General features: G+C 41.8%; 3 protein-coding genes across 4 annotated transcripts; 2 read left to right on the top strand and 1 right to left on the bottom strand.

The window, feature by feature from the left end:
• The first annotated feature begins 75616 nt into the window (after window positions 1–75616).
• On the top strand, window positions 75617–152524 carry SEC24B (SEC24 homolog B, COPII coat complex component). The gene is made up of 24 exons (XM_065405160.1): window positions 75617–75701; window positions 77999–78694; window positions 90143–90325; window positions 101818–101922; window positions 107846–107926; window positions 109292–109467; window positions 110776–110960; window positions 113076–113178; window positions 115046–115172; window positions 115793–115902; window positions 121522–121634; window positions 126960–127078; window positions 127464–127519; window positions 127868–128074; window positions 128972–129095; window positions 130054–130212; window positions 133275–133448; window positions 135032–135142; window positions 140429–140604; window positions 141775–141912; window positions 145334–145438; window positions 146495–146587; window positions 148908–149011; window positions 151636–152524. The coding sequence occupies exons 1-24, from the start codon at window positions 75617–75619 to the stop codon at window positions 151748–151750; spliced, it is 3645 nt and encodes a 1214-aa protein (XP_065261232.1). The 3' UTR covers window positions 151751–152524.
• Window positions 152525–171540: 19016 nt separating this feature from the next.
• On the top strand, window positions 171541–263728 carry MCUB (mitochondrial calcium uniporter dominant negative subunit beta). Of its 2 annotated transcripts, none has more exons than XM_065405218.1 (8): window positions 171541–171660; window positions 250876–250951; window positions 251428–251598; window positions 258194–258298; window positions 258778–258938; window positions 260821–261024; window positions 262322–262438; window positions 263477–263728. In XM_065405218.1, the coding sequence occupies exons 1-8, from the start codon at window positions 171541–171543 to the stop codon at window positions 263552–263554; spliced, it is 1032 nt and encodes a 343-aa protein (XP_065261290.1). In that variant the 3' UTR covers window positions 263555–263728. The 2 variants fall into 2 exon arrangements, with proteins under 2 accessions (XP_065261290.1, XP_065261291.1); XM_065405219.1 differs by lacking the exon at window positions 171541–171660 and adding an exon at window positions 171969–172038.
• Window positions 263729–265488: 1760 nt separating this feature from the next.
• On the bottom strand, window positions 265489–285639 carry CASP6 (caspase 6). Its single transcript, XM_065404847.1, has 8 exons — window positions 285500–285639; window positions 278384–278425; window positions 277329–277371; window positions 272578–272724; window positions 269159–269235; window positions 268493–268668; window positions 267778–267937; window positions 265489–266403 (listed from the first exon to the last, which is right to left on the bottom strand). The coding sequence occupies exons 1-8, from the start codon at window positions 285537–285539 to the stop codon at window positions 266165–266167; spliced, it is 924 nt and encodes a 307-aa protein (XP_065260919.1). The 5' UTR covers window positions 285540–285639; the 3' UTR covers window positions 265489–266164.
• Between the last annotated feature and the right edge of the window lie 2719 nt (window positions 285640–288358).

Raw genomic sequence — 288358 nt, 5'->3', positions numbered from 1 at the left:
ATATTATTTTTTAAACACCGGCAAGAGTCCCTCTCTCTTGAGTTCTCCCTCTACTCTCTGCCACACACACATTTGGCAATTTCACTATGCTGCAAGTGCCCAATGTTTCTTTCTAGCCTTTCCACGAATGGTCCCCCTCACTCATCTACCCCCACCCCAACCCCTACCTTCATTTCCAGCATAAATCCTGGGGAATAGGTTTGCTCACATCCGTGAAGCAGAAACTCATGTTGGAAATGGCTAATTAAAGGTCCTGCATAGGACATCCCAGTCCCACCCATGTCCAGACTCACAGACAACACCAAGTCTTCCACACCTGAGCTAGAAGTCGCTCCACTTTTTCTTGCATCATTGAATTTAGCTGATCCAGGGAGAAACCGGGCAGCAGCTGGTAAGAAGCAGCAGCAGCAGAGAAGTCCCCTTGGGCGCTCTCGATGGCAGAGACCCTCGCGTGTAGATCACTGGTCTTCACCCCCAGATACACACAGGAGGCTACAGCCACCACTGACAGGAAAGCAGCCAGCAGCGAACTGGAGGGCAGAGTCCAGCTAGGACAGCAGCGCTGTCCCCCAAGGCAGCTCGGCTCCCCGTTGCCATCCTGTCTTTTGGCTTCTTGGCTTTTCCCCAGCATGCTTTTCCACCCTGCAGATGCAGCCGTTTTTCCTCGCTCCCCCTTCCCCTCCCCCGGCGGGGGCAACTAGTTTACAGAGGCAAAAAAACAGCTGAAAAAATAAAGCAAAAGCCCAGAAATGGGTTACACGCTTTCAATGCAAAGAGAGAGCACGCAGCAGTGCCTTCATTGCCAACGGCACCCCGGGAGGGATCAAAAACCAACCATCCAGCGGGAGAGCGGGCGAGACCCAAAAAACCAGCCGGGCAAAAACAAAGCAGCAGGGTGGTTTTTTGCGGGGACGGGGAGGGGAGAGTGTTTCAGATCTCCGACCCGCCTGGAGAAAAACCTTTGCGAAGTATCCCAAGTGTGGCGCCTGCAAACGCCTGTCACTTGTCAGCGAGATTTCAGGTGCACGGGGAGGAGATGGGGAGGTAGGGGGGCGCCCTCCCGGAGATGGAGCGGGCGGACTTGTTGCTTCCCCTTCTCCGCTCCACCTGGCTCGCCCCCTAAGAAGAGGTTCAGTTCAAGAGCCGCAGCACGGCACGGCGAGGGGGAACTCAGCAAGTGGCTGCAGCCCCGCGGCTCCCCAGCCCCCCGTCTGCGGGTGTGCGAGCCCTGAATATCCCTCACGCTGTATGTGTGTCAGTAGCACAGCGCAGCAGCGGCGGCGGCTTCCCCTCTCCTGCTCTCCCCTCCGAACTGGCCACAGCTCCCGCTGCACGCCGCCTCCAAGCCCCCGACAGAACCTCCCGGGCCTCATTAACATAATTTATTCACCTAGTCCGAGGGGAGGTCGCCCAGCCCCTCACCCAGCGGGAAGACTGGGGATTCGGCTCTTCGCGTAATTTATGCAGAATCCCGGACCGCTCACCCAAAGCTGGTTGGCTGCGCCCGACCGTTCATTAGACTAACGGGCTCGGACCGGCCACTTGCGGGGGGGGGAATGGGGTACGGGCTGCTCCAAGCGGGGCCATCATGGAGCACCCGACCCTGCTTCAGGCTCCTGCCCCCCGCTGCAGGGGTGGGGCTCTGGAGCTCGACCCGAAAGAACCTGGTAGCAGTTTATGTGAGTGATATTAGAACTCTGCATTGTCCGTCTGGATAGGTGGAGGGTGTGTGGCTTAAGGACAGGACTTGGCTCTGTCCCTGCTTCTGCCACAAACTCCCTGTGAAATCGTGGGCAATAGCACTACTTTCTGATACTTAGCATTTTCCCCTCCACAGACCTCTAAGTATAAAGCTGGGTAAACATCATTATCCTCGTGTTACACCTGAGGAAACTGAGGCACAGAACCATTATGTGACTTGCCCCAAGTCCCGTGGCCATGCAGGTTGATCTACACTGCAATAAATCACCAGCGGCTGGCCTATGTCAGCTGACTAATGCTAGCGGGACTACAAAACTGCAGTGTAGATGTTGCTGCTCAGGCTGGAGCTGGGGCTCTGGGACCTGCCAGGGAGCCCGAGACAGCTGAGCCCAGCAAGCCCTAGACAGCTGACACAGGCCAGCTGCAGGTGTTTTATTGCAGTGTAGACATACCCTCCATGTCCAAATCAGGAACAGAAGCCAGGTTTTCCAATACCATGCCCCATCAAGTCACTCAGTTTCCCTGTCTGTAAAATAGGAGAGAGAATACTTGCATACTTTCACAGGGGATGAATAAGAGGGTGTTATGATACATAATTCATTAATATATGTAGAATTCCATAGTATTATTATTCAGTTGCCATTTCTAAAGTGGATGCATGACACTTTTTAAAAATGAAAAGGACAATTGTGTGTACAATTAAGTTGCTATTTGCAAAATGTGTGCACTCAGACTCCACTCAATATGCTTCTTTTTTTCAAGGTGGATACGTGAACCCTGCACAAATTCTGTATCACTTGAGAGATCGGTACTTCTTCCCCTACCCTATGCTTGTGTAGTCATTTTAGCTATTGAATTTTTGTTTTGTTTTTCCTGTGTTTACCAACTTGCTTCTCCGCTCTTGCACACACACTAATGAATTTCCATTATTCCTGTTTTGTATGACTAGAAAAGAAGCATTAACATGTACTGAATCGCCATATGACCTAGTGACTAGTTCAGTTTTTGTGCTCTCTCTTTCTCTGTATCTCTTTCCTGCTAACACTGCATTTACCTGTTGGGTTTTGTTTCCCATTTTAGCCTCGTCACAATGTAGTTGAGAGAGTCGCTGCTGACTAAAACTAATGCTTAGCACTTATACAGCACTTTTCATGCTCAGCAAACTTTTCAAACACTAAAGGGCCTGATAGTAGAGTCCTTATTCACCCTGGTGAGCACATACGGAAATATTCTCAGGAAAGACAATGCAACTACTCACATCTAAAGTGGATGCATGACACCGTACTCAATAAGGACTCCATAAGCTGATTTCAAATAGATTAGCAGAGTTGGTCAGACAATACAGAAAGTGATTTGTGAATATTTTCACAAACAAAAGCAGCAAGTTCAGGAGAGGGTTGTTTTATTTTGGTGGAATCTTTCGTTGTTTAGGAATATTCAGACAGTGACTGCTATCATGAAAACAATTGCAAATCCCAACAGCTTTGTCCATTCTAGCATAAACAATTATTTGTCTGAAAATTTGTAGCAGAAGTGTATTATTCATAGTTACCCATTTGCTATTTGTCATTTGTTATTGTTTTTTTCCTTTAAAGTTCTGGGTTCCCAGTCAGGGAGCAAAACTAATCTCATGTGATTCTAGGTGATCAGTCACTCACTATAAATAATGAACAGTTGAAATGAACAGTTTACCACACACACACACACACACACACACACACACACACACACACACACACACACACACACACACACACACACACACCATAGGTCAAAATCACACAATCTATTCAGTCATCACAGATGAATAATGAATACTTTCTTAGGCTTAGTTCAAACACTAGTTGCTAGCAGTGAAGAGCTAAATTTGCAACAAACATTATTTGCAATGCATAACCTGACCATGTGAAACAATCTTCACAACACCCCTCCCTGTGGTAAGGGAGCATTGTTATCTCCGTTTTACAGTTGGGAATACTAAGGCAGAGAGAAGTTGAGTGTCTTGATTAAGGCCACTGAGGAAGCCACTATTAAAGCCAAGATTATTCCTGTGCCTCTAAACAGTATTCTGCTATATTTTGCACTACATCAAGAGTAGGTACCGCTTCACACAGAGTAAGGTGAAATTCTCCCTTGAGGTCCATGGTGAAAATGGCAGTTTATTTCCATTTCAGTGCAAAAACAGCCTCTCTCTAGATTCTTCCATGCCCCAAGCAGGGGTTAACATTAGCCATAAATCACATCTGACTTGGTATAATATGAAAAAGGACTACTGTTTGGCTAAAGAGGGGTGTTTGTGCATCTCTGCTCCATATCCTACCATCTTGAATTTGGATTAAATTAGAGTAATGCACACAATATTCCATGCGAGCGTGAACTAATTAATGCACAACTGCAACCTTAGATGTGAAACCACTAGTCACATCTGTATATCTACATACATTGTAAAAGACACCAAGCAACCCTCAGCAATCCAGTTCACCATGTTCCTACTGGACAGCTGGTTCCTCTCATACCATATGTCCCTCATACCTATATCCAGAAAAGTCATAAGAAACCTTTAACTTTCTACTGCGCAAAGCATATAAGGACTGCTACTGTGCTAGAATAAAAAAACAGTTCCCTGCAACTCACGGATACCTAAAATGCCCCTTATACTCTTGATTGCGTAGTCAGCCATCCTCTTATAGACCGTTGGTCACACATGTTGTCCCTCCTGTTCTGCCTTCAAAAAATGATGAGAACCAGTCTAGAGCATCCCTCATGAAAATACATCTGCTAATGTCACTCCCAAACAGTGAGGAACGTGGCAAAGGACAAAGAGATGACCAGTGCCAAATCTCCTGCCCTACTGTGATTAACGTAAGCAACATTTTCTTTATTACAAAATCCTAGGTCAGAAATGGTTGGTCATACAAAATGCGGTTTGCAAATGCTTATGAAAATATTTGTCCAGAAACCAACAGATAAAGATGAGATAGAATTAAAATCTCTATTGGCTTGGTTGCCATATGCACATAATTCATATTGTCTGTGAAACAGACAATTGTGTGACTGTGGGCAAATGCATGTCAATAGGGTGATATTTGTGTTTCTCTTTCACAAAAAGAGCCTGAAAAACCATCATAGAGGCTTCTTCATTCACCTGCCCATGCTCACCCATGTGGCTAATACCAGGTTGGGATGTCTTGCTTCCAGAGTGTGAACAGCAAGGCAGGAAGTATGGAACAAATGCAATTAGTGCACTGAGTCAGTATGAATGAGGACATAACAATGGGTGTGTAACTGTAATCATTTTCTTTGGTTACCCTCTTCTACCTGATAGACACCCTGAACAGAAAGGATTCAGTAAGTGTACTCTCCTCACATTTTATAATATAATAATAATGGATAACATTAGATATGTAAGATACTCACTCTTCACTGAGCATAACACATTGCAGGGCACTGGACCAACAGGATCAGGCCATGACACTTTCCTTTTGCTTTCTTTCTACAAGCTACAGGGAGAATCCATGACCTGCATCTCTCTGAATGCCAGTGGGCCTTGTTTTCATTTTGGACCCATCATGATGTCAGAGCTAAGATTGCATCTATTTGGAGCCATCATCAAGACTGAAGCCAGCTTTCCATATTGCTTTTGAGTATGTTATTCATACAGTGAAGACACTGTTTTTCATTTTTGTTTTTAAAAAAACCCCAAAACTTATTTGGAAGTGTTGTTTTATTGGTGCTGATTTCATGTTTTTGAATTACAAGGGATAACTAGGTCCAAACAGTCAAGCTCCTGCTTCAGTAGTGAAACAGGTAGCAGTTCGTATGAGTGAACAGTAATTTAACCACTCTGAAACAGTAACTGTACCTCAGATATAATTGATCACAGATAAAGTGTATTCTATTTACATTCAGATTATAGAATCTGTTCTAGAGCCTGTTCTGTATTTGGTAACTAATTAGAACAAGGCAGCTTGAAATAAGAACTGTATCCCAAATATTACAGGGCAAGCTATTTACCTATACAGGTAAAATACAAGAAATCCCAGATCTGCAGCAGCTAAATTCAAAAGGCAGTTAAAAAAATAAGGAAGAGGTTTCTAAATAAGATCTATTGAGCTGATGGTGCTCAAAGACTCAAGGCAACGTTGCTCTCTGACAGGAAGAGGTTGCTCTTCCTGACTCCTTTGAAGATCCAAATCACTAAGTGCCACATTTCAGCAGATCTTGTGTATGACCAGGACAGAGGAACTTGTACCAAATGCTACTGTCTGATTTTCACTGATCTTTTTTGGAGATGTGGATGGGGTTTGCAGATATGCATTTCTGCCAGACACAGCTAGTGTCTGAATTTATTTCTGTATTTTTACTTCCACAGTGTGCCTCATTCCAGCTGACCAATATATAACTGCATTTCTTTACCAGATACAACATAGACCTCTGATTAGAAGCATACAAGAATAAATCAATAAAATATAAACAATCATCTGCTGAAACTACAGGCTACCCTGAGCTTAGGCAACATTTGTATCTATGGTCAAGAAATGCAGGAGACATAAACTAGACAAGAGTTAACTATAAATTTTGGGGTTTTTTTGGATTCTGCTTTGGGGTTCTGGTTCCACATCTAGAGAATGAAGATTTAAAAGAGTTAATGCAGTCACCAAAACTCCAAGATGGAATTTTAGCCTGATATTCCAAATGTTGCTGTGGTTAAATTGGATTTATATATTACATGGATGTGAATCCTAGATCTTGGCTGTTGCTTCCTCCTTCCACTCTTCTCTATTCCGCCCTTGGTCCAGAGAGGAACTCACCTTCTGCTCACATGGTTTAAAATTCACATGATACATGTCTGGGAAATCACACTCTGGAGTTCTGAAGATTTATTTATTGCATTCATTGTCCTTAACACTGCAGCCCATGAATTATTACACCCCCAAGTTCTCCCATTCGACATTTTTGTAGTAGAGGGAGTGGCATTTCATGGCATGAGGCAGATCACATGCCAGCTTTTCAGCTACAGCATGACACCTAAACTGTAACATTCATTTCACAGAGACTTGCCACAAAATGCTGCAAACCTCCAGTTTGCTTAGTAATTTCTTTCACTCACTGAGCCTGATTCACCCCAGTGAGAGCAGAGAAGTGCAGTTTGCTTGCCCAGTACCTATCAGGCCAGAAACACCCAGTGGGAAATTCACCTGCTAGCAAAAGGAAATGCAGTTGCACTGTTGCTACCCTCTGCCAGGGAAGGGAAGCTTTAGTAAGAACTCTGCCACCTGAAAGTGCACCCGATGGACTGTTCATTTCCCTGTGCACTTTGTGGGTCATACCAGTGGGCTTCAGGCCCATCAGCAGAGCTCACGTCTGTGTGGCTCAGATAGGGTAGCACACAATCTGGCCAGCAGGGCAGATCTAAGGGCTTGTTGACACAGTGGGCTCTACAGGGCTGAGATTTCTTAAGTGCACTAATATATTGCACATTAACTGGTCCATGTAGACCCTGTTGGTGCTCACTGTTCCCTAGTGCACTATAATGTAGTACTGTTTCAAACAGTGCTATGTTAATCAATCATAAAATCATAGGACTGGAAGGGACTTCGAGAGGTCATCTAATCCAGTCTCCTGCACTCATGGCAGGACTAAGTATTATGTAGACCATCCCATACAGGTGTTTGTCTAAGCTGCTCTTAAAAATTCCACAACCTCCCTGGGCAATTTATTCCAATGCTTAACCACCCTGACAGTTATGAAGTTTTTCCTAATGTCCAACCTACACCGCTCTTGCTGCAATTTAAGGCCATTGCTTCTTGTCCTATCCTGAGAGGTTAAGGAGAATAATTTTTCTCCCTCCTCTTTGTAACAACCTTTTATGTACTTGAAAACTGTTATGTCCCCTCTCAGTCTTCTCTTCTCCAGACTAAACAATCCCAATTTTTTCAATCTTCCCTCAGAGGTCATGTTTTCTAGACCGTTAATCATTTTTGTTACTCTTCTCTGGACTTTTTCCAATTTGTCCACATCTTTCCTGAAATGTGGCGCCCAGAACTCCAGTTTAATCAGTGCAGAGTAGAGCAGAAGAATTAATTCTTGTGTCTTGTTTACAACACTCCTTTTAATACATCCCAGAATGATGTTTGCTTTTTTTGCAACAGTGTTACACTGTTGACTCAGTGTAACACTTTAGCTTGTGATCCATTATGACCCCCAGATCCCTTTCCATAGTGCTCCTTCCTAGGCAGTCATTTCCAATTTTGTATGTGTGCAACTGATTGTTCCTTCCTAAGTGGAGTACTTTGCATTTGTCCTTACTGAATTTCATCCTATTTACTTCAGACCATTTCTCCAGTTTGTCCAAATCATTTTGAATTTTAATCCTATCCTTCACAGCACTTGCAACCCCTACCAGTTTGGTATTGTCCGCAAATTTTATAAGTACTCTCTATGCCTTTATCTAAATCATTGATGAAGATATCAAACAGAACCAGACCCAGAACTGATCCCTGTGGGACCTCACTTGATATGCCCTTCCAACTTGACTGTGAGCCACTGATAACTACTCTTTGGGAACTGTCTTCCAACCAGTTATGCACCCACCTTATAGTAGCTCCATCTAGGTTTGTTTCCATCATTTGTTTATGAGATGGTCATGCGAGACAGTATCAAAAGCCTTACTAAAGTCAAGATATACCACATCTACCGCTTCCCCCCATCCACTAAGCGTGTTACCCTGTCAAAGAAAGCTATTAGGTTGATTTGACATGATTTGTTCTTGACAAAATCCATGCTGACTGTTACTTATCACCTTATAATCTTCTAGCTGTTTGGAAATTGATTGCTTAATTATTTGCTCCACTGTCTTTCCAGGTACTGAAGTTAAACTGACTGGTCTGTAATTCCCCAAAGAAGAAAACCACTTTCTATTTCTATAGCATTGTTCATGTGAATGTATTATAGATCACTTCACAACAGATACAAATCTATCCTGTGTTTTTTAGAACCTCAAATATTCACTAATGCTAGCTTTACAGCTGACATTTGGGAAATCCTGGCAGGGGGCCAAAAATGAGTGGCGAACCACAGTCAGAAATGGAATGAGGAGACCAGACTTGATAACCTTGGACTGAAAGAGGCTTGCTATGACTCCAGGATAGTTAGTGTCTCTGGGTGCTCTGCTCTATTATTTTTATTTACATATATAGCACCATTGGTATGCATGGGTTTTTGCAGACAAATATGAGGACACGGTCCCTGCTCCAAACAGTGAATAATCTAAGGACTCAATCCTAAAAACACTTACACTCATGCATAATTTTACACAAGTAGTAAAGTCAAGAAGTAAAGTTAAAATAGGCACTAAAGTATTTGAAAGATCAGGGCCTATACAGAAAACATATAGAGAAGGAGCAGGAGATGGGATGTGGCAAAAAGCACATGATCGAGAAGTGCTGTTTGCCACTTGATCTTATTGATTCCACAGTTTTATTTGGAGCTTTTCGGCAGTCTGTTTTGTTTTGCTGTTGGGTCAATGTCAAATGTTTTTAATATAAAAAGCATCCATACACTTTGGCTAAAATTTTGTTTTAGACTAATGAAAAAGAAGAATGAACAAAACATACTCTCCTTTACAGGGCACAATGTGTGCCCCTCATCTGTAAAAACTATATCAACTCTGAAGATAAAAGGCTTATGTTCCTCCACCGTAGGAAGAATTATTTAAAATGGGGAAAAACCAAACTGCGGGAGTAGAATTTGATTTATTAAAATGGAAAATGAAGAGTAATGGGCGAGGAAGAACATAAGAGTTATTGGAAGGCATCTGAAACGAGTGAGTGAGCCATTTAGGCTGGGAGTTTTGCCATTTGTCAAGGTGGATTGTGTCTGTTCTAATTGGGGACAAGGCAGTTGAGACTTAGTAGATGATTTGGAATAAAATATTTTACCACTAACACTGCCAGCTTTCTCTAATTTCTAGAGTTACCGCCATAACCCTGTCTAGGATTACGTATTCTTCTCCCTCTAACCAATTTACTAAGGAGAAGGATGAACTATCAAGATGTTAACATCCCTATCAAGATGTTCAGCACCCTCAGTCTCAGCCATTTAAAACTTCCCTTCTTGCTACCTTTAGTGCTTCCTTTGCCATCTTAAGCCCTTTATGCTATATCCATTGCTAAATCTGCATATATGTTATATATGTTACTAAATCTGCAGTAGGAAGTCTTTAATAGACTTTGCCAGCATTGCTTTGAGATATTTTATTTTTCCAATCAGTTCTAGATCCTCTTATTTCACTGAGGTCTGAATAGAGATGGCTCCATCCCTCAGTTTAACCACATTTGGGAAAGGTGAGACTGCTGCTCCATGTATTGTTAAACAGTCCCTTGCTCAAGCATCAGTGTTTTACCAAAAATCTCTAAGCAGTTGCAATATGAGAGGAAACTTTATGGCTTGACCTAGTTCCATTCCAGGGTTGTTGCTCCTTATTTTGTGGACGTTAACAAGACCCTGAAGATAAAAGATGGTGAATGGCAAAGTTTTCTACGTTACCATGATATATTTTAATTTCTACCACAAATCACCCCCACAGGAACTCTATTCATTCCCTAGTTCTGCTTACAAGCTACAGGTTTTTCTGATTTTGCATAAAGGACGCCTCAGAAAGAAAGCAGGACTATTGGCAACAGCAAGATGCCTAGAATGAGGTGTTCCAATGCAGAGCAGAGCAACATTAAGTACCTTTGAGGATTTGGGCTTCAGTACCTAGGAAATTGTTAGGGGAAGGCAGTCTGGATGTTTTTTGCCTTTGTTCAGGGTCCAATTTCTAGATGAAGTGTGGGCAGAACATCCTCTTTCCTCAGCACCAAGACCACTGTGAGAGCACTCCCGAATGTTGATCTTCAGCACTGACATATTCAAGAGATAATTCTGCATGGCATGGTGACCTCAATATCAAGAATCTGTTCTTCTCAATGTATTTCTATGTGCAGCAATGTAATAACCACTCCTCTCTGAAATTCTCTGGGCTTACTCTTATTTTAAATTATTAAAGAGTTCAGTGGGATATAAATGCAGTCTTTATTATCAGTAAAATGTTGAGAAACTAGTATTTCCCCCTAGCCGTAAAGAGAAGTTATCAAGCTAAAAGAAACACGATGACCGGTACATTGTCATGAATCAATTTACTTTGAGGTAGCAGAAGGCTTAGTAAAGACCTGTGCTGCTCTGAAATCTTCCTGGTGAGGAATTTGTTTTTTTCCTTTTGATAAAAACACAGAGAAAATAGGCCTGTCAGTACAAGTTAGCCACTTCAAGAGTCTATGGCTAGCCAGGAGCTCATATGACCTATGTAATTCAATTCCCATATTTGCTTGGGAATATGGGCCTCAGAGTTTTGTCTCCATCATCCTGACCCCCCGGGCCAACATCTCTCAGAGCATTTTTTGGTATATTTCAGAGGCACAGACTTCCCACATTCTTGCCATACACTCCCTCTGTCTTATGTTTTGGACTAGTTCTATAGTTTGTAGATGAGGAACAAGTCAAAGATGAATTCAAGAGTTTGTGTCTTCCCCCACATGCCTTGCCTACCTGCAAGTTTAAATCTTTGCTAGTAATATCAATTGTTAGCCCCAGCTAACGATGGTTAGGTTGAGAAGCAGATGGGTGGGGATAGCTGACTGAAAGTCAGTGGGTTAACTAACTAGCACATGCATCAAAAAATTCTTCAGCCACAGAATTCCAGGCCTTTTTCCTTCAGGGCTTCAACTAGAGATCAGGTGATAATTGAAAATAACGTGGTCCTCTCGAAAAACAGCAAGTAGGTCAGTTAAGCTGGAAAGATGCTATTTTTTGAGAGACCATATTATCTTTAATTATCACCTGATCTCTAGCTCCAGAGTATTAGCTGGGAGGCAGCCTGTCAGTCACAGGTGGCGGCTAAGCCTAACTCTCTTAAAGGGCCACACCATGACAGTGACCCTTGATCTCTTTATATGATAAAATTATGTACAGACCCTTATAGAAGTACCACTTTATCCATGAAATTCAGCTACAGCTGGGATGAAATATGTTAACTGTCTAACAGCACATAGCAATTCTATACAACAGGTTTGAAAGGAAGGGAAGAAACTGAGACCAAAGGGTAAAATTAGATAGAATATAAACTACTTGAGTCAGAATTTTGTTAGAATGCTAGAGTTAACACTCCTATACTTGCCAAATGTGCCACAGAATCTTTAATAACTATAAGTAATTAGGATGTCAACTTTATGCCTCATGAAACAGATGGCACCTACAGTGCCCTCTAACACCACGTTAGCAGATCAGTGTATTGATTCAGGAGGAAGAAGTCTACGTATGGAATCAGCAGCATCACAAAAGTGTTCCAAGTTCTACTTTAGATTGACTCTTACTTAATTTGTGAAATTTGACAGCATCACAGCACAAGGTACTATGACTGCAGGCAATGCACATTAATCTCTAGAATTTAAAAATTACCAAGATTAAGACATACTGGTAGTATCAATCATTAAAGGGGTAAACAAATTTGGGTATAAGGTGGGAACCCCACTCTTTTCTGGCAATGCTTAAAGATTTTGCTGCCAAAATTTCATTAGCTGTACTATATGGTTTAGTTATTTGTGTCTTCATTAATGTGTCTGTTCTGGAATTAATTTTTTAGATGGTTTACCCACAGGACTACCAGCCCATATGCTTAAAATAAAACTGGATTTTTCTTATTGGAAGTTAGAGCTTACCTGTATATGATTACATATCTTAAGAAACTTATAAGCCGCCTTCTCAATCTGTTTAGAAGAGAAGGACAAGTCCTATTTATTTATGAAAGATGCACCCATTGAAGTATCTTGGCACAAAATATGGTACAGTCATTTTAACACATTATTAACTACAGCTGGGATGTAAGACTTTCTTGAGTGGTCTGAAAATTTCAGATTCTTGATTACAGTGAGCAATGGTTACCCCACTATGATCAGCACACTGCAGCATGCCCACCTAAACTAGAGGTTACAGGCTGCTTCTATATTTCCTATGAAAGACAGCTGCACATTAGCCTAGTGATTTCGGTTGAAGACTACACCTCTATATTGGAGTCTTATTTGAAAAGTTATACTGACGAAGAAATTCAGATAAGCCTATGTAAGATGATGATTCCAATAGGTCGATTTACTGCTGTAGCCGTACTAACACCACCATCTATACCATCATGAATCGAATTCATTTGAAAATATTTCTACATAATCTTACAGACTATCACCTGCACTGGATTTGAAGCTCAAAATGGACCCCCAACACACACCCAAATGCAAAAGGTGGAAACCTCTGTAAATTAGTCACATGCAGTCCTTGTTTATTTCCCTTTGCATTACTCTTGGTGGCTCCTGTGACCCCCTTGTTAAAGTTCTGCATCCAAACAGAAGGGAAGGGCAGGTGACTTCCTGTCTCTAATGGAGTTCATTGTTGCTCTGGGTACTGCTTAAATCCCCTCTCCGAGAGGGGACTTAGTCCTGAGGCTCTTACAAATACTTCTGAAGAGACTTTTTTGCCTTTGGGATGTACCAAGGGACAAAAAGTATCAATTGTTTCCAAGGGAAGATGCCTCCCTGGAAAAAGGGAGGAGGCTCCTCCTCAAGGCCCTCTACAAATTACACAAGTATAACACTCTCTTGTACTATTAATATACTCAGTGGGCCAGATCCTTAACCAGCATAAATCAACCTAGCTCCATAGACTTCAATGGAACTACACTGATTGACACCAGTTGAGGAGCTGGTCCAGTACACTTTCCAAGAAAATAAACATTTTCAGCAAAGTGTCGCTTAGTACAGATTTGTTTACCAGACAGTACCCACTGTTTCTTTGGTTCTGGCTATGAGAAAGCATTTGTGTTCAAATCATAAATAAATGGATTCTCCAGTCCCTCCTCTCTCCAAGCACATGCACCTCCTTTATGTGAAATTTATCACATGTTAAGAGGGAATATTTTTGTGAGAGCCCGTTGATAAATTATTGGCAGCACTTTATTGCATTACCTGGTTTCTCTGCAATTATTTACTGTCGTCTTAGCTGATCTTGCAGTTACTGGCCAAAGTCAGTTGGTCTTTCTTTACTACAAAAGTTATATAGGTCATATCCTCAGCTGGTATAAATCAGTGCAGCTCAAGTGAAGGTAATGGAGCAACAATGACTGACACCAGCTGAGAATCTGGTCCTTTTGTTTTTGAATAACTGGTTTTCTACATATTATGTAATCTCTCATGCTAGACGAGTAGGCAATCAGTGTAAATTGTTTTGCCTAAAGACCTGTGCTAATTTAAACACAAATCAAGTTGTCCTTATATCATCAGATGCTATTGCTTGAATTTTATTTCCTTATGATTAACTTTAAAATACAGCATGATTGCTTAGAACTGGATAAAGATACCTAGAACTTAATCAGCCAATTACAATTTGTGGATTTTAATTGAGTTTTGCAAGATCCATTCAAACACATAAGGGTCACTGTTTTGTCCCCTTGAGCCATGTATTTAAGTACCATTAATATTAATAGGATTTGTGGGTATTCATCCAGGGAGAATAAACCTCTTAAACACCTTTTTTACTGTACCATTTTGTTTCCTTAGAATTTCTCACCTCTCACAGCTATTTTGTCTTACTTCTCTGTCTTTACAAATACATACAGCACACATTTCTCACTCTTTGAACAATCTTTCCCTCACTCCCTTTATTGATAATTCTCAAGGAAGCTTGAGATACTGTTCCTTGCTTTATTTTCCATTTTCATTGTGAACTTAAGAACACTTATTTTTTCCTCAGCAACTTGTTTCCATTCAGAGACAGAAGCTTCCCCTCCCATATTTCACCCCTGTGAAGGGACATTTATTTGTCTGACACCAGACAGAGACAGATTTATGTCTTTGCATTGTATTAGTATAAACTTACATTTCTGTAACACCTCTCATCCCAAAGGATCCCAAAGCACTTTACAAACTATGGTCCTGATACTGCCAGCACTTACTACCAGGTGTGATGTTGAGTAGTCCCACTAGGATAAACACTTCATTGTTGGTTCCCTTTGAATAGTGAGATCCTGATAGTAAATGGTTACAGCATCAGCCTTTGTTGCCACCTGATGTTGCCACCTGAAAGGTGGATGGAGTTAGCCGACTGGCACACAGCACTGCAGTGGGTGGAAAGGAAATTTTTCCTGTAAACTTAATGGGCCAGTTTGCATAGGAATAGCACTCCATACATCAGAAACAACAAACAATTGCTATACACAAATGAGCTGTTAGCTATGTTTGCTGGCTGAGTTATATTTCCATCATCTAACAATGAGCTGTTTAATAAATAACTTCAGATTCAGTTGTAAGCTAAAGATTTTCTCCTGTAACAGCAAATCACTAACAAAATGAAGCAAAACAACAAAGATGGAGAAGGGCAGAAGGTTGCTTGCAATACAGTTCAATAAAAAAATGTATCTGGAGATATTTCAAATATAGTTAAAAAAAAAACCCAAACTGAATACTGCACATCTTAGAACTAACCTCAAAGTTTTCAGGAAATTGCAAGATACAGTACTTGAATTTTGCTCTCCTGGTCTCCATAAGATCATGGCACAGCTCACAGTTGCCTGGACAGTATGTTAGACATAACATGTTGGCCTTTGCACCATTATCCAATGTGCCATTATCCATTGTGTAAAGGTGTATCCTTTACACCATTATCCAATCCAATTTATGTTGTTGCTATTCATCTTTTCTGCAATGTTTGTTAACTACTATTGCTTATCTGAAGTCCCTGTGATTTGAATCTGCAACCACAAAGGGCCACTGGACCTCCACTTTTCTCAGCTAAGCAAAGATGTTGCAATTGCAGTAGAGGACAATGAAAGCAAGGAGAATACATCATCCCAGCGCTTTATAGTAGGACAGGGTGAAATCAATGACCATATCCATCCCAGGTAACTTCAAAAAGTGTGCGTAGTAAAAAAAGATGCACCAAAAACTAGGAAGATATGAAAAACACCCACGAGTGCAAACTCACCTAGCATTGATGGTAATGTGAGCAGGAATCAGTAGGGGAGTTTTCACAGATGGTCCATACATAAAGGAAAGGCATTGATGCAGTAAGGTAATCATGTTTATCTATATCACACAGTTCTGGTGTGAGAGATCCATCTTATTATTATGCTAACAAAAGAGATAGGGCAAAGCAGCAGTTATCACCAGCTTTGGGATACATCAAGATTGTATGATATTGGGTGGGGTGTGGGGGGGAGACGCTGCATGTAAAATACTGATTGCAACTTGCGCATCTTGGGCAAAAGATCATAAGGTCAGAAGCAAACTATGCTGTGGAGGCAGAGATCTGGCGTAAGTACAGAGTGTGGTAGGACTCCACATGTAGGAAGGCTCTGCCAATATAAAGCAGCTGCTGCCACCTCCACCATTCAGTAAATTCATGTCACTTCAGAGCACAGTATGAATTTTGGATGGTGCTCAGTTATCTCATGCATCAGATACCGTGTCTCAAGAAAAGAACAAGTCAGGAGCAGCTTCAGACGGGAGTGTGAAATATATATTTACACTCTGCACCAGACACTTAGGAAAAGACTGATGAAAATATCAGTCATTGCAGATGACAGCTAAGGAACAGGATTCATATACATGTGATAGGGGATATATTACCTTCTCTGAAACAACGCTCCCAACTCATTACAGAGGACTTGTCTACATACAGACCTCCACCAATTTAAGTAAATTGGTGCAAGTTTGTGGGTGAGCACTCATATCAGCATAAACCTGCCCTATATCAGTTTAGCTTGCCTTATAACAGTTTAATGGGGGCAAAGGGTCTAGATGCATTGCAGAGTGTCCACACACAAAGTTGTACTGGTTTAACTAAATTGGTGCAACATAAAACCATTAGGCTACATCTACACTACAGGGGGGGGTCGATTTAAGATACGCAAATTCAGCTACGCGAATAGCGTAGCTGAATTCGACGTATCGCAGCCGACTTACCCCGCTGTGAGGACGGCGGCAAAATCGACCTCCGCGGCTTCCCGTCGACGGCTCTTACTCCCACCTTCGCTGGTGGAGTAAGAGCGTCGATTCGGGGATCGATTGTCGCGTCCTGACGGGACGCGATAAATCGATCCCCGAGAGGTCGATTTCTACCCGCCGATTCTGGCGGGTAGTGTAGACCAGGCCTAGTAGCACAACTGTGTGGGTAAACCAAGCCTAACATATAATTGGCCACTGAACGGCAGACCTCTAATCAAACAAATTCAAATTGATACAATTGTCAGAATTAAATCAGTCAGCCATGCATGTAGGTAGAGTCTCCCCACCATTCACTCACACAGTGGCACCATAATAGCTCCCATATGTGGAGGGGAAAGTTAGCATGTTATTGCTCACTCTTTACTAATTGTTAATGCTGGTTCTAGAGGGCTGCACAAGCAGGAGGGATTTGGCCACGGCCATGCCATTTTAGGAGAAGAATACACAAAACAAGAATAAACCATGCACATCATTATCTGCCCTCTCCATCCCTGCTTTGTGCAGGTAGCATGATGGTGTAATAATTCTGCTATCTTACTCACTTTTCAAATTGTTAAGGTGTCATATGCTGCTCGCTTTCTTTCCATCACTTGCTTGGCATGGCTACATAGCCAACAGTTTGTAGGTTCAAACTCCAACACAGAATCCTACATTGTGGGGCTCCTCCTTAGCGGGGTGTGTCAGTGTTGCCAACTCTTACAGTGGTTAGAATGAGTTTCACAAGATGTGAGGATTTTCTGAAAGCCCCACCCTCTGTGTTGGAGTCAGGCAATTACACAGGGCCGGCGCTTCCATTTAGGCGACCTAGGCGGTTGCCTAGGGCACCAGGATTTGGGGGGCCGGCATTTTGCCGCCCTCGGCGGCAATTCGGCAGCGGGGGGTCCTTCCGCGCTCCGGGTCTTCGGCGGCAATTCTGCGGCTGGTCCTTCACTTGCTCCGGGACCCACTGCCGAAGTGCCCCGAAGACCGAGAGCGCGGAAGAACCCCCCCGCTGCAGAATTGCCGACGACGACTGGGAGCGCAGAAGGACCCCCGCCTAGGGCGCCAAAAACCCTGGCGCCGCTCCTGCAATTACATGAGAATCTCAGCTTCCTTTTAAAAAAAATAAGTTTCTAGACCCTAGAGAAAAGTTTGAAAACATGAACCCTAAGGACTCAAAAACCAGAAGCCAAATAAAAATGTTAGAATTTATGATTTTTTTAGACATGTGTGATTTATAAGCCAATTTCATGATTGGGGTGGGGCTGACATGTTTTTTGAATGCTTGCTCTTGGGAAAGCTAGTGGTTGCACTTTGATTTGCTCTCTCAGCTGCTATTGTCTTAAATAATATAGGCAAGTTTCCTTGCATAACTGAAGACGTAGGTTGGTTTAGGCTTGTCAGTAAATTATACAGAACCACATTTTAGCTGACCCTTAAGCAGATGTGTGGGGCTTAGTGGGGGGAGTGAGCTTGAACAGCTCTCTTGGGCAGCCTGCACAAGGGCCTCTCACAACTGCATTCCTTATGCTTTGGGGAGCACAAGGAATGTTCCATCAGTGTGTGCCCACATGCATAAGTTGCCCCCAAGAGGATGGGGGCAGGGAGGAAACATGTCTTCTCCTCCCTGCCCACTTCTCTGGCCAGCAGAATGGGCTGATTGATCAGGCTCCCTGAAGCTCAATCTCTCCTATATCTTATAGATAAGACAATAAATAAAATGCATAGCTCTCAGAGATAATAATTAGCATTTCTGTATCACCTTTCCTCCTGAAGGATCACAAACGAAGTATTGCTGAGATGCCGCCACCTCTGGTATGTAGGGGGGCAGCCATCTGGCTCCCAGGACACTGCATAACAAGGAGAGGAAGCATTAGAAGAACATTTATATAGATGAATGCATATCTGTGCTATAATAGCTCTACTCCAGCATAGTATTGGATATTATTATAGGGCCAGTTTTCAAAGTGGTGCACAGAAGGTAGGTGCACAAATCTAGTTTTCAAATAAAAAAAGGTGTGAATCTCCCATAGGCTGTTTAGCATATTATACACTATGGCAAATATTCAAAAGTATTTTCTATTATGTTCCATTTATGTCTGGAATTTGCTTCTGTGTTTTGAGCCAGTAGCAAGTACAGTGCTGAACTCAATACAAATGTTCAGCAACATCAAATAATTTGATAATTTTGACATTGTCAGGTTGTAATCCTTTTTTTCTGCCCTTTGTGTTGGTTGTTAAATGATAAAATATTTATTGTTTGAAATTAGAAGTGTGAGAAAGGACACAATTCAAATCTTTAGATCTGAGCCCAAAATCCAAAGTTTGTCTCCAGATCTAATCCAAAAGTGGAAGAAACCTATTTTCCAGTTCTGATACAGGTACTGATGAAATTTGGTTCTCATCAGATTTCAGGCCAAGAGGGCAGAAACCTAGTGAGAACAACTGATCTTGCAAGGTTTCCGTCATTCAAGATGTCCACTATTTGAACTTCCATGAGAACAGCTCAGTAGACTTTAGCATTGTTTAATCTGAACACAAACCCCTAGTTTTGATTGTTTTCAGACCATAACTAGATTTAATCAGGATTCTGATCTGGAGCAAAACACCACATCTTTGACCCATATTTTAATATGTTGAAATCCAAAAGTACACTTGGAATATAACACGCAACAAAGAATCTCACAATCTCTGGGTTTGAAAATGTAAACAATTGTTATATCCAAATACGAATATTCTGGTAAATAAAAGACTTCTTGTACCATGGTATCCTTCTATGTTTCAATATGGAAAATGCAGTGTTTTTCCTTGTTGATTTGTATATAAAAAATAGATTGCACTGAATTTGTTTCCTTCAGCATAATAAAGCTGGGTCTGGATGGCAGAACAACATTATTGTAGCTAGAAATAAGAGAACTATCCTTGCTCAGATCAGAAAAGAACCATAATATAGAAGTGGTGCAGCCAGATGGCCGAGTGCATAACACTGTGGCTGCCATGAGGGAGACATCCACGTTCAGCACTGCTGATCCTCAGGCCAACTGTGAGGCACCCATTTGTCTATGAGATGTGATGTCCTCAGCCTCCAGGGCACTTAGTGCGTTGCACTTTTGCGCTGCCTAGCAGGTGGTTACCAAGCAACAATGCAGTTTCAGAGGCTTATTGTCCTCTCAGCCACTGGATGAATGCATCAGTCACAGCTGCTGCTTTTCGGAAGGAGACAACATGATTTCAGGGAGGGGAGAGTGGGGGTCAAAGTAGCCTTAAATGAATGTGTTTTTTATAAATTTGATAATTTTGGTGATCAAGTGGTTGATATTTAGAGTTACTCTTTCCCTGGTAAATAAGACTATAAGGAAAGTTCAGAGGTCCCTGGTACCAACTCTCATTGCAAAATAGCAAACCAAATCTTTATTTTTTTAGACTAGGATGACTTTAGCATCTGCCTTTGCTATGAGTGAGTTACATTTTATCATGGTTTGTGAGGGGGAGGAGATACAAAGAAGCAATAGCTTTCTTATATGTGGAAAAACATATCTAAAATGAGACAACCCCATCCCCAATTTTGTGTTATAAGATTGTTAACAGCTCTGACAGCTCCACATTAGCGGACACAGAAACGATGCACATAAACTGTTTGGATTTCAAATGTTTCTTTTGGTCTCCTGTTGTCTGACAGAACAGCTCCACAGCATAACTTTAAAAAAAATATTTCAAATATTTCTTTCCTCTTGGGTTTGTAACATAAACTTTACTCTTGCTGCTCTCAGGTGGGTCTAAGATTCAGAAGGGCCTGATCCTGTGTAGAACTGTGTGCTTTCTGAACATTGCTCAGGACACTCAATTCCCATTGATTTCAGTGGTAGTTGTGAACCTTCAGCAATTCCCAATTAGAGCTCAGCATCTTGCCGGATCTGGCCCTAAGAGAGACATGGGCTGACATCTGGGCTCTTCTAACGTCACTAGCAGCGTTACTATCGACTTCAGTGGGCCCAGACTTCACCACTGGTTCTCACACCATTCCGTTTGCCAACCTAACAAAGTGACTGGTTTCCGCTTTTGTTCAGCCACTTTCCCACATAGCTGGATTTATTTGCAGCCTGAGCAGTTAGGCCAGGAATCTGATATAGCCCTCCCAGCCTGGAAACCATTGAGTGAGGTATACACCAATCACTACAAATATACACAAGAGATTTTAAAAATATCATCCAAATGAAACATGGTGCTGGGGGAATGTGGAGAGGGGAACCCTTGCTACATCTGTTTAACAGGTGTAGCCAGCACTTGCCCCAGCACAGCAATCTCTGGGTCACGGTCTCCCCCCAAGCAATGCTAATCTCTGACCAGCATGGCAGCCACTCCTCTTGTGCTATCATATGGTGAAAGACAGATTACGTCTGGGGACACACAATGGGGGTAAAATGCTCTCTTCTCTATTGGACCCATACAGAATGGCCCATAAGTTAGCCCACAACTATATATCTAGTTGCTCATGCAGTACTGTTTGGCAATACATAATCACACATATTCTTTATTTTATCAAATGAATTACATGCCCAATTTTCTAAACAGTCTGCTAAACTATTCCTGAAACATTTTTTGTGCATCAGTAATTTCCATTTGCCCATGGAATTGCCTGGTTTGCCTACACAAATTTTGTGGGACGTGTCACAAACTCGTGCCCGTAAAGGCTAGTTCACAAAAGAAGCAGTAGTTGAGCAGCCTGGGGAGTAAGATGAGATAGTTCTATTGTCACCCAAATTCTAAAATGGAAAGTTTTTATATGATCCTGTTTCGCTTTTGCAGTATTTCCTCATCCAAAAAAGCTTTACTTTCATTTCACTGGTCCTATGCATTATATATTAATAGGACAGCATATTTCCCCCCTCTTCTACATAAAATGTGGCCTGATCTGAGAGGTGCTCAGCACCTGCAGCCAACACTGACCTTGCTGGGAGTTAAGAGCACTAAGAATCTTGCAGAATCGGGATCTAAATGTTATACTCAGATTGGGGCAAATGATGGCTGTTGAATCTGTAGTTAAGAGGCTTCACCTGATGAGATTGAGCACCTGGCATGACTCAGTTGAAGTGTGGCGGCGTTCCATGATGTGTTGTTCACAGGGAGAGCAAAATAGTACATTCTTCTTTCTGCCACAGGAATTCCAACAGAAGCAGAGAGGCTCTTGAGAGGCCAGCTGCTCCTAACTTTGCTGCTGCAAGAATGCAGCTGAATTTGAAAACTTGTCACCAAGCTGAATCCGTAATACACCTGTCCCTCTCGTCAGTCTCCTTCTGAAAAGTCTCACAGGGACTTAAAAACTAAAGCCATAAAAATGGGATTTAACCAGACTTATTCTAGAATGCAATATGTAACATACATGCTCCATATGTCCCATGGCGGGAATGTTCTTTAAACCAGGATATGTAAACAAGACAACAGCTGAGGAATGGCATGAGCTGACCCATTTTAATTCAGAGGAGGAGACTGTTAGATAAAGCTTTAGAAGAGCATTCCTTTTATATATATACATACACACACGGCAAGAGAAAACAGGAAATATGTTTGATGGCAAGCACTGTCATCTACTTTTTATTTTAATAAGTGTTGGAGCAAAGAGACACCATTTCAGTAGGGCCACCATGATCAGCCCAGTAATAAAAATGGGGGGAAAAAATATACTGCTCACTTTCTCACATTGATACATACAACTGGAACATCTTAGCTCATGAAAATTCTGTCTCATGGCTTAGCTAGGTGACAGGTCAGGAAGGCCATGTCTACACTACAAACTTTGGTTGACAATTTACTTTGGCCTATCGCCACTGAAGGCTTATATCACACATGCACATGTGGCTATTTGCGGCAGTGATGCACATATGCATTAGGAGTGCTTATGCTGGTGTAAAGCGCAGTCTGCCACAGGTAAGTATCCAGTAGGCCATGCGCTGCTGTCTGGCACAATGACTTTTGGAACATTTTCACATTGTTTTGTGGCATAGTAACAATTTTCACAGGAATTTCTGGGAGCAAGGTGTCAAGATCCCAGCATGCAACTTTCTCTACCCCATAATACCTTCCATATTCCATCATTTTGCATTGTTTTTTTTTTTAAACTCCCACAAGCCTGCACAACCCTTTTTAGTCTCTGCCATTTCTGACAGAAGCATTGAGCCTGCCAAGCTCAGCACTATTCTCATGAACATTGCAAATACAGGGTGCACAATTCTGCTGTATTTGCAGACCTTTGGGGTGTACCCCAACCACCAGAATCACAGGGAGGAACATGAGGGTATCTTTGAGGGCAGTTTGTTGATGGACATACTGAAAAAAATTGCAGGTTGCTGGTGGTTTTCACGGAGCAGCTGCAGATGGTGGAGCACCATTTCTAGGCCTAAGAAACGAGCACTGATTGTCCCAAACCTGCATTACAATACAAAGTCACCAGTGACCAGTGGCCGCAGAACTTTCTGATGGAGAAAGTCCCATTCCAGGATCTCTGTGCCAAGCTTGTCCAAACCCTCCAGTGCAAGGACACCAGAATGGGACCTGCATGAACAGTGGAGAAGTGAGTGATGATCATGGTCAGAAGCCTGCAATGCCAGATTGGTACTGGAGTTGGAAAATCCATAGTGGGGGACATTTGCGTGCAAGTGTGTAAGGCCATTAATCGTCTCCTGCTACACAGAACTGTGACTCCTGGCAATGTGCAAGAAACAGTGGGTGGGTTTTCAGCAATACAGTTCCTGTACTGCAGTGAGGCAATAGATAGCATGCCTATCCCTGTTTTGGCACCAGTCCACTTTGCTACTGAGTACCTCAACAGAAATGGACACTTTCCATGGTTATGCAAGCACCAGTAGATCACAGAGGAGGCTTTACCAATATCAGTGTGGGTTGGTCAGGCAAGGTGCATGAGGCTCACATGAGACTACAGGACTGTTCAGAAAGCTACCTGCAGGAATATTTTTTCCTAACCAGCGAATTAACATTGATGATGTGGAAATGCCAATAGTGATTCTGGGAGAGATCCTACTCCTCACTCATGAAGCCATCTTCTGGCCATCTGGACTGGGTGGAGGAAAAATTCCACTATTGGCGCAGTAGGTACAGAATGATTACGAAATGACCCTTTGGTAGACTGAAGGTGTTGTTTACTCACCACATTAAATCTCAGCAATAAAACATCCCAGTGGTTAAAGCTGCATGTTGCATAATATGGGAGATAAGCAGGGAGAAGCTACCACCAGGGTGGAGGGGTGAGGTGGAGTGGCTGGTTGCCGAATGAAACAGCCAGACAAGTGTTATTAGAAGAGACAACTGTGGAGTGGTGTGTCTGAAGGATGCTTTAAAAGTTAATTTTCACAGTCACCTATAGTAGTGATATTCAGTGTAATTTAAATCATGTAGTTTTTGGTTTCTGCCTGCTGGTATCTAGGGCAGTGGTTCTCAGCCTTTCCAGACTACTGTACCCCTTTCAGGAGTCTGATTTGTCTTGCATAACCCAAGTTTCACTTCACTTAAAAACTAGTTGCTTACAAAATCAGACATAAAAATACAAAAGTGTCACAGCACACTGTTAATGAAAAATTGCTTACTTTCTCCTTTTTACCATATAATTATAAAATAAATCATGACTCTCCCAGGTTGAGAAACACTGATAGAGCAATGTAAACGTCATTGTCCGTATGAAATTTTAGTTTATACTGACTTTGCTGGTGCTTTTCATGTAGCCTGTTGTAAAACTAGGCAAATATCTAGATGAGTTAACATACCCCCTGGAAGACTTCTGGGTACCCCTAGGAGTACATATACACCTGTTTGAGAACCTCTGCTCTAGTGCCTCCTGAAAATTATAAATAGTGTTGGACTTGGGGTTTTGCCTGCCACTATGAATTGTGTGGTGCTTGCTGTACATTTTATAAATATGCCTGGGGGTTTTCCTGATGCTATGAATTCTGTTGTGCTTGGTGTGCATTTATAAATGCTGTGATTTCTTGACTGCCACTATGCATTCTGTAATATTTGTTGGGACCTAATAAAGATACTTTGATTCTGCAAAAATACAGTGCACAAAATCAAAGTGCAAATGCACACATACAGTGTCATACAAACAACTTAATGGGGTGAAGCTTATAAAATTCCTGTTGAAGTAAACATTTATGTCTTTTTGTATAAATAAAAAGGTAGTTTAGTGTACTCTATTGTGGCTACACATACACCAATCTGTGGTTTCCACAGGCCAGCGTATGTGACGCTGTGATTTTCTTTGCCGTCTCCATGCATAGAGTGATGGGGTAAAGATGCCATGTGGTAAGTTGGGGGTTGCCGGGAGCAGCAACCATGGAGTTTTCCAAGGAATGCAAAGGCTGATGAGTTTGGGATTTTTGGACCTGTAGGTCAACCAGGGTCTGCAGCATTTGGGTTTGTTGCCTGTGAAGACCCATGATGTCCTTGTGCATTTCCCGCTGCAAGGACTCCCAGGCCTTTTGCCTGTCCTCTGTTTTTCTCCATGCTCTCAGCCATATTAGCCCTCCAAGCCCTTGTTCATGGCCCAATACAGCACTGGCTTGTAGGATCTCCCAGAACATGTCCTGCCGAGTCCTCTTCCTACCCCTTATTAGGGTCAGGCATTCTGCGGGCACGGAGGGGACATCCCTCAAGGCTAAAACACCATAAGCTGCTCATAAAAAACAGATGCACCATTAGATTTAGTCACAAGGGAAAGATACGTTTAAAAACTCCCTTCCTTTATTCCCATGAATACTTTTCATAAGAAACACTGATTAACACTTCAGGTTTGGAGTACCTTGGTATAGCATGGCTCTCTCCAGCCCCAACCATGGTGCGTATGGACAGGGGCGGCTCCAGGCACGAGCGCAGCAAGCGCGTGCCTGGGGCGGCAAGCCGAGGGGAGCAGCGTGCCGGTCGCCATGAGGGCAGCAGTCAGGCAAGGTTTGGGCGGCATCCCTGCGTGGGAGGTCCGCCGGTCCCGCAGCTTCGGCAGCAATTCAGTGGCGGGTATGCCGAAGGCCGCCTAATCCGCATGACCAGTGGACCGCCCGCAGGCGTGCCACCAAAGGCCGCCTGACTGCCGTGCTTGGGGCGGCAAAAAACATAGAGCCGCCCCTGCGTATGGACTGGGATTGAGGATAGGTGTGTGTGCATTTCTGTTGCATTAATCTATAAATGTTTGGCTCTCTACTCCATGGGCACAAGTATAGGGCAATGGCAGTGAATGTCAGCACTATTTTTCACAGACAGTGATTTTAGCTGATCTCTTACTCCTGAGTGTCACAAAGGCACAGAGAATCCCACTGCTAGTAACATCCCAAAACTGCCCTGGCCCATTTGCGCTAGCCTGTTTGCTGTGATGGTACTAGCCGAACTCATCGCAAAATAGCGTGGGAAAGTGTCCTATCACAGAGGAAGAAATAAGACCACCATCCCTAGAAACTTTCAGGAGAGGATTGTAGAGTACCTCCATGAAAGTTTCATCAAGTTCTTAGGAGGATAAAAGGGACATTCCTATTCACATGAACAAGGTGCTGAACATACCCACTCTCTTCCCACCTAGCCGAACAAGGGAATGAAAAGCAGATGCCAACTCTGCCTCTGTTTGTTTTACCTCTACCGAAGCACAGGACACTGAATCTAAGTGGATCATGTAATTGAACTGTCATAGTATTGTTTAGGAATTTGTTTTGAATTTACTTCCTAACTTTTTATTTTCTCACAGTATACCCATAAAACAATTAAAAATCCATCCCTTTGTCTTGTACATTTGTGGATGGGCCATGCACCTTATCTAAATAGAGGGAAGGGAAATGAGAGCAAGGAAGGAAAAGCAAATAAAACTTTGCAAGGAAACTTGTATGCACACTTACCTGAACTCCCTTCCCCTTCATCAGCAGGCTTACCCACAGGCGCCAAGCAGGACAGACTAGACTCTTGTGGAATTTTAAATGGGTTTAGCTTGCTGCATGGTTGGAGTCCTCTGTTGCGTCTCCACCACCCTCCTCCTCTTCGCTGTTCATGGCTGGGGTCTCCATGCCAGGCTCCTCTGAGGTGTTCACTGTGGGGCCACTGCCAAGTATGACATGCAGGCAGTTGTAAAAACAGCAGGTCTGCTGGGCAGCATCAGATTTCTTGTTGCTCTCCCTTGCCTTGTAGTATCCCTGGTGAAGTTCCTTCACTTTCACATAGTTGCCTGCATCCCCCGTGCAATCTGTTCATAGATGTCCATGTTTCTATGGTTGTTCTGCAGCTGTGCTTGCACGGACTCTTCTCCCCATAGGAGCAGGAAATCCAACACTTCTTGCCTGCTCCATGTATGTATGTATGGCACCTCAATTGGTTGAACACAAACAAAGGTGAGCTACTAGGTGTACTTACCAAGGTGGGCAACTAGGAAAGGGCACTTCAAAAACATGCAGAGTTTTTAAAAGGGGGAGAGGAGATTGTTCCAGTCTCTGTGACCCCCCGGGTAGGGGAGTTTAAAATTGTGAACAAAGCATCTACTGTCATGGGGACTGGGATGTTGTTGGACAGTGGCTGGAGGACTGTTAGAGTCAACATAGGTCATGCAGTGTCTATACTTGCACTGTGTCAGACAGAGTAGGTTGAGTGTGGTTTTACTGCATTGCTACAATGGGACGCTTATCTCAGCCGGAGACAAAGTTGAGCGTAAACACATGCATAAATAGGTTGATGAAAGGAGACTTACATCAGCCTAACTTTATAGTGTTGACCAGGCCTAAGTTTTTACTAATTACTTCTTCAGAGGTTAGCAATACAGAGGCCTGCAGCCATGCTTACTAAATAGAGCACATATGTAAATGAGTCCATCCAGATAGGTAACTCAGTTGCAGCCACTCAGGAGGTAAATAATAGTTTGAGATTTTTCTCTGGACTTATATATCCGCTTTTGCCTAAAAAGATGAATTATTACACTTTTAAAAGATTTGAAAGCCTTTACATTATGGCATGAGTTTTAAAATGTGTATTCATGCTGGATGCTTTCCAAAATATTGCCTTTTTTTTCCAGTAAATACCAAGATTATTTTTAATCCTTGAAGGTAAATATTGACTGAGACAATAGGTCAATATGAACCGATATTGATACATCCTGATGCTCACATTAACAGAAGTGAATCTGCTTATATTTACTTATTTCAAAAACAAAGCTTTGTTTAATAAACTAATAAAGATTGCTAAGGCATAACAGCATACTTACCTATCACATCATTTACACAACTCAAGCACTCACAACAAGTTAAGAATGTCATAAAACTTACATGTCTCACACAGTGAGACCTTAAACCAGTATTTGACATGCATCATCCCACTGAAATCCCACATACCCATTTTAAACATGTATTTTAAGTGATGATTTCAAAGCCAAGTTTGAAAACTGGGCATCTATGAAAAGAATGGGCCTTCCACCACTAGACATACTTGGCTAAACTCATTCAAGTTCAGTTGTCAGTAGCACTGAAAAAATGCGTTATTAATGAAATATCTTCCAGGCTCTGGGTAGTAAGCCAAAATATGCATTTGCAAAGATTTTCAACATGGAAATAAATGAAATCTGTCTTTCCTATAAAGCTTTCCAATACAAGGCATAAGGGCCGGACTAAGGGCGGCCTGTATGCACTGGTCAGTTACCAAGTTGTGGTCAGGAAACAGGTAGTAGGGTCAGGGTCAAGCCGGGTCAGGATACCAGGAAGTCAGGGTCAGGCACGAAATTGCAGGTGGCAGGCAAGTAGTGCAGTGAGGGTTGAGCTGGGTCAGGACACCAAGGAGTCAGGGTCAGGCAACGGGTTACAGATAGCAGACAAATAGAGTCAGGGACAAACCAGCATCAGAAACAGGAGTCTAGGGGCCACAACAAGGCAAGGTCCAGAGCAGAAGCAAGCAGGAAGTCTGCATCATTGTTCAAACAGCTCCCTAGCTGGCTTCCTTGTTTATATACCAGCATTAGCCAATCAGTGGGCTGCAGGGAGCTGCCTCTAAGGACCCTGGGAAGCTAGGCTCTGCGGGATGTACCACTCAACTGCCTTCAACGGAAATGCTCAGGCTAAGCTTCCAATGGCAATGCGGATGCATCAGACACCCAGAACGGCCATAGTCCCAGGTTCTAGTCCCACTGATACCTTACATAAGAGGTTAGGGTGACTTACAATAAGCCTACCTTCCTCTGGCTCCCAGTCCCATTAAAAGCCATTATTTATTCCAGCCTTGTTATAACACACAAGTACTCTGTCTGGACGGAGGGCAGGACAGTATCGAAAGCTTATACCTAATAAAGTTTTCAAACTAGGATCTTAAAAAGTATTTCACACTTTTTGTATTAATGACCCCACTGTCAAAAGAGCTATACTATGGAGGCTAAACACAGGGAATGGCCTCCATTCTTCCTTGCAAAGCAAATTGTTGAAGAACAAACATAAGGGCTCCCAAACCTTTCAGTTTGTTTCTAGCATTTGAGCATAAGCATTGTTGGGGACTATCAGTGAACTGGAAGTGCAGCGCATATTGGCATGCAAATGAGTATAGCAAGCACCCTTATTAAATAGCAACACAACAAAGAACTCTCAGGGGATGGAGGGGAGAGGGGGACAGGAAGAAAGAGTTCCTGGGGGTCAGATACGGAGCTAGAGGAGGGAATTCAGGGGTTAAAGCTGAACCATCAACAATCTCTCTCTATTCTCACAATAAGGCATTGTTCATTCTTCTTAGTGGTGTCCTATATAAATAATGGTGTATTCAATCTGGTTAGACTGCCCTAGAAATTAGAGGCCCTGCCCTATACCAGAGAAAAAGGAGGATGAAGTGAAAAGCAGTCCATGGTCTCACTTTTCTACATTGTCATGGCAGTAGAATAGAATAAAATAAATTGCTCACAGCCCAACTGGTCATAAAAAGGGTTGGAAATACAACTATAATCACAATGCAAATGTGATCCTAACTTTCAGGGCTACGATCTCAGTCTTAATCTCTGCCATTCCACGTTAACTGTGCTGAATGGGAAGAGATATGATAAAGCTCAGTGCTGCCATGTGTTTGGGTTGCCAAATATGATAATTATAGTTATTAATTATCTGTGGTAGCATCCAAAGCCTCAGCCAGCACAGTGGGGCCCCCAGTCCTAAGTACTGGGGACACTGGTCCTGCCCTGAAGAGCTTACAGGGGGACCCAAGATCAACAAGAGAGCATTACAAATGACAGAAAGGAAGGGAGGACTAAGGTAAAATAAGATCACTTGGTCATGTAAGATAGTTTATGCAGAGCTGGATGATTCTGAGCCTTTTAGAAGTTGGTTGTTTTTTAAAAAAAAAAAGCCTGAAGTAACTGAATAATTACTGCTCTACCTGCCTGACACTCCACCTACCCTGGAGGCAGCCTTAGGTCCTGTCTGATTGCTAACTATATTATCAATCATAGCATCTGAGCTGACTTGGTAAGAGAACTTGACACTACAGTGGAGGGGAAAGTTAAGTAGGTGGAAGAATTATGCTGTCTGCAAAGCAGCAGTTCCAGTTATGGATGATGTCTGATTCTGCCACTGAGAAGAGCACCAGCAATGGCTAAAGGCTTGGATGCTATTTAGATTGGGGTATCAACCAATGTCAGCCATGTGTTCTAATATGGTGAGCCTACTGCAGAGAGCTAGGATCATGATGGTACTGTGAAAACAGAAGCAGGTACTAAAGGAATTTAGGAGAGCTTCCTTTGCCCAAAGGGAAGATAATGTGTGTGAAGAGAACTGACTCAAAGAAAAGCAGAAGATACATCTGTGAACATATTGAGAAGTTAGGCACTTGAAGGAAAATTGCATTATGAAATATACATGCTAGGTAGGTGAATAGACCTAGAGGAACTATGTATACCCACCCTTTGTCTTGAAGGGGTAGAGTACAGGGTTACAGGCAGACTTCAAGCAAACTCAAAACTGGTAGGTAAGATTCCACGGGAAGCAAGTTAAGGGGGGAAAAGAGCTTAAGAGACTTGGCAGTGTTTTTAAAGAGACATTATTAAGGACACAAGAACAAACTATCCCAATCTGTAAGAAAGATAGGAAGTATGGAGAGGCCATCCTGGCTTAACCAGGAGATCTTCAATGACCTAAAACTCAAAAAAGAGTTGTACAAAAACGCGGGGGTGATATTTAGTTTGTGATCACTATTAGTCAACAATGTAATACTGCTGGGGAAAAAAAGAGAGTGAACATCATTCTGGGATATATTAGCAGGAGTGTTGTAAGCAACACATGAAAAGTAATTCTTCCACTCTACTCAGCACTGATAAGGCCTCAGCTGGTGTATTGTGTCCAGTTCTGAGCACAATACATAAGAACGGCCATACTGGGTCAGACCAAAGGTTCATATAGCCCAGTACCCTGTCTTCCAACAGTGGCCCATGCCAGGTGCCCCAGAGGGAATGAACAGAACAGGGAATCATCAAGTGATCCAACCCCTGTTGCTCATTCCCAGCTTCTGGCAAACAGAGGCTAGGGACACCATCCCTGCCCATCCCAGCTAATAGCCACTGATGGACCTATCCTCCATGAATTTATCTAGTTATTTTTTGAACCCTGTTATAGTCTTGGTCTTCACAACATCAGTGAAAGGTGTGGAAAAACTGGAGAAAATTGAGAGGAGAGCAACAAAAATGATAAAAGGTCTAGAAAACATGAGATGTGAGAAAAGATTTTTTAAATGGGCGTGTGTAGTCTGGAGAAGAGGCAGCTGAGAGGGAACATGATAACAGTCTTCAAGTACATAAAAAGTTGCTATAAAGAGGAGGGTGATAAACTGTTCTCTGTAACTACCAAGGATGGGACAAAAAGAAATGGGCTGAATTGTTGCAAGGGAGATTTAGGTTAGACATAAGTTAAAACTTCCTAACTATAAATAGAGCTGGCACTAGGCATAAGCACACTAAGCAATTGCTTAGGGCCCCAAGCAGTTCAATGGGGCCCCCTGTTCACTTTTTATTATGTGTTTGGGGGGGCGGGAGGAATAGTCATGCTTAGAGCCCCCAATGGGCTAGCACCGCCTCTGACTATAAGGGTAGTTAAGCACCAGAACAGGTTACCTAGGAAGATTGTAAAATCTCTGCCACTGGAAGTTTTTAAGAATAGGTTACACAAACACCTGTCAGATAATACTGAGTCTGCCTCAATGCAGGAGAATGGACTAGATGACCTCTTGAGGTCCTTTCTAGTTCTATAGTTCTTAGGGTGACCAGATGAGAGGATGAAAATATCGGGACACAGGAGGAGGGGGGAAAAAAAAAGCCGAGTGTTGCCGGCGGAGCAAAATATCAGAACAATATCAGGACAAATTGCGTCCCGACCAATCTTTGGGACAAACACCTAAATATCGGGACGTCTGGTCACATTAATAGTTCTATGATTCTATGATTTTGTTGCTAAATTTAAGCCTGCAGGCCATCTTTATGATTCTACAGCAGCAATCCTCAAACAAAAGACACCTAAGGAGGAATAGAGTGGCATGGAAACTGTTTCAAAATGCTTGTTACTGATGTAGTATTGGAACAACTCTGTGCCTTGCCCTTCATGGCTGAGGGGACCAGATTTATTGAATTGATATAAAGGCATGAACAAAGCCAACCAATAGAATAAGAGGGGGGGGGGGACTCTTGAAATTTTGGGTATTTACAGCAGAAAATTGATGACATCAAAAAGGCATGAAATATAGTGCTTAACTGAAACCAATACATCAGGTATTTTCTGGTTTAGCTGGGCTCTTTTAGATTGAGGTATAGGTTTTAAAACAAACCCTTTCTAAGGGATCCTTGGACTCAATATATTATCAGTAATGCTTGGAATATACATATGTTTCCTCTATAGCGTAGACCTTAAAACACTTTACAAAGGTGCGTAAATTCCATTACTTCTATTTTGCAAGTGAGGAAACAGAAGTACAGTGAAAAGACTTGCCCAAGGTCACATAGCACTTTGCATGAGAGCCGTCTGGAGAACACAAAAGACTCCTGGCTCCCAGCCCTCTCTTCTATCCACTGGAAGTCTAAGCTGTATTAGGTCAGATATTCATGCTATGTGAGGGGCAAGGCAACAAAGGGAAATGCAGAGTTTGAACCTGTCAAGACACGTAGAAGATTCTCAGCGTATGAGGTGCACTATGAATTTGCTTTGATACACTTTTTCCTCAGAAGCCATTGTTTTTTCTTTCTTCTTTTCCATTTTCTTTGCCTTAAAATGGGGATGGTATAGTTGAGGTTATGGACAGGAAGCCACTCAGAACTCCTTTTCAACCTGTCAGATATAGAAGGGCGAGGATCATAAACCCCTGAATGTGAATTTGAATCCAAGCTTTGTCAGGTAAAGGCACTCAGACACAGTATGTACCCAGTGAAATATCATCTCCCTTTAGAGTGTGTCTCAAGTGGATCATTCAAAAATTGAGGCTATCAAAATCACCAGTCACTTTTGAAAAATCTTTGGCTTCAGACTTTCTTTCACACCCTTATTCAGATTGCATAGTCCCTTACTCACCTAGAAGTCAGACTGTTAAAGGACCAAAGGTGGCAAGATCTGTATCTAAAGGAACAAAGATATTTTTTTAAATTGAAGGGCTAAGTATGCAAAATTTGTCATTTCCATAATGCCAATAATGATGTTCTATGAACAATGCAAATGTGTCAACCTTCATTCCATTACAGATACTAGATTCTATCACTTTTATTATTCCACAACTATTCACATGAGTAAAACATTTATCAACATGTCACATTTTGTTGACTAGTATGGTACATTACATTACATTGCCCTATGTTATGTGATCATGTAATGAAATATCATAATGCATCTGTACAAAGGGAATGTTAACTCAGTTACTGAGCTTTGGTGAGTTTAAATCTATATCTTATGGCTGCATTAATGTTTTGCATAAATGCAAAATTGTGGCATTTAGAATGACAACTTGTACTGGCCCACATGAATGTAATCTCATTATCTCCTGTGAAAGCAGACAGGAAAGTGTGTTGCTCTATGTGAAAAAATTAGGTGCATCTCAGACATTCAACCTGATCATAACTCTCTACATTTCACATACCCATAATGATCCACCAATAAATCTACCCTGTATGAAACATCCAAAAACATTTGGTTTTGTTGTGTTATGTTGCATTTATGCAAATAAGCTGCTCTGTGTAGATTTAAAGTGAATACAGTTATTTTCAAACTGCATGCCTACTATGCACTCATATAGGAAACATCTGTACCATATTTATGGATATAGTAAAACAGTTAAATAACTAAATTGCTGCATCTTTATCCTCCCCCAAAGCGGCCTATGCTGCAGTTTGCCAACCATTTAAAACCTATTCTAAATGTTCTTCCATCGTTTCCAATCTTGAAATAAGCCATAACATTGCTCTGTATGCTGACATTTCTGATCCTTTTCATCTAGAGAGAAGTCTGCTGATTTCTTTTCAGTTCAGGCAAGAATGGTATGAAGTGAGTGATTTCTTCAGCATTCCAAGGTAGGCAATTCATTCAGGCAATGAATGATTCTGTATTACAGTATCACATTTGCAATGCTATCGTTACATGGTTGAGTTGCAGTTTTCATTATAAGCCCCATTTTCACAGGTTTGTAACTCATCCATAACTTGCCATTAAAGTCATCAGCCCAGGAACAAATGTTATTCCAAAACTTTGTTTGAGTGGGTTTAGTTTTCTTTTTGTTTTTAAAGAGCTCAAGTATTTTAAAAAATAGATTTTAGATGCTCTTTTGACAACCTCCATACTTAGCAATGTGGTACTTGAAGGTACATTTTCAGCAAGAAAAATGACAGGGATTGAGCTGTGGAACTTGCATTAACTTTAACTGAATATCCTTCCATATCTTGTATGCCATGCAACTTCACTACCGTCATTCCCATCCCTATTCAAAACACTACATTTATTGAGCTTCCAATGTTAACCTTCACCATCCCACACCTGCCTTCTTGCTGGACTTTGTCCCAGACATCATTAATTTAATTTTTTTTTTAAAGGAAAAAACCCACTATCTGAAAGCTCAATGCAACTAAAAGGAATGCAAAATGAATTATGCATATATAGCGGTTTGTAACATTATGATCCATTACAACTGTAAACCCTGTCCTTCATAGAATCATAGACTATTGGGGTTGGAAGGGACCTCAAGAGGTCATCTAGTCCAACCCCCTGCTCAAAGCAGGACCAATCCCCAGACAGATTTTTGCCCCAGATCCCTAAATGGCCCCCTGAAGGATTAAACTCACAACCCTGGGTTTAGCAGGCCAATGCTTAAACCACCTAGCTCCCTCCCCTTCCCTACTAGCTGCCCAACCACTTGTCTGTCATTCATTAAGTCCAACTTAGATCTACATCACCTCTCCAGTGGACAACCCAAGGAGAAAACCTCGGGGGAGGGATCTCTGTATGGAGGTTCTGTGAATCTGCACTGGTTCTGGAGGACCCTTTCTCTCCTCCGGCTCACAGACAATGTGTCTCCAAAGGAACGGCACTGTTAGGGCTTCAGCCACTGGTGGCTGCATCTGGAACATTAAAGGAGGTTCTATAGTGTGGGAGGGACTATTTATTAGCTCCCGAGCTTACATGCAGGTCCCTGTAGCCATGGAACTCCCTGCATAGATAGGGTTCAGGGCATTGTAATATAAATGTGGCCAACCGGTCCACTATGCTGTTGGGGGCAGACTTGCAAACATAGTTTCCTCCTGATTTAGCTCTAGGTGGCATAATTTGGCCATTATGTTGTAAACCCCTCAAGGCAAGGATGTGCCTTTTTATTTGTCTGTAAAACGCCAGGCACACTTGTGGTGCTGTAGGCCATAAATGGTTTGTTTCAGACATCCAACAGCCAAAACTGTCTGGTAAATTAACAGCCTTGGATATCACACTGTAAAGAGTAGAACTCATAGAATCATGTAAACTGTAGTAGAGATGGACCAATTTGGTCATCTAGCCCATTTCTCTGCCATTACAGGACTGTTGCCTAATTCAGCATCATTCATTCATCTGAATGAAGTTCATTAAGTTTCATCAAGTTCAAAACTAATGCACGGGGTACAAATTCTCTTCAGAGATGGGGTTTCCACCACTTTCCTTGGAAGACTATTCCATAATCTTATAGATCCCACTGTAAGGAGGAGTTATTTGTTCTGGTTTTCTTCTCTCTCCCCTCCCCACCACCTTTTCTTAGTTTCATGTCATTATTTCTGATTATACTCACTTATACCATAGTAAATAATTCCTATTGTCTTTAGGTGCTTCCATCTGTTCAGTGTTTGTATCATGTCCCCTAATACACACTACTTAGCCATGCTACAACTGTTATAACTACAGAATTCGATTGTTCTAACTCCTGCTCATATTTGTTGCTCTTCTCAGAACTCCTTTCAGATGATCAATAACTATTTTTGGCGATGGCACGCCCAGAGTTGAGTGCTATAGTCCAGGTGCAATCAGAACAGAATTATAGAAAGAGGTACTATATCGCCTCCTTGGTTTTGTATATGCAGAACTTAATCACAGTGCCTTAGGTATACTCCAGTAAAACTGCAAAAGAAAATTGTAGCTTTCCAAAAAAGTATCCATTCTGTGGTTTGCATATGCATTCTCTGAACTTTTCAGCATTCTTTCTTTCCTCTCATCCTATTTACATGTAACTATTGAAACATAATTAGATCCTGATGTCTATTTCAGCACTTTTTAATCAAATGTTCTATGGGTCAAACTTATATCATTAATAAACTTAAAATTAAGTCTTGGCAAGATTACAGCACAGCTCGGAGATTTCTATGACTAAAAAGACAGACATATTTTACCAATATTAGCTGACCCCCTACCCAAAGTGTTTGGGGACAGAAAGTTAACAGTACGGATTCACATGTTTTTGTGATTTATCCTCAATTCAGGAGAAGCCTAACAGTTTGCAATCTGGATCCATTGCGAGAGGGATTAAATTAATTCTGCCTAAAATTATATGTAAAGGATACATGTGAGTCACATACAAACTAGAAAGAAATGAAGCAGAATAAAACTACTGTAAACTCATCTACTTCCTAGCTTTAGTGGGCCAAATTCAGAACTGGTATAAGAGGGAGCAACTCTACTGGATACAACAGATATGCAACCCCCTTCACCAGGTCTGCACTTGGCCCACCTTTGTGATTTCATCACTGTTTTAATTTAAAGGAGGAGTAGATGCTGGGGGGGGGGGAGAAGGGGGAATCCTTACAGGGAAATTATGGGTGGGGATGACTCATGGAGAGTCATCCTAATAACAGAAAACAAAATAAACATGACTCAGACATGGATTTCTGTCTAGAAGGAAGAATTAGTATTGAAATGGTTCAGTAAGAATATTGCTGCTCCTTTGGGTTTATGCTGTTCATCAAGCTTTCACTATTTTCAAACCTGGTGTTATAGGGCTCTCTTATTCAGCATTAGCCAACTGTGTACTTTGAACTACTTTCTGAACCCAATATGTGCTACCCTGCAGAGAGAGAAAAGAGCTGCAGCAATATATTCTTTTGATACTTGCACTTTTATTCATTATGAGCAAATCTAACAACCTCTCATTCTCTTATTAATTCTTGAATCCCATAAATTTCACTTATGCTCAAACAATCTCATTTAGCAAAGGCAAAAAAGCACCTTGGGTTAAATGCTTTCTGGATTCCGTGAAAGCCATCATCTCACTTGATACACATCATATTCCCTTTCTACTCCAACACTATTTTATTTTGGTGGACACTTGTGGCATGTTAGCAGTAACTCTCTACAGTGAGATGGCCAGCTACAAAGATAACCCTGTAAAGTATAGCTTGTCATTTCTAGCCATGCTCAATATAAATGGCAAGGCAAAGACTCATCAGTAGCACAAGGACATAACTTCAGCGTGAGCTATTCATCCATTTCATCATCATTGCAAATCCCAAAGGAACAGAGGCTCCTTGAAGCTCAAGTACCATGTGGATCAATACCTAGGTAAGCCCTTAAGATGGCCTGGCTGGATGTTCAGACCATGTCCCCCAATGGCAATCGTAACAAGCTGCTGAAGCTTTTGGCACCCATGTGTTCACTGGCTGCGCAGTAGCATTCCTCGATAAGTGTGCTTTGTAATTAGTTGGTTTTCATCCTAATATATCTGGACCAAGAAAGCTGCCAAACCTGAACCCGGGCTTATAGAGGTTGTTGCACACTGGACCAAATTCAACAGTGACAAAAATGATATTGTAAGTTACATGTCAGGTGTAAATTGATTGACAATCAGGTGTAAATGGTAAAATAAAGTGACTTGCACAGATTTGGTATTAAATGGATGTGCAAAAGCATGTATCTTACATACTTAGAGGGCAGAAGTGTAAAAACACCAAACAAGAAGGGACTGTACACAGGTTGATGGGGCTATTTTATTTTACACCTACATGCTAAATTCTTTTCCTGCTTCATACAATTCTCCCACCCTCTCAGCATGTAATTACATGCATTTCAAATGCACTAAATGATACATCTTTTGCACAAGATACCGTTTTATCACTTATACCCACGATCTGACCAATATGCACCTGACATGCAATTTACATCAGTATAGAAGTTAACTGTTTTATCTGTGAATATTTCCATGGTTATCAGTCACTAAGACAGCCCTAGAACTATAATGATAAAAACATACAAGTCAGCCATAATACTAGTGCTGTGCTCTGGTATCATGGAGTTTGGGTTTGTTGTAGGTCCCCATAATAGATGTGCTTGTAAACACCAACTGTGATACCAATGCTAATATCAAAAGGCTACATCAGTGGTTCTCAGCTTTTTCCATACCAGGTTCCCTCTAGGATTCCCCACCCATGTAGCAATATGGGAAAGGCAGGGTGGGGCCCCTCGCACCCAATTCTCCTTGTACATAACTTGTACACTTGTACATAACTCCTAAATTGAGATCCTATGGTTTAGCTTTTTCTCCTATCCAAATAAAGTCTGCTGGATGGACCGGATAGCAATTATGTTCTAGGCCAACATAGTAATGCTAGACAGCACCACTCTAGGTCATGATAAAGTCTGAGGAAACTGGAACACTGTAAAAATTCTTGACATGCTACACCATCAGAAACATCTGTGCTAAATAATATTTGGCTGATTCCCTATGAGAATTCAGTGTTCAATATTCCTTTTGTTTGTTGGAAGAGAGTGGCCAACTTTTGGCATCTTTGGCTGTAATATAGAACTCTAAATATCCTTTAAAAGGATATTTTTCTTTCCACTGCCAGTAAGGTATAATCTCTACTTAGTGGCAAATTCCACCTGGCCCTTATATAGGTGCCAGTACAAGTTGAAGCATTTTGTAGAGTATGCAAAAAGTGTGGGTGACTTAAAGCTATGTGTGAGACAGTCAGTGAGGTACTGAAGTAGTGAATGTTTCCAAGTGGCTTTGTCTAACTGAGCTCTTGAGAATACAGAAGCAAAAGAGCAGTGTTCAGAGATCCAGTTAGTCCTCAAAGGTGTTTTCTTACTGACTACCTTGGGCTGCTCCCCATTCAGCTCACTGGCTTTTGTGAATCCCATTTTTAGGCAACTAACTCTCCCCATGCATTGTACAGGGAACCTGGGCACCTAACTCAGGGTTGAGGATTCTGCTGGGTGGCAAGGCACCTAAAAGTTAGGCGTTGCAACACTGAGCATTGCAGAAGTCCCTTTGTGGATTTAGCCCTGAAGTCCATGTTTAGGCACCTAAATTAGGGGCCTGAATTAAAAAAAGTGTCCAGCACACAGTAGCTCAGTCTCTGTTGACTTAAACGTCATCCCACTTATTTAGGTGCCTAAATAGTTTGAAAATCCTTACCTACAATGTTTAACTGACTGTTGTGCAGGCTTTGTGTCGTCAATAATTCTTTAATCTATCCCCTTGCAGAAAGAATGGTGCTCTTTAAGTATAAACTTGTAAAAAGTTAAATACTATAAACTGGTATCTGGAAACAGAATGGCCAGACCAGGAGCAACTGCCAATGTTCCCACTTCTTAGATATCTGCATGCCAAGATTAAAACACCTGTTTTAACCCTTTATAAAGTTCTGGTACAAAGAACTTTATTAGCTCTACTTTGTGCTATCGTGTTGTTGGGAGACCTTGCCAAGAAGCGAGTGCACGGAATAGGATAGCAAAGGAGAGACTTAAGGATCTGAAACACAAGTGGTGATATCACAGTGGGGTAGCATTGAAGAAGCTGGCACAAGACCAGAGAGTTGCTTGTGGTAATAGAGGAGAGAGTTACTACAAACCTTCATCCTCATTCCACTAGAGCAGTTGGTAGCTGTTAGCTACACGCAGACTGTGAAAGGAGAATGAGAAGTGGCCACATTCTATCATAAGAAGAATGAATAAAATGCATTAGGTCTCCTGCACATGAAGAATGAGAAAGCTATACAAATAAACTATTTCTGCAACAGGCACAATGCCAGCAGCAACATTGTTTTAACTGCTAGAATCCAATATGAGAGCAATGAGAAATGACAGCTACTCAAAAGACATCTTATAATAATAATAAAAAGCCCACAAGAATCTGTATGTCACTCAGTATCTGATTTTTCCAACAACAGAACTACTGTGTCCACAGATAGATCAGTTTTCTTTGAGGAAATGAAGGAACCAACTTTATGAAGTGATTTAAAAGGGGAAGTGGATCCCCCAAAGTCCACACATAGCCTGGCTGGGTTTAATAGTACACTTCTTAGTCTCTTCATCTGTTTTAACTGGGCTAGTCTTTGACACAGCCAGGGTACCATTAGGAAACAAAGAGGGTCTGATTCTTCTCTCACTTACACTAGAATAAATCACAAGTAACCCACTGAACAACAAAACAGAGTGGTTCAATGTGGACACTGGCATAGGACAGGGCTGCATTTTACCTCCACTGTTCAGCATTGTCATAGACTGGATAATGAAGTGTATAAGCACCACAAACATTGGTATGGCATGGGTGGATGGCAAATGCCTAGAAGACCTAGACTTTGCTGATATTGCACTACTGAATAACAATAATTACAAAGACAATCTGGCAAAAAACAGTAGGCCAAACAGGGCTCAAAATTAGGTTATGCTAAAACAACCATCTTTGAATCCCAGATGTTAAGCAGTAACATCAGATTAGAAGGGGAAAAAATTAAAAAAAACAAGAAAGTAGAACAGTTCACCTACCTGGGCAGCACCACATTGGCCAACTGTGACCTCAAGAAGGAAATGACATCCACAGCATTTACTAAACTCAGTGTATGGAAATCAAAGGTATATAGCATCAGAACAAAACAGACTTTTCAATTCAAATGTAATCTCAGTTACGTAACATATGGCTAACATACATCTGCAATAGCTGGAGATCTACTGAAGTGTTACAACAAAAGCTAGATTTCTTCAAAAATAAGTTCCTGCAAAAGATTCCAGCAGCTCATTTCCACAAGAATCGGAAGGAAATAATGGACTTATCTGGGGCATGTGCTGCAGATGCCAAGACACAGATTCTCATGTGAAGCTATCAAGCAGAAACCAATTGGTGTGAGGAAATGGGGGCACTCAAGAGAAACATTAAGAAGAACCCTTTAGCAGGTAGGGCAGAACAGTTGATCAACACCGTAGAACAGATGGAAGTAGCAGCAAGTGACAGAGGAGAATGGAAGAGGCTAATTTCTCCTGTGTGCCAACATTTGCATGAGAAGGATATAATGTAATAATCCACTGAAATCAATTAGTGTAAAACTGATCTGAGATCAGAATCAGACAGACAGAGGTTGAGATTTTCAAAGCAGTTTAAAGGATTCTAGACATACATCTGCCATTACTTTTAATGGCAGGTATGGGTCCAAATCCTCTAGGTTTCCCTGAAAATTTCAAACACATCAGCCATTAAACCCACAGTCTACAGTTAAAAATCACAGAGCATTGAAAGCAAGAAGGAAAAGAGGGGGTACAGCTGTAAATTCACACCATGTGGCTCTGAGCTTTCTGGCATGGCACAATTAATGTAGAGAGTGAAGAAAGGGAGAGTAAGGAAGAAGAGGTTTGACCAGCTCCTCCAATTAACTGCACCAATTGCTTCCTTCTTCATGTTTTGTTTCAACCTTTCTAATAGTTTTTCTTCTGCAAATCACTTAATGAAAAAAGAAAAGCCAAATCCATACTATTTTGAACATCAAAGTAGTGCTAGGGCTCTCCTATTAGGGGGAAGAGCCCGAGTGCAGCTCTGATTAACTGCTGCCTACTTTGTGCAATGGAAAGCTGGCAATTTCTCAAAAAAACAATTCTAAAGGCACAAGTGCAAGCTATCCCAATGCAAAGGAAAGAGAGGAAGAATAATAAGAGATCACTATGGATCCATCAGGAGCTCTTTAATAACCTGAAAATTAGAAATGAATCCTAAAAAAGTGGAAACATGGATCAATTGCTCAAGAGGAGTACAAAAAAAAGGCATAAGCATGTAGGGACAAAATCAGATCATGTAGGTCCTCTACTTAGCAGGGAAGGAGAGAAAACTGATGATATCAAGAAGGTGTTTAATATCTATTTTGCTTCAGTATTCACGGAAAAGATTAATGGCAACCAGATACTCAACACAATATTAACAACAAATGCAAGCCAAAATAGGGAAAGAACAGCTTAAGGAATATTTAGATAAACTGGATGTATTCAAGTTGGCAGGGCCTGATTAAATTAATCCTAGGGTGCTTAAAGAACAAGTTGAAGCAATCTCAGAATCGTTAGCAATTATTTTTGCAAACTCATAGAGGGCAGGTGAGGTCACAGAGGACTGGAAAAGGACAGATATGGTACTTACCTTTAAAAAAAAAAAAAAAGGCCCCTGGAATTATAGACCCCTGTCAGCCTAACTTTGGAAAAACCTAGAAAAATACCGGAACAAATTATTAAACAATTTGCAAGCACCTAGAAGATAACAAGGTTATGAGGAATAGCCACCATGAATTTATCAAGAACAAGTCATGCCAAGCCAACCTAAGAACTTTCTTTGACAGGGTTACTGGCCTAGCATGTGGGGGTGGAAGAAGCAGTAAATAGGATATATCTTGATTTTAGCAAGGCTTTTGACACAGTCCCATCTGTGACAGACCCAGATCAGTGGGGTACAGGAGTCTGGTAGACGGCAAGCCCCCTGACAGACCTAGTGAAAGCCCGTGGACCTGATCTGGTGAGATGGTCTGACGCAGCAGAGGAAGCATTCACAGACCTACGGACTGCCCTCTGCAGTAACCCCGTACTGATAGCCCCTGATTTCACCAAGAAGTTTATCCTGCAGACGGATGCATCGGAAGTAGGGTTGGGGGCCGTTCCATCACAGATGGTCGGGGAGGAGGAAAACCCAATTCTATACCTCAGTCGGAAACTCCTTCCAAGGGAACAAAAATATGCAGTGGTGGAGAGAGAATGCCTCGCTGTAAAATGGGCCATGGAAACATTGCGCTACTACCTGCTCGGGTGCAGATTTGTCCTCGTGACTGACCATGCCCCTCTTCAATGGATGCAGCGGAACAAGGAGAAGAACACAAGGGTGACCAGATGGTTCTTATCCCTCCAACCTTTCCAGTTCCGTGTGCAACACATAGCAGGGAGCCGTCATGGCAACGCCGATGGCTTGTCACGTGTGCACTGTCTGGCATCCCAAGCTGCCCAACCCCTTGGCGTTGAGCAGTGGGGAGGGATATGTGACAGACCCAGACCAGTGGGGTACAGGAGTCTGGTAGAGGGCAAATATACTGGTCACTGGATGAGTAGTTTTCTGTTCCCGGAGTGACCAGAGAAGGGGCTACACTAGAGTAATCAGGAACCTGCTAGAACCAGTTAAGGCAGGCAGGCTAATTAGGACACCTGGAGCCAATTAAGAAGAAGCTGCTAGAATCAATTAAGGCAGGCTAATCAGGGCACCTGGGTTTTAAAAGGAGCTCACTTCAGTTTGTGGTGTGAGTGTGAGGAGCTGGGAGCAAGAGGTGCAAGGAGCTGAGAGTGAGAGGGCATGCTGCTGGAGGACTGAGGAGCACAAGCGTTATCAGACACCAGGAGGAAGGTCCTGTGGTGAGACTAAGGAAGGTGTTTGAAGGAGGCCATGGGAAAGTAGCCCAGGGAGTTGTAGCTGTCATGCAGCTGTTACAGGAGGCACTATAGACAGCTGCAGTCCACAGGGCCCTGGGCTGGAACCTGGAGTAGAGGGCGGGCCTGGGTTCCCCCCAAACCTCCCAATTGACCTGGACTGTAGGTTCTTCCAGAGGGGAAGGTCTCTGAGCTGTTCCCCAACCCACATGGTGAATCTCTGAGGCAAGAAAATCTGCCAATAAGCGCAGGACCCACCAAGATAGAGGAGGAACTTTGTCACACATCTGACAGTCTCATAAGCAAACTAGGGAAACGTGGTCTGGATGAAATTACTATAAGGTGGATGCACAACTGGTTGAAAAACTATACTCAAAGAGTAGTTATCAAATGTTTGCTGTTAAACCGGGAGGTGATATCTAGTGGGGTCTTCCATAGGCATAGGCGCCAACTGCATGGGTGTTTTGGCACTGGAGCACCCACAGGAAAAAAAATAGTTGGGTGCTCAGCACCCACCAGCCACAGCTGTTCAGCGGCGGCCCCAATCAGCTGATCAGGGGCACCACCAAACAGCTATTTGGCAGCTCAGGAAGGGACTTGGGGGAGGGCAGAGAGCAGTGAGCAGCAGGTGGGGGCCTTGGGGTGGGGGCAGGAAGAGGCGGAGTGAGGGCAGGAAGAGGCGGAGTGAGGGCAGGAAGAGGCGGAGTGAGGGCAGGGCCTCGGGGGAGGGAGTGGAGTGGGGCCTTTGGAGCGGGGGACAGAGCAAAGGTGGGAAGGGGCAGAGTGGGGATGAGGCCTTGGGGGAAGGGGCAGAGTGGGGATGAGGCCTTGGGGGAAGGAGCGGAGTGGGGGCGGGACCTCAGGCAGAGCGGAGTGGAGCATCCCCCGGGAAAAACTAAAAGTCGGTGCCTATGCCCACAGGGGTCAGTTCTGGGTCTGGTACTATTCAATATTTTCATTAATGTCTTGGATAACGGAGGGGCAAGTATGCTTATAAAATTTGCAGATGAAATCAGGATATGAGGGGTTGGATGAAAGGATTAGAATTCAGTATGACCTTGACAAATTAGAGAATTGGTCTGAAATCAACACGATGAAATTCAATTAAGATAAGCATGAAATATTACACTTAGGAAGGAAAAAAATCAAATGCCCAACTACAAAAATACAGAATAACTGGCTAGGTGGTAGTACTGCTGAAAAGGACCTAGGGGGTATAGTGATCACACACTGAATCTGAGTCAAGAATGTGATGCAGTTGTGAAAAAGACTAATATCTTTCTGGGGTGTATTAGCAAGAATATCATATGTAAAACATGGGAGATAATTGTCCCACTCTACTTGGCACTGGTGAGGCCTCAGCTGGAGTACTGTGTCCACTTCTAGACGCCACACATTAAGAAAGATAAGGACCAACTGGAAAGAGCCCAGAGGAGAGCAATAAAAATGCTAAAAGGTTTAGAAAACCTGACCTATGAAGAAAGCTTAAAAAACTGGGCATATTACTCTTGAGAAAAGAAGAGTAAGGTGATAACAGTCTTCAAATATGTTAAGGGCTGTTATAAAGAGGACGAGGATCAATTGTTCTCCATGTCCACTGAATGTAGGACAAGAAGTAATGAGCTTAATCTGCAGCAAGGGAGATTTAGGTTAGATATTAAGAAAAACTTTCTAACTATAGTTTAAGGTAGTTGAGCTCTGGAACAGGCTTTCAAGGGACGTTGTGGAATCCTCATCATTGGAGGTTAAGAACAGGTTAGACAAACAGCTGTCAGGGATGGTCTAGGTTTACTTGGCCCTGCCTCAGCACAAGGAGCTGGACTTGATGACCTCTCAAAGTCCCTTCCAGCTCTATATTTCTGTGATCCTGTGAGACTTCCAAATGCTGTCCAGTCATTTATGGATAAAGTCTAAACATTCTCACATGCTAAGATTCCTTCATTTCCTCCTTCAAATCCCTCCTTAAATGCATTTCCTTTCAGTGACGATATCTTCACCAACATCTGTACTCACTTTATGTTGAACTAGTACCCAGTGTCTTGTGTCTGAAGTAGACTGTAAACTCCTTAAGGCAGGGCCTAGTCTTGTGTGTGTTTGCAAAGCATATTTATCTAAAACTAGATACTGGAACGTAGAACTAAACTAAAACCACCACCACCACTAGCATTTGTCCTGTAAGCAGGATTTCTATTGAGCTTCTAGTAGTAAAATTGCTGAAGAAAGCACCCTAATGTGGCATTCAATTTCTTAGGAAAAAAAAGAAATTTGTCATTTCCCAAACTATTCTATGTTCGTATGCAGAGAGGCCGCACCCCATTCTTCACCCTCTCCCCATACAACAGAAAGATAACAATTAAAATATCTTACACCAGCTCCCTCTGGGCACCCTTCCACATGGCATGTCTTTCCTGAAGTTTTTTGGCTCTTTGCCATAGATTTTGTATATTTAGGTCAAAATTTGGTGGTTAAAATTGAGCAGCTATAGCCATATTTAGTCAATGGACGTGTGGGGACTCAGCAACCTCGGAAGTTAAGCTACTTACTAGATACTATGCTAGGCACTTAACTCTATATTTAGGTCTCTTATCTAGGTGCCTAATTTTCAGAGAAAGTGAGTATCTTCAGGTCCCAATTACTAAATATGGAAATAATGCTTGCTTTTAGGCACCCAAGCCTGAAAATGTCGGCTTTGTTCCATAAGATACTCCCGCTCTGTTGTGCCTGACTTACATATCCCACGGATTGCTATAAAACTCCCACGCCCCTACCCTCAACATCCATTCGGAGATTTGGGCAGTGGCAATGAAAGAGTTATTCAGCATTAAGAGTCCTCACGTATGAACAATAATTTATGTTGCCAATGTAAACATTTTGTGTTGCCAAAGGAATGTTCTATTAATATTCGCAAGTTATTTTATGGCAGGGATAATAAAATGACAGCAGAAGACAATATCTGATTGGCAAGGGAACATTCTGAGCACGGCTACTGTCACGAGTTGCTAAGTAGAACATTAAAGCTACTCAGCCTCTGGAGCTTTGCTGCAGCGACAAGCAAATACAAACACAATGGAGTTTCAATTATTCTTTATTTTGCGAAACCCCTCCACTATCTCCAGGGAAAGCTCGTCAGACACCTGAGTTTCAAAGTGAAATCATTAAAACTATCAGGTTTCTGTCCAGACATAGAAAATGTCATTATTTACATTCTCCAGAGTATTTCTAATTCCTCAGTTTAATATCCCCAAAAAGTAGTTTTATTTTAGCCCACAAGTTTTTCCAAATATGTCAAAGTTACACTGCTGACCAGATCTAACCCCTCCCATATGCACATACATAAGTCTTTTTACAACATTCTCAGTAGTCACTGTTCTAATCCTAGATCAGAAAAGTATATTGCTGCATAAGTAATTTATATAAGAACTCAAATTTATAGCCTCTAAGTGTAAAAATATTCCTTCTCCCAATTACTGGAAATTGAGGGTTGCTGTTCCACTCACTATGGCAGTCAGAAACATTTCTTTCTCTTTCATTCAAATAGCTATTGAAAACGTGTCATGGTTTGATAGAAAGAGAAGGTGGGTGAGGTAATATCTTTTGTTGGACCAACTTCTGTTGGTGTGAGAGACAAGCCTGTGTGTTTTAAAAGTATTTCTTCTTTCTGTCCTTCATTTGTGCATATTCAGTGTATTCCATGTATAGCAGCATCTCCTAGTGGACATACTATACTACTACTTGGTGGGTAGCTAGAAAAGAGCATAGTAACTATGCATGCAATGTTTTCTTTTTACAGTTAAATTTGCATGAATTTGATTTTGTCTGATTTGTTCTTTATCTCACAAATGCTAACACTGAAGACTAAGGGCAACATTCACCTCTGGGATTTGTCAACTCTAAATTCACCCCAGGATTTGGCTGCAGGGCCGGCTCCAGGCACCAGCCCACCAAGCATGTGCTTGGGGCGGCGCCTGGAGGGGGCGGCGCGGCGGGGCGCTCCGGCCCAAGAGCGGGGCCGCGACTGGGCTCGCTGCCCTCCCCGCGGCGCTCCGGCCGCCAGGGAGAGCGGAGCCGCAGCAGGCTCGCCGCCCTCCCCCCCGGCGTGTGGCCGGTCAGGGAGAGCGGAGGGCCCCGGCCGGGCTTGCCGCCCTCCCCCCGGCGCTCTGGCCGCCGGGGAGAGCGGAGAGCCCCGGCCGGGCTCGCCGCCCTGCTCCCGGCGCTCTGGCCGCCGGGGAGAGCGGAGAGCCCCGCCCTCCCCCCAGCGCTCTGGCCGCCGGGGGTTCTCCGCCCTCCCCCCGGCACTCTGGCCGCCGGGGAGAGCGGAGCCACGGCGGGCTCGCCGCCCTCCCCCCGGCGTGTGGCCGGTCGGGGAGAGCGGAGGGCCCCGGCCGGGCTTGCCGCCCTCCCCCCGGCGCTCTGGCCGCCGGGGAGAGCGGAGAGCCCCGGCCGGGCTCGCCGCCCTGCTCCCGGCACTCTGGCCGCCGGGGAGAGCGGAGAGCCCCGCCCTCCCCCCGGCGCTCTGGCCGCCGGGGGTTCTCCGCCCTCCCCCCGGCACTCTGGCCGCCGGGGAGAGCGGAGCCACGGCGGGCTCGCCGCCCTCCCCCCGGCGCTCCGGCCGGTCAGGGATTGCGGGCCCGCGGCCGGGCTCGGCGCCCTCCCCTGCCGCGCTGGGGGGTGGGGGGGCGCGGTGGGTGGCTTTTTTGCCTAGGGCGGCAAAAAAGCCAGAGCCGGCCCTGTTTGGCTGAGACTAAGCCACTAGCAAGCCAAGCTCTTTCGGGGGATTTGGGACTGGACATCACCAGTCCACAAAGTGAATGGAGATAGACCAATGGGGCAGAGCCAGGTGGACCAGGAAATCCTCTGCTGGCAGGGCTCTTGTGGAGTTTGCCTACATCCCATGTACATCTTGGATATAATTCTGCTCTCACTTTAGATTTTATACCAGTGTAACTCCACTGACTTCCTGAATTACATGGGTGTAAGTGAGAGGACTCTGGCCTCCCATCTCTACTTTATAAGCAAGTCAGGACAAGGATCTAGTCTACAGAAACAAATAATTTCCAGATATTTCCAACAATTTGCAGAAGGCATAGGAATATCAATACTTGGCATGTAAAGGAGGGAAGGAAAATTTAAATTAACAATGTATAAGCAGTGCAGAAAAATTCACTGAGGACCAAAAAATTCTGAGAGACCACTCTAAATTCTTAGCACTATCATTGCCATCACCAGCCCAACAAAACTTAACTTTAATTAGCAACATTGACCACTCTAATAACTTAAACACAGCACAATGGCTGAAGACTACATAATATTTCAACCCCAGTCTTTAGTTAACAAGGTGTTAGACTTGTCAGATGTGATTCAGTGTAAGCACAATAATGTTTTCACACATTCATAGAGTGGACTTGATTTTCTGAGGTGCTGAGCACCCACAACTCCCACTTAATTCAATGGGAATTGCAAATGCTCAGTACTGAACAGGGGAGCACTATTCAAGATAGCATCCCTATTTAGGGAAGCCCATAAGCAAATTATTAGCTCCTGTTGAAGTCACTTTAAAGGCATGCTTAGTCATAGATCGTGCTGTTAGCCCGAGACAATCAGGATTAGATTTTACTTCACAGAAAATGGGCTATCTGCAGTGTCCTAACCCCCCTCCGCATCTATCAATGGTGTTTTAGTGTAGTTAAGACACAGGCAAGTTAAGGTTGCAAGCAACAAAATGGTGTTTATTGAGATACACAACAACAAACTAGGACTCCCTGCAACTAAGATAACACAAAGAATAACTGTTCCGTTGTTAACACAGATGGTATAATGGGGATGCACCCCAAAGCCAAACCCTTACACTGTGGGGTTAACAAAAATAACAGAGAGGGACTATACCATGTCTTGCAGACACTGGACAGGAGAACAGGAACAGAGACAGGAACTAGGATCTCAGGGACAGGTGCCAGGAACAGGAACACAACTGGAATTGGACCTCAGGAACTTCAGTGACAGGTAAGTAGATCTTCAGTATGGTGTCTTCTGTCTTCTATTGTTGATCTCATCGTCCTTTGTGCTGAATGCAAATGCTATCTCACGTGATGATGGAACAGGTGAGTGGAGATAAGTTAAGGGACCCTTGGTAGGTGTTACTGGTTCACCACAAGTCCTATTCCCTCAGGGCTCTAGCTAATAACAAGGCTGGTACACTTTGAGAGGGCTTCTATGCCTCACTGGGATGACCTGCTTTCACAGCATCCAGAGACACAGAACGCCCCTCAGAGGGTGGACACTCCCTTATATGCGTTTCCCATTGCTAGCCAGATCCTACTGCCACGAGACACTACTTTTCCTGCCTTTTCCTTGCTTTGGCGCCAAACTCGAAAAGAGCACCAAAAAGCTGAAAGAGCAGGGGTGCCAAGATGGAGGACAGGTTGTCCTTTTACCAATCCAAAACGGCGTCTAAATTGAACCTTTTCTACCCAACAGTGCAGGAGGACATTTGAAAGATGTGGATGCTTATAGAGTAGCAGCCGCTGCCATGTTCTGGAACCTTTTGCAGCCTCTGTGGAGACGTTATGACTTCAGGATTGTTATGAAGCTGCAGATCTCCAGAACCACAGTTATATGACTCTATTGTACAGCAGTAAAACAGGGTCACTGAGGAAGGCTGAAGAGTGGCAGATTGACTTTTTCAATTCTCATCATCTTCATCAGCTGCTTCATATTAAGTGGCAGGACAAGATCAGCAATGAGGATATTCCTAGCCAAACCCAGGAATTGCCTTCATCAGCACTGGTTTTCTTTTAGCAGTTTCCTGGGTATATTAGGATATAAGACCAACTAATTACGAAGTGCATTTACCAAGGAATGCCGCTACACTGTCAATGATCACATAAGTGGCAAAAGCTTCAGTGGTGTAATAAGATTGCCAGTGATGAACATGGCACCTTAAGGACCCAGCTAAAGATTGATCTGCATAGCCTTCCATCTGCAAGGAGGCTATGTCCCCTTGGAATTTGCCATGATGATAATGATTAAGTCATGTTTAACTTTAAAGTTAAGCATGTGCTTAAGTGCTTTTGTGAATCAGGGCCCTTATTTGAAGAGAACTAACCAACTGAACTGATTTTAAATATTGGCCCTTTGACCTGTCTTTAGTTTACACCAGTCCATAGATATTTATGAACCTCATTACTTTCTTTCCCCTCAGCCCACTGGGCAACTTCTAAACCAGGCCAAATGCCCAATCCATTACTGTAAACCCTGTAAAAGAAATGCAAGGCTTGTGAAGGTACAATTTTAACCTTTACAAATTATTTCCCATGCTACTATTCTCTGCACAGAGACACTTTCTTTATTCTTTACAGGGTTAGGATATAGTAGCTGCTTCATGTGATGTCCTCTGGTAATGCAAAATGTATAGAAGAAAGATCATATGGCTCCAGGAACTGTGGTATTTATTTATTTATTGTGCACTGTCTGCGTGATTGGCATTTCACAATATGCTGAGGAAGACCGACCCTGCTTGATGGGGCTCAACCTAGAGACACGATAAAGTTCAAAGCCAACGCCCATACAAAGGTCCTAGCGCAGAACAATACACAATTTACTTTTTAAAATTACTTTCTAGTTATATTAATGAGGAAAGCCTCAGTCAAAGAACTGTAATTTAAGGTGGCATGGAAATGCAAAGAGAGGGGTTTGGGTGTACTGGGAGGAATTAATTCCAGGCAAAAAGGGTAGCATGGAAGAAGGCACAAAGATGAGAGTTGCAGAAGGAGACAGCCAGGAACTTTGGGTGGAGCAAAGGGAGAGAGATGAGAAGCAGGAAAAAAAATCCAAATAGGAGTTTCACATGTACTTGCTCCATGAAAGGTTCCATTCACTTGAAGAACTTCAGGACAAGATCCTCAGGTGCACTCAAGCAAGGGGGACATAACGCTCCCAGATCCTGAAAGTAACTGGGAATTAGTTCAACTACTGGTGCAAATTGGAGCAGCCTCAGGACCTTGGTGCCTTTCCACTGGCCCAGGATCGCCAGAGCACAGCACATCTCTTCCTGTTCCTGGAATGCCTGCTATGCTGGAAAGACCAGGACTGGGCAGTACACAGCTGCTGGTTATGCAATCTTTACACCATCTGGGAATTCCCCTATGCAAGAGAGATTTAACAGACATAGCTGAGGGGAGGATTTGGCCCAGAAAATTCAAGGAAAAGGGACTAGTTCATGGCCTAATGCTAGATTTTTAAAAATAGTCTATTTTCTACAGGAAGGATTGTGGCTGGCCCTTATTCAGTTGCACAGGTGGAGGCAGATGGAAGTAAGGAACCTTTCCTCCTGGCACACCCAGATAAGGACCAGTTAGAATTATATCCCCCTACAGTTGAGGTACCACAGGGGTGGCTACCAAGAAGAAGTCAGCTGAAAGGCAGATGATGAGGATCAAAAGGAAGAGAAGCCATGACTACACCCCAGTATGGGCTGGCCAGTGGGACTGGAAGGCTATGCAAGGGGAATATGGTGTACCCCATAAAAATGGTCACAGATTGCACTACCTCATTATCTCTGCATCACAGTATCTCCCCATTGCTCTTCAAAGGGTGGTATGCTTCTGCACCATTTCTAATGCAGGGCCGTGTGGCCAAATGTCATGCCCATGCATGAGAACAGCAAGGAACTACTTTCACACTGTTTAAGATGCATTTTTAAAGAAGTATTAGACCAAAACTATCTTGGGTGTAACATGAATCTCTTATTCGAGTGTTGTTCAAAAACATATTTTGAACTCAGCATGCTATTTAATATGGAAAAGAAGCTATTGAGCATACTCACAACTTTCACAACTTTTTGTTGCATGGTGCTAGGGCAGGATAATAAATGTTGTTACTGGCCAATACAAATATTTACTAGATTGATTCCCTTTCAGGTGAATTAGGAGGTAGTGCACCACCATTTACTTCAACAAAAGTTAACAAAAAAGCTACTTCCACTTCATAGGAAACAAAATTCAATTGGGGGAAACTACTGGAAAGGAGCCAATGACTCCCATTCCACCTCCACACACAGAAGAAAGATTTGAGTTAAGATGGTTACAACACCATTGCTAACCTCTGCCTTACAATCAGAATTAAAAAAATAATTCATTATTTTACAGATCTGAGTTTAAAACTTAAAATTGGTTTTGAAATAAAGTTTCTCTGTTTATGCTACTTAGTTTTTACTTGAAATGTGAAAATGGGGGCTGTCTGGGTATATTATGGTTCTATTTGTGGCTCATATATTGTGTCATCATTTTGAGCACCCTCCTCTCTAACAAATCTACACTTTCTTCAAGAGCTAGGCCCTGCCACCCTTCCTACACTGAATAGTACCTCACTCCTCAGCTTGTCCCACTGACACCCAGCAGGACTACTCAATGCAAAATCTGGATTGATTTGAGGGAGCAGAACTGCAATTATGTCCTGGTCACCTCTAAAAAGGTAAATATTTACCAATTTATATGGTATACCACAATATAGAAATATTGCCATGCCAGGCAAGACCAGTGATCTGTCTATAACTCAGTATACTGCTCCAAGAGCAGCCAGTGCCACATACTTCAGAGGAAGTTGCACAATCCCTAAAATAGCAATTTATGTAATAACATGCTTGTGGGTGAAGCTTTTCCGAACCAGAGGTAATTTTATGTATCTTATTTCCCAGTTTGTTGCACTGAAGCCAATGGAACTACTCAATGGAGAGAATCTGGTCTCAATCAATTCCATTCTGTAATACTTATTGACAAGACAAGCTATCCAAGTATTGCCAGAGTGTCTTGTGAAAGGAATTTCTGAATCCATTTGAGGGCAGCAGTCTCTTCCCATAAAGATTTGGCCAGTTTCAGCTTCTTAAGTTATTCAGAAAGTACTATACCCAGAGCACCAGAGTTTCTAAACTGTGACAGCAGAAGCCTTGTTGTTTATAGCTCCCAATAAACTGTTAATCCACAGCATGGTCCTTTTGCGCTTTCATTGTGCTTCATTGGCTTAATTATCTTATACTTTCGCTTCTGAATGGTTTGATCTACAGTTCACATGAGCCCAGTCTTGCTGCCCTCACTCACATGAGAAATCACCCCGGGCTATCATGTGAGTGAGCTCCTCTGGCCCTCTGTTCACAACGTACATAAATGGTGAAGTACGAGTGTTTGCAGGGTTATAATCCACAGAAAAGATTGAACTGTGTTTTGTTTCTGTGGAAGGGTTTGTTATGTACTGCCAAAGTGAAGATAGGGAGGGGGCCAGAGCCTTCGATATACCTAAAATAGAGAGATTCTTTCTAACTACAGTTTTGCAGATTTGCACGACATCGTTCTTTCATAACAAACAGCAGGGTTAGCTTTAGGGGCAAAAAGCATATCTGGAGTCACATGAAAGAAGGCAGGAGCACCATTGGATTAGACAGCCAGGGCTCCTTTTTTAATGGAAAAATGTGTAAAATGTCAAACTGTAGTAGGTCTTCCAGTGGTTTATTAGTTTTACAGAGCTAATTAAAAATTACTAGAAAAACAAACCTGTAATTGTTTAAAACTGAAATATGTCATAAACTCAAGCTCAACCTGTTTTGATCACAGCAGAAGGATCTCTTCTATAGTACGTTTGGGTCTCAAAGGATACAAAGGAAACTGATCCAGTTATCAATCTCACTAGTGCCATGCTTTTGCTTAGGTTTAACCATCACAGAGGAACAATACTTCTCTTCATTGATGTCTCCTATCCCTATAGCAAACTCTTCTTGGCAGTTACCAAAAGGCCAGATGAAGGCCCTGACCCTCCAAACACTTACACGTGTGAACAATCCTATTATAATCAATGGTACTATGTTTGCTGTAGGGGCGCCTAAATTCTACAGAGGAGATAGGCGAAAGGTTATATTGTGTATTTATAATGTCAACAGTCCTTTTAGATTTAAAAAAGGTGACCTACAACTGATTTTTAAAAATTGGAGCCTGAATGCCCTGCGGCCCCTTAGTACCAGCTAGACATGCCCAAAGGGGCAGTAGGACAGGCCTAAGCCTGATGGATGCAGGGGAACTCTTCGTGAAGACCTAGCTCTGCCAGTTTTGCACTAACTTTACAACAGTTCAAAGAAGCATTGTGGGATAGATATGGAGTGGGATGGACTAAAGGAGGCAATGGGAATTTCAGGGACAGGATGGAGCATAAGTGGGACCCTTGCAAGCCTCCAGAGACCACTGAAGCAGGGGTGCAACCTATGGCTTCAGAAATACCCTAGTCTGTGCTGAGGGTCCTACTGCCCTCCTCCCCCATGGCATAAAGGGAAGCATGGAAGCTGCTTCTCTTCTGTCCCTATGTTGGTGCCTGCATTTGTACCCTTTTTCCACTGCTTAAAGTGGCTTTTCTCTTGCTTGTTTTTTCCCCCTTAGAATCATCAGGAGTTGTACATCTCACATTCCTTGTTTTCGCGGAAGACCTCCTGGATGTCGCAGAGCATGTTTATCGTGACCTCCTGAGCCTTACTGAAGGGGCAGAGGTACTGAAACTTCAACAGAGATGTCCTTCACCCAAAATGTTAGTCGTTTATGTTAAACAAGTGTCAAGAATACCACAACATTTTAAGCAGGCTCCCTAAAAATCTCTTCTCGGTTGTTGAACTTTTATTCTCTCAACTCTTGTGATATCATTTCACTAATTCCCTAGTCATCATGGAGTTTTCAGAGCAGACAAGACCTGAATTACTAATGTAAAAAACAAGCAGAAAGAAGTTTAAGAAATAGAGGTCTTCTTTACACATCACAGAAGCAAAAAAAAGATCACTTCACAATCCTTTCCTCTCTTTTCTTCTCTTTGCAGATCAACTCTAATTGAAACAGTAGCATATTGGCCCCTTTCTGTCTGGGAGCTCCAGACATTAATGTGGATTCTTCTATTATTTTATCCAAAAGAAAAGGGGAAAAAAATGGCAAATGGGTGAAATCTTATTCCCAATATTTTCCTCATATTCTGAGAACACTGATAGTTATTAAAATTATGTAACTAAAGCCCTGATCCTGCAGACATAAACTCATATGAGTAGTCTCATTGAAGTATAGAGGGGCTATTTATGTACTTAAAGTTAGCACATGCTTAAGTGTATGCAGGAGCAGGGCCTAAATTTGTTATTTTTTCCCAAAGCCCTAGAACCTCTGTGTGTGGGTCAGCAGATGACAGTGGAAGCCAATATAAGTATCTGCCACCTGGAACTAGCTCTCTTTAACAGACTTTGTCAATATGAAAGCCAGCATCAGCCCTTCAAAAGCTAATGCTATCAAATCTAAGTGAGCAAACTTGCAAGGCTGCTTTACAGATATAGGCCCTGCTTCTATAAATTCAGTACTACCAACTCCAAAAGTTCAGAAGTCATGAGTTAGTCTCTGCCCAAATCATGAGATTGTCCCCAAAAATCACAATATTCAAGGGGAAAGATTTAATATAATTTTTTGGGCTGTCTTCTGATATTTGAACTCCTCCTAACTCATGGCCTCTGGGCTTGTAAATTTAACACATTTTCCATTAGGCTACAGGGCATTGTGGGGTGAAGAGATTTACTCACATATTTTGCTACCCCAAACTCATGTGAGAACTGGAGATTTTTACATCATTGTGAGACTGCCAGCAGCAGGCCAAAACTGCATTACTTCCAACAAAATCATCAGAGGTAACAATGCTGTAAATACCCCGGATGTAGTACTTACTGTTATCAATGAAATTACTCATGATAGTAAACTGTATAGTTTATGTTTGCAGGATCAAATCATAGTAGTATATTTTGTTGCATTAAAATGTATTGTTTCAAAACAATTCTCTTTGACAAAAAATATTCAAGGATTGAAAATGTGTATGAACAATAATATTTACATTTGTGCGAGTTAAAAGACACAAAGGAAACTGAACCTTGTATATCAGGGAATAAGAATGCTGACTGCTAAGGTCTGGAAATAATTTTTTTCACAGCACTGCACAAATGGCCAGCTGCACAATGGCCACTTTTCCCCTTCCTCGGAATCATCAGGACTTAGTTATTGCTAGAAGCAGGATACTAGACCAGGTGGACCAATGGTCTGACTCAGTAAGCCAACTCATATGTTATTGGTTGCATGGTAGTATTAACTGCTTACAGATTTAATATCCAACCCTTGCTAATGCATCCTCATTCATAATGCATCTGAAAATTAATGGATTTGGGTTTATGGTGAAATTACATTAGGAGACTAGTGTGTTAACTGCTAACACATCTGGATGTGCTAGCACTGAATGCAGGGCCGGCTCTAACTTTTTTGCCGCCCCAAGTAACCCCCCCCCTCAAAAAAAAGAGTGCCGCTCCGCCGTAACAACCCCCCGAGCGCCGCGCAGCGCTGTCCCGCCACGCTGTAACAATCCCCCCGCCCGATTGCCGCCCTGCTGTAACAATCCCCGCCCCCCCCCCGAGTGCTACCCTGCCCTGCCAAAACACAACACCCCCCAGCTCCGTCCCGCCGAAACAAACAACCCCCGAGGACCGCCCGGCCGAAACAAACAAACAAAAAAACCTCGAGCGCTGCCCCGCCGAACCAAAAAAAACAACAACCCCAAGTGCCGCCCCACCACCTGAAGATTGGCCGCCCCTTACAAGGGGCCGCCCCAAGCACGTGCTTGGTCGGCTGGTGCCTGGAGCCGGCCCTGACTGAATGGATTTAATCACAGTATAAATGCTATATGTGGAAGACAATTCATTAAGCTTTGTAAAACAATCCAATTAATTATTATAAAATAATTAAACAAACATCCAAAACTACATTTTCTTTTACTTTAGTATTGTAATTTTATAATGGGGGCAGCTTGCAAATATGTCAATCTGAAAACTCAAAGGCTTTTAACCTTTCACATATTTTCTATAATGACTTATAATAGTTGCTAAATATTAAACGTGTCTCTAAACAAGGGTTTTTCTCCTCACAGCTTATCCTCCTTTTGTAGTTGCTCTTACAGTGGAGTCATATTAAATACCAATTTAGATATCACAATATTTCCATAGCAATAGACTGATGTAATAACTGCAGGATGGATAAACAATGCTTTGAAAGGAAAACTTATTAAAACACAAATCTATATAATCTATATATTGTACAAAACAAATACCACCCCAACAACCTAGTATTAATGCAACATTAAAGGTGAGAAATCAAGCACTCCAGAACAGAGCTAAACACAAAAGATCAAAATCAATGGTTATCCTTAATTCCACATGAAACCTACAGACATTACATACTTGATTTCAAAGAGTAAGAACTGCTCATGGAAGTTGTCAGCTCTATGATCTGGTGCATGTACTACTAGTGCTATGCAGGTTACACAGGTTATTTTAAAGTACAGTATAATAAAAATCCATATCTACACTGATTAAAATAACAAAGGTGGTTCACCACACACATCAGTTTTAAATGGGCCACAGGAGGTCTTAGGCATGTTCGACACTTTAAAGTTTTACTGCTGTAACTATTTCAGTAAGGGATGTGACTTTTAACTGAAATAATTATACCAGTAAAAGCCTAGACCAATTCTCTGGTGTAGATGCAGTTATACCAGTCTAAAGGTGACTTTTACTGGTATTATTTCCCTTCCCATATAGGAATAACTATACCATAGCAGTATGCAGTTAACTAATGTAGATATGCTCAGTCTCAGAACCACTGGCCTGGAACTATTTGGCCTCCTATGTTTCTGCCCTTGATGGAGGCCTTCTTAGTTCCCTGGAAAAATACCCCTTAATTATTTAGTTTGCAAACTGTGCATTAAAAAAAATCATAGCTTAGAATTTCACCTCCTTTAACACCCAGTGGAATGCCACTTAACTACTTTGCAATAGTTAATGTTCCCCTATTAAGCACTATTTGTTATAGCAGCTCTGGTTGTGACTCCATAAAGTTGAGTCAAAAGTTTACAGTTTAGCAGGAGCTTTAACTTTCATTTTGTAAAAATCTCATTAGAATAGCAAATTTAGAGGCGGGGGGGAAGCTTTTAGTACTGTGTGAATTTGTCATGGTGGTTTGATGAAAATTGGGTTGATATGAAGAAAATACTACAAGTTCCAAAATGACCCCTTTATTTAAGTTTTTCATGGAGTTCTCTTATTTTTGGAGTACTTGTGGCACCTTAGAGACTAACAAATTTATTAGAGCATAAGCTTTCGTGGGCTACAACTCACTTCTTCGGATGCATATAGAGTGAACCATATATTGAGGAGATATATATACACACACATACAGAGAGCATGAACAGGTGGGAGTTGTCTTACCAACTCTGAGAGGCCAATTAAGTAAGAGAACAAAAACTTTTGAAGTGATAATCAAGATGGTTCAGTACAGACAGTTTGATAAGAAGCAAGTGTGAAAATACTTACAAGGGGAGATAGATTCAATGTTTGTAATGGCTCAGCCATTCCCAATCCCTATTTAGCCCTGAGTTGATTGTGTCTAGTTTGCATATCAATTCCAGCTCAGCAGTCTCTCGTTGGAGTCTGTTTTTGAAGTTTTTCTGTTTTAAGATAGCCACCCGCAGGTCTGTCAAAGAATGGCCAGACAGGTTAAAGTGTTCTCCCACTGGTTTTTGAGTATTATGATTCCTGATGTCAGATTTGTGTCCATTAATTCTTTTGCGTAGAGACTGTCCGGTTTGGCCAATGTACATGGCAGAGGGGCATTGCTGGCACATGATGGCATATATCACATTGGTAGATGTGCAGGTGAACGAGCCACTGATGGTATAGCTGATGTGATTAGGCCCTATGATGGTATCACTTGAATAGATATGTGGACAGAGTTGGCATCGGGCTTTGTTACAAGGATAGGTTCCTGGGTCAGTGTTTTTGTTCAGTGATGTGTGGTTGCTGGTGAGTATTTGCTTTAGGTTGGGGGGTTGTCTGTAAGCGAGGACAGGTCTGTCTCCCAAGATCTGTGAGAGTAAAGGATCATCTTTCAGGATAGGTTGTAGATCTCTGATGATGCGCTGGAGAGGTTTTAGTTGGGGGCTGAAGGTGACAGCTAGTGGTGTTCTGTTATTTTCTTTGTTGGCCCTGTCTTGTAGGAGGTGACTTCTGGGTACTCGTCTGGCTCTGTCAATCTGTTTTTTCACTTCAGCAGGTGGGTATTGTAGTTTTAAGAATGCTTGATAGAGATCTTGTAGGTGCTTGTCTCTATCTGAGGGATTGGAGCAAATGCGGTTATATCTTAGAGCTTGGCTGTAGACAATGGATCGTGTGGTGTGTCCTGGATGGAAGCTGGAGGCATGTAGGTAAGTGTAGCGGTCAGTAGGTTTCCGGTACAGGGTGGTATTTATGTGACCATCGCTTATTAGCACAGTAGTGTCCAGGAAATGGACCGCTTGTGTGGATTGATCTAGGCTGAGGTTGATGGTGGGATGGAAATTATTGAAATCATGGTGGAATTCCTCAAGGGCTTCTTTTCCATGGGTCCAGATGATGAAGATGTCATCAATGTAGCGCAAGTAGAGTAGGGGCGTTAGGGGACGAGAGCTAAGGAAGCGTTGTTCTAAGTCAGCCATAAAAATGTTGGCATACTGCGGGGCCATGCGGGTACCCATAGCAGTGCCGCTGACTTGAAGGTATATATTGTCCCCAAATGTGAAATAGTTGTGGGTGAGGACAAAGTCACAGAGTTCAGCCACTAGGTTAGCTGTGACATTATCGGGGATACTGTTCCTGATAGCTTGTAGTCCATCTGTGTGTGGAATATTGGTGTAGAGGGCTTCTACGTCCATAGTGGCCAGGATGGTGTTTTCTGGAAGATCACCGATGGATTCTAGTTTCCTCAGGAAGTCAGTAGTATCTCGAAGATAGCTAGGAGTGCTGGTAGCGTAGGGTCTGAGGAGAGAGTCCACATAACCAGACAAGCCTGATGTTAGGGTGCCAATGCCTGAGATGATGGGGCGTCCAGGATTTCCAGGTTTATGGATCTTGGGTAGCAAATAGAATGTCCCTGGTCGGGGTTCTAGGCATGTGTCTGTACAGATTTGTTCCTGTGCTTTGTCAGGGAGTTTTTTTAGCAGATGGTGTAGTTTCTTTAGGTAATCCTCAGTGGGATCAGAGGATAATGGCCTGTAGAATGTGGTGTTAGAGAGCTGTCTAGCAGCCTCTTGGTCATATTCCAATTTATTCATGATGACGACAGCACCTCCTTTGTCAGCCTTTTTGATAATGATGTCAGGGTTGTTTCTGAGGCTGTAGATGGCGTTGTGTTCAGCATGGCTGAGGTTATGGGGCAAGTGATGTTGCTTATCCACAATTTCAGCCTTTGCACGTTGACGGAAGCAATCTATGTAGAAATCCAGTCTGTTGTTTCGACCGTCCGGAGGAGTCCACGCAGAATCCTTTTGTTTGTAGTGCTGGTAGGGGGGATTCTGTGGGTTAGTATGCTGTTCAGAGGTATGTTGGAAATATTCTTTGAGTCGGAGACGTCGAAAGTAGGATTCTAGGTCACCGCAGAACTGTATCATGTTCGTGGGTCTGGAGGGACAAAAGGAGAGGCCCCGAGATAGGACAGACTCTTCTGCTGGGCTAAGAGTATAGCTGGAAAGGTTAACAATATTGCTGGGTGGGTTAAGGGAACTACTGTTGTGGCTCCTTGTGGCATGTAGCAGTTTAGATAGTTTAGTGTCCTTTTTCCTTTGTAGAGAGGCAAAGTTTGTCTTGTAAATGGCTTGTCTAGTTTTTGTAAAGTCTATCCATGAGGAAGTTTGTGTGGAAGGTTGGTTTCTTATGAGAGTATCCAATTTTGAGAGCTCATTCTTAATCTTTCCCTGTTTGTTGTATAGGATGCTGATCAGGTGGTTTCGCAGTTTCTTTGAGAGTGTGTGACACAGTCTCTCAGCATAGTCTGTGTGATATGTAGATTGTAATGGATTTTTTACCTTTAGTCCTTTTGGTATGATGTCCAAAAGGATATTTTTGGATACCCTTCACAGGAACACTATGCTTTACTCCACGTGCACTGATTAATACAGTGTCAGTTATAGCTGGCTAGTGTTTGTGTGAGGATTTTTCCTTTTCTGTTATGCAGAAAAGGTTAAACATAGTTAACAGCAATACTGGAGCATGGCTGGCTAAAGAGTCCGTCCAATACCACTGTATCTTGGGGAGGGGGAGGGGAAGAGAAGAGTCCCTAAAGCTACAAAAGAAGAACCCATAAGTTAAAATACCACCTAGGAAACCTACAGACATTTAAGCAAGCAGGGCCGGCTCTAGCTTTTTTGCCGCCCCAGGCGGGAAAAAAAAAAAAAAAAAAAGGCGGCCGGACTGCCAAAGCAAAACAAAAAACAAAAAAAAACCCCAGCAGTCGCAGGGAGCTTGTGGAGGGCGGTCAAGGCGGCTTGCAGGGGGGTGAAGGGCGGCACCCGCCCGCTCCCTCCACCCGTGGGCAGCCAGGCGCTGCAGCCCGCTTGCAGCCAGGTGAGAGGGGCTCCCCCCTCCGGCCTTGGGGTGCCTCTCCCGGCCAGGCAGGCTCCAAGGGGACTGACACAGGCAGCCCTGGCTGGAGTCTGCGACCTCCGCGTGGGGCCGGCATTGCAGCGGGGCTCGGCACAGTGCAAACAGAGCCGGGATCAGTGGGGCCCGCCCCTCCGCTGCCCGCCGGGCCACCACAGAACCCTCCCTCCTTCCGGTGCCCGCCGGGCCGCAGCAGAACCCTCCCTCCTTCCATTGCCCGGGGGCTGCAGGAGATGCTGGCTCAGCCGCTCCTTTAAAGGCGGCTCGGCCAGGCCGGGCTTAGAGTGGTGCGGGAGGCGGAGGCCGGTGCAGGCGGCGGGGAGTGGCGCATCCGGGGGAGCCCGGCGGCACGATGAGCAGCGGGGATCACTAGTTCCTGCCCCCCCCGGGCCGGGGTCCGTGCCCCTGCAGGGCTGGGCTGGCCGCCCCAAGATTGGCCGCTATGCCGCCCCTTACAATGTGCCGCCCCAGGCACGTGCTTTCTCGTCTGGTGCCTGGAGCCGGCCCTGTAAGCAAGTCTGACATTACAAGTCGTTGAGGGGGAAATGGAGCAACTTTGAACCAAGCCCTCAAAAATGATGGGTACAAGAAAAATAAATACAGAATTGCATGAAGTTTAAACTGGTTTTGGATTATTCTAAAGTCTTTAAAAAGTTGAACATTTGTGTGAACATCACTGCAGCCTATTACACACAGTGACTCACAGACATTAGAGCTGGAGAAGGCCTATTAAATTATATATAATCTATTCCCTGGAGCCAGCAAAGAATTGTTCCTACATAATATTTTCTAGAACTTTCTTCAGTCTACTTTTAAAGAGAAATTTAAAAATGTTTTCATTTTAGTCATTGGATTGATGTCATTTTCTACAACATTTCAGCTTTCTGATTTCACATTTGCATAGTGTCCTGTAAATAATTTGCAGTAATAAATTTTTATAGCAATAGGATTAGAACAGTGTCACCAGCTTGTTTATTATTTTCTCCAGCTTTATCCACAGAGATCATTTTGGTTTACAGATATTACAGTATAGATATACCCTAAGTCTACTTCTTTACCAGTGCTGCAGTTTTCCCAAAGGCCACTTCTGACCCAACCTCTTAAGTTCCTTTCTGGGTCTCTGCATCTCTTCCCTACTTAGTGAGGCTGTCTCACAGAGCGCCCTACCAGAAAAGTTTTCCTTTCTACCTAGTGGTCAGTCTACCAAGGCTTTATCACTACCTATGCCTAGTTTCCCCTTCTTTACTAGAACCACCTTCTGCTCTTTATGGGGAAGTGCCTGATTCCCCTCAGGTGGGAGTCATGCTGTAATCAGGTGGGTTTAGCCCATGGCTCTCCAGCCCAGGTGAGGCAAGCCATCCTGTTACTATCTCCCTCTGCTAGCAGATGCTGACATTATTAGCTCTATTATGCCCTTTGGGGGAGAGGGATAATTTAGGGGTTTGCATATTGGTCTGCTAAACCCAGAGTTGTGAGTTCAATCCTTGAGGGGGCCATTTAGGGAACTGGGGTAAATATCTGTCTGGGGATTGGTCCTGCTTTAAACAGCAGGATGACCCTTCTAACCTTGATATTCTATGATTCTTTGATACCAATAAACATTAAGTGTTTACTTTCTGATGATGGTAGTAGGAGTGGAAAGGAAATGGCTATTGCTGGGTGTCTCTTGAGTGTTCCCAGACAGTTGTTTTGGACAATTGCTTCTAATCCCTACTAGTGCTCTTGTGGAGTCCCACAGGGTTGCATTTTGTCACCTCTCCTGTTCAGTGTGTACACTGTGCTCTTGGGAGGGCTAGTCAGCAGACATAGGCTGCCTTGCTTTCAGTAGGCTAATGACACCCAGCTCTGTATTTCTGTCTCAACCAATCCAGCCAGGATGTAGGGTGGGATAAGAGTGAACTGATTGAAGCTCAATCTGGATAAAATTGAGGTGTTGTTGGTAGACTGGAGAATAGTGTGGGGATGACATCTGCTCCTCTCCCTGAGGGTGCGTACCTGACATTTATCACCAGATATCTCAGTGTGAAAGTACTGTTGGGTTCAAAGCTGTTGTTGGAAGATCACAATGTCACAGTGGCCAAAACAAACTTTTTTCTGTCCCCGTCTGGTCTGAAGATTGCGACTGTTCCTTTTAAATGTGGCTCTTCATCCAGGGCTTTGTAACTGCCAGACTAGATCACTGTACTGTGTTCTGCCTAGGGCTGCACCTTAAATCCAGCTGGAAGATGAAACTGGCGCAGGATCTTAAAAGTTGCATATCCTAGGGAGAACGCATGGCACTGGTCTGCCAGGATCTGCACTGCCTTTGGGTCTCTGGATGGACTTTAAGGAGCTGATCTTGTCTCTCTCTCTCTCTCTCTCTCTCTCTCTCTCTCTCCTGAGAAGCCAGCAGGGCCGGCTCTGGCTTTTTTGCCGCCCCAGGCAAAAAAGCCTCCGGCCGCCCCCCCCCCACCGCGGGGGGGCGGAGCCGGGGGGGGGGGCGGCGAGCCCCTGCGGGGGCTCCGCTCTCCCGCCGGGGGGAGGGCGGCCGGAGCCCTGGGGCGAGGGTGGCGAGCCCCGGCGGGGGCTCCGCTCTCCCCCCGGCGGCCGGGGGGAGGGCGCCGGAGGGGAGGGCGGCCGGAGCCCTGGGAGGAGGGCGGCGAGCCCCGGCGGGGGCTCGGCTCCCCCCCCCCCCCCGCCAGAGCGCCGGGGGCAGGGCGGCGAGCCCCGGCTGGGGCTCGGCTCTCCCCCCGGCAGCCGGGGGGAGGGCGCGGGGGGGAGGGCGGCCAGAGCGCCGGGGGGAGGGCGGCGAGCCCGGCTGTGGCCCCGCTCTCCCCGGCGGCCCGAGCGCCGCGCCGCCCCCCTCCAGGTGCCGCCCCAAGCACCAGCTTGGTTGCCTGGTGCCTGGAGCCGGCCCTGGAAGCCAGATCCCTCCCAAAGCTTTGCTGTTAGAGCTATAATCAGCAGGAACACTCCAGCTGGAGATGGGACAGACTGCAAAGGGGCCCTGGCTGAAGGATTCTGGACCCCTGATCAGAAATGGCTCAAATCGAAGGGAGAGGGGAGGAGAGAAGAGAAAAAGGGAAGGGTCCATAGTGCACACGCAGTAGCAAGGGCTGCAGTAGGGTTTGGAGAGGCTGGGGCAGAAGTTGGGACTTGCATATCTATATGGGCCATGGTTGGGAGGCGCGAGGGGGGGGGGTCAGTGGGGATGGCACTTTGGAGGGGAAAGTAGGGGGCGCTGTGGGTTGAAATTCAATGCGGGACTGGGAGGCGGCGCTAGGCGGCGCTGTGGGCTGTGGCGGTAGAACTGGGGGGCACCGCAACCAGTGGCGGTGGAGCAGGGCTGGGAGGCGGCGCTAGGGGGCGCTGTGGGCTGTGGCGGTGGCTCAGTGCCCGGATCGGCTGCTCTCGGTCCTTCACGCGCCAGTTCCAGGGCGGAAGGCTGCGGCTGCGCGCGTTCCAGGGTTGTTTCCGTTGGTGACGTCCGGCGCGTCCGCCAAGGCAGAGGCGCAGCGAGGAGCTATGTCGGCGCCAGCCGGGATCCCCCCGCGCCCTGCCGCAGTCCCTGGAGGGGCCAGAGCGCCCGTCGCCGCGGCCAGGCCGCCGCCCTGTCAGAATGGTGAGGAGCCGAGGCTGGGGATCCGCACGGGCCTAGCGCTCGGGCGGGGCTGGACTGGCCGGGGGGCAGCAGAGCTGGGGCTGGTCGGGCGGGGCAATAGCGGTGGTGGTAGAGCGGCGAGGGCCGGGACAGAGGAAGGCGTAGGGGGTACAGGGGCGAGGAGGGGGGGACAGGAGGCTGGGACGGGCGGGAGGGGGGGCTGGGACGCCGGGCTGGGACAGTTGAGGGCGGCGGGAGGCTGGAAGGGTGGGACAGAAGGGTGGGGGGGGGACTGGGATGGAGGAGGGCGTTGGGGGGCTGGGACAGAGGAGGGTGCGGGGGAGATTGTTGGGCCGCTGGGCTGGGACAGAGGAGGGCATGGGCGGAGGGGGGCTGGGGCGTGGGGGCTGGGACGGGGGGGCATTTGAGGACTACGGGGCTGGGACAGATGGGGGCATCAGGAGGTGGGGGGGCTGACTCTGCCGTGTGGCGTTTCCATGGTTTTTGTCTCGGTTAGCTGGGCTGTGTGTGTCCGCTCACGGATTTAGCACATGTACTGTGCGGTCCAGTCATGCTCCCATCTAGCTGAGTGACAGGCTGGTTTAATGTCACAACAGGCTTTTGGGATGCAGAGTGAAGCAGTGCCTTCACTTCACAGGAGATTCTTGTAGTCCTGAGTGTGGTTAACCTCGATCGGTGGTGATACTCAGACTGAGGCTCGGGAGCCACAAATGGCTCTTTAATGTGTTTCCTGTGGCTCTTTGCAACACATGATATTAAAATTATTATTTAATTATTAACCAAACAGGATGCTTTTACTATGGGCTTGACTAACAGCTAAATCAGCACTGTTGCTATTGATGCAGTGGTGTCAATGACAAGTTGTCGATGGCATAGCGCTCTCCCATCGACTTCTGTACTACAGCTCCCTGAGAAGTGTAAGGTAAGTCAGCAGGAGAGCATCTCCTTTCGACACAGCAGGGTGTAGACACCGCTATAAGCTGACCTAAGGCCTGGTCTATACTGGGGGGGGATCGATCTAAGATACGTCGGCTTCAGCTACGCTATTCTCATAGCTGAAGTTGCGTATCTTAGATTGACTTGCGGCGCAGGATCGACGACCGCCGCTCCCCTGTTGACTCCATTTCCGCCTCTCGCCCTGGTGGAGTTCTGGAGACGACGGGGAGCGCGTTTGGGGATCAATGTATCGCGTCTAGACAAGACGCGATACATCGATCCCCGATAGATCAATCACTACCCGCAGATCCGGCGGGTAGTGTAGACATACCCTAAGTAACATCAGTTTCAGTTATGTAACTTACCTAACTGATGCAGCATAACTTTAGTGTAGACCAGCACTATTTTGTTAATCAATTGTAGTTGATAAAATAATACTTGATCAGTCATTTTGCATTGAGAATAATCTATGGGTATAAAAACTAAATATGAATATATAGGACTATAGGAAATAAAACAATGAATTTACACTACTGTAGATCTTTTTTGGGTAATGTTGATCGCTAATTTGGCTCCTAAACCACTGTGGTCTGAGTATCACTAGCCTAGATGTTGGCTTCCCTCTTCACAGACACACATGATTTGCAGGTGGAGGTGACCTATTTGGCAGTATGGAGAGCCCCGCAGGAGAGACTTTTCGCTTCGTAGACAAGCATGCACAGCTATCTAGACATAGTTTGTGTTTTTTACTGTGTCTGGTGGTTGGGAAGTGGTGTGAAGTGTTTGAAATTAAGTAGCTGTATAACTGAGATTTAAAAAACCAACCTTTGATAAGTTTTTGACTATCACTGCAATTCTGGCTCTGAAACAGAGGAATAACTTCTCAGAATATTAAATAGTGCCAGTTAGGCTTATTCAAAATAGTAAGTGAGGTAGTACAATATTTTTCCTCTAATTTAATTCAATTTTGGAACCTTTCTAGGTGGAAAACTGCATCTTGGGAACACTTTGGAGGCTGTAACACACTCAGGTGTTGGTTCTGCAAACACTTAGACACATGGTTTATTTTGTACACCTGAGTAGTTTCAATGGGAATATTTGCATTCTGAGTGGATCTATTCATATACACCAACTAAGCATGTGCATAAATCTTCAGGGTTAAGACTTTAGGGATTTGGGGGAAATAAACACTGGTCCAGTGCATGATTATTCTTAACAGGATGTGAATTACTAAAACATGATGCCTTTTGTTTCTTATGGTGTTTTATTATAACAAAATGAGAAGACATGCACTTCAAGTTACATATCCTAAAATTGAGCAAACTGTTTGTGTATTTTAGCATAAAAATATACTAAGAGTATAAGTCTTTACATATATTTTAATCTACAATGATACTGTCACTGATTTTATAGCTCACAATTTTAAAATTGATCGTAAAATATGTATAATTGATTTAATGAGGTCTTTACAGCTTCTGATCCTAATCAGTTTCATTTCTCTCTGTTATTTGTATTAAGCATATTTGCTAGCATTGCATTTTAACATTTTCTCCTAAGCTCTGATTTTACAGTCAGGTTGGCATGGGCACAGAGGTTAGTCTTTGTAGATCTGTTAGCAGGATTGAGGTCTTTAATTTTAATGCTCCTTGGTTATACGAACAAAGTTTTAGCTGTCATGTTTAGGCAACAGATTGTGAATCAAGTTCATGCAAATATTGCTGAAGGTTTGTAGAAACCTAGGATGATTAAATAGAAACTTTTAGAAAGAGGCTTTCAACTTAAATTTTGTAATAACTTTGACCAATATACATTTTCCCATGTTTATAAAATTCTAATGTAAACAGTTGTTTTCAAATAAACAGCCATTTCCATGCAGTGTTGAAATCCAAATATTGTAACACTAAAAATAGGAAACTATAACTGACTTCATATATTTTTACTATATCTAAGACCATGGAAGAAATGTCAAAAATAAGAGTAAAAATAGTAATGACCATTTGGATTTTTAAAATTCTTTCACTGTAATCGTTTATGGGTTTATCAGCAACATGGGTAAATAATTTTGTTTACAACCTTTTTTAGTTTGACCATTTAATATACCTGTGATTCAGACAATCATTTTTAATTCTTAAAAGATTTTTAAAAATAAACTCAGTAGCTGACTCTTGTATTTTTCACCTTGATAGCTCCATAATTATTGAGTATCTGTTTCTTGGTTTGCATATTCTTTACCTTGGGATATATTTACAGTCATATAGAGTTGGTGATTCATAGGTAAAGTGTTAATTTAATTTGTCACTTTACATAACTACACAATAACGTTTCAACATTTTGAAAAAGATAGCTTTGTTTTTGATCTACCAGTCCTGGGAACTTACATGCAGCATTTGGGGCATTTTTTATATAAAGGAAGGGGAGAAAGAAGGGAAACAGAAAATCGAAAAACAAGACTGCCAGACTTTATTTTTTTTAGTTTTAATGCCATGTTCCACTTTGCCCAGAATGACACCATCTGCTTCCTTGAATTTGGTCTGTGTTTCTAAAATCAGTGTTACTTATATGTTGGGAGGAGTAAGTAATGCTTATGTAAATATAGTTTCTGATGTGTTTGCACATACTAGAGATAACTGTGTGTTGCTGCGAGAATACTGCATACATTAGACTTCATAAATTCTGTCCGATCTTCTCCCAACTCTTGGAATTTATTGGAGCCTCACAAAGAGCTCAATCAAAAGACTTCCATCAGAAGGATTTAGTGTTTGGCAGAGGTGATAAATTGGGGCTTGCAAGTATTCAAAATGATGTGAAGGATCCCTAGTGATTTTCATACTGGTACACACTTTTAAAAAAGAATGTTTTGTAATATTGGCTTTCCTTTTGTTTGTCCTAATAGTTTTCTTCCTAACTATTCAATTTTTCCTGTTTGATTCTGTGCTGAAGCCCTTCTTTTAAAATAATACCTATTTTGCTTAGCCCATCAATCTTGAAGTCCAAATGTAAGAACTTCTCACTGAATATTTGAAAATAAAATTATTAATTATAACTGAGCGTGTTGCTGGTGGCTGCTATCTAGCTGAAAAGTGACACCTAGAGGTAGGTAGTACTGTAATATGAATTCAGACTATTCATGATTTTTTTCCAACAGTCTTAAGGAACTTCAGTGTTAAAAATTAAACGTTGAAATATTAAATACTAAAGAGATAATCTATTACAAAAATCCACACATTTCTGTAGGAAGACTTTTTTATAATATTGTTCCAAGAGACACCTAAGGTTACAACTAAAATAGATGCTTGTTTTTCTTCAGTTTGGTTTGTGCATTTGATAGCACTTTGGGGTAGTCAGTTTCACTCGGCCCTGGTCTACATATGGCTTTTGCACTGGTATAATTGTCGGGTAGGTTGGTTGTTGGTTTTTTTGTTGTTGTTGGTTTTTTTTAAATGCCGGTATAGTACAACCCCTAATGTGGATGAAGTTGTACTGGTGTAAAGGTGCCTTAGACCATTATAGCTTCTTCCCCGTCCCATAGGGGAATAAGCTATACTGGTATAACTGTGTCTACACTAAGGGGGTTTTACCACTTTAACCATATTGGTGTAGTTAAGGTGGTATAATTTTTACTTTTAGACAAAGCCTGTTTCTTCTTCTATCAAATTTTCCCTGTTTACATGAGTCTCTTTGCGCAGCAACAGAAGAAATAAAATGGAGAGAAAGTTGCTAGGGGTTTTGAGGGGAAGTTGTAGTACCTGAATCTCCAACTCATATTTTGTAGTTATCTAGATTTCAAGTTAAAGGTGACAGGTTTCAGAGGTGTAGCCATATTAGATTGTATCAGCAAAAACAACGAGGAGTCCTTGTGGCACCTGAGAGACTAACAAATTTATTTGGGCATAAGCTTTCATGAAGTGGGTTATAGCCCACGAAATCTTATGGCCATTAAATTTGTTAGTCTCTAAGGTGCCACAAGGACTCGTTTTTTTTTTTTTTTCAAGTTAAAGGTGTATGATGTCCCGGGTTAACGATTATGTTGCTTTTCAGCTAGGTATCCATCACCAATAGTAGATTCAACTGTTATTGTAATTAAAAATTTAAGACAATATTTTAAAATTTAGGTGCCTTAAAGGCACCTAGGTCTATATTTAGTATCCTAAATAAAAAAGTAGCCTGATTTTTCAGAAATACTGGGAACTCAAAGCAGCCCTGAGCTCAGGCAAACTTTATAAATGAGCCCAGGCATGGATTTAGGTGTCTAATTTATGACATCTAAGTTTGAAAATACTGGCTTTTACTCTCATAGTTTAGAACTTATTCATTGTAAGTAGTAGGGTTTGGAAAAATGACACCTACCAGCCAAACATCAGTACAAAAGATGTTCATGGGAAGGGCCAGTGGCCCAGTGAGTAGCCTAGTCACCTGCCCCACAGTTAATGACAAGAGGGGGCTATTGCTTGAATTCCACTTGGGGTACTGTCCCTCTACCCGTGCTCCATTTGGGAGGGGGTCCATCTTTTGGATTAGCCTCTGATTGGTTAGGGGTCTGATATATTCAAAGCTCTTAACTCTGAGCAGCTTCAAAGGACTGGAGCTGACTGCATATTTAGCAGGAATGCACTGCAACAGTTGACATTTATTTCACATTCAGAAGGTTATCGTTCTTTGCAATCAAACGTGTTAGAAATTTAATACTCTAAATTGAAGCTTAGATTCTGCCAAAGTTGATGGTGTTTGTTTCCCTGTTTGACAAGTATGAAACCCACCATGACTATGTAGCATATGAGTGGATTTTTCGAGCTCTGGTGAAAAATGTACCTTATCTTCAAACTTTTCAAGATTGCTGAAGGTATTCTGTCTAGTTTCCTTGGTTGTTAAGCTGTATATCCAGTACACTGATACTCTCCTTAATCCTGCTGGCAGTTGCATTCTATAATCCCGTTGTCACATTGCTATGTTCTACCTTGTATCATATTTTGAGCATCCAAAACCCTTCTGTTACCTAAAACAAGGTAATGTTCTCTGGGAATTTCAGGTAAAGATTTGGATGAAATTTTGAGAATTCCCCATTCCTTGCTGATAGCCCATCCTCAGGTGAAGTAGAGATGGAAAAGGAAGCTATTGGGATCCATGAGATTCCAATCCTGCCTAGCTCCTTCACTCTACAAAATGGAGTTGCTTAGGAGTTGTGTAGCAGTAGCACTTGTGTAGAAATCGTAACATCTGGATGAACGGAGTTCCGTAGAGCTTCAGCACTAGACCCCTCTTCTAGCAGCTCTGCTAAGCTGACCAACTGTCTATAGTAAAGAGAGGCACCTTGAAGTCTTCAGACACATTCTCCCCAGTTATCCAAACCCAGTTATCTCAGTGTTTTTGTATGTCCCCAGAGACCATTGGATGTAATATACAATATTCTGTTTGAAAGGGTAAATGGTACACAAGAGTAAAGTTATGCAGGAGCAGACCAGCAGTATGATAGAAATAGGGGGAAATGGAGGAAGGGAATAGAACAAAGGTAGAATTATCATTAAGGTATACTTTGGTAAAGGCACTTTATTTTTTGTAATTGGAACCACCTCAGAAATAGTCTCTGGACTAGTAAGTGATGAATCATATCTTCCTCTGCTTGAGGGAACCTCAAGGTGTAAGTATATTCCCAAGTAGCCCAGATCTTTTTTAAGGTCCATGTCTTTCCTTGGTTGGTCAGGTTGTATGGGCAAAGGGTGAGGATCTGAGGCTGGTGTAGGTATTCTGCCCCCCATTATTATGAGTCTACTGCATTTATTTTAGTATTTTTAATATATGATAAATGCACTTAGAGCTTTGGATGAGCACTTTTTCATATTTATAAGACAATCTACTGCACCAAGGTCAATTCCACTTTGTAGTCTCTAACAATGTGAGGCATCAGCGGAGCAGTATCTTAAATTAACTTGGTGAGTTTTCTGCTCTAGTTTTAAGGATTTACACTTTTTGCAAATCTGAATGTTTGTTGAGAAGTCTCCTTATGGAAGTTTAGGACTCCTGAATTGCTAGATACCAGGTTGGTATTTAAAGCAAGTCTCTGCTTTTGTAATGGACTTGTTCTTTTCTAGACCATTACAGTTAATATTTAAGCATATTTTAGATTGTTGTTGTGAACTCTTAATTTTTTTGCAGCTAATACAGAATAAGTGAACTCTGAAACTATTTAAATTATAAAATAAAGCTAATCATTTTTAAACTATTAGACATGCTAAACTATTATCATGCAGTTTAAATGACACAAAAGCTGATACCAGTGTTGTGTAATCAGAGAGGTTTTTGTGTAAGTATACAGTAAGGGCCAGATACTGCACTCCTTTTTCACTTAGAATTACTGTTGGAGGATCAGGCTTAAATGCCCAGAACCTTTCTACTATAAATGTAAAATCTGCTAGTAAAGGACTGGAATTTTTCAAATCTAAAAGTTATGGAGCTTTTTTAAATTTGTTTTTGTGTGATAAAATTGTTCTTTCTTTCATTGGCTTAGCTACAAATAATTGTCATTTTCTTCTTTAGCTTTCATACTTGTAATCTGCCACGTGTAGTGAAAGAACAAAAATGTTTGTGGTGTTAGAAGTGGCTACTGAACACACTAAAACTTATACAGTATTTAAGACTGGAAATGAAGACAGTTCAGCGATTATAGGGGATGGAGATTTGAGGCAATGAGATTATGGACTAGTGGTTCAGTCTGTATTCATTCCCAGTCTTATTTTTTCAATGCTAATTTTAAAAAGGCATAATAAAGTTTTGGTACTATGCACAACCCTCTCACTTGGAGGTCCGGCAGTGGAAGAAGTCATATTACACACTGTGATGCACTACAAAATACAGCTTTACTAACTCTTTTTGTATTCAATATAAGAAATTAAAAGTACTCTAATTTAGATGATCAAATGCAGTTCACAGATAATTTGTTGGGTGGAAAGCCAGTAAATGTAAGGTGTCAAAAATATTTAAATAAAACAAGGCGTGACAGGGTGTGCATTATTGATGCATCTTTTCAGGTGGCTGAAGGCATGAGGTCATAGTGCATCAATAGCCCATTAATAGACACCATAAAATAGCTCATTACTGTTAGAGTAGGGCTCATTAATTTTACATTTAATTTTTTAAAATGTTTTAAAATGTTTTCACCATTGCCCTCTACTCTGAAAGCTACTTGGGAAAGAGGTGTAGGCATCTTTTGCCATTATTTAAATGTATTCTTTCTCAACATTTTTAAGGATTCCTGGACTATTTGGGATTTTTTCTGTTTCTCAAAAATCCAGTAGCCCTTTCAGCAGCACTTTGTAGCCTAACAAATGCCCTCAGCTCACTTTGTATGAAAAAAAAAAAAATTGAACAGCTCTCACTTTAGCTTTAATGATTAGAGCAGGGGTCTCAAACTCAAATGACCACGAGGGCCAAATGAGGACTAGTACATTAGCCCGAGGGTTGCATTACTGACACCTCCCCCCCGCCGCCCTCAGCCCCGCCCCCACTCCACCCCTTCCATGAGGCCCTGCCCCGCCTCTTCCCACCCCTTCCCTGCTCCCATTCCAACCCCTTTCCCGAAATCCCCACCCCAACTCTGCCCCCTCCCTGCCCCCAGGGGGGGCAGGAGGGGTGTGGGGTGCGGCAGGGGGTCAGGGTGCAGGGTGCGGCAGGTGGCTCAGGGCAGGGGGTTGGGGTGCAGGAAGGGTGTAGGGTGCGGCAGGGGGTTGGGCTGCAAGAGGGGTGCGGGGTGTGGCAGGGGGCTCAGGGCAGGGGGTTGGGGTGCGGGGTGCAGCAGGGGGCTTGGCAGGGGGTCAGGATGTGGGGTGCGGCAGGGGGCTCAGGGCAGGAGGGGTGTGGCAGGGGGCTCAGGGCAGGGGGTTCGGCTGCAGGAGAGGTTCGGGGGCGGGCTCTGGCCTGGCGTGCACCGGGGGCAGGACAGGCTCCCTGCCCTGCCCCCGTGCCGCTCCGGGAAGTGGCCAGAACCTGGGGCGGGGGGGCACAAGGGTCTGTGTGGTGCTGTTGCTTCAGGCAGCGCCCCCAGCAGCTCCCATTGGCCAGGAATGGGGAACCGCGGCCAATGGGAGCTGCTGGGGGCGCTGCCTGAAGCAAGAGCAACACGCAGACCCCTGTGTCCCCCCTTCCCCATGTTCCGGACACTTCCCGGAGCGGCACGGGGGCAGGGCAGGCAGGGAGCCGCTCTAGGTAAACGCTGGGGGAGGGCGGAGGGGAGGGGAGGGGGTGCGAAGAGCTTGCGGGCCGCAGAAAATAACCTCGTGGGCCGCGTGTTTGAGACCACTGGATTAGAGGGTGCCAAAAGGGCCATAAATTGCTGCTGAAAGGGCACCCTGGCACATTGGAGAAGGAGGCTGTTTAAACTGTCACCCTATTTTTTCTCCTTCAGCCCCTCACTGCTCCTCCCAAACTCTCTCGCCATCTCCTGTCATCATACGGTACATTATCTTTGTTCCTCCATTACCTTTCTTCTTCATCTATTGAACATAATGATGTGTAATTTCAAAAAGGCTCTATCAGCTAATCAGAAGGCAGCTTTGGACAACCAGTGCATAGTCATGACTAATTTTAATTTATTTATAGCTACAATATTCAAACTGCTCTTCAAATTAATCAAAAAAGAACTAGATACATTTATGGCGGATAGGTCTATCGATGGCTATTAGCCAGCATGGACAGGGATGGTGTCCCTAGAGTCTGTTTGCCAGAAGCTGGGAATGGGCAACAGGATGGATCACTTGATGATTATGTGTTCTGTTCGTTCCCTCTGGGGCATCTGGTGTGGCCACTGCTGGAAATCAGGATACTGGGATATAGATGCACCTTTGGTCTGACCCAGTATGGCCATTCTTATGTTCTTAATGTTTTTGTATGGAAATATTTCTCACTGTTTTTAGTAACTTGTCATTTTCTGTGCATTTCATTTAAAGAACAAAACTTAAGACAAGTTCACTTGTCTTTTATGCCAAACAGCGTTAAACACAAAATTAAGGTTAAGTCATACATCAACATTCAGTTATTGTGAAACTTGTCCTTTTGCTTTTGCCTTGATGACATGTTGTCATGTCTTGTCAGAGTTGAGCTCAGCGTGACCCAACAATGGATTGTTTTGTTGTGATTGTAAGTCAGTTCTAGTAATAATTTAAAAAGAGAACCATGAGAGAGAGGTTATCCTCAAATAGAAAATAGTTGTCTAGTGGGTTAACGAAAAGAGCCTGAGAGGAACCGACTTTTAGATTTACTGTGGTCCAGCCTGTTTATATAAACAGATATGTGGTGTATGGTCAAATTGGACCACAGCTACTATTAATAGTGGAAGTCCTTGCCAGGCCTGCACCCGGGGGGATGGGGAGTATATGGGGGTAGGGGTGTGTACTGTTGCAGGACCAGTTGCATTGATGCACTGAGGTCAGTTTCTGCAGTGAATGCAACCCACCTACAGTCAGAACTTTATCTCTGTTCCAAAATCTCTTGTACCTGGCAAGGTGGAAATGTTCACCTTCCCAAAATGCATACTGAGGCCTTCTCTACATACAGAAGCTGCACCACTTTAACTTAAATCACATTTTAAACCAGTGTAAAGGCTGTGTGGACTCATTTTGGGTTTAAACCAGGCTTATTTTAGTTTCATTTAAATCCAAAATAAGAATGTCTACAGTCTTTTGCACTGGTTTAGCTAAGTGGGTTTAACATCACATATTAAGTTAAACCAGTGCAACTTTATTTTATAATGTGTACTGTATTTTGTGTAGACAAACCCTTAGAAGGCAGGTTACTTTATCCAGCTGCTCCCTGATTTATTCTGTGCTGGCTAGGGTACTTGATTAAGTACAAACAGGGAACTCAAAACACAAGTTGCTCTGTGAATGTATGGATGCACAGTAGCCCTGGCAAAGATGAAAGCGTATTTGATGCAAGCAGCTTATCCTGTCAAACCAAATTAGAGTGGGAAAAACAAATGAGAAATTCATATATAACTAAAAGTACTTGGCAGTGACTGGCTTGTACCGGAGGACTATGGGGCAGTAAATGGAAATAAAGAGCTATCTTCCTGGATACTGTATGTTTATAGCTGGGCTTTTGTAGAAGCACAGACTTCAAAAACAATGTGAGAGCAGACTGGAAAAAGCAATAGCAACTCAGCATTTCACTTTAGTCATCTCTTAAGAATTCATAAAACTAAGTATTACTAACTTTTATCCACGGATCGGTTTGAATGCAGGATTTTATTTTCCTATCACATTTAGCAGGTTGTTTTTGAAGTACCTTATCATATTGGCATTTTTCTGTTATAAATACCAAATGTGCCACGTAATGTTATTTATTTTTCTGTTACAAATACCTTTCTTTTTCAGGGGCTTTCTAACATGTTTGTTTAAAAAATAATCCTCCAAATATAAATGACATGTAGCGTCTTAGCTTGGGAGAAACTTTTTACAACACATTTTCAAATATCTGAGATGGAACTTTGAAAATTGTGTTTTGTATGTGTATATAAACTGCTTTAAGTATTTTATTTTCACATAAATGTCTGCTACTTTAGCCATTCTGTCCTTTCCACAGTTTGGAAGTAGCTTCCTTTTTTGATGCTGTTGGTTGCTTGCTCCTCCTGCTGGCATGTTAATGCTAATAAGCACACTGATCCCCCAGTCCAGGGGTCGGCAACCTTTTAAAAGTGGTGTGCCGAGTCTTCATTTATTCACTCTAATATAAGGTTTCACGTGCCAGTAATACATTTTAACATTTTTAGAAGGTCTCTTTCAAAACGTCTATAATATATAACTAAACTATTGTTGTATGTAAAGTAAATAAGGTTTTTAAAATGTTTAAGAAGCTTCATTTAAAATTAAATTAAAATGCAGAGCCCCCCGGACCAATGGTCAGGACCTGGACAGTGTGAGTGCCACTGAAAATCAGCTCGCGTGCCGCCTTTGGCACCTGTGCCATAGGTTGCCTACCCCTGCCCCAGTCTGTCTGTGTGTCAACCAACTGTGATAAAGGTGTATGTAACCCATACAACTTCAATACATATGACATTTTCTCTTCTTTTCAGGTCCAGTGCAAAATCAGATGCAATTCCCTTTTGGATATGGCTTACATTTTGAAAACTATAGTGCTTCCTCCAGACGCTACCCACCAGTGCCCCATGAAGCTGTCCCCTCGCAGTTGAATAACCAGTATGTTGCTGATTACCACTCTGCTTGCTATTCAATACCAGTGCAAAGTGTCATGACAACTTCTGTGGGTCCCAGCATGTTGAACACACAGCAGTTGTACAGTGGGGCTCCTCATCCTGTGGAGTCAGCTGGAGGACTTACCCAAGGAGCAATATCATCTGCATCCCATTTACATACAAGTGTTCCACAGTCGTATTCTGCATTGAGTAGTCACTACAGTTCTTCAACCAGCTCTTCAGTTGTGTCTCAGGGATTTCCCCTTTCTTCTGGTCGTTATGCCATGCCTACCGTCTCTAGTGCTGTATATCCTAACCTTTCCTATCCTTCCATGTCTGTTGGTAGTCCATATGGGCAGGTATTTACTTCCCAGAGCCTTCCAGCTGTTGGACAGTTTGAAGAGACTAATACATTTCCTGATCAAAGTTCAACTGTACCTCGTACACTGCAACAGCAAGTTCCTTTGGGATATAATTCTACATCATGGTCCACTTCAGATTTTCAGTCAGCTCAAGACAACTTCAGCAGGAATAACACTGGATCCCTGGCTAAAGCAAGCAACCAAATAAATACAGGTATAGTACTATGCCAAAATCGGGAAACTTCTAAATGAAATGAAATGAAGTATTTTTCCATAATTGAAGAAATTTAAGTGATAGTTTATAATGATGATGCCTCATGGAAATCTGAAAATATTTTAAATGTAGGTATTTCTGTTAATTTGTTGTAATAGACATTTGCATGAATACAGGGCCTCTGTATCCTTTAAGTTTATCACCTCCTGTTCCTTATTAATTCATTGAAGACATTATTTTCTGTTTGTGAGGACATAATTCTCTCCATAGCAGCTAATTGTGTTATTGCTGACAGCTGTGTGACTTGCATCTCTCTCAGTGGAAGTCAGCTAAGGAAAAATACACTATTTTTGTGCAAATGTTTCTAATAAACATTTTGGGAAAGAATACATAAACATATGCGTAAACAGAACTGAAGAGTCAAAGAGGCTTCTAATACCTAGTATATCTATGTTTAGGGAGAAAAAATAGACAAACTAGATATATTTTCTCTCAATCAGCTCTGAAGACAGAGAACCTAATCAAAAATCAGTTTGTCATGCCCCAACATGGTGATTAATACTTGCAAATGCTAGTGAAGGAAAACTCTACTTATTTTTCTGAGCCCACTCTGAAAATTCAAAAGGTGAAAAACCACTTATAACCTAAATGCATTTGAAAATCCTATCGCTGGTAGCAGCCATCTTGCTGATAAGTTACTTGGACATTGGCAACATCACATTTTTAGCAAGGTAGCTGCTCCCAATATCAACTGTAATAAGAAAAACCCTTAATTCTGTTAGATACCTTATTTTTTTGTTTAAGGTGGTAAGTTTCTCACATTTTTAAGTTCCTGACTGTGAGCTGAGCAAGATGGGTATAGTTTTCCTTTACTGGAAGAAATGGATACTGAACAACTGAACACACCTTAATTAGAAAACAATCTATTTCAAATTCTCATTGCACATTTGGAGATGATGTAAGAATTTTTTTAGCTGGGAAAAGGGGACTTGGGTTAGAGGCTTATTAAAAGAGAGTTTGAGAGAGGTGCTTATGTTTCTTTAGCTGAAGGTTTGTCTTGACTAGGAAAAATGGTTGCGTTCTGGTCAGGCTAAGTCCTGGTCTACACTACGGGGTTGGGTCGAATTTAGCCGCGTTAGGTCGATTTAAAAATGACTGCGTCCGCACAACCAACCCCGTTCCGTTGACCTAAAGGGCTCTTAAAATCGACGTCTGTACTCCTCCCCGACGAGGGAAGTAGCACTAAAATCGACCTTGCTGGGTCGAATTTGGGGTAGTGCAGACGCAAATCGATGGTATTGGCTTCCGGGAGCTATCCCAGAGTGTTCCATTGTGACCGCTCAGGACAGCACTTTGAACTCCAGTGCACTAGCCAGGTACGCAGGAATTGCCCTGTGAACTTTTTAATTTCATTTCCTGTTTGGTCAGCGTGGCGAACTCAGCAGCACAGGTGACCATGCAGTCCCCTCAGAATCGTAGAGCGTAGAATGTTTCTACGCTCCCCCTATCATCTCTGTCCCTGAGGTTATCGCAGATTAGAAGGCAAAAAAAACGCACTCATGATGACATGTTTTCCGAGCTCATGTAGTCCTCCCACACGGATAGGGCACAGCTTAATGCATGGAGGCATTCAGTGGCAGAGGCCAGGAAAGAATTAAGTGAGCGCGAAGAGCGGAAGCAGGACGCAATGCTGAGGCTAATGGGGGAGCAAACAGACATGATAAAGTGTCTGTTGGAGCTGCAGGAAAGCCAACAAGAGCACAGACCCCCGCTGCATCCACTGTATAACCACCTACCCTCCTCCCCATATGGGGCGGGGGAGGCTCCGGGCACCCAGCCACTCCACTCCAGTAGGGTTACCATTCGTCCGGATTCCCCCGGACAGGTCCGGCTTTTTGAGCTAAAAATAGCGTCCGGGGGGAATTTATAAATGTCCAGACTCTCTCTCTTTCCCCCCCCCCCCCTCCCAAATGCAGAGCGCGCGCGGCTAACAGGGCAGCCGGCCGGATGGTGCCACTTACATGGGGCTCCGACAGCCAGAGAGAGCCCCTCCTCCGCTTCCCCTGCAGCAGAGATCCCTCCCTCCCTCCCTGCATTCGCAGATCACCTCCGGCTTTCTGGAGCTCCTCCCTCGCTCCTCCTCCCCTGCTGCCCAGCGTGCCGGGACGAGCGGCTCAGGCCGTTCCTGAGCAAGTTCACAGAGACGTTAGGCGAAGGCCAACAACAAGGGGGTCAGGGGGTCGGAGAAGGGGCAGGGAGGTTTTGGAGGGGTCAGTCAAGAGACGGGGGTGTCGGGAGTTCGGGGGGGGCTTTCTGGGGGGAGTGTGGATAAGGTTTTGGGCAGTCAGGGTACAGGTAGGGGGTAGGGTCCTGGGGGGCAGTTAGGGTGGGGGGGTCTTAGGAGGGGGCAGTTAGGGGACAAGGAACAGGGAGGCTTAGGTAGGGGGTGGGGTTCTGGAGGGCAGTTAGGAGCAGGGGTCCCAGGAGGGGGCAGTCAGGGGACAAGGAGCGGGGGGGGGGGAGGTTGGGAGTTCTGGGGGTGGGGCTGTCAGGGGGCAGGGGTGGGGAGAGGGATCGGAGCAGTCAGGGGACAGGGAGCAGAGGGGTTTAGATGGGTCGGGAGTTCTGGGGGGGGGGCTGTCAGGGGGTGGGGAGTGGTTGGATGGGGCGTGGGAGTCCCAGGGGTCTGTCTGGAGGTGGGGGTGTGGATAAGGGTTGGGGCAGTCAGGGTACAGGTAGGGTCCTAGGGGGCCAGTTAGGATGGGGGGAGGGTCTCAGGCGGGGGCAGTCAGGGGACAAGAGGCAGGGAGGCTTAGGTAGGGGGTGGAGTCCGCGGGGGCAGTCAGGGGCAGGGGTCCCAGGAGGGGGCAGTCAGGGGACAAGGAGCGGGGGGAGGGTTGGGGGTTCTGAGGGGGGTGGGAAGTGGGAGGGGCAGGGGCGGGGCTAGGGCAGGACGGGGGCAGGGCTAGGGCGGGGCTCCTCCCATCCTCTTTTTTGCTTGCTGAAATATGGTAACCCTACACTCCAGAGGATGGCCCAAGCAACAGAAAGCTGTCATTCAAACAGTTTGATATTTAGTGTGGCTATAATAAGCAATGTGGCCTTGTCCTTCTCTCCTCCCCCACCCCACCTGGGCTACCTTGTCCGTTATCTCATTTTTTTTTTAAATAAAGAAAGAATGCATGGTTTCAAAACAATAGTTACTTTATTTTGAAGGAGGGAGGGTGGTTGGCTTACAGGGAATTCAAATAAAAAAGGGGGTGGGTTTTCATCAAGGAGAAACACACAAAACTGTCACACCAAAGCCTGGCCAGTCTGAAACTGGTTTTCAAAGCCTCTCTGATGCGCAGTGCGTCTTGCTGTGCTCTTCTAATCGCCCTGGTGTCTGACTGCTCAAAATCGGACACCAGGCGATTTGCCTCAACCTCTCACCCCGCCATAAACATCTCTCCCTTACTCTCACAGATATTATTGAGCACACAGCAAGCAGCAATAACAATGGGAATGTTGGTTGCACTGAGGTCTGACCAGCAGCGCCAGGGAGCTTTTAAACGTCCAAAGGCACATTCTACCACCATTCTGCATTTGCTCAGCCTATAGTTGAGCTGTTCCTTACTACTGTCCAGGCTTCATGAGCCATAGGAAGTGGTGGAGCGGTACACCGTGCCCTGGAGGTTGCTAGGAGCCGGGCAGGGAAGACGTTCCCCGAACCCCCAGCCAAGCTACATGTCCGACGAGGATGGGTACCAGTCCTACTGCACCGTCTGCTGCGAAGGCAAGGAGCTGCTACTGTGTAGCAATGCAATCTGCTGCAGGTACTTCTGTGTTTAATGCTTGAAGGTCCTGGTAGGGCAAGGTACCTCTGCCAAGGCAAAAGAGCAAGAGCCCTGGGTTGTTACATGTGTCAACCACAGAAGTGCTATGGGGTGTTACAGCACCAACCGGACTGGAATGTACGGTTGCAAGACTTCTTCACCAGAGACAAATGACAGGAATATGATGCATCTAAAATCTTAAAAAGGCCCGCACATTTCCTAGTCACTACCCTTGATAACAGAATGCTGCTTGGATCACACCAGCCCCCACAGTAGACTTGCCCACAACAGCAGCGGTGATGGTGAGCTGAGCGGGCTCCATGCTTGCCGTGTATGGCGTCTGCACAGATAGCCCAGGAAAAAAGGCATGAGACGATTGTCTGCCGTTGCTTTCACGGAGGGAGGGGTGACTGACGACATGTACCCAAAACCACCCGCGATAATGTTTTTGCCCCACCAGGCATTGGGAGCTTAACCCAGAATTCCATTGGGCGGCGGAGACTACGGGAACTGTGGGATAGCTACCCACAGTGCACCGCTCCGTAAGTCGATGCTAGCCATGGTAGTGAGGACGCACTCCGCCGACTTAATGCGCTTAGTGGGGACATACGCAATCGACTGTATAAAATCGATTTCTAAAAATGGACTTCTATAAAATCGACCTAATTTCGTAGTGTAGATCATACCCTTAGTTAAGCCCTGCCTAAATTCAACCATTTGTGTAGTTAGAATGCAGAATACCTTTTAGCTTAATTTTAGTATGTTGAGTTGTAGCTTAGGCTCCTGCTGCATTGAAAGGGACAGTTTGTCAAAAGGTTATGAAAAAGAAGTATGCATATGTTTTTTACTTATATTAACTATAAAAACTTGAGGATGCTTGTCCTTAGAATTCTTAGGTGAAGAGCATCTTTGTATTTCCTTTTCTTCCCTCTGTCTAATAAAAACTGCTTTCCTCACCTGTCAAAATTGAAGGTTTTCGGTGGTGAGCCCCCTCACAATCCTTGTTCACTTTATCTCCTTCAATTAGCTATATTTTCAGCCTAGAACCATGTTGGGTTGCATGCCAAGAAGTCTCTACTGCTGCTCTGACATGCCTATCTGCTGCTGCTTCTATTCCTACTTTATAGGGGATTTGCAGTTGCAAAGAATCGTTAGGAAGCTGGCTTCTTCCTTTCATTGCTTGCAGATCCTTCTCCTATGATGCTACACTCCCTAAAGATTCCAGACACACACTCTCCCTCTCTTTCTTGCCCTTCTTCTTCTCTCCCCCTTCCCCCAATAAATAACTTTAAAAAATTGAAAACTAAATCACACTGAGGTAGCTAGTGTCAAGCATTATATGAAATGGGGTGATGACATAAATGACTTCATTTCCCCAAATCTGCTTGACTTCTCTTTTTGCCCTACTTCTTTTGTTTTTCTTAAAAAAAAGTTAAATGCAGAAACCTGTTAATGCATTTTTAAGTTTGAAAGTTTAAATGGATTAGTCAGGATATTGAAAATTTGAAGTTTCCACAGTAATAATAAACTTGACCACATTACACACATCCCAGGGAAAAATTGACAAAATATTATCAATCCAAACAACAATCCAAAATATTACCATACATATCTGTAGTATTAATGTGAACCTTTTTGTGTCTGTTCAAATTCTCAGTGTTAATGTTGCATTTACAAAGATTTTTCATTTAAATGAAAAATGTTGATTGTCAGACATGTTAAAATCCATTATTTATTTGCTCCTAACAATGTTGTCTCCAAGGAACATGGTTTTTAAGACCAGGCAATGGAGCTGGCAAAAACCTAAATGAGAATTTGAAAGATGCATGGAGTGATATTTTTGTGGTCTTCGGTTTGTTCCTTAATGAAGAGGTCAGATAAGAAATCATTTCTTAATTGGAAGTATGAGTGCTAAAGTAGTGTTTATGTACAATTTTTCATTCAGTAAATTTGTTTGGTTTTAACTGATTTCTGAAAAACATCTGTATAGATTTCACTTTAACCTTCAGATTTCAACTAACCTAACATTTATTTAGATTTTAAGCTCTTTGGGGGCAGGGACAGTCTATTTGTTCTGTGTTTGCTTGTACAATACCTATCACAAAGGGGCCCTTATCCAGATGTGGGGCTCCTAGATGCTCCCATAATACAAATAAATAATAACCGTTGGGCTTGAAAAAATCAAAGGTGGGGGATGGAATTGCCTAGTATGGTGTAATGTAACTTCAAAATAAATATATATATAATTTATTTTGAAGTTACATTACACCATACTAGGCAATTCCATCCCCCACCTTTGATTTTATATATATATATTATATACACACACACACCTATTTACAGTTACATACCTAAGAATAAGCACTAATACAGTATTCCTTTTCTACTGTACTAGAGCAATATAACAACACCTAGCTCATTGAATCTGAGGTAGATAATTATGCCGCTGGCTGATCCAAAGATTAATTTTTCTAGGTCAGCAAGCTGTACCCAATTTAAGTTTATTTTGTTCTATTTGAGATTATCGTGTTACATACAACAGGCTGAATATTCTTAATGTTAATTATCCAAAAGCCAATTTTATAATAAATTTGCACCATTTGTGAAGCCTGGGATAAACAAAGCATTAATAAATAATAAATGTTCCATTTGATGGTAAATTCCAGACTTTTGCTGAGATTCACAATTTTCCAGTTAAAATTGCTCAGCAGATTTTTATCCATGACTAACGTGGCATTATATTGAAAATGTAACCTGAATTGCTGCAACAGTCAGGTTAGGAGTAAGATACCAAATGTTTCTTTGTTCCTGTAATTAATTCACTGGAGGGGGGAGTGATATAGTTTTAGTTACTTTCTCAGGTTGTTGGTGCAGCCTTAAAGCATTTTCAGACTGAGTAAAATTTGGTTGGTATTGCTATAAAACTTCCAGTCTTCAATCCTGCACTGCATATATTTAGAAAAAATGTAGTTACAAGAATAAATATTTTTCTTGATTTACTTTCCTTTCATCTTCATTACCTCTGTTTCTTATTTCTTAGGGAGTAACTTGTTCAGTGTAGCATAAAAAGTGTTATACAGTTTATAATGTGTCTTGTGCTTAGGGAACGTTGACTTAAAATTTGCAGCAGCTCCTTAAAATCTTCTTGCAGCTGATCACTTTAAATGGGTCCTACTCCATTTTTACCTACTTGGTTGGCTATACAAACTGTTTTGGTATCAAACATTAAAGATGCTACAACAGACCTCATCATTTCCTTTAACTATTTTAAAGGAAATAGTTTTACTTGAAGTAATTTTTTGCACTGTTAGGAGCTGGCCACTATAGACATAAATTTCCTATGCAGAAAACTTCATCCATGTAGGGATTTCTTTCACACCAAAACAGATGGAAAGATAAAGCCAAAAATCCAGTAAACCGGGCACATCTTAAAAGCAAATTGATGTTCTCCAGGTATCTCTGAAAAGTGTCAAAAACAAAGTAATTCAAAAGGAAACAATTTCAAGAAATTACAGATGTCTCAGAGGCAGATATTTTCCAAAATGTGTACCCTCACCACTTTGCTTTCATGGATACAGTACACAGAAATTGTCAACAAAATAACCTCAACCCCTTTCAAGGACATCTAGAACACATTTTTTGGGATTGTCCGTAGAATGAAATGTTTTGACTCGTGTACATAAATAAATTTACAGAAAACATTGGACATAGACTTTGATAAGATACTCAAAGGCTTTAAGATTAAACCTACAGTTTAAAGTACACCTCTACCCCTATATAACGCTGTCCTCGGGAGCCAAAAAATCTTACCGCATTATAGTTGAAACCGCGTTATATCGAACTTGCTTTGATCCGCCGGAGTGCGCAGCCCTGCCCTCCTGGAGCGCTGCTTTACCGCGTTATATCCAAATTTGTGTTATATCGGGTCGCGTTATATCGGGGTAGAGGTGTATGTCTAAACAAGATGTAGCAAAGATCACAGCTCAGGAGATAGTCCTAAAGCCATTTTGAGAAGCAAAGTGAACTTCTTGTAACATGCAGGAAACAGACAGCGACCTGTAATTAAAATTAAACTTTTTTATTTAAAATGTCACTTTTGTGTAATAAACAAAACCTGCATGCATGCCCAAGTAAGGCCAGATCTACACTACAAACTTGCTGGCAGACCTCTTTCAGTGAGGGGTGTGATTTGTGACCAAAGTACCTGTGCCAGCAAAAGACCCTAGTGTAGATGTAGTTATACTGGCAAAACTGCTTTTTTCTTGATATAGTTTACTTTTGCCAGCATAGCTTATTCCAGCCCCCCCTTGAGCAAAATAAAGTTTTGCCAGTATAAACTGTGTCCAAACTAGGAGTGCTTTGCCAGTATAATATAGATACTAGTCTGGACCTGGGCTAAAACAGCACTGTGCCATGTACCTGTGCCCTGTGTACCTATAATGCCTGTATATAAATCCTTTAGGCTATCTACTTGTTCATCTACATCTGTGCTTATTGTTACTTAATCACGTAAGTGTACACATGTATGTATAACAGCACCTCACAAAGAAATTGTATTTTTACCCATATAACATTACATATAAAATGCTTGACAGTTAATCAAAATTAAGAAATGCAAAAGTTAAAATGCCAACAGCAGTGTTAAACTGGCCACATTGTCTACCCAGTGTTTTCTATTTCTGTTTAAATAGTTAATTACTTATCATAGCTTTATGTTATTGTATACCACAAAATATACAGGATATAGAGTGTGACTTAGATTACATTGCTATAGCTGCACATGGCCCTGGCTATAATGTTAAGTCTAACTGCAGAATGTTACCACAAATACTGGAAAGACTGTCCACCAAAATACATAAAGAGTACTTTTAAAGGGTGTCTTCATAACTGTGAATGGTGCTATTGTACTGACTAATGATTTGCAATAGAAGGTCCAGCTTGATGTTTAAAAGCAGAGCGGGATGCTCAGCGTTTGAATCCATGATAAGCCAAGAGGCTGCCATCGTTGCAAGGCAACTGGTTGAACTATAGTTAGTTAACAAAATACATTAAATTTAAACATTGACTTCCCTTTGTCATGCAATCATACATTGACCTATCTGTGCCGAAAATGGCAGCTTCCTGTTTATTTTAATTTATGTTTAAGATTCTTACTCATTTTTAGTGATTATTTCTTCACTGTAATGTCATAAAATATATTTTATATTGCAGTTTTCCTCTAATTCTGGCTAACTTTAAAGGGTTTTCTGCATTTTTTCACATTTACTGTGAGCTAACAAAACATTGTTAGTTTCATGGGTACATTTTTATGGCATCTGCTAGCTGGAATGTGGTAGTGGCTAATCAAGCTTGTCTGGGATAAGCCAATAGAAAATATGTACTTAAACAGATGTTCGGTCAAGCTTTATCTTAAGCTTGATTGCTGTATTGTAGGTTAATCACTACTTGAGTACGTACTTCATCTCCTTGTCAGCTGAGAAAAAAACTGTTAGCAAAATTAAAACTGCTGGAAATTGTGGTTCATGTGGTGGTCTTTCAAGAGTGAATGGCATACTTAGAGCAGTAACAAAGGTGATAGTTAAAGTTGTGTAAGTGTTCTTATTGTAATACCCTGTTTTCAGTTGCTCAGGACTCCTCAAAACTTTTCTCTATGAATATGTAATTTTTCCAGGCCTTATTTCTGCAGTTTTTTTAAAGCGTGAGAGAAACTGTTCTGCTGTTTTGAAGGAGTATAGCTAAAAGCCCCAAACCTTTCCCTATAAGTTTGGGAAACCTTTTTGGATAGCTTTCTGCTGCAACAATTTTTGTAATAAAATTAACATTTGGCAAGGAAATAAATCATTAAGAATCTTTGAATATTCCAGTGAAAATTGGTTAGATTGTTTTTAACTGAGTTATGAACAATTGATCATAGCACTTTGTGCATATAGGTACTCTGGGGCTACTGCTTTTAGTGCATTTACCAGTGTTCTAAGTAATAGAAAAATTATCACTGCTCATCTTTTATATAAACTATCTCAATTCACTCTCTCTGGCATAAATAATAAGTAGTGCCCATTATTAAAAACTGCTAACATTTGTGTATACACGCTAGAAAAAAGTATATTGTTTCATTAATGTTTTTTATTTATTTTAGATTTCAGCAATAAACCATTCAGAAAGTGTTAGGCAGCCTAGTAATTAAACTTAAAATACAATGACCACCTAGCATCATTATTCATGTTAACACTTTAACTTAGCCAGCCAGTAAATCAAACTAACAGAGTTGTTGCTTTACATGCCCTCCTTCCCCTCAAGTGTCCCCTAAAACCCACTCAAATAATATTGTACTATTTGAGTAAAAGTATAGTATCACATAGGATCACATAATTGGACTAATCATAATATATACACAAGTGGTAGAGCTAAGGTTGCACATACAAACTTGGGTTTTCCTGACGAGTTGTAACTGCAACTGTAACAATATTTATTATTTAAAAATATAATGCATATTTATCTATTTTTACTTATAACAGTTGTCTCATTTGTATTCTAAATGCTGGTGGTCAGCTGAATTTCTTTTGCTTTTATTTTTGCCATTTTAATAGTCTGATCTGGTAAAATAATCATCAAAGACTTGATCCTGGCTTCTGGTTTATTGGTCTGCATTGGCAGATGTGTTGCATTGTAAAGCAGGTACTCTGCACCTGTACATCAACCAGTTTTCTAATAGCTCTCAGGAATGTGTGTTCATAAGGGGAGAATTGAGCTTGAAGTGTTAGAAAAAAGGTTGCTTAAAGTTTCGTTTGCTAAAAGTACAATTTATTCAGACTGCATTAATATTTGGTGGAAATAAAGTTATTGTACCTTTACAAAAATTTTCATAACTATTTTTGACCTACTCCCCTTTACAATATCTGTGCCCCTTTAAAACTCACTGAAGCGAGGATAGTTTTGATATGGAAAGTATTCCTAATGAGTTATATCCTGCCTTTTGGCATAGTTTGAGTTTTAATGGGAAGATCCTATCATGTTCAGATGTTCAAAACAACATTGCAAATTCCCTGTGAAAATATTTTAATATTCCATGTGATACTAATTGCTGATTAAAGCAGAATCCTAGGTGTCTGGGCCGCATAGTTGGAAAGACCAGTGTGGTAGGGAAGCAGAGCAGTGGAGCACTGCACAGCTGATTGCTGCAACTTGACTGTGCTGCCTTACTTGGAAGAAAGATGAGTGACTGGGCAGTACAACAGTCTGTCAGGCTGTGAGAGTGATTTTTGGAGGCAGAATTAGAGGGCATAGGTTTGGGGATGGATCACAAATTTGGTGTATCCAGGCTCTACTTAGCATTAAACCATCTATCTGATGCTTTCTGTGTGAAATTATATTTTCTGCTTTAGTTGTTGGTACAATTAATATTCAAAACAGTAATCTCCATCTCAGTGGAGTGTTTACTTAGCAGAATTGGTGTTCAACTGAAAAACATATTTTTCTCTTTCTCAGCAATCTAGCTGTTTAAAGCTGTTGCTCTTTGAAATACTTTATCTTAGGAACTCTGAAACCAGAATCAAGTTAACTGTTGTCTGGTATTGGTGCAGTTGTCTTTGCTAATGAGTAAAATGTTATCTTCCTTTTTCACTCTGTTTTTCAGTTGGTATTGTAGATTCATCGCATCCTGTAAGCCAGAATGTTCAGTTTACCAAGCCTGGTGTGGAAACATCTGTTGTTTCTTCTGCTGTGACCTCTTCAATAAGAACACCTGTTGGAGACCACTTAACTGAACCTGCTTCTGTGCCTTCCAATACACAGCCATCGGAATCACTGCTTCAAGAAGGTATTAAAAGCAAGAGGAGTGTTAGCTTATTTTAGAATACATAATAGTAACTTAACTTTTAATATTTATCAAGGTTTTAATAGTTTTAGTTTTATTTCCCCCTTTTTTTTTTCTGTTGACAAAACATATCTGACAGTGAGCATGTAGGGCAAGTCTCTGTTTTGTCTTGATTTTTTTTTTTAAAGCACAATTTGAATTGTCTTTTTTTTTTTTTTTTAAATAGACCTATTTGCAACTTGTCCTACATACATTTATGTATAGGGTTTATAGTAGGGTTTTTTCTTTCTGTTGAAACCCCTCAGGGCACCCCTTGCTGCATCCTTTCAAAATGCTATGTACCGTTATCTTGTGTCTGCATTTATTCTGTTTCCATTCTCCTCTCTCACCCATTTTTTGATCTTTTTTTACTGTTTTTATTTTTACTTCCCCTCCCTTAGTCATTCCTGGCTATTCCAGTTCCCTAATTCGCCAAAAGGCCATGTGCTGTTTGGGTAGTGTGCATCCATTGGTGATTCTGTGGGATCTGGTCACGTGCTGTTGCAGCTGATCTATGTTTGAAAAGCAGACATAAAAAAAACTTGGGCTGGGGAGCTGTTTCCTGAGCCTGTAGCCCTATGTAAACTGCTCCTGTGGCAAGCTGCAATAGGGACTGTTGTAGGAGCAGGGAGGTAAGCTTTCAAAGAAGCTTCTTGGTGCTTTACTCATGGCAGTACATTTGTAGTGGGGAACGAATGAATCTAGGCTCTTGCACCTTCATCATCCTCACTGATTCTCAGTGGTCTCTTCTGGCTTGCCTTCCAAGTTGTAAAACACTACATTATGTATAGATGGAGATTCCAGTTTCCATATTCTTTTTTTTTTTTTTTTTTACACATTTGCAGTGTTTTCTCTTGGCTACTTTAGTGCTCTGTAACTTCCTACAAAATAACATTTTAATATATTTGTTTAAATAGTGAACACACATTTGAGCAGATACCAGTTGTTTCAGTTACAATAAAATATGTGCAGGTTTAAAAAAATTCTCAAAAGCTTTTAAATCTTAAATACTTGGCTCTGATACAGTGTTTTCATACATAGGTCTCAAAGCCCTTTTGTAATCTGTGTTATGATCCCCATATTTATTCAACGAATAAAAAACCTAGGAAAATCCATTAAAGTAATCTATTGTCTATCAATTGGACTTTTATCCCCCAATCATGCAGAGATGAAAACTATTAATTGTTTGAAAAGTACTGTCCCCACACTAAATCTTTTTAAAATCATTACAGAAAGTGATGTTTGTGGAAATTGATTTGCAGCTGCCGTTTGGTTAATGGAGTTTGCTACAGCACAATGTTCCTTAATCCTCCTAGGCAGTCTCACAATAATAACTGTCACATACAAAGTGCGTGCAGAGTCTGTGCGTCCAAACCAGGGAGGAAATGTGATATGATTGCATATTTAAATGTATATATTTATCTTAATGTGCGGTATTCCATATGTACATACTAGCAGTGATATGTATGGAAAGTACAGACATTTGATACATTCTATACAGATCATTGCAGGTATTGCTGAATACACAGCTAAATGTAAACATCTTCATAAATTCAGTCTCTCTCAGTGTATATAGCACAGTTGGATAATCACACTTTCAAGACAGAGATGTCCAAATGGTATGACACCAAGGCCCTTTTTAATTTGCCAGGCGCCTGAGGGTTCTACTGATTGCATATATTTGTTTTAATTTTATCAATAATAAATGCACGCAATCACATTTCTTGTACTTGCCTCTTCCTTGATATAGGAATAAAAGTTGTTGGCATTCACTGGCAATAGAAACCTGTAGTTGATCAGCTTTATCCTCTTCAGTTACAGGTTCATTTCAGGTCTCTGAAATGCTGCAGTTAAGGCACTCTTGAAATATTTGTACCAGTGCTTATTTGAATGTGGGATCACGTAATACACTTTTTTTTTTCTCATTTGGGAGGGATTCTGCCTGTAGTACAGATGAGTATAAAGTGTCACAGATTATTTTTTAGGTTTAATAAAGTGTGCTCTTCCTCATGGCATGTGCCCACTGGGGGTTACTACTTTACCTTGTCCCATGGTTCTGTACATTACAAAGTACATCTTATCTCATTCATGTAAGACTGTGTGGATGCTCCTAAGTCTTGTTTAAGTGCTTTGTGAAATTTGACTTGCGCTTAAATGCTTTGCAGAAGCAAGTGCTTAAATGTCTTCAGTGGGTTAAACATGAATTTAAGTGTTTTGCTGAATCAGGGCCGCAACTGTGAAAGCCTGTTAAGGTAACTGAATTTTACACTGTTGTATATTTGGAAGCTGGGTTAATGTTGATCCAATGTGAACAAGGCTTAAAATAGCAGTGTTGTGAAGATGGTCAGGGAAATTTCTATAAACTCAATTTTTCTTTTAAAAGTAGAGTCTACAGAATCTGAGTGTAGCTTTTTGGAAGTTAATTGAAGTTTTAATGCTCTAAATGCATATTTGTCTTGAAATTGGCTGTAACATATAGATTAAGTGAGCTGATTTTTGTCCTCTCATATAGTGGGTAAATTTAAATAATTTGTGGCCTGCGTAAATTCTCGAATAACAGAAGCTGATGAGTGAATTAAAAAAACAGTTTAAAAACAGCTAAATCTAAGAATGTTGAACAGCAGGGTCCATTTTGAACAAATGCAAGATTAATCTTAGTATTTCAGTCAGTGCCTAGGTACTGTGGTGATGGTTGTATTGGAAATCTCAGGGTAATGTAAAGGAAGACTTGTTAAAAAGCTACTTTATAATCTAATTTCTTTTCACTTAATTCTCGTTTTATTTTTGACACTGCTACTATTATGAAATCCAAACCCAGTAATTGTATAATTTACATTTTGGAAATCTTTCATATTGTGCTAGAATAGTCTTGTTTTAGCAACAAAAACAAAACCCTGCAATATCGTATAACTGGGTACTTGTACTTTTGAATTCTAATCCTGTTCTCCAAAATGTCCTTACAGTCTGCCATCTGCAGATTTTATAAGCATACTCTCCACTACTGATCCCTTCGTAACTCCTTTTGATGCACCTTCCCAGTTTGACAGCAAACCACTGATAACTGCTCTTGGAGTATGGTCTTTTAACCAGTTGTTCACCTACCTTACAGTAAATTCATCTAGACTGCATTTCCTTAGTTTGCTTATGAGAGTTCCATGTGGGACGATAGAATAAAATCAAGAGCTTTCATGTCTTCTGCTTCCCCGCTATTCACTTGGCCAGTAACCCTCTCAAAGAAGGAAATTAAGTTTGTTTAGTGTTCTTGACATCTTGGCTATTCCTTAAATTCCTATTATACTCTAGGTCAGTGGTTTTCAACCTTTTATCATTTGTAGACCCCTAAAAAATTTCGAATGGAGGTGTGGACTCCCAGGGGTTCATGGGCCACAGGTTGAAAACCACTGCTCTAGTTGCTTACAAATTGATTGTTTAATAATTTGTTCCAGTATCTTTCCAGGTATTGAAGTTAGGCTGACTGGTCTATAATTTCCCGGGTCCTCTTTGTTCCCCTTTTTAAAGACCGGTGCTATATTTGTCCTCCAGTCTCTGGGACCTCACTCGATGTCCATGAGTTCTTGAAGATAATTGCTAATGGTTCCAAGATTGCGTCAGATTAGAGACTGGATTTGGATTATGAAAGAATGATTCTGAGCATATATTTCCTAACGGTTTATATGTCCTGTCCCTGTAGACCTCCCAGCTCCTACTGGGACATATAGTTTGGTTTTAAGCCCCGTCCTAAACTCTGACTCACAGCTAGTGGAACACCATACCAACCGTACTCTAGCTGCTTTTGGTTTCTCTCTCCTTTTCTGTTCCACTCCTTCTCCTCTTCATATCTGACCCCGTTCCTGTAGTTTTTATCTTCTGTCTTCCTCTCCTCTTGTGTCTTACTGAACTTAATCTGTTTCTCTTCCCCTCTTAATCATGCCAGTGCTGCTCATGTTCTTGCTCAGCACTTCTGAACCATTGTAAAAGGAAACTGATGTATTCCTAGTCAGTTTCATTCTGCAGCTCCTGCTGAGCCATGAGTAAAATTTTTAAGAGAAGCACAAATACAATCTGGTACTGGGAAGATAATTTTTCTTTTCTCTCCTCTTTACCAAGTGCACCCCATAGCATCAGAGGATAAGAATATCTGAACAAGTTTTTTCCACATTCTAGCAGCAGAGAGAAACTGAAGAGTTCATCAGTTTCATTTCTGTTGGTTCTGCCTGTCACACTATCTAGTTGTTACATGTAGGAGCTTCAGCAGAGTGTGATCGTCCCTTTGGGAATGTTAATGCATAGTGTATTTGAAAAACTGGGATACCCTCAGCCTTGCTCTGTTTCTAAACCCCTCTAATATGTTATGGCATCTCACAACTCAGCTTCTCAAGAATGTGCTCACTACAGGTATATGTGGCGAGTCCTTGTTAGGTTGGGGATACCTCTAACTGATGAAAAAACAAGGGCCCTTTGCTAAGCTGACCTATTTAGGGAGTGGGATAGATACACAGACTGGTGTATCTAGATTCCCACAGGATACGCTGGGGGAACGTCTGGGATTGATTATCAAGGCTATAGTGGCAAGGAGGCCTACAGTGCTGGAGCTGCAATCTATTATTGGGCATCTTAACTTTGTATGCTGAATGGTGGCCACAGGGTCATTTTGGGCATTTTGCACCAGGCGGTCATTGGGAATATCAAAGCCCAACCATTTTATAAGCTTAATGAAGAGGTGAAGGAGGATTTGGGGACTTGGGAACAGTTTCTGAATCATTTTAATGGAGTGTCTTTTTGGAGGGAGGAACGGATTATAGAGAGACAGTTATAGATCGTTCGCTCTTACTTTTGATCAACATGAATAACTTAGCACTCAGCACCACAGTTAAAGCCCCGCTTTACTCTCCGCTGTAGATGACCTGCCGGTGCCGCCTTCTTGCATTGCAAATGTGAAAGGCTAATGCCAAAGACCGCCTGGGGATGCGCGTCTTCTGATGTCAGCAGGCACATCAGCAGTATGCCATGACAATGTATTCAAACATAGCTGGGTTCTCTACCAGCCCATCAAAATTACAACCTGGAATGTTCCAGCTCTTCACAGGTGTGTTCATCAGGTCACTGTCTCATGCGGACCATCTTGGCATATCAATCGCAGGCCTAATGGAAGCAAGGCTGATAGATCACGGATGCCACAAGGTGGAAGATTCATTACTTCTGTATTCCAGCAGCCCCAGCCACTTATAAGGGGTAGCATTACTACTTTGAGGTGAAGCCAAGTCCTTCTTGATAACCTGGATGCCTGGATCTTCTCTGCTACTTATTGCACGTCTTAAACATTGGCACAGTCACCTCGCTATCATAGTAGTCTATGTGCTGACCGAGAAATCTGTTGATTCAGTCAAAGATCATTTCTGCGATCAGTTGGAATCTCTAGTACGCACCGTCCCTCCACATGACAATTTTGTGATTCTTGGCAATCTAAATGCAGGTACTGTCTCCCTGCGAATTGGGCTTGAACAGGTCACTGGCCATTACAGTTCAGGTACACTCAACTATAACTCTTGCTGCTTTCTCACCTTCTGCGCCTCTCAGAATCTTTCGATTCTTGGGTCATGGTTCAAGCGGTGATGCATACACCAGATGTCATGGATCTCTCATGATGGCATCTCTCAGAAGGAGTTGGACCACATCATCACACATGACAGGCGTCTCTTCACCTCCTGTAGAGTATATCGTGGTGCGGAATGTGCCGCGAAAACAGATCACCACCTAGTGGTTGCCTGCATGGCGTTGACACTCTGACAAGCAAGTAAGCCCTCTGTGACGAGGAAAAAGTTTGACATCGATGCACTTCTCTGTGTGTCAGGTTTAGCCAACAGGTTTTGTATCAACGTCAGAAATAGATTCTCGGCTCTAGCCGACCTGCCAGATGATGTCGAGGTTGCCTGGTCTCTGTTCACCTCCATCCTCCACCAATCTGCCGAGCAGACCATTGGCTATTAGGCGCCTAGAACGCCGACCATAGCTATCAAAGGAGGCCTTCCAGACAGTTAAATTGAAGGCCACATTCTGTCAGTGTGGCGATAAGCCTGCTTGTACTCAGCTGAAGTGAAAGTTCAACCCCCTGGCACTTTGCGATCTTGAGGCATATTATAACCAAGTGGCAGATGATGATGAATTTGGCTTAGCGGTCTAGAGGTAGTTACTATGAAAGGCATCTTGAACAACAGCCAAGGCCATCCATGTAAATTGGATGACATCCTTTCACGCTGGGTGGAACATTATCACAGTGCCCTGAATCAGCTCTCCAGTTGCTGCTTGTTCAGAGCTGGAAGTTTTGGCAGCCACTGTGGTTTCAGACCCAGATACTTGTACTGATGCACCAACATTGGATGAAGTGTGTCATCCGCTAACTGAAAATGGACACTCAGCCAACACCGACGGCATTCTCCGAGAGCTGCTAAAATGTGCTATTGACTCTGTTGCGGAATCACTTCTGGCCATCTTTCATTTGGTGTGGAGAACTGGAACCTTGCCAACTCCCTGGAAGGACGGTATTGTGATCTCACTTTATAAGGGCAAGGGACCACGCAGTGAATGTCAGAGCTACAGCCCGATCACCTTGTTGTCCATGCCAGGGAAGTTGTTTGTGCATGTTCTGCTGGCGCGTTTGGAGCCCCTGCTACATCAAAAGTTGCCCCCAACACTCAGGCTTTATGAGGAACAGGTCCAATTAGATGTCATTTTGGCCCTCTGCTTGTTGTTGGAGATACACCATGAGTTCAAGAAGCCCCTGCATGTAGCGCATGTCGATCTTAAGGCTTTGTTTGATTCATTTGACTGAGTCACACTATGGAAGGCCTTAAAAGAGGTAGGTTTCCCAATTGCTCTGCTGGACTTGATTAGCAAGCTGAATAATGGAACCACTGCCCGTGTACATTTGGGGAATCGGATATTGGCACCTTTTAAATCAGTATATGGTGTCAGGCAGGGCTGTGTCTTGGCCCCTGCACTCTTTTGTCAGGCAATGGATTTCATAATGCAGTATTCTATCAGGTCCATAGGCATTAAGATCGGTGATCTCTCACTCTCAGACCTTGACTATGCCAATGATGTTGTTCTTCTAGTACAGAGCCCCGACAGGTTTCATGAGGCACTCCAGCAAGTGGAGGAAGGGTTGGCTTCCATGTTTTGTGGTCAAAGACAAAGCTGCAACATCTAGGACCAAGTCCACCCGTGACTCCAATCTCTTTGAATAATGAAACTGTCAAAACAGTCCCCGGCTTTTGCTATTTGGGGTCTATACTCACCAGTTCATTCCAACTCTCACACGGAGGTTCTCCATCAGATGGGCATCACAGCGTCTGCCAAGGGGCGTTTACAATGAATATGGAATCAACATCATCTCAGCATGACAACCCAGTTCAAGATCTATTTGAGCTGTATCCTTTCCATACTGTTGTACGGTTGCGAAACAGGACACTATGCGACTCAGACTGGGCATAGCTGGAGGCTTTCCACACAAATGCCAACATCGTATATTGGGCATAAAGTGGAATGACTTCATTTGTAATGCAGATGTTTACGGGCACTCCAGTCTACAGACTACTGGGACCATTGTCTTACGCTTTTCGGACATGTCGCAAGAATGCCACAAGACATTCTGGTGACCACCGTTCTCGAATGGCTTGTAACATCTGGGATAAAATTCCACCAACTGGGGTGTGGAGGTGGCCCAGAGGCAGATCCCTTATTACATCGGTTCATCAAGTCTGTTCCGATGTTGGACTCTTGGGCTCTCAAGCCCTTACAGTCGCACAGGAATGGACCAAACAGTGAATGATCACTACAGCTGACTGTTCCACTAAGTGTTGAAGAAGAAGAAGAAGAATTATGGATTCATTCAGATGCATCAGGAGGAATAAGTTTGGGAGAATTTTACCGAGGCAGGTGGTGTGGCCAGAATGGCCTTCAGATTGGCTACAGAAATATGTAGTAGAGAATATAACATTCCTGGAATTCTTTCCCATTTTGGTAGCTATAAGTATTTGGGGAACGGATTTTGCAAACAAAAGTGCATTTTTGGAGTGACAACATGGCAATGGTACATATTCTCAATCGCCAGTCCTTCAGATCACCTAAGGCTCTGAAGTTGGTAAGAGTTTTTGTACTACAGTCTTTAAATCTTGACATATGGTTTTCTGCCAAACATGTTCCCAGGATCAATAATGAAATAGCTGATGCATTGTTGTGATTTCAGGTGGATGAATTTCAGGACCTAGCATCCTGAGCCAACAAGGAGCCAGAATAGATGCCAATAGCATTCTGAAACCTTGACGTATGATGGAGTAGTACAGAGATTGGTAGCACCACAGCCGTTTATGGCTGATGGCAGGAGTTTTTAACAATTTTGTGCAATTTCAGAGGAGGGGGAGGGCCTGTCAATGATATCACTTATTCTGGAAGATCAGAAACTTCAGTACATTGTGTCTGGCAACCTGTGGGCTGGCATCTCTGGTCCCTTCTCAGACCTTACATTTGTCAGTAGAATAAGGGGTTACCCAGATCCGTGTAGTGGGTTTATAGTTTGGAGGTTTTTAGTAGCGTAGCCTCAAGACATGGGCCCCAGAGAGGATTGCTGTGGTCTAGTCACTGTTCAGACGCTTGGGGATTTGGTGCTATTTCTCATCGAAATATGCAGAAGCAGACAGGAGTCAACCTTGTTCAAGACTGCATTCCTGGTAGTTTTTTGGAGCTTTTAGAATGAGTGAGCTAGTGCTTGGGTCAGTGTGGGATACTTTGAAATGGGCTTTGGAGTGGAGGAATAATCAGTTGTCTTGGCCTGAGGATATTCAAAACTGTTCAGGGGATGAGGTGAGTCCATCATACTACAGGAGGGGAGTGAGGCCAGAATTTGCCCACTAAGGGCTTAAATAGAGAAGAGACCTATTGAAGAGGGCCCCCTCTTTATTCTTGGTGATGGAAGGCCCCTCGCAACATACCAGCTCGTTAGTTTTCAGAAAAGGGCTTTTAGAGTTGACATTACTGGTGCATAATTTGGTCCCCACTCATTCCAGAGCAATGACATTCAAATGCATATGGGACATATGTGAGACCCCAGGTAGAGAATCTGAACTAATTTACTGTTTCCAATTTCAGAATCATGCAAATGAACCAAGCAAGCAGTAGTGTGGATCTGTAGGTACAATATTGTATACTAGATGCACAAGTAGGCTTTCAGGTCATCTGGCAGTTCACATCTGTGTCTAGGTAGGGTGGCAGTCCTGAGCTAATGTGGATGGCAGAGCATGCTATGGGAACAGTTGATGCCCCTTGTATACTCTTTGGCAGCCCAGGAGCAGAAACTGATTGCAATTATTGTTCTCTTCGTTGAAAACTATTTGTGAAGGCGTAAGGAGGTTGAATTGATGCTCAGAGTTAAGGGGGATGTGGTGCAGATCCAGGAGTTGTTTCCTTGGGTGACAATTATTTGGTCTGACATGTTGCAACGTAGGATATAGAAGAGGGCCATGAATTCTCCTTGGGTCAATATGACGGGGAGGTATGTGAATAGGGAGGTGGCTAAATTCATATATAAGCAAGGGAGTTTGATAATTTCTCATTGGGACATATCTTAGTGGCACCTGAATTATTCAGGGAAAATTGAGTACACCTGTTTCTCTAATATTAAGGGAGGAATCAGTCAATATCTAGGAGCCTGTCAGGGACAGGGTGGGAGGAAGTAGCCAAGCATAAATGTACTCGTTATGTAAGGGATATGGTTATTGGATAAAATGGATTGGAAAAGGATTGGAAGGGAAGCATCACTTGAGAGCTGAGTAAAGGGGTTTTGGGGGCTCTGAAGTCTGCTACAGTGCAGAGCTGACCACCCTCTTTTTTTCTATTTCCCCCTTAAGGCTGATACAGCAGGGAGTGGCCCTTCCTCCTTTTAAAGCCCCCTTTTATCTCATATCAGGGGAGGATGGTGGGGGTCCAGCAACAGGATGGCTGGAAGCAGGTTGGGCATTAGGTGGAAATGATTAGGGAAATGCCTGCATTGTACTACTTTTTGCCAGGTACTTGAAAATATTTTAAGTGAATAAAATTGCGACCTAATTAAACCATATCCATATCCTCCTGTCTTTCTTCTGGCATGGCCAGACAATGTTCTGGTATTCTCTTTGGTTTCTTATTTCCTCTTCCATTGCCTTGGTAGCTGCTCTTCAAACTATCCCCACTGAGTTGTATTAAGTATAATTTAAATACTCCTGATTTGTTCATTTGAGAATCTTTTTAAAGCAGAATGATGTGATGGCTAGCTTGTGTATTTTAATAAAATACATGTTAATGTGGCTCACTATACAACAGTTAAAACAGTTTGAGTTAGTAATTGAATGTCATTACATATACACATCATTGTATGTATACATGAATGCCAATGTGTATATGATTTATCTGCCACAATTTTATTGTAATAGAATGTTAAATATATTGTCATGTCTCATATGTGGTATACTAGTCCAGTGTAAATTCAGGACTTCTATTAGAAAAACACAGAACTCTTCAAAATTTTGGAAGTGTCTGAGTTAATTTTTTTAAAGCATAGTAGTCCATTGAGCTGCCAAGAAGAAAACTATGGTAAGTTGCATCTATAAAATCAACAGATGTTCAAGATTTTGAGTACCTGTGTAGTTTGTCAAGTCAGTAGTTCTGCACACACTGTCAACTGATCAGTACTTAACTATACATCACATCTTTACACAGTATATGTATCTAGTGCCTTGTCTATTGTTTGTATTTGTGTACAGTGCCTATTGTATTAAAAACTGTTGGTTACAGTTTGTAGAATGTTCTGTGATGACGTTCCTGGGTGCTCCTCCGTGCTTTTGAAAATCAGGCCATGTATTTAGGTGCCTAAATATGGACTTATGAGCCTAACTGTAGGCCCTCATTTTTGACACTCTTGACCAAGTAAACCGGCACAGTAGTGCTAACACTTATTAAACTGGCATATCTTGTTTAAAATGCATGGTAAGATTGTGATGGAAAACATGGAAAGGTGGAACATGTGTGCACTTATACGGTGAGGCAATGATATATTTCATTACTCTTCTTGCTAAACTGCAAAATACTAAAGAATTTGGATGATTCGTTTTTAAAAGGGCAAGTTTGCCAAGCAAACTTATTCTTTCTTTGTCCAGAGGAATTATTAAACATATTTTCCTTCCTGCTAGTTTTTCTTAGGCAGTACTAATGCTGAACCAAACTAGTTCACTAAAAAGCTGCTTCTGCTAAACTACTTACAGAGATGATCTAGCTCTCTGAGACTATTAATGAACTTTCATCACTTGCATGTAAGGATGTTCTCTGGAATGCCTGATTTCTCTCACTTTTAATGCAATGATTTGTGACTTTTGTTTCTCATCTTTCCTGTCTGTTTGACTCTTGTGTTTGTGCTTTCCACTTCACAGGCATGCAGTATGGTGGATATGTTAATAATCAAGCTAGCTCTGCACCAGCTCCCTTGTCATCAAGTTCAGATGATGAGGAAGAGGATGAGGAGGATGAGGAAGCAGGTCTGCTTTAGCTTTACACCAGTATATTGCTTTTTTTCTACCCAAGTTTTGTCTTCGTATTTCCGCCTTGAATTATTAAAATTAAAAATTTAAACCCAAAAGTAGTTGCGAGTCTTCAGACACCTAGCAAGCTAAGGGAAAATTTCCAACTCTTGTATGAATATGGTAGTTAAAAATGGAGTGTAGTAATTGGCAATTGTTCAGTACAATGTTTTTTTTCCCCCCTGAGGTAACATGCATCTTCGTATTTTATAGTGTAAAGGTTGCACTTTATGAGGTTGTTTTAATTTCAGTATTCTAACTTTCAGCAAACTTGTAATGTTCTAATGGAATGTGTCTTGATGTAGAGCTTTTGGATGATTGGTTTAGCTCTGTTACGGCTATACATGTAGATGTTTTACCACCTATGATAGTTAAATGTATCAGTTATTTTTTGATATTTCTCCTTCTAAGTATAGGAAACATTGTAAATACTACAGTAAAGAAACATAGGTTGTTTTTTTTGTAAATATTATTTTTAAGGCAATAACTGTATACGGAACCTGTCCTATGTTTCTCTAGTACTGTCCAGTATCAGGAAAGACAAGTCTGTTTAGTTTTAGGAGACAGAGAAAGGAAAATAGTAAAACTCCTGAGATATTCTCAGTCTAGTGACTTAAGCTCAAGATCATCCTCTCTCTCCTTTTCTGATATGCCAGTGACCAGTATGATAGAGATATCACCAATGTCTCTTGGCATGGCTTTTGGGAGGGATAATCTTTATAAAGAAAAATATAGATCTCTGAGAAAGTGATTGCCATGTTTCTGTTGGCCCACAAGTAGTTCATCTCCACAGTCTATTGCAAAATGATAGACCTTTGGAATTCGGCACACTTCAAGAAAGTTCTGCCCCTCTCCACTCAATCTTTGTTGTGATATTTCATTTCCTTTTAAAAAAAAAAAAAAAAAAAGATATGTAACAGAATATCGGTTTTGTGCAATTTCGTAATGGAGCCTTAATTATGTGTAATAGAGTATTTGTCCATAGGCACTTACCTGAAAGTATTTAGGGTGGCAGATAAAGTGAGACCAAAACTATCCTCCCTTTTTCTTGTGGGGTCTTGACCCTGCTTGTCTTTATGGATTCTCTTTCCCCAAACCCTGGTGGATAATTTAGAGAGATCACTTACTTTGAAAACTGTTTTTCTTATGGCAGTTTGTTTGGGTAGGATTGTTGGGAGTTTCAGGCTTTTCACTGCAAGGATCCATGTTTGTTTTTTATCAGAATGGTTTAGTTTCAAAACTAGTTCCATGTTTTCTGATAGTTCCTCAGGTCATGATAGTTTCTCAGGTCACTATTTATTTTTCTTGCTTTGCATGAACCCTAAAAGAGAAGTAGATCTACAGCCTTGATGGTGAGGAGAGTGCTAAATATCTCCTTTAAGAGAGCCCTCTTGAGAGAGAAAGATATGTAGCCATTGATTCATCCTGCTGGTAGACATATGCAACCTCTTGTATTGTGTACTACTGAGTGTGCTGTTGGTATTGAGGATTATTAGGAAGTCCTACTGTTAAAAGCTGAAGAGGCTTCAGGCTCAATTTAGGCTTATTTCATAAGGACATTCACTGCTTTGGGAGTGGAGAGAATGGTTACTTCTCTGGAACAATGTACAGGAGCCACATTTCTATGCTTTTACCAGTCATCATAGCCTTGACGTATGGCTCCTGCAACTGCCTCTTTTGAAAAATGTGCTTGGCAAGCTGTTACACATGAAAGTTTTACTCGGCTGTTGTATGCTGTGTAGAAGTTTGTTTTCTGCAGTGATTTAGAAGGATATTTTGAGAATAATTTCTTGCCTCTTATTTGTTTCCTTGTGTCTTACACCAGCTCATTTATCCTGCCCATTGAGTTCAGTTGGAGGATGCTTTTCATAGGTTTTTTGTTCAGAAAGCATTTAACCGAACAGCAAGACGTGTTCCTGGAGAGTTCTCTTAACAAAAAGGCATACCTAGAGTAACGTTTTATCCCCCTCCTCCAAAGAAAAAGATTGGTCTTGCAGTCTACCATGTATAAAAAAAAAAGCTAATTTTTAGCATTTTGCAGAGGCCAGCATCTATTTCTGAATGAAATTAAGTTAATCCATTTAGTCTTCAGAGTTTTTGAAAATTAAAATTGAATAAAAGCAGAATTCAGGTTTGTTGGTGAATGATCTTAAATGAAATCTTTATCCTGCTTAATTTTAAATTAAGTTTATCCATATGTTATTTTATAAATCTGAGGAATGTTTTCTGCTAAGTTGTTCCTTATAACAGTTGCTCTCTGTGTAATCTGATTCTTTAGTTTGTTACCTTCTTAGAAGTGGTGCTGAAGAAAGGTTGTAAAATATGTATAATTATGTTACTAGCATGATCAGTTTTTTAACCAATAATATTTTTACATTGGTCATTAGATGTTCATTGTAAATTTTTTGTCAAGATTAAGAAAGGTTAAATTTAGACGATTACTCTCACAAATAGCACTACTTAACTCTAGGCTCACTGCTTCTTTTGACTTCAATGGGAACAGAATTGGACCCTCTATCACAGGGGTACTCAAACTGGGGATTGGGACCCCTCAGGGGGTCACGAGGTTATTACATGGGGGGTTGCGAGCAGTCAGCCTCCACCCCAAACCCCGCCTTGCATCCAGCATTTATAATGGTGTTAAATATCTAAGAAAATGTTTTATAAGGGAGGGTTGCACTCAGAGGCTTGCTATGTGGAAGGGGTCACCAGTACAAAACTTTGAGAACTACTGCTCTATCACTTCAAGCAGAATAATACCATTAAAGCCCTGGCAACAAAATGTCACTTTATTTTGCTGAGACTAGATATTGCATGTAGGGGACTTTAATAGTAGGTTTGTTTCTTAGATTTCACTGTATTCAACTAATGAGTCAGAGGTACAAAACAGATACTTCCTTGTGCAACAAGTATACCACTACAGTGGTAGAAATCTGGCTGCGAAAGTGTCTTTAAATTCCAGCTGCAGTGATTGCAGAACAAACCACAGAACCTGACGGCAACATTACAGTTCATGGTATCAACGACATTTTGTGTATATTGTACTGATGGTTATCTTGTACACTGGTGTTCGAGTCACTTAGTACATGATACTGGAAGAGTCAGTAATGTGGAGGGAACTCTGTTACTAATATGTAAGGTATACAGAGAAATCAATACTATTATCCTGATTCAGCAAGATAAGTGACTAAATTTAAGCATGTGAGGATTCCTATTGAAGTCAAATAAATGTGTAAGTAACTTGCTGAATCAGAGCCCAGTCATAGGTTGGTATCAGTAAAATGCAACATGTCAGAATAATAGTATGGAGTAGTGCAATCAACAAAATATGGCTTGCAATGGGGAAAAAAAATCTGTAGACCCCCTCAGAATTCTCATATACGTTGGCACGCTGATGAATTTTTCAGGGGGTAGGGACAGTACATAAATGATCTTCAGGGCGATGGGGTCAAACGTTTCTCATAGGATATGAGGAGTGGTATTCTTTTCATCACATTAGACTTCTTAGCAGAACTGTTACACAGAGAACCTGAGATGTTTCTCTCCAACTATAATCCTCTTTCATACTGTATCTTTCTCCCAGAGTTGGCCTGGAAAGCTTTTGTAGAAGAAACCAAAAATAATTCAGATTTAATTACATTTTTAGTGTGACACTGGGGGGGGGGGGGAAGAGTTACCATTTGTGCTTCCAAACTGTCATTCATCTCTCAAAGATCTTCACGCTATTCTTTGGAGATATGTACTTTGACTTCATTGTATTCATTAAAAATATATATTTTAATTTCTGCTTCATAACTATTGATTTTATGCCAGCACTATCTAATTAGAGTGCTACACCTTGAGATATATATTTTTCATGCTTTAGCCCAATTTTGCATAGTAATCATCTTTTGCTATGCATTCATTAAAGTAAAGCTTTGACGCGTCTGTGCTTTATTCTGCCATATAGTCTGATCATTACATAATCACATCTTAATGAGTGACTAGTGCAAATTGATTTGATATCTGATTGATGGTGTGGATTGATGTAATAAATTTTATGGAATCCAATTTACTGTTGAATAAATGAGAAATATTTTCTACAACTAACCTGTGACATCAGAACATTCACAAAACTTGACCTACCTTAAAATGATTATAATTGGGTAGTAGTCTCCTCTTTGTGTGTGGTTTGTTTTTGTTTTTTTTTAAGTAAAACCAGCTTTCCTGTGCAAAGAACATACTCATTTTTAAAAATTCCTACATCTATACCTACCATATTTTGTTGGGTGTGGAAATAAGCTCCCCTTTTGGCTTTTAATTAGCGTTGGTTAACCAAACTTACAGAAGCTATGCTGCTGCTGAATAAACAAGAATCTTGTTTGCTTCAGCTCCTAGGATTTTTCACCTGATCGGGGAAAAAAGAGAAAACTTGGTAGGGAAAGAAATGTTGGTTTTCAAGCTCATAAGTGAATATAACAAAGGAAGGTGTTTATGAAGTTCACAAGTTTATTTTTAATTAATACTGTACTTTAAAAAAAAAAATTTTTTTAAGAGGGAAGTAAAACTTTGTTCCTAAGAGTAACTGATTTTGAATGTTGAGTTTAAGCCTTGTTTTACACCCTAGTTAAAAACTTCATAGAAACAGTTATCATTGAAATGCCGAAGTAATCGTTACAATAGTGGTGTCTCCATGTTACTAGTAATATTGTCTCCCAGATGCATTTCACTCTGCTCCTATGCATGGAACACTTTCCCCATTCCAGTTTGCTAAGCCAGCATGCTCTCTCCATTAATGTCTTCCTGAAACCCACTTTGGCTTCACTAGGAAGGATGAGTTGTAATAGCTGATAACCTTGAGGCAGCAGTGGAGGAATCTCTTAAGGCCTTCCATCCTGTCTCTCCCATCCACAAAAATTGTATGTGGCTTTGTTTTGTCTGAACTCTTACATGTACTATTTTCTTTGTGTTGCATTTTGTGACTTGTAGTTCAGATACCAGATTTCAGAGGCCAAAATTATCCGTTTGTGTTTTTGTTTCTAAGGAGCCGGTATACAAAGTCTCTCTACTCTGTCCCTTTCTTGTGGCAAATGTATATGAAACTTCACTAAGTCTTTTAAAACATTTACTTATTTTTATTTAATGTATTACAATACAGATAATCAGTTAAATAGAGAATAAGTATGTGGCACTAGGAAGAATTATGCATCAGTAGTCTACGCAATTAAAAAAAATTACTCTTTACTTGACTTATTTTATTAGTGTGTTTAGGTATGCCTTTTGGCTACATCAGATTTTCCTCTGTTACGGCTAAGGCAGAGAACTTTAATAAGCAGTATTCAGTAGAGCGTGTTAGAGCTTTTGCATTTAACAATAAAACAAGACACTCTTTATTACAACAGCATATGAAAGGAGGGACGTTGGAAAATTTCAAATGAAAAGGTTACTTCAAAACGCACTCTCCAGCACTCTCAACTTATGCAAAACTCCCTTTGAAGACCATTGGAAGTCTTGCATGATATGGGAGTGCTAAATGCTGCCATTGAGCCAGTTTAAATAGAAATGCTTTAAATTACCTGAATTCTTTTAGATTAAAAAGAATTTAGAAATGGTTGTCTAAAAACCTCTTTGAAATAAGAAATCATTTTAATTTTATTTTTGTCCTTATCCATTTGTTGCTTTTTCCATATTTTCTCAATACCAAATTGGCTACGTTTAGGTATGATCTTTGTGTTTTCCAATAGTAATAACTTTGTTGGATTCTTAGTACAATATTTTTCCTGTATCTCTTTAACAGTTTCTTACCAGAAGTTTAAGAAACCATGTTCTCTGAAGCCCTGTCCTCGCAGAAGCTTGCCATTGCTTAAAGCAAATCTTTGTTTTATTTTGTATTTGTTTTTAGCTATTGACAGCTCCTCCACTACTAGCAGTGCCTCTCCTGTTATCAACAATTATGATGCCCTTGAAGGAGGTGGCTATCCAGGTGAGCCCTTTGTTGCATGTTAATTCTGAATTGTTGTTGTTAAGGTATAACAAAACAAAAAAAATGTTACTTGTATAATATACAGTTCTAGTTTTTCAGGTTGTTTTTTAAAAACATCACCCATTTCCTCTTACTCTAGATTCCCTGTAATTCCATCATGGATTCCTGCTTATCCTTACTGCCTCCCTTTCAGTCATCAGCAATGAGACATCCATTAAATTATAAAATGTGTGATTCACAATTCAGCTGGCTTGTTATTACAAAACATTTATATAGCACTATAGAGTTGAGTAGCATTTTACTCATGTCAGCTTTGATTCTTTCTTGTGGGCACCCCCTACTTGAGAGAATTTACCTTTTTGGGGGGGATGAGGGTGCCAGATTTAAATTTCTCTGCAACCATCCCCAGACTCTCTGGCCGTGTCAACTTTCCCGGCTTGCACAGGCCAACGCTTGCCCCTTAGGGTGGCTGTTGCAGGTGACTTGCACTGCCATGCCTCTACTCCAGGTAGACCACCTAGCCGCTATTCATCCTGGCAGTAGCAATAAGGTATATTGTTCCACATGTTAAAGTTGCTCAGCTGTTGTGCCAGTTTCAAAACTGCTGTTTTTTCCCCTCTGAGATCTATTGAGACATATCAGTCCATAATCAGTACGCTATGCTTCTGTTTCTTGTCCAGTCTACCTCTCCTTACCACTTTGTAACAAACTATCTGAATAGTAGCTGCATGCTACAAATAACTCAGCCTTTTAAAACGGTTGGGCCATATTCTGTCCTTGGATACACATGCGGGGCTTACATTGACTTCGACAGAAATCCCATGTACACCCTTGAAGACAGAATTAGCCTCTTAATAAAATTTAGAAATCTCATCATGGGTGACTAAGAGAGGCTACAGATCAATAGGTCTTGGTGCAGTTTGCAGGGCAGGGGAGATTTGAGAGCAAGAGCAGTCTTGGAGAAAAAATTATAATTAAGGGGATTTTATTTTTTATATTTTTGCAATTTATTTACTCTTACCTTTCTATTAAAAAGGGGAAATTTATAAAATGACATTATGAAGTTCCAATTGCTTAGTAGATAAGATGCATTTAATTAAATGCGGAGGAGAGTTAGAAGACAAGTAGGTTAGAGGTAGAGTTAGACAGTGCTCCCCAACGTGTTGCCCCAGGTACTAACAGTGAGAGAAACTTTTTTCTGCTGTTTTACAATATCCATTTGGTCAATGCAGAGAAATTTTTGGGTTGTTTCTTTATAATTAACAAAAGCATTATTCTCATGATCAGCTGTTGTATTTTGCTTCCTATTGTATTTAAATGCAATAGACAGATAATTTTAAAAAATATTTGTTTTCCCTATCCTAGAAACAAATTCTGCGGCAAGTAGTCCAGATCCTACTCCTCAGACATCAAGGACTCCTAAGCCCTTTGGTTACGGATACCCAACTCTTCAACCTGGATACCAGAATGCAACACCATCTACTTCTGCTATGCAGCCCAGTAATCCAGGGCACCATTCTGGGTTTCAGCAATATCCTCAAGTGAGATTTTTAATTGAGAAATTATTTGATGTTTCTTTTCAATCCTTTTGTAAAGCTTATAGTGATGTGCCTTTGACATAGTTCCCAATAGTCTATTTTAAAAATGAGTACAGTTTTAAATGTGAGAACTGTAAATATCAAGCAAGTCTGAATATTGATGTAGTAGCTCTAAATTCAAAATAATGAATGAGATGGCTACTTGAATTATTGGGGAGAGGACCAACAAATTGCTGTAGCCCATGTAATTACTTAACTTTTAGTTAAAAATAAAATAAAATTAAATTTAATATTTTAAGCTTTTATTAAATTGTTATTTTTGAAGGAGAAAGAAACTGAAGATTTATTATAGTTAAACATTTAATAAAGAGGAAGACCAGTAATTTTCCAATATACAATCCAAATTTCCCATTGATCTGCGTACAGCAGTACTAGATGACAGTATACCCAAAAGAGAGTACTACTTGACTTTGGGGAATGCAGATTGGTTAGTATAAGCAAAAATTCTTCTAAAGGAAAAGGAAAGCATAGCTCTGTTTAACCTAATGTTTCCCTTTCTGTGCTTGGTTCATAGTCTTAACCCCTCCATACTTTATTAATAAAAGACAATTGGGCATTCACCTGGGAACTAAGAGCCAAAGAGATGTTTTTTTAAAAGCTGTTTTACAACCTTCTTTGTGATAATACTACAGTTCCTTGACTTCAGGCAGTTATGAGTAATGAAATTGAAGCATTTTTGAATTTTAAAAAATCAAATTTGATTAGGTTTTTGTTTTAAATTGAGAGAGCTTTTACAAATACTTATTTAAAATAATCTTTCTAAATGCTACAGAAACAAGGGAATGCACAACGTGGTCTGAGGTTTACCCCGGATTGGAGAGAGAAAATAGAATGTATAGCCTGTTTTTCTGGTTTGGAAAAAGAAAAAAGTGAGCTCTTTAGAAGAGGGGGGAAGATATCAGTTTTCTTGTAATATCTGAGCTGATTTACCTCTAGGTTTCTTTAGACAATGTTGAATAAGAGCATCTTGAAAATGAGGATTATGCACCTCCTGTAAAATTATCTTTTATGTTGACTTCATGCTGTAGACTGAATGTTGTTCAAAGAAGTATATGCTAAGGTTCTGGGAAGCGTTGTCCGCTTGTGTAACCCTTTAAAATTACAAGTCTCTTCTCATCGGCAAACGATTATTAGCTACTGCTATATCTTCCTTAATGGTGATCTGAAAGAATAGTGTAATGAATTAAGATTATGTTCATTAAACATGTAGTATAACTGTTTTGCAATGCTCTTTTTTTTTTTTTTTCCCAGCAGTATCCTGGTGTGAACCAATTATCATCCACCTTAGGAGGATTAAGTCTACAGCACTCTCAGCAGCCAGAAAGCTTGAGACCAGTAAACCTTACACAAGATAGGAATATTCTTCCTGTTTCTCCAGTTCTAGCTCCTGTGCCTAATTTGAATTCAGACCTTAGAAAATTAAATTGCAGTCCAGAGTAGGTATACTGTTTTCAGTTTTGGGTATATTAGACATAGCATTTTACTGACACATTTCATAATTTAGTTAAGAATAATAAAATAATTATAAAGGATGAAATTGACCACGGTATTCTGCTTTCACTGGTCAACCAGTGTAGTCTGTTTCCTCTGGAGAGAAGAGGTTAAGTCCTCTTCACTTCTGTGTGAACACTGAAGCTGTTGCTAATTTACATCTCCTGCCATCAATGCTTAGCATTATGGCTACCATTCTTAGGGCAACTAGATGAGACCATTTTAGAGTCTACCACTATTGTTGCTTTATATTTGGGGAGGTCACTGTTGAGTAACTTATGGTATTCCTTTCTACTGGAACAACATACCATTCTCACCTCAAGGCCCTGGCATTCTAAAATCAAGAGAACATTTTATAAACTAGCTATTGAAACAATCTTCATGAAACTTACCATAATAAGACTAGGCAGCATTCTAATTCCAACTCTACCACTGATTTTCTTTTGACATTGAGCAAATCACTTAACCTCTATTTGCCTCATTTTATTCATTGATAAAATCTATTTACCATCATTTGTGGTGGTCACAAAGACAAATTGAGATCATTTGCAAAAGCAATAAACTTATAAAAATCAAAAATACTCAGTTTCTGATATTTTTTTTTAAGTGTGGAATTTTCAAAAGCACCCAGCATCGGCCTAACTGCTCCCAGTAAAGTCATTGGCAGTTTTACCATTGCCATCAGTGGGAGCAGAGTTCAGCCAATGATGAGCACTAAAAAATCCCTCTCACTGTATGTGACTAGTGATTGGTGTCAACACTGGAAGGTCTGTTATTAAAATATAACCCCATAATCTTAAAGCTGGGCAAAAGCCTAAGGAAAGAGATACGCTTTACACTGTGCCCTAACAGCCCAACAGATGTGGTCTCTGGGAGACCAGTGGAAGAAACAAGTTTCAAATCGAACTTCCTTATGGTGAGAATGTCTTGGGATTCAAATCAGGGGACTAGAAGGGAAAGGATCCCAACTGATTTCAGCTGCGATGGTAGCACTTTAGGAGAGAGGCAGTCTTTCAAGTAGCCAGGACCCAGAACCTGAATGACTTTATATTTCAGTCTAAGTATGTTGGCTTGCATCTGAAGCAAATAGGAACCTACAGTCATGCAATCTTTGGAAATTTTATGTAGTCTTCCATTGCCAGTCACCAGCGTGCAGCTTTTGAAGGATGTGCCAGGCACACTGCAATAATCCAGCCATTTGTGTGTTAGTAGTAGAGACATTATGATTATTATGATTAAACATTTAAATTGTAGTAGTGCATAAAGGCCTCAACTAAGTTGCCAGGCACGTGCAAACAAGGAAAAAGAGTCTGCTCCAAAAAGCTTAGTTGTAATGCTGAAAGAAGCTTTAATCCAGTAGGTAAATTTGGGTCAGATTGGTGGACTAATGACAATGTATTTTTTTGTGAGCAGGAGGGAAATTAGAGTGGGTCACATTCAGTCCCACGTCTGGAGCACTTTGGAGGCAGTACTCCTCTTCTGGACTCCTTATGTGTGTCTGGAGCTATTCCCCTTTGGTTACTATATTGGGTGGCATTAATAAGTTTTTAGGAAGTCTCAGCCATTCCACATCCATCAGAGAAGAGGATGACTCATAATTCTTTGTGGGAGGGAAACATTAAGATCCTCCTATATTCCCTCTCACATTAAAATAACTTTTCAACAAATAGCAAGTACAGTTTTCCTTTAGTGAGTTCTGAGATCAGGAAATATTTATCATGAATGAAAATACCATCTCAAAGTTTAAATTACTTTGGGTACTAGACCTCCCCCCCTTGTTTGTTCTTTTTAAAAACTCAATAATAGCTCCAGTATGCATTTCCTGTTGAAATGCAATACTTTCAGCTTTTCATTTTGTGCCACACTTATACTGAAATATTATTCTCTCTGGAGGAGACTTTTGCTGTTTTAGGCGATGGTTTCTGTTTATTTTGAAACCAGGTTTAGTAATATTTAAAATTTAACAACTCTTTGAATTGCAGAGAATATAGTTGCATGCTAATACAACGTATGTGTTCAAGTTTGCTTTGCGAGCTAATTTTTGTATGATTTCTTTCCAGTTCATTTCGATGTACACTGACAAATATTCCACAGACTCAGGCTTTGCTAAACAAAGCTAAACTTCCCTTGGGATTGCTGCTGCATCCGTTCAGAGACCTAACGGTAAAATTTAAATATTTTTTATTTTGAATATCCTCTCATAGTGCTTTGCTTTTTACTGTGTGGAACTTTCTTATCTTGTCTAAGCCTTATTGAGGATTAAATAATAGCAGGAGGTGTGGAACTATTTTCAAGTAGAATTTCTATTCAACTTGTCTGTTCAGGTGTTTGTTCTTTGATATAGTCAAATTTTGTTTGTTTCAAAATTCTATCTTAAATGTAACAGGATGAACTGATTCAGTTACTGTAAGATAAAAATTATGGCTGTCAATCTTTCATCCTTTTTTTAAATGAAACGTAGCATCTAATAAGCTGAACAAGGTTGTTAGAGAAACTATACAAATTGCAACAATTAAGGCTTTTTACGTACCTTTAGTGTGGTTGGAGTGGTTCAGGCAAAATTATCTTTTTTGTTTGGTTTTTATTTAAAGCTTCATCAGAGTGAACAGCTTACCTTGGTATTTTTTAAATGTCATGTCTTGTGCTCTATGCCTGCATACATTGCTCCTCTTAATTTAATAGCTATTTGAAGTTTTGCCTCTTGACTTCTTAATTTATTAAGTGAAACTTGAATTAGAGGGAGAGATCTGAAAGATTCCACCCCCTTCCAGGAATCTCTTCTCAACAAGCACAACTGATCAGATTCTGGGGAAGCAGGGCAGGGATCAGCTCCTCCTATTTCTCTGGTTATTTTACAGTGTTCAGCACTAAGATGTTAGAGTAATTTGCATAGCCATTTGCCAATCTAGCCTATTTATTCATGATATTCCTAAGGAAGACGGGGAGAACTGCTGAAGTGGTGGTCGTCTGACTTTCCTCTCTGGAGGGAATGAAATCTTTCAAATTGCTCCGTCCATATCCACAGAGGACCTCCTTAGTAGATGAGGATCAGAAGTCCAGAGGAGTCTATTCCCCATTAACTGCAAGAATGACTGCTGCTGTTGCAGAATGGGATGGGGTTTTAGATTAGTCCGAGGAGAGGAATTAAATAACAGACAGGCAATGCTCAAATAACAGAAAAAGATGGTCTTTTGTTCTAACAATGCTGTTTCAAAAGTGCTACTGTTTCATTTCATCCACTCTCTCTAAACAAGTTCAAAAATACATAATACACTATACAAGTATTTACAGTATACTGTATTTTTCCTTTGGTAAATTGAATCTAATTTCTACAGATACTACGTTAAAAATAAATCTGTGCTTGAGAAAGTGTGCACACACATTAAGCAACTCTTGTCCTTATTAACTTCCTATGAAAACCTATGGCTCTCTCTGTATCAAGTGCTATTGCTTATACATAAAAAAGCATGAAGCTATACCATGTGGGTATTCGCTTGTCTTGGGTATTCTTTCAGGCACAAGATCCAACCGCTAGTGCCCTCAGTCATCCAAGATGTACAAGTATTCCTGCATAACTTAACTTCAACAGTGTTATTGCTTATCTAGAATTACAGTAAAATGATTTCTGATCTGACCCTTGCAGTCACGGGGATCAATCAGATTCCTTTTATCCAACTAAATATATTAATGTCCATTATCAGACCAGATTCTTCTCTCCAACATTTTGTGGACAAGTATAACACAATAGACTTAAATGAAATTACTCATGATTTACACTGGTATATGTGAGATCAAATTCTGGTTCAGTCAAAATAATACTTTATTATGTCTTCCTATTGTAAAGAGAGAATGTAAAGGTGTGAATATTTCACTGTATATAAATGAGCTAAAAGGACTAAGTGGGAGACAAGATTAACAGAATATTTTGGTTTTATGAAGCTTTCAGAGATTGAGATATTGCACAATCCTGTCCTCTAAAAATTTTACTAGGATCCTCTTTGCTACAGCTTTTCATTATTTTACTTTTTAGCAATTACCTGTAATAACATCAAGCACCATTGTGAGGTGCAGATCCTGCAGGACATATATCAACCCTTTTGTTTCCTTCATTGACCAAAGGAGGTGGAAATGCAACTTATGCTATCGAGTTAATGATGGTAAGTTTCATTACAAAGGTAAGTAGCTGGTTTCTTGCAGCTACCTAATGTATTTAAGATGTCTTGCATTTGTATCAACAACTGAGATGTCTTTCACCTAGAATATCTGGGATTTTTAATATCTAAATCATTTTCAGAAGCACCTATATTTTGCCCAAGTGAAGGCTACCATGCAACATGTCAGGAGCCTGAGAGCACCGTATCAGATTGGACAACCTGAGCTATATAATTTAAAAGCAGTTTTCCCCACTGACTGCTAGCATAATACACAATCAAGTCAAGGTCATAAGTAACAGCAGTCAAAGACAAAGACCAGTTTCATAAATACAGTGCACATTGAGACATGTCATTGTAGGGCACTGGAAGCACAGAGTATACATGTACCTTGTTGTCCGTAAAATAGACATTCTTGTCTCCGATTCTTTATCATGATGTTTAGGTTTTACAACGCTGATTGGTTCCTTATTTACATACTTTTTAAATGTTTATGGTCTAATTGCTGCTTTTTGTAATTAAAATACATATAATGCAATTAACATTATGTTGAATGTTGCTAATAGGCATAAAATCTGTGTATCTGTCAGTGAATAATTTACTTTGGATTCATAATTTTTGTTTAGTTCCTGAAGAATTTATGTATAACCCATTGACACGATCCTATGGGGAGCCTCATAAACGGCCAGAGGTCCAAAATTCTACAGTGGAGTTCATTGCTTCTTCAGACTACATGGTAAAAATATATATTTTTAAGTATGTGAATTTAATACTAGTGCAAGGTGCTAGAGTGACAACCCTATTTACCACTAAAAAGTGTGTACATCACTCGCATTTCAAACTTCCCCACAGTGCCCTACCAGTGTGCCTCAGTTTTCACTTAAAGGGACCCCTAGGATTGAAACACTAATTGTCTCAGTTCCCATTTGAAAACTGACAGTAAAGGTGTCAATTAATGCCAATTGTGATGTGGGCACCTACACACTAATTTGCCAAAGACCACCAAACTCATTCTGTGCTACAGCAGTCTCTGGCTTTCTCCTTTCCTCTGGAAACATGGGCAGGACCAGTGACTGATCAGACAGAAGAATGTTGGCATCTTCCAAAGAACTCCTTTTCATTCCCCAGATTGATTCCTGCTTCTCACGAAATTAACAGCTAGAAAGCAACCTGTAGCCAGTTCAGTATGGAAATGGGGCCTGAAAATCTTTCTGATAAGAGAATACCTAGCTTTCATACATCCTACAGTAGCATTTTGGGCACCATCAACCATGCTTTGCTGACCAGCACTCGGCCGGAAAGTGGGGGTTCCATTGCAGCCTGAGGCAGGTGCTAATAGTGCAACATGTGGAAGCAGCCCACTCAGCCAGCAGCAGTACAGGCAGAATGATAGTGCTTTGTGCAAAGAAGAGAGAGTTTCTAAGAGGGGGATATGAAATATTTAGGTGTCGAGGACAGTAATCTATAGGAGTGACTCTGTGATGCCAGCTTCAAAGGCTAAGAAGTGTAAGCACTCATCAGATAAAAGCCACTCTAGAAGATAATCTATTAAATACAGACCTAGGTCTGGGATTTAAAAGGGAGGGAGTTATTCATTTTTAAAATCAGACTCAAAGTCTAAACTGCTTTTTGTGGCCTTCCAGAGCTGTCAATGTTTGACTGTCCCCTTCCCCTATTTTCAGAGAAAGAAGAATCTCTTCCTTTATATTGTAACAGGAAGGGATCATTTCAGACAATAGTTGTCATTTGTGTCCCAGGTTGACTTTAAGCTCTTACCCCCCCTTCTCAGGGTTGCCATTTTCTACCATCCTCCTTTTTCCTCCCCCAGAGGAAGCTGACCTCTAGACAGTGAAATATCTCTTAGATATCAGAGCAATTGTTCAGAGAGCAGCAGCTGATGGGAATTTAATCTAGGTAATTGGTAGTTCCAAAAGGTATAGAGGTGGGGACAAGATCCACTTTGGATCTGAAGTGGGTTAATGTTCAAGACTCAAATTCAAGATATGGAGTCTCTCCAGTCTATATTAGCTGTGATCAACTAGGAGAAATTTCGTTTCTTCAGTAGATTTAAAAGAAGAATGTCTTCATATTTCCATAACATCAAATGTTCACCCTGAACTGGCATTTCTAGTACCACTCCCTGCTCTTTGTGCTGGCTTCAATACTGAGGGTGTTTACAAAGGTCATATCTGTGATTGCAGCTGTCTTCTCATGGAGGGGATTCTGTAAGATTCCAAATTTGGTCAGCTGACTTATCATAGTGAAACTGCAGAGCCTTGGGGGAAATGGCTGAAACTTGGAACATGTTCAAGAACATAGACCTCCTGATCAAGCATGAGAAGAACGCTCTTTGCTTGGTACAGTTTCTAACCTATCTAGATGCATTGACAAGTATTGAACAAGGCTGTGTCTTCCCCGAGGAGGAGAGATTTTAAAAACTGAGCTGTTTTTAGACCTGAGCCTGCAATTTCACTGTGCATCTCAGACTGTAGTCTCATTACTCTAGGGCTTGAGGATTGTGTGCTGCAATCTGGTTATGAGGGAAATGTGGCACTCTAGAACAGTGGTTCTCAACCAGGGGTCTGGGGCCTCCGGAGGGGGCCGCAAGTAGGTTTCAGGGGGTCCTCCAAAATAAACCAGAGAGCAGGGCCAGCATTAGACTCGCTGGGGCTCAGGGCAGAAAGCCCAAGACATGCGGGGCTGAAGCCAAAGCCCGAGCAATTTAGCTTTGCGGAGTCCCCTGTGGTGTGGGGCCACAGGCAATTGCCCTGTTTGCTACCCCCTTAACGGCAGCCCTGGCTTTTAATCTACTGGATATGCAGACAAACAGTTGTTCTGACACAGGTGGGCTGTGGAGGTTTTTATAGCATGTTGCGGGGGCCTCAGAAATAAAAAGTTTGAGAACCCCTGCTCTAGGACACGCTCAGCAACAATCCCATTAGATCAAGCTCTCAGAGAGAATTTTGGACAGCAGGTAAATGAAACTCTATACAGTGGTGGAAGCACCAGTACAGGAAGGACCTGTACAAAAACTGAACGGGCTGCATATCACAACTGAGACAAACCTAATAGAATGAGGACTATCACAGGTTCCATATTAGCTCAGACTGGTCTCTGAGAGAAAAAAGGCCTTTTACATAACTGCACCTAAGAGGAGTGAGACTGGGTATTTTGGCATTCTGCAAAGAGCAATAGCAAATGTATCCTGATAAATCTCAGACAACTCAGCAGTAGCTGTGCACCTAAATCAACAAGGGAGAAGAAACACTCCCAATTCATATGGGCAGGGAACTTGTTCTCAGCATGAGCCCTGCACATCTTGGATGCTTGAACCTACAATCAGACTGGTTTAGCAGATCTAAAGTGCTCCAATACAAATGTTAACAGCCAGCAGAACGTAACAACCTTGTCACATCTTTGTGACATGAAAAAATATTAAATGCAATCAATTCTACAGCAGGTACCCAGAGTAGGACGTTCTTAGTGCATGACACATTATCAGTCTTTGGGATTACTGTGTAAACTATGTGTTCCCTCCATTTCCTCTCACCTGGAAAGTGCTGGAAATTATTGTGTGATGCAGGGCCCTACTGAGTCTCAGACCTCAGGAATAGCCTTGAAAGATGTGGATACTCAGGAGTTAAACCAGCAGACATCTGCTCATGTAGTCTTTAGCGGGAGTGTGCTTACAACTGTACTTCCATAAGGGAGTCTCATCTCAGGAGATATGTAGTTGACAAAGGAAGAAAAAGGTGTCTCTCCTTCTCCCTGTTTCTCCTACCTGCATCACAGGACCTCCTCAGTAACCAGTATTTTATTTTGATTTTGATCCACACCAAAAGGGTATTTGATGATGGAGGGGACAAGTACTAGTTATGTGAATCATCGTGTATGGGTATAGGTTGAGATATACAGGGGTGGAAGTGATAGTGCCTCCTAATAGTGAGTCAGATCTCCTTTTTTTTACGGAGAGGGATAGCTCAGTGGTTTGAGCATTGGCCTGCTAAACCCAGGGTTGTGAGTTCAATCCTTGAGGGGGCCACTTAGGGATCTGGGGCAAAATCAGTACTTGGTCCTGCTAGTGAAGGCAGGGGGCTCGACTCGAAGACCTTTCGGGGTCCCTTCCAGCTCTGTGAGATAGGTATATCTCCATATATTATTATTATTATTTTATTATTATCTTTGGGGTGCTTTAAGAACCCAGGATCTATGCTGTAACAGCCCCAATCATACAGTATGTCGTCACAGTGCTTTAATGTGGCTGTGTAGTTGTGGCACCAGCGCTGGCAGAGAGCTCTCCCAACGCTGTTAAAAAAAACCATCCCCATGAGGGAAGTAGCTCCCAGCACTGGTGCACTGTCTACATTGCCACTTTACAGCACTGAAACTTGCAGCGCCCGGGGGGTGTTTTTTTCACACCCCTGAGCGAGAAAGTTGCAGCACTGTCAAGTGCCAGTGTAGACAAGGCCATAGGCTAAATTGAGTCCCATTTACTTGCAGATTTGTTTTCCGTGAGTGGGTCAAGACAGCACAAACACCCATCCAAGAGGAAATTGGGTTTTGGGTGGAAAGGATAAGCTTTTTCATCCAGAGTAGGAAGATAAAGTAGGTCAAATAAATTTTATTTTATTTTTGTCAGAAGGAATCAAACCAGAGAGTTAAGAGAAGTCTCTCTGGTGCCAAAATCCTTTATTCTGAGTGGTCATCGGGGGTGGGGGGGGGGGGGAAGAGAGAGAGAAGAAACCCAGGGTCAGTGCTGTATTAACTCAGTTACAGAAAGCATAGCTGCAAATAAATAGGATTAAAATGGTCTTTTCACAAAAGCTACTGAATTTCTATCAGATTGGTTAAATTTAAATTCACCACTAGTCTTTGCTGGATTGGGTCTTATTTTAGAAGTGAAACTCTGTGACTAAGGGGATTAGATTATAGAATTAAATATACACTTAATTATAATTATGGTAGCAATGTAATGCTGATGGCTTATTGTAATTCAGAATAGTAAAATGTGTCATTGTCAGCATTCTGAAAGAACAGTGCCATTTTTCAGAATAAATTCTACAGTTGACATCAAAGGCTGTCCTCTGACCCAGCTGACAAAAGGACAGACTAAGATGTTGATTTTGTTTTCTATGTTAATGATAAACTTAACACAAGTGAGAATTTCTTTTATTTTACTTTGTTAAAAGCCCAGAATGACAGTGTAAAGCTAATTTTTGGTTAATTTAATTTAAAGCAGAGTGTGAAGAACTTCAAAAAGATCTCACAAAACTAAGTGATTGGGCAACAAAATGGCAGATGAAATTTAATGTGGACAAATGTAAAGTAATGCACATTGGAAAAAATACACCCAACTATACATACAATACGATGGGGGCTAATTTAGCTACAACTAATCAGGAAAGAGATCTTGGAGTCATCATGGATAGTTCTCTGAAGACATCCACGCAGTGTGCAGCGGCAGTCAAAAAAGCAAACAGGATGTTAGGAATCATTAAAAAAGAGATAGAGAATAAGACGGAGAATATGTTATTGCTGTTCTATAAATCCATGGTACGCCCACATCTCGAATACTGCGTACAGATGTGGTCTCATCTCAAAAAAGATATACTGGCATTAGAAAAGGTTCAGAGAAGGGCAACTAAAATGATGAGGGGTTTGGAACGGGTCCCATATGAGGAGAGATTAAAGAGGCTAGGGCTTTTCAGCTTGGAAAAGAGGAGACGGGTGGGGGGGGAATATGATAGAGGTATATAAAATCATGAGTGGTGTGGAGAAAGTGAATAAGGAAAAGTTATTTACTTGTTCCCATAGTATAAGAACTAGGGGTCACCAAATGAAATTAATGGGCAGCAGGTTTAAAACAAATAAAAGGAAGTTCTTCTTCACACAGCGCCCAGTCAACCTGTGGAACTCCTTGCCTGAGGAGGCTGTGAAGGCTAGGACTATAACAGGGCTTAAAAGAGAATTAGATAAATTCATGGAGGTTAAGTCCATTAATGGCTATTAGCCAGGATGGGTAAGGAATGGTGTCCCTAGCCTCTGTTTGTCAGAGGGTGGAGATGGATGGTAGGAGAGAGATCACTTGATCATTACCTGTTAGGTTCACTCCTTCTGGGACACCTGGCATTGGTCACTGTCGGTAGACAGGATACTGGGCTGGATGGACCTTTGGTCTGACCCAGTATGGCCATTCTTATGTTCTTAATTATAGGATATATTTTTAAGCATTTTGCAAGCCATTCCCTTCCTTCTCTTGCTCCTCCCACCCCCGTCCCCCAAAAAGGGAAGGTTATCCATTAACATTTTTTACCCTTTAAAATAAGAATTTTGAATTCTTTTTTATATTTTACAGCTTCGTCCTCCTCAGCCTGCAGTGTACTTGTTTGTTTTAGATGTGTCTCATAATGCAGTGGAAGCTGGATACTTAACAATTGTATGTCAGTCATTGCTGGAAAACCTAGACAAGTAAGAATATACATCATCTTCTTTTTGGATTGACTTTATTTTATATTTGTGAGCAGGCTGCAGTGTTAACTTACGCTGTATCTTTTACTGTTACTTTCATACAGAATTTACAGGACCTACCAATATATGGCAAATTAGATTTTGAAATGTCTGTAGCAGTCCAGAAAAAGAATATGGCCATGTAAATTAGGACCATTTGTATAATGGCGAAGAATATCTTTTATGAATGTGATTAGAAGTGATCTGCAAAGCGTTTTGTTTAGATAACCCAAGAATTATATACTGAATGTTCAAAATAGCTATGGATATTCCTTACATCAATTCTAAATTTCTAATATTTTATCTCAGGATATAAAATAACTTTTTTGGTTTGGTTTTTCTTTCATTCAAACTTGGGAATTTTGAGCACTTGCTGTAGTTTGATAAAGTATTCTCTGCTGAAATGCCACTTTATAAGTTCCATTCAATTGGTGTTTTTATTGCTGTTTGACACAGAGAATACACATAGCAAGTGTCCTACCTCTGAAGCATATGGGTTATATTATGCACATCTTACATTTTCATATTAGAGTTTAAACAAACAAATCACCACTGCACCAGTTACTGGCATTTTTCTCTAACAAAGGATGAAAACAAAAGATTGAATTTTCTGTTGGTGGCAGGGAGGACATTCTCTGGAATATTATGTTGCAAATTTTGATTAAACAGATCCAATAAAGCTATAAGGAGGGGAAAGTACAAGAAAAGAAGATAGGATGTAAGAATAAAGGGAGGAGAAAAAAGAAAAGTAAAAATAAATTTAGGTGCATTATAATACAAATGAGTTCTTGCCATCATAAATAATTTTTTCAAACAAATTTGAATCCTCTGCAGTAAACCATAAAGTACTGTTGAAATTTGACCTATTTAAGAGGTCTGATCTGTAATGACATCTGGAAGTTTGCATAGTTCTGCTTTTTATCATGATTGTCTCACCTGCTCAGGAAACATTGAGATCACATTCTTCTTCTTTTCTTTTTAATTGTTGAGTGGCCAGCCAAGAACACACTCCTCAGTACCCAACTCTCCTTGTTACTTTCTATTTAGTAATTTCATACTGCAATGCCAAGTGAATTGCAGTAGGTAACAATGCACAGACTATTGTCCTATAGCAATGTCACATGATAAATGCAGAGAACTGTTTTCTTTCTTTCCTTTTGTGAAAGTGTAGCACTGTAACAGAAGTTCTTCGTGTGATGGTCCTTATTGTATTCCACTGAGTGTGCGCACCATACATCCGGAGCCAGAGAATTTGAAAGTAGTAGTGTCGATCCACGCATGTGCCCTTGCCTTGCCCAAGGTGATTAAGGGTGGAGCGGACTGACTGTGTCTCCAGTTCCTTCTCACCACCACATAGTCGAGTGTCGATTTAGCGTGTCTGCTAAAGACACGCTAAATTGATGGGATTTGTGTACTCCACCTCCCCGAGAAGCGTAAGGGAAGTCGACGAGAGATGCTCTCCTTTTGAAACAGCTCAGTGTAGCCACTGCGGTAAGTGGATCTAACTACATCGACTTCAGTTACGTTATTCACGTAACTGAAGTTGCGTAAATTAGATCGATTTACTGCTGTGGTGTTGACCAGCCCTTAGTGTCTTCTTGTGTGACGCACCTTTTAAAAAGAGTATAATTGTATGTAGTTAGTTTTTTGTAGTCTTTTGCTGTTTTACTGTTTTTACATAGTTTTTAATCGTTTTAGTAGTTATTTAGAGTAGAATTGGGACTTTGGGGGATCTGTTTACATGTAAACACCACCACCATCCACACCTATGCACGAATACTGGACCATGCTGAAGACCTCAGGCTTTAAAATATGTGCCTCCTTCCTTCTCGGCCGGCGATGAACATCAACACTGCCTCTACTGCTTGGGAGAAGACCACTCTACATCCAGATGCTGTATCTGCCAGTCTTTCCCAAGCCGTACCTGAGAAGGCTGGTCTCTCCACCTCAAGAAGCACCTTGTGGAAGTTACCATGAGACATCATTCAGATCCAGGCTGGGGAAACCCCTGTACATTGGCCTGAGATAGCCAGGAGTGCACTTCCAGCTACGGAGACAAAGTCCAGCTCCAGTGGTACCACCACTATGGACCCCGTGCTGGGGCCTACTCAGGAGGTAAGGAAGCATGCACATAAGCATGGCAGTAAGTCTTCCTCCAAAGTGAAGAAAGGGGACACTCCTTCCACAATCTCCAGCCACAGGGTAGCAGTGTGCTCCAAGACTTATAAACATGACAAGAAACCATACCGATACCAGGTACCGAGCCGCGCATGCCATCAGTGTCAGCATGCCTTAAGGTACGGGACACGCCCGCTCCAGGAAAGTCTGCCACTCCAGCATCGGTTCCCACTATGGAAAGTACCATTAGCACCAGGGTGTTGGGAAAGGTGCCAGAGCCCCAGGAATGCTTTGCCCTGGGAGAACCTTCTGCTACCATCCACCTGAGGGAGGCCAGATCTCCCATCCAGGACATGCTGCAGTCAAGGCACCCTTCACTACATCCTCCACTGGCCTACATGCTTCCACCAGATCCAGCGGTATCGCTGATGGAACTAGTGTTTGAGGTTTTTGTCCTCTGAGGATTCAGATGAAGTGCAGGGATTGCCCATCCCTTACTGCCACTGTGAGTACCCAAAGATGCTGTCTACATTGTTGCAGTATCCTCCACTCTAAGCGCAGAGGAGTCACTGGTTCCCTACATCCTCAGGCCCATTGCAGCACCTCCGGATCCATCGTGCTAATACCCACCCTTGAAACCCGCCCATTCCGTATGGGAGACTTCATCTCTCTCCCGTCTAGAGTGCCCTTGAGTAGACACTCAGAGCCAGTCATGAAGAACCGCTGAGTCTCGTTCCGATGGTATCGCTGGAGCCAGGAGCGTTTTCATCATAGTCATATGTTGCTGCAGTGACTTCGGTTTCCCCCTAACCCCCAGATGACTTCGGGTAATTCCAGAAGGGTAGGGTGGTGGATGAACTTCACATCCACCTGGAGGAGATACAAGTCACGCAACATCAACTAACTCCTGGACATCCTTCACTCATCCTGGGTAGGGCTGCTCTGCCAGTCAGCGATGCCATCCTCCAAACAGCTTGAACAGTTTGTACTGTGTTTGTACTGGCTAAGGGGTCTGAGTTACTTTTCTCACCACCACCACCCTGCCCTCGCATTCCCTTATGGTACAGGCCATAACGGAGCAGTCCAGACAGCAGCACCCATGCTTCACTCCGACTGATAAGGAGAGCAAACGGTTGGAACTTCTGGGATGCAAGGTTGTCTCCTCAGCTAACCTTCAGTTCAGGATTTCAAATTATCAAGCATTGCTTGCCAAATAAGACTTCCTGAACTACAGCAAATGGGGATTTTGCTGAAAAACTGCTGCAACAAGATTGGGCCTGGTTCCAGTCAATCTTGGAGGAAGGCAAACTGGTGGCAAGGACAGCGCGTCAATCAGTTATAAACACAGCAGATACTTCATCATACTTGATGGCTATGGGCATTGTCATGAGGAGGGAATCGTGATTTCATTCCTATGTTTTTCCCAGGGAGGTACAAAATATTATTGAGGACCTCCCTTTTGATGGATCCCATCGATTTAATCAGAAAACTGACGATCCCCGCCACACATAGTTCGCTGAGTATCTACCCACCTGTGCCCAAGTGTAAATTCTACCACCTTCACAATGGTACAGGACTTCCCAGATTTTCCACCAGAGACCTTACAAACCACCATGCAAGCACCAGAAGACTCAACAATCTCATCCTCCTGGTCCACCTTCACAGCCTTCCTCATCACACATGCAACCCTCTCAGAAAAGATATTTGAGGAACATTAGAGAGCTGCCAACCACCTCGCCTGCTACCATATAACCACCCCACCTCTTTCAGGGGTCATGTAGCACTCTTCTTACTAGGTTGGAGTGCAATAACAACAGACAAGGGAGCACTAAATGTCATCCACTATGACCATACAATTGAGTTCATCATGCTACCTCATCCACAGCCCCCTCCCTCCTCAGGGACCACTCCCCTGACAGCATCCTTGCCCTAGAGGTGGACTCCCTACTACCAAGAGGGGTAATAGAGCGGGTTCCTCTGGACTGTCAAGGAATGGGGTTCTATTCGACTTACTTCAAAACCCAAGTTTCGTATGGAGAAGGCATGTAGTTTACAGCTCTCGATATGCAGGACATATCACATAGACATCCATCCAGCCTCCACAGGATGGGATCAGCACCCCTTCCATGAGAGCCCAGGCTTCAACAATGGCCATCCTCCATGATGTGCCACTTTCAAGACATATGTAGAGCGGCCATGTGGAGTTCAGTACATACCTTCGCTATGCATTATGCCTCGGTGTAGGACTCTGGATGGATGTCTCATTCGGCATGGCTGTCCTCTGCTAAACTGTTCCATCCTCGTCCTCGCAGCCTCCTACGACTTAAGTACTGCTTGTTAATCATCCTCAGTGGAATACAGTAGGAACCATCACTTGAAGAGTAGGTTACTTACCTGTAACTGGAGGTTCCTCGAGATATGTGGTCCCTATCTGTATTCCACTTCCCACCCTGCTTCCCCTCTGCTGTGGATCTGTGCGATTTGTAGTGGAGTAGGAACTGGATACACGGTCAGTCCGCCCCACCGTTTATCACCTCGTCCGAAACCATGAGGCAAGGGCACATGCGTGGACCAACACACACTATTACTTTCAAATTCTCCAGCTCAGGACGCATGGTGCGCATGCGTAAACCCTCAGTGGAAAACAGATAAGGACCACACATCTCGAAGAACCTCCAGTGATAGGTAAGTAACCTCCTCTCATAACTGCCTAAAATAAGTAAATTCAGTCTGTCATAGGTTATTCATGCTAAAAGTATTTTTAACTACATTTAGAAAAATGAACTATGACACTAAGACCTTGTGTCTGGCTATACTGGCAAACTCTCCTAATGGAGATGCAGCTTCTGCCAGAAAAGAATTCTGTTGCCAGTATAGCTTAGCCCACTTCCCCAAATGGAATAAGCTATACTGGCCATCATAATTGCATCTACACTAGGGCTGTACCTGGCATACCACGTCAGTTAGAGATGTGACCTTTTCATACATCTAACTGACACATCTATGCCAGTATACTTTCTACTGTAGACCTGGCCTAAGCAATTAGGGCCCAGTTTTGTCTCAAATACACAAGCATGGTTTCCTTTAACATAAGTGGAAGCTGCAGATGTGTATCTGAGATCTGGATTTTTGGCTTTGTCTTTAATTTTTTTTTTTTTTAATCTTAAGGCTGCCTGGAGATTCGAGAACAAGAATAGGATTCATAACATTTGACAGCACTGTTCAGTTCTACAACTTGCAGGAAGGTTTATCACAGCCTCAAATGCTGATTGTCTCAGATATTGATGGTAAGTAACAAGAAGAAAAGGAATCAAAAATATTCAAGAGTTTTTATTTCACATTTTTAAGGACAGATTAAAATCTGCTTAAATATGATGAATATGCATAGCAGCGTATTATAGTGATCAGTTAAAATAAGTTTACTTCGAAAATAAATTGCAAAATACTTGGATCTGAAAAATGAAACTGATGTTAATGATACTGGCACTGATACAAAGCAGTCTTTGTATAAAATACATTTTGTATATACAACCGGGGAAAAAAACAGGGTTTATTCAATCCTTTTTTTTTTTTTTTTTTTTTTTTTTTTTTACAGTGCTACAGAGTTAGTATTTTGTGGTGTTTGTAATGTATTTTTATTATTTAATGAAATTTGTATTTTTCCCTCCATAGATGTTTTCTTACCTACACCTGACAGCTTACTTGTAAATCTTCATGAAAGCAAAGAGGTATGATTGATCAAAAAAGTACCATTATATTTCATGGATGAAATAAACATTTAAAAAATATTTTTATGTAGTCTGCAGTTTAAATTCCATTGATTTCAAGTCTATATCCTCTACATAATGCTTAAATCCAACATTTTAATTTTGCTGGAATTCATGATAGTATTGTAGTGTACAGTTGAAATCCTGTTTTGCTATTTTATTATTCCATTTAAAAAACTACATTTTCCATACAATATGTGTTTAAGATAAGCTGAAATATTCAGCACCAGGTGCTCATGCCATGCCAGTATAGCTTCTGAGAAATTACATCCCTATTTTGTCAATAATACCTTTCAATCTGTTTTGCAGCTGATAAAAGATTTATTGAATGCACTACCAACTATGTTCATCAATACAAGAGAAACACACAGCGCATTGGGTCCTGCACTTCAGGCTGCCTTTAAATTGATGTCTCCAACAGGTGGCCGCATATCTGTGTTTCAGTCACAGTTACCATCCTTGGGTGCAGGGCTCTTGCATTCCAGAGAAGATCCCAATCAAAGATCAAGTACAAAGGTACTATTAACTTTTTTTGATGGATCATTCATTATTATTGAAACTAAAAACTTGCAGTGTTTTTCTAATCTAGTTTTAGAAGCTACCTTTTGTGTTTGTTTACTGTTGCAACTTGCTAGCTTTTAAATATCTCTTCAGCACATCTGTTAGTCTAATAAGAATTTAATTACAAACATTTTATGCACTATTCCTCCCTCTTTGAGGCAAGTGAGCAGATTGTTCCATCTTCCTTAATCCAGAGTCAAACTGATAGTCAAACAGTGCTGAAAGAATAATACCACAAGTGCTTTTTATTTTAACTGTCTCCATCAGACAGGGGCTTAGGGGGAGGGATAGCTCAGTGGCTTGAGCATTGGCCTGCTAAACCCAGGGTTGTGAGTTCAATCCTTGAGGGGGCCATTTAGGGATCTGGGGCAAAAATCTGTCTGGGGATTGGTCCTGCTTTGAGCAGGGGGTTGGACTAGATGATCTCCTGAGGTCCCTTCCAACCTTGATAGTCTACGATTTCATTTCATTTGAACCACAATGGACATCTTTGCCAAACCAGCAAGGATTCTGAAACATCAGTTCTTATCTTAATATTTTGTCACTTTATTTTAGAAATCCCATGAGTGTGCTGTAGTTTAAACAGCACATTGTTAGAACATTTATTTGTATTTGAACATATGTTTTCCTGAAAGGAAGATTATGCATGTAAACTAACAGGAGGTGCAGAGTAGGAAAAAAAAAATACTTTTCTGCAAAAGTTAGTAAGCAACTACAAATGATTATTATAAGAAAATACTAAATATTGTACTTTTATCTTTTATACTGTTTCTATGTAATAACACATTTATTGTGCCCATGGTAGTATGCTCCCAACTTGTACTCTTTGCTGTATAATTTCTTTTACTAAAGGTTGTTCAGCATCTTGGCCCAGCGACAGATTTTTACAAAAAGTTGGCACTGGACTGTTCAGGACAGCAAACGGCTGTGGATTTGTTCCTCTTAAGTTCTCAGTATTCTGACCTGGCTTCTCTAGGTAAGAAATGCTAATTTGTCTTTTTACTTGCTTCCACAATTTGTGCTTTAAACTCACATTAAAATCAAAACTCCTTCAGGAGCCCTTAAATTGTGTACATGGGTATTTTAGCACTTCCCTAAATATGACTCTTCTGCTGTGGAGGAGCTGACATGGAAACCAACAGGAAAGAACAAAGAGGGCAGGCTAGTGGTGTGAGAGTCAGCTTATATTCTGGTGCTCTGCCATTGCAGGAGATAGAAGATAGTCTTGTTATGTTCAGAAAAGAAAACAACTAGAGGAATGAGAGAGAGAGTAACTGAAGACAAGTTTATTAATGGTCAGTGTAGAACATGGAAGAAAAGTATTCTCATCTAGTTTCCTAAATGTTAAACCAAAACATGTTACTGCTGCACACCTGAAATTAGTTATGTCTACATGAATATTGTACAGTTCACAATGTGGCATGCAACATTAAAATGCTTATTTACTTGTGTGTGTGTGTGTGTGTGTGTGTGTGTGTATATAGAGAGAGAGATAGAGAGAGACTGTGTGTGTGTGTGTGTGTGTGTGTACACACAAATAGTGGCTAAGATGACTCACTGTCCCCTTCCTGGTTCTTGGCCTGAGTAAGAAGTTGGGAACTGGCAGTAACAGAGATGGATCAAATCAGGAAAATAAAATAGGGATTCCAGCAAATTGGAACAGGCCTTACTCTATTCAGGTGTCCTTACCTAACCAGGTGACTAGTGGTTGTAAGCCCCTTCTCCATTATAGCACCCTTTACTTGCTCTTCAAAAACCCTATGGACTAGCTACTTAAGGCTTAAATTCCAGTTTAATTTTTTTCCTTCATGTGCTAATCTGTGTTAAAATGGCAAAGGATTATATTTCTTTAAAAAACAAAATTCAACTTATAAATCAATTGTATTACACCTATTCATATATAAATATTAACCATTTCTCTTTCTCCTCAAAAGCTTGTATGTCCAAGTATTCTGCTGGATGCATCTATTATTATCCATCTTTCCATCATAGCCACAATCCTGCTCAAGCAGAAAAACTGCAAAAAGACCTTAAAAGATACCTTACAAGGAAGATTGGATTTGAGGCAGTCATGAGAATAAGATGTACAAAAGGTATGGCTTACATCTTGGAATTGTTTTTACAAGACGTTTCAGATTTATATTAAGCTAGGGATTGCCTGCAGTAGATAATTGAGGTAAAGTGAGGCAAAATGTATTTCACTTTTTAAAAGGCTCATTTGAGAACACTGGTGTGTGAGCTGCCAGCTTTTTACTATTTTTAAATACAGTACGTACATCATTAAGCATTTGTACTTTGGCTCTCTTTAAAAACCTTAGGATAAAATATATAACCTATGCATTTTCTTGTTTTATATCAGCTAGAATAGTGGCTCACATTTAAGACCTTTTTCATGCCCTGAAAAAAAATCAGAAGGAAAATCCTGTTTGAATGCAATACCTCAGACATGATCCGCTGTGTCTACATTGCAATTTGCTAGGAAGAAACTTACAGTAGCTACTATAACTTTCTGCACAGCATACTCAAATGATAAGTTTTACACATATTAGGTAATTCTACTGGAACAACCAAAATCTTAGGCCTCAGGTTTCCCAGGCAAGAGAAGTTGTATCTGAGAAAAAAGTACAGCTTTCTTCCGGTCAATGTTTATATTATCACTAAAAAGTTGCTAAAAGTTTTGCTGTCCACCATCAGTACTATGGAAGAAGTTTTTTTAAGATAACATGATGAATTATAGATCCGATGGTTTCTCCTGTCCCATCACCGCCTTTTGCTCTGGGTTATTTGAACCAAAATAAAATCTACTTTGCATTGCATTCAGGGATGAACAGCCCTGTCCCCTTCCTCTGATGCAGCTGATGCCTTCACAACCCTTGTTGCCTATCACAAATCTTAAATATTATTGATAACCTTGCATGAGCCTTTCACGCTGGGGTGAATTTTGCCTAAAGTGTCAATTGAATACATTTGAGATGCTCTGAATGGAGAAATTTTGCTTGCAAAAATTGGCCATTGATTCCTAATGTCACACTTGTTCATAACTTAAAACGAAAGGTACATTAATTTCAAGCTAGACATTTTAATCTCTTTCTAGGTATTGTATACAGTTGAATTCTCCAGCCCATATGCTGATAATTGATATGAAAAGTACAGTTCATCCTGCTTAATCAAAAATGTGGTGGTGCACAGGATGTGCAATTAAATGTAACATTTCTGTTGTCTAACTAGGACAGGTACAGCCTTCGATAAATTAACTAACTTGTTAGTGCCATCAAAAGTTTAATTAGGGCATCGGAATCATCTACATGAGTCAAGAAGAAATTAAATCCCACTTTGCCTACCCATTACTATGCAAAGTCTCTAATATTCTGAATATATAGGTTTAAAACTGTAACCTTTAGAGCCTATGAGGTTAGGCTCCTTAATTTGTCTGGAATCAGTAATGCCGTCCCAAGGCATAGCCATTTGTCTATGTTGTTAAATGAATGTAATGACTTAACTCTTCCATAATTTTTTAAGTTAGAAAAACATCAATGATGTTCTGCGGGGGCTCACTTGTTATGTAAATGAGACTCTCCACTGCCCTAATTGACCTATTTATGCATCAGTTGAGTACATTATATACTATGTCCTATAATTCAAAATGATCTGCTATATCATGGTTTATATCTGTGGAGTAGTAGTTAGAATGAAGGTTCAAAACTACTGTGTGATTCTGTAGAAATTTACAAAATGCTCAGTGAACATTTGTAACTAATGTTAAATTCCAGTGTGTTAAAATTAGGAACATTTTGATTTTATGTAATTTATTTTACTGAACTTGGTGATGTATGTCCTGATTTTGAATGATTCTCATAAGGGACTGGTTTCTAAATGCATGGTAAGTAGTTTATTGCTGTGATATACATTCCTTTCTTCTTGCTCTGCTTCAGTCAGATTTCATTACTAATTAACTGTAAATGCAGGAGAACAGCAAAACTTATACAATATTTTTGCTTACCCAGTGTAAAAAAAATATTCTAATAGTCAGTTCTGGTACTTAGTATGTGCAGACACATTTAATTCATTAATTGAGTGCTAGTCTCTAATATACCTAGACCATCCCTTTTTAAAATTAAATGACGAGAGACATGGTGCACAGTTTTATAAGAACTGGGTCTTATGATTTCTTCTTTAGCTATACAGACTTGTAAGTTCAACATTTTAGCATAGTCAAAGTATGCATCAGCCTTTACGGCCAAAAATAATCTCCTGTTATTTATTTCACTGGTGGTATTTGTCTTTGCTTGAAGTGTTAATTGCATTTATAACTCTGATTGTAATTTTCTCTGACAAAATTGGCGTTACTTGTGACTTGATTCTTGTGGACACTGATCTATGAATTTTTTTAAATGTCTGGCAGCATCCGTTTTGGTTTTGACCATCATCTTCTGTACCTTTCCATACAGTGTCACCTCTTAGACTGAGCATCTAAAGTGGTTCTTCTGCCAGCTCTGAGCTATCTCCTTAGGAGTGGAGCTCCATCACAAATCAATTCTAGGGAGATGCTCACTCATCCACCCTCAACTTTTCCAGAAGCTTTGGCACGGCTAGGGGGGGAGGTGGGACAGGAATAGGGAGGGAGCGTCAAAGAACCTTTAGAAAAGAAAAAACAAAAGCAAGGTGGGGATACTGCAACAAGTTATATTTTGGAGAAGGCATGTAGTAGAAAGTTAGAGCAAATGTTAATACAAAAAGTAAATATACAGACTTAGGTCTTGCTGCAGCATCCACTTATGTGATTAACTTCAAGCATGAGAATAGTTCCATGAGCTGCTTGAAGTTAATCATTTGCGAGATTAGAGTCTAATTTTTTTCTTATAGTCCATCACTTCAAGTTTAAATGTTTGAGGTCAGGGCAGTAGTTTGTTTATAAAGAGTATTCAAAAATGGATGTAAACATGAATTTTATGAGATTATCCTTAAGTTTCTTACCATTATATACTGTAGTTATGCAGTCATTGATGAATTTGCATTAGTATTTAGAAAAATTAACTTTCATTACCCTTTTTGAAATAAAATTGGAGACTTTTGGTTTTTAAAAAGATCTAATTATGGAAGTTAGGTTTTTCATGTTGCTGCTATCCATATTTTAAATTATCTCATCTGCTTCTAGGTCTTTCAATACATACTTTCCATGGAAATTTTTTTGTGCGATCTACTGACTTGCTGTCACTTGCCAATGTCAATCCTGATGCTGGATTTGCAGTACAGATGTCCATCGAGGAAAGTCTAACAGATACATCTCTGGTGTGTTTTCAGACTGCTCTTTTGTATACTTCCAGCAAAGGTAACTGGAAAACAACCAACAATTTATTGCCTTATTTCTCCTCAAAATAAATCCAGCTGATATTTTTGAAGCAGCAGTATTTATTTCTATACTTAATTCTGTGACCTCTTAGGTATCTTCCCTCCCATTATATCTTGATTTCTCTTTCTTGTCTTGTTGCAATTTTTCTGTTTTAAGGCAGTTCATCTTGCACTGAAATAAATGCTCTTGCTAGTTAATGATTCATGCAGAGGCCAATTGGTCATGTTCTTAATGGAACCATCAAATTGAGTACAGCTTTCTTTCTTGCTCATGACAGTGCATTGTCTTACTACCAGGGCTGGCACCAGCGAAGGAAGCAGGTGGCTGGGGTGGCCTATAGAAAGGGGCGGCATTCCGTCAGTTGTTGGGGCGGCACATCCGGGTCTGCGGCGGCACTTTGGCGCGGGTCCTTCACTCCCTCTTCCTCTTCAGTGGCACTTCGGCGGCCGCTCAATTGGGTTTTCCTTTTTTTTTTTTTTTTCCCCCTTTGCCGCTTGGGGCAGCAAAAAAGCTGGAGCTGGCCCTGACCAAGACAGCCTAATTAATACTTTTGACATTTTTATGCTAAGCTTGAAATGTCTTAATAGATCTGTACTCATATAGGAACCAATCCTGCAAAGTCTCACACACATGCTTAACTTTATGCACTTCAGCTCCCTGTTGAAGTCAGTGGTACTACTTCAGCATGTACAGTTAAGCACACATGTAAGTCTTTCCAGGATCAGGGGCTGTAAACTTTGTTGCAAATTAAAAAAAAAATTCCATATTAAATCTAATTCAGGTAAAACAAAATTTAATCTCAGGAAGTGAAAATTAATTTACAATTATATTATTATTATTTATCACCAATAATGTGCCTGCCACTGTATAGTTCACCAGGAGCTGAATACTGGCATTTTCACTCTGTGAATAGGCCCATTGAAGTCAGTTGAGCTTCTTGTGGAATTGGGTACTAAATTTGAGTACAGGTGGCAGAATCTGTCCCTGCCACAAAGACTGTATGGTTTAAAAGACAGATATAGAGAAAATAAGTTGCTCCTTCCTCTGGAGTGTGTCCTAAATCTCTTCTTCAGGAGCCTCTGTATATTACCATTGATGAGATCCAAAGGACTGATGTGAATGTAAATTGCTTGTGAAGACCTAAAGAGCAAAGTTTTCTGAAGGTTCCAAAACCTTGTGGTGCAGGCATCTTGGATTCCAGGAGTGGGAATATACATAGGCACCTTTGGAAGATCTAGTTTATAAACCAAAGTTATTTACCAGAAATAGTTATGAACTCAAATTGGACATTGCATTATGAAAGTAAGTTTTCTAGGGAGGATTTGAATGTAAAGATGGTGGTAGTTTTATGAAGTCGGATTAGGAGATTTCATGCATAGTAGACAGCATGTAAAAGATTTCATAGATGGGATGGGAGAAAGAACAATTGTGGGCATCAGGACTGATGTCACCAGTGGAGCAAAGGAGTCTGGGATGAGAGAAGGAATGCAGTAAACAATATCAATTGCCTCTTTCCTATCTGTGGATATTGCATTATTAATTTATTCATCATTTTGGTATAGGTGAACGGAGAATTCGAGTGCACACACTTTGCTTGCCCGTAGTCACTTCACTGGCTGATGTGTATGCAGGAGCAGATGTACAAGCAGCTGTCTGCCTCTTAGCAAACATGGGTGAGTATGGCAATAGGTGATCAAATATGTAATTGGCCAGGTTTGCAAAGGCCCCTTATGCACAACTTGATGGCATATCTGTGTTCATGTGTAACACAATAACTTTTGAATGCTGCATCTGATCAATTCTCATATTCTAGGGAATGTTTTAGGCATCGGTAGCCAGAACCATGTTGATTTTGGGAGAAAAGGACGACGCATGGAGCCCTTGCCATCTGTTTAGCACAGCTAGAGTTTCAAACACCTCTGCAATTGTCTGTAGATCAAACTGGTTGATAGTAGCCCTAACACCTTCCTGCATAACAGTATTCTGATCTCATCTCTGTCCATCTTCCCAAAAGAGTTCAATATGTTGACACTCTAAATGACTTGTATCCCGAACAAATAATAAGTGGGGGGAGGAACAAGCATGGATGGAATGGGGGTGTGCACATATCCCCTGGCATGAGGGAGGGGAATTGGGGTGGACCCTGTTATGGGGTGATGAGGGAGGGCACAGAGCCCTTAGCATCGGGGGGATGGTGGGAATGGGGCAGAATAGGAGACCTTGGTCAAGGGCTGAAGGGAATGGGGTGCACATAGAATGTCTGGTGGGGGGGATGCTTGTTTGTGGTGGGTGGGTGAGAAAGAGGGAAATTGGGGCTTACACAGAGCCGCAGCCATTGCAGGAGAATGGAGGACCTTGGAATGGGGGCAATAGGGAGTGCATGAGCCCCTGTCCTGGGGTGAGAATACGGACCCTGGTATATAAGGAGGGGGCGCACAGAACCCCTGGCAGAGGGGAGATTGGGTGGATTTCCAGGGAGTCCCTGAAAGGAGGGGATGGGAGGATGGCAACAGAGCTAGTGGGTGGAATGTAGTTTACAGAAGCTACGAAGTGTGCGACACCCTAGCATGCTACATAAAAAACTACATTAAAATAACATCAGTTAAGAATTGCCAGATTTATGTATTCCCGCGCAACCTTAATTTGGCCCAGTGTACATCCAAACTGTGCACTGAGTGAGGCAGGGATGCGTGAGGAAGAAATAGTATGAGATAATAACGCATACATACCAGAGAACCAAATTAAGGATGCATAGCTAGCTGTACATCTGACATGTCCTTATTTTTGAGTCCTTGAGCAAAATGTTCTTTTAATGTAGCTTCCTAGTGTTTTTCAAGGACAAAGGTAAAAACCAATTTTGTTATGTATGTTTTGTACGGCGGTAATATTGTCATCGTCATCATCAGGGCTTGTACCCTGAACCTTTAGCATTGCTGCTTGACTTACAGATTAACTACGTGAGCTGACAGCAGAAGAAGGCTGTTATCCCAATGGGGGGTTGGTTGCTGGGTCCATTTGCTGGGTCCAGAGGGCAGTAAGGAGCAGCCCAATTTGGTATTCTCTTCCTTATCTGTGGAAGTGGGAGGCTCTTGCCCATGTGGTACCCCAGGAGCAGGGTTAGGGGGAGACTGACTTGGCTCTTCCTCCCCTTGGCAACTGGGGTAGCTCTGGCTTTGTATGGTGCCCTGTGGGGCTGGGCCCATATGCTGGGTCCAAGAAAAGAGGAGGAGTTTTCACTGTAGGAAACCCAGCCTGGTTCTCTCTCCGTCTTCCACCACATCTGCACTGGCAGCTCCCAGGCATTCCCAGCAGAGTGTCTGCTGCTGCTGTTTTGATGGTGGCATGGGCAAGCGTCATTAGAATGTTCAGTGACTTTGGTAGGCTGCACACATTTTTCCTGAGGAATGAAAGTGAGAATCTCTTCCCATTTACTTCATTTGGAGTTGTGGGTGTTCAGTGTTTCTGAAAATCAGGCCCTAGCCTTTAATGATACGTATATTATAGTTATGTTATAGTTTTATTATTGTTACGTAATGTATTGTAGATTTATTATGGTGTCTTCACTTTGCCAGGGTGATGTTGGATAATTAATGCTTTCTGGCTTATGTTCACCCTCCTGCTATTTCTTTGTCTGTCTGTATGTAACATAACTATTTAGTCACTTCCAAAATGTCAGGGAATGTTCTAGGCATCAGTGGGTAGAACCTTATTGGTGAAAATTGGAAAAAACTTGATTCAGAGAAAAACTGTGGCCCCCAGATTGCCTTGTGTAGCAGACTGATGGTGATCTCTGGTGCCCGGAGATCTCTGGTGCTGCTGTCCATAGATATCAGCGGCAGCAGCATAACTTGCTGTCTGGGGAGATTGACTGTATCCTGGAGTCTAGGCTAGTGCCACGTCTATACTACTGACTTCTGCTAGTCTATAGTTCTGTTGGTCAGGAGTGCAAATAAGTGTGCAGCAGAAGCCCCTAGTGTGGACACAGCTATACCAGTAAAATTGCACTTTTACCAGTATAGCTTTTTTTGTTCCTTTCAGGGAGTGACTTTATTATGCTGGTATAGCTGCGTCCACCCTAGGTGTGTTTTGCCAGTATAGCATACTGGTATTCCTATATGGGTGAAGGGTTGCTATTGTAGACCTAGTCTAACAGAAATGAGAGCCCTAGAGAGAGGGCTTTTGTGTGGCATGCTGAACGGAAAGTAGGGATCTAGAGAGGGAGGCAGAAGCAGCTGGAAGGATGAAGTGATGATGGGGGAAGCAGGGATCCAGAAAGGGGTGGGGAGTGGAGGAGGGAGCCCAGGTTCAGTTTCTGAAGTGTGAAGAACAAGGGAGCTCTTAGTGCAAGGGCTGGGGAGGTATCCATAAGCCCCATAACTCTCTCTCTGCTTCCCTCCAGTTCTCATGGTCCCTCACTATACCAAATTGCTGAAGGCATCCCATGCTGCTGTCTACACATTGCAGGCAGCAGCTTCATATGCTGCTCTCTCTCACTGCGGGGTGTATAGCTTGGCCTACAGAAGAAACAAAGTGTGACCCTGTAGTATAGAGGTAGTCAGTTATTTTTTTTTTGTCGAGGTCCACATTTCTTGTCAAGGTCCAGACTCCAGGGAAAATCATTTAAAAAAATAACAATAGTAGTAAGTAAATAGATTTTGGGGTCTGTTCAAAAGTGTGTGGCAGTTAAGATTTGGCCACAGTCCATCTATTGCAGGGGTCAGCAACCTATGGCACGCATGCCAAAGGCAGCATGTGAGCTGATTTTCAGTGGCACTCTGCTGCCGGCCTGGGGTTCCATCTGTAAATGTCTTTCTGTTTTTTGCAGTGCACTGTGCAGTCTTGTAACTTCCTTCTGTAGCTTTGGCTGTAACACCTGGTCTAATTTCAGTTGCTGATGACTTATGACATGCAGGAGACGAGGCTAAATAAGCTGGTGGTCCTCTCCGGCCCTGGACTCTCTGGCTTATCTGGCCCCCATCACTGCAGTAGCTGAGCAATTCACTATTTTTAAGACACTTACCCTCCCAGCAGCCATGTGGGGCAGGGCAGTTGTTCCTATTGTACAGAGGGAAAACTAAGGCACAAAGGAGACATCCACACTGTGATAAAAAAAACTCACTGCACCAAGTCTCAGCCTGAGTCAGCTGACTGAGGCTTGCAGGGCTAAAATTAGCAATGTAGATGCTGTGAGACCTTTTCTGGGATCTCAGAGCCTGAGCATCTACATCATTCTTTTCAGCCCTGCGAGCTAGAGCCAGCTGCTGGCCATTTATAGCAGCGCAGACATATCTAAACAGGCTGAGTGACTGGCCCAAGGTCACACAGGAACCCTGTAGCAGAGGAAGGCAGGGGCAGTGAGTTGTATGGGCCTGTGGTGCCCGGGCTCCAGGAATATTCAGGGCCTGGGGGCCCAGCTCCACCAGTGTTCGGAGAGGTTAACAACTGATCACTCAGAAGCCTGTGTGCAGCTTAAAGTATCCAAATACGTGCCAGACATTAGAAAACTCAGCAAGGAAAAGCAAGGGCAAGGATCACACTAAACTGTTAAGATCTGCATTTTAATTTAATTTTAAATGAAGCTTCTTAAACATTTTAAAAACCTTATTTACTTTACATACAACAATATATATATAATATAGACTTATAGAGAGAGACCTTCTAAAAACGTTAAAATGTATTACTGGCATGTGAAACCTTAAATTACAGTGAATAAATGAAGACTTGGCACACCACTTCTGAAAGGTTGCCGACCCCTGGTCTATTGACTACCCTGCTGTAGTATGTACTGTGTTTCATACTAATGGTCTACTAAACAAATTGTATTGGGAGAAGCTAATAGCATTTCACTTTTATAGATGCTAAATTCACATTCAGTCTGTAGATGGCTTCCTACAACCAAAACATATTTACGGCCCTGGCATTGCAATCAAGGAAAAGTTTAACTGTAGCTGCTTCAGCAAAACAGATCAACATTTCTCTTACTACAAAAGCAGACCTCCCAACAGTCCCATGTTTTGCCTTGACCTACAAAACTCCCTGTCCTGTGGGCTAACTAGACTCCGCTCCCCTCTCCAGGCATTGCGATCTGCTTCTCCCTCCTATTCTCCCTAATCCTCCCTCACAGTCCCTCCCCTCCCTGTTCTCCAGTTTGCGCCTCTGTCTGGCCTTTTCTGGCACAGCTGGGGTGCTTTTGCATTTTAAGTGTAGACAGGCCCTTAGGAGGCTAAGGGCTCTGAGTCATAAGGATCCTAAAACTCTTTCTGGTTGTGTAATTTGATTTTTAGAATTATGAAAGATTTCTGAGTACAAAACGTCACTAAAAATTGAAACCTGTAATATGCAGTAAATGGGAATATCGAGGAGCATTTGAAGTGCAGATAGCCTTTAAAAATAAACAGAAAAGATAACCATTTCTCAGATTTCTCATTCAAAGACATTTGGTCCAAACTGCAGAGGATAAAGGGAGAAGCTTCTGATGAAGTTGGCATTAGTCACTTTTTAAAGTGGAATGAGACCTATGATGGCAGTCTTCCAAAGCATGAAACTTAATGTATGGTTTATTAGAAAACAGTTGTCATGCCTTTGTTTTTGACAGACATCTTCATTTTTTCCTTTCACCCAGAAGCAATGACCATCAGCTGTTTGCCACTTCCTTACCATTGTCATTTAGCACAGAGTGTTCTTTTTTTCTATTGACTGCTTCTGAATCAATATTCTTTTTCTTATCACAGTGTCAAAGCTGGCACATAACGGGGGAATAATTGCTCTGTTTAGGGTGACCAGACAGCAAGTGTGAAAAATCGGGACAGGGGGTGGGGGGTAATAGGCTTCTATATAAGAAAACGCCTCAAATATCGGGACATCTGGTCACCATAGCTCTGTTCTTAATTATTCTCTATTTCCCCAATAAGATTCAGCAATTAAGGCTTTTATTTATTTGTCTCCTTTTAATTCTGCAGCTGTGGATCGGTCAGTTTCATCAAGTCTTTCAGATGCAAGAGATGCCTTAGTGAATGCTGTGGTAGATTCACTGTCAGCATATATCTCAACTGCCTCAAACCTGCAGCAATCCTCACTGATAGCACCAAATTCCCTCAGACTGTTTCCTTTATATGTTTTGGCTCTTCTCAAACAGGTACTTTTATAATATAGTGTTGTTCGTGTTGGGCATCAAATACAAAGCAGTGTTTTTCTTTAAGTCTTCAGCTTTAAGGCAGGCTGTAAACATTGATTCATATTCTAGCTTCTTTCCCCTTTTGATGTAGACCCTTTTGTTAAATTATTGTGAGCTATCCACTTTATTTTTGGAGAAAGTATCCTTGTACATAAATTGTTGAAGAGTTCATTTGCTTGAAAAAGATGTAGCTAATGATATGTCATCAGTTCCTGACTAAAATTTTCAGGGATCCATGGCCGCAACCGCGTTATATGCGAATTCGTGCTATATAGACGCGTGTTCTAGCGAGAGTCCGGTGAACTTCATATCGATTTTGTTTACACTTTCATTTCATAACAAAAATTAGAAAATCAATGTTGTAACCATTAACATTTCTAAAATTTGGGATTGAATCAGTCTTGCTTGAAATTCTGTCTAGAAGCAATTTATTTCTTTTTTCTCAATTTCAAGCAAATAAACTAAATACTCTCAAACATGTGTGACCAATACCTGAGACCTCTAAAGAGAAATGGCTAACATCAGATGTCAGTCTCGCGTGTGATTAAATGAGAAACTGATGATGCAAGTTAACACTATGTATTTGTTAAGTAGAGTTTCACGTCAAAGAAATGCTTAATATAGCACTAGGTTTACAAACACTTTAAAATGTTTACTTTTGAAAGTTTTTCATTTTAAAACAAAAGCAAAATCTTATTTAAAGGGTGGAGGTAGAAAGAGCACTTTCCTCGGGCCCTGATCCCAACAACAGAACTTGGCTTAAGATGAGAGATGTTCATATTTAAAGCTTGCATAGTCTGTACAACATTTTCCAAACAAAAGGTCTCTGTCTAAAATTAAAATTAAATAGTAAAGTGGAATTTCTTCAAATCAGAGGCTCATAAACTTTTATCTACTTTGAGGCTCACAGATAGCCCAGGACCAACCTAGGACAGTGATTACGGGTACCCTGGAAGACTTAACAAACAAGAGCAACAAAATTGGATATTTTAGCACAAAGACACATAGATGACATTGCTTTAAAAGTAACAGCAGTTGGGGAGATTAACAGAAAAATATTTTACCTCTGATTTGTTTAAAAGCAATACAAAACATATAAAAGATGCCTAATGTCAACATACTTTCTTACAGAAAGCATTTAGAACTGGCACTAGCACACGCTTGGATGATCGTATATATGCCATGTGCCAGATAAAGAGTCAGCCTCTTGTTCATCTGATGAAAATGATACATCCCAGCTTGTACAGGATAGATAGATTGACCAATGAGGTACAGTATAAAACCATTTCTTATGGAATAAATTATTTAATTCTGAATAAAATAGAATATCTATTGAACCTACTGTAGTGTTGCACCAGCAGTTCCTGTAAAAGATTTGGGTGTAATTTTAAATATTTACTTCTACTGTGCTTGCCATGGTAAAATACAATAGATAAAAATATCCTCCAAAGGTTTGTCTCAGTGATTGTGGTACTCTGTCATCATCAATTTATATAAAGAAGAGCAGATAATATCCATTAGGTCTGTTACTAGAGGTTAAGTTCTTCTAGCCGTGTGGGAAGGATGAATAAAGTAGATATGCTGGGGAGTTTTAATTTGTATATACAGGTGGATGAAGTTATTTGGCTCAGAGTGGAATGATAAATACTTAGCTGCTTTTCCATTGTGTATGGATGAAGTGGGATGTTGGTATGTCTGTCTTGGTGGTTTGGGTGTGAGGTGAGTGGGATTCTTTTAAAACTACATGTACAAAAACATTAATGTTTTTTGCTGACTGTTAAAATGTAGATGAGGTATGGTGATTGGAAGTAATGGGGTTTTTAATTAATAGAATGGGCATTACTCAGGATCAAAGTTAACCATGCGACAAAGAGTCCTGTGGCACCTTATAGACTAACAGAAGTATTGGAGCATAAGCATTCGTGGATGAATACCCACTTCGTCAGACGCATGCAGAAGTATTGATGCATGCGTCTGACGAAGTGGGTATTCACCCACGAAAGCTTATGCTCCAATACGTCTGTTAGTCTATAAGGTGCCACAGGACTCTTTGTCGCTTTTTACAGATCCAGACTAACACGGCTACCCCTCTGAAAGTTAACCATGTTTGCAGAACCATAAAGTCTGCAAATTTTAATAACTAATGCCACAATAAAAGTTTGTCATTTATGAATTTACATCCCTAACTCTAGTTCAAAAGTTTTATTTGTTTGGGAATATTCTTTAAGTATTTTAAAGAGCATTACATAGTAACTATTTTTATATGGTCATTGAATCTGACTAGTTTAGCTGACAAATTTCTTGAGAGCTGTTTTGACCAGTGCTATTTCAAAGTTTGATTAATGATTTTAAGGAAGCTAAACTAAGCTAAGTTTACTTTACTCTGGTGTATGAATTAATAGGTGTTTCTGGCACTTCACACACCCAATTAACTGTCTTACAGTTTCTTTAAGCAAGCCAATCCAAGTTTTTTGTTTCTTTTGCTACTGACACTGAAACACCTAGAGTCAGCATATTTGTATGTTAAGCTCTTAGTGTTAATGGAAACACATCGGCACATCTCATTGGAAAATCCAGTTCCTAGTGCCAAAGGATTTTAACCCACTTGTCTCTTGCAGAACTATATTTTTAAAACAGTCTGGTATTTTTGTTCACTGGCAGAAGTTAATTTAAATATTTCATTCTGCATAGCATGGGTTTGCCAGGATATTTCCTCAGTTCAAAATATTTACCGAGTAGTTGCTTTGTTTATTTTTTTATTCTTATTGTCCTAACAACATTTTTTAAAGGAAACCTTGCAGAGTTGAGCTATATTAGAAACAGCCAAAAAGAGGGCCCTTTCAAACCAATTAATCCCAGTTTTTCTTTGTTCATTATAGTGATATCATGTTTTCATAATTTATGACATGTCACAGCTCCTACTTATGGGTCATTAAGAAAGTCATTTGAGCAGGGAAGAACTTAGGATAGTTTGGACTGACAACAGGACAGGCCTGTTGTTCAAGGATCAAGATAAATATAATGCACCTTGTCAACTTGTAAGCTGGAGAAAAAAAATCTTTCCTGATCTTTGCAGAGGATCAGCTTATGCTATAAGCATTACATTTTGTCCTTGTGCCCATTGACACATGCATATATGAAAACAGATTTGGCCCTAAAGAACGAGATTTAGTTTCCTTTATTGTCTTGCCTTGCATAGCTACCATGTTAATAGTGTTATTCTGTAACTTTTAAAATGTGACCATACTGTTTCTTGATGACCTCTACAACCATGAATACCATAAGTTGATTACATTTTGCCTAAATCAGTGTTTCCTATAGTTGGTTTTAAATTTCCTTTGAGTTTCAAGGATCAGCTTTCTTGATGCTCATCATAATTGTGTACAGCGAAGTCTCTCCTGGCTCTTCTTCTTCCAGGCTATATCCTACAATTCTCATTTTCTTTTTATGTACAAATCCCACAAGACCACTAATGAGTTGTATTGTATTTCTGTGGACTTTTAAAATCAATGCTACATTTTTTTAAATATAATTATCATAATTCAGTCCAGATGTGGGCATGTAATCACTTATGTAAATTTCCAAATTCTTCTGTGCAGAAAGGTCCATGCGTCCTTAAAATAGATCTTCAGCATTGGGGCAGACAGTCACTGGCAGGGTGAGCCAACTTTTGTAGGCCTGGCAATTGTATTCCTCCTCAGCTGCAGATAGGCTTTTAAACAACCTCCCTGTTGTTTAAAGCAGAAACTGAAACAAAAAAAATCGAAAATGCAGGGCAGTTTGGTCAATTAGGCCCTTTCAGAACTGTGTAGCCAACGCCCAAGATTTGTCTGAGGGCCTTGTTAGCTGCTTTAACCTATATGCCAGTCATGGTTATGACCAAAAGGGGATTTCTGCTATCTGGGAGTGACAATGTAGTACACTTCTGTAGAGTAGAATTTTAGATGGTTCTGCTCTAATAATGTTTCTGTAAGATAGGAGGATGGTGGCAGACAATCTGTGGCGCTTTTGCCGTGGCTGTTTGTAACTTATTTTCATTAGATATCAGAGGTTAGGTTTCTTGGCTTATTTTTGGGTTTAGAAGTTGCAGGATGAGAATCCACTTAGGGTACGTCTACACTACCCGCCGGATCGGCGGGTAGCGATCAATATATCGGGGATCGATTTATCGCGAGTAGTGTAGACGCGATAAATCGATCCCCGATCGCTCTCCCGTCAACTGCTGAACTCCAACTCGGCAAGAGACGGAAGCAAAGTCGACAGGGGAGCTGCGGCAATCGACCCCGCGCTGTGAGGACGCGAGGTAAGTCGAACTAAGATATGTTGACTTCAGCTATGCTATTCTCATAGCTGAAGTTGCGTATCTTAGGTCGATCCCCCCTCTCCTCCCAGTGTAGATCAGGCCTTAATGTAATATGTATATTTGTAACATATAAATTATATTACCACTTACATAATCATCTTTTGATCTATATGGAAGAAAGATCACCTGGCATTAGTTTTAGTAATTCACATTAGAAGGACCTAAGATAAGGATAAATATGACATTTTGTTAAATGAGACCCTCTGCAAGATATAACTAGAAAACTTACAAGTCTCTTTTCTGTTTTCTCAAAAACTAGTTACGCTTGATGCTGCTGATTATATGTCCTGTTTTATATAATAGGTTTTCTGTAACTCTTTATTACAGGGTGCAATACATGTTAATGACAGGGTTGTTCCTCAACCTCCTCTTCAGAAGTTGTCTGCAGAGAAGCTGACAAGAGAGGGAGCTTTTCTTATGGATTGTGGATCAGTAAGCTACCTGTTTCAGTAGCTTTTATCTGATATGAATAAGACAAATATGTTTCACTTCAGACTTTTAATTGCAGCTAACTCATAGTACCAATACTCTGTAGTTAATCGACCTTAGTTATTCCAGGATTCTAAATTAATGTCTCAAATGAGAACCTTGAATGTCAGCATTGAATTTGCAAATGACTGAAATATCTAGTTTTGTGATAAATTTCTTAAACAAGCATGGATATTAATGTTTTAAAGGTTAATTTTTCATATTACTCTGCATGTATACCAATCAATGTTAGTTTAAATTGTCCTTCCTGAAACTTAAGGCTTTCTTTTTCAATTGTTTCCTTAATGATGTTCGTTGTTTTGAACTGAATGCACCAGGGTCCCAATCTAGCAAATCACGTATGCTCATACTTGTGTGATTGAAAGCAGGGCTACAGACACAATTGAAGAAAATAGTTTTCTACTAAAGTACCATAAGAAAGTATATTTTAGTCTTGTTATCTGGAAATGAAGAAATTTGAACCCTGTACGTTTAAAGGGTTCAGCATGACTGGTGAAGTAGCATTTTCCTGCAAATGTCACAACTATTGACCTGCTTAATCTGAATAATTTGAGAATACTTCTTTAATTTCAAAAAAGTTTTCAAAAAGTGTTTGTACTTACTGTAGTTTCTTAGATGCTATTTAATGATGTAACTGTAGATGGTGCCAATTGATTAATAAGGCAACCGTATGAAACATTTTGTCAGTAGGAGAACATTTATTGAAACTGCTCCTATTGCTGAATATCAGCTCGTTTGAATTAGAAATGTATTCTGATAACTTTAGTTCCTTGGCAGAATTATCAAATTCTGTATGAAGTTATCAGATTTTACATGAAACCTCGCAAAACCAGAAAAATATCGTGCTAAACATTTTAACCCCAAAACAAGTCCTAATCACTAAAACATTTCATTTAATTTCTAAATCTAAACTCCAAAACAAATATAACATGAAAACTCAATACTCTAAAATATATGCAAGGCATTTTCTTCGCTAAAATTGATTTTGGTCCTTTACAGATATTTTACATTTGGATTGGGAAAAGCTGTGATAATAGCTTCATAAAAGATGTGCTCGGATACCCTAACTATGCATCTGTACCACAGAAACTGGTAAGTGTTTTAATGAGTTATGGAATGTAATACATACATTGCCAAGTAATCTACGTTCTCCCTTGTATTGGCTGTATCAAATTATGAAACTGAATTAGATTTATTTTATTACATTCATAATGCTAATACCCATTTGCCAGATTTGTCCAGTCTTTTAAACATATGTTTAAAGAATGTGGGGCACCATAAAATTGTTTGAATTGTAAAATTAGTTTAACTAAAGCACTAAAAACAAAAATACCAAGGGATTCATGTAAGCAGATTAAAATAATCATGAGATTCTGACTCAGCTGTCAAAAATGAAGGAATCCAGAATTAATATCAGAACTCTTCCAATCATAATTTACCCTCTTGAGGTAGTGGTGTTTGGAGAGTTGATATTCTGTGAACTCAGTGTAGTCCACAAGTTCTACAGTACAACAGATAATGCATAAAGGGTTGAATTTAAACTACTTACTGAATTTTCCTAGCTTTGGTCAATTTTAACAAGGACGCCAACTATTAAAAGTCACTGGGACTTGACATTCCCTGAGATGCTTTTGAAAATCTCCCCCTAAATGTATTTGATTCAGACAGTACTAAGATTTTATTTCCAAAAAGTCAGAAAACAGCTGTTTGTTTTGAGGACCGAGGGACCTTATTAAGATACTGTACTGTACAAAAAAATCTGAACAGAATTGTATTCAGGTAGAACTAAATGTTAGGCCAGGTCTACACTACCGCGGTAGTTCGACGGCTGGCAATCGAACTTCCGGGTTCGATTTATCGCGTCTGGTCTGGACGCGATAAATCGATCCCGGAAGCGCTCGCCGTCGACTGCGGTACTCCAGCTCGGCGAGAGGAGTACCGCGGAGTCGACGGGGAGCCTGCCTGCCGCGTGTGGACCGCGTCTGAAACGCGGTAAGTTCGAACTAAGGTATGTCGACTTCAGCTACGTTATTCACGTAGCTGAAGTTGCGTACCTTAGTTCGAATTTGGGGGTTAGTGTAGACCAGGCCTTAGATACTGTAGAAACACACAGGAAAACAGGTCCTGCCCTAAAGATTACAATATGAAGGACAAAAAACAGATGTTTGGGAGGGGGGGGGGTGAGAAGTGAAGCATGCAGCAGAGTGGTCAGAGTGAAATTGAGCACAAAAACAATGCTAGTTCCAAGTTTTTAAAATCTATTTTGCATGTGTAATCTAGTCCTAACTATCCCTCTACTCAGCCATAATTAGTTGGCAATTGTAGGTAGAAGGGGGTTTTAAGGATGGATTTGAATGAAGAAAGGGTAGTAGTATCTTAATAGAGGAAGATAGATGGTGCAAGGATAGCTTTATTATTTTCAGTGAAAAAGCAAAGGGGTGATGAATTTATGATAGGGAATGACTGGCCATTACAGAAATGTAAGTGAAACGTTAAAAAATATAATTCATTCTATCCATTTACTACAGAGGACAGTAATTAGTTTTAAAACTGTAATCCGATAAATGAATTTTGATCCCATGTTAATTGCCCCATAAACTAAGCAAGCCTCAAAGGCAGTATGATCAGTTCAGGCAGAATGAAGCATCTTTCTTTCGCTGCTCAGCAATGATCGTGCAGCCAATTAGATAGACGAGTCCAATCTTTGTGTTGAACTTTGGGGGTTGCTGTTCAGGGCTAGTTTGTGGTGGTTGTATGTATGTGGGTCTCTTTAGGGCTGTAAAAGTAATCCTGAGGACAATGCTCAGGAACTTGTGTGGGGAAGAAGTTAAAATAATGCATTTTGGGGAGGTGGAGGAGGGAAGGGAAGGTAAATTGTGAATACAGTTAGGAGAGAATTTATCTACATACTGTTATTTTTATAGGCCTGTTTCCTAAAATGTCTTGTACTTCAAATATAGTGATTAATTTTATTTAAGGATGAAATCTTTGCACTTAGGCTTATCAAAGAGAAAATGCATATGTAATACAATTCATAGTAAATGATTTTGTAGGATGAGATTGGACTGTTTCCCTTGTGGATCATGTCATGACTGACATCCATCTTCTCCCAAACCATTTTTAACTCTTATTCATGTACCTATTTTACTAATTGGTTTCTTATATGTATGTATGTGTATATATATATATATATATATATATATATATATATATATACACCCATTCAGTACCCAGAAACATAATGTATAAAAAATGGCTGTTTAATTTGTCAGTCATCCACGGTTGGGGAGCTTTACATGGGATGTATTTAATTGTTCCATTGATTTATTTCTGCATGATTTATTTTAATTTGTTAGGGTTATATTTCCTTGCATTATAAAACTTTATTTTTCTAATTACATTTTTCAACCAGACACAACTTCCAGAGTTAGATACACTTTCTTCAGAGAGAGCCCGATCTTTTATATCCTGGCTTAGAGACAGTAGACCTTTAAATCCAGTTCTTCAAGTAATAAAGTAAGTATTTTTACAGTTAAACTTTCTGTAATCTCATCTTTTATACATCTCTGGGGAACAGAATTAGATTCCATAATAGTAGCTCTCAAATCCTGATCCTGAGAGATACTGAGTGCCCTCAACTTCTAATTGAAATAAGTAGGAAGCAAAGGCACTCAGCACATCATAGAAGATGCTGAGCACCTCACAAGATCAGGCCCAGTGGTATCAAAGACATCTTAATTGCAGAGATTGCTTTACAAAATATTTAAATTCATTTAATTTTAGAGTGCCAAGTCAAAGTTCAGACATTAATATATTTTACTATTATGAAAATACTAAACAATATGTGCCCCATGATAAATTAAAGTAACTGAATCAATTTCCAGTCCCATTTTATATTAAGGCTCCATTTATAAATGGTTTATAGAGTTAATAAATTATTAATGGATGTTTTAATACTTTCTTAATCGGTTGTTATAGATGTAGTCAGACAGGTCAATAAGTAGCTGATAACCAAGGTTTATAACCATCTCGAACACCTTTGTATGCTTTCCACCATGTCTATAACTAATGTGCTACTAATGTCTATAACATGCTTACAATATTTAATAATTTATTAATCCTTTATAAACCATTTATAAAATGGAACCTTAATATAAAATGTGACCTGTATTCTAATTCATCAGAGTGCTATACATACTATTGAATTACTTTATTGAAGTCCTTGTTCTTTTCAAGTTATTGCCTACTTGAAAAACCAAGACCTCATAAAATGCTTATACTTGTATCCAGTCAGTAGATTTTTCATCTCTGACAATGATTGATACACCATGTCTGACAGGTTTTTAAGAGAAATTACATTGAATGTTGGCTGCTGGCTGTTGTCCATGAAGCAAATATTGGTCTTATTTTTTATATGTGCGCAAGAGGTTCAGGTAAATTAGAGTGGCACTGTTGGCTCAACTATCAGCATTTCCTTTCACTTCTTACTTTTCAGATGTTTTTGGTTAACTGAGAATGAAATATCTGTATCTTGGGTAAATTTTTGACACCTTTAAAAATTGAATACATCAAAAGCTATTTAAAGAAATGATTATCAGTAATTTCACTTGATTTATCCAGAGATTATCTTTGTCACCCAAATTAATAAAAGACAAGAAATTCAAAGTTAGGGCTGAAATTCTATATTTAATTCTTAGCCTAGCTGCTGCTGTTGGATTACAATAGCATCCTGAGGCCTTAATAAGGACTGGGGCATAATTACAGTAGGTGCTGTGCAAATGATGGAGACAGCCTGTGCCCCAGTGAATTTCCAATCTAAGACCCTGATTCTGCAAAAAAGTTTGCTTAGCTTTTAGCTTGCAGTAGCTTCAAGGATGCTGTTGATATGTTTAAAGTGTTTGAAAGTGTTTTCTGGATTGAGGCCTTATTGCCTCTTTCACTCTCCTTTTTCTGTTCCACCTGCAGAAGGAAAAAATTGAGGATTATATGTCAGCAGTGACTATAATCTTGAAAATTATATTAAAAGTTTAAAAGTTAACCAGATCAAAGTCCGTTGCTGTCAACAGAATCATGGCACCTGCTTCCACAAAAATCCTTTTTTCCTAACTGTTTCTTATTGAGTCTTTGTTTTGTTTTGTTTTTTAAGGCTAAAGATTTTTAATGTTTTTTTCCTCTCCCTATTTTTTAACCCAGATTCTAGAGCTCCTGTTTTTATAACAGGAAAGAATTTTAATTTTTTTTACTGGGGAAAACTGATACCTTTATTAGTAGAGTTGTCCAGAAAATCCCTATGGAAAAAATGCATGTTTTTGAAATATTTTTGTCCAGGACTTTACAAAATCAAAACATGATACTTTCAAGAAAAAAACAATTTTGGTCAGCAAACCGGAAAATTTGAGCACAGGCAAAAAGTGAAATTGACAAGGGCCTTCCAACCTGGCTGCTGAAGAGGCAGAGAGCTGGACTATTCAGGTAACGTCTACACAGCAAAGAAAAACCTGCACTTGGCCTGTGCCAGCCAACTCAGGCTCCCGGGACTCGGGCTGTGGGGCTATTTCATTGCTGTGTAGACTTCTGGGCTTTGGAGCTCTGGGACCCTCCCACCTCGCAGGGTCCTAGAGCTTGGACTACAGCCTGAGTCAGCTGGCACACACCAGCTGTGGGTGTCTAGTTGCTGTGTAGACATACCCTCAGTTACTCACAAGCTCTGGCAGCCACTCAACGTCCTCTCCCCCATCCCTCCTCTTTCTCTAGAGGAAAGGAGTGGGGGTGCTCAGTCTCTCTTGCCCAGGGTGGTGGGAAGGCTGAGTGCTCTGATTCTCTGCCTCTAACCCTCCTGAGGAGGAAGGGAGGTGGAGAGTCAGGGTACTCAGCCTTGGCAGCCTTCCAGCAGGGCAGCCAGGAACTGTCCCTTTGGCAAAACTGAAATTTCCTTACAGGACATTTTGGTTTTTGTGAAAAGGGCATTTTTCATCAGAAAATGGTTCAATGGAAAATTCCCTTTTAACTCTACTTAATGGCGTTTTTTGCTGAATCCTAGATCTCCAAGAGCAATATGCAGTGTATGGACTTCCTGCTTATACTTGTCTTTACAATAGTTTTGTTTAGTGCTTTGACTAATACATTTTCTTATGTTTCAGAGATGAGAGTCCTGCCAAAACAGATTTTTTCCAGCACTTAGTTGAAGACCGGACAGAGGCAGCATTCTCTTATTATGAATTCTTACTTCATATTCAACAGCAGATTTGTAAGTGAAAGTGAAAGAAAGAAGAAGAAAATTCCCAACTTTGAATACAAACGTTAGCTGTGAGAGAAGCACATGGCAACAGGCATTTGCTCTTCACAATAAACAGTGTAAAGCACCGTATCAGAAGCTTTGCAGCTAAAGGAAAAATATACACGTACGGAGGAATTTTATGGATTTGCTTCAGCCTGAAAATGATAGGAGTAATGATGCTCTTTCACTAGTACATTTTTAACTGGTTTATACACGTTTCCGGTAGTGCAGCAGTATGGTGCTCTGTTTATTGCAAGCTGTTGAATTTATGTAGCTATGTGGGATGATATTTCTTAATGATATGTAAAATTAGATAAAACCTTTTTTCTTACATTTATTATGATAACCTTTCTGGAGTCAGACTCTTGCAGAGGTGCCAAGGGCAGTACTATATGGTGTTTGTTTATATTACTTTTTAAAAGGAATGATTCATATTCACTAAAAGACTTCAACATTTTCCCTGTGAGGACTATAGAGTTTCAATACAGTACATGAATTGTAGAAATAAAATATATAATGTACATAAGTGTTACATTTGTAAAGAAAATGTAAAAATGTAACTACACAATGAATTGCGCAGTGTGCAGCAGTGTTGCATATTCAATAATAGATCATTTTGCCCAGTTAAAATGAGGTTGACTGATAGATAATACATATTAAGAAATCTGAATCACATAGGAAAAACCCAACTTTGTAATCCTGTTAATTCTTTTACATGGATTTATTTATGATCAGCTTACTAATTAAAAATATTTTGCTTGATCAAGTGTTTTTATATTTATGCAACTGATAATCATTTAGAAACTGAACTCTAATGCTGAATCTAAAATTCACTTTTGAAGAGAATATGTTTCCCACTTTATTTCACAGATTTCTAGAAGGGGAGGAGAGAATATTTCATAGTTTGAAATGAGCAAATGTATCAATAAGGGTTAGTTTGGCATCCTTTCACATATTTGGCTTGTGAAAAAGTATAACGTCCTAATATTTTGTAATCTGCAGCAATCCTGGCCCAGGTTTCTTTAACTCAGTTTTGTGGTACTCAAAATAAGCATGATTAATCATTGAATGGGATCCTGTGACAGGGTTTCTGCATGATGAAAAATAAGGGACATAAAAATGTTTTATTAAAAGAGAGGAAGGGAAAGTAATATTTTATTTGAAAAGTTGGTAAATGTCAAAGAAGCTTATTTCAAAATGTAATCACCTTGCGATTGACTTCTTTATAACCTCATTTCTGCTAATAAATGTAATTAAATGGCTGGGTTTGTAAACACAGATTAAGCTCCGAAGTTAAAATCTGGTATTGGTGGTCAGGTGAAGGGGGAGGAACTGTGTTTGGCCATCCGCTGCAATTGCTGATTTAGGCTTGGTCAGTCATATGACCCAGTCTGAACTTTTGTCACTTGTTTGCTTTAATTAAATTTGTGTGTGTTCAGGTAATTGAACGAAGAAGTGCTAAATAAATGGTGGTAATGTTAGCACATTTTCTTTTAAAACAGTCCAGAAAAACATTTTTTAAAAGCATTCAAGAAGTTGAACATTAACGACCCTACCCCCCGCAAAGATGGACTCAAATTGAATTTGTACCTACTGTACAGTATTCAATAGAAACATGTAATAGCTAGATATTGCAACTGTTTTATGATTAATTAAATCCTGAAAGCGTGTAATCCTGAGAGTTTGCACCACATCACAGTTTTGGAGATACCTTATTTAAATTTGTGCATCTTTTCCCTAATTAAAGATACTCAAGTACACCAAGGATAGCACATAAATAAATCTTTGTTATTCATCTTTATGGTCAGTTACTATGGGGCTTGTACACACTACCACTTATGTTGGTATAAATTTTGTCACTCAGGAGCGTGAACAAGCCACCCCCCCGCCCATGACTGACGTATGGTACAGCAATCTAAGCGCTGGTATGGACAGCACCGTGTAACTCTCCCACAGACATAGCTACACCTCTCGAGGAGGTGGTTTTATTATGCCGACGGGAGAGCTCTCTCCCATCAATATAGAGCGTCTTCACCAGCTGCATAGGTGCAGCTGCGTTGCTGTAGCACTTCTAGTGTAAATGTCTGCAGAAATACAGGGTAGTGTCCCTCTATCAAGACAACACAATGCAAGTAACTACATATATTTTGTTCTATTTACACTACACATTTTGAATTAAGGGTAAGAGCTACTGAAGAATAAGACAGGTGAAAAGATGTCAGAAGGGGATATTAGCATAATCTTAATAGTTCTTCAGAATATACAGACTTGTAAACTTGACATTGAATATCCAGGAACATTCAAAACAATGATTATGGTGACCCAGTCTGTAAAATTGCTACTTAAAGCTTTATTCTTCTATGTATTTTGTATATAAAAGTTGTTATGAAAAATACATGAGAGAACTATTTGATTTATTTAGTAAAATCAATTTACAGTATAGAAAAGCTGGTAGTTTTTGGCTCTTTTTATATGATGATCGGTTAATATCAGATATCTCTTTTCCAACCACCATAAAGGAATTGGGTGCAAGCCATAAGATATGTGCTCCCACCAAGAAATGTGTGCAACCACCCTGAAGAAGCATGAAGACCCTCTCCTCAGTAGCATTCTAAGGTGGGGGGTGTGCTTTTATGATGAGTAACTTAAAAAATTAACAAAGGTTTTTGGCCACATTAAATCTGCATATGAAGCAAGGATCTTTGTGTTTAAAAAAAAAAAAAAAGTGTGCCATAGAAACAAAAATAGAAGACATCCAGCCTCCTAGCCATTGAAAGTAGCTGACTCCAGAAACTCTTAGATTGCTGAAAGATAGTATAAACTGGATGGTTAAGTGTTAAGATGACTTCCTAATCTGTTGTTTGAATTCAGCCAAGGTGCACAGTAATGGAAGCTGTCAGGTGGCTGTTCTGGTAGTTTGGTCCAATGGTCCATCTAGCCCAGTATCCTGTCTTCTGACCATGTTTTATGCCACTTGCTTCAGAGGGAGTGAACAGACGCGGGCAATTTGAGTGATCCATCCCGTGTCGTCCAGTCCCAACTTCTAGTAGTCAGAGGTTTAGGGACACCCAGAGCATGGGGTTGCGTCTCTGACCATCTTGGCTAATAGACTTTGATGGGCTTATCTTCCATAAACTTACCTATTTTTTTTTTAAATCCAGTTATACTTTTTGATTCACAACACCTTCTGGCAAAGAGTTCCGCCGGTTGACTGCATTGTGTGAAGAAGTACTTCCTTATGTTTTAAACTTGCTGCCTATTAATTTAATTGGGTGTCCCCTGCTTCATGTGCTATGTGAAGGAAAAATAACACTTTCTCCACACCATTCATGATTTATAGACCTTTATCATATCCCCCATCAGTCATCTCTTTTCCAAGCTGAACAGTCCGTCTTTTTAATCTCTCCTCGGATGGAAGCTGTTCCATATCCCTAATCATTTTGGTTGCCCTTCTCTGTGCTTTTTCCAATTCTAATATATCTTTTTTGAGATGGACAAGGTGGGTGAGGTAATATCTTCTATTGAACCAACTTCTATTGGGGAGAGAGAAAAGCTTTCGAGCTACACAGAGCTCTTCAAGTCTGGGAAAGGTACTCCCAGCATCACAGCAAAATGGAAGGTGGAACAGATTGTGTAGCATAAGTAGCACATATTATTAAGGGACTATTCAAGATAGAGTAGCCTGGTAACAGTTGTGTAATCAAAGGACAAAAAGAAGGGGGTTAGGAGGTTACAGATGGTTGTAATAAGCTATAAATCCAGTGTCTGTTCGATCCACAATTTTTAGTGGCTAGCAGAGTAATGATTTTAAGTTCCCAGGCTCGTCTTTAGAAAGTGTTGTGCAGGTTTCCTTTGAGAATGAGGATGGATAAGTCTGCTATAGATAGGGTGTCCAGAGCTACACACAGAATTCAAGATGTGGGCATACAATAGATTTATATAGTGGCGTGATATTTTCTGTTTTGCTATCTAACCCTTTCATAATGGTTCCTAACATTGTTAGCTTTTTTGTTAGTGGCTGCTGCACATTGAGTGGATGTTTTCAGAGAACTATCCACAGTGACTCCAAGATCTTTCATTTATTCCTATCCTTTGTTTCCTATCTTTTAACCAGTTGCTCTTCAATTAAAGGGCCTTCTGTCTTATTACAACTCCTAACTTTGCTTAAGAGCCTTTGGTGAGGGACCTTGTTGAAGGCTTTCTAAGGTCCAAGTACACTACATCCACTCAATCACCTTCATCCACATGCTTGTTGACTCCCTCAAAGAATTCTGATTGATTGGTGAGGCATGATTTCCCTTTAAGAAAGCTGTGTTGACTCTTCCCCAACATATAATGTTCTCCATGTGCCTGTTGATTCTGTTCTTTACTATAGTTTCAACCAATTTGCCCTGTACTGAAATTAGTTTTATCAATCTGTAATTGCCAGGATTGCCTCTGGAGCCTTTTTTAAAAATCGGTGTTACATTAAACTATCCTCCAGTCATGTGATACAAAGAATGATTTAAGAGAGAAATTAAACCACAGTTAGTAGTTCATCTTTGAGTTCCTTCAGAACTCATCGGTGAGTACCATCTGATCCTGGTGACTTACTACTTTTTAACAATTTGTTCCAAAACATTCTCTATTGACATCTCAATCTGAGGTTCCTCAGATTTGTCACCTAAAAAGAATGGCTCAGGTATGGAAATCTCCTTGGCATCCTCTGCAGTGTAGACCAATGCAAAGAATTCAGTTTGCTCCTCTGCAACAGCCTTGTCTTTCTTGAGTGATCCTTTAGAACAGGGGTCGCCAACCTTTCAGAAGTGGTGTGCCAAGTCTTCATTTAATCACTCTGATTTAAGGTTTCACGTGCCAGTAATACATTTTAACATTTTTAGAAGGTCTCTTTCTATAAATCTGTAATATATAACTAGACTATTGTTGTATGTAAAGTAAATAAGGTTCTTAAAATGTTCAAGAAGCTTCATTTAAAATTAAATTAAAATGCAGAGCCCCCCGGACTGGTGGCCAAGACCCGGGCAGTGTGAGTGCCACTGAAAATCAGCTCGCGTGCCGCCTTTGGCACACGTGCCATAGGTTGCCTACCCCTGCTTTAGAACCTTGATCATCCAGTGACCCCACTGACTGTTTGGAAGGCTTCCTGCTTCCAATATACTTCTTAAAAAAAAAAAAAAAAATCCTGTTAGTTTGTGTCTTGCCTAATTCTACTTTTACACTTGGCTTGCCAGATCTTATGCTGCTTTCTATTTTCCTCAGTAGAATTTGACTTCCAATTTTTGAAATGTGCCTTTTTGTCTCTAACCACCTGTTTTACTCTGTTTAGTGGCCTTTTTTTGGTCCTCTTACTGTTTTTTTGAGGGGGGAAGGGGAAGAGGGGGGGAGATAATACCTATAATTTGAGCCTTTTATTATGGTGCTTTAAAAAAGTTTCCATGCAGCTTGCAGGCATTTCACTCTTGTGACTATTCCTTTCAGTTTCTGTTTAGCTTCATTTTTGTGTAGTTCCCCTTTTTGAAGTTAAATGCTGCTATGGTAGGCTTCTTTGGTATTTTCCCCGCTACCAGGATGTTAAATTTTAATTATATTATGGGTGCTATTACCGAGTGGTTCAGCTATAATGACCTCTTGGACCAGATCCTGGGCACCATTTAGGACTAAATCAAGAATTGCCTCTCCTCTTGTGGATTCCAGGACTAACTGCTCCTGGAAGCAGACATTAATGGTGTCTAGAAGTTTTATCTCTGCATCCCATCCTGAAGTGACTGTTTCCAGTCAATATGGGGATAGTTGAACGTCTCCATTATTATTAGGCTTTCTTTTTTGTAACCTCTCTAGTCTCCCTGAGCATTTCACAGTCATCGTCATCATCCTGGTCACATGATCGATAGTATATTTGTACTGTTATACTCATTCAATCATGGAATTTCTAGCCCTAGGGATTCTGTGGTACAGTTTAATTCATTTAGGATTGTTACTGTATTTGGTTATGTGCTTTTTCACATATAATGCCACTCCCCCACCAGTGCAACCTACTCTGTCATTCCTATATATTATGTACCTTGGTATTACCGTGTTCCATTGTTCCAAGTTTGATGCATATTATATGAATATCCTAATTTAATACCAGGCAGTCAAGTTCACCCATATTAGTATTTAGACATCTTGTGTTTGTATACAAGAACTTATAAAATTTGTCAATATTTCGTTGTCTGCCTTCATGTGATGTAATTTGAATGGGACTCTGCTTCATTTGACTGTTTTTGTTCTATTCTGTATTTTATCAACTTCTGTCCTCTCCCCTTTACTAGGATATAGAGTTTCCCCTTTAATAAATCTTCCTCTAAGGGATGTCTCTCCGAACTATGTGCTCCTCTGCACCTGTTGACTTTCCCCTAATCCTTAGTTTAAAAACTCCTCTACAGCCTTTTTAATTTTACATGCCAGCAATCTTGTTCTGTTTTGGTCTAGGTGGAGCCCATTCTTCCTGTATAAGCTCCTCCTTTCCCAAAAGGTTCCCAGTTCCTAATAAACCTAAATCCCTCTTCCTAACACCATCATCTCATTGATGCATTGAGACCATGCAATTCTGCCTGTGTAACTGGCCCTGCACTTGGAACTGGAAGCATTTCAGAGCATGCTACCAGTAGAGGTCCTGGACTTCAATCTCTTGCCTAGCAGGCTACCTATCCCTGTGTCATTGCTACCTACATGTACCACAACCACGGCTCCTCCCCAGTGCTGCACATAAGTCTATCTAGATGTCTCAAGAGGTCTGCAACTTTGCACCCGGCAGGCAATTCATCATGCAGTTCTGCTGGTCCTCACAAACCCAAATATCTATTTCTAATAATCGAATCCCCCATTACTATTAGTTGTCTCTTCCTAATAACTGGGTACCTAATACCCAGGGGGGGTATCCTCAGTGCAAGAGGATACCATGACATCATCACTCCAGCTTGATGTTCTCCTTCCCCCAAGACTTTCATCCTCCTCAACAGCATAGAGGCTGTCAGACTGGGAGTGGGACTACTTTACTGTGCCCCAGAAAGTCTCATCTGTGTACTTCCCTGTCTTCCTTAGGTCCAGTTCACCAACTCTAATCTCAAGAGCCCTTACTCTTTGCGAGCCATGACTTGCTTGCACCGAATGCACACATATCACTTGCCCACGAGGCAGTGCAATAAACTGGGTAGCCCCCAGTCTGCTGCTGGACTTCTGCCTGTATTATTTTTATTATTGCAGGGGTATCACAATAGAGATACCATTACTAATAGTCCTAGCAGAGGAACCCGAGAGTTAAATGGGCCTGGGTACTGAACCCCACACACAATTTTGTATATCATCCCTCCAGATCAGTTGTCATTTACGTTAGCAGGACAGTTTTTGATGCTGGGTGTTGTGAGTTCCTAGTGTGCATTAGTCTGGTACCATCTACAAATAGTAAACTAAATAAAAGTACAAAACTCTGGAAAGTAATGAAAATTGTTTGTTTGTTTTTCCCAAGGTGGTCAGCTGTCAGGGTTCACTTTTCCTCTTGACAGACACCAATGGCATCATACTTTCTGGGCAGGCTGTGTTGAATATGTGCAAGCAACCTTCTATCTAGGTGCATATAAAGAAAAGCATAATATTTTGCTTTGTGGCAGGAAGCAGTTGTGACTATTTACACCAAATAAATGATTTAGAAAAAACATTTGGCTGCAGCACCATGCTTGGATTACAGATCAGGTTACCCTATGTGATGTGGCTGAAACCCAGTTAAAATAGGACCTCTGTCTGAATGGAGACATTCTTTGGGGTACTAAGGTACTGCAAAGAGATTAATTAAAATTGTGAGGTTGCTGCATTCAGAAGACTGGCAAGAATATAGTTCAGACAAATTATTTAGGGTTGGAGTTTAAATTGTAGGATGAAAGTGACCTGTCTTTCAGCTGCAAAGCAGTACAGAGATACAAATACTTCTGTGGAGTGTACTGAGTATTTTTTCTTTTGAGAGAATTTTTAATATTTTATTACAAGATTTTTTTTTATTCAGAAATGCTTCTTATGAAGGAGAAAAACATCCACCTTTCCAGATAAAGGGAGTCAGAGACATGAATAGAAGGACAACCAGACTTACGCAACAATGTGTATCGAAGCTGGTGTTTGGGACTCTGAAGGAGATAGAGAAACAAAAAAGTGATATAATGAGGGTGACTCCTTACTACCAGTTTGAAATACATTGTGTTGCTGTGCTGGATGGAACTAGTGTCTTTCAGCTGAGGAATGAATAACAGCGATGTCTTCATTTAGTAAGGAGGTGTCTTCATGGCCACTGGCAAAGCACTAATAAAAGGGGGCAGAGTTAGCAGAAATATTTTTGTAGTAGAAACCTACATTTACATCTATCAAGGTTATGGCAAACAACCATAGAAATACAAAATATAAGATCTGCTAATCTACAGTAACTCCATCCAGTATAAATAAATGCTCTTTTTTGGCAACCGAACACTAACATATTTGGAGGTGGAGTAAAAATGTTCCTTTGCAGCAAAGGGAGATGGGAAAGAATTCAGATTTGATTGCCAATAACTTTTTTTTTCTGAAGCAGAGGCCTGTTGCTGCAGCAGCTCCATTATAGCACAGGAAGGAAAGTTCATTTTTATAAATCAAACTTTTGCCTCATAGCAAAGGAACCGTGTACCACTAAGGGAATATGTGAGCATAGCCTGCAAGAGTGAATCATTGGTAACAGTAGTAGTACATTCATTATATGGTATGTCTGTTTCAACAAAATTATAAAGTAAGTGTCTATTGTTGTTCCATTTTCTCCATTCCTTTGTCTATTATGTGCTCAGTTAACTGAAATTTTCTTATTCTAGAATAAAAATGACTGTTTGAATACCTCTTTTTGATGGCAGTGGCAAAAACAAAGGCTTCTGATTTTTTATAAAAATGTGTCCTTCCTTTCTTTTCAATTGTCTCAAGTTCCGGTTTCTCCAAGTTGCACTTCATTAATGATGCATCAGGTTTGGGTGCATCCAGGCTTATCTCACCACTCACACCTGCTTTTCCCTAGTTCTATAATGCCCTTTAGTATTCCTTTTAGAATAGCTGCATTGTACTTGTAGTTTAGGCACTCACCTTCTGATAATACAGTGGCTCCACAAGCATTGAGACATATTAGAATATATTTTAATGTTGCTGTAAATATTAAAACAATATTTTTGTTCTGTGCTTACTGTTTGCTGGCCACAGTATATAGAAATGGAGGCTACACATACTGTTGTTTGTGATATATTTTCTGTGTATTCCTTTCATTTACACGTTGTTTTACGTGTATTTTGAAGCTGAAGTCTGAAAGATTTTTAAAATACAGATTTGCATTCAATATTGCCTCCTTCCTCCAAAATGTAACTAATCCATGCACAAACAGCTTAGAAAATAGAGAAAGAAATCTACTCCTGCAGGAGGATAGCACAACCATAATGTAATTATATGGTTGAAGTAAAGGAAACTTAAGTTAAGATGGAAAAGAGTGGGATGGGATAGGCAAAACAAAGGTGAAGTATACCTGGGAAAGAGAAGGAAGGATGTGTTTTCTATATTTTTGACTCAGTATTTTAGAAAAAAATCATTGCTTTTATTAGACATGTCCAAGAAAAGTCTCTTATAAGAAGTGCATTTTAGAGGGCCATGTCTACTCACGTACAGTAACTAGTGATATATTTCCAATGTCTATAGTATCTTCTAAGCAATGAATAAACCTGAGCATTTTAAATCTCCCTTTGAGCTGTGTGGGAGGGACTCAATATCCAAGGTAATATTGCCATGTTTACCTTTAAAAATGTGGTGTTTAAGCAAATATAGTTTCCCAATATGCTTTCACCTGTGCACAGTCCCAAAACATGCATATGTTCCTGTAGATTTCAAACACTGCCAGGAATAATTTGTGTTCTTCAGACCCAACTAATTAAGACTTTTGTGGGCTCCAGTCAAATTTTGTTCAGAATTTTAAAATATTAATTGAAGGTTGGCGTCATTTACAGTTTTCTAGTTGGAGGAACAGATAATACTGCAAACTCTTATCTTTATAGCACAGTATGTGGTATCTTGTTCTTGCTCATAACAATATTGTATTATGAAGAGTTGTGTCAAGGTCTGATTATCAGACTTCCGAGGTAAGATACTGAATGTGTTTTTGAAGGGTTATTTTTAAATCCAATTTGAGATTGGATTCTTTGAGATGTTAGAAATGAGCTCACTAATCCTAGCAAACAGCTTTAATTGCATCTGGTCCTCTCTTCTGCATCCAGATTGTTTTTATTTTGCAGCTGCTGAAAAAAAACTTTACAGGCATAAATCAAATGTTTAGTATCCTTTAGCTCTTCCAATAGTTCTAGAACATTTTTTCACTATTTTTCTTTTTGTAAGTTCAGATTTTCAGATGTAAACTTACGTAGATCATTTTTGTGAAGCTTATTCCAAATTTTAAGAGTATGATCTAGTACTGGATTTTGTGGAGCTGATGATTATCTCAAACTGGTGTAAATACATCAGTTTAAGTAGAGTTGTTTCTTATTTACAGAAGCATAAGTGAGATCGGAATTAGATCCTTCATTTTCAAGTCAATGTTAGAGTATATTTTGTCTAAGTGCCATTCACCTTTATTCAATTAGGCAGCAATTCTGCAAACACTTAAGTATGTGCTTAATTTCACTAGCCTGAGTAATTCTGTTTGAAGTCAATGGGATTATTCATGCTAATAAAGTTAAGCATGTGCGTGTTGCAGTAGAGGGGCTTTAATAGGTATTCCATCTACATCTAAGACACAAGATCCTCACCTATTTGCCGGATTCTTCAACTCTGTGGTAGATTAAATTATATCCCCTTTCAATATGTCAGTTGGCAATTTGAATGCCCTATTTTGTAAACAAAGGGGGAAATTTAAGTTTCATATAAAACAAGGGATAATTTGGGATACAGTAGACTTTTTAATTGTTTGATTTATGCAACATCTGGAGCAGGAAGTGAAGGGGTGGAGTATTGCTAATTTCAATATTATTTACATATATCCCTGAGACTGAGATTAAGTAGATCCTAGTGGCAGAGTATCTCCCTTTATATCTTGTATGACTATACCAAAAATATGCTTGAACATAATTTTCAGAATTCAATTTGATCCATAAATATAATTTTTAATTAAATTTGGTTTCCAGGTGTTAAATAATATAGGCAGTAGTTTTAAGTAGGAAGGAACAATTTATCATATATCCTAAGCACATATCAAGAATTACTTGAATGAAAAATGTATTGCTTTGTTTAATATATGAAGCAACCAGTTTTGCTGGTTTAAAAATGTAGTTTCAAGCTTTCACATAGGGAAGTACTATCTACCACTAATTCCTCAAAGGAGGAACTCAGATTATTTACATATATTATTTACCTGTTTTTCATAACTAAAGCAAAATGTAACCAATGTATATCTCAATTTCAGCATCACACCAGTGGAATCCTGAATAGACAGAGGTTATGTCACAACCTGTTTTAGCTCAAATAGGTTAAATCTCAATTTATACATATGGCTTTTGCAATAAAAGCATATAGAGATCAAACTGCTCAGAACAAAAATGTCCAGCCATAATTTTAGGTTATTAAATCTCTACTTGCACCCATCTTTGGCAGTCCCTATAATTTTGAAGAATAGATAGATGCCTACTATCAATTTTTGCGTTTCTAATTGTACTTCTACTGTTTCGTTGGTGGAAGAATCTGGATAATGTGGTCAGGAATATTAGGATTAATTGAAAATTTAAATAAACCTTTTGGACTGTTTGAGCATATTTTTGATACTCTTTACAATGTATTGATGATTTCCCCTATACTATATATTAAAAAAAACCCCTCAGATTCACTGTGGCTAGTGAGTTCTCACATATGATTAGTGATGTCTAAACTCCACAAACAGCATGAACATCCAGGTAACAAAGCTGTAGGTGCTTCTCAAACTCAGAAATCTCCTTGAAAGGCTTTGGTTCCCTTTTTCATCTCCAGGTCCTTTTTTACCCCTTTCTCCCCTTTGATAATTAATAGCAATGGCCAACACTTCTGGATTCCTCTCTGTTAGTTATGTCACCGAAGATTTGAGTAATCTGGGACCTTTAAGGATATGGATGTAGGAGTGGGAAGAACGTCGCCCGACAGCTCAGAAACTGAGCAATGTTTATTTTACCCTTTTAAAATATCTGTTCCACATTTTATCTTGAGTTCACGTTCCTTAGTTTGCAGATTCGTGTACTGCCCTAGTTTATCATGTTAGGTGACCACTGTCATACAGACACCACTGCATACAAAACTTGAATTGCATATTTAAGCTAATCATTCTCCCATTCAAATAAATGTGGTAATAGAATTCAAGAGAGCAGGAAATGTACGCAGTTACAGCAGGGGATTGAATGTCTCGATTCTATTTCTTCTGGCATTGAGTTGATATGTGAGAATCGAGAAGTCATCTAATAGCTCTAGTTTAACTATTTACAACAGTAGAATGTCTCCTTACCTAAGAGAGAGAATCATCAAAAGAGCTTCTATAGTACCACACTGGTGAACAAGAACCCAAACACAGTCCCCTTTAGGCATTCCAGTCCTTGGCTCCTATCTAGGCAAAAAGGTCTAATATGGTGAGAGATTTATTGAAAACCCAAATCACCATATGTGAGGTTCTACTAATCCCAAAGGATCAGACACTTTCTCCCATGTCACTGTGTGTCTCAGAGCTTACCCAAATACCACGCTGTCAGCCAATCCTTAGTAAATTAACTAAAGGTTTATTAATAAAAGAAGAGAGTTATTGAATGGTTAAAAGATTATATACATTACAAATGCGTGCTAGGTCCCTCTATCAGATTTGTAGCCGGGATGGTTGAGTCTGCTGACTTACAAAAGTTTCTCTGAATTATCCCAAAAGGTTAGAATCCAAATGCAGCTTAGATGTAAAGTCTGTTGGAGTCTTTCCATGCTTTTCCAAATAACTACTTGGAAGATCTCAGTACCACAGCTTAAACTTTCCCTGTTTAAAGTTTACAGACTAGAGATGCAGGATCAGGCCTGAAGCTTCACTTTTATAGCTGAAGCAGGCCTTCAAGTGTTTTGAGCACAGCATGTGACTGAGGATTCTTCTTTGAGCACACAGTAACACACCTCTTTGAAGTTAACTTTCAATTTCCTATCTATACACAGGAAATCTAGTTACACTTATTTGCATAAGGCAATTAGGCATTATAACAGATAAGCTGAAGACAATGTAGATAATAATAGTTTCCTACAGTATCTCACCTCTTTGATCTTAAGGTTAACTGAACACAATTAAGACATGAAATGGATTTAGCATCTAAAAGCTAATTTGGTTACACTGGTAAACTTCTAACAGGATATAGGTAAACACAGACAAATACACTTAGCAACTATTCTTTGATTCTTACCAATACAAAGTGAATGAGTTGGGGATTGCTAGCTTACTTAATATTTCCTTGATACCCATACATAAGTGGATTGTCTTGATTACAATTGCAATGCCTCTTGTTAAGTTGTTCTGGTCATACACAAGTTAGCTGGTTTACCAGCATTGCAGTAATATTTAGTGGAAGAAAGAGAAAGCTGGCCAGTATGGAGAGGATCTGGCATGGACATGATTAACTCTTTTTATAGGGCAATAATTTACAGTATGATAGATGATGGGAAAGCATAATAAAAATTCACCTGTCTTCATTTTGTCTCAAAATTTTGTTGAAAAACCTCATTGAAAAATCAAATTTTGAAAAATGTTGGTAGCTCTAATAACTTATTTCTAAATTAATTTTCTGTAGCCATGTAAAGAACACTGAACCTCAGTAAGGACAATCTTCATGACAAGTTGAAAACACACTTCCTTTTGGAGCCCTACAAGCTTTAATCTCCCACTAAAGAACATGGACTAAAAATAAATATTGTCAAACCAGGCAAAGCCAAATCTTCAAATATAGAGGAACAAAATGTGTATTAAACAGCTATTTTTGATGCATTCTATCGCCTGTATACTTTGTCTATATAGTGAGTATTTAGGGCCTGATCCTGCCATCACTAGCAGGTGTCGTGGTTACTACTGACTCTTCACAAAAGTAAGCACTGTATCCACTAGTACGTTTGCCATATGACTTCAATGGGCCTATTTTCAATGCATAAAGTTAAGCATATTCATAAAGGTAATTCTTCAGAAAGTTTAAGTGCCCTTAAATAGAGATTCAGAATGAAAGTCTGAACTGTCATAACTGTAGCATCTCCAACACACAGTTATGATAGATTGGTTCTGTGTGAGGAACACCTATGATTGTGTGAGGCACTGAGAAAAATAACAGCACAGAAGATGGATTCTTCAAGTTCTATTCTCAGACCACACCCAGATCATCCAATAGTATTGCAGGACCATATAAATTGCCAACCTGGATTTAAACCCTAGGTCCATCTAGTCCAGAAACCTGTCTCTGACAGTGGCCTGTACCAGATACTTCAGAGAAAGGTATAAGAATGCTGCTGCAAGCAGATGTGGGATAATCTGCCCCATATTAGTTCTCATCCTGGTTTCTAATAGTCAGTCTTAAACCCTGAAGCATGAGCTTTCATAGCCCTTCCACAATGTTTGTTGTTAATTATAACAACTCTGGATATACTTGTTATCCAAATAAATGCCCAATCCCTTACTGAACCTTGCTAAATTCTTGATTTTAATGAGTTCCTGTGGTAATGAGTTCCACAGTATAATTGCATGCTGTGTGCAAAAGAATTTGGTTTTGTTGGTTTTCAATTTCATTGAATGCCCCCTTCTTCTTTTGTATGACACAGGAAGAGCAGGAGTTCCCAATCTACCATCTCTAGACTATTCATTATTTGATATACTTTTATCATCTCCCCTCTTTTCATCTCCTTTCTAAAATGATCATCCACATTTTTCAGTTTCTCTTCATATGTGTTTTGTAATAAGTTTGATCATTTTCATCACCTTCTCTGAGCCTCCTCTAGTTCTGCAATGTCCTTTTTCAGATGGGGTGACCAGTATTTCACATGGGATTTCAGATGAGGCCATGCCACTGATTTCTATAAAGATGTTATAATCTCTGTATTTGCCAGCCTATTCCTTATGAATACTTTGAAACATATGAACACATGAAAACATATGAATATTTTGTTTGTTTTGTTGACCACAGCTGCATATCTAATAGGGGTCTTCATTGAGCTGTCTACAGTAACACCCCAATGCCTTTGAGTATACCTTTGCAGGGAGAAAATGTTTGAACATGAGTGTTTTCCTGGTGGAGCTGGTAACTATCCTAGCAAAACAAACTACTAAAAGCCTATTTTATAGAAGTTGTTCTTGTCCTTGTTGAGATAAATGGTTAAGAACCTCAAGACTTGCCATGAGAAATAACCCAAAGTTAGATGTAGCTCTTGAACTGTTTGCTCCTAAGGGACAGAAAGGGGAAAAAACAGCACAAGGGTGACTTGGTGTTATCAAATATACTTTGTGCCAGTTGCAGATAGTGCTATCTACCAAAGATAAGCCTACTTTACTGATGCCTCTCAACAACAGAAATTGGCCAAGATTTTCACACTGGCTTTCTTCCTTCCTCTCACAAATATTGTGCAAAATACAACATGCAGCTATAGTCTTAGGCATGTTATTTTTCCTGCAGGTTACAACCTATTCCACAAACATTCTACTGTTCTTTCAAATTGCTGGATGCACAGCCCCCCTGTCATTCTGCAACTATTGAGGCTATAGTTATACAGTTGCTCCTTTCTGTCCACGTGGCCTGTGAACAGCTTCATTAACCAGTTCTTTAGAACAATCCTTTAGAAAATGCTGGTTTCCCAAGACCAGAAATGACACTGAATGGTGAAGTTGCTCCAGGAACAGCTCCTGTAGCAGCAGTGCCTCATTGTCATTATTCTGCTTCTTCTGCCACTGCTGAAGCGCCTGCTGCTGCCGCCACCACATAGTCTGCTTGACTTTGAGAGCTGAAATACAGCCCAAGCAGCCTCTGGGTATTCACGGGTGCCAGCATAGCAGCGTGAAGCGTTGGGTACATGCTGGTTTAAACCCGCTGTGCAGACAAGCCCTTGTAGTTTTGTTTGCCCATTGTGAAAATAGGGTCCGTTTTAAAGAGTCTCAAGTCTGGTATCCAAAAACACTAATTGCTTTTGAAAATCTTGGCCTCTGTGGTCTCCCAAAATAACTTAACGAATGACACTGAAGCTGCTTTTGCAAATTTCAGCCACAAGGATTATTTGGTCAAACTACAGCAGTAAGCGAAGTGGAGGCCCGTTTTAGGTATGAGTAAAACAGTTTGTAATGTATTTGTCAATCAGTCTAGGAGTATCCTACCTCTAAAATGCCATTTTTCAGAGTAGCAGCCGTGTTAGTCTGTATCCGCAAAAATAACAGGAGTACTTGTGGCACCTTAGAGACTAACAAATTTATTTAGAGCATAAGCTTTCGTGGGCTACAACCCACTTCTTCGGATGCATACGTGACATTTGTGACATTGTGACACTTTGGGGGCTCACTTAGATCAACGGGTGTTCTGTCACCGCCTGCCCTGTAACCCTCGGTGCTTCTGCACTGTGCAGCTTTGGCTCACCAGCAGCACGCTCACGGCACAGTGGCCTTATCCTGACTACCACCTGCCTGGTTACTCCTTCAGGGTAACACCAACAGCCCTTCCAGTCCCGAGTCTCCCCACAGATCATCTGCCCTGCACTGTCCAGTCCCTCTCCGTGGATACTCACAGAAGTTATTCAGTTTACTGCCTCCAGAGAGCCAGAGCACACATCAGCCTGTTAGTTTAGAAGGGGACTTCACCCTTCATTTTAATACACAGCTCTGAGAAGGTTTTGTAATGAAAAAAGAATAAATCTATTAACAAAGCACAGATAGGGTTACAAGTACAACAAAACAAAACATGCTTGCTAATGCCTAAAACTTAACTTTGGCAGGTTACACTCTTTATCTAAGGAGGTTTCTCACCTATAGTCATTTCCAGCTACTCTTTGTTTTCAAGTCAAGATGATCCACTCTGCATGAGCTCATAGGGTTCTGCTCCCTCTTTGTCCCCTAGGAGATAGATGCCAAAATGGCTTTCTGTTTCATCTTGTATTTTCCAAAATGTATCTGTTTCAAGAGCCAGGAAGGCTTCCTGGGGGTGCAGGCTCCATCCCCATTTGTGATGGTTAAGTGGTCTTTCTCCCTCTTACCCTGCTTGTTTATCTTGATGTCTTTGTTTACCTTCCATGCAGATGTACTTTTCATTGTCCTCTGAGATATTACCTAATTCAGTTTACATTGGAGACACAGGAAAACAAGCACAATAGCATTCCTTTGTCTAGGACAGGTTGGGATTATGCATTGTTTGCAAAACACCTTTTAAGAATGTATTTCCAGCAGACATCTATAATTCTTTATAGACTGCCTGTACATATATCACACAATATTAACGACCAGCATGTTACCAGTTTGCCTATGATACCTTACATCACACCTTTTAACTCTTAAGTGCAGATTATGACAACAGTGGGGCAATGCGTGCATCAGGCCTGATGTGAGGGATTGTATGGTGTGGCATGCCCTCTGCCAGTTGGCAGTCAGTGACTTCCTAGGTCATAATCATTGTACTATTGGGCATAATAATCACTCTACAGCAGGGAAAGGTGGGAGGGAAAGAAAGAAAGCAGCTCCCATCTCTGGGATGGAATCTTTGTGTTGCCGAGTCAGTGGCAATCTGGCATGGCATAGTGCCCGATTAAAAGATTTGGTGGGCTGTTGATTTTAACATCCTGTCAATAGCTGCAAGACAAGGGGGGTGGGATGTGCCCGCATGAGGTGGTGATGCTTTTCTACATAAGTGCTTTCAGGTGAGCATCCACCCTAAGAAAATACTTGGCCGGTGGCAAGGACTTGTTTTCACTTTTAGTTTGGATGGAGCTGAATTTTTCTCTTTTTGAGCGCCACTTCTTCCTTTCTGGTGACCTCGTCATTTACTGAAAATCTATTGTGGCGGATCCACCCAACTGGAGCCCACACCTGCCATACATCAACCTTTTCCTGAACTAGATCCTCAAACAATCCCCAACAGAAATTGCCATGCTGTTAATCTAACAATGTCATTCAGCCCCTCCTCCTTGCCAGCGCTCTCCTCTCTTCCCCCCAAGCGAGGCGGACTGCGCAGGGTGACAATAGCGGGGGGGGGGGGGGAGAGGGGCTCCGAAAGTCACAGAGGGGTCTCCTGAGGCATGCACAGCTTGTGCCTCAACGAGGAGCCTGGAAAATGTGCAGATCCTGGCCGGTGAGCGCTGGGTGCGGGCGGGGCAGGGCTGGCCCAGCCCCTGCAGGCAGGCTGCCCCGAGGGCTCCTGCAGCCCGTTCCCCCAGTTCTCAGCGTTTCTCAAATGCGGCCACAGACCTGGGTGGTGACGGGGGGGGGGAAGCATCAGCCCCTTTCCCTCCCTTCCTCTTGCTCAGGGATGCACCACCCTGCACCGCCGCTGGAGACAGGTGGGCCACAGCGCTGAAGGAGCAAGGGGAGTTCTCGACCTACAGGGGGGCACAGTGGGGCCTGGCTCAAGCTTCCACCCTAGGGTTGTTGGGCAGTGGGCTCAGGTGGTGGGACTTAGGAGCCTGGCTGCACAGACCAGGGCTCCAGCCATGGGGTTTTGGGCACCAACACCCGGCTCCAGACGCGATGTTTCAGGTACTGACCCCCAGCTCTGGCCATGCAGCCTTGGCCTGCAGCCAGGCCCACAGGGCTTCAGGCTCCAACTCCTGGCCACATGGCAGCAGGCTCCAATCCCTGGCTCTCGCCGTGCGATGCCAACCCCTGGCCACACATTCCAAACCCCAGGTGCTGGCCCTCCAACCCCAGCCTTGGGTGCCGACCCGGGCTTCAGCGGCTGCTGGCCCTGGGCACCGAGCCACAGCCCCTGGCTGTGCAGCTCCTGGCCCTGGCTTCACAGTACCTGCCCGGGGCTCTGGCCGCTGGCACTGACCCCCAGCCACACAGCTGACGACCCCTGGCTCTGGTCACAGGACTCATCACCCACCCCCATCACTCCTGGTCCCCGCTACTTCCCCTGGCCCCTGCTAACCCCCAACCCCCACACACACACACACTCCAGGGCTTAATTTGTCCTGGGGCTTGCTGCAAAAAGTTATATTAACAAAAATGCAAATATCGCTTTTCACAGCATTATTTTTATTATTGATTCTGCAAACCCCCCACCTACATAACTAAATGACAGGGATGTGGATGTGGCTAAATACATTTTTATTTATTTTTCCTAAAGTTAATCAAGTATTTTAGGAAAAACTGTCAGTGCGGCCACCAGCAAGAGTTAGTGGCCGCACTCGGAGGCCACCAAAAACGAGTTGTGAGACCCCCCCCCCCCCTTCTCCCTTTAGGCTGCCTGTGCGGAGGGAGAGTTTTGCACTGGGGCTCGGTCCCGGGGGCCGCCCGCAGCCGCTCCCTTTGCCCCCCCCGGCCGCTCGGGGACTTGCTTTTTGTCGGCCAAACGAAAACTCGGGATCCGGAGGCAGCGCCCTCGCCTTTAACTCACCGCCCCTTCAGCGGCAGGAGCCAGCAGAGCCGCCGAGTCTCAGTGCCGGGCTGCGGGACGCTGCAGCCGCCACCGCCTCATGAGCCTGCCCTAGGGGCGGCGGGCGAAGCGGGGCTGCCTCGCCCCAGGGCGGCGGGTGGAGAAGGATGCTGCCGCGGGCAGGGCAGCTGCTCCGGAGCGCCAGGGGGAGATGGCAGCAGCCCCTGGCCGCCGCCGCCGCGAGAAGCGATCGCTCCCTGCCGGCCGGGCCCCTGCCGGCTCCCCAGGTGAGGCGCGGGGCGGGGAAAGTTTGCACGGGGCAACTTCAGCGCTCGGGCGGCGCTTTCCTCCCCTGCCCGCTGCCGCCTCCGGCCGGCCGGGCTCCCGCGGCTGCTCGTGCCCCTCGCCGCGCTGCTGGGCCGGGGCAGGGCGCGCGGGGGCAGCAGTTTGGGGGAGCGGAGCGTACGGGGGGACTGTGATCCCCTGCACCCCCCCGGCGCGGACACCAGCCCCCGGGCACAGGGGGCGGCAGAAAGTTCCCCGCCGCCCCTCCGCGCGCTCCAGAGGATGGGCCAGCCCTTGGGGAGGGAGTTCAGCGCCGGATCTGCCCGCTCCGGTTTGTGTGCGAGGCTGATGGGGCTCCGGACACTGAAACAAATGAGGTGGTAAGTGACTCATTGAAACTCACGCCCAGCCCGCGGGAGAGCGGAGAGCCTCTGCTTTTAACATGCACCCAGCCTGGGGCGGCGCGCCCTGCTGTTCCGGCGCACCTGAAGCAAAGGCATTTGGCAGCGTTCCTTGCTTTGCTAAGGGGAAGTCTGCCTTCCTGGGAGCGCGCAGCTTTTTGTTGGAGGTGAATTTAAACAGGATCAAGCGAAGTGGATTATGCTCCAAGTCTACCAGAGGAGGAAAATCTGTCTTGTTTTAAAAGCTCAAGTCAGGAACCTGACCATCAGCGCTGTCTTTATAATTTTTCCACTTCCTCCAGCGTTGTTGCCCTGCTCCCTGATAGGTTGATGATGAATCATCAGTGCAAATTGTATATGAGTAACAGTTGATTTAGCACAATTGTGTTATATGTCTGTTGATAAATATCTTTGGATAGAGAGGTGTGGTGAGGAGTATGCTGAAGAAGGGGAAAGTCTGAATTTAAAAGAGAAATCCTGTAAATAACTCCAGTTTTATAAATCAGTAAACGCCAAGAAATCTAAGGTTAAAATGGCCTGACTATGGTTCTTAAAAGGATATTGGCAGGATTAGCATTTTAAGGCTTTTTTGTTATTGTAATTATTAGTAACAGCCCAGTAGATTACTGAAACTGAAGTTTCTTACCATCATATTTAATTCTCACCATTTATGTTTACTGTTTCAACCTAAAGCCAGCGTGGACAATAAAACTACACTATTTGTGGAAATTGCAGTCACTTGTTCAGTTTCTGTTCATAATACAGTATTTACCCATTTCTGGCTCATAAACATGAAGATAGTGCAGTTATTTCTGAATTTTCAGCACTGCAGCGGGAGTGTTAATAATATTGTAAAATATTGAAGGTATTTTTCAATATTGGGCTTAGAAAATGTATTTTCCCCCATTTTTACACAAAAAATATACAAGTCAGCCATGCTGACAATGCAGCTTTAACTCAAATATTGTCTTTTGTATTTTCTGTGTTCAAATGAGGAAGGATGCTTTGACTGTGTTTCATTTTGATTAGGACCAGTTCAGATGGAATATTGTATTCAGCTTTTAAATATAATCATGTTTTAAAGGTGGACTGAGAACTGCTAAAAGATTGAGCAGGTGACCTGGTAGTCTAGGTTTGAATGCTGCAGCCTGACCTATTTATCGATGCAAGGGTCCTGCTGTGAGGATCTGACTGCAGCATCTGGAATGTCAGCATTCCCTCCCTGCTTACTTTGTCTTGGGAAGCAGCCTATTTCTCTGTGGTGGGCAGGTTGAAAGAAGGGCTTTTTGGGTCAGTAGTGATGAGGCAGGGGGCAGCTGTATATAGGGATAGGGGAATAGTATTGGGAAAACTAATAAACAGAAGCATATAACTTGCTAGTTATTTACCTTTTTATGTTTTGCTTTTGCGTTCTTTGTCTACTACTGTTTCCATTGCCTATTTAGGCTGTCAGTAGTTCTCTGGTGTAGGGGCCATCTCATGCTACGTGTTTATACAGTACCTAGCATAGTGAGGCCTCTGTCTTCACTGGGGCATCTAGGAGCTGCTGTAATATAAACACTAATGGTAGCAGTGCTATGTGGGAGATCAGGTTTGGTGCTGCTGCTTTCTGGGTGAGGACAGTTGCGAAGGTAGCACCCACAGCCCCAAGTGACTATTATGGATATCTGAGTGCTGCTGACAGGTTTTGAAGGGAGTCCAGCTCTTCACCAGGGAACTGATGGCTGTAGTAGAATGAGGCTTTGAGGTTAGGAAGTTTAGTGGAGACAAGGGAGAGAGAGAAGGGAGCCTTTGAACCCTACAATGAACACAAAAGGCCATTGATGGATCCAGATTGATGAAGGTATCTGTATTGTGGATTTCATTTTTCTTCTTTCTATTTGAGGTGAACTAGTAGCTAGGAAATGCCATGTCTAATTACATGATGTGAGGGCTGCTCCTGATTTCCCTGCCCTAAGGTAGAAGCATTCTAGGTGTCCCCTCTTTTCTTTCTCTTCTACTCTTGAAGCTGTTGGGGAAATCCGTGTGGGTTGCCCTTTTGAGGGCTGTGGTGTCCCATTGCCTTATTCTCAAAGGGCATTAAACTTGTAAAAATTAGTCAATTAAATCCCCGCCCCTCCCAAAAAAGTATAGTTTTTAGGTACCACACCTATTCCTGAGTCCCCCTGTCAATTTATGTGCATTCAAGTCGTTATTTTAAAACCGCTTTTCTTTGTCATGTGTGGGAAAACCCACAGAAAAAACGTTGAAACGGACTATCTCAATAGGGAAACAATGAAATGGTCTATGCACAAAGTGCTGTTAAATGCACTAATAAACAAACTGAAGGCTAGCAATTTGTAGTTCGTAATTACTTTCACTTCTAGTAACCTTAAATGTTACCTGTAAAATGAGTAAATTTAAAAAAAAATCACTCTTCTGTCTCAGTATTTTAAGTTAGTATCCCTTTAAGAAATCTCTTTTAAAAACCCAAGCCACTGTCTGTGCAAAAAGGGTCAAAAATGCTATTTGTAAAAGAAAGGTCTGTTGAAAGGTACAGTTCTGTGGACAACATGGCCTGAGGTAACTATATGACTGTGTACTAATAATCTGGAAAAAGGAGACAAATGTTCTTGACAAGTTCCACTGTCAGGATGTTTTTAAATTTTGACTATTAAAGAGTCCATCCAATTCTTTTTAAAAGTTTGCTCTGATGGAAGCTTAGCAAAATGTTGGCGCTAAACTCTCAACCTATTCAAGGACAAAATGTGTGACTGGGACACATGACAGACACAAATTCATAGAGGAAGTGTAAAAAATGTGTTTGGTTCATTTATTTAACATATGCAAAGTTTCCCTTAACTGAATTTTCCTGATGCAGTGTTCATAAAGTCAGTTGAAAGCAATGAACAGAGTGGACACTGGCTTTGGGTGGAATGTCAATTAAGCTGGGACTAAAATGGATGACACTCCGTAATGAGGTACAGGAAAGCAGTATGGTCTGTGGCCATGTCTTCACTTGGAAGCAAGGTGTATTTGCTAATGTATGCTGGTGGAGTTAAACCCTGGGAAGGAAAAAGGAAAAAGCTCCTTCCCAGGGTTTATCTTGACTAGCTAACACATATTAAAAGTACAACTTGCTTTATCTATGTTTTGAAAATCTAGTGTTGTCAGAGCAGTACATACTCCAGCACATACTAAAGAAGTGGAATTAAAGGCTAGGCTGCTTGCTATGCTTAAACTCTATTAGCTTAGCACATGTTAAAGGCAGTGCAGCCAGGATTTTATCTCATGAGTTCAGTGACAGATGTTGTCATTAGGTTATAATTTAAAGGTGATTTTTTTTTTTTAATTAAACAGACATGTCCATGCCTTGTTTGGAAGCCAAAACACTGTAGCACTAAGAACCTGAAAGTGAAAGTGATTATAACAAAATTGAAATTGACTTCCCTAATTGCATAATTATTGAAAAATAAACAGGGCGTACAAGTAACAAGCCAGCTGTCTTTTTTTTTTTTTTTTTTTACAATTTTCCCTCTAAAATTCTAAAATATTATTAGTAAGGTAGGTAAATGTGTTTACAGCATTTGTTTAATAGTTTGTTTAGTGTTAAATCACAAGTTGTGGGTCTGCAGCACAGTTCATTCAGCAGTTCATATTGTTTCCATAACAATCATATACACCTCTTGTAGTAATTGACAGGGTACTTGCATTGAAAATTGTCCCAACAAATCAACCTGAGCAATTTTGATTGTCTGGTAAAAGTGACTGAAGGCTCATTCAATTTAAGACAAAGAAAACTTCCCTAAGGCCTGGTCTATGTTAGGAAATTAGGCTGGTATAACTGTGTCACTCAGGGGTGTGAAAAATCCACATTCCTCTGACTAACACAGTTATAGCGACCTAACCCCTTTTGACCTAGCTACCGCCTCTCGCTGAGGTGCAGTGCTGTGAGTGCAGACAAGCCCTGAGTGTTGTCCCAGGGAAATGCTTTCCTGATTAAGTGACTTTGACTGTAATTATTAATTTTTAACTAACCTTTTCAGTTACCATTTCTCCATATGTGGTGTTATATCCGTGGGATGCCATTGTTCTGTGTATTTAATAAAAAAAAAAAAGTATTTGGATCCTGGCTCTGGAGAGGAAGGATTATCCAGTGGTTATGGCACTTGCCTAGGGCTTAGGAGAACAGAGTTCAATTCTCTGCTCTGCTACAAACTTTGTATTACCTTGGGCAAGTCTCTTAGTCTTTCTGTGCATTAATTTCCCTATCTGTAAAATGGGTATGACAGTACTTCCCACTTCACAGAAGGGTTGGGCAGATAAATATATTATTTTGAGGCACTCAGATACTATGGTGATGGGGCCATATAATTATTTAAGATAGCTAGAATTTGTAAATAAACAGTGTGACTTTTTGGTTAACAAATCAGCCAAATGATTTGGCACCAAATGAACCATAGTATAATGCCTAAAAGGACAACTGGATATAGTTTGTTTGTTAAAGCAGGAAATCATGTCTGTTGTTGTTCTCTCAGAAAGCAGTGTCTCTAATTGTCAGCATTCCAGCTGAGTGGTATTCAGACAAAATTAACTAATCTGCTGATGTTCCTGTTCACAGGAATCCAGTGAGTAATTACTTTTGAGTAATTACTAAGCCTTCTGACTAATGCTTATAGAAGAAGCTGCTTCATTTTGTATTATTGAATCTTCTATGTCTCTTGTATGGCTCTCATCTCTCTTTCCCTGCCTCCCGCTGCCCCCCCTGCCCTGGGAAGTGTTTGCTTTTATAAGGAGGAGGTTTTGCAAACTATGAAGCATTTATTTGATGGTGCATTTTTCTGGCTGGCTACATAAAATAAAGCTTGTGACCCACAAAACACTGTTGTAGTAAAGTTTATGAAAGTCTTAGTGTTTTTTAAAATTATTATTATTTTACAGAGACAAGATGGGTGAGGTAATATCTTTTATTTGACCAACTTCTGTCGGTGAGAGAGACAAGCTTTTGAGCCACACAGCGCTCTTTTTTTATTATTATTATTTATTTAATTGTATTAGATTATTTTACAGAGATCAAACCTAAAATTTGCCAATTCTTTCATTTCCCCATGATCATTATTAAATCTTGTTCTTAATTCTCTGACACAAATGCATTGCTTGCACTGTTCTCTTGAAATAAAAAGTTTCCCTTAGCAAAATCCCAGTGGAGAGTAGATCTCTAAACACACAAGTCAACCTAAAACACTTGATTTTTCTAGACGCTATTATTGCTGTTCATACATAGCACTGAGCCAGAAAATATTCCTAGGGTTACCAACCTTCCAGGATTGGCCTGGAGTCTCCAGGAATTAAAAATTAATCTTTAATTAAAGATTATGTCATGTGATGAATTCTCCAGGAATACATCCAACCAAAATTGGCAACCCTACGGTACTAACATAAGCCTGAGTTTGCAAACTATCCCAGTTTGCAAATTATCCCAGTCTTTTTAACCATGAATGCTGAATCTCTGTAGTCCTGGGATTTGTTGCTTCTGCCAGACATTTGCAGACATAAGTAAACTATGGGCCATCTGTACTGGGGATGTTCTTACTGTTGCAGATACACAAGTGTGGATGTACTGCATCAGTACAAAATGGGGATTGCATTCATGTGGCTTCCCTTGGTTTGAATCCAGGGTAAACTGTGCACATCCTGTTTTAAAAACTCAGCTCAAAATCACCCATGCTGGTTTCAAATTAGGGGAAGCCACTTGAATACAATCTCCATTTTGCACAGGTGCAATACATCCACCCTGGAAGTCTGCAGTCAGGAAGCTACATTGGTACAAATATCCAAGTATAGCCAGGGCCTTATTTTGTAACAGGTAACAGCAAGAATGTGGATAAGGAGGGAAGTACCATAATCTAGACCAGTGGTTCTCAAACTTTTGTACTGGTGACCCCTTTAACATAGCAAGCCTCTGAGTGCGACCCCTCCCATATAAATTAAAAACACATTAACACCATTATTAATGCTGGAGGAAAAGCGGGGTTTAGGATGGAGGCTGACAGCTCGTGACCTCCTGAGAGGTCCCAACCCCCAGTTTGAAAACCCCTAATCTAGACACTTTGTAAGTATCAAGTTGGCTGTCAGTAGGATAAGAGTGTGCAAAAGTAGAAATTTTCAAAATTTGAGTGTATTCATATTTTGTTAATTCAAAATGTTTCCTTTTTTGGTGAAGATTTTTAAAAAGTGGTCTTAGGTTTGAGGAACAACTATTTACACTGTGAAAATGTGATTTCCTGTGAGCCTACAGTGAAATATACAGTCCCCAGGAAATTTCTGGAGTGTGAAAACGGGCAAAACGAAGTTGCAGACATTTTTGTGAAAGAATATTCCAGTTCTACTTTATGTTCTCAGAGGCATAGGCAGTTAACCCTGTTGCTGAGGGGAGAGTCTTGCTGGTTGCAAATTGCAGCTGGTTGGAAAATCTTTGTTTTGTTTATCTGCAGGTAGCAGGAAAAAATGTTTTGCTTCTCAGCTGCCAATGATATTCACATCCTATTTAAAAAAACAGCTCAAAGTCACGCATGCTGTGATGCCTGCAGCTAGTAAGCTGTTGACCGGTTCCACAGAGTGAATTTTCCAATCCTTCCCTCTTCTTCTCGCCAGCTGTCTCAAATTACTGTAATGCTTCCAGTGTTATGAATACCACATTTTAAAATTCAGTTGTGTATCCGCTCCTGAGCAAACACCCAAAATGTGTAAAAATATCGAAAGGGCTATTTGAAATTGTCAGTCTTGTTTTCCTTCCCCTTCTCCCTGTGCTTCACTGTCAAGTTTTATAGTGGATTCTGTCAAAGCAACATCCCTAGAACAGTGCATGCAGCAGCCTGAAAGAAATGAATCATCACTTAGTCTCTGCCTTGCAGTTGAATATTCTAAATAAACTGCAGCTTTGTACAGTTTTAACCCTCTCTTATGCCTTTGTTTCTAAACATCAGGCCAAATCCTCAGCCAGCCCCCCGCTCAGGCAACTTTGAACCATGGGACTATGGGGAATTCCCTGACTGTGAGGGAGTCCGTATAATCACTCTATGTGGCCCATTGGCATAGGAGGTTTATTGGTGGTGGGAAGGGTCTGTGGGTAGAGTGTTTATATGCTGCAATGAACTCCAGCCAGTTCAATGACCCTGGGGGGTTGTAGTAGGTATCATAGGTTAGAGCAGCCCTGAAGCTGTTCTGATTTATGCCAGGGGCTGAACTGGTCACCAACACGCTTGGAGGTCAGGGAATTCTTTATGGCTTAAAGCCCCACCCACTCAGGTTTGGAATGATTGTCGCTTTGTCAGACCCAACAATTGGGAAGAATAGAGTGTCTCCCAATATTGGGAGACTAAATAAATATTGGTCTATAAAATTACTTCTCTACATACAAACCTTGTTCTAGAAACGAGAGGATAAAAAGCCAATAAAACACACACAACCCCAATAAAGTATTTATGGAGAATTTATGCACTTGTCATGACTTTTTAGCAAATAAATGTTCACAGATGCTTTAAAAAAAAAAAAAAAAGCCATCGTGCATTCCTCACTCTTGTTTCAGGGAACATGCCTGCCTCAGCAGGTTCATTTTGTTGGCCTTCAATGTTGCATCCATGCCAATATATCATAATGGAATTGGGACTGGATGTTCTCCATTGTTTCAGCTGGCAGTTGGGATATGGCTACGTTTTTTGAGATAAACATTTGCTCACTGGAAAGACACCTGTTGTACAGGGCAGTTAAAACTCATTGTCCCTTCTACTATATATATTTACATCCACAACTCCTCACTGTCTCCACTCTGAGTGTAGATTCTGGAATCAAAACCAGTGAGTTGCAAGGAAGTATTCTTGTGCGTATGCATGTAGTTATCTGCAAAATACTATATTCTATGCCTGCTCACGTTTTAAGAGTTTTGTAATAGCCAGCTTTATTCAATTGAGGCTGACATCTGCTGTAGATAGAAACAGTATTGTTTAAAAGAAGCTGACATTTCTTATAACATAGAATTATAGACGTGTAGGACTGGAAGGGACCTAATTGCAGGAAAGAGATTAATTTGGGAATGTAAAACAAATCTCTGCTACCAGAGAAGATTAGAATCACTGTGATCACACATTGTGTCACTAAAAAAGTATACATATTTAAAAACATTTCTTTATCTGTTAGTAAGATCTTATATTATTAAAACTTTAAAAATCTCTCCTTATCACTTAGGCTGTTTAATTTTTGCATTTTGGTGGTTTATACTGAATGAGAAGTGAAACTGAACATTCCGTTTGTGTAGTTAGTTTCTTCATCTTCTGTTTATGAAACATTTAAATCAAAACTAACTATTGACTTATACACACACAAAAAGACCAAACACCTTATGGAAAATTTTTCACAAAACAAAATTGAGCAGGGGATTGGAAGAAGTTCCTCTTGGCTTTGAATTCCAAACCTGATTCCTTCTAGGACCTTGAACAAGGCACTAAGCATTTCTCTCTCTCTCTCTCTCTCTCTCTCTCTCTCTCTGTAACCTGAGGATGATACTTAACCTACTTTACAGGGCAGCAAGAATCAATCAGTAAAATATCTTGAGTGCTTTGAAGGCTTACCACAAAGCACAGTATAATTGTTTTAAGTGACTTATACAAAATAATTGCTTGGTTTAAGAACTCTTCTGGTCCACACCTTTCCCCCTTTTTGTGCACTTTCAATTTTTTTTAACCTTCAAACATTTGATCCTGAATGATGATTTTCTGTGAGTTTACTGATTCTCTTTGTGTCCAAGACTGTGTAATCAAATTTTCCAAGACAACAACCAGTCTGCAGTGATAGCTCTGCTGACATCATCCCAGGGAACAATGAACAGTACACCTCCCCTCAATGATAAGCAGTGCACCTGCCCTCAACATCTAGTTAAATTATAAACCCTGATTTTCTTACCTTGAATAGAAATAGGCTAGTGAAATATCACTGTGTAGAGCGTTAAGTTTAGTGGAATGTTGCTAATTCACCTTTCCCATGACAGCATGCCTGCAAATCCACAGTAAAGGTGAGTTGTGGTCTTCATGGAAAGAGTGATCACTAAATTCTGCTGTGGCCAGTGGTGGGAAATTGATTATGCTCCTTGAAATCCAATTGAGGACTGAAATGTCACTCCTTTGGGCCTGCCCCTGCTGTGACATTGGCTAAGTTCTGAGGCAGGACTTCTTATATTAATTCCTCCTCCTGACTAGTTTCTCTTTTCTCTTGTTGGCCGTATGATAATGATGAGGGAACATGGCTCCCTATTCTCTAGGTGGCTATGCTTGTTGTCTCAGTATTGAACAAGAATCTGGTGATCACCTAGACGTGGGAGGGAGGGAAGCCTTTGATAAATTCGCCATTGCCCGTCTCCCTGGCCACCAGCTTATTCCCTGCAGCCAAGCCTGTCTGGAAAGCGCAATGAGCATTAAACCTGGTCGTTAGTTGTATGCATGAGGTGGGAGATGGACAGACCTGGGAGCTGTCTCCCTCTTCCCTCCCCGCCCGGTCATTCAATGGTTCTTCTACTGAATTGTCAGCAATATACTTGCATCCTCAAGGGGTCCTTTGAGATCCAGATGGCCTCAACTGAGACTTTATTTCTGTTATAGGATAATAACAGAGGAGCTTAAAAAACAATCCTTTATGTGAAATATGGCTTGGACTACTGATTGATTGTCCAAAGCCACATAGCCATTTACCAATGCACACCCCTTTGTGTTTTTATTATTGTAGTAGATTAGTGATACGTAATTTGTAGCTTCACCGTTGTGAGGAGAGATGGCTTAAAATGGAACACTTGATCTGAGTCCCTGCTGAATTTTGGGAAAGTTCAGATCCAGGGGTCAGGCCCATCTCTAGTGAAATAAATCTCTCTTGTTAGGATGACTTTATTCGCCATAACTGTGTATGTAAAGAAGTGAGTGAAAGTTGGCTGCCTGCCTACTAAACATGGTAACCTTTGCAGTCTACAAAGTAATTCTCTTTAATCCAGGAAGGACTGGCAGCAGAACTATGGAATCTCATACCTAGTGAGCAAGGAACAAGAATGCTCTGGTAGCAGTGACAAATAAATGGGTAAACAAATAATCCAGGTGCTGTGTGCAATGATTAGGAGGTTCTGTCTGCCACTGTCGCTTCTTTGAGAGAGCATTTAACATTATTTTGTCTGCCAGATGGTTCTTTAATCTTATTATGCTACTCATTGAATTTCTCTGCTACTGTATAGGCTTGTTTAGGATGCTGAAACAAAAAGCCTCTATACTGCAAACAAAATATATTTTAAAAGATGCATTTATCATGGATAAGCACAGAGTATACATCTTTAAAAAGATAAAACAATTTGAGTACCTTAGACAGCGGTAAGATGTCAATTGCAATTTGTTTTTACTAAGAATAAACAATGCAAATGCAGTTATCCGTCCTTACATTCACTGTCAAGTTTTTTTAAACCAGAATTATTTGACAACTTTCACATTGTAATCTGGTGCTGAAGGAATGCAAATTGGTTCCCTGCAAGAAATGTTTCTTACTTTACCTACAAAACAGGTAGCAATTCCATTCCATTAATATCTCCTCATTGCTGGAGGAAGATGTGATGGGGACCCATGAGGCTGCTTTATGATCAGCCTCATGAGGTATCTTTAAATGGAAGTCCTGAATGTTTGTCACAGCAGAGGGGAAATCTTATTGTTTCCTTCTTGAACGTTAAATTAATTACATCACAGAAAAATAATTTTAGCCAGAGATACTCACTGCACCATGAAAGGATGATTACAGTTCCCTGTCTGTGCAGTACAGGTATCCATTCTGACTAGAATGCCCATGTACTGCTTACAGAGCAAAATGTATGGATAGTTGGTTTTTCTTCCTCCAGGAAACATTCATTTGTTCCTTCTTCATAGTTCATATGAAATATTCACAGTTTGAAATGCTGTGTTTAATTTTTTTGAACCAGTCTCCTTCCTGCCCAAGGTAATGGATTGCAGTGTTGGAGCTACTGGAGAATCTGACCATGTTTTATTATGTTTAGTCATGGGGGAGAAGGGACATGTTGTAGGAAACTTGGATCCAACATCTTTAAAATTTTATTGAAAGAGCAGGAGTCCCATGCCTTCTGTAAATTAATTTTTATATTGTGGAAATGCAGAAAGGCTAACCAGGTCAGGACCCCTTTGTGCTAGGTGCTGTACAAATATAGCAAGTGACAGTCCCTGCCCCCATGACCAAAGTTAGAACTATGGTAATGTTTTGGTGATGATTAATGATGCCTCAAACTTACGTTTTAAGTAGGCTTCAAGGAAAGTATTTCTTAAAGTAATTTTGATGGATGATATTGTGTTTCTAAGCATTTTTTTTTCAATTTTTATCATCTGTAAGAAAGTAGACATTGAAATTCAAAAAGGCTATATAACCATTTAAACACACATTGTCAACATCACATGTCAAAATATACAATGTAAATATCCTTAGATTAATAGGTTCTCAAGCAGCATTTTTCTTACTTTGCCTGTCTGTCTGTAAATTTAAGTTGTTGATAGAAATACTTTTAATCGGTTTATGTGAATGCAGTGAAATTGAAGTTTACCGACATTTACCGATTACAATTTAATCCTTCCAAACCTAATTATAAGCTTCCCTCAGAGCTGTAATTAAGGGGCGGGGGATTCAGTCCTTTTAATGAAATAGTGCGTGTTTGGTGCTGAATGGGAATTCTGATGGTGATACGACTACAGTTAAAGGCTAAAGTGGTTGCCTTTAGTGGAGTAATCTTGGAGCAGAATGTATTAGATCTTGCTCTGGGTTAGGGTTTGCAACTGAAATTACTTACAACAAATGAGGATGGATTAAAACTGTCTAAAAGTCTTTGAAGAGATGGTAAACCAACAGCATAACTACAGGGAAGTGCAGTACCGTCCTAAGGTATAATCTAAGCACATAGTAGTCCCAGTCTTTCATTGGCTGTAGAGAAAATCTGAAGTCTGCTTTTGCATAAATACTAGCACAGTAATATAAATGCCATTAAAAGAGATACATGTGTCATGTAAATGTTATTTCAGAATCGGTATATTATAGTCTCTTGCAGCAAGTAAATTAAAGTCCATTTATTTTTGTCTGAATACTGGTGACATCATAGCAGAATTTTCAGAAACCTTCTTGATCCGTTGCTAACTCTGAAAACTAAGCATCTGACCTCCCATCACCATCCTTCCAACAGTATAGCTTTCTTGAGCTTATTTCCATCTCTGTGCCCTATGTGACCAAAGTATATAAGTTTGTGCCTTTTGATTTTCAAGATGAGTGTCAGCTTCTCTCCAATAATATTTCTAATATAAGCATCCATTGTCTTTTCTTTCCAGGAGATACGTAAGAGTCTTTGCCAGCATCACATCTCAAAGGCTTCAATTTTCTTACAACATTAGTTTCCCAGGATTTACATCCATAAGTCACTGTAAGAAAAAAAAAATTAAGCTTTTCACCAGTTGAACTATTTGACATTTTGAGATGCCACAGGTTTTCGAGGAGTAGCTGTGTTAGTCTGTATCAGTAAAAACAACGAGGAGTCCTTGGGGCATCTTAGAGACTAACAAATTTATTTGGGCATAAGCTTTTGTGGGATATAACCCACTTCATCAGATGCATGGAGTGGAAAATACAGTAAGCAGGTATAAATATACAGCACATGAAAAGATGGGAGTTGCCTTACCAAGTGGGGGATCAGTGCTAACGAGGCCAATTCAGTTATGGTGGATGTGGCCCATTCCCAACAGTTGACAAGAAGGGGTGAATATCAACAGAGGGAAAATTATTTTTTGTGGTGACCCAGCCACTCCTAGTCTTTATTCAGGCCTAATTTGATGGTGTCAAGTTTGCAAATTAATTCCAGTTCTGCAGTTTCTCATTGAAGTCTGTTTTTGATGTTTTTTTGTTGAAGAATGGCGACTTTTAAGTCTGTTATTGAGTATCCAGGGAGATTGAAGTGTTCTCCTACTGGTTTTTGAATGTTACAATTCTTGATGTCTGATGGTGTCCATTTATTATTTTGGGTAGAGACTGTCCAGTGTACATGGCAGAGGGGCATTGCTGGCACAATTTTTCCACACTTCCATAAGGGAGGCCTTGGCTGAGTGAGCCATCCCTAGTCATCTTCTGAGTTCTTCGGGCAGCCTCCATGGTTGGATACATATGATTCCAGATAATTTAATCTACTGCCTCTACAGTTTGACTGTTAATTGTGATGTCCGCTTGCACCCTGTTGTTGTTTATCATGTCAGTGTATGCGCATTTCATTTTTGCCACATTCAGGAATAGTCCCTATTCCTCATTAACTATTTTTACAGACTCCAACATTCATTTCATTGCATCGATAGTTGCAGCAAAGACTGTAGTATCATCAGTATATCTGAGGTCGTTTAAGAAGTGTCCAGCAATGGAAATCCCAGCTTCTGTTTTATCAGCACCTTCCAGGGCTTCTCTCATAATTGTGCGTAAATATTGAAAATGTTGGTGACAGAATGCATCCTTGTCTCACACCCTGCCCAATAAAAAAACCACTCACTGTTGCCAGCTGCTGTTTGCACTGTGATCTGTTGTTGACAGTAGAGACTTGCAATTAGTTCAGTGAGATGCTTTGGAATCCCCATGTCTGCCAGTATCCTCCAGAGATGGTTATGTCAGAAGGTATCAAATGCTTTGGAGTAATCAGTGACCCACATAATCAGTGGGTGTTTATACTCCCTGCATTTTTCAACGATATGACGGATATTTGTGATTTGATCACGTGTGCCTCGTCCTTCTCTGAAACCAGCTTATTGTGACGGTAGTTCTGTTTCTATCATTCACTTCATGCAATCCTGAATTATGTAGAGCAGCACTTCACTTATGTGCAATATCAGGGAGATGGAACGATAGTTACTGCATTCAGTTTTTATCCCCTAGAGCAGACAGATTCCTTTCATCCAGTTGTCTGGCCAATTTCTAGTCATCCATACATTGTTGCACATTTTCCACATGAGATCAATACTGCAGTCACCAAATACTCTTAGCAATTCTGCTGGTATGTTATTTACCCCTGGTGACTTCCCAGGATTCATTTTCATAACAACACACACCACTTGCAGGATTGATGGCTCTGGCACCGTACTCTCTTCTGTCATCCTGTATTGCAACAATGATAGGATAAATATTATATGAAACTTGAAGAATTAGAATTATTGGCTTCACTGTTGAAATACAGTCATGCATGAGGCTAGTATTTCTGAATTGATTGAGCACTTGTACTAGTAGTTTGGGTGACCGTCCAAGTAGATTTTTGTTGTTGTTACACAGAGAAAATAATTGAAACTGTAAAGAGGAGATTTTCCTCATTTATGTCATAAATGTCATGCTTCTGACTTCAAATGCTCTAATAGATTAGATATCTGTGAAATGTGGTGTTATCAGATTATCTTAATTTCATTGTGGATCAATTGTAATTGATTGCATTTATCCATGGCTTCTTAAAACTTGGAGATTCTGAATATATCACAGGGAAGACATTCTCATTGCAATTAAAAATTATTAGTGTTCGGGTGCTGACAGTGAGCTCAGAATTGAACAGAACAGAGAGGAGGCAAGGGCTCTATCTTCAAACAATGGTGTGTGCTATTCATCCTCAAATTTCAAAGCTTTGTACAAAGGCAGTAAGTAGTATCCCCATATTAAAAGTTAGGTAAACTGAGGCACAAACGTGATCTTGAGTAAGTCACTGTCATATGTCAGCACTGGGACTAGAACTCAAGTCTCCTGATTCCCAGTTCTGTGCTCTGACCACTAGCTCACACTGAAATTTGTGCTCTAATTACACTAGAAGAATGATGGCTCCGAGCAGCCATCTTGTGATTGTACTTTCTCGCTCTACTAACCTGATCCTGTGGCACCTTATAGACTAACAGACGTATTGGAGCATGAGCTTTCGTGGGTGAATTCCGAAGAAGTGGGTATTCACCCACGAAAGCTCATGCTCCAATACGTCTGTTAGTCTACAAGGAGCCACAGGACTCTTTGCTGCTTTTACAGATCCAGACTAACACGGCTACCCCTTTGATACTTAACCTGATCCTGTGATCCCACCCTGCACTTAGTGGTTGTTGGGGTTTTCCCCCCCAACTATTTCTTGAAACCATGTAGTCTCTCCATTTGGTCTCACAAAAGCAGAGGCCTTCTTGGGGATGCATTTTCATCAGGCTACGAACTAGCAGTTTTGGATAGATTTAGCTTGTTTTTTGTTACACTGGGTAAAGAATTACTGCAAAGCTGATTATAGTTCATTTAAACTGAGAAAAGCCCCTCTACATAGTCCAGGCCACAAAATTGATGTATCTTTTTCAGAGCCTGATCCTTCCTTAGAACAGTAACCCCAGACTTCTCCTGATGCCAGTGGAATTTAATGCATGTTTCCTATCTTAGTTTAGGCCCTGATATGATTTTAATCTGGGGAGACTTTCTCAGTATTGCCAGTTGTCAGCATTAAAATGTCATGAGTCAGGCCCCAAAAATCATGTGTCTGAATGGTGAGATTTAAAAAAAATACATTGTGACTACCATTTATTTTCTTTCTGGGTTTTGAGTGGTTAGGGTTCATATTTTCAAGCTTTTCTCTGCAACCACAAGGGCTAGAAACTACCTTTTTTTAAGTGGAAGCTCACCACAAGGGCTAGAAACTTACTTTTTTTTTAATGGAAGCTCAGATTGTCATGTAGTCACATGACTCCAGGAGTTGGGGCTTTAAGACAATATCTTGAGACTCATGATAAAATTATGAGAGTTGGCAACCTTGCAAATATCCTCAAAGTTCTGAGAGAAGCCAGCAGTGGCTGACAGGCTCCTGGTCAGTATGCTCTGCTACCATACCAGGCCAGTCTGCCTTGCAAATTTGTGACAAAATAGGAGATTTTAATATTTCAAGGCAGAAATATCCCATAATAAAAATATTCTGAGAAATGCTGGGAATGAACAACCAGGGAACCTGCAAATATCCTTAAACTTGCTTCCAGCTTTAATAAATAATCTAGATTCAGGGGGGGAAACGTCTTCTCTGCTTCTTATTGTTTCTCTTGTAGTCAGGCTGTCAGGATTGAATGGCAGTCACTAGTTGGCAGCTGGTTTCAGAGAGGACCCTTGCTATGGAGAATATTTTTTGAGTACATAGTTCAGCTCCACTGATTTCAGAGGATTTGCACCAGCCCCATGAATTTGGCCTATAGTCTGTGTCACGGAGATGTTTCAGTTCAGTGCTTACCAATATGATACAGCTGGAAGCTCCAAGGAATAGCAAAGGTTACCTCTGTTGTGCTATCGACTTGGCTTGTCTCAAAATGGGATTAAGTTTTTTGCAGTTCTTTGGGGTCTGTTTCTAAATGCTTTCCTGTCTGCGTCTTTAAGGAATGTTACTCTTCAGGGCATCATGTCTTTGAGAGATACTCAGAGTGTGGATCGCCTTAAAGAGGATGCAGTCAAACAGTGTTACAGGATTTATTAAAATTGTGTGCAAGATAGAAAACATGTTGGGGGCAGGAGGGACTTGGGAGGATGTAGAATATAATCAAACTGTCTTATCTAAGACAAACTTGCCTAAGAAGATATTGTGCATGCTATTGAAAAATTTTGCTGCAGAAAGTAAGTTAATAAAACTTTTAAGTATTAAGTTAATAACATTTATTTACACATTCTCAAAGATCCTAGTGTGCTTTCTATCTGGGGAGCTGACAGATGGGTTGCCCCATGTATGAGAGTGAAAACTTGTGGTTCTCTGTGTCCTCAGATTTTATCTTCTCATGCCCAACTCCTTGCGCCATCTGCTTCCTCTTGAAGACTAAGTGAAGGCTGGCTGCATCTGTACAGCCATCCTGATGGGTTCATCTTTCCTTTGTACATTTCCTTTGTACGTTTCTATGAGAACCTTTAACAGCCCCCTCCAGTGGGGAGGAATTTACATCACTGATAGAACTGCTGCAGAAGAATCTAATATCCAAGCTGAGGAAATTCTCTCTCTTTGGTTCACATACGTGATGCTTCATGGTGGATTCAGCCCTTTATAACTGAAGAACTCTTCAGACCCCATCTTCTTAGTCAAAGCCTATGTGTGGTATTATTGAATGCCTCCCCACACCAGGGAAGCCTGTCAATAGCTCCAAAAATGTCTGGAAACGTTAAATATGGAGCATATAATAGGCATACACCCATAACGTTTTGATTAAAATTCAGTCTGTTTCATTCTCTTAGAATAAACATGAAAGAACTAGAGAGAACTGAAAGAACTAGAGAGACCGTGAAAGAACTGCATGCCCATAAATCAGTTGAGACAAAGCATCTTCAACCGTTTTTGTTAGTTAAATCCTCACTCTAGGACTGGCATACTGAAACATCATGTTGCAGCAGAAATGTGTTGGTGAGAGACAGACTGATAACTCGCCCTTTATTGTCCTCTCGAACGCATACATGGTCATGTGGCTATGTTGTCCCTGGTTCTCTAGAAGTTACTGCTTTCAAATCTAGTAGGTTTGTAATAAATCAGTATTGAAACATGCCTATAATCTCTGACACTCCAAAAATTACTTGCTTGAGTAATCAGGATGCTGGTTATAAGATACTTCAGCTTCTCCAAAGTGCTCTTTCTCAGAAAGATTTGTTTTATAGTATAGGAGAAACTTACAAGAATTGTGTTCTCAAATGCTTAGGAAAAGGTTCATGTAAATGTTAGTGTACTGCCTCTTCAAAAGAACACAGATGATAGGTAGAGCCTGAAAAAGCATGGTGGGCCAAATACTTCTGTTGCATATATAGAGTGTTGCCAGCTTCAAATATTTAAACTTCATGAGCTGGGCCCCCAAAATCATGAGACTGGCTTAAAAATTGAGGTTTTTTTAAAAAAAAAAAATGTTGGGGTACTTTGGTTTTGGAGCCTTTAAGATGTACTCAAGTCATATTTTCAAGCTTGTCTCTGCAACCATGAAGGCTAGAAATATTTTTTTAAATGAAAGCTGAGATTCTCATGTAATCTCTTGTCTGCAAGAGGGAGAGGTAGGTGTGTGTGTGTGTGAGAGAGAGAGAGAGAGAGAGAGAAAGAGTGTGACTGGCTTACACCATGGCAAGCTCCAATGATATGAGCCAGACAAACTCGTTAAACATGCAGGAAAAGCCATCTGCATTAATACTGAGCCAGTTGTTTTTAACTCCCCCAGGTTCCTCCACCGTATCAGGAAATCCCTTCTGGGAAAGGGGGGTTTGGGAGGCACCAGTCATAAGAACATAAGAATGGCCGAACTGGGTCAGACCAAAGGTCCATCTAGCCCAGTATCCTGTCTACCGACAGTGGCCAATGCCAGGTGCCCCAGAGGGAGTGAACCTAACAGGTAATGATCAAGTGATCTCTCTCCTGCCATCCATCTCCACCCTCTGACAAACAGAGTCTAGGGACACCATTCCTTACCCATCGTGGCTAATAGCCATTAATGGACTTAACCTCCATGAATTTATCCAGTTCTCTTTCAAATGCTGTTATAGTCCTAGCCTTCACAACCTCCTCAGGTAAGGAGTTCCACAAGTTGACTGTGCGCTGTGTGAAGAAGAACTTCCTTTTATTTGTTTTAAACCTGCTGCCTACTAATTTCATTTGGTGACCCCTAGTTCTTGTATTATGGGAATAAGTAAATACCTTTTCCTTATCCACTTTCTCCACATCACTCATAATTTTATATACCTCTATCATATCCCCCCCCTTAGTCTCCTCTTTTCCAAGCTGAAAAGTCCTAGCCTCTTTAATCTCTCCTCATATGGGACCCTCTCCAAACCCCTAATCATTTTAGTTGCCCTTCTCTGAACCTTTTCTAGTGCTAGTATATCTTTTTTGAGATGAGAAGACCACATCTGTATGCAGTATTCGAGATGTGGGCGTACCATTGATTTATATAAGGGCAATAATATATTCTCCGTCTTATTCTCTATCCCCTTTTTAATGATTCCTAACATCCTGTTTGCTTTTTTGACCACCTCTGCACACTGCATGGACATCTTCAGAGAACTATCCATGATGACTCCAAGGTCTTTTTCCTGATTTGTTGTAGGTAAATTAGCCCCCATCATATTATATGTATAGTTGGGGTTATTTTTTCCAATGTGCATTACTTTACATTTATCCACATTAAATGTCATTTGCCATTTTGTTGCCCAATCACTTAGTTTTGTGAGATATTTTTGAAGTTCTTCACAGTCTGCTTTGGTCTTAACTATCTTGAGCAGTTTAGTATCATCTGCAAACTTTGCCACCTCACTTTTTACCCCTTTCTCCAGATCATTTATGAATAAATTGAATAGGATTGGTCCTAGGACTGACCCTTGGGGAACACCACTAATAACCCCTCTCCATTCTGAGAAATTACCATTAATTCCTACCCTTTGTTCCCTGTCTTTTAACCAGTTCTCAGTCCATGAAAGGACCTTCCCTTTTATCCCATGACAACTTAATTTACATAAGAGCCTTTGGTGAGGGACCTTGTCAAAGGCTTTCTGGAAATCTAAGTACACTAAGTCCACTGGATCCCCCTTGTCCACATGTTTGTTGACCCCTTCAAAGAACTCTAATAGATTAGTAAGACACGATTTCCCTTTAGAGAAACCATGTTGACTTTTGCCCAACAATTTATGTTCTTCTATGTGTCTGACAATTTTATTCTTTACTATTGTTTCGACTAATTTGCCCGGTACCGACATTAGACTTACCAGTCTGTAATTGCCGGGATCACCTCTAGAGCCCTTTTTAAATATTGGCGTTACATTAGCTATCTTCCAGTCGTTGGGTACAGAAGCCGATTTAAAGGACAGGTTACAAACCCTAATTAATAGTTCCGCAATTTCACATTTGAGTTCTTTCAGAACTCTTGAGTGAATGCTATCTGCTCCCGGTGACTTGTTAATGTTAAGTTTATCAATTCATTCCAAAACCTCCTAAATTCCAAAAGTCTCGTGACACTTTAATCTGTAACAGTTCCTCAGATTTGTCACCTACAAAAGCCGGCTCAGGTTTGGGAATCAGTCTGCTCCTGCAAACGCTATGCTGTCATGGGTAATGGGAGCCAGTGCTGAACAATTGGGCTTATGTGGTGTTCACCTTGGCCTCCAGTAGATCATCTGAGATTCATGGTTCTGAGCACCTGTATCCCCTTCTCATTCTGGCTGGGGAATAACCTGCAAAGACCAAAACTGTCCCATCTGTAGATACATGCATGTGCAATTAAAAATGCAGCTAATGGGATTATGTTTTAAAATGAACAATTAATCACATATGGAGGCTGCAGGGAAAGAAGGCTGCACTGCTGGGTTTCAGAAGTTATTACCCCAAATGAAACTAACTCTCCAAGTGAAAGAACTCTCATTACTGGCTTGAGGATAGTGATTTCAGGGAATTTCTTCTGAAGCACTTTTTACTGTCATTCAAAAGCTAGAAAGAGATTCTCAAAATTTTGGTAATTAGACAATCTCTTTGATTATGACTGAAAGAGCTTTGCAAATACATTGTCAACAAGACTGGAAGAAGGCTTTTATGAAATTTGAACCCTTCTAACTATTGTTGATAAGATTCCTTAAACACTGTTAAAACCTCAGATTTGGATGGGAAATACTATAGTCTCTTCCATACAGTTCATTTAAATAGATCAGCTACTGAAATCTCACTGGACTTGACAAAAATATTTGATCCCCTAGAATTAGAAAACATGTAAGAGCTAAAATATGGCCATGCCTTCATTCAAATGAAGGAATGGCCATATTTTAGCTCTTACATGTATTCAAATGAAGGAATTCCTTCATATATGTGACTTAACTCAATGGTGCTAACAAAGGGCTTGTCTGCTTGGGAAGTTATACAAGTATAAGGTAAGTGTAAATTTATATTGCTGTAGTTATACCGGGATAACTCCCTGTGTGGACACTTATTCTGGTAGAAGAGTGCCTTTTTTCAGTTTAGCTTATGTTGCTCTTGAGACTGTTTAAGCTAGAATAAAACACTCTTATTATGGAATAAGAATTGTCCATGTAGGGGAATTATACCAGTATAACTATAGTGGTTAAACTATACCTGTATAATTATACCAGTATAACTGCAAAAATCTCCAGTGTAGCCAAGCCCTAAGAAAGGCCCCGATCCTGTGAACCTTTTAGTGCATGCCTAATTTCACTCATGTGAATGGCCCTATTTAAATCAAATGGACTGATTTGTGAGTAAATATATGCATGTGCTTAAGTGTTTGCAGGATTGAGGACAAATACTTTTTTTCTAAAAAGTTGGATGTGACAGGGTTTATATTAGATTTTGTAGCAATAACTAAAGGATCTAAAACTGTTAGAAATTCACAGGATACCCTTTTTGCCATTAACAGTTTAAAATCTCCTTGAACATAGAGGATATTCTGATATTTGCAACCCAAATTTCCCTGGGTTTGTTCATCTTGCTTTATCTAATGATAAGTTTAATGGTATAAAGTCTGAGCTGCCTCCCCCCCCCCCCCTTCAATGAATGGTCACTGCAGTCTGTGATTAGTCAGCTACCTTCTATTTATTTACCTTGGGAAGCTCCGTTTAAAATATCTTGAGCAGAATATTAGCATGATGTTAATGTAACTGCAAATTTAAACTAGCATAGAATACTTCAAATTATAAAAGACTAGGAAGAATTTGATGTACAGCACCTATTGTATAAATATATTTAACAATAACCGGTCTTATTTCAGTTGTCTCTCATTTTACAACTGACTGTATAACTATAACGCTCTAGCTGTTGTGTTAATATTTTGTTATATAGTGTCTGTCTGCTTTGATGAGGATTAAAGAAAAAAAATCAATGGAAATCAGCTCCAAAAACACTTGGTGTGGAAGATTAGCAACCTTAAAAATGAGGATTGTTTAAAAAAAGCATGCTGCCAATTGGAATCAACAATAAGTCTCCAAAGAAATGTCTTTATCATCCACATTTTATGAAATAACGCCTTGAGAATTATGTGTGTCTGTGTCTCTGTAAAAACAAACAACCCCCATCCCCAGAAAATAGGAACTGGAGAGGATTTAATTTTCTTAATCTTCAAAAATACTTTGTAGATTGTTGCTCCTTTTTATATGCATGTCAGGTCAATATTAAGGACCTGGTAAGATGTTCCAGTTGGGAGTAGAAATTGATGATGGCGTCTGTACATTCCTTGGAAATAAGCAAGACTGCATTAAAGAAAATACCAAAGTCTTGCTTCTCCGAATGCAGGAGAAACCAAGAACAACAGGAACAGTTTCTCAGTTTATAGGTGCAAGCTTCTTTCACCTATAAATACCCCAGCCCAGAATCTCTCTTGGCCTCTCCCAGAGTCACACTGTGCTTACGGGTTGCTGCTTGGCATTGTGCCTCAGGGTATGTCTTCACTAGCAACATTAAAGCGCTGCCGCCATAGCGCTTTAACGTGGCTGTGTAGTCGTGGCACCCACTTCCACGAGGGGAGTAGCTTGACACCCCTGAGCGAGAAAGTTGCAGTGCTGTAAAGTGACAGTGTGGACAAGGCCTCAGTCTGTTTCTTGTCTGCCCCCACTACACCCCAGCTAGTCTTATTTCTGCGCACACACACGCACACACCCACCCACCCCTGGTCAGAACAATACCCAGTGGAACCCTCCTCCCACATGTTGCTAGTTTCTGGGCAGATTCCATTAGGCCTTGTTTTAGGTGTGTCACCTTAGCTGTCTCTTACAATTATAAGTGAAGGAAGGATGCATTCACACATCAGTTTCAATAGGTTTTAACTCAACTCATAATATGGATATTCATATTCAACTTGTGTATTTTTTTTATTTTGCACTTCTGAGAATGAACTAGTTCCAACATGGTTACAAGTGGAAAAGGCTCAGGACTGTTTACATACAATTCCTTTAATACGATGTGTGTGTGTTCCCCATCTACCCTACATATATTGATGGTAGTTGGGGAAAGCAAATGGTAGCAAAGATTTCTGTCTAAATCGTCTTGAGCCTCTTACAATTCTAGCCATTCCCCATCTACACCAGTGTGCATACATATATAAATCCATACCATTCAAAAGTGAAAGTAGATGAGATACTCTTCTTTTGGAGTAACAGTGGTATTTGTTGCATGGAGGATATAGTAGAAGTGAGAGACTTAGACTTGGTCTACACTTAGCTGTCCCAGCAACGCTTTTCAGTTAGGAGTGTGACTTTTTACGCCCCTAATCGACATAGCTATGCCGGCAAAAGACCTATCGTAGATGCAGTTATACTAGCAAAAATAGTTATTTTACTGGTATAGCTTATTTTGTTGAGGGAACTGGTATAAGCTATGTTGGCAAAAGCATTTTTTTGCCTGTTTAAGCTGCATCTCCACTGAGAGTATACTGGGCAAACCCTTTCTAGTGTAGACAAGGCCTTAATATGGCTGTATTTGAAAACATTAGAAATTGTTATAATTTGCAGTACTTGATAGTTATTCTCAATTATCTATAATGAACTGAAAACTAGCAAAGTGTGAACAAATTACAAACTAATAAAGAGAGCTGGGAGAAATTTTTCACTGGAAAAAGAAAAATAGATTTGAGTCTACTGAAACATTGTCCGAATTTGTGTTGAATTTGCCAAATTGTTTCAGTTGAGGGGATGGGAGGGAAACAAAACACAAAAATATGAAAAAAATAAAACAGTTTGCTTTGATATTTTTCAGAAGGTTTTGGGCTTTTATGCAAAACTTTCAATTTACTTCAGTTTTATTTAAATAATAAAAAACCTTCAAAAATCAAAACTTTTAGCCAAAAAAAGTAAAAAAAAAAAAAAAGTGTTGACCTAAAACCAATTTCTCCCCCTGATACTTTTCAGAACCACCCACAAACCAAACAAGCAGTCATTCACTCAGCTCCACCAACTGGATCTGTCCAGGAGTGCCTTAGATCATTGGGCAAGTCTACACTACAGCCCTACATCGGCACAGCCGCACTATGCCAACGGGAGAGAGATCTCCTGTTGGCATAATTACTCCATGTCATCGAGAAGCAGAAGCTATGTCGGGGAAGAGCATCTCCTGACGACATAGCACCGGCTTGAACAAAACGAAACTTGCGCCACTTGGGGAGGGGCTTTTTCACACCCCTGAGTGACGTAAGTTATATCGACTTAGGCTGTAGTGTAGACCCGCCCATTGTAAAAGGGACATAGGAGTTAGAAGAAAGTGAAAGTTGCTTTTCCTCACCAAAATCAGACACAATAAATTCCTGTTTGCTCATAATCCTGGTAAGAAAGTGCCTTGAGACTAACTCCTATGTTTTTAGTGGAAGACAGATTTTAAATGCATGGCATAATGTTGAGAGCTGCTGCTTGCTGTGTGTTCCATTTAGGAGGGATTGAATTCCTGACATTTTTCTAATGCTGCTGATATTGAGCTAGAGCTATTGAAATAAGTTTCGTTCTCAATTCTTGTTAGAAACCATTTCCTTTTTTCTCCCCTGAAAGCAGTATAATTATACTCTATTACTGCATCTCACACAAGTAGAAATGAAAGCACTTTGTCAGACCTTTGCAATGACACATTGGAAGAGGATAAAAGCTGAAATTATAACATCACAGATGGTGCAGTACTAGCTTCAGATTGTCATCTTTGATTTGATGTCCTTGGAGTATCTTAATGTACAGTAAATGTATATGACTTTTTTTCAGCAACTTCATATACCAATAGGTGCCCATGGATTTAGGCATACACTTATATATAACACAGTATTAAACTCTTAATACCCTAGAGGCAACCAGGGTGGATTTGATTTAAATCACTAGTCAGGAAGACTCGATTTAATCATGGATTTCTACATTAAAGTGCATTCTTGTTGATTGTTATAACCTTAATACATATTCTTCGCAACTCAGAGATAGATGTAGGTTTCATTTTTAGAAGGTACACACCATACATTTTTAAAGTGATTTATATTGAAAACTTTTCAGATTAGTTTTACAGCTATATCAGAAAATGAATGATTGTTTGGTTATTTCATTTACCAAAGGTAATTGAAGCAGATATTTATGAAGTCATTGGGAGGTGAACTATCTCTAATTCAACAAGTTAATCATTAATATTTGGAGGATTTTCTTGCCATGCTGTATTAGGAGGGAGACTATCACCAGACAGACATTAAAATTGTTTTATTTAACTAAAACAACAACATTATGTATTCTGGATTTTTTTCTTCAACAGCAAACATATAATATTTTAACAAAACAAGCATATGAATTTCTGAATTTAGTTAAATATTCAAGTTTTTTAAAGTCAGGTTTGTTTTTGTTTAAATTATTTTTAACTAAAATAGTTAAATGAAATATTAAAAAAAAATTAAATCGACTATGTCAGCCAGGTCAACATGAGAAACTTAAAATATTGGCTTCTGCAGCTAACTTGCCTTTACCTTCATTTTCCTGTTTGTTCATAATCTGGAAAAGAAAAACAAGCTTTCCTGCTTTTTCAGGTCCCAAACGATTTCTCAATTTGGAATGAATTAGTCCAAAGGAAGAAAATATTCTTTCTACACCGGCAGAAGAAGCTACTGCTGTTAAAAGTGATATTATCACTTCAACAGTCTCTGAATCCAAGTGCCTAAGTGAATTCCACCAGTTCACTGGTGTGACTTTCTTTAAAACATCATCAGCAAACATATATTTCTTGAATGGTTCTTATTCCCAAACTGGGTCTCTCTTATGGCCTGCTGCCATTATAGGTTTTCACTTCTAGTGAGAGAATGCTATGGTAGATCTCAAATCAATGAAGGCTACGCTCAGAAAGACATCAAGTCTTCTGGAATATGCTAGTCAAACAGTTTCACTCTTGTTTCTACTGCCTGTCCCTCCCTTCTCACATTTATCTCCAGACTTCTTCTCCTTGTCCAGATCTATTTCACCCCAACAATCTTCTATTAATTGAACTTTTTGAAACTTTGCACTTCTAGAGAGAGGTAAGGGATTGACTCCTTGTACACAAATTTGCAGAGGGACAAAAGGGTTGAAGGCTGTTATTTCTCACCTATATATTTTATTTATTTATTTAAAAACATTTTTGCTGTCAACAAGCGTGTTATTTCTGGAGACACCAATCCACAGTTTGAGAACTGCAAAACTAAGCATACCTGATGGTATCTTCTAGACTGAGCACTGAGTCTCATTGGGTAGATAAAAGATTAACCTAAATAATCTATACCGAAGCCCCTAGGACTCCATAAAATTGGATCCCTAATCCATGAATTATTTGAACTCATGTACAAAACTTTAGTTAAACTTTACATGAATATATTCTCATACTATAGAATTAGAATTTATAATCCCTATTCCATGATGAGATATATTTGACCTATAATAGCAGCAAAGAGTCCTGTGGCACCTTATAGACTAACAGACGTATAGGAGCATGAGCTTTCGTGGGTGAATACCCACTTCTTCCTAAACATTTTTTTTTTCCTCATGCGGGTATCGTAGTTTTGAGAATGCTTGGTGAAGATTTTGTAGGTGTTGGTCTCTATCTGAGGCGTTGGAGCAGATACGGTTGTATCTCAGTGTTTGGCTGTAGACAATGGATCGTGTGGTGTGTCCGGGATGGAAGCTGGAGGCATGAAGGCAGGCATAGCGGTCAGTGGGTTTTCGGTATAGGGTGGTGGTAACGTGACCGTCACTTATTTGCACTGTGGTGTCTAGGAAGTGGACCTCCCGTGTAGATTGGTCCAGGCTGAGGTTGATGGTGGGGTGGAAGCTGTTGAAAGCATGGTGAAATTTTTCCAGAGTCTCCTTCCCATGGGTTCAGATGATGAAGATGTCATCAATGTAGTGTAGGTAGAGATGGGGCATGAGTGGACGAGAGCTGAGGAAGCGTTGTTCCAGGTCAGCCATAAAAATGTTGGCATATTGTGGGGCCATGCGGGTGCCCATAGCGGTGCCACTGGTCTGGAGGTATATATTGTCATCAAATTTGAAATAGTTGTGTGAGGATAAAGTCACAGAGCTCAGCAACCAGTTGTGCTGTGGCATCATCAGGTATACTGTTCCTGACAGCTTGTATTCCATCTGTGTGTGGGATGTTTGTGTAGAGAGCCTCTACATCCATGGTGGCTAGGATGGTGTTTTCTGGAAGGTCACCAATGCATTGTAGTTTTCTCAGGAAATCAGTGGTGTCACGGAGATAGCTGGGAGTGCTGGTGGCATAGGGTCTAAGTAGGGAGTCCACATATCCAGACAGTCCTTCAGTGAGGGTTCCAATGCCCGAGATGATGGGGCGTCCAGGATTTCCGGGTTTGTGGATCTTGGGTAGTAGATAGAATAACCCCGGTCGGGGCTCTAAGGGTATGTTGATTTGTTCCTGAGTTAGTGTAGGGAATGTCCTGAGTAGATGGAGCAGTTTCTTAGTGTATTCCTCAGTGGGATCTGAGGGAAGTGGCCTGTAGAATTTGGTATTGGAGAGTTGTCTGGCAGCCTCCTTTTGGTAGTCAGACCTGTTCATGATGACAACAGCACCTCCTTTATCAGCCTCTTTGATGATAATCTCAGGGTGGTTTCTAAGGTGGTGGATGGCATTGCGTTCTGCACGACTTAGGTTATGAGACAAGCGATGTTGTTTTTCCACAATTTCTGCCTGTGCATGTCGGCGGAAGCATTCTATGTATAGGTCCAGACTATCATTTCGACCCTCAGGAGGAGTCCATGTGAAGTTCTTCTTCTTGTGCTGTTGGTGGGAGGGTATCTGTGTATCAGTGCACTGTTCAGTGTTATCTTGAAAATATTCTTTGAGTCGGAGACGGCGAAAGTACGCTTCCAGATCGCCGCAGAACTGTATCCTGTTCGTGGGGGTGCTGGGGCAAAAAGAGAGTCCCCGAGATAGGACTGACTCGTCTGCTGGGCTGAATGTGTAGTTGGATAGATTGACGATATTGCTGGGTGGGTTAGGGATACCACTGTTGTGGCCCCATGTGGCAGGTAGGATATTAGACAGCTTACAATCCTTTTTCCTTTGTAGAGAGGTGAAGTGTGTAATGTAGATCTCCTGTCATATTTTAGAGAAGTCCGTTTGTATGGAAGTTTGGTTATTTATGAGAGTCTCCAGGTTGGAGAGCTCTTTTTTGATGTTTTTCTGTTTGCTGTATAGGATGCTGATCAGGTGGTTCCTCAGTTTCTTTGATAGTGTATGGCATAATCTCTCACTGTGGTCTGTGTAGTATGTAGATAGCAATGGATTTTTCAACTTCAGTCCATTTGGTATGATGTCCATCCATTTGCATTTGGAAAGGAAGATGATATCTGTCTGTACTTGTGCAAGTTTCTTCATGAGGTTGATGGATTTCCACTCCATACGGCTAAATGCAGTGCCTTGCATGGTGTCAAGTATCAAAGGGGTAGCCGTGTTGGTCTGGATCTGTAAAAGCAGTAAAGAGTCCTGTGGCACCTTATAGACTAACAGACGTATAGGAGCATGAGCTTTCGTGGGTGAATAAGTGGGAAGAAGTGGGTATTCACCGACGAAAGCTCATGCTCCTATACGTCTGTTAGTCTATAAGGTGCCACAGGACTCTTTACTGCTTTTACAGATCCAGACTAACACGGCTACCCCTTTGATACTTGACCTATAATGTATCTTTAGATAGGTTTTTTCCCTGAAAAAGCATTTTATCAAAAAAATCCGATTTAAATTTAAAAAATCCTTTTTTTTTTTTTTAATCATTGATTTTTATCCACCCTGGAGGCAAAACTTCTTTTGGCACGTTTAAAGAGTTGATGAAGAACAAAATAAAGGATATTGGTGATTCAAATTTGGCTCAAAATTTTAGTTTCTTTTTGGTAGAAAGATTTTACAGACCTTAAATCCCTTGGATTGTCATTACATTCTAGCTATTTACCCAGCAATGCAGAGTGAGTCTTTGGGTATGTCAGGTGTGATTGCAGTTTGAATAGATATACTTGAGCTAGCTTTAATCTAGTTATCTTGGGTCCGCAGCAGCATAGACTTCAGACTGTGCTACCATCCTGAATAAGTATCCAGGGTCCAAGGCAGGCCTGTGCAGCGCATGCTGAATCCTGTGCTGCCACAACTACACTACTGTTGTTACTCACACTAGCTAGATTAAAGCTGTTGTGGGTATGCCTACGCATGCTGCAGTCACTCCCAAGCTTGCAGTGTAGACATAGCTTGTGTGTCAGTGCAGGTTCTAATATTGGAGGTTGTTTGTTTTAAATTAAGAATGCATCCTTGTACTTTTGTGTTATTGAAATAAAGCCTTTCAGAACTTCACAGTAACTTGATTCAGCTGTTATACCCATGGGTGAATTGGGGGCGGGAGGGGTGCTGCCCTGAACACTAACTGGAGAAGCTTACTTGAGAGACAGAAGCCACTTCTCACGCCCCTCCTCAAGGAACTCTGACCCAAACTGTGTTTTGTCTGTGCACCAACCTGGCCTAGTAGTAGGGTTACCATACGTCCGTATTTCCCCGGACATGTCCGGCTTTTTAGTTGTTAATTGCCATCCGGGAGGATTTTTTAAATATATAAAAACGTCCGGAAAATACGGACGTATGATAACCCTACCCACTGCCCCCCTCCTCTTGGGGTGTCAGCTCGCTCAGCCTGCAGATTGCAACCCCCCCGTGCTGCTCCAACTCTGCGCCCCACGGCTAGGAGCGGTGGCGACTCTGCAGTCAGCTGCTGGTGCGGGGGACCCGCGGCCGCTTCTCCCTCCTCCGAGCATCCCCCGCGGCTCTGGCAGAGCCTCAGTCTCCCCCCTCCGTCCCGGCCGTGCAAGGAGCACCCCCGCCAGCGGTCTGTGCAGCGGGGCTGCCTCTGCCCCGGTGGAGCCGCTGCCCGGGGGCGGGTCCCGGCGCCGAGAAAGTTTCTCGGCGCACGGCGGCGGCTCCCGGTAGCCCGAGCTCCCTCACCCGGGAAGGGCCCGCGCTGCAGCGCCTCCCGCAGCCTGAGCTGCCGCAGCCTTGTCGGGTCTGGCTGGGAGCGGGGTGGAGGCTCCCCTGAAGGAGGTGAAGGGTGGGGGACTCTGAGGTGGGGGGGATTATGAGGGTAGGGGACTATGGGAGGGGATGGGGGGCTCTGAGGCAGGGGCTGTGGAGAGTGGGGGGCTGTGGAGGGGGTGGGCTATGGGAGTAGGTGGGGAAATGAAGGGTAGGGGTTATGGAGGGAGGTGAAGGGGAGGACTGAGGTGAAGGGGAGGACTGAGGTGGGGGTGCTGTGGAAGGCGCTATGGAAGGTGGGGGCTATGGGAGGGGGTGGGGGGCTCTGAGGCAGGGGCTGTGGAGAGTGGGGGGGCTGCGGAGGGCAGGCTGTCAGGAGAGGGGGCACTGAGGCAGGAGAAGGCTGAGGATGGGCCCTGTGGAGAGCGGGTGGCTCTGGTGTGAGGCCTGGGGGGTCCGGTGGATGGGTGGAAGGTGGCTCTGGGGTGAGGCCTGGGGGATCCAGCAGGCGGGCAGGAGGCGGCTCTGGGGTGAGGCCTGGGGGGTCCGGCAGGCGGGCAGGAGGCGGCTCTGGGGTGAGCCCTGGGGGGTCCGGCAGGCGGGCAGGAGGCGGCTCTGGGGTGAGCCCTGGGGGGTCCGGCAGGCGGGCAGGAGGCGGCTCTGGGGTGAGGCCTGGGGGTTCCGGCGGGCGGGCAGGAGGCGGCTCTGGAGTGAGGCCTGGGGGTTCCGGTGGGCAGGCAGGAGGCGACTCTGGGGTGAGGCCTGGGGGATTCTGGCGGGCGGGCAGGAGGCAGCTCTGGGATAGGGTTACCATACGTCCGGATTTTCCCGGACATGTCCGGCTTTTTGGTCCTTAAATCCCCGTCCGGGAGGAATTTCCAAAAAGCCGGACATGTCTGGGAAAATAGGGAGGCATGGTAAGGGGACCGCCTCCTCCCTGGGCTCCAACTTTCCTGGCTCCCCGCCGCTCTCCACCGCAGCGGGGGCCGAAGCAACTTCCCCAGCACAGCAGCAGCCGGGGGGTGGGAGGGAGGAGGGGGAATGCGGCGTGCTCAGGGGAGGGGGTGGGGACTTTGGGGAAGGGGCAGAGTTGAGGCGGGGAAGAGGTGGAGTTGGGGCGGGGCCAGGGCCCCGTGGAATGTCCTCTTTTTGCAGTATTGAAATATGGTAACCCTACTAGTAGCTGATTTGATTTGTTGTTGGGAGGGGCTTTGATGCTGTGGAAAATGTTATTGACTAACCATCTATACAATCTAATAATGTTTAATGCTAAACCAGTGTTGAGTTATCAGAGCAACACAAAGGTAGAGAAAATTGCATTTCTTTCTTCCCCATCACTGACACTGTTTAAACTAAATCTAATAAAGTAACCAATGTACTTGAACTGAACCCTGACATCTGTGGAGTTCAGAATTCTGCAGGGCTTGCTTAGTGCTTGGGCTACAGATTACTTTCAAACCAAATAGTATTTGTCTTCAATAATTATGGAAGTGGGGGAAAAGATGTGTGAACTTTTCTGGACTGATTCTGTTCAGCTTTCTGAAGGGTATCCACCTGGCCATGCTTCAGAAGAAGATTCTCTGCAACATCAAGTAATAGATAATCAGATTTGCTCTGATGCAGAGAGACGCATCTTTGTTTTGAAAAGTCTGAGGTTTCCTTCCCATCGCTGCTCTTCGAGAAGGATTATTAAAAATAAAAAGTTGCTCCTCCACTATGAATATGAAAAGTCATCCGTTCAGTTCCATTTGCCAGCAAAGCACAAGATTCTCTAATTTGTGAAGTTGAGACTCATAAGCAGGGAGTATAGAACAAATGTGAGTGATTCCTTGTATGAACAAACTACAGCTGTGACTGAAATTCACTTCGGGTTAGTCCATTTGTCATAAACCATTAGTAGTGGTAGCTAGACTTAGGACTAAAGGAGGAACAAATAGTAATATCACACAGTGTTTGTCACCTATCTCATTGTGAGCTAAAAGACCGAACGTAGTGGGAAACGGCAGCAGTGGAAGGTCGAAATATTATGCTGAAAATCTATTAAATTAAGGAAGAAGATGGATCAAGCCCTGAAATATGTCGGCATGATGCTAATTGCTAAATATTTTCCATGCATAGGTCTTTGGGTGATATTTTTCTTTTTCTGTCAGTATTGCAGCAGTGCAGATAATAAGCTTTTCAGGGATGTAATGGAATACTTTGGGGAAATGACTAAAATAGCTCCCCAAACTGCAAAAGAAATGCTGTGCCTTGAGAGACTGGAAAATGAACATTTGTTCTCTTAAAAATTAGAGTAATTTTTTATGAACAGTGCTTGGGAAGGGTGCAGGGTTGGCAGCTTTGGAGAATGAAATCCTCTCTTTACCTACAGAACAGGGAAGTGACAGAGCAAGCTCCCCTAACAGTACAACCAATGTGCTTCAAGCCTGACGTGTAGAGATGTTTGTGGGATGAGGAGGGGGCACAAAGTAGCTAACATGTTTACCTAACATCACCTCTCAGTTTGCTTGTTTATGTGTTGCTTGTCTCTTTTCCGTCCAGTCCATTTTATATTGTACATGCTTTTTAGGGCAAAGACAGTCTACAGGATGTGTTATGTGTAGCTCCACACAAGAGGATCAGGATGTGTTATGTGTAGCTCTACAGGATGTGTTATGTGTAGCTCCACACAAGAGGATCAGGATCCCATTGCATTAGGCACTGCAATGGGATCCTGATCCTCTTGTGTGGAGCTACACATAACACAGGATGAAATGGTCATAAAATGGTGAAACATGGTTATTCCAGGTATTTGCAAAACATGCTGACATTGAACACAGGAGAGTGATCTGGTCACTGGCTACTCAATAAGGGTTAAGTTCTCCATTCCCTACTAAAATAATGAAACAGATATTGAGAGAAGAGAACTGTATAACACCTGAAAGATAACAGAACCATGAAAGAGACCAGTTCGGGTGTATATATATATATATATATATATATATATAATAGATTTTGTCTGATAAATTTAGTAGTAGTAGTATTTGTCATCGGTATTACAATAGGGCCTGGAGCTCAGTTGGAGTCCCATTGTGCTAGATGCTGTACAGGCATACTCAGTTGCTTGCTTCTCCTCTCCCCCATAGAAATAGAAAATTAGTGGGTGAAGGGAAAGTGGTAGATCTTGGGATTTTAGCAGGCTTTTTAATATAGCAAAATCCTATTCTCAATGAGAGGTGATGCCTGGAAAGCAGTAATGCTGAAAGGCTTAGTGATGAGAAAATTTAGCCATGAAGGTACAATGTGATAGGGTGGCAGAAAAGACTGATGTGATTCTTGGGTTTTGTGAGCAAAGGCATTGCTTCGAGGGACAAGGAAGTAATAGTCCCCCTCTGCTGTGGTAGTACCAGAAATATTGCATTTGGTTCTAGGAACCTTATTGCCGTAAATATATTGATAAGGGAGTTCAGAGAAGAACAGTACAGATGGTTAGAGGCTGGAGGTATTAATTTATTAGGAAAGATTTAATTCTTACTCTTTACTTAGCCAAGCTATGAATGTTTAAGGGGGAGCATAAATTACTGATATTTGAAAAGTGTAAACACCTGGGATGGAGAGGGACTATTAAAGGGCATATTCTCAGGAATAATGGGATGAAATTAAGAGGTTGGAAAGTTCAGACTGATTATCATGGGGCTGAGTGGGTTTCTAAGATGTAATGAACTGTGAAATAGTCCCTTGAAGGAAGGGAGGGGATCCCTATCCATGTTTATCACATTGTAAAACTAAACTGGACAAAACACTAGTAAATATATAATAGGGAAAAGTCCTGCACTGGCAGGGACATGGAGTAGATATGTTATGTAATCCATTTACCATTCTGTGATTGACAGCAGTCTAGGTGACTCAGGACTGGTATTCGGGTCAAGCAACACAAACAGCTGCCAGGGGCCTCATACTTTTTACAATCGTGTGCTGACTCAGCAAACACACAGGCCTTCTCTGTCTCCTCCTTCCTATTCTTCTATCGTCAAATTAGAGGGAGAGGAGATTCTCCACACAACTTCCCTTCCCTTTTCTTCTGTCGATTGGACTGCAGCTAGAGGAGAAAAGTCATCTCCAGATCTCTCCTCTAGCAATGAGTGATCATTACATTTCTCCTTCCCCTTCAGCACCCTGGGACCCTACAAATCATATTACTGGCCCAGAGGTTACTTCTTATTACCAATGTAATCAGCAGGCATGATGGAATCATGTATGTTAAAGGGCCATGCCTGGCTGGGAGGCATCTACAGGCAGAGTTGGGATGCCTACAATTGGTATAAATGTTGTTCTCTAGCTGTTACTTCCATTCCCTTGTAGACATTTTCTGTACCTAGCAAAGGGGTTTCAGATTATATATAAAGATAAATAGTTTAATCAAATTAAACTATTCAGTGGATCTCTGCATTTGATCCTTTCACTCTTAATTTCATACAAAACAGAATCCAAGTGCTACAGAGAAATTTAAGCATCAAAGTTCATTAAACCCACACATTATATTGACAGGTTTCAGAGTGGTAGCCGTGTTAGTCTGTATCAGCAAAAACAACGAGGAGTACTTGTGGCACCTTAGAGACTAACAAATGGTGCCACAAGGACACATTATATTGTTAACCCTTTTTTGACTTGAGTGGTTTTTGGGGTCTAATCAGTTGCTTCCATCAGGAGAAATTGATAATGGAATCATTTTTGATGCAATCCTGTTTATTTACAAAGAATGTACAAAATCTTTTTTCCCTGGACACAAGAAGCATCAAACAGGAGACTTGTTTCTTTGCTCTCAGTTCCAAGCCTCTGTCAGCTAGTACACTGCCCCAAAGCACTCTCTTAGGCCACAGCTATGCTACAGAGCCTATGTAGGCAGGCTGTGCTGGCATAGCTCCCTATTGTAGATGCAGCCTATGTCCATCGGAGGAGTAGTTCTACTTAAATAGTCCCTGAATGACATTAGCTATGCTGACCGAAGCATTCTGCTGTCATTCTACACCTGGGATTTGTTGGCATAGCTGTGTCAGCTAGGGGGAGTGACTTTTTTCACAGTCCTAGCTGACCTAGTTATGCCAGCAAAACTTTGTAGTGTAGACTAAGCCTTAGCCTTTTTCTCAGGGTCATCGTACGAGGGTTTGTGCAGCTGTCTGGGGATTCTTTGCTCCTTCTCTGTAATCTGCTGTGCATGTGTTGGCTGCTTCTCTTACACACAGACATGCACAGCTCCACCAATCCATGTCCCAGCCTCTTTGTGGTATATCAGTCTCCAGGGAAAGAGACTAGATTCTAAATGCTAGATTCAAAATATGTTATGTACTAGAATAAGATGCTGTTTTAATACAATACTTGTGAATCCAGCTATTGAGAACATCATATTGGAAAGAATTAAAATGTAAGTTCTAATACAGTTTAATTTTTAGGAGCTTCAGAAACTGAAGTGTGTGTTATAGCTACCATGCGGGGTAAGGTTGTCACAGCACAGTTGAACTGCAAAGAACACAAGGCCAGGGATGCTGTGCAAATGTCTTAGAGCTCCCCATATGGCTACTCTGATTCCAGTTTTGCTCTATGTAGGCCATAGGGGGCTGAAAATGCAGTCCAGGGTTGGTGTCATTAGGGGTGGCAATATCCCCTTTTCTCTCTTCCACTGCTGGTGTAAAAGAGCCCTTGTGGCAGCTTCACGCCCCTCAGGGCTCACCCTGACATTAGGTAGTGCTCCTTCAGGTGGTTATTATCCCTGCAACATGGTACAAAGAGGCTGCACCACCATGGAGGTCATCAGAATCCAGTCATTGTATAAAGGACTTCCTACGCCTTTGCCAATTCAATTGTTCAGTTAGTTCTTACTCCATCCCAAACCCAAGGAGGCTGTATAAAAACAGGTTTTGATGTAATATTAATGTTTCCAATGGAGCTGACTCATGTAAAGTGTACGCTTTTAAAATGTGACATTTAATGCGGTTTGTGAAGTAAGGACTTAAAATCCACTGATTTACTTATTGCAATATAAATCTAGACTTTTTGAACTTTTAGTCATATAAAATGTGTGTGATCATATACTGCAGTCTAGTTACATGGTAACACATCCTTTACTTCCTCTAAACTGGTAAATGCTGATGGTAGCTGATCTTTATTGTAAGTGGCAAATGTCACATATTTTAAGTTCGTTTCAGAGTGACGCTATCAAACACCCCCCTCTGACAACGATAAAGGAATAAATATATAAATGCCATGCAGCTTCGGGGCTTAAACATTCCCCTACAGAAATTGCAGCACCCTTAGCGTTTTGTGTCACTTCACATAAAAGCATAACTAGAATGTCTGTTTCTCATTTGTATGTGTGGGCATTTACAAATTGCAAAAGCTATCATCGGATGGTGGCTATTAGTAGAATCTTGGCTTCCCCCCCACCCACCCCCAAAATAGGAATAGGAAACAGATGAATGAAAAGATATTTTAAAAAAAGGTTCCAAAAATGTATGGCACTTTGCCTGATGACAGTATAGCACCAAAACCCTGTGCAAGCCACATTCTCTCGGAGACCGCAACTTGGCATATGAAAGCTTTCAAATGAGACTGTGTTGTGCTCACAGTGTAAGCCATAAATAGAAACTCCGCTGCTTTGGTCAGTCATTTCCTACTTGTGGTCTCCTTAATGGGTGGAGACTTCATGGAGCAGAGAACATAATGGAAGGAGAGCTATCTTAATCCTCAGCTGCAGTTTAAACATAGGGAACAGTATGAAAGGACTTTCCTCAGTGCTTTTTAAGAGGAAAAAATGGGAATAAGACATGAAATGGTCTCAGTTTCTGATCCAAATGTGTGAGAAACTTTAAATGTTATGAAGGAAAATGGTTGTTTGTTTATTATTTAAATGTGTATTGTTGTAGTAGTATATTGTCCTTTCTCTTTTCCTGCAAAGCGACAGAGGGAGGGACCCCTGGCCTGGCCTCCAGAGGCGGAGAGAGAGAGTGCTGCCAGTGTTGCTGGGGCTGTTTAACAGCTGGGGGCTTTTCCCTTCATATTGCTATGGTCCTAGCTAACTCCTGTGTGCATCCCTCACTTTCATTTTCTGTATGGTTCTGGGCTAAAATTGTAAAGAAAAGGAAAAGAGAGGCCTCAGCATGGGTGGTGGGTATCATAGGCTGGGAGAGGCTGAGCCTCCCCAAACGGCCAGGTGTGGCCTTCCCATGCTCCACCCCCAGCCCCCCTCCTGCTTCTCGCTCTGCAAGTCTGCGTGGCCCCAGCTCAGGCTGAGGCCACACCTCCTGGCGTTCCAGGGCTGAGGCGAGGGGAGGAGAGCATTGGGGCTGCCCTGCCCGTCCTCCCAGTGCTCCAGGGCTGGGGGTGCTCTGGAGCAGGAGACACTAGCCTGGGGCAGGGACCCATGGCCGTGGTGGAGGGCCCTGGGTTCCGGCGGGAGGGGGGAGATGAAAGGAGAAGGGCCTCGGTCAGAAGGGGAGGGGCTGGGAGCTAGCCTCCCGAGCCAGTGGTTTACGTGCTGCCCATGGGCCTCAGGGAGCTATACGCATCCATTTTCCTTCTGCTCTGCTGCTGCAGAGTGTTTCTGATGTGAGTGGAGCAGATTTGGAGTAAAGCGGTAGAGAAGGCATCAGAAACCCTGAACTTTCTGCAATGAAGAAAACCTTCAAAACTGTTGTTTTCCTTCTTTAGGCACTCTGAGAAAAGCTTCCAGGCCATTGAAAACTGTCTGTTTTCTTTTCTCAGTGAAGTGACATGCCAGATAAATGGAAGCGTATGGCACATTAGAACATTTAAAATTCTGCATCTAGTTTACTGGCTTTTCTTCCTGTCATTAACTTATGTTGTTGCTTATTTGTTACTACACTGACTAACTGTGGTGGGTTGCAGCCAGGGCAGTGTTGTGATACATGCTAGGTCTTCGTTTTTACACAGCTGGTCAGTGTGCTGATGAGAGATCAAGTAACTAAAAAACCCAAACAAACTATCATTAGAATATCCGTGTCCTTTTGGCAGCCGCTGAAGATTCTCTCGGTGATGTTTTATAGCAGCTGAGGATACAATCAAAATGGTGCTATGCCAGTGTGTACCAGCTCAGATGTGTACAATTTGAGTTTAAATAATAAATGTAATTTATAGGACAAAATTTACTCCCCCCTCTTCTCTCTCCCTCCCCCCCCCCCCCCAAAAAAAAAACCTATATGGTTCAATACTTTTCAGAGATAGGATAACAGTGTAGGAAAAGAGATGACCCAGATACAGGGAAGGGAATTTCAGAACATCTTGCACGTTGGAGAAAAAACTACTCTTCACCACTAACAAAATACGAGCCTCTAAGTTCAGCTGGTCAAAAACGAGCCCCCAGGCTGTGAACTCTTAGGTTGCTTGTGGGCCAAACCAAACTGCAGCTAGGATTACCACTGCATAACAGAGACACTGCAATAGAAAACTGTTTACATTTAATAGGAAAGCAATCAAGGAATAAAAAACAGTCAAAGAGCTGGCCTGGTAGTGATATATGAGGGATTCAAGTTCGGGACTCAAGGTCTCTCCCTGACCAGCAAGTACTGGAAGTACCATGTGGGCGGAGCACATTCAGAAGCTTGAGAGAGGCAATCCATTGTGTTTCTCTTGACTGACCCTCACTTGCTAGCATAAGAGTCATATTGGCCTGGAAGGAGTTGCATCTAGTCCAATCTGGCAAAGACTTACTTAAAGCTGAGCATCTGCATAAGTCTTTACAGGAGTGGGACTCTATTTAGCTATGAAGATGGGATGGCCTGTATGGGGCATAAGAGGATGAGCTGGAGGGACTTGCATGATCATAGAAGTTTAGGACTGGAAAGGACCTCAATAGGTCACCTAGTAGTCCAGTCCCCTGAACTCAAGGCAGGACTAGGTATTTTATTTCAGTTTAAGGAAAACAAAGAAGAAAGAACAAATATGAAGTTTCCATGAGAGAATGGACACCGTGGCTCACTCTGTTACAGTCTGCATCAGTCCAGGTACTAACTGCCTCACAGTTGCCTCTGCAGCAGCAGTCAGGGAGGCCATTCTACTTTATCACACTCCTCCTCCCTATACAACCCCAAAAAAGAAAAATGTAGGTAAAAAACCCCTCCTTCCCTGCAAGGAGTTTAGGAAATCCTACTGGAAGGGTGAGAGGATAGAGGAAATAACACAAGTAGCACCTCGCAATAGGAGTGGTGGGAACTGGATGACTTTCAATTTGCCCTAGGTTTTGTTCACTGGCTGTATGTTGGTTATTCATTTCAGTTCCTCCCTTTTGAACTTTCACTAGGCTAAATGTAAAACTCGATGGCTAACAATACATCTTTTTATATCTTATCAGTGAGACAGTGTTCTGACATTGCCTGCTTTTACTAGTAGTACTGATTTGCTGAGTCCCCTGAAGACAGTAAATGGGTTAATTTCTTACAAATCTTTGACTCTTGCATTTATTTCAGTATGCTCTGCTGTTACTTTTATGACATTAATCACAGAACAGAGATGAGCAAGGACTTTGCCTTCAGCTGAATTCCTTTTGTTGAATGATGCTAGAGAGCTATTGCTGATTACTTGGAAATTGCCCATCTCTGCAGCCAGTAGACTTTCAAAACAGCAGAAAAAGGAATTCAGCTGCTCATCGGTTGGGTTGACAAAGGCTGATGTCTAGCTGAGATGTGATTTTTTTTTTTTTTAAAGAACTATGCAATCATATATATATAATATAATGGAGAACAGTAATATGGAGTAGCAGGAGGAATATTTCTCCTTTTCCCTCAATCCACTCTGTAAGTGAGCTGTTCTCTTTAAAAACACACAAATGAAAACAAAAAAGCAAATCAAACAAAAAAATCTCATTTAAAACTTATTCTTCTCTTTTTAGTTTACATTTGACTGTCAGCAGAGTCTTAAAATTTGATGTATGAAAGATACTGCATAGAAACATACCTATTAATCCATTTAAATTCAAACTTGGAAAATCACAAGGTTGGAAGGAACCTGATTGAGCTGCCCAGGTATTAGTCTTCATCCTCTCTGAATTTATTCATGTCCAGTCTATGGATTTAAAGACAGATTAACTGGTAGATCACAAAAAGTAATTATAAATGGAGAATTGCATCCAGCTGGGGGTATTTCTAGTAAGGTCCTGCAGAGATCTGTTCTTGGCCCAATGTGATTCAATATTTTCATCAATGATCTTGAAGAAAATATAAAATGATTACCAGTAAAATTTGCCAAAGCCTCAAAATTAGTAGAGTGGTAAGTAATGATTAGGCAGGTCAGTTATACAGACTGAGCTAGATCACTTGATACTGCTGCTAATAATAATATCCAGCTCTGATCTGTTTTTCATCAGTAAATCTCAAAGTTCTTTGCAAAGGAGGTTTTTAGCATTGGCTCCATTTTACATGGATGGGAAAACTGAGGCACAAAGAGATGACCTGCCCAGAGTCACCCAGCGGGCTAGTAGCAGAGCTGGGAATAGAACCCACGTCTTCTGCGTGCCAGTCCAGTACTCTGTCAAGATGGGCTTGCTTTAGAAAAATGCATTTTAATACAGCCAAATGCAAGGTCATATGGATAGGAGCGAAAAATGTAGGTCACACTTGCAGTCAGTCCCTACCTTGTATCTTGGAATGCAGTGACACTGAAAAGGGTTTACAGGTCAGGGTAGATTATCAATTGAACGTGAACTCCCAGTGTGATGCTGTAAACAGAAGGGGGAATGCAAACCTTGGATATCCAATCGGGGAAAAATCACATAGGGAATATCAAGTAGGAATAGTACGTCTGTATAGGCACTAGTCAGACTGTGGCTATCCTACACTTGCAGAGTTTTTGCGCTGTCAGTTTCACCGGTGATAGGGAACCGGTAAAAGAAAAGTGCTGGTTTGTGTTCTCACTTACTTCCACAGGAGTCAGATCGTGTTTACATTTGCAGCACTTCCATCCCTGATGAGAGCAGCACACTGAGGGCAGCTATCCCACAGTGCAGCTCTCTTCATTTTGAGGATAGGACTGTTGGGAAGTGGGGGGTGATCACGGGCATCCTGGGTCCCCGCACAGCCTCCTCTCCCCAAACACTGATCAGCTCTAGTAGCTCAGCATTGCTTTAAGCAGGGGATCATTTGCTCCATGGAGCAGCCATTGTCACCTGGCCAGATAAGTGAGCATTTGCCAAGAATACAGGAAGGGGCGTTTCAAAGTTCCTGGGGCTTTACAGGGGGAGGGGTGGATGTCTGTTTGCCTGGAGTCAGAGCAGCAGAGCTGCTGGCCAGAGTGGTCACCTAGGCCCTGTGGGATATCCTCCAGAGGCTAAAAGCTGTGTAAACAGGAAGAATGTGTCTTCACTTGGAAATCACTGCAAAAGTATCACCGGTAAAAACTGTATGCCTCTCATGGCGGTGGTTTTCTGTTTGCCGTGAAACTTCTGAGTTTCACCACTAAAAGTCTTTGGCAAGCATAGACGCTCCCATGGCTTTTGCGCCAAAAAAAGGGACTTTTTGTGCTTTAAATGGCAAGTGTAGATATGCCCTGTTACTCGAATAGTTTGTCACGTTCTACTGTGTTTACATTTAGAAAAGAATGCTAAAAAAATGGAAAGGGTTCAGAAAAGAACTACAAGAATGAAACAAGGTCTGGAAAACCTGCCCTTTAGTGATAAACATAAGATGTTCGATCTACTTAACTTTTTCTTGGATAAACTAAGAGGTGACTTGATCATGCTTTTTAAGTCCCTACATGGGGAAGAGATTTCTGGTAGTAAATGGCTCTTTAATCTAGCAGACAAAGGCATAATGAGATATAATGAGATCCAGTGGTTGCAAGCTGAAGCTAGATAAAATCAGACTAGAAATAAGAAGATGCGCATTTTTAAGTGACAATGTAACAATTAGTGCCGTTTACATAGGGATGTGGTAGATTCTCCAACTTGAAGTCTTTAAATCAAGACTGGTTGTCTTTCTAAAAAGATGTTTTAGCTCAAACTGAGGTTATGGACTTAATGGAGAAATTACTGGGTGAGGTTCTTTGGCCTGTGCAATGCAGGAGGTCAATCTAGATCAGCGGTTCTCAAACTGTGGGTCGCAACCCCAAAGTGGGTCACGACCCCATTTTAATGGGGTTGCCAGGGCTGGTGTTAGACTTGCTGACTGAAGCTGAAGCCCGAGATGCACCCCCACCCCCCAGCCTGGGGCTGAAGCTCTTGGGCTTCAACTTTGCCCCCCGCCTACCTGAGGTGGTGGGGCTTGGCTGGGCTCAGGCTTCGATTTCCCCCCCCCCCCTCCTGGGGTCATGTAGTAATTTTTGTTGTCAAAAAGGGGTTGCGGTGCAATGAAGTTTGAGAACCCCTGATCTAGATGATCACAATGGTCCCTTCTGGTCTTAAAATCTAATCTATTTCTGAAGTGATTTGTTGATCTGTATCTTGTAATGCACTGATGTAAGACAGTGAAAAACTGAACTGACAGATTAGTAAATAAGCTTTAAGGTGGCAGAGTAAATATTGTGATAAATAGCTGACTAGGTCTCATTCATGTGTACAACTCGAACAATTGTATATTCCACTCTTCTATCTATCCTACCTTTCACATTTAGTCTATGTCTCAATGGAAGTTGCCTATCGCTGTGGTATATAAAAGAATTCTCTGTCAAAACATTTTTAGGGGTGAATAAAGTAAGAGAATTTAACTAGCAGTTTTATTTTACATGATAATTAGCACTGACAAAACTTCCATGGGGAAATCAGATATGTTAAACCCTGTTGAAAATATCATATTGTTTACTGGTATATAAAGCCTCACCCCAGAAATATTGGTCCCAATGTATACCTCTGGAAATGTGCCATGTATTGATCATGCTTGCTTTCTAGCGCTAATTAGCGGGGAACTGTTCTGCGGATGAGCTGAAATTTAATGTAGGCAATCCTTTGTTTTTGTTAAGGGATGGCGGAAATGGAAAAAAACAACCCTTCCAACAACTCTTTTGTGACAGACAACAAAACAGTCTATGCTTTCCTGAGTTTCGGCTCCGGTACCTCCAAGCAATCTTGTTCTAAAGCAGTTCAAGTATGGTGGTGCTCTTGGCTGTAAACATATAAACAAAAATAATATATTGTGACAGTTCTTTTACCGTTCCTCTTGTGAAGTAAAATGGGGAAATAAACATGTCTACTGTAGAGGTAGGCATTTCATCACTACACTAATTTAAAAAAAAATCTACTTATTCTTTTCATGACTTCTGTATTTTTGCTTATCTTCTGATCAAACCACTGTATTTTGAACACAATTTTTCTCACCACAGACACTAGTTTACATTTTTTTATTTTGTATAGATATTGTTTTCAAGCAGTCTCTGTTCCATGCTGACATCACTAAAATTTTTTGCAACATTGTTCACATGAATTGTAATTTAAATTTACCCAGATTTCTTGCGATCACCTTTTGGAAATAACTGAATGTTATTAAGTCCTAGCTTAATTGGCCTACATTTGACTCCATGTGGGTGGATCCCTTCATTTACCCCAAGTCAATTACAGGCTTGGGGCCTAAGTGTGTGGTGCAGCTCAATTGTTTACCTAAATTGCCTCTCACCATGCTGGAAAACTTACTTCTGAGAAGGTCCAACCATACTATGGTTGTATGCAGTGTTCTTGTATCCATGTTGGTCCCTGAAGAGCCCTGGGTAAGCTCAAAACTTGTCTCTCTCACCAACAGAAGTTTGTGCAATAAAAGATATGACCTCACCCCCAATTTGTCTCACCTGCTATGGTTGGCAGAACCCAAGTATGACATCTTCCTTCACCCACCTCCCTGTCATCCCTCAGCCCCTCCCAAAAAAACCAAACACCAACATGTGAATAAACCTTTGTATGACATAGGAGTTCTCAGTCTGCATCTTTTCTAACTGGAGTCAGGTCAGATTGGGAAAGATTTTCCATAAGGTTGCAGGATAACAAAAAGGCGATTATTTTACTCTGAATTGTTTCTAAGATGGAGAAGTAATGTTATCTGCAGGGAGCATTTTATAAGCCCAGATTTCATATTTGTATGAAAAACTGATATACAGTATTGACACTGAGAAACCTATGTTCTACATCCATAATAACATCTTTGTTCTTAAGTTGGATTGTTCTAATGAAAAATGTTCAAAAAATAATAGGTGAAAGAGTGTTCCAGAATGGAGACTGCAATAGTCTTAAATCCCAGTATTTAGGCAACGCGGCATGGCTATAACCTGACCCAGAATCTGAAACTGTAGTGCCAGTAACACTGCAGCGTTCACTTTGATTTTAACTTGACTGTAGCCCGTATTTGAGAGGGCAGAATCTTTTTTCTGTATTATGGAAAGTGTGTGTGTGTACACGCATATTTGAGAGGAAAGAAGAGAGTGACCGATGTGGAAGCTTGTCACTTGTGCATACTCTGCACTGTCTCTACACTGATTAGAGTTTAAGGTCACCGTTCTTCTGATATTCAAAAATCTCAATGTGATTGGCCCTAGATACCTGAGAGATCACCTCTCCTTCAGTGACCACGGTCTCTCCCAACAACTATCTTCTGTCACAATGAAACTATCAACCAATAGGGAAGGCTTGTGAGCAGTGGAGACAGCTTTCATAGGGAGTGGTCCTAAACCAGGGGTCGGCAACCTATAGCACGTGTGCCAAAGGTGGCACGTGAGCCGATTTTTGATGGCACGCGGTGGCGGGCTGAGCCGCTCAGCCCACCGCCACTCTGGGGTTTCCGCCGCCGGCTTGTGCTAGCTGGGGTCCCACCGCCGGTCCCACTCAGCGCCCGCTGCTGGCCTGGGTGAAGGAATAATAAGGTGGGTGCATAACTGGCTGGATAACCGTACTCAGAGAGTTGTTATTAATGGTTCCCAATCCTGCTGGAAAGGCATAACAAGTGGGGTTCCGCAGGGGTCTGTTTTGGGACCGGCTCTGTTCAATATCTTCATTAACAACTTAGATATTGGCATAGAAAGTACGCTTATTAAGTTTGCGGATGATACCAAACTGGGAGGGATTGCAACTGCTTTGGAGGACAGGGTCATAATTCAAAATGATCTGGACAAATTGGAGAAATGGTCTGAGGTAAACAGGATGAAGTTTAACAAAGACAAATGCAAAGTGCTCCACTTAGGAAGGAAAAATCAGTTTCACACATACAGAATGGGAAGGGACTGTCTAGGAAGGAGTACGGCAGAAAGGGATCTAGGAGTTATAGTGGACCACAAGCTAAATATGAGTCAACAGTGTGATGCTGTTGCAAAAAAAGCAAACGTGATTCTGGGATGTATTAACAGGTATGTTGTGAGCAAGACACGAGAAGTCATTCTTCCGCTCTACTCTGCTCTGGTTAGGCCTCAGCTGGAGTATTGTGTCCAGTTCTGGGCACCGCATTCAAGAAAGATGTGGAGAAATTGGAGAGGGTCCAGAGAAGAGCAACAAGAATGATTAAAGGTCTTGAGAACATGACCTATGAAGGAAGGCTGAAAGAATTGGGTTTGTTTAGTTTGGAAAAGAGAAGACTGAGAGGGGACATGATAGCAGTTTTCAGGTATCTAAAAGGGTGTCATAAGGAGGAGGGAGAAAACTTGTTCACCTTAGCCTCTAAGGATAGAACAAGAAGCAATGGGCTTAAACTGCAGCAAGGGAGGATTAGGTTGGACATTAGGAAAAAGTTCCTAACTGTCAGGGTGGTTAAACACTGGAATAAATTGCCTAGGGAGGTTGTGGAATCTCCATCTCTGGAGATATTTAAGAGTAGGTTAGATAAATGTCTATCAGGGATGGTCTAGACAGTATTTGGTCCTGCCATGTGGGCAGGGGACTGGACTCGATGACCTCTCGAGGTCCCTTCCAGTCCTAGAATCTATGAATCTATGAAACCCCAGGCTGGCAGCGGGCTGAGACCCCGGCTGGCAGGAGCCAGCGGCCGGAACCCCAGAGCGGCGGCGGGCTGAGCCGCTCAGTTGCTGCTCTGGGGTTCCAGCTGCTGGCCCCTTGCCAGCCGGGGTCCCCGCCGCAGCCCCACTCACCTTGCTTCCGGTTGGAGTTCCAGTACAGGCCCCCTGCCAGACAGGGTCCAGGCCTCCAGCCCTCCTCAGCCCTATCAGCCGCCAGCTCCACTCACCTCAGCTGCCGATCTGGGGTTCCAGCCGCTGACCTCCTGCCAGCCGGTTAACAACTGATCACTCAGAAGCCTGTATCCAAATACGTGCCAGACATTGGAAAACTCAGCAAGGAAAAGCAAGGGCAAGGAAAGGATCACATTAAACTGATAAGATCTGCATTTTAATTTAATTTTAAATAAAGATTCTGAAACGTTTTGAAAACCTTGTTTACTTTACATATAACAGTAGTTTGGTTATATAATATTATAGACTTATAGAGAGACCTTCTAAAAAACGTTAAAATGTATTACTGGCATGCAAAGCCTTAAATTAGATTGTATAAACGAAGACTCGGCACACCACTTCTGAAAGGTTGCCGACCCCTGGCCTAAACTATAGAACTCACACCATGAAGAGAGAAAAATGAGCATAGCTCTCACTTCATTCAGCACTAAATGCCAATATTTCTTTTATATGTTCTACACACTCAGATGCCCACTAGCTGCTGGAGGGGATAGCGAGAGAGATGATGTCTGTTGTGAATTTGAGGGGAGAATGATTCCTAAGAAAAATTTTGTATTAAAATGTGGTCTATACAATGTTTTTTATTTTTTTTTAAACTTGTGGTTTGAACTGAATACACTTTAGTGCATAGCCTGCTTTTGTTTTTAATGTTTCGCACAGCATTGTGCACACTGCCAGGTAAAAACATATTTATTTTATTTCACTCAATCACTGTAACTGGCAATTTTGGGTTAAAAGGGACTATAGTGGGAGTGGCTAGTCAGACTGAGATCTTTCCCTCAGTATCACACTGGTGTACACATTCTAATAAAAGGAATCTGGATTATTAAATATTTGAGCTTTTATTAATTATCCATGGCAACGAGGGGTTGTTAGCTGTGTAATTAAACAGCTTTTAATCCTTTTAGCAAAAGCCCAACCTTGTTGTGGTTATATCCCGATAGGAGATGATGGCAGTGATGAGCTGTTATTTCTCCCTAATAAGTGGAAAAGATTGTATAGAAAATGGAAAAGGTTATCTTGACTTCTGCAGTGCCTACACATGGAATCTTAATGTTACAGCTCATTTACTTCTCGGAGGATAACCGTGCTTGAAAATAGTTTTCCTGTGTTTTGGAAATGTGTGTTTAAATTGTGCTCATTACTTCTAATTACAGGGCATGTTGTAATTTTGAAGTGTGTGTCTGTATGTATATTTAAAAGGACACTGTCAGTTTCAATTGCTTTCTTTTAAAGACGTTATCTGTGTAAAACTTGCTTCCCAATACTTTTGTTTTGCATTTTGCTCAGCCTGGGCTGTAAGTTTACATTTGTCAGTTTTATCTCACTTCTAGTCAGAGTCAGACTCTGGTACTCAGACACAATGTTCACTGGTTTGAGTTTCCAATGCTACAAGTATGTTAAAATTTCTCCCCACACCTAAAAAAATCTTATTAATATGAAATAGAAAAAATATTTTGTAAGACACCCTTTTCTTTCAAATAATTTTTAAAGAAAATGCAACCTCAGATTTTCATCTAAGTTCCTTTAAATATTTGCATATGATAATCTATTTTACATTTCAGTCTCAAATGTTTTTCAAACGTAGGATTTTAAATTGATCTCACTGCAAATTCTGTCTTTGGTCTGCAGCCTTCTTGGGTTTATCTGTAGATTTAAGCTTTGGCCTCTTCTATGCAATGTGTGGAAAAGAGTTTTTTTTTTTCTTCTCAATATAACAAGTTTAATCTGCATGCAGATGCCCAGTTAACTAATGAAGGTAGTAAGACGGAACAAAGCTCTATGGTAATAATTTTTCAAGTGTCTATTTTTATAATGTGACAGGCTTTTAAAGAATTGAGCTGCTGGTTGAGTTTTGCATTTTGCTCAGCCTGGGCTGTAAGTTTACGTTTGCCAGTTTTATCTCACTGCTGATTTATGGGCCTCTCTAGTACAAAGCTGCTGAGAGAAAGAGTTTTGGATGTGTTTTTCAAGGCATCATTCATATTCAGCCAGCATCATTATCTTATTTTCCCTTATAACCTTCCTATATCAAGATGTTTTTACAGTGGATTGAGTGCTTGTGAATAGAGCGACAAATCCAGAGATGTAATATGGCACACTCTCTGTAATGGAAGTTAGTGAGCAGAGTAACTAGTGGAAACAGCACCCGGAAAAGCACTTGTGGGGGTGGGCGGAAGCTGGGAGGTAAGTTGTATATGAGCAGTTCAGTAAAGCAGTCATTTGACTAGCCTTTGTCTAAACTTGGTATATTGTATAACATCTAGAGATAATGCACTCCTAGCTCCATGAATGGTCCTAGCTGTGAGCTGGAGGGATTGTTTCTGATGGTGAGAGGGTAGTTGATGTTTTATGCTTATCCCATCTTCTGGGTTTAGATACCAAGGTAACAAGCGCTTGATAAATAACTACCGGTAAGTCTGATTCTTTGCTGAGATTGCCAGCTCTGATTGTGGTTTTAATGAGATGGACTCCTGCATACTATGAACTAGATTCAGAAATTTGTGTGAGAGGTTTTTTTCTTATTATAGGAGCCTTAAAATGAAGGAAGCAGCTTAGCTTTTATTTTACCACGAGAGCTTTGTTTCAATGCACTAGTTATTACAAACTGTCCCTAATCCTAGTGTATGTGGGCAGATAGCTAACAAATGAGCTGGTTTCCCATGTGGCTGATGCAGAGCATTGCATGTCTAGTTATGTATAAATATGATTTAAAGGGAAGCACCACATCCCCTAACAAAGGGTAATGTTTCCAGAAAGGGCCATTCTTTGAATATGTGCATTGCTTATATTTATTATTGTTTCTCCTTATCCTTTCTGGCTTTGTCATGATATAATTACCTGTTTATGGAGGAAAGGGAATAATCAACATTCAAGTCAATAAACGTCTTTCAGAGTGCGCCTACTATACTATAAAGGTCTCATCTCCAAGTACTGGCATGTTGCACTCTGAATCCCAATTGGTTTCAAGTCCATTACAGGATGTTTCTATGGCAAAATGCTTCCTGAATTAACACACACATACTTAGGCCCTTAAAGGGTTCTCCCCTCCACCCCCAGGAGGTTATATTGTATATATTCACAATCCGTATTTATCAAGAAATTTGCCCTGCAAATCCTTCCAGCAACATGAAGCCTGGAGGAAGTTCCTGCTAGCAGGGGGGAACAGGCTTCTGAGTGAGGTAATCCCAACATGGACATTGAGTGAGATGCAGAGATGACAAACGAACCCCAGGAGTAGTCAGGCTTGAGGGAGAAGGCTTTGATTTGACTTCATGATATCTAATTGTTCAGTTTTTGTGGTTAATAAAGTCAACGCCCCCAAAAGAGGTTGAGTTTTGACCGGGAGAACCTACTAAGTTTTAGAGCATACGAGGAAAGTCCCTCTGTTAACAAGAGGTGCTTCAGTGTATCATAATGTCGAGTAGAACCCATAGATTAAAACAAAAATACTGTTTTCCCCTCCACCTGCTTCCTTTTCTACATGCCGCGTCTTTAAAAGCCATGCACCCACTGGTCAGCTCCATTGGGTTGCTCTCCAGCTTGGGTGGCTCAGCCTTGCTGACCAGAAATGTTGTGGGTCCCCCAGTCCCAGTTTTTTGTTTTGTTTTTTAGCTTGTACCTCTGCAGTGGGGATGCAGACAACATTTTTTTTGCCCTGGGTGACAAGACACTCATAGACTCATAGACTTTAAGGTCAGAAGGGACCAATATGGTCATCTAGTCTGACCTCCCGCATGATGCAGGCCACAAAAGCTGACCCACCCACAACAGAATCCTCCAGCCTGCGACCCCTGCCCTATGCTGCGGAGGAAGGCGAAAAACCTCCAGGGCCTCTGCCAATCTACCCTGGAGGAAAATTCCTTCCCGACCCCAAATATGGCGATCAGTAGAACCCCGAGCATACAGGCAAGATTCTACAGCCGGACCCTCATTTTACCCGCGATGGCACATTAATGCCTAATTGACTAAAATCACGTTATCCCATCAAACCATTCCCTCCATAAACTTATCAAGCCTAATCTTGAAGCCAGAGAGGTCTTTCGCCCCCACCGTTTCCCTCGGAAGGCTGTTCCAAAATTTCACCCCTCTGACGGTTAGAAACCTTCGTCTAATTTCAAGCCTAAACTTCCCCACGGCCAGTTTATATCAATTCGTTCTCGTGTCCACATTACTACTGAGCTGAAATAATTCCTCTCCCTCCTTGGTATTAATCCTTTTGATATATTTAAAGAGAGCAATCATATCCCACCTCAGCCTTCTCTTGGTTAGGCTAAACAAACCGAGCTCCTCGAGTCTCCTTTCATAGGAAAGGTTTTCCATTCCTCGGATCATCCTAGTGGCCCTTCTCTGTACCCGTTCCAGTTTGAGTTCATCCTTTTTAAACATAGGAGACACCTTGGTCTGGCCCTGATCAGTGAATCCAGTTGGTCTGCTACTACTGCAAGATAGCCTGTTACAAACAATTGTTGAGGAGCATGTGTTAATGTAAAAAAAACAAAACAAATCATTGTAAACGGGTAGGCATGTGTGGCCCTCCTTTGCTGTCAGTCTCCGAGGGAGACCACACCTCTTGGCTGCCATGCCCCTGGAATAACAGTCTTAGACAAGGGGGAAGTTAGCAGTCTCGGTGCTTGATCCCTCTGGCAGGGTTGAGCTGTGAGTGGTCCAGGGGCCCAAGTCCTCAAACAGGGCAGGGCACCAATAGTCTAAAGCCCAGCCTCAGGCAGGGTAGAGCCAGGTACAGTCTGGGAACCCAGACCCTCAGACAGGGCAGGGTACCGAGCACAGTCTAGGGCCCCAACCCGCACGCAGGGCAGACCAGTGAATAATCCGGGGACCCAGCCCTCAAGCAGAGCAGGGTACCAGCAGTCTAGGGCTCCAGCCCTCAGGCAAGGGGCAAGCACCCAACACAGTCTAGGAGGCTCAAGCAGATGGTAGACTCCCACAGGCCTGGTGACTGAAGGTGGGGTGGCTGCTACCTCGCAGGCGGGGTGGTAGGGGGACACAGGCCCACCCAACTCCACTGCACCCCAGCCTATGGCCCTAACAGTAGCAGAGTGGTCTGCTACTGGGTCAGCGGGGATCCAGCCACAACACGCTGAACTGGATTCCGGCAGCAACCCAGCTGGACCATAGTCCTCGTTGTGTACCTGGATCTCTGGGTTGTCCTCCATCTCCTCTGGGTACACTGCAAGCAGTAATCCCAGACGCTTCTCAGCATCAGGCATATCTAGTAGCTCAGGGAGTTTGGATGGATCCTTGAGGCAGCAGATGTCCTCAACAGGGTGAAAGCATCTGCCTCCCTCAGTGGTTTCCCCTCAACTGAGCTACGGGGCCTGCCTTGTATACTTCCTGTTCCTGTCCTGCCTCTCTGCTTCCAGCGTGGTGGGCATGGCTTTCTTGGTTCCACCCACCAAGGGTCATCTGGCCCTTCCTCTCTGTCAATCTCTGAGGGAGGCCATGCCTCTCTGCTACAATCATTTTAAGCAAAGGCCATGCTCTTGAAAAGGTCACTAATGATTAGTCTGTCACCCCCTCTTCTTATGTGACAGAGTTAGCAGGGCTTGGAGCATCTCCCTGTGGGCCAACTTATCTTGCAAAAGTTGGATCATTTGGGAGCTGTGACGAACTGGGACTGTTCTTAAAGTGGTCTGTGAATGCTGACAGGGGAGTGTGGCTAGGATGGTCTGCATTGGGGGATGGGAGACTGACTGAAGGGAAATACCTGAGCCTGTAACATGAGAACCCAGGAGGGGGCTGGGGCGAGGTGACACCTTTGCCCGGGAAACTGAACAAAGGCTGTGGGAGGGGTCGCTGAAGGCAGAGTCTGGGAAGCTGGCTGGTGAGGTGGCTGGCAGGCAGGGAGGGCTCTGACCTCTGGAGGGGGGTTGGGGTGCCCGAGGACCCCAAGATGGACCTAACTGAGGGGTATCCTGTTGTCTGTGCCTGCAAGACCTGTCTCGGACTGTATTCCCGTCGTCTAAATAAACCTTCTGCTTTACTGGCTGGCTGAGAGTCATGGTGAATCGCAGGAAGCCGGGGGTGCAGGGCCCTGAGTCCCCCCTTACTCCGTGACAACTGGTGGCAGCGGCGGGATCTACTGCACCCCGTGGACGGCGCTTCCTGCAGTAAGTGACTGGGGAGAAGTAAAACTAAGGGGGATTGACGGGGACCAGGCGTGCTGAGGAGTCAGAGAGAGACGGTTATCACCCCTGGGAGTGTGTGACCAGCGAGAAGGACTTTTACAGTAACAGGGTCCCCCGGGGGATCGCAGCGAGTGGTCCCAGGGGCGGAGGAGTCTGCAGCTCGACCCTGGCAGAGAGGTGGTGACCTCGAGAAGGGCTGGCACACTAGGGGTCTCCCTGGAAACTGTGGGGAGCGGTGAGCACACAGGCCTGTGAGTGGCCAGCAGGAAGATGTATGCCAAGCGGCTTAAGAGCGACCTGGTGGAGCTGTGCAAGCAGAGGGGGGTGCGCATTGGGAAGCTCACCAAAGAACAGCTCATTGCCCAGCTGGAGAAGGGAGATCGCGCGAATGAACTGATCCCTGTCTCTGAGGGAAGCAGCCTGGCAGATGCAGCGCAGGCCCCAGTGTCTGTCCCAGCTGGGAGTGGTGAGCCGGCTGCTGAGGGCTTCCCGAGACCCCTCCTTCCTATGCCTAGGGGAAGGGTGGGGAGGAGCCCAGCAAATACCGAGGGTGCTGTGACCCCCCCGGCCAGCAGGGGATCCTCCCGGCCACGCTCGGCATCCATGGAGCGGAATGGGCTGGAGTGGGAGAAAGAGCTAAAACTGAGAGAGCTGGAGGATCGTGAACACCAGAGACAGCATGAAGAGAGACAGAGACAGCATGAACGGGAGGAGAAAGAGAAACTGAGGCAGCATGAACGGGAGGAGAAAGAGAAACTGAGGCAGCATGAACGGGAGGAGAAAGAGAAACTGAGGCAGCATGAACAGGAGGAGAAAGAGAGACAGAGGCATTATGAACGGGAGGAGAATGAGAGACAAAGGCAGCATGAAGAGAGAGAGAGGCTGAGGCATCATGAACTGGAGCTGGCGAGGCTGAAGGGCCGCGAGCCCCCGGCTGCGGTGAGTGAGGGGGGACCCAGGACTGCACGGAGCTTTGATAAGTGCATCCTGGCCCCACGTAAGGAAGGGGAGGACATGGATGACTTCCTGGATGCCTTTGAGACGGCCTGCGAGCTGCACCAGGTTGATCCTGCAGACAGACTCCGGGTTCTCACCCCCTTACTGGACCCCAAAGCCGTGGCATTGTACCGCCAACTGGAAGAAGCGGAGAAAGGGGACTATGAACTATTCAAAAAGGCCCTGTTACGTGAGTTTGGGCTGACTTCTGAGATGTACCGGGAAAGGTTCCGGAGTCAGGATAAAACCCCTGAGATCTCATATCTGCAACTAGCCGTCCGCATGGAGGGATACGCCAGCAAGTGGGCAGATGGGGCCCAGATGAAGGAGGACCTGGTTAAACTGCTGGTACTGGAGCAACTGTATGAGCGGTGCCCATCTGACCTGAGGCTGTGGTTGGTGGACAAAAAGCCAGAGAACCCGCGACATGCAGGCCGGCTGGCCGATGAGTTTGTGAAGAGCCGGTCAGGGGCTGGCCGGGAGGAGTCCCAAAGGAACAGTCCCACCACAACGCAGAGCGAGAGTCACCATGGGCCATCCCAGCGGGAAAATACGGAGAAACCCCACCAAAGGGGAAGATCCAGCGTCAGGTCCATCCAACCCACTCGAGGGGACCCCTGGGACATGGTCTGCTATCACTGTGACCAAAGAGGTCACATACGGGCCCAGTGCCCCAGGCTCAGGGACAGACTGAGCAGACCAAACCCACAGAGGGCTGACTGGGTAGAGACCCAGCCGGGCGAGAGGCAGCACTCCCAGGGAAGGGGGGCTGGCAGAGTACCACCTGCTAAGGAGGGAGGAGAGCTCCAGGCCTGCTCCTCTGCGGGGCGGGATGCTCCAGATTCAGGGTTTTTGGTTTATACGGTGGGCGCGGGGCGGTCCCTCCGGAAAGAGTACCTCGTTCCCCTGGAGGTGGATGGGAGGAAGGTCGATGGATACTGGGATACGGGCGCAGAGGTGACGCTGGCCCGGCCCGAGGTGGTGGCCGCAGATCAGGTGGTGCCCAACACCTACCTGACCCTGACGGGGGTGGGCGGGACACCAGTCAAAGTGCCCGTGGCGAGGGTACACCTGAAGTGGGGGGCCAAGGAGGGCCCCAAGGATGTGGGGGTACACCCGTATTTGCCCACTGAGGTGTTGATGGGGGGGGACCTGGAGGACTGGTCAAGCAACCCACCAAGTGCACTGGTTGTGACCCGCAGTCAGAGCCGGCGAGGGGCACTGCGCCCTGGCCTTGGGGAGGGTGCCTTGCCCGAGGCGCAGGACCCTAACCTGGTGGGGAGGGAACGCCCAGGGACACGGCTCAGGGAGGCTGCGGCTTCAGACCCAGCCGGCAAGAGAGAGCAGGTGGCCATCCCTGTCCCAGCTGCTGAGTTCCAGGCCGAGGTGCAAAAAGATCCCTCCTTACGGAAGATAAGGGACCTGGCCGACCTCGGTGCGGTACAGACCATGGGGAGAGGTGGCCGGAAAAGGTTCCTGTGGGAGAAGGGGTTCCTGTACCGAGAATGGGCTCCCCCAGGGAAAATGGAGTCAGGGGGGTTCAGGAGGCAGCTGGTGGTACCCCAGAAGTATCGCCGCCAGCTGCTGTACCGGGCCCATGACATTCCCCTCTCAGGGCACCAGGAAACCTGGCGTACCCAGCAGAGGCTGCTACGGAGCTTTTACTGGCCTGGGGTCTTTGTTACTGTCCGGCAGTACTGCCGATCCTGTGACCCCTGTCAGAGGGGGAGGAAGGCCCGGGACAAGGGGAAAACGGCTTTAGGACCCTTGCCCAGCATAGAGGAGCCTTTCCAGAGGGTGGCCAAGGTTAAAAGGGGGGCTCTGAACCAAGAGAGCCCGAAGCACAGACCTCCAGACGGGAGCGCTGGGAGAAGACCGCAGCCCAGTTGGAACCCCAGGGGTATTGGGGTGGGAAAAGGGCACAGGCCGCATAACCCTTCCCCCATGCGAACTGCAAATGCCCTCGAGCACCCCCGACCTAAGGGGGGGCGTGAAACTGGAGGGGCCTGGTGTAATTCTCACCAAGGAATGGGAGGGATGCTGGGGCATCCATGGGAACGGGGGTAGGTTCGAACTTCCCCGGGTCACTGGCTAAAGTGACCCCGCTCAGTTCGGTCTCGAAGGGGGGAGATGTGACGAACTGGGACTGTTCTTAAAGTGGTCTGTGAATGCTGACAGGGGAGTGTGGCTAGGATGGTCTGCATTGGGGGATGGGAGACTGACTGAAGGGAAATACCTGAGCCTGTAACATGAGAACCCAGGAGGAGGCTGGGGCGAGGTGACACCTTTGCCCGGGAAACTGAACAAAGGCTGTGGGAGGGGTCGCTGAAGGCAGAGTCTGAGAAGCTGGCTGGTGAGGTGGCTGGCAGGCAGGGAGGGCTCTGACCTCTGGAGGGGGGTTGGGGTGCCCGAGGACCCCAAGATGGACCTAACTGAGGGGTATCCTGTTGTCTGTGCCTGCAAGACCTGTCTCGGACTGTATTCCCGTCGTCTAAATAAACCTTCTGCTTTACTGGCTGGCTGAGAGTCATGGTGAATCGCAGGAAGGCGGGGGTGCAGGGCCCTGAGTCCCCCCTTACTCCGTGACAGGAGCTCTATAATGCAACAGTGAACAAATATTTACAACAATTAAGCATCCATCTTACTAATATGATGATGATGCAGACGCAGACCTTTTAGAGCCCTTTTTTAGAGGAAGGAATTATTGTCAGTGACTGCTGTTGGTATGAGCTGTCTAAGTACCCATTCGACATTCAGGGAAGAATCACTAAAAGGGAAAGAGTAATATCTTTAAGAGCCAAAAGTCACCATGAGTTCAATTCCACATTCATAAATCTAGTTGTTCTTCACTTTTGATTTTCTAGGTGTAGTTATTGACTTTCTAGTAAATGGATTGATTGATGTAAGAAAAAATGTGGTGGTCTGTCTGTATTAACCTACTTTAAGGGTCCAGTTCTGTACCAGGGTGAAATCAGAACCAGTGAGGGGCTGTGTCACCCCTGTCCTGCAACCTGGGGTACCTAGCAGTACCTTACTGTTGTAGCTCCCAACCTGGACTGCTCGCAAACAGCCTTCCAACATGCAAGTCACACCCTGAGTGTCTGTGTGTAACTGCAAACTGCCATCCACATTTGGGTTACACTCTGGCTTTTACCAGCCTTGATGACCTCTGCCAGGTGACCCCAACACACTCCCAGTCCTGGATTTTGGAGACTGGGTGATTGGGAATTTTAAGGGTGACCTTGGTGACCACAATCAACAACAGTGTAACTTAAATTGATGTACCCAAGTTTATTGTGCCTTATCATCAAAGTTTGGGCATAGTCATTATGTGTTGGAAAGCCAAATTACTGCATCAGATGAGCTTTAGTGTGTGCATTCTGTGATCCGGTTTGATTGGTTACTCAATATGCAGGATTGCAAATGCATTTTAGTTTAATTAGAGTAATGTTTAAAAGATGGGTTTCCTAAAATACTGTATGTGAGGAGTGCAGGGCCATTGCCCAAGAGCTATCTTCACATCAGCCTTTGATGTAAGTATCCTAAATGAATTAATTGAGGGAAAGGAAATAGAACAGCTCTTATCTAGCTGCAGTTCAAAGGGCTTGGGGGGTGGTAATAATAAAAGTGAGACACTAACATTCCAATTATTCGTTCATCCCAAGGAAGGCAATGAGGGTGCGCAGTAACACAGGTGTTGCACTGTCCAGGGCATAGAAACATGAGAAATCTTTTGATCTATTTGTGTTAGTTTTCACTATCTCTTCTTGTGGTAATAAGCTTTAGAATAAGCCTTAGGAAACCTTTATGAAATCCTTAGTATTTCAGTTGTGTATTTATTTCCTGATGTAAGGGTTAAACTTCTGTATTATTATATCTATTTTAAAAAAGCCTGAATGGACAAACTCGAGTGAATGATTGTCTATGTATGTACCTTAGTGAGTATTTATTGTTCCAGTTTCCAGAGACCATTTTAGTCTATACATTCTATATTTTGCTGAACTTCTGAAGGGGCGTGAGGGAGAGAGTTGTATGTCATGCCTGTTACAGGCTTTGGATCAACTTGGCCAGCTGAGGGGGAACTGCATGTGGAGGGAATTGGAACTCGCAGGCTCTCTTCTGAGAGAATGTTTGGAAAGCTCTAAAAGCCCTGTGCAGACTGGATACTACAGGGAATAACCTGGGATAAAGAAGTGTTTTACAACAGGCACCTTCCATCCCTAAAGAATCCTTGAGAGCTTCACAAACTCAATGGGATATATATGAGCTAGGTAGGAATAGCTTCACCCACCACTGACGCACCTGGCTCTGGAGTAGAATGAGGCAGTTGTCTGTCAGTGCACAGAAACAGTTTAGGAGAGAAAATGAAGATGGACACAGTGCATATTAGGAAAATAATTGAAAGTAAAAGGGCTGACTAGAAGTCTGGGGTGCAACTAACCATGCAGCGAGGGACCCCAGGAGGATTTCTGGCCTACTCAAACAAAATGACTCTAGGCCCCCACAAATGCAGGTGTGCACCTGCTTTATTGGGAGGCCTTCCATCTTTGGACAGGGTATGGGTCGGAGGGTTGTGGCCTTGCCCTCACTCCATCCCCCAATCCTCTTTGTGTAGCTAGTGTGGGCAGAGGTGTTAGCAGGGAGCAGCGTATGAATTCACCAGTGCCTTCAGGTCACACAGAAATTTCCCCCCCCAGAATTTCTCTTTAAGTCAGAAATTGTCTCTGCTGAATCTCTAGGATGGATACGGAACATCGTGTTTGGGGGCAGAACAATCAGTGATTTTACCACCACCTCCATGGTGAGATAACAGGGTGGATAGAGGAGCTGTCTAGAAGCAGACTTTTTTTGGCAATCCGAGCATATTAACAAAGAGTTTTAGGTTGTTGTTTTTTTTTACTTCTGCCATGCTGTAAAAAAGTGTTTTTTGCCATCCATTAATTAGTACCATGACCATAGTTCACAAAAAAGGCATATATATGCACTTGAAGTTTGACTTTTTGATTCAGCGCAGCTGATCACTATAACTCATATGCCTTATATGAATCTCTGCTTTTTTGGCTGAAGTCTCTTAAATTGCCTTTGCTAAGAGGTGATTCATATTCTTCCACAATTTTTTAATTTCTGATACAAAAGTACTAAACTGCTTCAATATCACCTGATCTCTCTTCTTCCATAATTTTAACTTCTTGAATACTGCATGTCCCTGGAAGCAGTGTAAATTCCTATCTGAAGCTTGGAAATTGTAACCAATCATAACTCTGCCTAGCAGAGTCCTTGGCTTTTTCTCTCATTAATATTCCACATAAGGGAACGCCTTTGCTTCTGATTTGCATAAGCACGTGAGCAGATACTGCTTTAACTCTTTGAAGATCTTGTTAAGCTTTTGTGTTTCAGTGCTTCTATTCTACTTTTCTTCTTCCAGTTGCAGTGTCTGCCTGGAAATTTTAATGTCCCTTGTAATACCAGAAAGATTTTACCCATTCCCTAGCCTCTCGATGTCCTTTTAATTACTTATCTGATCTATCCAGGGGATTGTCTTGACTTGGAGAAGTGATTGAGGTTAGGTTGAGTTACTTTTGTGTTACTTAAGCTTAATCTCCACTCAACTTTTCCCCAGCATAGATGCAGGGTAACTCCTTTAACTGGTCAAGTTCTAGCCTATGCTCTAGCTAGGAAAAAGGCTGAGTTTATGTCAGGTTTAGCTAGCACATTAGCTAAGCCTGACCTAAACGGATCCACTTTTCCTAGTCAAGTATTTATACCAGGCTCATTGCCATATCATCTGCATGCCTTTGTTACTAGTTTGCATTCTGTTTGCAAAGATGCAATACTATTTAAAAAAAAGTAACCTATGCATTCTGCCTTCCTCTAATAGCTGCAATCTACGTAAACTGGAAACATGGAATAGCCACCAAGCACCACATCTCCCAGGAATAAGCAAATTGTCTGGATACTTGAATATCTAGGATAGTGGTGTGTGGGTAGTGAGAATGCGCTGTGTGTGGAGTCGATGCGCTGTGTGTAGCATTTTGCATTAGGGGGCATGATGTTAAGCTTAGTGTCATGGTATTTGTGAAGAAAGTGTCAGATATGGTTGTTCTAAGAACCCTGGTATTTAATCACCTGAATTGCATTCATAATGGTATAGTAGCACAGGGTTTTTTATATTTTAATTATCTTGGGGGGGGGGGGGAGTTGGGTGTTTTTTAGAGAAGACAAACTGTTAAAATGTAACTCATTCAATGAATGAATATTTATTGAACCTAAATATGGTGGTGTCTATTTTCCTGTGTGCTTACTAGGCCAACTTGTGTTCTTCTAGATTGCTTCAGTGGAGCAAATCAGGATTTAAATTCCTGTATCTGAGAGCAGAATTTGGTCCACTGTTTCCAGATCTGTGCAGCTCTATGTCTTTTCAGTGATTACTTTGAAAATATCAATGTCACTTTTTTGTTCCAAACAATTGTAACTCTCTCTTTTTTCCCAAGCCTTTTTGTTCAAACTTGACATGACACGTGCAGTCCTCTTTGAGGAACATATATCACTACTGTTTGAACTTTAAAAATATAGTTCTCATTTCCAGCTAGAGTAATAAATAACCTTATTGATTTAGCAACCAATAGTGAAGAAGTAAAGAAAAAAACAACCCAATCACTCTGGGGGGGGGGGGGGGGGAAATCACTTAATATAATCCTCAATTAACTCTGGGTCTTATATTAAAAACAACATAGCGAGTACTCCTAAAAACTAGTTTAAAAAAAATTACAGCATAGGGAAGCATCAGATGCATTCATCTTGGTATCTAGCAAAATACCACAGCATATTAAAACATTCTACAGTAAAAGAGGAAAGATAGATACTGTCTAAGATTATCTTCTGAATCACCTAGAACCCTGTCACTCTGCCTTCCATTCACATGATTCAGATGTGTTTTAGAGGAAGCTTTAAATTAATCAAAATGAGAAAAGAAACTTCTTTTTCACAGCCAATCTAAGTTGCGCAGGAAACTGTGTGCATGTAGTTCAGTCAATTAATTAAAAATTCAGACTTCAATTAAATCAGCAGTTACTTTCACTGAATCGGATTAGCTCTAGCTATATGAGGAAAATGTAAACTTCTTTTTACTTAAACATGATAAATTTCCCTTATTTGTCCATATTTCAGGCACTACTGTCTACTCTAGGCCCCTTTGACATAACTTCAAAAAACAATCCTATTAAAACAGCAGCTATTGCACCAACAAAACAATTTCTCCCAACAATTCTCCCTTTTCCAAGTAGATAGATAGGCCTTGGAGTATGTCTGGAAGATCATTAGATTTGGGCTACTTCAGATCAAGGGGAGAGGGGATTAAATTGTCTAGAATATTTATAAGCCCCTGAAAATACAGGCTTAGAATGAAGCTGCCTTCTGAAGTGTAATGTTACTGTTGCTATTGTAATGCCTATAAACCTGACTTGTTGCAGCTGTTTTCCAAGGAGTGCAGTGAAGCAAGAGGCTCTTAAACCTGTTGATTATTATTGGGTTTGCTGTTGCTTCTGTGCCCTCATCTCTCAAAGCAGTTCTGTTGTTCTTCGAGTGATGGTCCCTATCGTATTCTACTGAGGCATATGTGCCATGCACCTGGAGCCAGTGCTTTTGAAAGTAGTACTGGTCAGCGGTCTGCGCATGTGCCCTGTGCCACCTCGTGGTCTTGCCTGAGGTGAGAGAGGGTACGGCGGACCACCGGAGGCGCTAGTTTCTTATCACCGTCGCATGGCCCGAGTCGGAGCTTCTGCTCCTATCATCCTTGTGATGCACTTTTCAAAACTTTCCTTAGTGCTGTTTGTAGCTTAGATTTTTTTTTTTTTATTTGTTCTGCATTTTCTTTTTGTTCAATTCTTCCTTTCGTACCTGATTTAGGACTTGGGATGCCGCTTCAATGGTGTTTCCTGCAAAACTTCCCACCCATCCCCACCTCTAGTACCCGGGCCTGGGTAATGGATTATGCCAAAGATGCTGTGCTTCCTGCCCTCACTCATTTTCCATCAGGTACGAGCATCAGCGCTGTTTGTACTGCTTGGGGGAAGCCCACATCGCGTCCAGGTGCAGTATCTGCCTCTCCTTTCCTGCCTGTACTCGGGAGAACCACACTCTCCATCTCAGGAAACACCTTAAGGAGGCTGCCAAGGGTCCAGAATCAGATCCTGGCCAGGGAACCCCCCTGTACATTGCCTGAACAGGCAAAGAATGTCCTCTTGCTGCAGAACCTCCATCAGCCTCCGCCAGTACCAGTGCTAAGGACCCCGCACTAGGGCTTAGCCATGAACCAAGGAAGCATGTGCATAAGCATGGCAGTAAGTCTTCCTCCAAGTCTAAGAAGGATTCGGCACTCTCTACTACTTCTGACTACGAAGGAACCACACATTTCAAGTCTCACAAGACCAAGAAATGGCTGCACCGATCGCCGGATCCATTAGTACCAACTGCGGACAGGCAACTCCGCCAGCATCTTGGGAACCATCGGTGTCCAGACAGCTGCAGTTCCCAATACTGACTCCTCCAGCAGAATGGATACCACTGACACCCTCGGATACTCAGAAGTGCCTTGAGTGCCCATGAGTTATTCGCATATGGTCTCCACAACCCCTGATCTGATCACCAAGTCAAAGGGACCCTTTTCCCATTGTTCCTGCCACCTCTCGTTCCTGCGGTTCTGATGGCACCGCCATTTGATGAGGTTTCTGACTCCTGTGATTCTGACGATACAGATGTCCGATGTGGTCCACTGCTCCCGTTCCAGACGCACAACTACCGGAAGGTTCCAACAGCACCGTGGCAGTTCCCCACCTTGCCTTATTGGCCGAGTTGGTATCTGGCACTGTTGTCACAGGCTATGCAACAGCAGGGTCAACTGGGCTGGCCATACTGGAGTGGCCCCAATATTTACCCTCCAAACAAACCCGCTCAGTTTGTAAGGACTCTGTCACTTCACCACCACAACCCTCATCAGGTAGGCATTCCAACGTAGTTCTGGATGACTCAGTGATTAGCCCGATGGATCTGGAGAGGCATCCCTTATTTTGTCCAGATGCAGCCGCCTCTTCAATCCCCTCCTCCCACCAGATGACTATCGCCAGTTCGAGGATTTGCTGCGGAGAATAGCCAATACCCTAGACCAGTAGCTCTCAACCTTTCCAGAGTACTGTACCCCTTTCAGGAGTCTGATTTGTCTTGCGTACCCCAAGTTTCATCTCACTTGAAAATGAGTTGCTTACAAAATCAGACATAAAAATACTAAAGTGTCACAGCACACTATTACTGAAAAATTGCGTACTTTCTCTTTTTTACCATATAATTTATAAAATAAATCAATTGGCATATAAGTGCAATATAGTGCATGATTCCGTGATGCACACTTCATTCGGAGCAGCAATCTTCTGTTCCACAATCTCCTCACAACATCCTCCCACATAGGTACTGCTTGTTAATCACCCACAGTGGAATACAGTAGGGACCATCGCTCGAAGAAGAAAACGAGGTTACTTACCTGTAACTGAAGGTTCTTTGAGATGTGTGGTCCCGATATGCATTCCAATCCCACCCTCCTTCCCCTCTGCTGTTGGAGTCAACAGCCCTGTGGTAGAGAAGGAACTGGAGACGCGAGCAGCCCGCAGTGCCCTTTATCGCCTTGGGTGAGACCACGAGGTGGCACAGGGCCTCCTGTGCGGACTGCTAAACAGTACTACTTTCAAAAGCTCTGGCTCCAGGGGCACGATGCAAGTGCATAACCCCTCAGTGGAATACAGATAGGGACCACACATCTCAAAGAACCTTCAGTTACAGGTAAGTAATCTCTTTTTCTTCTTTCTCTAGTCTGGTTTGTTTTCTTGGCATTTTTGTTTGTCCCCATTCATCGGCTGCTAGGTTTTGATAAATTCCAGGCTTATATTGAGGTTTTAAATAGGCTAATCTTGTTACATTTTTATCCTCTGAGTCTAAATTTAAAAAATCCCCCCCCCCCCCAATTTTGTTCCAAAGCATGTGCTGAGTTTGCATCTTACTTCCCATCAGACTTTCCTTAAAATTTTCTACCCCTCTTTTTTTCCCTCGGTCAGCCAACAAACATTTGCTGCTTTGGCTCTTTGTGGCTTCCTTCCAGCCCTCTTTGGATCCTTTTTCTAATAAACAGCTAAGATCTGTATATTATCCAAGTTCCAAAAAGTATTAGACACTTCTGTGACCCTCAAGAACATCCACAGTAACATTTATAAGGTTTTTAAATCTTGGTGCTTCAGGGCATAAGCTAACCACTAAGGCCTGGTCTACACTAGGAGTTTATATCGAATTTAGCGCCGTTACATCGAATTAACCCCGCACCCGTCCACACCACGAAGCTATTTAATTCGACATAGAGCTGTCTTAAATTCGACTTCTGTACTCCTCGAAAACGAGAGGAGTAGCGCTAAATTCGAAATGGCAATATCGAATTAGGCTAGGTGTGGATGGAAATCGACGGTAATAGCTCCGGGAGCTATCCCACAGTGCACCACTCTGTTGACGCTCTGGACAGCACTTCGAGCTCGGATGCTCTGACCAGCCACACAGGAAAAGCCCCGGGAAAATTTGAATTCCTTTTCCTGTCTGGGCAGTTTGAATCTCATTTTCTGTTTGGACAGCGTGGAGAGCTCAGCAGCACTGGCAACGATGCAGAGCTCTCCAGCAGAGATGGCCGTGCAATCTAATAGAAAGAGGGCCCCAGCATGGACTGATCGGGAAGTCTTGGATCTCATCGCTGTGTGGGGCGATGAGTCCGTGCTTTCAGAGCTGCGCTCCAAAAGAAGGAATGCAAAGATCTACGAGAAGATCTCTAAAGCCATGGCAGAGAGAGGATACAGCCGGGATGCAACGCAGTGCCGCGTGAAAATCAAGGAGCTGAGACAAGGCTACCAAAAAACCAAAGAGGCAAACCGACGCTCCGGATCCCAGCCCCACACATCACGTTTCTACGAGGCACTGCATTCCATCCTAGGTGCGGCCGCCACCACTACCCCACCAGTGACCGTGGACTCAGAGGATGGGATACTGTCCACGGCCGGTTCCTCGTCGGAAATGTTAGCGGACGGGGAAGATGAGGAAGGAGATGAGGAGGACGAGGCAGTCGACAGCGCTTGCACCACTGATTTCCCCGACAGCCAGGAGCTCTTCATCACCCTTACCGAGATCCCCTACCAACCATCCACAGCCGTTACCCCGGACACCGAATCAGGGGAAGGATCAAGCAGTGAGTGCTTTAAACATCTAAACATGTAATTTTAACATAACTGGTCCACCGTGGTAACACACGTTCCCACGCCATGAGTCCAGTAAGTAGTCTGGGATCATGGCACGGCACAGCATGGCGGCATACGGCCCTGGCCTCTGCATGGTCTCCCGAAGCATTCTTCCCCTCTCGCTCTCCGAGATCCTCATTAGAGTTATATCGCACATGACGCCCTGCTTTAAATTAGGGAGGGGAATGTTAGTATTGGGACTGCTTTACAGCCACGCGGTGGAGGCGGCAGAGGGGCAGCATACAGTGATCTTTCCCGGGGACAGCCGCGAGGTGGTGGGACAGGGGCAGAGCTCATGCTTCCCTGATTGCTGCCAGCAGAGAGTGGTCTTGCATTCAGTGCGAAAGGAGCCCAGTGCTACTATTACATTTTTAAGCTGCCACAAGTCTACGGCTTACCATGTTTTCCTGCAACAAAAGTAGAGGTGTCCTGCCACGCTTCTCTGATCGCAACTGCAAGACCCCAGGCACTGAAGGCGAGGGCCGAAAATTCGACCTTGTCCTGTGTGCGCATGTGAAAGGTCCAGTGCATGGTGTTGTTCACAGAGAAAGACTATGTTCTTTGTTAGCAACTTCATTTATCTGTCTCAGGAATTTACTCCCTTTTTCCCATTCCCACAGACACATCTGCGACTGTCTCCCAACCCAGCCTGGCATCACACTCCCAGAGGCTAGCGCAGATTAGGAGAAGGAAGAGAAAGACGCGTGAAGACATGTTTTATGAACTTATGGAGTGCTCACGAGAGCAGGCAGCCCAGACGACACAGTGGAGGGAGAACTTGTCACAAATGCACAGAGCAGTCATGGAACGGGAGGAGAGGTGGCGCCAGGAGGACCAGCAGGCTACTCGAACCCTGCTTGGACTAATGAGGGAGCAAACGGAGACGCTCCGGCGCCTAGTGGATGTTCTGCAAGACCGGAGGCAGGAGGACAGAGCCCTGCTGCTGTCTATCTCTAACCGCCCTCCCCCGCCACCAAGTCCCACACCCCCCTCACCAAAAGTCCAAAGAAGGAGGGGCGGCAAGGGCCGTTAAAACTTTCAGTCGGCCCCTGCACACTGCTGCAGCAATGGAAGGCTCTCGTTCCAAAGTTTGAAAAGCCCTTTCCTACCCATCTCACAATAGCCCACGTCCAAGTTTCCTCCCCCCCTTTTCATGTGCGGTTCATAATAAAACATCTGTTTCTGTTAAGTACTGTTTCCGAGAGTGTCTTTTAGAGGGGATTCTGTCTGAAGGGGGGGAAGGGGTTTGTTACTTGGACAGGACAGTCACCTGTAGCAGGCTACAGAGGCGGGGGCAGGTCCAGCATCAGGACACATACACAGTACAGTCACCAGTTACCCTGGTCAGTCTGGGAGGCGGTTTTCATGTTCTGGGGTGCGAGGGGGTTGATCTGTGACTTTGTGGCGGGGGAGGGCAGTTACAGATCTTCTGCCGCGGTCCTTATCCTGGATCACAGAGCCACGCAGCAGGGGATCTGTTACCCTCCGCCCCCTGCCAGAAAGTCACTTGGCCGACACATACATGCAGTCCCGCCCAGGACTGCTGGCAGGCTGCGTTGAAACAACCAATCCAGCACTGCGGAGCCTGTCATTCCCGGAGTTTAGAAGCATCATTTGCATCAAAACAATAAACCAGCCCCCCGCCACAGTCTGCGTCCCCGGTTTAAAACATTCCCGCGAAAACAGTAAGAAAGAGAACCTTGTTCAGTAACAAAACGGAACAGATTTTATTTGTTGGGAAGGTGGGGAAGGGGGTATGTAACTTGGAAGGATAGTCAACAGTAACTGGGTAAAGAAACGGGGGCAGGTTCAGTATCTGTGTCCACAAAGTGAACAGTCACTGGAGACCCTGCTCAGTCAGGAACCTGGCTTTCAAAGCCTCCCTGATGCACAGCGCGTCCCGCTGGGATCTTCTAATCGCCCGGCTGTCTGGCTGGACGTAATCAGAAGCCAGGCTATTTGCCTCAAGCTCCCACCCCGCCATAAAGGTCTCCCCCTTGCTCTCACACAAATTGTGGAGCACACAGCAAGCAGCTATCACAATGGGGATATTGGTCTCGCTGAGATCACAGCGAGTGAGTAGGCTTCTCCATCTCCCCTTGAGACGGCCAAAAGCACACTCCACCACCATTCTGCACTTGCTGAGCCGGTAGTTGAATAGTTCTTTCCCTGAGTCCAGTGCGCCAGTGTAGGGCTTCATGAGCCAGGGCATTAGCGGGTATGCAGGGTCCCCGAGGATGACTGTAGGCATCTCCACATCCCCAACAGTTACTTTGTGGTCCGGGAAGTAAAGACCTTCCTGCAGCCGTCTATACAGACCAGAGTTCCTGAACACCCTAGCGTCATGAACCTTGCCAGGCCATCCAACGTAGATATTGGTAAAACGTCCCCGATGGTCCACCAGTGCTTGCAGCACCATGGAAAAGTACCCCTTTCTGTTGATGTACTGGCTGGCCTGTTGGTCCGGTGCCAGGATAGGGATGTGAGTCCCATCTATAGCCCCACCGCAGTTTGGGAATCCCATCTCGGCAAAGCCATCTCTGATGAGCTCCACGTTTCCCAGGGTCACTACCTTAGATAGCAGTAGCTTGACGATTGCCCTGGCTACTTGCATAACAGCAACCCCCACGGTAGACTTGCCCACACCAAAGTGGTTAGCGACGGACCGGTAGCTGTCTGGCGTTGCGAGCTTCCAGAGGGCTATGGCCACTCGCTTCTGGACAGTCAGGGCTGCCCGCATCCGGGTGTCCTTTCGCTTCAGGGCAGGGGACAGCAACTCACACAGTTCGAGGAAAGTCCCCTTCCGCATGCGAAAGTTGCGCAGCCACTGGGATTCATCCCAGACCTGCAGCACTATGTGGTCCCACCATTCTGTGCTTGTTTCACGGGCCCAGAATCGCCGTTCAACAGTATCAACAAGACCCAGTGACAGCGAGATGTCCTGGGCGCTGGGTCTCATGTTCTCAGAGAGGTCGGAGCTAGTGTCCGACTTCATGCCGTCACGGTGGTGCCGTAGCCTCCTCTCATGATTGATCTGCAGCTGCCTCTGGTACAGGTGGAGGAGAAGCTGCGAGGCGTTGAGAACTGCCACAACTGCAGCGATGGTCGCAGCGGGATCCATGCTCGCACTGCTGTGGCGTCCGCGCTGTCAGTAATCAGAAAAGCGCGCGAACTGATTTCCCACCGGCGCTTTCAGGGAGGGAGGGAGGGAGGGCGTGAGTGACGGACGGATGACGACAGGCGCCCAAAAGCACCCTCGACACATTTTTTTACCCAGAAGGCATTTGGGGCTCGACCCAGAATTCCAATGGGCAGCGGGGACTGCGGGAACTGTGGGATAGCTGCCCACAGTGCACCGCTTCCAATGTCGACGCTTGCCCCGTTAGTGTGGACTCACAAAGTCTCACAAAGTCGAATTACTGTCCTTAGTGTGGACACACACGTTCGACTTAGTAATATCGATTCCACATAGTCGAATTAACTAAAATCGAAGTACTCTCGTAGTGTAGACAAGGCCTAACTTTCCCCATAGGTAGGTTATTCTGTAACTTTCCATTGTAAGAGTTGCTGAACCTTACATCTGTATACTGGTACTGGCCATTGTCAGAGACTGGGTATTGGACTAGATTGATCATTGACCTGATCCAGTGTGGCAGGTCCTGTGTCCTACCTACATCACTTGTGTTTTCTCCTTTGGAAAGGCTTCTGCCTGCAGCTGGCCTAAGAGAAGACCTTATAAAAAACAAAGCAGTAGAGGAGTACTAGTCACTCAGGAAATGACAGTTGTGTGGTGTTCATTAATTTCCAAATTTAAAGTACTTCTATGAGACAAGTGATGCCTGGAAATGCAGATACACTAGGGAAAAGGGAGAAGCGTCTTTAGAAGCCAGACATTCTGATTTTTTTGCTTCTGTAATTTACCTTGGGGACCACATCAGATGGTGGTGATTTTTGTCTCCCATGCCCTTGGTGCTGTGCCCCTTGAGAGATGCATCACAGAATCTGTCCCTCATGTTTTACTTGTCAGTTCACCCTGTGTGAGTGGGCAGGTAGAATTTTACAATTTTACACTTTGTCTTGTGTTTCCCACTGGGATTACTTCCCTTCCTTACTGTAAACTAAAGGTGGGATCTGAAGAGCAATGAAGCAGGAAGGGTGGGAGTCCACAGCTGCTGATGGTTTGTAAAGCTGGGCTTGATAGGGCTTGATCCACTGTTGGTGGATCCACAGCTAACAATTCTGTGTGGCCAAGAAGTATTCTATTTTTGGTGTGCATGGTAGTGTTTGTACATGCAGAATGCTAATGATAAAGCAGAAGTTCAACTGTTGTGAAATGCATTTTATTAGATTACAATTAAAATTCATGGCCCTTTTTTCTTTTAGTGTCATGGGGTTACAATAAATTAATTTTGGATGCCTTATTAAATGAGAGAGATAATGGGGAAGAGAAGATTATGACCCTGATACATTAGGATGCTGGGATTACTTGTTTAATTGTTAGGCACATGCCTATGTATCTTATTGAATTATGGTTTAAGTAAAGCTGACATGCAATATGTATCTGATAGAAGATGATGATGATTGTTTGCGCTGAGGGTGATGGGTGGATGTGGCTTTGTAGAAGAGAAAAATAAGTTGCTCATAGTTCACCTCAGTAATGAATGACTGATGCCATCATAAGGTTTTGGTGGTCCTGGGGAGATTATCTTCAGATGATTTGTGACTGCAGCAGATGAAAAGCTGTATGATAACTGTCATTGGAGAGAGTGGCTCCACTGGTGATAATTCTAACCACTACCTTAGTTCCTGACGCTCCTGCACTTTCCAGTGCCTGGTCTACTCTCTGTGGCAGTGCATGTTTTCTCTGGTGGATTAAGACAGACCGCCCTCCCTTCCTCTCCCCCCCCCTGCCCCCCCCCCCGGCAGGATGGGCTTTTGTCCATGTTTTTCTCTTCTGGTGCTATTATTCCTTGATTGTCTCTTCTATCAGTTCTATTGCCCTTCACTGTTTAACTCTTCTTCACTGTCTGTACATTACCTCTCCTTGTTCACCATTCCTTCTCCTCTTTACGTGCTTCCTACCACCAAACACAAACCCAAAGCAAAACCCTATAAGGTGCCTCAGGCATCCACCTGTCCACTCTTCATCATGAGTCTGGAGTGTCAGTGACTTGTCCCGCTGTCCATGTGTAACAAATAAAAACACCCCAGGGCTGCTGCGGTTCCTTCTCCCACAACATGGATCACACACTGGGAGCATTGACCTTGCCGTTTGCCCCATTGACATGATGACCCTGAAGGAAGCGATTCTAAAAAACTTTTTGAATTTTTTAATACAATTTTAAATAACTAAACAAAATGTCACTTTTAATTGAAAAATCAATTTGATTTGCTACTCAAAATTGTTTTACTATCTTCTAGAATACGCTTCAGATATCTGAGAAGCTCTTCAGAAGAAAAATGGCTGAGTTAGGTAGAATGTCAGTAAAGCAACAAACATTGGATGAACAGGTTAAGCTGATGGTTTGCACTCATATTTTTCTTTTCTGTTAACTTATCTCTGCTGAAATACATACAAAGGCAAAAATTATAGCTTTACTTTAGCAGGCAGTCTGAAGAGCTTCGCTATTGCTAGAGATGAGCTGAATTATTTTTTTAATAGGGATGGAGCCAACGGACTGGTCTACACTGGGGGGGAGGGGGGATCGATCTAAGATACGCAACTTCAGCTACGCTATTCGCGTAGCTGAAGTCGAAGTATCTTAGTTCAACTTACCTTGCCATCCTCACGGCGGCAAGTCGACCGCCGCGGCTCCCCCAGTTGACTCCACTTACTCCTCCTGCCGAGGTGGAGTACGGGCATCGATTCAGGGATCGATTTATAAGACGTGGCCTTATGCCAAGCTCTTTTCCAACCCTTTGCAGAGGGAGGAGCAGCCAGGCTGATTATCTAATAGGACATGCTCTAAGCCTGTTTCTAAGAACAAAGTCTCTTTTCATTAGTTTTACAGTCAAAGATTGCAACAGCTTTTCTCTGGTCAGGGTCCTTGTCCATGGAAGCAGACCTCAAGAACGGAGATCTACTCTGTGGAACAACTTGAACACTTCCTGTATGTTACAACAAATTCATTTTTTGACTGAGAATCCTGTTCAAAGACAGATGGTGCAGTTTTCAGATGTAGACTTTACCTCCTGATTAGAAGCAAATATATTTTCTTGCTATAATCCTTTCCTGTCACTGTCTGACTCATCCTGATTTCAGCCTCTCTCTGGATCACAGCCCCAGCCCTGTGAATAAAATAGATTGTAAAGATTCTATAGATTCTTTGTAGTTTGAGGACTATAAATGTCTGACTGTAAGCTTTCTTGAAAGTGGATGACGCTGCCAGCTCTCTGAAACCTTAAATCCTTCGCAAGCTACTTTCGTTGTTCCTCCCTCTCCCTGTGGGAAAGAAGAGAGGGATGGGGAATCCAGCAGGAGGGAAAGAGTGATGGAAGGCTCAAAGTTGGACACTAGGGGTTTTGTCATTGACTTAAATGGTGACAAGGTTTCACCCGTGGGGAGGGGGGGACAGAAGGGGGAGCGTGAGGAAGAGAGTCAGTAGAGAAGGAGTGCAATAAACTCTGGAGAAAAGATAAGATTGAAAACCATTTTTAAATTCATGGTCATAGATTGTAATATGCTGTAGTCTCCCAAAAAGATGGGAATAATATATCCATCAGCTGAACTGCATAGTGGCTTTACTGTGCAGGTGTGGAAAGGAGAATATTTAACTTCATGCTTAAATATATTTTCTTAAATCAGTGTGAAGTACGGTATAATTTCTTCATTGACCTACGCAAGTATGACTTATGTGTACACATTCAGATGCACCCAACGTGTGTAACAATATTTATTCTGTTTGCCCCCCTTTTCATGCTTGCTTGACAGTCGTCTTGCTTTGAAAAGGAAAGCTGGAGGGGTACCTGTAGATTCTAAATAGTTTTGTGCTTCCTGGAGGATCTTGTGCTCAGAAGCTCTCTTCTGCTGTTCAGTTCTTTTCTGTCTCCCACTAGTGCTTTCAGAGATGCTCATTTACAGAGTAGTGGCACTGTTTCTGGAGTAGCGCTCTTGGAGTGGGGAGGCTGTCTCTCAATTTTCAGCCTACATTAGTGTTACTGTTTTCAGCATCTCTTGTTATGACACAGTGAATTGATATTGACGAGTACCGGTGCCTCCAAAATATCCCAAACTGAACATCTAAAGTTGTAACTGGAGCTGTAATATACGTAGATACACGTAAATAGTAGAAATGGAGAAACCAATTAAATTTGAGAAGAGAGGTAGGTGCGGGGATGAGAAACCAGTAAAAGAAAAGTGATGAAGAGAAAACGAAGAGCAGGAGGAGTTATGTTAATCTTGCTTCCGGATAATGGACCAAACACATCAGTGGTGTAACAGCATTGCAGAGAGTGGATACATTTGACCCATTGTTTATTTCTGTGATTGCTTAAAATTTACTGAGCATTTTACTCTAATGGCTGTTTTGTGTAAACTATGTGGGAATAGTTTGAAAAACAGTGTGAACTCTGATTTTTTTTTTTTTTTTTTTTTTGGTGGGTTACAAAGCTCTGATTAAGATACATGTGGCTCTCATTTGCAGAAAGGTTGTCGACTCCATTAATTTTGCAGGCATAAATTCTTTCTAGAAGTACCTTCTTTTGTAGTGGTCCTTTGCATGAGAAGAAGCTTGAGACTGTGCATTCATTTTTGTTTTTTGTTTTTTAAAGCTAAACTAGATACTGCTATTGATAGATATAAGAGAGAGTGTTAGTGTGCTAGTCTTGAACAGAGCAATGAAAACATGGTAAAATATTTTGGATTTATTCCTGGTTCTTTTTTCACTTGCTAGAAGTGCTTTGGCCTGTCTCTTTGTATGTTTACAAAACATTTTCAGATATATCAACAGCATATGCAGTTCCTCCCTCTAAATTTAATGTACTCTCCTTTTTGGATAATGAAAAATCAACTTGAGATTCACTATTAGTTTACATTTCTGAAGGGAGAAATGCTTGTAAACTTACATTTAAAAGGGTTACGTTCAAGTTTCAGAGGGGTAGCCGTGTTAGTCTGTGTCCAGAAAAACAATGAGGAGTCCAGTGACACCTTAAAGACTAACAGATTTATTTGGGCATAAGCTTTCGTGGGTAAAAAACCCCACTTCTTCAGATGCATGGAGTGAAAATTACAGATACTGGCATATATATATATATTGGCACATGAAGAGAAGGGAGTTACCTTACAAGTGGAGAACCAATGTTGAAGGCCAATTTAGTCAGGGTGGATGTGGTCCACTCCCAATAATTGATGAGGAGGTGTCAATACCAAGAGAGGGAAAATTGCTTTTGTAGTGAGCAGCCACTCCCAGTCCCTAGTCAAGCCCAAATTGATGGTGTTAAGTTTGCAAATGAATTTTAGCTCAGCAGTTTCTCTTTGAAGTCTGTTTTTGAAGTTTTTTTTGTTGAAGGATGGCTATTTTTAAATCTGTTATTGAGTGTCCACGGAGATTGAAGTGTTCTGCTGCTGGCTTTGGTATGTTACCATTCCTGATGTCTGATTTGTGTCCATTTATCCTTTTACAAAGAGACTGTCCCGTTTGGCCAATATACATGGCAGAGGGGCATTGCTGGCACATGATGGCATATATCACATTAGTAGACATGCAAGTGAATGAGCCTCTGATGATGTGGCTGGTGTGGTTGGGTCCTATGATGGTGTCACTAGAGTAAAAGAAGTGGGTTTTTTACCCACGAAAGCTTATGCCCAAATAAATCTTCTCCCCACCCCTCTTCCTCCACAGGCTGGATGAGATTCATATGCAGAGATTCATGCTGGGGACATGACTTTGGCGCTGGGTGATTACAGTTTGAAGGACAGGACACATAACTTACCTTTCAGTTGTCCAGTCCCTCATTTCTCAAATAGTTTTTTTCTGGGTTTTCTTCCTCCTTGCTTCTCAAGCAGACATTTTAAGATAATTGCACTGTTATTAAACGAGAGCTGTGGGTGACAGTTTGGAGTACCTGAGATATTGCAGTAATAGGAGCGCACCTGCTCATATGAAGAAGGAAGAGCTCTAACACTACATTACTATTGTCGAAAGGCTCACAGCAAGATATATTTTAAATAGAGTGCTTTTTACTGCAGTGTAATTAAAATGGTTCTAAAATGCTTACGTTTAGCAGTGCATTGTGTTGTATTGAAAGAGGAAAGTAGAATAATAAATTATCATTGCCTTTGGGAAGGAGAGAAATGTGAATATAGGTTGCCTAGCATGTATAGTATATACTATAGCCATGTGTTGAAGCAGTTAATTTCTCTAAAGGCTGCACATTTGACTCTCGGAATTATTGATAAAATCCCATATCTGAGGAATACAAATACATTAATAGGATTATGCTATTGATGCTTTGGATCAGGAAAATATATATTGAGTAGAGCTGGTTGAAAAATTTATGATGGAGCATTTTTCTATCAAAAAATGCAGTTTCATAGGAAAGGAAACATTTATTTGGAATATGTGAACTCCCACATTTTCAGCGGGAAAAAGGGCAAAGTGAATTATTTCAACTTTCTCATTCATTTTGATGTTGTTTCGTTTCATTTCATTTCATTTTGACTCTTCATTGAAATTAAATATCATATATAAACATATTAAAATTAATGTTTTAATATATAAAAGTCTAAACAGAATGACTCTAAATGATAACATTGAAACAAAGTTTGACTTTATTGAAATGACACATTTATCTAAATGAAACAATCTGAAACATTTTGTTTTGATCATGTGGGTAGTGGCACATCAACACTCTTTTTGGACTTTTTGTTAAACAGGAAATTTCCAACTTCAGCTTTACATTAAAAAAAAATCAATCTGAATCTTAATGTCAGAATTTCCTGTGGAATGGAAATCCCGGTTCCCAGCAGCTCTAATATTGAGTGTGTATTGTTTTAGGGAGATCGTCTTAATGAGGGATGACTTCAGCTTACCTGCATGTAAACTGGTCAAATGTAAATCTGGAGGCCAGGTTTGGAGAAGCAATTTCTCAACAGCTTAAATAGTTGACTCTTGGAACAGCTAATTCTGGAGCACACTGGAGGACAGGCTCCTCTCACCGTAGCACTAAGTAACACAAAGGAGCTGGCTCAAGTAAATAGTGGCTCAACTATAATTAAGTAATCATGACCACGTTACAAGTAAATTCAATGTTCTCAGAGAAGGAACTGTACCCAAAACTATTGCATTAACATCAACATCAAATGGAGCTTTACAATAAATAAATTAGAAAACTTATCAGTCAAGAACAAGGCAATTAAAACCCAGGCTGGAGGCTGTTTACGGACACCATCACTGAGTCACAGAAGGCATTGAGACTCCTAAATGAAAAAGAGAGTAAGATGGCAAGTCAAAACTGGTATTGTTAAATAGCCAGGCATCAAGTGGTAATTTTAGCCAATCAGGTATTTTTTAATAAATGGAAATTCAGCCCAAATGAAGTCAACAGAAATGAATGTAAACTATGGCAGGTAAAATGTAACATGAAACTGGGGGGATTAATCTGAAGAACAATTAACCTAAAATTTTGTTAACACATAAATTATTTAAGGATATTGGAAGTAGGAAGTCTATGGGAAATTCAATGGGTCTGTTGGGCCACCAGGTGGGTAAAGGGGAATTGAGGAAGATAATATCAGAAAATGTAGAGAAACTAAATGATTTGTTTGCATCAGTCTTCATCAAAGAGGATACTGGAGAGAGACTTACCAAAGGCCACCCTTTTCAGGTAATAAAGATGAGAAACTGTCAGATTGAGGTGTGAAAAGAGGAGGTCTAGAACAAGTTGATACATTAATTAGCAACAAGTAACCAGGTCCAAACCGCAAACACCTAAGAGTTCTGAAGGAACTTAATGAAGTGGCTGGACTGCTAACAAGAATGTGCTGTCTTTCATTAATATCAGCTATTCTCCTGAACGGTAGCAAAAGTGGTCTCTGTCGTTCAGTATTTAATAAAAAAACATTAAGGGTGATCTTGGGAACTACTCATCTGTGAGCCTGTGGGTTTAGTACCAGACTTATTGACTAAAACCAATAAGTAAAGAGAGTTATAAACACCTAGATGGACATGATGTAATAGGGACAAGCCTGCATAGTTTCTATAAAGGCAGTTGTATTAATCTAGTAGAATATTTTAATTAGAATTATTAGAATTATTTGAGTATGTCAGCAAAATAATTGGTTGACATCTGTTTAGACCGTTTTCTGATTCTCATTGTGAGGGCTCATCCACTGAGCCTGAATTGTGTAAGGGATCTGTTTGTAATATGGCTGGCCATTATGTCCATAACTCTTGCAGTGTGTAACACAGCTGGGTCAATTAACATTGTTCCATAATTGGATTCACAAGTTTTTGACTGATTACAGAACATAGTTAGGATCACATTGCAAGAGTCTTGTAACTGGGTCCCCTAACTCGCTTGTGTTTGTGTTGTAGGCAAAATGGTTTTGTTTACCGTAAAAATAGAAGATGTGATACTCGATTAAGCCAAAATAAGTTTATGATAGAATGTAATGTATTTCGCTTTTGTTACTGTGTGGCAATCAAATTTAGGATGCAGTAAATCCCTAACATGCTTAGGGTTACCTCTTCCAAGGAGTTAATCTTTATCACTGAAGCAGAATGTGAAATAAGATTGTAGGGTTTTTGACTCTTACATATTTTGAGTCTTTTCTTGTTTTTACTACAATGTGTGGTGATTTCATGGCGCTTTAAAAACAGTGACAAATGAATTGCAAGTAGTTTGAAAAGATATTCACTTTTATTGTACCTGTGTGACCTTTCCGAAGTGCAATCACTATAGCCCAGTGCTTTTATGCTGGAAGGGATAAGTTAATGGCCAGAGACTCATACTTGAAATCACATCTGGAACCCCAGATTTAAATCCTGAGCAGAGCAAGGATATTAACTCACCCCTTTGTTTTTCCCATGCAGAGAAACTGGGCTTTGCACAGAAACAATCACTTGGCTTGATTTGAATTGTGTTCCTTTGTTGATATACCTATGTCTTTCTGTACTGCAGCTATGTACACTGTGCAGATGACTAATGATTAGTCTGTATTTACAAATAAATCTTTCTTGATCAATCTGCTCCATAACTGTCTTGTTGAGTAACTATCATCACTGTCTACTGGTTGTTTTCCCTCCCAGGCTTTCTATTATGTTTTTGTACATTAAACAGCATTGTGCATAAATGGAGACAGTTGCTTAACTAATATTCCCACTCCTTCTGAATCTGGTTGCATTGCTATATATTGTTTGTTAGAACATGGTTTTCAGCATCAGCAGCAAGCCTTTATCATATGTTTATATTCTGATCAAACATGACTTATTCACAAGGGTAGTCACAAAACAACCCCTAGGGCAAATCTACTAGTGACCTCTTTCCATTGAGTAGATACCAGTTATAACCACTCACTGTTTACTCCTTTTCAGCTATTTTCTCATTTAACAAACCATTTTATCACCTAAAGCATGACTTCACTCTTAGTCAATAACCTCTCCTGCTATCTAAAGCTAATAAAGCCACTTGAATTACCTCCATTTCTTTTTCTTTCTGTGTAAATATTTTCGTGTTTGATTATCAACAGGTTGTTTTTCAGGAGGGAAAGAAAAAGATATAATCAGGGGGTTTGTTTCTTAGTTTTGCACTAGGGAGAAGCACAGGAATAAATCTTTGCAGAAAGAGAAACTATATAAAATATGTATTGTGAGGCTACTCCTTTTGTTTCACTCAAACATTACTTCATTAACAGATCCAAATTATATCCATTTTAGCTTATTGACAGAATTGCATTTAAATCTTTATAAATACTGTATACAAAGATTTTTTCCCAGTGGATTACAAACAATACACACAATCTTCTAAAGAGTACACCCATATGTTCTAAAGAACTCATTCCAACTAAGCCATCAATAAAGTGAATTAGTATTTTCCAACTGATTATTATCGAGCAGGTTGTCCACTGTCTAAACAAAGTTGATGCCAAAAATCTGCAACAAAAGAAATAAAGCTGCACCTTCATGCAAACAGTGTGGTACAATGTCCAGGACAGGGTGAGCCACAGGTAATTCATTAATGAGCAGAAGCAGAAGTAATTGCTCATCATATATCAACACAAAGAGGCATGTCTTAAGTAGCTCCCAGGGAGACATGCCTGATACATTGTGATTATTGTATACTAAATTACTGAGGACATATTAGTCTGTTTATTTTGTCTTGCTTTGAAATGCTTTTCTGAAAAACTGGGGTATGAATTGCTTACATTTTTTTCTACTATTATGCCACATGCTGCATGTGTGGTGCATGTCTTCTGCTGGATGGAACCAGAACTGCTTAGCTGTGTCATAGATCCTAATTTGCTAATGGAGAGTCTCCTTTTGCTCAAATGGAAGGAGTTTGTGCTTTTGGAGCAGGGAGAGATGATTTCAGTCAATGTTATTGCTAAGAAGTTCTGAATTGTTATGCAGCAATCATGGACTGGCTAGCAGCCACCAATTTTTTTTAAACAATAATTTAAGGTATTTCTGTATTTAATGTATGGTTCCTGCCCACTGTCTAGACTCAGTTGTCACGAGGGTTCCCCCCTCCCCCCCAAACAGCTGCTTGCATTTTCCATTTAGTGATTTACTTATCTAGAATATAATCTTTTTGTAAAATGTACCCAGTAAGCTATTTTTCATTCAACACAGACAAATACTATTATAAAAGATAGGTTGCATGACTTAACTCCAAGCAGTTGTGTGCATAATGAGTGGTGATATTCTCTCCTACAAACCACGACAGTGTAGAAACATTTCAAGTTATTTACAGTGTACTTACTGCCTAATGCAAAAAGAAGTGCTACTCTACTTCTGAGCAGTGCTTTCATCTTAAGATATTAGTAGCATACTGGTTGAAATGTTAAGAGTATCTGTAAATTATTGCCTATAGCCTAACAGCACTTTGTTTAGGACAAATAGGAATGGTCCTGCCCAGCAAGCAGAGTCTCTAAAGCCTTTTGTATTTAGGGAGATGATTTTTCAGTAGATTACCATATTGGGCTGGAGACTGCCTCTCACAAGGAAACATTCTGTCCCAACCTTTCTTAAAGCCAAAATCTCTGTTGCAGATGCTGTGTCTGAAGCAAACTGGAAATCTGAAGCACCATAAAGCAGCATGCTATAGCACACTGGTGCCATCTGATGGTAGGTTTTCTCTTTTCAAATCAACTGAACTTCCAATTCCAGCCTTCTGAAAATGACCTGTTTAGAAACATTGAATGTGCGCGAGTTCAGTTGCATAGCGGCAAGTATCTCTCATTCAGACATGGTGAGAGGTTACTGCACAGAACTGGGAGTCAGGAGATTGGGTTTCTATTCTGAGTCCTGGCAATGACTTCTTGAGTGACTTTGAGCAATTCACTTACCCTTTTGATGCTTGTGTTGCCCCAGGATTAAAATGGGAAGGATACTTGCTTCACAGTCATGTGGTGGGTCTTAATTATTGTTGGTAATGAATGGTGTTCCAGAAGTTAAAGTATGAAGCATTATGTTGTAGTTAAGTACAGTACATTGAACAAATGCAGAAGTACTATGTGTCTTTCTGTATTAAACATCTCTGTTTTTAAAAGCAAGTGTGAATTTAAAACATTACAATATGGCTTTATTTCCTTTTTTTTCAGAAGTAACTGTCAATTACAGATATGGCCTTCCTGTGGTAACCCTTATGTTACCCTCAAGAAAAGAGCGCTGTCAGTTTACCATCAAGCCAATGTTAACAAGGGTGGGGACCTTCCTGCAGGATATACAGAAAGAAGATAAAGGAATTGAGAGGGCAGAAGTCTTTACAACAGGTATTTACAAACTCTGCTGCCTGTTTAAAATAACCTGAACTTGTCCTTTCTTAAATAAGGTTTAAAGAGTAATTGCCTTGGGCAGTATTCTTTTTCTTGGTCATTGATCAAATTCTATAGAACTAATGAGGGTGGGTGGTTCTTAATTGTTAGTACTCCTTAATAGCATCATAAATTAATGATGTTTCATGGGTTAATTTCAGTATCTCCCTAGAGAAGCCTGATTAAAAATACAGAATTTGGACCTGTCAATTTAACCTTTTTATGATCTGGTACTTTTCTTTGATACAGTCTTCAAAAAGCTCATCTTTTTTACAGTGATTTTTTAATGCTTCTGGCTTTCCCAATATTTCTCCTACCACTAGTCTTAAAGGCCCCTGCACTGGGTTGAGAGAGAATCTCTCTCTATGTGACTAGTTGTGTCTGTCAGTGTTTCTGTGAGTATGATGTAAAGGTTGGGAGACAACTTGAGAATAACAATAGGTGAGGCTTTATTTAGCTGGAGACATAGATTTTCTTTTCATGGTAAGAAATCTGTCTTCTGTTGTTCTGCAACCAAAACCAAGTGAGTTCCATTGTTCTGGCAACAAAATCCACTGTGGAACAAAGATCTCAATTCTTCTAATTCCCTGAATGAAGAAATTCCTAAGGACTTGCTCAAAGATGGGTATGTGGCCCTTAAATAAGCAATTTGAGATTAACCTATAGGCTTGTTGTGAGGGACTTTTTGAGTGGGTTAGTGACTTTGTTTTACAAACTTAAAACCCCTTAATGAAGACAATATTGCCATTGGCCTGCTGCTTTTATTTCCTTCAACCCCATACATACTTTCCCTTGATGGCCTCTCATGCTTCCATTGTTTGTTACTCCAAAATCTTCCTCTTCACCACAATCTCTTCTACGTATCCTGTCTCCTTCCGTCTGTCAGCATCTCTTTCTGGATAGCCCAGCTCACAATGGGGAAAATTGAGGTTCTTGTATTACTTTCTCTGTTAACAATTTCACTACAATCTCTGTTTCCTAGGCTCACAGCCTCAGTGTCATATTTGACCCTCTTCTCTCCTTCCCCCTATGTCCAGTTTGTTGCAAAATCCTCTTTGTTCTTCCTGTATGTTTCTAAGCCTATGTCTATACAACCCGCCAGATCGGCAGGCAGCAATCGATCCAGCGGGGGTCAATTTATCGCGTCTAGACTAGACGCGATAAATCGACCCCCGAGTGCTCTCCTGTCGATTCCTGTACTCCATCGGAGCGAAAGGCGCAGGCGGAGTCAATGGGGGAGTGTCAGCAGTTGACTCACTGCAGTGAAGACACCTTGGTAAGTAGATCTAAGTACGTTGACTTCAGCTACATTATTCACGTAGCTGAAGTTACGTAACTTAGATCGATCCCCCTGCTAGTGTAGACCAGGCCTAAAAGATTTCCTCTTTGGTTTCTCCCTCCCCAAGCCCTTGTCCTGTGGCTTAATTGTCTTTTGCCCCAGATTAATGCAAACTGGACTGTTGTGACCACCTTGATTCCCGCCTCACACCCCTACAATCAATTCAAAATGTTGCTGCCAAAACTATCTTCCTTACCAGCCACTCTGACCAGGTCGTGTCGCTCTTTGAATTCCTTCATTGCCTACTCTTGGCCTTTCCAGCAGGTTGAAACTTCTCATCTTCACCTTTGCCCAACACTGTGCTTTCTCACAACTCTGTTATCACCTCGTCTTACATATTGCTCTCTTTTTTTCAGCCCAGGCCCTCCTGCTTTAAACCATCCCCTATCTTTGTGCCTTCTTCCATGCTGGCCCTCACACCAGGAAGTTCTACAACTCCCTCTCTTGCTGTGTGCCAAGCTGCTTCTTTCAGATACCTCTGTAAAACACACTTCTTCTATGAAGCCTATCAACTGCAGTTCTCTAGTCTCAGAAACATAACGGGTGGCGTGACCTCGACTCTTCCTCAATTGTCTCTTACTGCCCATGGCAATGAGGCAAAACCTGGCAATTGTCCAACATGGTGGTTCTTAGCTTTGACTAAACCTTCCCAAAAATCTTCTACAAACTTTCAGAACTCTTCTGATTCTTCAACTTACGACTGCCATGATCTAGAGTGACATGTCTGGACTGAGTATTGATGGTTAGACTGTACCCCACCCCACCTCCTTCCTCGTACAGACCCCCTCTACAGGCTACTTAACATGGTGGACTCACCCTGTGGCTTCAAGCCCTATATGTCCTGTGATGGTCTCATTCCCCTGAAAGATGGACACAAATGTCTCTTCTGTTTAGGAGAGTCATGTATGCTGAACAGGTGTTTGGTGCGGCTGTCATTCTCCACAAGAATGTGTAAGTCACAGGACACAAGGTTGAAGCTCCATCTTCTGGAGCAACCTATGAAGGTCTCATGAGACCCTGGGGAGACCAGCTCTAGAGTCCTGTTAACAGGCAAGCCAGCCTTATCCAACACCCTGTCTAATAAACAAGCGATTCCAAAGACTGGCGCACAGAAGAGGGTGCTAATAAAGGACTGGGCATGGAAGCAGACCCCAATATCACTGGCACCAAGGCAGCCCTAAAAACTCAGTACTGATCGGGGGCACTCTAAGCAAAATGCATTGTCCTGAAGATACACCACATAAATCCTTTAGAAACAAAATCACCATGCCCCACAGAACATTGAGCTGCTGATAAAGAGCGACAGATTCTTCCAGGCACCTGACTCTGGTGTCAATGCCTACTCTGGATGATCCGCCCCCGGGAGAACCTGAACCATCACTTGGGCGCTTTTGAAAATGTTGCTATGTATCTTTTTATTTCTCTACCAATGTTTTAATTTAATAAAACCTACATCCTGGTAACAAAGACTGCTATTGGCACAACACTCCTTTAACACAAAACCACTTGATAAGTTATTAGAATGTGCATCTTCTGTAGTTTTTGAACTGTGAATGAAACATTTTATTTTTCACATCTGTATAATACAAAACCAGGCAGACTTTCTAGTGGAAAGTATACCTTTGGGCTGAAATTTTGTGCTTATGAGCCAGAGGTGATTTTTTTAGCAGGGAACTTTTTTTTTAATAAATCTGCTGAAAATAGAAGTTAATAATGAAGGTGCCTTTTCAACCAGAACTACCCTGTCACTATTGTGGTGTGCTCATACTATAAGAACACTGTTATCTCTGAAGCAGTATATTACCACTTGCAAACTTTTACAGTTATAAGCAGGAACTTCGATTTTCTTCTTTCCAGAGTAAAAGAGCGTATCATACTTGAACTACAAAATAGGCTCTTAATATCCTTTTTGTAATTGATTTTCATCTCTTAAAACATTTTTTATCCTCTGAATCCATAAAGCGTGTAGATTGATTTAATGAAGGCAATAGTCTGTCTATTTGAGCATGTGGATAAAATACAGGCATTGCAAAAGTTATATTCTATAACACTTTCTTATATTCTCTGCAAGCAAGAAAACAAATTGCTACCCTCAGAACTGTCTGGACTAGGACATATGTGAGTTTTCACAGTAGATTATGCTGTAATGTGGGGCTATCCCCCATCTTTGCAAACAACTAAGTCAGGGCACGATCCTGCGGAAAGTGCATCTGTGAGCCCAGCTACCCCAGTAAAAAGTCTTCTTGATGTTAGTGGAGTCTACATGGAATATTTACACTTAGAAGTGTAACTGTCTGCTGAATCCAATCCCTATGTATTAAGCTGAAGAAGTTTAATGTTAACCAAGCATTCTTAGCTTCAGTTCAAGTTTCACAGTTATTGTGTTGATATAGTGCACAATGCTAACTTCAATAAGAAATTGCAAGGCCACATATTTTGCAGATGTCCCTACCAATTCTAGAGGAAATATGGCTAACTTCACCAAGGATGGAAACATCTCATCTGATAAAGTATCTGGCTTGAATTTATTTAATAGTTGTGACATAGTTAAGCTTCTCTACCGCACACCTTCAAATACCAAGTAATTGTAACAATGAAGAATAACTTTTATATTTACTTTATCAGGAAATGAATATTATACTGACAAGTGTTAGCCAAACACTATGGATTATTACATTTTAAAATGTGACTATCTATCTATCTATAATTTTTTTTAAAACAAGAAATGAATATCCCAGGAGGTTTTGATTTAAATGCAGATATTTCTCCTGTTTTTGCTAGTAGATAAAATGAAAGTAGAAAGATCTAACCTAACACTATATTATTAGAAAAAGATAAGATAACCTGAACTGGCTTGTTTACTTTACTTAACTTTTTCTGTGGATATCATTCTAGCACTGTATAAATTTAGACAAAGAAAAGCTTTTTGTTGACATCTCTGCACCTGCAGTATGATAAATGGGAAGGAAAATTGCCTTGTACAGAAAATTGTTATGTTTTTCAGGCTTCCAATGCTCTTCTGTTTTTCCTCCAGTTAGCAAAGCATTAGACAGGTTAATAAAGCTCAATATTGCATGAAATATGAAAAAGAAATCCAGTCTGGCGCTTTCAAACAAGTGCTCCTTTTTGAAGTATTGTCTTAAATGTCATTTTAATGAGACTACTGAAGCTCATTTACATGTAAATTATTAAGGTGACATTTGTAAAATGTTGAAAAACTGAGTGGATGTGCACAATTTAAATTTTTTGGATGAAAGTGATAGTGCTCCAAGTTTGTCACCCTTCCCACACAGAGTGGGTAGGGAGAGCCAGCTGGTGTGTTAGCTTCTTGAGCTCATTAATAGAAATCTCAGCAGATACTGCCAAATGGGTCCAGACAGCAGCGTGCCAATGAGAAAGTGAAGGTGTGGAGTTATCTACAGTGTGCTTCTACAGCAGGCACATGGAGACAGATGGAAAGTCTGGGACTGTAGCATGGCAGGATAAAACCTCCAATATGCTCAGTCAGGAATCATACTTATATCTTCCCACTCGTATAGCACCTCTCAGCCAAAAGTCTCAAAATTATTAATAGGAAATTGGAGGTAAGATCAAACAGCTAGTCAGTGGCAGAGACAGAACCAGAGCCCAGATTTCCTGTTTCTTGGAACTCTTCTACATCTCCTGGGCAGTCTGTCTATTTCAGGTGCTTAGGCCCAGGTTCAGCAAACGTGTCCTTAAAACCATTAGGAGTGGACTTAAGCTTGTGATGACGTATTTTCCTAAATTTGGGGTCATCAGTACAACAAGCAAACTGAAGTCAATAGTTTGCACCATAGATTTATGGAAGCAAATGGGATTGAGGTGGAGGGGAACAACAAAACAGTCCTACACTCCAGTGATTATTATATATGCCATTCATGTATCAATATTTTCAATGCTTCACTGTTTTAGAGAAGTCCTCTGTCTGCACCTGTCTTTCAGCCCTTCCCATGCTGTATCTGTTTTGTTCCCTTGGCTGCAATCTTAAATAGTTGTTCAGATTCATGTGAACTGTTAATGTGATTTTTACCCTTATTTTTCATTGTTGATGGGCCAATAAGTACTTCCACAAGTCTATGGACAAAAGGATGAGAATGAGTTTGAACTCTCTTCTACAGAGGCCAGTGCACGGTCTCCTTTTTGCCCCCTTACCTCCCTTAATAAGACTATTCAGTATACACACCCCTTGCTCCCAATCAAAGCTAAAGCCTGCTTTAAAAATGTATTGAAAGTATAAGCACTAAATTTTCCCATCTGTACTGACTGATTAGGAAAATCTGGAGAACAAGAATGCCAAAATTCTCTATGCCCAGATAGAAGAACTCATCCAGGAAAAGGAAATCTGTAACTGAGTGAGGTGTGTTTAGTTTACAACAAATCTTATTCAGGATTCAACCAAAATTGTGTGTGTGAATGAGGACTGAAAATATAAGACTTCTATAGCCATGCTGAAGAGGCTGTCAACTTAATAGTAAAACGTTGGCCTGGAAAGGAGATACATCTTCATCTTTCTTCCTCCAGTGATTGATACTCTGGTTTCAAACAATAAATCCCAACTAAAGTGAAATGGAGCCACAGTAGTGATACTACAATTAAGGTTGTAAATAACTTTGCATCATAATCCTTGAGTTCTTGTGTGGAATTTCTGTGGTCTTACAGTCTTATGTTGTAGTATCCTCCATCCAAAACATTGCAAACATTAATGTTAACCTCTCAATGCTTCTGAGAGCTTAACAGAATCATCTCCAACTAAGAGAAAACAGAGAGAGACAGACAGAGAAACTTTGACTTAGCTGGGTCCCTCAATACGTTTGGTGGAGCTAGATCTCCTGAGGCAGAGCCCTGTGTTGTAACCACAAGACCATTCTTTGTCTAGAAAGTGAATCTGATCTAACTAGTTTAATTTTCCAGACTAAGCAAAATACAAAAAGAAATGGTTAAAAGTAAACAAGACTTGGTGCTAGGTAAAATGGAGAATTTTAAGGTCTTGACACAGGTAAAGAGTCTTTAAATATAGCTTTATCTTTACAGTATCTGTCCTTGAAACTGAAATAAAAGGGAGGCTGCTGGCAATAGTGAGTTATGCCAAAGAGGTCAAATAAAATGCGGGCACATGCAAATGCGGGTTTTTCTTTTTTTTTAATAAAGTAAATTTTGTGTTAAGGATTTAAGCCTTCCTGTTTTCTGCTGCAGATGGTAGCAAGATCCCTGCTACAGCATTGATGGAAGTTTTGTTGATGAATGACTTCAAACTTGTAATCAACAACACAACTTATAGTGTACAAGTCCCTGTAAAAGGTAAGAACCACAGCTGTGTTAAAGTCTTAATAAATCTGATTATCCAGTTACATCTGTTCCAAGGCATATTTTTGTCTATTTTTTTAAAAAAAAGATCATGGCAGTCCCCACAAAAAATAAGTCTGGCTTCATCTCCCCTTTGAGCCTCAGTTTGTGACCTCATATAAACACTCTTAAAACAGTGACTGTTTTTTCTTAAGAGCATTGCTCGATACATCTTACCAGTCATGACAACCATGTTTGCAGTCTTGTAACCATGTTGGTCCCAGGATATTAGAGAGACAAGGTGGGAGAGCTAATATCTTTTATTGGACCAACTTCTGTTGGTGAAAGACAAGCTTTCGAGGATACACAGAGGTCGTCTTGAGGTCATTGTGTAAGCTCGAACATTTGTCTCTTTTACTAACAGAAGTTGGTCCAATAAAAGATATTACCTCACCCACGTTGTCTCTCTTATGACAACCGTGGTCTTTTTTCAGAGAAGTGGAGTAGAGAGCATGCTGCTGAAGCAGAAGATATCAAATCCTTGGTTCACAGACTGTTCATCGCCCTTCATTTAGAAGACCACCAGTTAAGGAGAGAGAGAGAACTGCTTCAGAAACTGGACCACCTAAGGGAACAGCTGGTACCCCTTGAGCAGGTTGGGAAGGATTTTTTTTTTAAATATAAAAACAAATTTCTCTTAACTAATTTCCATGATGTGACAGCTCCAGCATGAATGAATGGGCCACGCCCTCCTCATTTGTCAGACAGGTAGGTGATGGCCAGTCCATATGCAGGATTATTTCCAACCCAGTTCCTCCTTCTCCTGTTTCGTGGCGTATCCCATTGAGAATTTCTAGAGCTGGAGAAAAACTATGGTGAGCTGGCACTACCCTGGACTGCTTGGTTACTTTGTCTGAACCTGGTTGGGTGTCCGGAGTGATGTTGGCATATCACAGAAAAATAACTAGTGAGTTAAAAAAGTGTTGTTTTTCTGTGATGACGCTATCACCAGGTCAGCCAGTTGGATCGGACTAATGATGACCATAACTTAGGAAAGGGGCAAACATGGCGAATCTAAGACAGGCCAAGCTAAAGTGACATGAAGTGATGAATAAGGAGGAGGAGACCAGTAAGAGTCTGATGGGGTGCGAACAGACCTCACGTTGAAGGCAGCAATCTCAGAGCTGCTGTGAAAGTGCCTCTCTGAAAAATCAGGCAGCGTCAGCTGATGCATGCAAATCCAATTGGTAGAGTCCTGAAGGTGTGGATGGAGGGCCAGATGAAGGCCTAGCAGAGCTCATCCCCTCTGTACTCCATGCAGGAGTGGAGCCTTTCAAAGCCTTCAAAGCAGGGAAGGCCTGAAGTGATACTCCTGGGGGAATTCTGCACATGCACAGAATACATGTATCCCACAGAATTTTATTTTGTTCTGCCTCAGAAATGCTGCAGTTCCGCCTTTCGCCCACAAGAGGCCACTGTGGTGCCAGAAAAGCCAACAGCATGAATGCAGTGGGCTGTTCTGGTGCCACAGCAGCCTCTGGTGGGCAAAAGATGGAACTGCAGCACTTCTGGGCAGAATGTATTTTCTGTGGGGGAAAAAAATTCTGTGTGCGCGCAGTGGCACAGAATTCCCCCAGGAGTAGAAGTTCATCATAGCACCTGGCCCGTGGAGCCAGGTTAGGCTGGGGGGGTCACAGACTGGGGAGACAGACTGGGTCGTGGGCTCAGGAGCTAGTGGGGTGACAGCATTGAGCCAGAGGTTGAATGGGAGTGGGGTGCATGGCCACATGGGAACAAGGGAGGGAGGCTGTAGGGACCCGTTGGGATGGGAGGGTGCGGGGACGGGGCAGATGTGCCTGACTGAATGGGAGAGGCTTGGGATCAGCCAGGGTCTGCATGGGGGAGGCTCCCCAACTCCCTAACAATCCTGCCCCTCTTCCCTCCTCCCCCCCCCCCAAAAAAAAACCCTGTTCCATACTACTTCTACCCACACCCAACAACCCTCCAGGTTCACTCCAGGCTCCTTCCCTCTCCTTCAGCTCCTCTGTTACTCCTGACACTCACAAGCCTTTGCACTGCTTCTGATGGGTGCAGGAAATACAGTTCTGTATTGTAATTTAAATGAATTACTCAAAATTCTGTATTAATATGCTCCATAAGAAATCTATTGGTCAAAAAAAAATTACTAGAATTTTTTTTTTTTTTTTTTTTTGGTCTGCATTGTTATAGACATACTTGCCGACAGATACTTTGAAATAAATTACCAAAATAATTTAAACTGGCACGATTATATTGTGTTGTTTTGACAGATAAAATGTGCAGAATTTTAAAATATTGTGTGCAGAATTTTTATTTTTTTGACATGGAATTTTTAATTTTTTGGTGCAGAATTCCCCCAGGAGTAAAGTGAGTAGGAGTCTTGAATGCAGGCTCTGATCCAGGCGGAAAGTACATACTGGGATATGTTCTCTCCCTTGTGTCAGAGGAATGTATGAAATTAATATCCGCATGTTGAATGAATAATGTTTTTGTCCTAGATGAAAGCCAAAATTGCAACAAGTGCAGATTCAAAGACCAATAGGCTCCTATGGACTGGCTTAGCACTACTGTCCACTCAAGGTGGAGCCCTGGCCTGGCTCACGTGGTGGGTCTATTCATGGGATATAATGGAGCCAGTGACATATTTTATCACGTACGGGAGTGCCCTGGCATTCTATGCTTACTTTGTACTTACTAAACAGGTAAGTCCCATTATATAAACATGTCTGAAGTCATCTTACACTGATTTTCATAATAAATTCCCCTATGTATTTAAACATCAAAGCTTGTGTGTGCGTTATGTAGAACTGCACTCAGGCTGGAACTTTGTTTTGCTCAGGGACAAACTGCTCATCTGAGCTGCACTTAAAAATCCTGATTGCAATTAGTGACCAGGGGGATGCCATCTGATGCTGAAAATGAAAACTATCCTCTTTCGTTCAATTCTTTGTATGTGGCCTGGATGGTAACTGTATCTCCTACGTCTCTACATAGAAAGTGCAAGTACTAAAGCAGGGCTGGTCAAGGAATGCAACCTAGTAGTGGGCCAGGAAGGCAAACCCATCAGTTGCTTTTTCTGTTTGATGGAGTTCATATGTCACTTGATGCAGGAGGCCAGGCTGTTGGGAAGTTTTTCAGCTGTTTTTCCTGGAATAGCTTTACTTTATTTCCTTGAGCAAGATGCAGATTTTTCTCAAGTGGCCTATCTCCCTTTCTTGCTCTTGGATGTGCAAAGGAGAAGTCACGAGTTGGAGGGAGGCATGTTTAGAGGCGGGGGAAGGGTTCCTGAACAGCAAAACCCCAGAACTTGGACGAAGTGCAGAATGTGGAAATGGCCATCAATTTCTGTACAATATAAAGGAACTTACATTTTTGCCCATTAAATGTTTGGGATCCTACAACGTACTATAAAGCATATAGTTGGATAGTAACTTGTCTTCCTTTTCATGCTGCATATTCAATAATGCACTCCCCCATTTTTATTTTGTTTGGTATAGACATAGTTGGTGAAAATCCAATACTTGCACATATGGAACCTATAGTACATATGAAACATCAGGTGGGGAAGGATGCTGGGTTTTGGAGCTCAGCTAGTTTGTTGAGAGCTGGGTTTGTGAGTTAGTTCTGCTCCTCTTGCTTTCTGCTGACTTTCAGGAGGGTTGAGGTAGTTCTGGGATAAATTGATAAATACTAATGGCCTGATTTTCAGATGCTGCCATTGTCTGGGATTTTCAAAGGACCCTTAGGGAGTCAAGAATCCAACTTCCTTAGTCTCTTCTGACAATCTCACCTATTGACTCCAATGGGAGCTGTGAGTGCTCAGCCATTCTGAAAATAAGGTCATTTATTTGTCATGGTTTAGATTTCCTCTAATTACTATAGAGTTGTTTTTTATGTAGGTTAGTTTGATTTAACTCCATCTGTACAAATGTCTTTGCACTCCTAACCCTCTGCCTGCCCAAAAAACCCAAACATTTGTGTCCTTTTTCTATCTGTCAGGATTATGTTTACCCAGATATTAAAGACAGGCAATTCCTCCACTACTTCTACCGGAAATCCAGAAACCAACATTTTGATGTGGAACAGTATAACAAGCTAAAAGAGGCACTGGCAGAGGTATTTTAATAAGTCTCTTGGTGTAAGTGAATGATGCTGTGGTCTCACCATTTAAGACTTTTCAGTAAATCTTGAGCTAATTGGAAAGTGGCTTTTAGATTTATTTATTTATGCATTTTCATTTTGTATGCTAAAAATGTGCATATGTAACAGATTACCTGGAGTTTCTTTAAAAGCTGGAAGGAAGGAATTAAGAATGGAAATTTGCAGCACTGCTCAGGCAGCCTGTGGAGGCTGGGGGGGGGGAGGATGAAAACAAGTCACTCACTTCTGTTGCTCAACAGTGATAAGCTGGTTTCTCTCCAGTTTCCATCTTCCATAGTAGCAGTGATATGGAACTGGGGAAAATCTTCACTGCTCCATGAGAAATAGAGAGAGTCCTCCAGTCCACAATAATAAAAAGGACCCTGATTTATAGCCTATTTAAAGTAAATGGAAATTCTCCCTTGACTTTATTGGGTTTTTGATCAAGAACCCTTAGTGAATGGATGGAGTTAAGTTTTTTTAAAAAAATTGTGTAGGATTCAAACTAGTTCCTTTTATCAAGGCTGGGGCTTTAAAATATTTGCACTATCTGACATTAGTCTGGAGTGTGAATTTTGCAATTTATGCTAGAGCATGTAAAATAATTCAGTCCTGCTGTTGTAGGAAATGGACTTTATAAATTTTCCTAGGCTTTGGACTGAAGGTGACAGTGCACTATGCATGGGGTCCTACATTCAGTTGCCTGGAAGGAGGATGTTTGTGCATCTGTATGTCTGCAGTTCCCATTGGTCGGTCTGTTGACTGACAGATTAACTCACCGATGGCAGGAATTGTTTTTGGATGGTAATCCCTAGAGTGATATGACCAGGAGGCTGCACTTGTGATTATTGTGGGAAATCTGCGTCATAAGGTTAGTGTCTTCTCAGAAACGAAAAACCTGGCTACAGGGAAAGAATATCGAGAGTATGAAAAGAAGGTACAAATTAGGGGTGACTAAAAGGGATAAATATGGACACTGAACATCTTCCATTTAATTCTCTCTTGTGTTTACAGGTTGAAGAGTCCCTGAGACGCCTGCATCAGCCCCTACATCTGCAACTTCCAATACAGGAAATTAATGACAAAGACTAATTTTTTTTCATAACTGAATTGTCGTTTCCAACACCGATTACAATATTTAGTTTCTATGTTGCAAACTGAATATTTTTGACCACTATAGTTCTGAACATTACTAGAAATGTTGATTAAAACTATTATATCATTAGATTTTTAAAAAATAATTCCTGAAATAAAGAAACCTTTCAAAATATGCATTCAGATCTTGAATAAAATTGTCTCTCCGTTTTAGTAAATTGATGTGGGCATAAGAGTCAGTGTGGTGTTCTAGTGTACTGAAGCATTTTACTATTTTTGATGGGACTATTAATAACAGCAGAGGAATAGCTCAAAAGTGTGATATGTCATGGAAAGATTTCTGGTATTTATGGTCAAATGTATTTTTATACTTGAACAGGTCTCCTGTCTAAAGTTCCAATTCAGGAAAGTCCATGTTTAAAAAGGGAGAGGGATAGCTCAGTGGTTTGAGCATTGGCCTGTTAAACCCAGGGTTGTGAGTTCAATCCTTGAGGGGGCCATTTAGGGATCTGGGGCAAAAATCTGTCCGGGGATTGGTCCTGCTTTGAGCAGGAGGTTGGACTAGATGACCTCCTGAGGTCCCTTCCAACCCTGAGATTCTATGATAAGTGCTTTCCTGAACAGAGATGAACTTTAAATCATGTGGTTAAGTAATCCTGAATCAGAGCCAAAAACATAGTCCTCATTTTGTGATACTAACTCTATTTCTATACTTCTGCAGCATCTCCCATCCAGAACCTCTTGCCACTTATGAAAGTGGATAAGTATTATCCACATTTTACAGATGGGGAAACTAAACCGTATAGACGTTAAATGAGTTGCTTAAGGCCCCAAGTTGAGGGAATCCCTGACCCAGAATTAAGGAAACCATTTCTTGGATCTCTCTCCATGGCTCTAACTTCTGGCAGTGGTGCTGTCTTAACTGACAAAATCAGAGCACAGAAACCTTGAACCACAGACTAAGATCCTCTGCATTATTTGATTTTAAGTTACACAGCAAGAATAAATTTTTAGAAAGATACCTATTAGAATGAATATACAGGGTTAGTTTACATCTAATATCAAATTGGTGGGGGAGGGGGGGGAACTGGCTCAGTTTCCTTTTAGAGAAATACATTTGTTAGATGCTTTGATCATTTATCCTAATCAAGTTGTATGCGATTTATATACTGAATGAATAAAATTAATGATAAAACTAGTCAGTCTTAGGTCAGTATATACTATAAGTCTTGGACATCTATATAATATGGTACCTTAAATCTAAAACAACAAAAAATTTCGGACACCAAGTCAGTCACCTGTAGTTTTTCTTAAATCAGGCTGTATTGTGTATTAATTTTTACAGCATGACATGTATGCTACTCTTCAGGGGGCTGAAGAACATATTTGTATGCTCTCCTGACTAGTACTAGTATAAACTCAGGGTGCTATTGCAGTAATAGATTAAAGTTTGGCATGCAGTGTTCAGGGTACTATAAGTTTAAATACACATTTTATTTAAAGATGTTATTTTCCCATATTCAAAGATTGTGGGAAAATATTTAACCAAGCAATGAAGACTTCCAAATTTCTAAGAGGGTATTTAAAATAATGCAGAATAAATTTGTCAGGTAAAAGATTTGGCAATCTGAGTTTACTATTCTTGATGAAGTAAAAGGCAGAAAGAATAGTGTTTTGGGGGTGGTTTTTTGTTTTGTTTTTTGATTGATGATAAGTCTCTTGGATTGTGAACTGACTATAATTATTGTGTAAATTAGAGAGAGAATAAATGGAACCCCATGCTGTCATTTTTCTAACTACAGCAGTTCTTTAAAGTTCAGTGAAGAGATGGTATTGATCTAGTAAGGAAGAGCCCAAACACAGCAGTGCTTCTTAGATGTTCAGTTCCTCCCCTAAAATTGAAGACAAAATATCACACGGGCTTGGAGTCTAGTGAAACACACATTGCACATTTTTAATGCGTTGTAGGTGTTAAATATTTTTAAGATACAGAAAAATTACAAACATACCTTAGTTGCACTCCTCATAAATTAATGTCAGTGCAAAAAAAAAAAGCTTTTATATTCTAATGCAGTTTTAAAAATTTGTGAAAAAAGTTACAAAATGCTAGAATGCAGTTAGAAAGTAGACAAGGTGTCATTCAAGTGCAAGTCAGAACATTTTAAAAAACTAGTTAAAAAGTGTTTTCTTTCTTAGGACATATATGACCCTCATTACCATGGGATCTGAGCACCTTGCAATTTTTATTACACAGAAATCAGTGTTACAATTATTTCTCCCAAAATTCCCTGAGACTGCAGTTGCTGCGGTGCTGATTTATTATAACAAAGCAATAATTTCTAATCTAGAAAGGTTTTTTAAAAGTATTTAAATTATGGCTCCTGAAATTTGATCCCAGCATTTTTGAAAATAGTCCTGTTAAGGAAAATGCATGATGTGAATAACTGTGCAGTTCTCTAGCTATATTGAAAATCATGTTATAAACTACTGAACAAGAGAACAACCCCTTCACTCAGTGATCTTCTAGACTACAAGCTTAAGTGATGAAGATATTTTCCATTTTTGGAGTGAATCTGAATAAGATGCCATTCTCACAGATGGGCATATCTACTTTGATTTTTGAGTGAAGTGCAATTTTTTAGTCAGCATTGAGGCAAAACAAGGAATCTGCTTCTTTCCTATTGCATTCATGTCTCTGCACATATCCACTCTGCGAAGAGATACTTTCCTGTTAACCAGAGTGAGAAGTTCTGTGAATTCCAAGGAAGAACCATACTTTCTTATCATCTCACACAAGTCTTGAATATACCAGGTGCCATTTAGAGTTTCACGATGAGAATAGTAACCTATTGGGAAATAAGAGCATAGGACTCCATTTAACCTTAACTGAAGACTAGAAGCCACAGTTAATAACTTTCAATATCACAATTTATTTCTTGCCAGTCATGTTCATGGACTGCAGATAAGTTTTAGATATACGTCTCTGCACTGTTTATGCTATCTTGGGTATTCAGATGTTAGAGATAAAAACAGTACTTTGGCAAGTTTGCATAATCAGATTTAACCTGGGATTAATAAGAACGGCCACACTGTGTCAGCCCAATGGTCCATCTAGCCCAGTATCTTGTCTTCCAATAGTGCCCACTGCCAGATGCTTCACAGGGAATGAACAAAACATGGCAAGTGAGTGATCAAGTGATCCATGCCGTCATCCACTCCCAGCTTCTGGCAATTAAAGGCTCAGGACACCCAGAGCATGGGGTTGCATCCCTGATCATCTTGGCTAATGGCCACTGATGGATCTACTCTCCATGAATTTATTTAATTCTTTTTTGAACACATTATAGTTTTGGCCTTCACCCCACCCCCTGGTAACAAGTTCCACAGGTTGACTGTGTGTTGTGTGAAGTAGTACTTCCTTTTGTTTGTTTTACACTTGCTGCCTCTTAATTTCATCAGGTGAGCCCCCATGGTTCTTGTGTTATGTGAAGAGAGAAACAAAACTTTCTCCATACCATTCATGATTTTATAGACCTCTATCATAGCGCCTCCCCCCCTTATTGTCTCTTTTCCAAGTTGAAAAGTCCCAGTCTTTTTAATCTCTCCTCATAACTTATAATGGGTGCAATTCCATTTCTGTCAATGGAGTTGCACATTAGTGATTAATTTTGCCCTTTGACTTTATACAATATTTTGCAAAAAGATTTTGTATTAATATTTTTATACCTTTCCAACATCAGGTAATGTTAAGTTGAGTGCAATATTGATTCAGTAGCAGAAACAGTTCTGTAAATTCACCCACTGTTGAATTACAGGAGAGTCTTCAGGATTGGGAATGAGATGGTTTGGGGAGGGCACCCATCTGTGTGAGGAGGTTTAAGAAATCACATCCAAATGACATGCCGCTAGAAGTGCAGAAGAATATTTCCTCCTGACAGGTAGCTCAGTGATAGGGATGTGATCAGTATGCTTTGAGTTCAAAGTCATTTAAAAATTGCAAGTTAGATGGCATATTTTCATTTATTCTCAAGCCTTTACACCATGTGGGGGAGACAACACCACTAATGCAGACATGCAAAGTGGTAAGTTTAAGGAACTTGAATTCTTGTTTTGATTGTGTGATGAAGAAACTCTGCAAGCCTACTATATTTAGTGAAACAGCAGTGATAACTCCTGCAGGATTTAGATGCTAGAAACTTAAGTGCAAAATAACAACATACCTTCTGCAACCGAGTAGCACATTAGAAAGTCTGCACCAGCAGGTAAAGTATATATAGCTGCAGCATCCACTTCAGTTTCATTGACATTGGACTTGTCTACACTACTGTCCACTGCATCGTGAACAATGACTGGGTCATCGTGTTGATCTCCTCGACATGCCTAGCAGGAGAAAAAGCTGCTGAATCCTCTCATCTGCCAAGTACACTTAGCCATCACAGAACTAAATTCTGAAAGCAGAAGCTCTTCCTGTTTGTTTAGATGTTCTTCATTTATGTGACTAAGTTCAGAAAGAACTACCTTTTGTCCTGCTTGTACATCCCCAGGGCTTTCATTGGTAGAGCAAGCTGTTTAATAGTGACAGGCACCAACTTAGAAATATCAAAGCATAGCAGACACCATACTGACCTATTCTCCACTTTTGGAAGGAGAAGAGGGTAGTAGCCTTACAGATCAGTTCAGGGGGGGTGTTCTGTGTGTAAGCAGCAGCTTGAAAAGAAGTGTGGGAATACCCTTGTGAGAGAAGCAGGTGCATGAGGCTGGCAGTGTCAGTGAAGCAGAGTGGGGGACTCACTAAGGGCAGGTAGTAGCAAGCTGCCTCTTGGAAGTGTCATAATAACCACCGCCTTTTCCACCTGAGAAGAAGTTATCCCTAAAAGAACTGTCCTTTGTACCATTGGGGGAAAAAGTACACAAATTCAAGAACAGAGATCTTACCTGAATTATAAATATTTTAGGCTTTCCTACTAGACTCGGGCATTTGTCTCCTTTGAACATGTTTGTCACTGTCTGAACTTTTATTTTAGCATCATAGGCGTAAACGTGATTATCTTCACCATGGCTCAGGAACACACACACAAAGCAGTCAGCATCACTGTGGTTGTCCGTTGACACTAAAATAGTGGAACTGTGTTTAGATGATTACGCAAGCTTACAGTATTTATTAAACACCCCACCATTAGTCCACTCAGAACCATATGTAGCCATTTAATCTCAAATCAGTCCTATTCTAAATATGTTGAGTCAGCATCTCAGCTGCTGTAAATCAGCATAGCTCTGCTGAAGTCTGGAACTACACTGATCCATACAAGCAGAGGATCCAGTCTACTGGAAGTTAGAGAGATGCTTAGTAAACACTACTTCTGTTGGTCATAGATGCATCTTGGGAATTCCAACACTTGCAATGCAATACCAGTGAAGATACTACTGGTATAAAATAATATATTTTCTGTTCCTTAGTCTTTTTGTGTCATGGGATTTCATCATAGAAGGGAAACAATTCAAGTTACAGTGAACTTGTCTTAATAATGACGGAGAAATACAATTTTATCTAGAACCGCTCCTGCAAGCAGGCTAAGACATACCTACTACATGGTCTCCTACCTTCATAAATGTTCCGCATCACCTCTTCTGCTTTAAGGTCATCAAAGCATCTGACTTCAAATCCAAGCTCTGTCAAACTATCATTAAACACACACATTTTAATAAGTATCCTTTGTGAGTTATGCTAAAAATGCCACTGCTTTTGTTACTCCCTTTGGAACTTTATACCTTTTCCTTGAGAGAATAGATATCCATGTTAATTTATGTAATGGTACCCAAACCTGATACCCAGGAGTGTCTTAAAGATGCATAGAACAAACAAAAAAAGTAATTTATAAAGTGAAGGTGTTCTTATGAAATAGGAATTCTGTTAAGAGCAACAGAAAACACAAATAATTGAGGTACTCACCCAGGGACCTGTCTGAAAACCAACCAATATGCGAAATAAAGTAGAACTTCCATTTTTGCCAAAATGTAATTTCATTTTCAGGCAACTATGAGCCAAAATGACAATTTTGGACTTTTTTTTTTTTTTTGAAGGGTTATAATACTATCAAATCAGAAATTTAATATAAACATGATATAAAAACTTAATCATGTCCTGAAATATGCTGATGCTGGGCTACGCCACCTCCCTGTATTAAGCTTTTGATTAGGTTACGTGCAGCCACTTCCCTTGTGAGCTCTGTGCTAATCTACTACAATTGTAACTGGTTACTTTATAGACATCAGGTCAATGCCAGCCTAGCCTGGGTGCTTTACCCATTTTTACTCATTTCCTCAACACCATGATGTGTTGTTGTTGCATAGTTCCATAGGCTAAAACAAAATTCACTATGGAACTGCACTTCTTGTGAATGGAATAGTGGGTTTGCTATCACTTCTTTTGAGGGACATGTGTTTCTAATTACTACATCTAATATTGTATGCAGTGTAGCTATAGCTGTGTCAGTCCCAGGATATTAGAGACATAAGGTAATATTTTTTATTGGACCAACTTCTATTTAGTGAGAGAGACAAGCTTTCAAGCCACACACAGCTTTTCTTCAAGTCTGGGGATGACCTGAAGAAGAGCTCTGTGTGGCTTGAAAGCTTGTCTCTCTCACTAAATAGAAGTTGGTCCAATAAAAAAATATTACACCTTATGACGTTGCACCCCGTAATGCTTTATAGAAATATGCTTATGAGTGTAAATATGACATAACTGGGATGTGTTTTATGCTAGATAGGCAATGTAACATATCTCTGCAAAGGTTATGATCTACTGAATATATTCATCCTATTTGTATGCATGTATCTTTTTGTATTCAAAGTTATGAATATTGGCTATGTACTTGTTTGATTTTAAGTAGTCTCAGTGAAGCATTTGGTCAGCTTCTTGAGAAAAGACTATTCTCAGTAAGTGCCCAATCAAGAAACACTTAAGCTGACAGTGGACTTTGAAAGATGCCAATCCACATCTGAGCTTTCCTGGGAATGTGGCATTGGCCTTTAAAGAACTGAGTCATGCATGGACATGTGACTTGCTCATGTGACTGCAAAACTCCATCTTGTGGAGGGGATTTTACACAGGAGAGGAGAGGGGTTTCCACCCACAAGAGAGAGACTATATAAGCCCCTGGGAAACCCCTCCAAAGGACAGTAACTACAGGGGTGTGAGTTATTGCTGGACCCAAACTAGAAGGAGGCTAGTCTGCCAAAGAAGCTTAGACTATTAGGCTTAGACTTGTGTGTTTTGTTTGGTAATTTACATCGTTCTGTCTGTTATTACTCAGAAACACTTAAATCCTACTTTTTATATTTAATAAAATCACTTTTTACTTATTAATTAACCCAGAGCAAGTAATTAATTCCTGGGGGAGCAAACAGCTGTGCATATCTCTCTTTCAGTGTTACAGAGGGCAAACAATTTATGAGTTTACCCTGTATAAGCTTTATACACAGTAAAACGTATTTATTTGGGGTTTGGACCCCATTGGGTGCTGGAGACAGGAGCACTTCTTAAGCTGTTTTCAGTTAAGCCTGCAGCTTGTGGGGGACGTGGTTCAGACCTGGATCTGTGTTTGCAGCAGGCAAGCGTGTCTGGCACAACCAGGCAGAGTCCTGAAGTCCTAAGCTGCCAGGGAAAACGGACTCAGAGGTAGTCCCAGCACATCAGGTGGCAGTCCCAAGCGGGTTTCTGTGATCCAACCCGTGTCACACCTCACCTACTATGTCTCTCTATATCTAATATTGTCAGTGATGGCAGAGTCTGAAATTTGTTGGTAGTCCACAGCGGAAGACAACTAGTGCTAGGAGACATGGGTGTTTTCTATAAGTCACATATCCCTTCCTTTTTGCATATCTAAATTGTTGTAAAATAGCATATGGTTAAGCTTAGACTATACTGGCTCCTTGAGTTAGCTACATAAACATACGGATGTACAGCACAATTGTTCCTAGAGCTTTATTTGGCTGCAAAGCTGCCCTGCTTCCCTAAAGCTGCTTTTTGGTAACTACCAGTTGCCTATTTTGCATTTGCTAGCAGCTAGAACTGCATGCACTTGCTAGGTGAATAGGAATAAAGGCTTCTTAACTTTCTTAACTTTGCAGTCAGTTTTTGAAATTGTATCATACAGCACATCTGTTTACCCTACAAACCTGTCCTTGAACTACTCTGCTATTGGACGGCATAAGGTATTAAACAGATTTAGTTGAACTTCACATCACTTACTCAAACTGGTTACTGGTTTAGTGAATCACGGGAAGTGCAAGATGTGAATCAACAAAAGCCAATTTATCTCCTACCATAAGCTGCACAATTATAAGACTCATATTTAGAACTTCTATCTCAACAGTAGACATTTGCATCCAGCCATCACTTGGCTTGAATGCATTAGAGATATAAGATAAACTAATGTTGCCAAATAATATTAAATGGGCACAATCAGCTTGAAATCTAATCAATTACAAAAAATGAGTTGAAAGTAATTTCAGGTACTATACCTTTCCTCCCCCCCCCCCCCCCCCCCGGCACTTCCTACCAGTTTGTGACGTTACAATCAAGTTTACCTTTTTTCTATATTAACCTATAAAAATATGTGTTCCATTTTTCCCCCCCATGATATTGAGACAGAAAAATACATTGTTTGCTTAGTTACACAATACTAAAAAGCCTTTAAAAATTAAGGTCACCACTTAGTCTTCCTCACCCTGATGGCTGCCTGTACCTCAGCAGTCTATTTGCACAGGGCCTGATCCTGTCCCCACTGAACTCAATGGGGGTTCTGCCTATTATTTCAAAGGGAGCAGAAGCAGACATTTAACTCTTTTTATCATGGGGTACTGTGCAAAATCTTTCAGTCACAATTATGTCAATGAAATCAGTTATTTTAGAGCTGCTTATATAATTTTCATGACAAATCACTTTGAATTGCATATTTTTATTTAACTTATCTAAAAATAGTATCCTTCTGTAAAGCAGCCAAATAGCATCTTACCTGCGTTTCAGATTGTCTCTGTCTGCAAGTGTGCCACGTCTATCTGGCAGTGTTAAGTGCCAGTAAAACTGCTCATGATTGAAGATTAAAGCAACCCCTCTTCGCTTGTGGTTCATTTTGTATTGTGCTGCTGGATCAAATGGTTGGCTGTTACAAAGAGAGAACATGCCTTTCAATTAACAAATAAATAATTATTAGTTCACCTACATATGTTCAGCGGCCAAGATTTTCAAGAGTGACTATAGATGTTGGGTACCCAAATCCCTAGTCACATTTGAAAATCTGGGGCACATTAAATGAGTCATTCAAAAATATCATTAAAGAACTGGCTGCAGTAGATAAAGGCCAGTAAATTCTGAGTTTAAAAAGTTGTTTCTGTAACTTTCATTGTTTGCTTGGATTATCTATTGAATTCCAGGACAGAAGACTGCCAATGCAATAACTAGGTACATTATGATAAATTAAAATGGAGTCTGAACTCTGTACTGATTCTCCAGGTTTCACAGTTTAGCCAGACTTCTTATTTTAAAAGTCATAGTGCAGACACCTTTTGATAATGTAAGTGTGCACTAACTAGAATTTTGTTTGAAGTTACTGTTTACTGAATCATATGCAACATGAACATGGCAGTTTAAATAGTCACATAACTTTCTGAAGACAACATTGCGATGTTAGGTACTTATGCTGGTGGGACAGAGAGAGATTTTCGTCCAGGCTCACCTGAGACAAGTTACCTAAATCCAAATAACTCAAGCAAGATGAAATCAAAATGTCCTTAATACCAGTGACTCAGTTACAAGTCTGTACTATTCAGCATTTCTGCTCTTAGCATCACCATGCTCAGTACGCAAAAATCAAGAAGGGGGAAAAAGGTAGAGAAAGATGGGGCATTTTTCTTCCCCTTAATTATTCAACCTCCACCAATAGGAAAACTATGTCGGGTATAACCTGCTATAGCCTCCAAATCACTTGAGCAGCGACGGTGTGGACTTCTAAAAGATAAATTTCCACAATAGGCCACAGTTTTTAAAAAAATGAATACAAGCCATAAATATTTGGTGCATACAACTTATCCGAATCTACTGAAGAAAGAAATTATCTTATGGAATGAAACAGTGATCCCTGTCTAACTTGAGATGCATACTAAAAAGCTATTTTCAAACACCCACTAGGAAGCAATTTTTTAAACAGCTTCTCCCATGAAATCGGGACAAAAGTAAACATTCCACCTGAGAAGACCTGAAACCAAATACTTACCTGTCAAAAATAGCTAGCATGACTAGAGCCAGTTGTAGGGCAGTGTGACCCAACCTGGGCTATCACACTTGGCACCCTAGGACTGACCATGTCACGTTTTCAGTAAACAAAGACATAGCTGGAGGCTGCTTCTCAGTCGCTATTCCCTATATTGCTGTCTCTATGTGGGGAGCAACTTTCTCTCACACTTTGCCCCCACCATTTGTATTATATGTATTTGTAATATGTCAAATATTGTATGTGCATATGTCTCACTAGCCCATAATGTATAAAATATGTATAAAAATATAGATTTGCTAATTGTTCTGATAAGCAGAACAGACTTGCAATGAAATTCTGTGGACTGTTCTAAACATATAACCAGGGCCATTTGGGTCCTGGATATTATCTAGCAGGAAGAAAGATGATGAGGGGAAAAGTTAATTGATGGGTGCGCTAATGGTTGGAGAATGGTGTTGAATGAAGTCTGTGAAAATGGCTGGTATGAGGACATATGCAATTCTTGCATGTCATCTCAATATCTGTAGAACTGGTTCTCGGCATAGTTTCCCCTGTATTTCTTCCTTATTAATCACTTACACACTGCCTCTATGAATGGTACGACCTTCCTGAGCTCATCTGCAAAGTCTCTACCCTGTCCACATTTAAGTCCCTCTGAAAGACCCACTTCTGCAGTAGGGTTTATAGTAAATCTACTTGATTCATAAAAATAATAAATCTTTGTTTATAGACTCAGGCTTAAAGGCCAGAAGGGACCATCATGATTATCTAGTCTGATCTCCTGCACATCGCAGACCCCAGAATCTCATCCACCCACTCATGAAGTAAGCCCATAACCTCTGGCTGAGTTACTCAAATCTTGATTTAAAGACTTCAAGTTACAGCGAATCCACCATTTACTCTAGTTCAAACCAGACCCCAAATATGACTATCAGTGAGACCTTGACCATGTGGATGAGACCCACCAGACACACACCTGGGAAAGAACTAACTGTAGTAACTCGGAGCTCTTCCCCTCTAATGTCCTATCTCTGGCCATTGGAGATATTGACTAATAGCAGTCACGGAAGGGCCACCTGCCATTTGTGAGCAATCTCATCATACCATTAACTCCATAAATTTATTAAGCTCAGTCTTGAAACAAGTTACGTTTCTTGCCCCTACTACTCTCATTGGAAGGCTGTTCCAGCACCTAATTTTTCTGATGGTTAGAAGTGGGCACTTCTATCTTTAGCTTGTATTACCCTTAGAGCAGAGATCTGCCCCCATTCCAGCAGTGACACGTCTGGAAAGGGCTTAACATAGAGTGTTATTGTATGTATTTTTCAGACAATTTGTTTCCCTACATGTGCAGTATATGCCTGTTGTTCACATATTGTATTTCTTAGTTCCCTTTCCTCCTCCATAAAGTTATACACCTCTACCCCAATATAACATTGTCCTCGGGAGCCAAAAAATCTTACCGCATTATAGGTGAAACCGTGTTATATCGAACTTGCTTTGATCTGCCGGAGTGCGCAGCCCCGCCACCCCGGAGCACTGCTTTACCGCGTTATATCCAAATTCGTGTTATATTGGGTCGCGTTATATCGGGGTAGAGGTGTATCTGGAATGTACCTTTTACTTTAATCCTTTTAAAATACAAATACTCTATTAAAAAAAATTAATGCACTAACCTAATTTCAAATGAGCGCTCAATTCCCAACGAATTGTGTTGTGGTGACATCCATGCAGTTTCATGACGGTTGTCTCTCCTATCCCTGTCACACTTGACATGCATCACCTGTTTCTCATGGCCGGGGGGCAGAGCCACCACTAGGAACAAAGAGACGCTCCCAAAACAGGTAATGGGGGAAGCGGCAGCAGTGAGGTGTGTGTGTGTGTGTGTGTGTGTTTGTGTGTTCACACACATGAATATTAAGAGCTGAAATTTTTCAGCTGAAACTTTTTTCCCTGAAAAAATGCAGATTTGGACTGACCGAAATATTTTGACAAATTAATGCTGACTTTGTGAACTGCTTCAGTTGAAAAAAATGTGGAAATGTAGAAATGGTTCGTTTTGACATTTACAAAATGTTTTGATTTTTCAGAAAGATTCAGAAGGGGAATTAGGGGCCTAACTCCAACATTTAGGCACCACTCACAACTCTGATGAGAAGCTAGTCCCTTTATGCCAAATAGCCAGGGCACTCACCTGGGTATGGGGGAGACCAGAATTGAATGCCTCCTGCTTTTGAGCAGGGACTTGACTACAAGTCTCCCCACTCCCAAGAGAGCCCTCACCGGCTGGCTATTGGGTATTCTGAAGTAGGCTCCCTCAGTCACTCTTGTTGAAGCTGTTCCACTTTGCATAAATAAATATTTATTGGGCAAGAGAGAGCTGGTTAATGCCCTAACTACCAGATTAGAAGAGTCATTATCATTCTCTCTGTCCCAGTGACTATACCTATTTATACAAAGCGGACGGGCTTCAACAGGAGAGCTTGAGAGAGACCCCCACCAGAATATCCCATAGCTCAGCAGTAAGAGCTCTCTCCTGAGAGGTGGGAGATTCCTGTTCAAATTTTTTCTCCCCCACTCTCTCAAGGCAGAGAGGACGGAATTAAACCTGGGTCTCCCACATCCTGGGCGAGTGCTCTAACCAGCCACTGGGCTGAATGTTGTAAGAGTGGCAGCACCACCTCCCTATCCTCAAGCTGGATTTATTTGGGGCCAGATCTGATCATCATGCTCTGAGTATTTCTACCACATTGACCCCACCAGCAAGAGAGGTGGGGGAATGACTGTCTTCCCCTGGTTGGAGGATCATGCTGGGACTTAGGCGCACACTCAGAGACAGAAACTTACTGCACCAACAGACCTTTACAGCAGAAGTTAGGCACCAAGTAAATTTAGGCGCCTACAAGGTTAGGCAGCAGCTGAGCAGGGGGTTTGTGGATCACAGCAGCACCTCAACCAGGAACTTGGGCACCTAAATCCCTTTGTGGATCTGGGCCCTAAACACACCCCTTTCCTCTGCATTTCACTCCTGGCTAGCTTAGGTAGCTCCCTAATCAGCTTGCTGGCTCCAGTGAATCCCATTCTTAGGAATCTAACTCTCCCCATGCATTGTGTGGGAAACCAGGGTACCTAACTTGGGACCATGAATTAGCAGGTTGCCCAGGAGGTTAGTGTTGCAATGCCTAAGTCCCCTTCATTAATCTAGCCCTTCCTACTATATGTATTTGTTCACTGTCCAGCACTATGGAACTCTGATCCTTACTAGGGCCTCTGGATGGTGCCATAATAAAATAATAATGAACACTACTACTTCATTGATATGTAGGAGTTTGATACACATGTTCTGTAACATTAGAGGGCCGCCTTGGGTACTCAGCTTGGGGTCTTAACAAAGATTTAAAAAAACCCAAGTCATAAATGTTTTGAGTTTCACTTTCACGTCTCTATCTTCCATTACCGTCTTTAGTCATTCTGATTAAAACAAAGGCATTTACCTTCTCTCAAAGGCATCTGTTTCTGTGACGTTTTGGTCTCCACCTATAATAAAAAGAGAGCCAAAGGGTGTTTGAATTACTCACCCAGTTATTAAAAGAAAATTTGATATCTTAGGAAGTGGGAGATTTTCAAATTTAAACTTAATTACACTGCAACACCCCAGAATGCCATTCTGGCACTTTTTTTGGTGGGGTCCCGTTACTATCACGTATGAGTGATAGTTCTGGAAATCCATTCCAGCACTTCTTTTTTAAGGACTCACATGTAGAGTATGTGCAACCATTTGTAAAGTACACTTGCTAACATAAACAAGGCAGTTCATACACAGGCCAGATAATTAGGCATGAAATCACTTGATTTGCATTAACGCTTATTGGGGTGCACAATCTTATGGGTTTACTTTTGGAGGCCATTCTTAAACATGTGACCCCCAAAAGACCAGATTTTTAAAATTGCAAAAATGCGGATGCATAAATTATATATCTGCAATCATGGACACTGCATATGCAAATGACAAGCTGTCCATCTGATTATTTTAACACACAGCCTCTGTAAGTTCATGCAAAAACTGTGCATGCTTTTGAATACGCTATTTAATTTCTAGCACATAGTGGCACTTCTTTTAAATACATGATGCAATCAGCCTGAAACTAAGCATTTCTTTGAGGTTAGCTGTGTCACTCAACAATTTAGTAAGTGATGTAGGTATAAGGACATCCAACTAGCAGAAAAATTCTAAAACATGCAAACAACTCACACCCTTTCTTCTGCTAAAATGCATAGAATACGTACATCAGCCATGTTAGTACACCCAAAACTCCCACTGAAATTAATAACACTATTGAGTGTACAAGGAAAACAGAGCTGGACCTACTGTTCTAAAGATGTTAAAGATAAAGCTGTCAACTATGTGCTGTTCCCATCTTCTCCCACCTATACGTTAGTGTCTCCATAGATCTGAAGATATCTCACCATCTATATTACCAAAAGTGTGACAGCCCACAATACTCTTTTTAACCTAGCCATTTTATGAAAGTAATACACTTTACTGTACCTTTGGTATTTAAAGCAGGCCCACTATCCACCTGGATTTGCCCTGCAATTGAAAACACCACAATGTCACTGTCATAACATACAATGTATCCGCTGCAAAAAGGAAAATATGAGCACATTTTTATACTACACAACTCACACCCTTTCATAATTTGTTTCTGTAATAAATCAAATGAATGGAGTCATAGCACTCAGCCATGACAGACCATGTTTGTTAACTTTTGTGATTATTTTTTGCCCTTTGCTGCCCCATCAGTACCCTACCATTGAAATCAAGTCACAAAGGCCTTGTCTACATTAGCATTTCTCCTATTATTGATCTAGCACAGGTATATCTCTACTGGTGACAGCAATGGTGGAAATGCTAGTGTAGACCAGTTGCCAGTGTTTTTACCATCATGTTGTCTAACTGTCAAGGTTAGGTGGAACAGTGTAGGAAACACCTGTAGCCTGTCTACACTAGCAAGTCCACTGCGGCTACCACCAGAAGAACTGCAACAAGGGTGCTAGACTAATGATGGGAGAAATGCTGAAAAGTATTAACGTAGACACAGCTGAACTTAGCAGTAACAACATAGTTCAGAATCCTAAACAAAAAACTATTACAGAGAGCGTGTGTGTATGAGACTCACAATAGTTTTTGCCTGAAAACCTGGAGTTAAAGCTGATAAAGTATCACTTCAGCCAAAGTACACCCAACCCGTGAAAACATTATTGTTTCCCTTAAAAACTATCTTTCCTTAGCTTGGAAATTACAAGTCAAGTTTCCACTTAATTGCCAACCTCTCCCAAAAAACATACCTAAGTATGCAAATACATAGTTAAGGTCTCTGTGATCGGTGTATTGGGCCTATCTCAGTGTTGACAAGGAAAAGTTAACCTTCCTCTTTAGGAAGGGCCACCACTACATGTGCTTAATGATGGGATATGCAGGGAAGTGCAAGCTGTGGGGAATTAATGAATTCCTCATTATCCCAGAAAAGGGAAAGAAAGAATTAGGCAGGGGGGCTTGAGAAAAATAAGCTTCAAGGGAGAACAGCTGAGCCAAAGGAGTTGTCTCTTGGTGAACTATGCTGAAGTAAGCTATGTTGTGTGTTGAGTTTTATCTGACTGAGGTAAGATACCCTTTGTTTGCTGGGTCTCAGGCTAAAGAAAACTAAAGAGGACTTCTTGCTTGCTCTTAATTTAATTTCTGTTTAATCAGTTTCTAGTCATTTTTACTTTTGAGATTCACATACTCAACTAGAAAACCTCTACAGTATTTGGATTGCAAACACTGCTTGGAACTGTTCATTTGTTTTTGGTTTTTTTAAAGTTTCTAATTTTTTTAATTAATGAAAATGTTCTGTTGGTCGTTAGTCTTGTAAAGCTGGGATTTTTCAAAGGAACATCAGGGAGTTAGAGGGGTACCCAACTTCCATTGGAATTCAGTAGGATCTGGGAACCTAAATTTCTATTGGCTCCTTTGAAAATCACATATTAAAAGTTTCTTTTTTACAATATCTAAAATTTGGGCCAAGTGAAGTGACAACATTCCTTTCAAAGCTTACTGCTATTCAAATCTGTGTATTCCTTATTGGTTAACTCTAAGTGAATCCTTGGGCACTAAAAACATATCAATGATTGCAACCACAAGGTAATGGTATATTTACTGAGGCCTAGATTGTTTTCTCCTATGGGAATTGCTGGTGCTACCAAATTGCTTGAAGTCCTAGTCACACCTAAGACCTGGTGGCATTCTCAAACGATCTCCTAAAGGGGACCAAGCCAGTAGATATTCTCAGAACATGCCTCCTATTTAGGGCCCTGCACAAAAGATAGCCAGGGACAAGCAGTGGTGGGGTGTTTCTAGGTCAGTCTATCCCATATCCCGGTGGTTAGGGCACTCATCTGGGATGTGGGAAGATCCTGTTTGCAAATCAAGCAGGGAATTTAAAGCAGGAACTCAGGCCTCCTATATCACCAGGCCACAGAAACAGAGTGACTCTACAGCCTAGTGCTTAGGGCATCACCTGGGAAGTGGGAGAGGGGGAAGGTCCTGCTCCAAAATATTTAAGGTGTAACAGCTCCAAAGGAAAGATTGGGAGAGGAACACCCACTACCCAGGTACTCACCTGGGATGTGACAACCTGGGTTCAAGTATCTGTGCCACATCAAACAGAGGATGGATTTGAACTTGGGTTTCCCACATCCCAGGTGAGTGCACTAACCATGGGTTTACTGAGTAGATTAACAAGCATGTACTTGTGGATGTATTTTGTGCAGGGCCTGAACCAGTCTGCATGCTCTGAGAACATCAACTGGATCAGTCCTCACTGGAAAGATGGGGGTGGGGGGAAATGGCTACTTTGAGAATCTCACTGGGGCTTAAGAATAAGAAAGAAGAAAAACAGATGACTGGCTTGAAGGGAACAACCTGAGATGCTATAAAAAGCAACAGAGGGTCCTGTGGCACCTTTAAGACTAACAGAAGTATTGGGAGCATAAGCTTTCGTGGGTAAGAACCTCACTTCTTCAGATGCAAGCTATAGTTAATGATTCCTAACATGTGTGTGGTGACTGTTCAAGGGTATGAGTTGAATGCCAGAGGTTGTCTATTGCATCACAAGCTAACTATATTCATCTGAAGCAGATTCACGTACAATGGGGCCCTCCTCTAACACCTTTTCCTTCTTTCCCATGGGTATAAGTCAATGTGTCAGGAGCTGACTGAGGAGATATCTGAGCCATTAGCAATTATCTTTGAAAAGTCATGGAAGACAGGAGACATTCCAGAAGACTGGAAAAGGGCAAATATAGTGCCCATCTATAAAAAGGGAAATAAGGGCAACCCGGGGAATTACACACCAGTCAGCTTAACTTCTGTACCCAGAGAATGGAGCAAATAATTAAGCAATCAATTTTCAAACACCTAGAAGATAATAAGGTGATAAATAACAGTCAGCATGGATTTGTCAAGAACAAATCGTGTCAAACCAACCTGATAGCTTTCTTTGACAGGGTAACAAACCTTGTGGATAGGGGAGAAGTGGTAGACGTTATATATCTTGACTTTAGTAAGACTTTTGATACTGTCTCTCATGACCTTCTCATAAACAAACTAGGGAAATACAACCTGGATGGAGCTACTATAAGGTGGGTGCATAATGGCTGGAAAATCGTTCCCAGAGAGTAATCAGTAGTTCACAGTCATGCTGGAAGGGCATAACGAGTGGGGTCCCGCAGGGATCGGTTCTGGGTCTGGTTCTGTTCAATATCTTCATCAATGATTTAGATAATGGCATAGAGAGTACACTTATAAAATTTGCGGACGATACCAAGCTGTGAGGGGTTGCAAGTGCTTTGGAGGATAGGATTAAAATTCAAAATGATCTGGACAAACTGGAGAAATGGTCTGAAGTAAATAGGATGAAATTCAACAAAAATAAATGCAAAGTGCTCAACTTAGGAAGGAACAATCAGTTGCATACATACAAAATGGGAAATGACTGCCTACGAAGGAGGACTGCAGAAAGGGATCTGGTGGTCAGAGTGGATCACAAGCTAAATATGAGTAAACAGTGTAATGCTGTTGCAAAAAAAGCAAACATCATTCTGGGATGTTGTCATAACTATAAAGGGAAGGGTAACAGCTCTCCTGTGTACAGTACTAAAATCCCTCCTGGCCAGAGACTCCAGAATCCTTTTACCTGTAAAGGGTTAAGAAGCTTGGGTAACCTGGCTGACACCTGACCCAAAGGACCAATAAGGGGACAAGATACTTTCAAATCTTGGGGTGGGGAAAGGCTTTTGTGTGTGCTCTTTGTTTTAAGGGGTGGTTCACTCTTGGGACTGAGAGGGACCAGACATCAATCCAGGTTCTCCCCATCTTTCTAAACAAGTCTCTCTTATTTCAAACTTGTAAGTAAAAAGCCAGGCAAGGCGTCTTAGTTTTACTTTATTTTCTCAACTTGTAAATGTACCTTTTACTAGAGTGCTTATCTTTGTTTGCTGTACTTTGAACCTAAAACAGAGGGGGGTCCTTTGAGCTCTTTAAGTTTGATTACCCTGTAAAGTTATTTTCCATACTGATTTTACAGAGATGATTTTTACCTTTTTCTTTAATTAAAAGCCTTCTTTTTAAGAACCTGATTGATTTCTCCTTGTTTTAAGATCCAAGGGGGTTTGGATCTGTTTTCACCAGGAGTTGGTGAAAGGAAGGAGGGGGGAAGGGTCAATTTCTCCTTGTTTAAGATCCAAGGAGTTTGGATCTGTATTCACCAGGGAATTGGTGAAAAGTTTCTAAAAGCTTCCCAGGGTAGGGAATGGTGGCAGCGGACCAGAACTAAGCTGGTAGTTAATCTTAGAAGTCCTCATGCAGGCCCCTACATTTGTACCCTAAAGTTCAAAGTGGGGATACAGCCTTGACAGATGTATTAGTAGGAGTAGTGTAAGCAAGACACGAGAAGTAATTCTTCCCCTCTACTCCACGCTGATTAGGCCTCAACTGGAATATTGTGTCCAGTTCTGGGCGCCACATTTCAGGAAAGATGTTGACAAATTGGAGAAAGTCCAGAGAAGAGCAACAAAAATGATTAAAAGTCTAGAAACATGACCTATGAGGGAAGATTGAAAAAATTGGGTTTGTTTAGTCTGGAGAAGAGAAGGCTGAGAGAGGACACAATAACAGTTTTCAAGTACATAAAAAGTTGTTACAAGGAGGAGGGAGAAAAATTGTTCTTGTTAACCTCTGAGGATAGGACAAGAAGCAATGGGCTTAAATTGCAGCAAGGGCCGTTTAGGTTGGACATTAGGAAAAAGTTCCTAACTAGAATAAATTGCCTAGGGAGGTTGTGGAATCTCCATCACTGGGGATTTTTAAGAGCAGGTTGGACAAACCCCTGTCAGGGGTGGTCTAGATAATACTTAATCCTGCCTTGAGTGCAGGGGTCTGGACGAGATGACCTCTCGAGGTTCCTTCCAGTTCTATGATTCTATTAAATCTCTGTAGCTTTATGGCAGGGTTTGGTTGCTAGAGCAGTAAATGTACCTGCAATGGCAAGAAGCAGATTGCATGGGTAGAGGGCAATGTATCCGACAGCATGGGTCCAAATTTCAAAGTGCTAGCTACACTCTCTTTAATCTCATTCTGAATCAGCTGCAGTGCCAATGCTGCCCTTTAGCCTGTGCTAGGGTATGCCACAGGGTGCACGGAGGACTAAGCAACCACACCCCTCTCCACAGAAACTTTGTTTTAACAGGAGGGGTGCTCCTAAAATACATACAATATTAAATAAAAAACCATCATTATTGTGTACCCACTCAGTTAGTTGCAAACTAAGGGCTTGTATACATGGGAAAGTTATTCTGGAATAAGCTAAGGTGTGAATTAAAACCGATATAGTTATACTGGTATCATTCCCCAAGTGAACATTCTTAGGGTATATCTACCCTAGGGACCTTACAGCAGCACAGCTGTACCGCCACAGCCATGCCACTGTAAGGTCTCCGGTGTAGCCGCTCTTTGTTGGAAGGTGAGAGCTCTCCTGCAGGCATAATTAAACCACTCCCAACAAGCGGCGTTAGCTATGTCGGCAGGAGAACCTCTCCTGCCAACACAGCACTGTCCACATCAGCACTTTTGCCGGTGAAACTTATGTTGGTCAGGGGGGTGTTTTTTCACACCCCTGACTAACAAAAGTTTTACCAACAAAAATGATCGTGTAGACAAATCCTTACTCCGGTATAAGAGTGGCTTTTTTCAGTTTAGTATATGTTGCTTGGGAAGGTGGTTAAGATAAACTGGAAAAGACACTCTTACACTGAAATAAGTTTGTCGGCATGGGGTTATACAGCTGTAACTACAATGGCATAACTGGTAAATATTTTGAAGTTTGAAGGGATTTTGTTTGGTTGGGGTTTTTTTTTGTTGGTTTGTGGGGGTATTTTTTTGTTTTTTTGCAAACAATCTTTTGTGCAGTCTACTACTCATACCAGTTCTGAAAACATGGTTGGGGAAGAGGTCTGGGAGCATAGTCATTGCGAAGTTCTATTCCTTTCTAATTGATTTTCGGTTAATAGAGATGCATGTATTAACAGGTGTTTTACATGCCCTGGGTACAATAAGAGGTGCTATAAATTTTTTAAATGACACCGTTCTTTAGAAGAGAAAGAAAATAACTTTTAAAGGCACTGTTAAATCACCTTTATCAATAACTACAGGTGTCATACATTGCAAACCTGCTTTCATTTATTTTAAGAAAACACTAGTTTGACTGAGCGTGAACTACTTCCCATCTTATTAATTTAATGTGCAATGTATGCGTGGGAACAATTTTCCTCTGGTTCCTTCAATCAATATCAATAAGTAGTGGATAGTGGGCATTTTATGCATCCTGTTTGAAACCTGCCAACCAAAGGTGGCAGTTGTTTATGAATCACTGGTTTGCCTGGCACTGCAAGACTAGGTGCAGTGTAACCAGTGTTTAATTCGTGCCCGGGCTTGCTCTGGCACCTCTAGGCTTGGCAGTTCATAGCCCCAGCACCTCTCCCTTGCCCATCAGTTATGAAAGTAAAAAAACATTCCTTGAGCCCGGGGCACCGCTTTCATTACAAATTAAGCACTGAGTGTAGCAAAGAACAGCAGATCCCTGCCCTAGGGGCTGCAGGGCGGCGGCCGCCTTGGGGACCCTGGGCAGAAGCTGTTTGTGTTGCTGGCGAGGCAGGAGCCCTGGGCTGAGAGCCGGAGACAAAGAGCGGGCCGGGCTCCCTCCGCTCTCGCCTTTCACTTTCCCTTCTCAAGGGCAAGGTCAAGTGGGCGATGGTCGCCAGCCCTGCACGGCCCAGCCTGGCCAGACCCCCCTCCCCCCCAAGCTCTGCAGAGAGCCGCCCAGGAGCGGAGCACAGCGGCAGTAAAGAGAGGCCCCCCCCATGTGGGAACTATGGGGTTTAGGTGCCTTCCCCCTGCGCCCCTAGAGACAATGTCCCTCCACCCCCGAGCCCAGGGGGAGCAGCGCAGCCCTGGTCCTCCCGCGGTCCCCGCAGGGCCACGGCTCTGCCGCCCCCCGCCGGCCCCCCACGCTCGCCTCTTTGTGCTCCTTAGTGCCCGGAGCCCGCGGGCCGGGCTCTCCTGCCCTACCCGGGTTGCTGCCGATGCGCCGGTGCTTGGAGCTCGCCATGGCCACAAAGAAAGGCTCGAAGTGCGGCCCCCCCAAAGCTGGAGTTTAACAGACACCGCAGCCTTCCCCGGCTCGTCTTCTTCCTCCGCTGCTTCCTGCACCACCCGTCCCTAGCCCGCCTCCCTCCTTCAGTGGCCACCGCCCCTTCCCGGGCTAGGCAGCCCGTGCGGCTCCCGGCAGGCTGAGGGGATCCAGGGGGCGCGCCCGCCCGGGCTCTCCCCAGCCCCTCGTGTGCTCAGCGGGGTTGTACAGTACAGCCCGCTGCCCTCCTCCCGTTGGGTGGGGAGAAAAATAGCAATAATCCAACCAGGTCCTCGCTGCAGTAACTGGGCTTTTGGTTTTATATCACTGGACTGAGCCAGACCCCAGATCCAACCAGCACCAGCACTGGGGGGTTTCAGGGGGCAGGAGCCAACTGGAAATTTCAGACCCGGACCCGATATTTTTAATTAGTGTACTGAACCAAGACCCTGCAGCTCAACACCCCCACGTCCAGCTGAGTACCCCTAAAGTCTGGATCAACTTTCCCTTACAGTACTTGTTGACTAGCAGTCTCCTGCCAGTATTTAGCCTTAGATGGAGTTTACCACCAGCTTTGGGCTGCATTCCCAAGCAACCCAACACCAAGAAGACCTGATCCTGGCGCACCGGGGGCCGCTACCGGCCTCACACCGTTCATGGGCATCTCTTAAGTTCAAGAGGGCATGAAACCGTTAAGAGGTGCCCATGGACGATGTAAGGCCGGTAGTGGCCCCCGGCATGCCAGGACCAGGTCTTCTTGCAGTCAGGTTGCTTGGGAATGCAGCCCAAAGCTGGTGGTAAACTCCATCTAAGCTCAAAGTCTGGACCTTGCCTATGAAGCATTACACTTTAGGGTCTCAGACATATGGCTTTGCGTGCAAAATTGAATCAATGGGAGCTTGGTCATTAGAACTGTGCAGCAACAATTGTGTGCCTCACTGCTGCACAGCTTTAAAAATTACATCCTGAATGTCCCCCCCAAATAGTGTTAGCACAACAGCTACCTTACTTAGAATCTGCACCTTAGGTCACTTGGAGGAAATCCCACTGTAATGTGCATACCTAAGTATTTTGTCTTTTAAAATATCTTATTTTTCTTTTAAAAATATGGAACTTGCTGTTTTGACCAAGTTATTCCCTTTGTGAACCCTTTCACTGGATTCCTGTCTCTTACTGCATCAAATTCAAGCTTCTCGTCTTTACTGTCAAGGTCCTATATATTCTCACTCCCTACCTACTGTGCCTCTTTGCTCTCATTTTCTGTTATTCCCCATTTTATTCTCTCCTTCCTGGTCCCTTCATATTGCTCCTGCCTTATTCTGTCCCCTGTGCTTGTCATGGTTTCCCATTTCAGACAATTGTCAGCTGCTTCCTTCCTCTAATCCCTCCTTACCACTCACATCTTTCAGGAATCTTTCCTTTCCTGTTCTAACCTGAAATAATCTCTCCGCACTCTTTTTTTTTTCTTTTTTAATCTTAATTGCTATTTTATGTCTAGTCTTTTTTTTTTCCTCTTTATTTTCACTTACATTGTAAATACTTTAGGGCAAGAAACGTGCCTCAATCTGTTGGTAGATTGCCATGTAAATGTTTGACACTATAATAATTACTATTAATCTATACACCTATTCATTTTGTAAAGAAAAGTTCTGTCTGAGACCAATAGCATATATTTATCACAAGTACTGTGGCTATATTTTTTTAATCCCTACACTTGTATCACAACATGTTTGCCAAATCCCAAAGCACATATCTGCATATAAAAATGGGTAGAACTAGAGCCTGCGGGTTGGTAAACAAGAGAGATTAAAAACTATAAAATTAGGGAAATAGGAGGAGGATTCCATAAAGACTAAAGAGCAGATTAAAGTTCTTCCCTTCATTCTAAAATAGTCCAGTACACTAACCAAAATGACTGCATTTAGAATAAATGGACCTCATAGCTAATATTTCACCAAAAAACCCCCACAAAAAGCCATCTCTTTTGTTTTTGCACATTAAATCCTAATGGTAACACAATAGTAATTTCAGTGAGGTGGTTAAAACTTCACACTTGAAGGATTAGGAGGAGCTACTTTGTCAGGAGTGAAATGAATCCAACAGTGTAACCACATAGTTAGCTAGTGAGTGAGTTATCTACTCTTCAGTTATATTGTAGACCCATAAATGTTGACAGATAGTGCAACTGAAGCCCTGCTTAAGTTTCAGGAATCAGCTGCAGGCAAGTTCTTTGCTCTGTTCTGGTGTCTGTTAAGAGTGATACCTCTAATATATAATAGAAACGTTTCAGAAGTCAGTGGGTAGCTGAACAAAACTGCCTATATTAAAAGAAAATGTTCTTTTGTTTGTCATGGGCTATGCATATGGAGTTGGACTAGTATCAATTACACTCTTGTATACTAACAGAACGGCTAAAAATAGCAGTGTAGACACAGCAGCATGGGTGTACTAGCACAGTGGGGGCCCTGGGTATGTACTTGTGTTGCTAGCCTGCACTAACCCCTTGGCCCCCACGTTTATGCTGCTATTTTTAGCTGTTAGTGTGGGTATGTCTTTGGGAACAGTGAATCTGAGAGTTCTATGAGTGTTCAAGGGAACGGGCTGAGAGCTCCAGCAGGATACTCAGAGAAAGGGAAACAATACTATGCTGAAACCTACAACTCCCCATAGCAGCCTTTTGTTCACGGAGGTTTAAACTAATTTTAATAGCCATATTCATAGTTTTGAGATGCCTCAGGAAACTGAAGTTTGGCTTAATGTAAAATGAAAAACTACATCCTACCAGAATCACTGAATGA

The sequence above is a fragment of the Emys orbicularis genome, chromosome 5 (genome assembly GCF_028017835.1).
Source record: "Emys orbicularis isolate rEmyOrb1 chromosome 5, rEmyOrb1.hap1, whole genome shotgun sequence".
NCBI lineage: Eukaryota > Metazoa > Chordata > Testudines > Emydidae > Emys > Emys orbicularis.
This window is presented reverse-complemented; position numbering and strand designations above follow the sequence as displayed.

Bases quoted from the DNA above. Each gene is read 5' to 3' on its own strand.
- CASP6 (XM_065404847.1), bottom strand. From the start codon at position 285,539: ATGGCGAGCTCCAAGCACCGGCGCATCGGCAGCAACCCGG. The intron at 277,372-278,383 runs GTACAGTAAAGT...TTTTTATTATAG, and splicing joins GCCTGCTTTAAATACCAAAG to GTGGAGACCAAAACGTCACA. The intron at 268,669-269,158 runs GTAGGAGACCAT...CCACTATTTTAG, and splicing joins GATGCGGAACATTTATGAAG to TGTCAACGGACAACCACAGT.
- SEC24B (XM_065405160.1), top strand. From the start codon at position 75,617: ATGGACAGGGATGGTGTCCCTAGAGTCTGTTTGCCAGAAGCTGGGAAT. The intron at 107,927-109,291 runs GTGAGCCCTTTG...TCCCTATCCTAG, and splicing joins TGAAGGAGGTGGCTATCCAG to AAACAAATTCTGCGGCAAGT. The intron at 110,961-113,075 runs GTAGGTATACTG...ATTTCTTTCCAG, and splicing joins AAATTAAATTGCAGTCCAGA to TTCATTTCGATGTACACTGA.
- MCUB (XM_065405218.1), top strand. From the start codon at position 171,541: ATGCTGCCGCGGGCAGGGCAGCTGCTCCGGAGCGCCAGGGGGAGATGG. The intron at 171,661-250,875 runs GTGAGGCGCGGG...TCTCTGTTGCAG, and splicing joins GGCCCCTGCCGGCTCCCCAG to ATGCTGTGTCTGAAGCAAAC. The intron at 258,299-258,777 runs GTAAGAACCACA...GTCTTTTTTCAG, and splicing joins TGTACAAGTCCCTGTAAAAG to AGAAGTGGAGTAGAGAGCAT.